Source organism: Triplophysa rosa, linkage group LG8 (genome assembly GCF_024868665.1).
Source record: "Triplophysa rosa linkage group LG8, Trosa_1v2, whole genome shotgun sequence".
Classification (NCBI taxonomy): Eukaryota; Metazoa; Chordata; class Actinopteri; order Cypriniformes; family Nemacheilidae; genus Triplophysa; species Triplophysa rosa.
The window spans coordinates 6170515-6416023 of NC_079897.1; the positions used below are offsets into that span (position 1 = coordinate 6170515).

Here is a 245509-nt window from a genome sequence, read left to right on the forward strand (position 1 = left end):
GCAATCACTGACATATGATGGTTAAGCATATAGAGATGTACAGACCAATTTGGAGTCGACGTGACGGTTACGTCACTGCCAGCTGCGTACAGTGTGGTTGCAGAAAAACAGTGGAAACAAAGCAGCAATGAGTGAAACGGAGGAGACAATTCCTTCAAAAACGTGTTTTTGTGTTGTTGAATGTCAGAATAGGAATGGCAAAAATTATGGTATTATTTCCTATGGAATACCGTTGTTGAATATGTCATTTTAAGATAAACAAGTCATTAAACGAACAGGCTGGACTGACAAAAGCATCTCTGTGTTTATTTTATTTCAGGTAAGGTTTTCTATAATCTTTCTATAGTCCTAATTATTTTGTATACCATATCTGTGTAATTCTCTAGTCGTTATAAAGGCTATCTCTTCCGGGTTTTTCTGCAACCAAGATGTACGCGCTCCCCAAATGTTTACAACTTTATAATTAGCCTATAGATCAGATTAGGATGTTATAAGAAATGTTTGTTCATATTATTATTATTTTATTTTTAATGGCAGACATATCAGGGCACAGTTTGAGACAATGTCTTCTGAAAATTGAAAGTGAGACGTCTCACCTTTTGCATGCTCTCTATTTATAATATTGCGATAAAAGAGAAAAAAGCAAGGTAATAAGGAGATCTTTGTGAGAAGAGACACAAATTCTGCTTTTTCTGTCTTTCAGTTTGTCTGTAAAGTACTTTGGTTTTAATGCATGATGGGGCTCTAGTTACCCAGCATGCACTTGGTTTTCAAAGGTGGTGTTCAGCAGGAATTCATGTGAACATTCATGAATTTTGAAATCTGGGAGGACGGGGGAGGTATAATAAGTGCTTTGCATCAGTCTGGGGAATTTTAATAAAGCATCATTATGTCCCAAGCCTCAACTCAATCACTTCTACTGAATTTCAAAACTGAAAGGTTCCTCTAAACAAGACCGTGAGCCAGAAGAGTGCAGTTTACGCATATCTAAAATTAAAAAAGTTTTTCAAAAGTATATTGTACTCACAGAAAAAAATATTTCGATACAAAAAAAATGTGTATTTTAAATTCTGCTCACATGTGATCATGGACTTTAAACCAAACAATATTGTGATAGGAACTGTATAATTTTTGAAGGTGTCTGTATATGTTCAGAAACGAGTCCAAAATAGCGTCTTCGCTGCTGAAAGCACTGGTATTTAGATTAGGTAGGCAGGCATTAACACCCGGTCAAACCTCTTCATCACTGTGATTGGCTGAACCTTCATAGGCGGGGTCTAGGGTACCACATGGAGCCTAGAGATGCTGTGTATCAGTTTATGAGGGAATGAGTGAGAGTATGGTTGAACGATGCCGATCGCGGAGCCGTACTGACCTGAATCTAACATTGAAAACTTCTTGTTTCTTCTCTGTGGAATTTGTGCTGCTTTTTAACAGATAGCCTATTAATTTCATTTTATGTATTTATTTTAAGGCTGGCTTTGGCTTCTAGTTTTAATATTAGTGCATAAGTGATCAAACTTTCTAAGGACGATTTTAAGGACAAATAATACAGTGACCGAATTAATGGAATCATGACGGCACAGTTACGGGATACGAGATTTGGCCGATCAAATTATGCATTTCCTTTAACTCTGTTTTTCATTTCTGTTAAGATCGTGAATTCTACTATTTTATATGGACAAATCGAGGAAAACGCGCCGGCCGGAACGTTGGTCACTGGATTACCATTTGGAGACAAATGCCAAGATTCAAATTTACCAGAACTAAAACCAACTTTAACAGGGAAGTTCTCGTCGGATTTTACGCTTGAATATCTGGAGAACACTGGATTCGTTTTAAAAACCACCAAAAGTTTTGACGGGGAATTCAAATCGAGCTATACAGTGAGCGCGAGTTGCAAGAACGCGAATGAGAACGTGACGATTATAATTAATATAGTCCCTAAAAACGACAGCTCACTACAATTAAAGGTAAAAAACGAAATGAAAGATGCGCATACCCAAGGGAGAAAGCCAAGAGCCGTCTCTGAAGAATTGACATACACCGTTACAGTGTCTGAGAATGTGAAAGTCGGAGACTTGATCTTTACGGTACCGGAGCAGAGGTTCGAGAAAAAGGGGTTCGAGGTGCTTTCGGAGGGAAACTCGCCGGTTCAGATGGAGAGAGAGTCGGGGCGCGTGTACCTAGCGCACCGTTTGGTGACAACCGCCGAAGTCTTGGTTAAAATCCACAACATGAGAGGTAACACATGCAGCCTTTTGCTTTTTATACAAATTAACTTTTTTACGCGTTTGCATGAAATGAATGTGAATGACATTACTTATATTGGAAGCCTACCTTCAGATTGTTGCAAATCAATTTTAACACCTAATGCAGCTTACCTCTTAGCTGGTAAACTGTGTTGTGTTTTTGTGTTATGGTCTCCGTGTACTGTTGTTGCTCTTTCTGTGTTCTGGATGCTCCTGTCACCAAAACAAATTCCTTGTATGTGCAAACATACTTGGCAATAAAGCTCTTTCTGATTCTGATTCTGTGCGCTGATCATAAACTAAAGCCACCAGATATCGCATTGAAGGGATTGTTTTTTAAAAACACAAAATTAGACAGTAGTCCTCAATATTACTGAATAACGGGTAGGCTATACCGTTCCTCTCTGATCCTCGATATTCTGGAATTGATCCTGCGCTACATAGAACGCACACCACACAGTAAAATCACCAGTGTTAAAAAAGGTCAAATTAACACTCACAGTGTTTATATAATCCAAAATGTGGATTATACTGCATAAACAATGTGAGTGTTAATTTGACCTTTTTTAACACTGGCGATTTTGCTGTGCACTGTGAACAGTAAATGCAAAATGTTTTATGTATCATCTGAAGTCTAACGTGAAAGAATAAACATAGATAATATTCAATGCAACTCCCAATCAAAAGCCATGAAAAACTGTTTTTTGTTGTTGTTTGAAGGTAATGGTGTTTATAGATGGTGTCATTTTAACAACATAAACAAACGTTAATGCGTATGCGCACTTTTGTGACCCCCAACTTAATTTAATATTCACAAACAATAGAGTGCCTGTAGATTATTTCTGATAACAATCAAAAAAACTGAGAAGAACCGTTACTTGGTTAAACTTTTCTCTCCAATAATTTGGATTTAGACTTCGATACCAAGCTCAACCGCTAGATGTCAATGTACCTTACGGTTTGTTTAAATGCGTCAAAACTACAGGACCCATTCAACAAATAGTTTATTTAATAAAATGAACATACAACAAAATTCAACAAATCGTTTATTCAATACAATTATTATACAGTTAAATAATAATATAAATTAATATTAACATAAATTAAATTAAATATAAATATTTATATTATTAGACACTAGTTAACCGGAAGTTAACTGGGGGTCAGGCGGGCGCCTGTCCGATGAAACGGTCTGATGTATTTTACTATTATTATGCATGGGATTTTCATTGTTTGTATGTACATTGCAAAAGTACACAATTCTATATTTTAATATTCTGTAACTTCTGTTCCAGCTGTAATGTATTCTTGTTTTTTTGTTTGCCAAGTGAGGCTATAGTTCCAACTTTATTTTACAGTTTTATTTCTCTTAAGTGTGAGATGTTTGTATTCAGCACTTTGATAATTTTGTTACCAATATAAGAATGGATGGGTGGATGTTAACATATGTGACAGTTAGCATCAGTTACGTTTTGATTATTCCCAAATAAAGCCACTTTGTTATGTCTCTCACTGTAATACAATAACCAGTGAGGTAATGTACAGTACAGTACTTTGCCGGATAACCATGGTGAATTATTTGGAAATGAATATGTTATGACATGTTGGCTATACTGAAATGAAGTCACCTGGTATCATCAAGTAACTGGGTTTAAGTGAACGTAAATGTTATGGAAAAGTCTTCTCATTATGGCTGAGAGTTTGGGTAAAGTGGTTTAGGTCATGCAGGGCTGATTTTGCTAATCAGAGCTCTCAATGGAAATCTTCTTTCTGCTGTTTGTTTGGGGTAATTACTGATATTTTTTCACCTGGAAGTCACATGCGGTCTCAGATATCTGCACCGGGGCAGGATATGGAGTTTACATTGGGGGAAGCAATTGTTTGTTTTTGCAAGTGAGGGTCCAGTCCATCACCCGAATACAAGGAGGTTGTTTGCGATTCTGATTGAGGTCATCTCAGTGATTGTTTAACAAAGTGAATTCAGAGATCAAATGAATATCCCTCTTGACATGTTTACTGAAATTGTCTGGCTTTTCCTCTCTTTCCTTTGAAAGAGTGTGCATTGGGATTCCCTTGGAAATCTATGAGGAATGTGTTGTCTTATCCAATGATCTTCCATCTCCTGATTGCAGAATAAGGATAACTTAACTTGGAATGAGAGCTTGTTAAAATGCTTGAGTGAACTGGACAGATGTTGCCTTTTAAATGAAATCTGCTGCGTCTGCCTAACACAAGTCTGGTCAACAAAACCCAAAACACACCCTTCCATTCGATTCTGCCTCTCTATCATTTGTGACTCTTTAAAACACACTGGAGTGTCCTCTTAACAATTCTGCGAGAATTCAGCACAATGGGAACGTCGTCCTGTCGGCAACAGAAGAACTTTGTTTAACTCATTATCAGAGGCAGTTTGAAGGACTCTCTTACTCCCAACACTTATACGGTGAAGTCAAGCCAATGCAAGGTCTTCTGGGAGACAATTATTTTTGAATCCATTGTTTAGCCTCATGCTAACACAGTCAGTTTGAGTGCTTTTGGAATGGTGCTGTTTGTTTTGTCCTGTTTACCTGTGAGTTTTGGATAAGAACGTCCCATCTGTGTTAATAGTGCAGTCACACTACTAATCCCTGTAGTGTTTGGTATCTCTCAGGTAATTATTGCAGAGTTTGGACACATGTAGACCCACTAATGTTTTTGTAAACACGGTCAACTGTTTTCTTTATGCCAGATTTGTTCATTTGCAGTTTTTCCTTGGTCTTTCTTAAAGGGATAGTTCACCCAAAAATAAAAACGTTTTCATCATTTATTCATCTGCATGCCATTCAAAACCTCTATATGACTTAGGGCTGAAACGATTCCTCGAGTAACTAGAATAATTAGAATTAAGGCAATTAAGGCATTTTTTGTTGCCTCGAAGCTAGACATATGCCCGGTTAACCGAAAATATATATCACGTGATTTATGCACAACTTGTGAGTGAAGTACGGTAAAATGCTGCTGCATCCGAAAGCCAGAGGGTGCTCTCGTGCAGAAACTCCAAATATGCACTGCAGAAGAAGACCATAACACACGTAGTAGTAGGAAATGCCTAAGGACATGTTTTATCACCGATCCTCAAGCCTCCTCAGGTATTTTTATGATAATAAAGTATATTTATAATGATCATGTTTGACGGGTGTTGCGTTTTCAAATGCACGTTATAAGCGACTCAAAGTCGCACTGCTTTTAGATCGAGCAGCATTTCTACTGATCGCAGAGCCGTGCTTCACGGACAAGCTACGCATCAATAAAATAAACGATACCTTGCATTGTCGCAGCCAGCTCAGTTTCAGCAGGATTTGGTGGTAACTGCGGTTAACCGGGCACATGTCTACTCGAAGCCTCGTTTAATCCATTTAACTACAGTACACACTGAGCACTGCGTTTCCCCACGTACCGTTATTACTAACGCACAGCCCGCTAAACTCTATTCATGTTACAGGGCTCTCAAGTCTCACGCATTCACCGTGACACACGCATTTTAGACTGTTCACACGCTCACACGTGTTTCTCATGCTGATAAATAAGTAAGAGCTTATTGAAATGGTGAACTGCTATTTTATTTAGTTTTAGTCTATTTTGCGAGTGAAACGTCTTGGTTACAGATGTAACCTCAGTTCCCTGATGGAGGGAACGAGACATTGTGTCGAGCTGACAGATGGGGTTCGCTCTTGAGAACCTATCAACTTCTGACTAGTTTAGAAAAGGCCAATGAAATTGGCGAATGAAATTTGCATGCCGGACTCCGCCCCCGGATATCTGGGTATAAAAGGGAGACGGCGTGATGCATTCATTCACCTTTTGGTCTGAGGAGCCTGATCATCCCTCGACCACTGCGGCGGGCGGCCAGCGTTGTGGCAAGAAGGACACAATGTCTCGTTCCCTCCATCAGGGAAATGAGGTTACATCCGTAACCAAGACGTTCCCTTTCTGTCGGTCTCTCGACGTTGTGTCGAGCCGACAGATGGAGTTCCTATGGAAAACGCCACAGCGCTGTGCCACGTCACAATCTCCAGCGGAGCGACGTTGACTGGCCTGGGCGAGTCAGACGTGAGCACTAGCGCGGAATTGTAACCGTCCAGTGGAGAGGTAGGGGGCCCCAGAGCTTTTGAAGAAAAGGTGGGAAGCCCCTGCCACCGACCGTCACGGGCGGAGGCCTTGATTCTCTAACAGCGAGAAGCCGCCCGGCACCGTAAGGGCCACTGGGTAAGCATTGTTCCCCCCTTGGGCAAAAACGCTACAGAGACCACTACCTACCATCAGGAGGAATTAGAGACACCACATGGTCTCACCAATCAGGTTGGGTTTACCATGTCTGGAGCACTAGGTCCGGTTAGAGCTATGTGGTAGATAACTCAACTGTTCCCCGGCCTAAGGTGCTTAGTGATGGATGGAATGCCTGTTCTTTACCCAGTGGGGAAAGAAGGGAGGCTAAATAGCCGCTGATCCCCCTAGAGGAAGGGGGAAGGGCTTTCACAAGCGTACACCCTACCGCCTGCCGGTCCTACACGTCGCCCTGCAGGACGCGGGCTGACACCGGTTCCACGCGTAGGTATTAGAACCTCGCGAAGGTGTTGGGCATAGCCCAACCCGCAGCTCTGCAGATGTCTGCCAGAGAGGCGCCCTGAGCCAGTGCCCATGAGGAGTGTGCCTCACTCCTAACGGGCAGGGGCGATCTTGAGATCGGTATGCCGTAGCGACGGCATCCACGATCCAGTGCGCCTGCCTCTGTTTGGAGACAGCCCTCCCCTTCTGCTGACCTCCAAAACAGACAAAGAGCTGCTCAGAGCTTATGAAGCTCTGCGTGCGGTCGAAGTAGAGGCGCAGTGCGCGTACTGGACACAATCCGGATGGGGTTGGGTCTTCCTCTCCGGTGGGGAGCACCTGCAGGTTCACCACCTGGTCTCTCGGGAGAGTGGTGGTAACTTTGGGCACATAGCCGGGAAGAGAATCCCCGGGCCCGAGTTCTAGGCAATCTGTGGACACGGAGGGTGCTTGTAGATCCCCTACCCTCTTGGAGGTGAGCGCCATCAGGAGAGCCGTCTTTATCGTGAGGTGAGACAGAGGGGGGGGCTCTTGAGGCCCGCCACCTATCGCAAGAGGGTATGGAGCGCGGATGAGGTGGTCGCCTTCTCGCGCCCCTCAAGAACCTAATGACCCTGTCCCTGAGGCTTCCCAGCAACTGGGTCGTGATGAGCGGCCGTAGCGGCTACATACACTCCCAGTGTGGAGGGGGAGAGGTTACTCTCCAGTCTCTCTTGAGGAAGGGACAGCACGTTCCCGATCGAGCAACTCCGCGGGTCTTCTCCCCGAGAAGAGCACCAGGATGAGAAGAGGCGCCACTTATGGGTGTATAGTCGCCTAGTGGCCGAGGCCCTTGCCTGAATGATGACCTTGCACAGGGTCTTGCCAGCTGTGCGCAAGGGCATCCGTGCCGAGGGGTGCCTCGGTCAGGGAGTACCAAAGCGGACAATGGGTGGAGTCTGGGGCCGAACTGCTCCCAAATGAGCCGGACTGCGTGGGCATGGAGTTGCCACTCTCCGCGAGGCGTCAACTGACGAGAGAGCGCATCGGCTGTCTGGTTCAGGATGCCTGGGATGTGTGTGGCTCGCAGGGAGCTGATCACCTGCTGACTCCAGAGTAGGAGGCGCCGGGCGAGTCGTGTTAGCTGCCGTGAGCGAAATGCCACCCTGACGATTGATATACGGCAGCTGTGCCGTCCGACCGGACCAGCACATGCTTGTCCTGCACTAGAGGTTGTAGCCTCCTCAGTGCAAGTAGCACAGCCAACAACTCTAGGCAGTTGATATGCCAACGCAGGCGGGGGCCCGTCCACTGCCCCGACACTGCGCGCCCGTTGCACACGGCACCTCAACCCTGCAGGGAGGCATCTGTTGCCATGACATGCCTTGACCCCTGCCCTAGGGGGACACCTGTCCGCAAGAAGGTCATGGGAGACCAGGGGGTTAGGGTGCGTCGGCAGAAAGGCGTGATGACCATACGCCTGCTGCCGGTGTGCCACGCTCTCCAAGGAACCCAACTCTGTAGCCAGTGTTGGAGCGGTCGCATGTGCATCGACCCGAGTGGGACCACCCCCGCCGAGAATGCCATGTATCCCAGGAGCCTCTGAAAATGTTTCAGGGGAACCGCTGACTGCCTGAAAAGCTTCAGACAGTTCAACACTGACTGAGCGCGCTCTGTCAGTCACACTGTCATGGAGACAGAGTCGAGTTCCATACCGAAAAAGAGGATGCTCTGCACAGGGGAGAGCTTGCTCTTTTCAAGTTGACCTGTAGCCCCAACTGATCTATGTGCCGGAGCACCAGGTCCCTGTGTGTACACAACAGATCTCGCGAGTGTGCCAAGATAGCCAGTCGTCGAGATAGTTCAGTACCCGCACACCTCTTTCCCTGAGGGGAAGGAGGACAGCTTCCACGATCTTCGTGAAGACACATGGAGACAGGGACAGACTGAAGGGGAGGACCCTGTACTGATATGCCCGCCCCTCGAAAGCGAACCGCAGGAACGGCCGATGACGAGGGAGGATCGAGACATGAAAGTATCGATTCAGGTCGATTGCCATGAACCAATCCTGACATCTGACAGACATAAGGATGCGCCTCTGCGATCATCCTGAATGGCAGCTTGTGTAGGTGCTTGTTCAGGACATGTAGATCTAGGATGGGGCGCAGCCTCCCTCCTTTCTTTGGGACAATGAAGTACGGGCTGTAGAACCCATTGAACATCTCGGCTGGTGGGACAGGCTCGATCGCTCCCTTCGCTAGAAGAGTGGCGACCTCGGCCCGAAGCACGGGCGCATCCTTGCCTCTGCTTAGGTAGAGAGGATGCCCCGAAACTTGGGCGGCCGTCTGGCGAACTGGATCGTGTAGCTGAGACGGATCGTAATCCCTAGCCAACCTGACGGCCTGGGAAGCCGAGCCAGGCTCCCAGGAACCGAGACAGGGGGACTAGGGATTTGATCTGCTTCATCGTCCCCGCGGGGGGTGGTTTGATGGCCAGCAATACGGATCCCTTGCCGGGGGAGGGCTGTGCTGTGCTGTTTTTCCTGCCTGGCGTTTACGCAGCTCAACGCACTGTCTGACTGAGAGTGCTGAGGGCTGGTGTTTATACTCAACGTTGCTCTTCGCCATGGCGCAACATCGAGTTGCCGTCCACTGAGGTGTCAAGAGTGGGAGTGGCTGTAATGACCCAGAGAGAGAGGAAACTCTTTTTGCGAGGGGGCCAGCAGATGGTGAGACGGGGCAGGAATTGTCCCTATCCGTGGCTGGGGTCGGGCCGATGGTAGCCTCGATCTCCCTGGGGTCTTCCCATGAGGGCCGCTTCTGCTTTCGCTGCGGCTGCTGACGGGGCAATGGTCTCCTCTTCGATGTCTCTTCCGGGGGGCTGCCTGAGTAGGGGGCGCCAGAGCTGGAGGGCTTCGATGAGGACCAGGGCTGCTGGGAAGCAGACGGCGCACGGTACTCGACAGCCGAGGGCGGCCATCTGTGCAAGGTTCGGCCAGAGGTGTCTCTCATGGACCACAAGTGTGGACATCGCCCGACCCAGGGCCCGCGTGGTCACCTTGGTCGCCCGTAGAGCGAGGTCGGTGGCGGCGCGGAGTTCCTGCATAAGCACTGGGTCAGTCTCACCCTCGTGGAGCTATCGCAATGCCTTGGCCTGGCAGGAGCCATAGCGTGGAGAGAGGAGGCAGCTTGGTCCGCCGCAATGTAAGCTCTCGACACCAGAGATGCTGAGACCCCACATGCTTTGGACCGGAGTCTAGGTCGAGCCCCCCAGGTGGCCGCTGCCTGCGGGCATGAGTGCACCGCGGCGGCATACTCCACCTGGGGGACATCGACGTATCCTCTAGCTGTCTCACCCTCGAGGGAAGAGAGGGTGACAGAACTTTGTTTGACGTGAAACGTGCCGGAAAAGGGGCGTTCCAGGTCTTACTAAGTTCCTCATGCACTTCCGGAAAACACGGCACTGGGGGCGGGCGCGGCTTGGAGCCGCGCTCAAACCCGAGGCGCCATGTAGCCAGCTGCGAGCGCTGGGAGAGGCAGTGCATGGCTGACATTTCGACGTCCGCTTCTTCCTGGGCTCGACCCCCCGAGGGAGGGAGCCCGAGGAATCGTCGGAGTCGGATGGCAGTACGTCACCCCCCGATGCTGTAAGAGACATCTCATCATCACGGATCGTGTCCGAATACGTGTTTGAGGAACAAAGCGGTGGGACCGTCTCCTGGGGAACGGTCAGACGAGCGAAACGAGGTGCGAACGGTCCGTGAGCCAGCGGCTGGTGGATTAACGCTCACAATAGCCCTCATATCACCCTCGCTGCTTGCCGTAGCGGATGGCAGGGCCGTAGTCCTGCCGTCACGGAACGGGGAGCAGACGAGGTGGTGGCTGAGTCCCGTGGGAACACAGCCACCTGTGACGCAACGTCTGAATCGTCAACCGCCCGCAGTGCGGGCAGGACGTATCCACAACATCTGCCCCAGCGTACTGGAAGCAGACATCGTGTCCGTCCCCCTCCTCGATGAGTGTGTTGCACCTATGAGAACAGCGGCACATGCCACGCTGGAGAAATTTCCTCTTTTAGAGAAAAAACCCGAACACTTCTGGAACTGCCGAGACGCCCAGGGGAAAGTCACTGCAGGAATGGACCGTCCGCTGCACCATGTCATAAGATTCCGGCAGTAATTCGGCATAGAGATTGAAGTCTCAAAGTCGATCAGTGTGAAGGCTCCGAAGAACAAAAGGTGAATGAATGCAGCACGCCGTCTCCCTTTTATACCCGGATATCCGGGGGCGGAGTCCGGCATGCAAATTTCATTCGCAAATTTCATTGGCCTTTTCTAAACTAGTCAGAAGTTGATAGGTTCTCAAGAGCGAACCCCATCTGTCGGCTCGACACAACGTCGAGAGACCGACAGAACGGGAACTTGTTTTCCGGCTGCATTGAGTCCATCAAACTAGATGCGGACTTGTGGATGCCAAATCCTGTTATTTACACATGCCATCTGGCTGTTCTGCGTGTCTGAGTGAATGAACTGCACAGTTTAACGTGCTACATGCGTGATGCTCATAAATTTGTATGCGTCTGCGCTGAATGAGGACATGAACTTCACCTCCAGAGTTGCTCTGAGAGTTTATTTCACGAACATGTTATTGTTTGAGTGAAGAAACAGACATTCCAACAACCTGCCAATATAAACGTCACAGGCTATATATTACTATTTAATAGTCAAAAAAGAAACTAAAACTAATTTATATAAACTAAATACATCATGCATATGCTGAAGTTAGTTGTTTACCTTTGAAATGATTCTTTCTATTTTTATTATATGTTTCTTATTTATATATTTGTATTATATTGCATTTTGAATTTAATATGGCAATGGAATGTACTAAATGGGTTTAGTTTTCACAGATATTAATGTATGCAATTTCAGCAATAAAAACTTTAATTGTTCTAAAAAGGAAACAAATTAGTTGTTTTACTCATTTTAAGAGACCTGTCTTATTTTCTCTTGTATATTTAGTATTGCTTTTTAATAAAGAAAAAGTACTTATTATCCGAATACCCAATTGATCAATGGAAAATCAGTAGAATACTCGATTAGTAAAGGAATCGATAGCTGCAGCCCTAATATGACTCTTTCTTCTGTGAAACACAAAAGAAGATATTTTTAGAAATGTCTCAGCGGGTTTCAGTGTGTCCATAAGTCCCAAACTGTTTGGTGACCAACAATTTTCAAAATATCTTCTTTTTTGTGTTTGTCTTAAGAAAGTGATTCAGGTTATTTTTTGGGGGGTGAACTACCCCTATAAATGATCTTTAATTTAGCCTGTTTATTTCCACAAAGTGCTTTTTATTTAACTTTAACCGTCCAGACATTCCACGGGCATCAAACCCACAACTTTGCCATTGCTAGCATCTTGTTCAGCTATGTGTATATGGACCTTGTGTTTTGTTGTGGTATGCCAGCAGCATGTCTGTTATATTATTGGCTTGTTACATTTGTATAACAGCAGTGGTGGATGAGAGACACCAGCACGCTTGACTCTCTCCAGTGTCACTTGCCATTTAATCAGGAAGCCATTCATTGAGCAGAGAGGCTTAACAGTTTGTCCTGCACAATTAGCATTAGCATTACTATGCAGCGCACATAGTCGCAACCGTGGGGCAGCTTTCTAATCCTCATAAAGACCATTCCCATGGTGCCTTCTTTGGCTTGGTAAACACTGATAATGGCTTGCCTGCCGTACACATAGATCTTAAGGATGCTATGCACCCAAGTTTAGAAAAATCCTCATAAAGAATAAAACGTGGAAATCTGGGCTTCTAGAGTCATCCTCAGGAACTTGTGTGGAGCAGCAATGGTCCAAGAAAGGAAGCGAGGGTTAATTGTTGGATGTAAAACAAAACAAGAGCAGCCATTGACCTTTTAAATGAGGGCAGCTGTTATTCACTTGCAGTGCCCTTTGAATCCATATGATTTTTGTATGTTAATGAGAACTTCTCATGTAGCTCCAAAAATCTTGTATGTTTTACCCTATTTTATATATTTTGACTATATATTTATGAATCTCCTTTTTCAGTTACATGAGCTGGTTGATTTAACACAGTTTTTTTATATTAAACCCTGTTTTAATCCTAAAACACAAGGAAGAAATAATTTTAACAACTACATAAGGTGTTATGTAAATACCATCCACAAAAATGAACTACCATGTTTGCACTTAAAGCCGCAGTGTGGGGCCACTAGTGGTGAATTTGAGAATTGCAACCAATCTCTCAGTCCTCCGCTAACACCTCCATTTCGAAACACGACAGTGGCCACCACAGTACAAAAAGATTTTTTCTACACTTACAAAGAAGAAACTTTACTTCTCTTGGAGGTTATGCCCATTTGTAGCTAAAGCTATCAAACTACAGTTCATTTACATTGCTAAAGTGGGATTAGTTTACTGGTCCAGCAGAAAACAGGCAACTTCAACGTCGCTTTGAAAACCGATGACGACTACTATTAGTAAGCTACTCCTTCTCATCCTCCTACTACTACTACAACATATATACAAAACGTGCATTGTAGAGCTGTTTGTCTATTTTACAAAACATGGCAAATTCCATGTATGTAGGCCCGCTCTGTATGTAGATAGAAATAGCTTATTCTAAGGTAATACAAACATATTGGTTCATTACATAAGGTCTTTATACACCTCTGAAGACATAGTTTTGTATATTATATTGTACACACATCTTTTCCGTTCCCGGTATGAGTATGCTGTGCGCATTTGGCTGCCACTTCATACCGGGCTGTTTGTTTGTTTTGTCTTGTTTAAACTGTTTGTTATACGTCTTACACACTTATAAATGGACTTCAACTTTAATCTGACTTTAACTGGACAATTCAATGTGCAGAGGTGGTGTGCCCCGCTACAGTATGTTGCTTGTTGTGGTGTTCATCCGGCCTACCTTAACCTGCTGGCCTGCCTTCCTGGCGGTGGTTATTGTGTGGATGCTGTGGACGGAGTGTTTTCACTTGTCGTTTGGGGTCTGCACTGCTCTGCGTGTTCCCGTATGCCACTCGGGGTCCTGAGTTTGTACTTGTTGTTGGACTCTGTAATGTTCGACTTGAGGCATGCCACTCGGGGTCCTGGAGTTTGTACTCGTTGTTGGACTCTGTAATGTTCGACTTGAGGCATGCCACTCGGGGTCCTGGAGTTTGTACTCGTTGTTGGACTCTGTAATGTTCGACTTGAGGCACAATTTGACGCAGGTTGTTCAGTGTGTTGCTCTATGCAGAGGTGGGTAGTAACGCGCTACATTTACTTCGTTACATTTACTTGAGTAACATTTTGGAAAATATGTACTTTTTAAGTAAAATTAAAAGTGTGAACTTTTACTCTTACTTGAGTAAATTTCTAATAGAAAATCTGTACTTTTACTTCGTTACATAACTTACATTGCGTGACGTTCCTTCGTTCCTTCATTTTAAAATATGCTTTTTAAAACGTGTTGTTTATTTCAAGGTTGTCTCTTTTTACGGGCATTCCCGAGTGATCGATTCTTTTGAGTCGATTCTTTTGAAAGCATTAATTGAACAATGGTCAAAACCATTTGAATAGGCTAATGAATCAGTTCAAATGATTTGTTCAGTTCGCAGCACGATCTGAATCATCTGAAGCAGGATTACTCACTCCTCGTAGCGCGAAACTTAAGAACACGCAGAACACAAAGAGCGTTGGATGAAGTGGATATTAATCTATATCTATACAATCAAAACTGCAAATGTGTCATATTGTTTGCCAGCAATGATAAATGCCCGCGCGACCTGTTCGTCAGACACAGCAACATGCGCGTTACCTGTCAGACACAGAGACGTGGGCTTGCAGAAATATACATTTGAAGAACAGAAGGAAGAAAACTTGTTGATGGTCGTGTGGTTCACTGTTTACTGTTTGTTTACAAGTAAGAGCGTTTCACAACACACACGTGACACAACACGAGAAAACATGAGCGTTGTTCAAAAATGTGTATTTCATTTAAGAGAGCACTGCAGATGTTCTAGATCATCTTAGGAAATGCTCTGAGTTTAGTTCATGCTTTAGTTTGACATGGTCTATTATTCTAAATAAGTTGTGTAAACTACATTGACATCAGGACTAGATGAAATTTACAGAAATGCTTGTCTCTTCTGTGTTTGTCTATTCTTTAGTCTCTCTAATATATTGCAAAGATATCTGCTTATGATAATTAAAAATATTGATTAAAATGTAATATTAAAATATTGGCGTTAATATTAATTTTATGTAGTAGGCCTATATAATCAGATACAAAGTAACTAAGTAACTAGCTACTTGAGTAGTTTTTTCATTGCATACTTTTTTACTTTTACTCAAGTAATTTTTAAACTAGTGACTTTTACTTTTACTTGAGTAACAGTTTCTCTAGTTACTTGTACTTTTACTTGAGTAAAGATTTTGGCTACTCTACCCACCTCTGGCTCTATGAGGGACTACTTTGGTTGCTGCATTTTTGTTTTACTGTTCCTTCTCCAAATACTTTTTTTCTGTTTTAAATCAAGTACCATGATTGTTTGATATGTATAGTATATATGTCAGGAATGATGTCACGACCGGGGGGTTGTGACAGCGAGAGGAAGAACCCAAGCGCAGGCAGTGGTAAGGGGGTAACAAAACAAGACTGTAATCACTGGCAGGACAGTACAGGACGCCAGCTGCACCGGACTGGACACCGGACTGGTCAATGCTGTGACTTGGGGTGTCGGCTGGATCGCCGGCTGGAACACCGGACTGGACGCCGACTGCACCGGGCTGGACGCCTGCTGCACCGGCTGGATCACCGGCTGCACTGGACTGGACACCGGACTGGTCAATGCTGTGACTTGGGGTGTCAGCTGGATCGCCGGCTGGAACACCGGACTGGACACCGGACTGGACGCTGGCTGCACCGGGCTGGACGCCGGCTGCACCAGACTGGACATCGGACTGGACGCTGGACTGGACACCAGCTGGGACACCGGCTGGACTGCCGGCTGGATCACTGGTTGGACTGCCGGTTGGATCACCGGCTGCTGGGCAGGACTGGGTAGTGGCCCCCTCCTCGGCTTCTTCTTCTTCGACTATGGAGAAGCGGTAGGGGGCACGACTAGCTCCGTGTTGGAGGAGTCGGACGGGGAGTCCCACGACTCCCTCTGTCCACACCTGCCACGGAGGCTAGCAGGTGGTGGAGAGACTGTGGGGGGTGAGGTGGACGGTACTGAGTTCCACAAGGTGAGGGTGCCCACAACACAGTCCTCCGGGACGGACCCCAGACCGAAACGAGAGTAGTCCGGTCGACGCTGCAGCCGTTCCACCAGCTGTGGGAACGGCTGATAGACCAACTCCTCCCGCTCCGGAAAAGATGGGGGGTCGTCCATCCTGGCCAACAGGTAGGCACAAACCAACACCTCGGGGGTGGAAGCCCTCATGGCCTCTACCTCCCTAGCATAGTCCCGCAGAGGACGAAGGCACTGGGCCGGGAATAGGCCAACTCCAGCGTGTGACTGGGAGGAGAACCCCTTCCACCACTCGGGGTTAGAGGTGCAAGGCCACCGGGGAGTCTTGCGCCGTCCATGGCTGCCTGCTGGGTTCTATTATGGCGGATTTGTTCTGTCAGGGTTTGGAGGAAAGAACCCAAGCACAGGCAGCGGTAAGGGGGTAACAAAACAAGACTTTAATAATAAAAATATTAACAAAACAAAAACCCACGATGGGGAAAACAAGACACGAAAATAAGGGAAATAATATAACAAGCAAAACAGGAACAAAAACTGACTACACTAAACTGACAAAGACTAAACGCAACACTTGACAAGACTACAATAAACTAACAGTAAACTAGACTTACTTGATTATGGTCATCTCCAAGGTAACACAACGTACTGGTACATAGCCACAGAAGCACAACAAACGAGCACAGGACAATGAACACGAGGGCATTTTATAGGGAGACAAACAAAGGATAATTAACAAGGGAACAGGTGTAGGGGATGAAACACTGATGGAATGCTCACGAGGAACGAGAGGGCGGGAACAGAGACGCGGACTGGGGAGAGGGCATGTAAGGCCGAAAGGGTCAAAATCTCTCTCTCCACATATAACCTAAGGCTTTGCCATGACTCTGCCACAAGACCAAGAATAGACATGACATGATGAGGCAGAATCATGACAATATATTGTATGGTTTCTTGTATTATGTAATTTCAAACCTGTATGACTTTCTTCTGCAGAACACAAAAGAAGATATTTTGAGGAACTTTGGTAACCAAACAACATTGGACCTCATTGACTTACATTGTATGGACACAAAACTATACAGACATTTCTCAAAATATCATCTTTTGTGTTCCACAGAAAAAGAGTCATACACAGGTTTTGAGCAACATGAGGATGAATAAATGATGATAGAATCTTATGTGCATTAACAATGAAGCTCACTAGCCTATGTGTGTTTCCGTCCATCTTCCATTCAGGTAATGGACATTGTCACCCTTGCTAACCTCACTGATGTCAATATAAAACAAATCTTTAAAAAGGACCTGGAATTCAACAGCATACAGCAGCAGGTAGGAGTTCACCGCTCAGAGGCGGTGCAGTTTAGTGGCTACCCTTCAGCTTCGGTTGCCCTTCTCCCTGCTGTCGTGTGTTTTGTGGGTGTAATTAGGTGCTTCTTGCCCTTTTGCTTCCCACATGCACGTTATGTTCAGACAACTGCCTGTCCAACTACACCTTAGCCTATCTTGGGCTGTGTGCATGCCCAGGTCAGGGAGATGCCTGTCAGCTCCTATTAGGATACTAGAGAGGGTACAGTATGTAGACCTTGTGCTCACTGACATCTAAGGACATGTATCTTAAGGACATTACTTGTCAGGTAGTTATCTACTAGTATTTATTGCTTAAATGTGATTTTACATTTAATACAATTATATACAATAAAATATTAATATAAATATATATTGAGTATACATTTTTTTGTTAAATTTCTAGCCAGTCAGGCCTATAAGCAAACACAGACCGTAAGTTAACTTCGGGCCAGGTGTGTGAGTCAGATGAAACCGTCTATAGTAATAAAATTGCATTAAATTGACTTGACTGTATACATGTTGACAGCTTAAAGCTGCAATCCATAACAAAAATCAGTTATTAAGTGCATAAAAATAAATGTTCAAAACTCTTTCCTTCCTTAACCTGATTCACAACAGTAAGCTTATGATAATGATTTGCGCTGTCAGGTATAATTTAGCGCTTAATTGCGATTAATCGCATCTAGCATAAAGGTTTGTGTTTACATATACGTCTTTAAAATGTGCATATTAACTTTATATTTATAAACACAAACACATACACATACATGCATATATTTAAGAAAAATAAAGAAACACAAATACAAAAACATTTATATATAATTTCAATTATTGGTAAATAGAAATAAATACATGTAAATATTTCCTAAATATATATACATGTATGTGTTTATAAATACAAAATTAATATGCACAGTACACAAATATATATTATGTAAACACAAACTTCTATTCTGAATGCGATTAATCACGATTAATCATTTGACAGCCCTACAATTGAAAGGAAATTTGACTTAAGTCCATGCAAGACAAATATGTAGTAAACTGCAATTTTATGTTTCAAACAGAGAGGCAACATAGAAGCAAAAGTTTAAAACCTTTAACCAGAAGGTTGCTGCTTTGATTCCCACAAGAACCATCGCCATTGCCTTGAAACAGAACCATTAACCTTTAAACAGAACCATTAAAGGTGCGATGACGTGGTGTTGTTTATTGTTTTATAAAGTCTTCAATGCTGCATGCCCATTAAAACCGAGCATTTGCTGAGCTGGCCTCAAAACCTGGGTAGAAAATAGCCTATTACTTATTGATTTTGATTATTTTGAATGTAAAAACCATGCGAACGTCATAAGTAGACCTCGTACAACAGTATAAGTAAATGCCCACCGCTTTGATTGGATAGCAGTTTGCGTAGTTGGAGCCTTCTGTGAATTTGGTTCGAGATGTAATGTTAGGTTACACATTAGCACCATTCACAGTTTTCGCAGGGCATTAGTATTATCTGGAGACCTCCTTTGATTTATAAATTACCTCCCCACATCAGTATTTTATGTGACGCATTCGTGGATGTGATGGCAAGGCTTTGCGTATAGTTTGTATAGCCTATACTTGTATTGCGTTTAATGATAAATGACCGTACCTGTCAACATTTGAGACCCGTGATCGCGAACCTGACAAAAGATCACCGCGATCGCGGGTCTGAAATGTTGACGAGTTTCCATGATAAATAAACAAATGGGAGACTCCCGGTAACTTATGGATATCACCCAGCACCCGAAATAATACCAAAACACTTCAAACAGCCTCCATTATTCGCAAACGGTGGATAAAACCTTGAAAAATGATATATGAGCCTGCCAAATCACAGAGATCCCGATTTGCACGGGCTTAAGATCACAGACAACCTCTGCATAGATCAATCGATCAATAACAAAGCAATAGTGATGCATAGTACAAAAATGTTTTACTAACATAAGATTGCTGCGCCATTCCTATCGGATCCAATATGGACGGCACAGCACTGCATTTTAATTTTAGTCTCTCTACAAATCCAGTGCCTTGTTCACGAAGGAATCCTCGGAGAAATGAAACGAACAAACACTCCATGTTTTTACCACATGAGCTGGAACGTCTTTAAAAATAAACTTTAACCACGCATTCCTAAAATCGGAATCTGAAGGAAGGTTATGCAGCGACTGTATTCTTCCACAACCTGGGATGGCACAATATTTAGCTATCTTTAACGACATGTTTGTTTATTGCTTGCTAGCTCTGTCCGGTTCCGCGCCACCTGTTCTGTCATGCGTGAAGTAGTCGTTGATATTTTTCTTTGGAGGTGGGGTTCAACCTATCAATGTCATAGATAGGTGCATTCCAGAACCTGGCGTTCGCTGGGCCTGGTGTCAATAACAGATGCAATCTCAGTAACAAGGGCGTTTTCAGTTCTGACACTTACATGATGTTCGCGTGAATACGACTCCCTCTTATATAACAAAAGCTCGGGTTAAAATTGTGATTTTAATTCATGGCACCTTTAACCATCGCCATAACCCCAAGTTCCTCCAGAAGATCTCCATAAAAGGCTCAAGGTCTTATTCTACTCTGATATGGTTTCACCAGCCCTGCTTTTCTAAATTGGGTTAATTTTCACAAAGAATGATAATTTGTATCTTGCATAGCAAAGTGTATTGGAATGACAAATGATAGGTAATGGAGTGTTGTATGCTGAAGCTTTAGAATATGAAACAGGAATGTTCCAGACAGTTATGATGGCAGCCCTTGGCAGGTTATTAGACATGTCACTCATTAGTCATCTGACGAGATGCTCACTTATGCATGCTGTCAGTTTGAGGAGGTTTGTTTACCGCTAGTGGCCAATTAATTACCTCTTCATTACGTCTGCACTGACAATAAATCCACAAGCAAACAATGGCCTGCACTTTCCTCCCCTGCCAGATGTCATTTTGTGCGGAATTAAATATAAAATACATAAACAATGACCTGTCATTAGATTATAATTTACTTGAAGTCACTAGCAAATCTTCTTGGGTTCCTTGCCCTTAAATGTCATATTCAGACAGCAGAAGAAATGCAAAAGCTCGGGGGCATCGCAGACCACCCGTTTCTCACCCGTTCGTTCGGTTCGTACAATTAGTCCTTTCCCATCTGCCCTGCGTAGCCTAAGGACTTGACCATGATCCTTGCTCACGCACTTTAGAAAGAACCATTATAGCAATGTGCACAGGAGATTTCACCCTGCTCTGAGATATTCTGAACATCACACAGTGTGTGAGTGTGTCTCTGCATATGAGGTGTTGTTTGAGACAAAGCGGTTTTAATTGTGCCTTTCAACGCATGATTTTGCAAGTGAGTATGTGTGCTTGGCGGGGGGGGGTTTGATGTGTGTGTGGGGGGGTGGGGTGGGTTCGTAAAAGTTCAGAGACTGCTGCAGGATATAGTGTTGTGAGGAAGTCAAAGCTTTACAGAATGATCTTTTTTGGTTGTAAATGAAGCCCTGGAGAACTGTCTGGGTCAGTTTGAATTAGTGTTACTGATGGCCAGAGCGGGCTGGTGTTTGTGTTCTTGGCGTGCATACAGTATGTTTATTTGGATATTGGTATGTGAGACCACAGGTGATAAAGTCAAGACTGTCGGTTTTTGTCAAGTCTGCTACTGAAAGACACTTTCAGTGTCACTTTTATTTTAAGCTGTTTATTTCAAGCATGGTTTTATTATGAAGTCCACTTGCAAACTTTACCAATAAAAAGTTATTAAAGGGATAGTTCAGGGATCATTTACTCACCCTCTTGTTATTTCTAACCTGTATGACTTTCTTCTGCAGAACACAAAAGAAGATATTTTGAAGAATGTTAACCGAACAACGGTGGTACCTATATTCAATTCTTGTGTATGGACACAAAACCAATGCATGTCAATAAGTACCGCCATTGTTCACTTACCAACATTCTTTAAAACACTCAGGTTTGAATTGACAAGAGGGTGAGTAAATGATGACATTTTTTGGGTGAACTATCCCTTTAAGACCCCTAGTTTTTTAATATAGTCAAAATATTTCACACCCAATTCAAGACCCAAAGGATTAAAATGCCAGTGCCACCCTACATTTATTTGCCCAATTTCATGTTTAAACAATTTTCATTTCATAATTTCACATGATGTCCATTCATTTCTGTATATTTTGTGACATCCAGTTTGCAGTACAGAACAATTCATATCTCTCACTTGCTTTCAATGCTTAGTATTTTTTTTCTGTTTTGATCTCTCTGTCCAAATCCTGTCCTCTTGGTTAATTTAACTTCAGTCCGGCTGTTCTATAATAGTTTATTGACAGGAAATGCAGAGTGGCCCAGAGCCATGACATTTTTAATGATTCATTAGGACAAGGTCATCAGAAAGCGTAAACTGCACCAAGCTTCTGCAGCACAGGGGCTTCCATTTCAGCCCCTGCTTTTGATCTTAATTGTTAAATTGGCCATGCTGACTTAGATTTATTTTAATTCTTGCTGAAGCATGCCGTCACCCCCCTTTTTCGAAATCCCTCACTTTCAATGCAAAAGGAAATTGCGCATTCAATTTAAACCTTCCGCTGCGGGAATTCAGTGGCAAATTTATTTATCAAAGCTGACGATCGCTGTTCCGGCCTGATTGAACTCATATCAGTCAGCCTGGAAACAAACAAAGAGATAAAAAATCCCATTCGACCAATGAGCGGTTTTGATTCGTCTTTCAATCTAGCTGAACACGGTTCCATTAAGAGATCAATGAGGACGAAGTGTTCCCTTTTGTGTGGAAAGTCCAGCCACTGGAAAGAATTGCACAATGCTCATCGTTGTGTAATAGCCCTCGGAAATTTAAGGTGAGAGCTTCTTCTGTGATTGTCTACCTGACACAGTGCAGCTTGTCGAATGATTTTTTGTCATGGAATTTAAAGTAGGATTTCCCAACCCTGGGGTTTGTAATTTAGGTCAAAGGATTCAGTTCACCAAAAAAGTTGGGGAATCCCTCAGTGTAGATGAAAGTTAAGGGGTGGGATCTCCGTTATTCCGCATGCTAAAGTTGATTTGGTCGGAATGCATAAACATTGTTTGACACTTGAAAATGGTTTCTGACCCGTTTGAGCACCAAGCATTTCAATTTAGTTTGTGACATCAGCATGTTTTCTTCCTCTATTCTCTTCCTTTGTGGAAATGAGAGCTCTCCAAAGCTCTGACACTCGATAATTATGTGAACTCTTTGCGGCAAACATCTCTCTCTTCTTCCAGAGTTTGTCTCCATCTGCTGAATATTGGTACATTGTTAGGCAGAAACACACCTAATTAGATTGTTGGATATGTGCAAGTGTGTATTTGTTCTTGAAAGCTGGTGGCACCATCACAATCTGTACTCCTGTCCAGTGGTGTAAAGTATTGGAGTAAATGTACTTAGTTACTTTACTTAAGTATCTTTTTGGCTACTTTGTAGTTGTACTGAGTATTAAAGATATTAGCAACTTTTACTCTCTACTTAACTACATTTTTGAACAAGTATATGTACTCTTTACTCCACTACATTTGTAATGACTAATGCAATTACACATTACATTTTGCATGGCACCTATCTTATAATTAATATTGCTATTTACAGGGCATTGAAGGTACTACAATCTTGTGGATTTTGCCCTAACTTACAAAAACTTGTCAACATGGCTTCTTTATATGAATATGAGTGCAGTATCAGGTAGATGTCAATCGCTGGCGGTTTACACACGGTTAGCCCTTACCCGCTATTTCTACAGTAATATATTGGCAACACTGTTGCCAGCTAGTTACTGTAGGTCACACATCTACAAAAGCTCTTATTTTTAAAACTAACTCTTCCTAAATGTGCTCTAAACATGTTTGCTCAAAATTTGACCATATGGTGGGACTATTGCCATGAAGTGATGTAAACCAGTAAAAAGAATGTATAGTATTTCAATTTTCAAAAGTGCTCTCACACTATATAGACAAAATATTAACCTATAGAATGAGTCGGACACAGAGAAATGAACAATCCACATATGAATCTCAACAATGGTGACAATCAACTGAACAGCTTCATGCTGCAATGCATGCTGGGTACATAGTACAAAACTCATTCATGATTGTTTGTCACCATTGATGAGGTTTGTATGTCAAGTGTCTAACTGTGTCTCAATTGCAAAGAAAGATTTTCTGACAGAGATCTTTCCATTATAACATGTAATCACTTTACCAAACATATCTTAATAAATCTTAAATGCTATATTATTATTATTTAATGATTGAATTCTTTCAGATGTATCTTCAGTTACTAAGCAAACATAAAGTTGCGGTTCCTGTAAAGTCCCTTTCAGTGTTATTGTATAAGTGTACATTTTAAAGCTACAAGAAAGTCAAAGAGTCCAACCAAAGCAAACACTGATCGCCATAATGGTGACTTAAAACACAATTGAACCACTATGAACTCGAGTTCAATCTCAATAAGATCTTACACAGATGACAGAAATAAAGTGAAAGTGGTGTCTGTAATATGTGAAGATGTTATTGATGTTTGTGTTTAATTCTCCTCTGGTGAAATCTTGACAGATTTATTGTGTTCATCTGTTATTTACACGTGTTCATCTAAGACTGTGTGACTTAAGTGCGTTAATACAAACAGCCATTGCAGTAGTTTACTGTAAAACACCTACAGTAACTAGCAGGCAACAGTGTTGCCAATACAGTATATTACTGTAGAAATGGCAGGTAAGGGCTAACAGTGTATGTGAAATGAGGACATGACTGCAGCTGGCCGATGAGGCCCAAACCAGCATGTCCAGTGCAAAAAGGCTTTGACTTTTTGATATTTACTTAACATTATTTTATTTATCCTGTTATATTGAAGAGACCTTTTTGAAGGAGCTTTGGTTTACTTATGAGCAGCTTGAGCTTAAATGAGACTTAGGGTGTTTGTAATGACGTAGGTTATGATGTCGCCATGATTTGTTGCAATTTTGAGGTGTTCAGTCTTATTATGATTTAAGAAAATAAATGCGATTGCTCTCCTCACAAATCAACTGTTTCTGTTTTTCACTGACGTGTCTCTTAAGTGTTGAGGACTAGTGCTGCTTTGAGCCTACATTCAGTATGAGTAAAATACTCAAGTACTGTTAAAATCAGATACTCGAAGACTTTTACTGAAGTCGTTTTGAAATTGGTGACTTGTAACTTGTAATGGAGTAATTTTCACTGCAAGGTATCTGTACTTTTACTTAAGTATGGTTTTCAGGTACTCTTTACACCTCTGCTCCTGTCTTACTTTTAGTTCCAGTATCATGACCCAAATACACAGAATGTTGTGAATGAGCACCTGGGCCACAACTAGAGGCACACCTGTGCTCTGTGGAGCCCAATACCAGCTGTCCCTGGCCTGGTGGATAAAACTAGTGGGAGACAGCGGTATAGCTGTCAGAGGAGAAAAGATGGTTTTGATGAGCAGCGAGCCAGACAGAGGCGGGGAACATATCAACATGTGTTCCCCAGCTTCAGAACTGTGATGGGAAATCAATATTATGTAAGCACTGAGTTGAAAACCTCTCCAGTGTTGCTGTCGATTTCATATGGGGCCATGGCACCATCCTAGATGATCATTTGCATATTGCTGTACAGCTCCTCTTTTTTGAAATGCCAACTTCAAAGAGCGCAAATAAACCAAGAGAAAAGAGCGACTCGTTTAAAGATTTAAAAGCTGCAGAAATCAATTAAGCAAACACGCTAAGATTTTTCATGTTTGTGCGCGCCAGAAAATCAACAAACAAATGTGGTTCGTTTTGAATTTCGCTTTGATTGGAGGTTGCCGGAAAGTAGTCTAACAAAATACCTTGTAGTGCTGCCCCCTGGGAATGACTTGTGGAATATAACTCCCACAATACTTTTATTCAGTGTGGTATGACAGTTTTGTGACATTGAGTTGCTGTACATGGGGGAAACATAAAGACATTTTAGTGTAAATTATTTTGTATGGGGAAATAAGTGTGATTTATTTATAATATGCAGTCTTATTTTAGTGGCTAGTTTGTTTTTGGCAAGTGTTTTCCTTCCTTCCTTCCATTGAATGTATTACACATACTCTGTATGACTTGCTCGCGATTTTTTTGTAACCATGCAATTTACCTCAAATCTCCTCAGCACCTTTGCATATTCCAACTTGCCATCACATTGTAAGCATTGAAAGCACAGCTGTATTGTTTTTTATTGCTTTATTGCTTTTTTTAAAGCTTTTGATTACTTTGTTGTACAGCAGCGAGTTCAGAGAACATTTTGTAGAATATTGTGTTCCATAGAAGAAAGTGTGTTCACAGGTATGAAACAACATGATGGTGTGTGAATCATAACAAAACGTTTATTTTTGTGTGAACAATTTCTTTAAGTTTGACAGGCAAAAGCACTTCTTTCTTCCCTTCATGTCCTTGCTTCTTCTTATTTTTTGTTTTCTACTTCAGTCTAGCGACAGTTTCTGCCCTTGTTCTCTCTCTGTGTGTCCTTGAAGTCCTTGATCTGATTTAGCGATCATATTTTCATTTCCTGAGTGTAGTTTTGTGCTTTTATGCTCTTTTACTAAATCACGCAGCGTAAAACTTGAAATGCCACTTTGGAAGAAAACAGATGTTTCTCCGATCATCTCTCTGAAATATAGTGCTAACAACAGCGTCCCGCTCCCATCACCTCATGAAATCTGCCCAGATCTGACAGAAAGAGCGGCCCTAACAAGAACATTATGCCTGCCTGGTCAGCATGCTGACATTTTATGTGCACCCATTCTCCAGCACATCCCGCGGAGCCAGATTGCTTAGTCGGATGTGATTGGAAACATGAAAGCTGTATTGTGTTGCCCTGAGCCATATCAGATTCAAAGCCGAGTCCAAACTACATTCTTCAGTCGTGCTGGAAAAACACACACAAATGCTTCTCCAGAAACCAGGGCATCATGTCCATGAGGCATTTCCGGATCTACAGGCAAATGCCGTGCAACATAAGGCTGTTCATTATTCCATCATGTCGTCCTGCTGGTTTGGGCCGCTTAATTTCTCTTTTTGATGCTCTACTTACATCATTTTATAGTCCGGCACCTTAGCGGATCTAATGAATTATTAAAAGTTTTCCTCTCATGTACTATTTATGATCTTAAACAACTTTTCCCAGCTAACTACTGTATAGCTTACTGGCTACCAAAAAATACCCAAAGCTAATGTCCCTCAGTTTCGATTCGGTCTCTTTATGCCAGTGGATCCCATATGCACCGTTTTTGCATTGAGCAGATGTGATTTCAAAGATTAATGGCGGTAACTACAGGGGTCTGTTTTGTGTGAGTCTTGCAGGCTATTTAAGACGCCTGCTCACCACACAGGGTATTAAGGCTTCAGCTGCAGCTTGTGGAGTTGTTGTTGATTTATGAACACGCAGAAGAAACTCAGTTAAACAGAAGGTTTCTTTATTGAGCAGACTGTGTGAAGTTTTAACCCTCTTTCTTACACGCTCAGTACATCACAAAGGGGTCTGTCTTCACCTGAGATTTACAGAAGTTCACTTTGAACTGTCCACTCTCTGTGAGGGTTAGGCTATACGCCCTTTCCACATGACGTCACGCATCTTCCGTTCTGCCACGAAGCAGTGTATCATTACTTCTGCTAGCACTCCAGTTCATAAGGTGGCGGTAATGCACCTATAAGCTGATTTGCCAACCGCCAGTAAAACTCAAGAAGAAGAAGTTACTTCCGCTAGCGCCTCAGAATGGAGTTTACCAAGTGGCTTGCACATCTGCCACAAATACGTCTAGATGATGTACAACGTCTTATACAGGATACAAATTCTTCATTGAACAGTACGATAATTGATTATGAAGGTAAGTGTTTTGTTTTCTTTTTGTGTTAGCGAAGGTGCTAGGATAAGTACTTGAATACGTGTTCTGTCAGTTTTTTTTCTCACTGTTGTTAAATTCCAGCGCGACGGCAAAACGGAAGTTCTTCTTCTTCTTCTTCTTCTTCTTCTTCTTGTTTGTTGCTAGACGGATGTTATGATACACTTCTTTGCAAAAAGGCGGAAGTTAAGTGACGTCGTTGTGAAAAGGGCGTATTGGTTGATTGTACAACAGGTTACATTAAGGGAAAGGAGAACAAAAGATCACAAGAGATAAAGTCCTACCTCAGAACTGAGTAAGAAAATAATGCACATACAGTAGTGGTCAAAAGTGATGTTCAGTGTTGGACATCTTCACTCTTTATTCAAATGTTTTATTTAATAAATATTTAAAATGTTGTATGCTTGTTGCATTGGTGTGTTTGGAGTGTAAACTGAAGCTCAGCTTTGAGAAGAATTTAAGGAGGGTTGGCAAAACATTCATGTAACACTTGAGATCTTAAACTCTAAAAAGGACACTTGTGTGCTCTTTTACTTGGAAGTAAAATCTGACATTACAAAACTCGCTGGTTTATCTTCTGCTTTATGCATCCCACATAAACCTTTTCTTCGAGGGAAATTTCATTAGAAGACAGGACAGTGAGGGGAAGTAGTCTTAACTATGGTCAATTGCACATACACATTAACTGACATTGACATATTAAAGTCACCTGTTATCATGTCGGAAATACAACCATACTCCTTATGTATCAGTCTACAAGCACTTTAAAGGGAACCCGGTGTATAGAGAGATGTATGGCTTAATGCGTTGTAATAGCCTTACACTACTAGCATTTGTCGTTAGAAACACATCAAATATTTTCAGTTCTTAAAAAAACCCTAAATGTAATACTCATTTTAACCTAAGGAGGCCGCCATGTTCTTTTTCGATGACGTAAACTGGTTGCACGCACAGCTAGGCAGCCAAACTAAACACCGACACACTAATCAGTTCTTCAGTAAATATAAGGTTCTGTAGGATAATATATACAGTATATACTGTATATATGTAACAATGTTCACAGCAAGGAAGAAGGAGGAGGGAACCGGCGAACGTTGAACAATAAAACTTTAATAAAATAAACAAACAACAAAAGGAAAGTAAAATGTCACACATAATAAAACATAACGTAAAGTCCAGGCCTGGTTCTCTCTCGTCCTTTACTGTTGTCGCTCCTCCTTTTATATAATGCTAAAAGTAGAAAGAAAGAAAATAAAGACGCTATTTGGTGTATTTTCCTACATTTTAATATTGTTTGTCAGAAACAACACAAACATGCATATTAATAACCAAAATCATTTCGAATTTATCATATACACGATGTTTTAGCCATTATACAATGCATTTTATCCAGATTTTGACTTTTTGATGTTGATTTATCCACATCAGTAGCCTAACGTTATTTTCTTCTCTCCCTCGGTCATTAGCTGACGGGGGCTAATATTCACGTGTGCTCTAATACAGAATAAATAACCAAACCGCAAGCATTATTATTGTGTTTATCAGTATATTCTCATAATGTATAAAGTATACGATTATGGTGGATGCTGATGTCTTAAATAGTCTTAAATGTCTCAAAGATGGTAGTTTAAAGCTATGATTTAACGCACGCTCACCTTGAACAGACGTCTAATACTGAATGCATTCTTCTTTTATGGCTGGCAGGCTGGCTTGTGTCAAGAGGACATACCGCCACCTACTGTCCTTGTGTGTTTGTATATCTGATCTTATGTTTTACGTGTCATATTTTACTGTTATATATGGAAAACGTGTGTGCTTTACTGTTGCGAAAGAGAACAGGTTTAGGTCGCAACCATTTGACATCACGGATTCTGACGCAAAAAATTGGCGGCCTCCAAGTAAAAATATTTTTTCAAAGTTCATGAATACTGTGACAGTTACACTGTTTTTTTATTTCACAAGTATAAAGTCAATGCCATTGTTCATATATTAAGCCATACATCGCTCTATACACAGGGATCCTTTTAAAGGAATAAAATTATTTTTGAAACCATTTGAAAGTGTTCAGTTTGGGTTTCTGTTCTGCAATCTGATCAGTTTATCATCGCTGGTGAAATCACTAAATCTGTTGCCTTTGGGTCTCTCTAGAATTTATGTCTTCCATCAAAGGCCTTTTTATCTTCAGCTGCACACTTCCGTTATTGAAAAACAGTTGTCATCGTTCGCTTGTGCTTTAGAATTAACGGAAGCATTTGTCATTAATAATACATGTGTTAGAATGAGACAGCATCTCAGGGATTCTCCTCTTCAGTGATGCATCGTGGGGGTCTCGTTGTTTGTTTGTTGTCAGTTCACCCAAGAGAGACCTGGCACACTTTCTTTTTTGTCATACTTTTTTATGCTTTACGGTTTATTAGTTAAGTTAGAAGAGTGTGTTGCAGGTTTTTTGTTTTGCCTGCTAAGTGCCTGTCCCGTAGTGGCTCTGTCAGGTACTGTTTGGTTCTGGAGGGGAGTGTGCCACTGGATATCAGAGATGCAATGGGTCATTCTTCCTGGATGGGAAATCTGTAACATATCTGTAGCTCTTTTAAGTGATAGAGTAATGGAAAACGAAAGCATTTAGACACTTGAAATCGGATTGTAGACATCGATTTAAAGGGACAGTTCACCAAAAAATGAGAACTCTGTCATCATTTGCTCACCCTCAGATTGTTCCAAACCTGTATAAATTACTTTTTTTCTGCTGAACACAAAGGAAGATATTTGGAAGGATGTCAGTAACCAACCAGATCTCACCCCCCATTCACTCCTATAGTAGGGAAAATAAATACAATGGGAGTCAATGGGGGATGGGTTCTGTTTTGTTACTGACATTCTTCCAAATATCTTCTTTTGTGTTTAGCAGAAAAAAAGTAATTTATACAGGTTTGGAACAATCTGAGTAAATGACAGAATTCTCATCTTTTGGTGAACTATCCCTTTAATATTTGTGATGTCGGAAAAAGAATTGAAATGGATACTTACTGAATCCATACTTTTTTTATCGTAACCTGTACTGCATCATTACACTGTGATTTTCTCTTTTTAATTGCATATTTTTTATATTGTAAATTCAACACAATCCCAAAGAAATTCATAACTATTTTACAAGGTGGCTAATTCATATGAATTCGTACAATCTTAAACGAATGTTTTAATAAGATTTGCATTCGCGCCAGTGACGTCAGGATTTAGGGGTGGGGCTTTCCTATTGCTTTTTTTTCTAATAATGGTATGTTTTTGTATGATTCACATCGTACAAATTCATACGAATTAGCCACCTCGTAAAATAGTTACTGTTTCCTGTGAGATCAGGTTGATAAATTAATCTTGTGTATTGTATATTATTTATATATTTATTGTTTTATTATTATCTATTCTGTTTATATTTAATTGTCTTTACCTCTGCCCCATCATTCTTGTGAGGAAAAATAAGAATTTATTTAAAGCACATGACAATATCTTTCTAAAGCAGACAATAAGAAAGTTTGGTGATGTCTCACCTATATTCTATGAGGTTTAGCACATCAGCTGCTGTTCAGAGGTGTGGATAGTTTGAGAATGCAATGTTTGGAGTGTTTTAGGAAGGTGAGGACTGAGCTAAAAATGTTGTGCGGTGTGTCGTCGGTGGAACGTTGTGTGATTAAAGTGTGTGTTCTAGAAATTAGGTGGTAGACTGTAAAACCCAACACAGCTCTCAGCTTAAAGAACCCCTCCCCCAAATCCACACACACAAACACATCCTGTGTAAATATAATGTTTGTATGCGACATGATGCGCATCTGTGTAATCGTGTATGTGTACCCCAGACTTCTTCCACCCACGACACACTCCACAAAAACACACGAACACCCCGAGGGGTTAAATGCGTTGCCCTGTTTAAGCAGAGTGTGCCTGTGTTTGCCCCTGCTGTGTGCACTGATGTGGATGTGTAAATTGTGCTGCGCATCTCACATTTGTGTTGTTTTTCTGGAATCGGTGGGGAGAGAAAAAGAACAAAGAAGTGATGGCGTGCTGAAGTCAGAAATATCTGCTACACTTTTCCACCTAGAAAACACATCATACCACAACATGATGATGATAAAAGCCGTCACACTGGTCTGATGATGGCAGTGATGTTATTTTTTTTCTAAAAAAAGTAGATTTTTTCCAAAAAGGTACAGAATTGTGTCTTCCTGGCATTGTTTACACGTGATTTTTGTCATTATTATGTGATCTGATCTCAAGACAGGAGACACGTTAAAGGAACAGTTCACCCCCAAAAAATCTGTCTTCATTTACTCACCCTCAAGTTAGTATGAAAAATTATTTGTAAATTTCTTTGTTCTGTTGAACACAAAAGAAGATATTTTGGAGAATGAAACAGCTCTGGGGCCATTTTGACTACTATTGTTATGTTTCCTACTATGGCAGTCAATGGTGGCCAAGAACTGTTTGGTTACAAGCATTCTTCCAAATACCTTTCTCTCAAAGAAATTTATACAGATTTGGAACAACTCAAGAGTAAGTAAATGATGATTTCTATTTTTGGGTCAACTGTCCCTATAATACCAAGTGTAAGTAATACACCTGGTATTCACATGCTCTGTCTGAACCCTATTCACACCTGTATTTAAAGCTATGCACCTGTGATTGGATTATCTGTGACGGATTTTAATACCAGGTGTAAAAGAGGCTTAAATCCAGCACAAATGTGCCACATTTAGATGCACAACTGCATAAGCAGAAGTTTCTCAAGGTGCATTTCAATGCAGATGCAACTCAAAGGAGACCGTATATTTTAAACAACTCTCCCCGCATCCATACACTTTCCTTTAATTACTCTACAGAAGTGAATTCTCAGGTTGCAATGGTGCCTGAATTGAGTATGAAATTGCCACCGTGTATTTGGGACTGTTATCTTGGTCGAGCTTTAGCTGAACACACATATTTGCAAAGAGTAATAAGTCCAACCTTTGAAGTTTTGAATGTGAGGGACTCCTTTGATGTTTTGTGCTTGGTGTGTTTCTGCCGGGAGAGTCCTGACTAAGAAACAGAGAGAGAGAGAAAGAGAGAGAGAGAGAGAGAGACATTTTTGGAGAATCCACAGAAATCCACACTTGGCCTCTAAGGAATCGCATAAAAGACTGTGATCTTAAAATGGCATTTTATTTGTCATTTTCCCCATGACTCAAAGCGTTTATGTCATAGCTTGTCCACACCGTCCCTCATTCTCACCTTTGTCATAAATTTAGGTCGGATGACGTGTGATGTGTCTTCTCAACCTTAGCTGATCTTCAGGTCCTCCCCGTTCAGTAAGGATTAAGTTGCGGAGGAATTTTTTGACTGTGATCACTGTAGCATGAGATGTAGGTTCCCAGGCCTGAATTTTACACAGATGAACTCTTGAACAGGGAAATTTAACTCCCCCCGTGTTCAGCTTCTCACATGGGTTCACAGATCTCCCCACTCAAAACACGGTAATATTGTTTTTTCTCCTCTCAGGTTTTCCCATTAGATTCTCTTTATTCTCAGACTGTTTTGATAATAAATGGATATCCTCAGGGGCAGTGGGGTGCTGAGGTGTCGACATGTTTGAGTAAGTGAGAGATTTGTTCAGTTGAGCTTGAATAAACAGTTGCAATGTGCACACAGGGTTGGAAATTAACACTAGACAAATACAAGTAAAAATTGTCTATTCTGGGTGCTGGGTGTAAAATATAAAGACATATGTGCTTATTAAACTGACATGCAGAATAAAAAGTTTCTCCAGTCTGTCAGTCCCAGATGGCTAAACAGGAAATGGATGTGTGGGCAGGTGCGGGACAATGTTGTGCGGCATGTGCAGGGGCGGACTGGCCATCTGGCGTACCAGGCGATTTCCCGGTATGCCACTAATGTATGGGGCCATAACGGACGCGTTTGCCGCTAACGTATGGGGCCATAACGGACACGACGGAAGTTTGTATGACCTCATATCCACTTTTGGGTATTCTGTAACTGTCTGTTTCTCGTTACTTTGGGTTAATCTTTCAGTTTCAGTACTGATTCCACAATGGCTCCTACTGTAATTACTTTTGCAAATGTTTTATTTTAATCTTTAAATTTTTATAGGAAAGTGTAGAGCACAGGATATGACACAGGTCAGATTAAACCTAGGTCTCTGTAACTCAATGCCTCCTATTGAGCACTTTCGAAGACGTGAACAACGCTGGTCCAAGGCTAATCGAGAAGAACTTCCTGTTTCAGATTTTTTAACACTTCACAAACGTTTGAACAAAGTACAACCAACAGAACATTTACAACCCAATCAAAATGTTAAACGAATATCTTTAACATTTTATTCTATATCTTGTCTGTCCTTCCGAAACCCTGGATGTCCAAATTTGATGTTTTTTCAGGGAATTTTTTTTAAATGATTGAAAAATTTGTCAAGCACTTTTTAAAAACACTTTTTTTGATAGAAATTTGCAAAACCCAGTGAAAAACATAAAGGGTGACTTATAATAATGATTTATGGCAAAAAATAAAAATCACGAAATATGGAGATTCAGGTACAAGGTTTCAAAAGGAAAGCAGCGATATGCAAGATAAAAATAACAATAATACTAAATAGGGCTGTGAAGGTGGTAATGGACAAATTAACCACGGTGGTTGGGAAATATATACAGTATTATGTAAATAATATATAAATAACAAAAAATAGTTTGAAACAAACTGTTCAAACCTGCCTCGGCGTTCAGAAGATGTGCAAAGCGCAAATGAATAACGTTACATGTTTCTCCGCACCCGCGGCAACTCGCGTGCACTCCGACTCCGAGGAAGCGGGTCATAGCCAGTTTATATTTTATTTAACTGTTCATTTCACAACAAGATCCATTGTAGAAAACGTGCAGAATAAATGGGCTTTGCCGAGCAGGACGCGCACGACTGCGCCAACGGAAGCGTATGCTAATAATTTCTGTGTTAATGTAAAATCTTTTAAATAAAACCATCCACAACTAAAGGCTATAAATACCAATCCTTATCGCAACTGTCATTATTATTTCAATTATATTTGTCACCGTGTGTGATGTGCACTATACCGCCAGTGGCAGTTCACCACCGCCATGGCACTTTACCATCGCGGTGGTGCAGTTGTCACGGCCACCGTCACAGCCCTAATATTAAATAAATAAAACTGAAACCGGAAGTGCTTCTGGACCAGTGCTTACATCTTGCGAAGTGATCTATATGTAAGGCACTACAGAACTGATAACTTTTTCTCTTTTACTCAAAAAATGATAAATATCTCACACCTTTGAAATTGTGAACATGCCATTCTGTTTTTCATGAATTGGTGGTATTTTTTATTTGGAGCTTCATAGAAAATGTTTGTCCTCTGTGTGCTAGAGATACTCAGTGAGGGTTTGGACGAACTGTCGGGTTGGCCTTCCCATGGGGCACTGTTTACGACAGAGTTGCGTCCAAAGCAGATGAAGGGCTGATTTCCCTCGCTGAAGTCCATCTGGTCTCTCCAGTCCTGTGATGGGGCGAGGATGAGGCTTTAGTGAGCTCTCCCTGGGTCTCAGCCCGGGAATCCAGCTGTCTTCATCTGGGTTGTATGGAGTCTGTCCAGAGTCTGGTAGACTGGGGAATCCTTTCCCAAAACTTTCACTAAGCTCACCTCACTTTTATACCCATAATTACCTGTAAATATTTTGTACCTTTTTGGCAAAGACACTAAAGAGTTAAAATTTCTGTTATTAACATTTCTACGAATAGTCCATCCCAACCCCATCCCCCCCCCCCCCCGTCCACTTTCTGTCCCTCTAAATCCATCATTTTATCTTTCTTCATGCCCTGGTTGTACCTGGCATCATGGCTTGTGCAATGCGATGCAATTACATATAGCGGCGACGTGTAGATGCTTTCCTCTTGTTCTGACAGAGTGCGCAACAACACAATCACGCATCTCCATTTCACAGAGCTTGTAGTGTCCAAAGAGCTGCCAGATCAAAAATCTTCCTCGCACCTCTAAAAGCGTTCCAAAATCCCCATCACAACAGAGAGAACGGGAGCCCTGGAGCGCCCCCCCTCCCAAAACCTGCCGAACAACTCGCAGCCCGTGTCAACCTGTGACAGCTGCCATCTCTCATCTGCTTCTCGCTGAACGCGTCTACTCAGACAGGTTTTGGTCTGGGAGGCTCCATCTTTTTACATCATCCCCTACTGATTCTATTCAGTGTGGTATCATAGGCCTCACTGCAAACTTTGTATCTCTTTACTAGTTTCTGTTGGGTTTTGTGGTGAACTATAAGTTATGTGGTTTCACCTAAATTTTTATTTATTTTTTGGATCTCAAAAGGTATTCAGGCACTTTTGGATGCAAGTTTCTTTTAATGTACAGTATTTCTTTAATAATCGCAAATAAAAAAAATTGGCCAATCAAATAAATTATCTTTGAGCCACTTGGTTTGATATTTCCTTACCTTTGATCTTTCCCAGGTTTATTGAATAGGTTTAACCTGTATGACTTCTTGGACAACCAAAATCACCAGAAAAAGCATGACCAGCAAAGACGATAGGCAACATAATCAATTAACAGTTATACTTAAAGGTGCTGGGTGTAATATTTGGAGAATCTATTAACAGAAATGCAATATAATATACATAACTATGTCTTCAGAGGTGTATATAGACCTTACATAATGAAACGTTATGTTTTTATTACCTTAGAATGAGATATTTCTATCTACATACACTGCGGGTCCCCTTACACGGAATTCACCATGTTGTTTCTACAGTAGCCCTAAATGGACAAACTGCTCCACAGAGCGCGTTTTGTAAATATGTAATCTCCTTTGGCAAAGAAGCGAAAACGAAAAGCAAAAATCTTAGTCCTCTGTCAGCCTCCATAGTGCTTCGAAAGAGAGGGGTGGAGTGAGCAACCTCACCACTAGATGCTGCTAAATTTCCTACACTAGACCTTTAAAAGCATTAGTTCTGAAGCTACGTTTTTTACAGTAAATGTACCTTTAAAAACTTTTCATCAAAATTTACTTTTTGATGCTATTGAAGTAAGCAGCACACTAGGCAACTGAGGCTGATTTGAACTGATGTAAACCTGTGTTTTTTATGAGGCAAGAAGATTTTTTTTCTTTTGAGAAATATCGTGGGCTCTCCCTGTTCTTCGTGGACGTTGCTCGGTGGCTTTGGTCGGGGTCACTGAGTGCAGCTATGACACGTCAGAGGAGATCTGGCCCTCCCGGCTGAGCCTGGTTTCTCCCGAGGTTTTTTTTTCTCCATTATTCAGCATTGGAGTTTGGGTTCCTCGCCACAGCAGAGCAGTGCAGTGTTGGCTTGCTCACCGGGAGACTGCATTTATTTATTTATTCATTTATTTATTAGATATTATTTATTATAATGATCTTGCTTGGTCTATAAACACCATGCACTGTGCTGTGTTTTACCTTTCTGTGTTTTTCTTATTTGCTCCTGTAAAGCTGCTTTGGAACAATGCACATTGTGAAAAGCGCTATATAAATAAAATTGAATTGAATTGAAATATGAGCAACTCAGAGAGAATGAGTAGCCCGCTGTGTGTTTTTATGTGTATGTTGACTGTATGTGTGTCTTTATGTGTAAGGTATATCCCCGCTGGCCACAGTCGCCTACCTGAGCATGTGTGTTGGGTGGTTGCACTTCCTTGATGACAAAGAGACACGCTTTGACCAAATAGAGAGCCTCTCTTGCTGCTGGATACACTGATCGCATTACAGTACATGCCCACAGCATTCATATTCACACACACAAAAGCACACAATTGTACATATTGTTAGTGGAAAAAAATGACGATTGACCCATGCAGTAAACTAACACGAAAAAACATCTCTCTCTTAACCCCCTGATTTCCATTTATTTACTTTCACATTCAATCACTCATGTCACTCGAACCCCAACCCCCTCTCAATTATCTTTATCTTGTTCTTCATTCCGCAAGATAATACAGTGGAACCCTTTTTTAATGCATATCAAAATAACCCCGAAGTAAAAGAAATTCCTTATTCTTTCCTTATTCCTTATTTCATCTGTAATTATAAAGAGTGAAAAGACATTCCGGCTGAGCGGGTAAACATTCTCTCCCGGCTTCATTAAATTACACCGCGTTGCCAGCCGCTCTCATTCCATCCTGCTTTTCTCGCTTGTTGTTTTACATGCCATACCGCACTTGACTGCCCCTGAAACAGGGAGGATAATGAAAAAGGAGAGACGCTTGTTCTTCAAAGAGGGTCTGTCAGCACCCAAGCCAGGGGTCGACAGGGTCACCTGACTGCTTGTAAAGCAAAGCACTTTACAGGCAGCCTGAGAATGAGTGAATTAAATCTTCCGTGTCGCTCAGAGGTACGAATCCACTGTCACTGCATCCCGTCACGAATGGAGCAGGGTTTTTGTATTTAAAGGCCTGTATTTCAACAGTTGCTACAAGCTTCCTCCATCTCAGATTGCCTTCATACCGTTGATGTCGTCAGCACTTTAAAGAACACGGCATTTATCATAATCGTCCTTCTTCTAAGCTGCTCTTGTTTCCAGAGTTCGCCATTTCGACTTCTATTACGCACCGAGCTGTGCTAATTGATGTCATATTTCACTCTGACATTTGGTTGCATCCTGTTCGTCCTGTGCGTTCTTTTTCTCTCAAAGATTTAAATTGTGTATTTTCCCTCTGTCAGCTGTTTCCCGCAGGTCTGTGCTTCACAAGTAAATTCACCTCCTGTTTTTCCGGGACCGCTTTATACGGTTTGTGCATAATGTGGATCTAGGCAATTTCAAAAGCTTATAAAAGTTATGATTCTGAAAGCCACTACCTGTTCTGGTTAGGCATTGGCCTTTATCTGGTGGTTTGTTTGATGTTGTGGTCCACGCCTGGCCATGGTCCCCCGGGGTGCGATGGCAGTTGATGAAACTGGGTCTGAGACGGCAAGCGATAGGCCCAAATCTTCGCTGACGGGTAGACATAAAACCCCCGAGGGTGAGACAGGGCAAGGTGCGTTGTGCTCCGCGTGAGTTCCAAGCTGGGTTGTCAGGTGATCGGGCGTCGCCCTCCTTTCGCATGACCTGCCGTCCCTCGAGGGGGCCATCGTGCTGTAACAGCGTTGGGGTTAACACATTAGGTCTCGCTGATTCTAGAAGCGGAAATGTTATCACCTGGGTTGCGCTGAGGTGCTGCGATAGCCACGCTGCCCTGGATATAACCATTGAGCATGTCAGTGTTCAGTAAATATAGAAAGGAAAACTGCGTTGAGACAGGACGGAGATTGAAACGGATAATGAAAGAAACTCTTGTCCCGAACAAGTGTTCCAAAGGTACAAGGACACCCAAACGTTGGCTGTAAACAGACATCTAATGCCAAGTGGCAATCTTCTTGTTTATTAATGTTGGCGCATACCTCGTCCCTTAAAATATGGATGCAGCAGTAAAACTAGGAGAACTAAGAAATATAAGAATCAGTAGTTTTTTTATCCTTGCAGTATGGCTGGTGTTCTCTGCTCAGGTTTACACAATTCCCAACGTTTCTGTAGATTTGTGTGTATGAGAATTTAGTTCTTATATTGTGAGTAATGGCTCATATGCATGCTTTACTGTAAATAACTAACTAGTCACATATTTAGTCAAATGTGAAAGAAAAATCAAAGGCATGATATTTTTAAAGGGACAGTTCACCCCCCCAAAAATCTGATCGTCGTTTACTCACCCTCCAAATCTGTATGAATTTCTTTGTTCTGATGAACACAGAGAAAGATATTTGGAAGAATGTTTAAAACCAAACAGTTCTTGGCCACCCTTGACTACCATAGTAGGAAAAATGACAACGGTAGTCAAAAGTGCCCCAGAACTTTTTGCTTTCCTACATTCTTCAAAATATCTTCTTTGGTGTTCAACATATATTTTGTATATGTACTCCAATTGTATGACGTCATTTGTATAAGTCTACATTTCTCTGTTGAATTTTAAGGAGATCACCTAAGACAAAGTTGATATTTGAACTGAAAATTTTGAGACATAAAAGTACAATCCCTGAGAATTTTTCTTTGCGATCCCTGTTATGTTCATAGTAAAACAGTTTCTATTGTAAATACATTTAAAATAATCTTCTTATTGTTAGTGATATCTCCCCTGACAAAAAATTTAAGATATTGCTCAGAGGTTGCTCTTTTATAGCCCAGGAGATTTGAAAGGAGATCTGAGAGTTCACAGTGCTTTTTTCAATATATAAACTTTGTCCCCGATGTTTCTCTAAAAATTGTGTAGGAGAAATAAAATGGATACAAATGAGAACATTGGTAGTATGTAGCATTTATAAAAAATACAGTTGTATTTCTAAAATAATCCGTTTTTAGATACATTTGATGAGAATTGATTGATTTTATATTGAAATACTTAATAATATTGCAAATTTGAGCACGGTTTGTGACATTGCTCAGTTCCCTTTTAAAACATCGAGACACATTTAACATTCAATCCGCTCTGCGGTGACCAACATTTTTCAAAAGATCTTTTTTGTGTTCTGCGGAAGGAAGGAAGTCATACAGGTTTGAAATGACAAGAGGATGAGTAAATGATGACAGAATTTTCATTTTTGGGTGAACTATCACTTAAATAAAAGTTTCCATATACCTATACTCTCTATTATTTCCCTTTGTTGTCTAGAAGGAACACTTAAAATATTCAAGAGATCTCATATGTGATTTTTCTTTCTTATGAGATCAAATTTCTCGGCCGAATTATTCAGCAACCCTGGCAATCTGCTCCGGAACGCTAGTCACCAAGAACACACATCATAGGAACGTGAGCGCGGTATTCAGAAAAGTCCATTTCCCAGGCTGAGTCAACAGAAGCACCATACACACTGCAGGTGCTGGCAGCCAGGATGAAGCATACACAGGCTTTGTTCAAAGAGCTAAACAAACCGAGATTTGAAGCTGTCATCAGAACAGTGTGCATGGTTAAATTAAAGCTGTTTCTCCACAGAATTGATACCATAAGCTGATGATGAATCTGCTGTGAAGCCATTGTAGCTGGGAGACAAAATATATGAGATGAGGAGTGAAGAGTAATCTAAATCCTGCTCGGTTTTTCAGTTTTAATGGGAAAGTGTCTTGATTTAAAGTGAATGTGAATATGTGAGTGATATACTGTTGTTAGTGATGCTTGCTAAGGCAAACTTACTTTTTAAAGAGATCAGTCTAACAATGTTTGTCTGGTGCATCATCAAATCACCTAAAACTCCTGAAGACTTTCATTTTAAGAAGAACCCCAAGCTGTATAGGGACTATAATATTATAGAGACATGTGGGTGGGCTGTTTTCACTAATAAACACACTAGCATAGTGGTGGCCAATGTTGCACAGCTAGTCGCCTCTCACATTTCCTTCAGAAAACATAAATTTACCATTTTTTCTTTGTTGTGTTGAAAGGCAGGATTTAATGGGTCAATTCATGTCATGACAATTGTGTATGGTTCTTCTGAGTGTTAAGGTGAGCTGAACTAGACAAGCTGGTTTGTGTTCCTTCTAGGCAAGCTGGTAAGTGTTCCTTCTAGACAAGCTGGTTTGGAGTGAGCCATTGGGTTTGTTGGTGTCAATGTGTGTGAAGAACAAAGTGTGGAAGGATGCTGACAGATCAAAGTCACAGTATGTTTGTTATTAGCAGTAACCTTTAAATTCATTCATTGTGGAGATCTGTGATTCTCCAAATTGTTTTCCAAAGAAGTAGTAAAGATTTTGTGTGTGTCAGCAGGAATAGTTGGGTTAAGTAAAAATGTGAAAATCCCATGATTTTTTTCCATAGAGAATAGACTTGTATAAACTTGTATAAACAGATCTTATTCGAGCGATGAGGTTAGGTAAAGACAGCATATCAGTGAATGTTTCTATTGAAGTTAGTGTCATTTCAGCATAATGCGGCAATCTATAACTGTTTTGTTAAAAGCAAACAAACATCCTAAAGAAACAGTGTTTATAGCTCTCCCTTCTCACCCTGATTTATAATGGTAATCTTATAATAGTGATGTATAAGTTTAGCTGTCAGGTATGATTTCGTTGGGAAATTATGTAATTTGACATCCCACGCCATTTGATGTCATATGACAACCCACATAAAGAGTATTTGTTAAGTAACCTATAAATTACATTTTATACTGATGCATATAGACGCAAAGATTATGGATTGTAATTTTAATTAAAAAAAAAGAATCAACTTTTCCTTGATGCTTTGGAAATGTGAACCACACAAATGTGCTGAGCAGCGATGTTCAATGTGAAGATCCCATGAATCATTGCAACTGACGTAATCGAGTCAAACTCCCTCTCAAACAACTTAAAATACACAATCTTTTTAGCAGGTTTTCAAATACTTTTTTACTTCATATCAAAGTTTGCAATATTCATGCAATGTGATTCATCTTGGAGGTGGCTGGTTTGGGTTACGTCTTACAACTTTTTTATTGAAGATTTTTTCTTTTCTTGTGAAAATGAGTGTAAAAAATACTTTTGTAACCCACGCCGGTGTAAGAGTGGATGTTCTCTTTACCGCATGGAAATGTGTGGGGCAGATCTGATCTATATGAGGGCACTTCTGTGTTGTCCGCCTAGCAAACTGTCTTTAGCATTAATCAGTGGACACTGGAAGAGGCTTTGATCAACCAAAATGTTCTGTTCAGAGAGACAATCTCACATTTATGACCATTCGTCTTACAGCGATGCATTTTTCACATGGGGCTCACATGGCTGTCCTTCCCTACTTTCAGACTCTTGCCCCAGTTTACAACGTGTGTATGTGTTTGTGTGTGTGTGTGTTTAGCTCAGTCGTTAAGGGCAAAAAAGCACAGTTCATGTTAGGCTGGTGTGTTTGACATGAGTACACAATGCATTTTTGAAGTATGTGTTGGTGTGTGTGTTTTAAGGGGGTGATGGAGGGCCCCTTCTCTCTTTCCCTGGAGCTGTGGCTTATCTCGCAGTATAGAGGCGTCTGGAGTCGTCCACGCGCTCTGAACTTGAAGCCAGCTGGTGTGGTCGCTGTGCTGTTTGGAGAAACTGCACACACTGAGGCAGAACTTAGAGAAAACCATGGTCACACTTGCGTCTCTCATTTTTACACATGCATTAAGGCCTAACAGTCCCTTTCGGCTTCCATGCTGTTCATGCCACTTCCTATGATGCACTGCAGGGCCTGTGCACACACTAGAGTTGGGAGAAAAAGAAACAGAGACAGAGAGCGTTAGAGGTCAGATGACCTCTGGCTATGATGTGCCTCCTGTCTAGGGTTGGGAATCGAAAATCAATTCCAATTTGGAATCGGAATCGAAAGGCTAGGAATCGGATCGGAATCGAAAGGAATAGGAATCGGATACTTGAGATTAAAATTTGAATTCCTCTCATCAATTCCTGTGCGCATATTTTCAGAAAAGTACTTGCGTTGCATGATCTGCTGATATCTCAATAAAAGCCCTTATGAAAATTATCAATATTTTTTACTATAGTTGTCATGGTTCTCAGGGTGAGACACGGAGACAAGGATACATGGACAGAGGACCCAAGTGCAGACAACGGGTAAGGGGTTAACAAGACAGACTTTAATTATATCTAAAAATACAAAACAAAGACCCACGTGGGGGAACATAACAAAACATAGCAACAAGGACAGGGACTAACTAGACTATAAATAATAACAACACTTGCCATAACCACAATAAACTAAACTAACTACAGAACAGTAACTCACCCACATGACACAAACACAACGCAACAGAACAATGAACCAGCACGAGACAGAAGACACAAGGGCTTTATAAAGGGGATAAATCAAGAGGGGACAGGTGCAGGACATGAACTAATTAACAAACAATAACGAGGAGACGAAAGGGCGGGAACAGAGACGCCACACCGGAGAGTGTCACAACTGGTGGTGAAACTCAACACAATCCAGCACAATGCACGTACACGAACATACATAGTACAATCCACGAGCACAAGACAAAGAAACAAGAGGGTATTTAAAGGGAAGACAAACGAGGGATAACCTCCAGGTGTTCACCAAGGGGTGACTAACAAGACCTGACAGACTGGACCAAAGACAAAAACCAGACAAACATGGTGAACAAGACAAGGGGCAGACATGACAACAAGACCACAGGACTGGGGTGGGACAACAAAAACAACAAACATGGGAGGGGGGGTGGGGCAAAACAAGGGCCCATAGGGGGCAGTCCATGGGGGTGGGGAATAGTCCCAGTCCCCGGCTGCGCTCGAGGGCGCTGAGTCCTGGGGGACTTAGGATAAGTCCTGGGAGGGACAGTCTTTGACCCTGGGAGTCTCCCAGGGACCGGCTGAAAAGCCGGCTGGATCGCCGGACTGGACGCCGGCTGGATCGCCGGACTGGACACATGACTGGACAAAAGACTAGACACAGGACCGGACACAAGACTAGACACAAGACTAGACACAGGATCGGACACAAGACTAGACACAGGATCGGACACAAGACTAGACACAAGACTAGACACAGGATCGGACACAAGACTAGACACAGGATCGGACACAAGACTAGACACAAGACTGGATGCCGGCTGCACCGGACTGGATGCCGGCTGGACCACCGGGGAAGAGCTGCCGGGGAAGAGGCGGATGGTGCGGCCATGCCGATGACCCCGATCTCCATGACGCGACCCTCCGGGATCACGGGTAGGGGAGATGGATTGGGTTGGACTGAGACCCTGGGCTCCGGCCGATTCATGGCATACCTAATCATGTCCGTGAAGCCCAGCGGTCTCAGCATCCTCATCTCCTCCCGAGACAGCGGCTCATTCAGTCCGCCGTTGAATAGGGCCATCTGCTCAGTCTCGTCATGGACCATCTCCCCTGTGGTCTCGAAGAATCGATCTGCTAACTCCAGGACATCGGAGTAGCCCTGTCGCAGACCGCAGAGGAGATGGGCCTGCCTGGATCGCCTAGCCTCCATCTTGCCTGCTGGGTTCAATGATGGCTCGTGGATTCGGTCACGACTGGTGGTGAAAGAACCCAAATGCAGGCAGCGGCGATGAGGGGGTTAACAAATATATTTATTAAAACACAAACAGAACAAAAACACCCACAATGGGGAAAAACCGAACTAAGAAATAAATATCAAACAAAAAGACTTCCCACGAGGGGGCAAAAATGAAAACAAGACAAATAAACTGAACTCAAGGACACAACCAAACGTCTTAAAATAATACAAGGCACAAAACTCACAAAACACAAACAGGCAAGGAACAGGAACACGGGCAAGAACAGGAACACACAACACAACACAACACAACACAACACAACACAACACAACACAACACAACACAACACAACACAACACAACACAACACAATCCAATCCAATCCAGTACAGTACACGAACATACATAGTACAATCCACGAGCACAAGACAAAGAAACAAGAGGGTATTTAAAGGGAAGACAAACGAGGGATAACGACACGGGGCAGGTGTGGGAAATCAAACACTTAGGGAAGGATAACGAGGAAACGAGATGGCGGGAACAGAGACGAGACACTGGAAAAACACATGAGAGGGAAAAACATAAACATCTCATGGCCTTCCCACATAAAACCCAAGGACTCTGCCCCGATCCCACCACACGACTAGAATTTCATAAACAAGACGGTGGGACCGTGACAGGAGAGAGGGAGTATATGGAATGCCAAAAACTGACTCTCTCCACATAAAACAAGAGGTTCTATCATGGTTCTGCCACTAGGTCAAGAAAAGCAAGACAAGGTGGGACAGAACCATGACAATAGTAAGCGTAGTTTAGCTATAGAATTTGCATTAAAGCAAAGGAATCACAAATTAACCATAGTTGCATTATAGTAACTGCAGTTTAACCATGATGTAGTTCAACTATGATAATACAAATTGTAATAAATCAGAAAAGGTGTGTTTCTATGTGTAAATATACACAAAACGGTGCTCATAAATGTATAAATATATTTTGCAAACAAGTCAATAAGCAGGATAAATGACCATACAGGTTGATATCTGAATGTTTTACTTCAACTGTGGAATAGAAACTGGGAATCGATAAGAATCGAAATCGATAAGCAGAATCGGAATTGGAATCGATAAAATTGAAACGATTCCCAACACTACTTCTGTCTTATCCAATCTGATTCTCAGATTTAAAATATTTGTTGTTGTGACGATGCACACACACAAAAACTTAACCACAAGCTTATTTACACACAGACAGATGATACGTTTTTGTTATTTTTTTATGGGGACTTTTTATACTCTGTTCATTTTATAATTTGATATCCTAACCATAAACCTAGAGCTTGATCAATCTAACAAGATAATATTAACATTATTAAAAATTATTTAAATAAAAAATAGATTAAAATAATTCAATATTAAATTTAAATAAATAATATATATTATAATATTATCTTAATAACATAACTATATATATTAAGATTTTTATATGTCTATTTAAATTTTATATTTTATGTTAATATTAACGTTATTAAGATTTTTATTGATGAAAAATGGGGAGAGTTTCGCACCATATAGCAAGCTATGTCCGGTGAAAAATGTTTTACATCTTGAATTTTTATATCCGTTTTCTTGTTGCAATGCATTCTGTTTTTTTAACTGCATAAAGTTGAAGTACAACCCAATTTCCCCAATCTGGCAAGAGGACAGTATTTTTTACAAAGGTTTACTTAAACTGAAACCTCAATATGAACAGAGAAACAGAAACCCTCCAGCATTCTGCCTTAAAAAGACAAAGACAGTGCTTATGTTTTTAGATTCTTATTTTAAAGGAAGATCATCCATCTATCTTCAACGGACAGATTTAGGACAGCAGTCAATCAGAAATCCCCCAAACTTGCTACAGACCTGTGATACAGATGTGAAATAAAATCGAAACAGATGCGTCGGAAGGTACACCGTTGGATAGCATTAACCTCTCTCTTAAGCTCATGCGTACAGATATACAGCTGGGCTTCTGCTTTAAGATCAAAGAGTCAAAGCCAAGGCAAAGTCCAAGACGTGCGCCTGATCCAATCCTCTTACACACACATCATTCGTAGACAGACAGTTGCCGCCTGCGTCCCACTGGGGGACTTTAACAACCATGTGAACTTTATTAGAGAGCAGCGGTCTAATTATCAAAGTCCATTTAAATCAGTGTTTGTTATCTTAGAGCGGTCAATGAACAAAGAGAGATCAGGACTAGGGCCGTGCCCTCGGGGTGAAGACAAAATGTGTGTGTGTGTCAGGAAGTTAAAGCCAGGTGTGCTATGGTGTTGGATGTTTGGTTTAGAGTTCTTGCACAGTAGTGAGTGTGGTCAGTCGACTGATCCCATGAGAAAACCAAAAGGGTTCATTTAAATGAAATCCGACTGCCACTACTGTCGCTACAGCGATTTGGATAAACAAACAAGCCTGACGAGCTCTTTCTGGTTCTGTTCCAAAACGTAATGAGCTATCCATCTAGACAGCATTGTTGGCCATCATTGGCACTTATCATCAGTGATATGAGCAATTAAAGGGATACTTCACCCAAAAATGAAAATTCTGTCATCATTTACTTACCCTCGAGTTGTCCAAATCTGTATACTGTACATTTCTTTGTTCTGATGAACACGGAGAAAGATATTTGGAAGAATGCTTGTAACCAGACAGATTTTGCCCCCCATTGACTACCATAGTAGTGAAAAATTCAATGGTAGTCAAAAGTGTCCCAGAACTGTTCTACATTCTTCAAAATGTCTTTTGTGTTCAACAGAACAAAAAAAACTTAAGTAATTTTTCTTACTATGAGTGTCAATGGGGGGCAAAACCTGTCTGGTTATAAGCATTCTTCTAAATATCTTTCTCTGTGTTCATCAGAATAAAGAAATATGTACAGATTTGGAACAACTCGAAGTTGAGTATATGATGACATATATGATGATGAGTTTTCATTTTTGGGTGAAGTATCCCTTTAATATAGTTGAATGTTCTTACAAATAGAGTGTTTTGCCCTATATTTGTGTGTGCTATATTTTATATTTATATTTTATGCCTTTGCCAAACACTTCTATCCAAAGCATCTTCTGGTTCATCTACGGCATCCATTTTATCATGGAATAGAATCCATATAGTAACACTTCTTTAGCCTATCAAAACGTCAAACTTTTTAGCAATAAATTATGGGTCTGAATTTATGTTCAATTTGCATGAGTAGCAAGCAGTGTTTGGTTTGGTTTGGTTTGTTTGGCAAGCAGTATGTAGTGTCCCAAATCAGTTGTATTATTTAATGTCAATTGTCACGGTCCTACCTTCTTGTTTATGAATTCTAGTCATGTGGCAGGATCGGGACAGAGCCCTTAGGTTTTATGTAAGAAAACCATGAGTTGTGTATGTTTTACATCTCAGGTGTTTTCTCGTGTCTCGTCATTGGCCCCGCCCCTCTCGTTTCATGTATTGCTTCCCTCTCGTGTCTAATGTTCCTCACCTGCCCTGTGTAATTATCCCTCATTTGTCTTGCCTATAAATGCCCTCTTGTTTCTTTGTCTTGTGCTCGTGGATTGTACTGTGTTGTGCTATGTACCTTGTCGAGTGTTCCTGTTCCTAGCCTTGCCCGTGGTCTGTGAGTTTTGTTTTACCCTGTCGTGTTTTGATGTAAGACGTTTGGTCGTGTCCTTTAGTTTAGGTTTTGCTGTTTTTGTTTTGCCCCCACGTGGAAGTCTTTTGTTTTACATGTATATCTCTTAGTTTCGTTTTCCCCATTGAGGGTGTTGTATTAGTCCAATAAAGCCTTGTTGTGTTAACCCCTTCACTGCCTGCCTGTGCTTGGGTTCTCCCGCACCACCCCCCTGACAGTCAATTACTTGGTACATCATCTGTAAAGTTCACTTCTATGCACTTTGAAAACAGAGGTGCTTCACAATGCCATAGAAGAATCATTTTTGCTTAATGTTTTCCTTTAATTTGGTCTTTTAGATTATGAATCTAAGAGTGCATTGCTGTAAACCTTTCAAACCCTTTTTTAAGAGTGTACAGTTATGAAAAGCAGCAAAAACAAACAAAAACTGGTGTCTCCCTCCTCTAAAAACATGCCTAGCAAAAGTCAGCAACCCCTGTTATCCACGGCAGCATGTGTCATTGAAACACAGGGATTTATGATTGCATGTTTAATTGATTTAATACAGAAAATTAGGGAGGAAAGCAGCTTATGCTCTTCCGCTGTCTGCTCTGGGGTGGGGGAGGGGGGGGGGTGGGGTTTGTTAAATAAACAAATGCTGTCCCAAATAATTACAGATGCTGTTTGGTAACACACCCCCACCCTAACCTTCTTGCAGTGCCAATTAAACACAGGCCTGAAATACCAGGCCTTCTAACAGGATTAATTTATGTTTAAGAGATAGAGGAAATAATTAGTCTTATTGCTGATAACAGTAATCAGGTTAACGGCCATGTCTCATTATGGGCAACCGTCCTAGTATTCTCTCTTTTTTGCCCCCCTTCCCTTTAACCCTTGACTTTCTCTGATGGAGTTTGCGTAGTGTTGTATAACCAGACTGCAGCTTAAAGGTCCAGTGTGTAATTTTTTGGAGGATCTAGTCAAAGAAATCTCCATGTTTCTCCTTTAAGGTCTGATGCATTTTGCAACTTCAACAACCCCCTTAAAAAATACATGATTGACATAGAAAGCGATTAATCATGTTTTTTTTTTGTATCATTTAGGGGTGGGACTTTAAGAGATATTATTTAATAATGTTTAATATCAAAATAATAAATATTAAATGAATATAAGAATACATATTAAAACACATTTTATATTTAAATAGGCTAAATAGTAAAAATGTCATATTAAATATTTAATAAATATATATACTTATATATACATACAAAAGTAACATGCACAAGTAACTTTTAGCCTCATCTCTTACTTTATGCTTAGATCAATAAGCATAGACAAGCATGGGCCTTCATTCTGCTTTAAATTAGATAAAATATTTCTCCAAGTAACTGTTAAATTGATCTTCTCAGCAACTGTCAGCTAAAGAAAAAAGCCGTCTGCGAGTGCCACTATTGAATGTAATCAGGACAGACGATTTTAATCTATTCTTGTCTGTTTCAGACATTGATGCACGTGAAACCAAATAATATCGAACGGCGGAACATCAGTAAACAAACTGTCAAAGCAGAAAAGGCACGTAGTGAGATAATCATTTTAATATATTCTAGCAGGAAAAATCGAACAAGCAGGAAGGCATTAGATGAAAACATTGTCTAATTTGAATAGAGATTAATTTAATCTGGGGTTCCTTCAAGGGGTGCGTTGATGGTGCTTCAACAGGATGAGAGCAAATTCAATCAAATCTCTATAATCCGGTTTGCCTGGGTGAGGTTGGCACCTCTGGGATCTGCTTTGAAAATCTCTTGCCCGTCAGTGTGCCACACAGCTGATCTGGAGCCACAGCAGATGGCAACGTAAGTGTGTGCCTTTACGGATTACACGTGTGCCCGTAACATGTAAGGTCATTTAAAACAGGGCTTTTCTGCACTTTTGATGAATTAATTAAAATGAGCAGATGAAGCTGATTTATTTCTGTTTGTGTGCCTTGTTTCAACAGGTTTAAAGATTGCCAAACGGCCTTTTTACTGTTTCCATGGCCACTTCTGGCTCTATGGACTTTTTTCTGGAAATGATTAGGATTATTCTAGGGCTGCAGCTATCGATTCTTTTACTAATCGAGTATTCTACTGATTTTCCATCGATTAATCGGGTATTCGGATAATAAGTACTTTTTCTTTATTAAAAAGCAATACTAAATATACAAGAGAAAATAAGACAGGTCTCTTAAAATGAGTAAAACAACTAATTTGTTTCCTTTTTAGAACAATTAGTTTTTATTGCTGAAATAGTATACATTAATATCTGTGAAAACTAAACCCATTTAGTACATTCCATTGCCATATTAAATTCAAAATGCAATATAATACAANGAGGTCGGATCACACACCATTCCCCACCCATCACCCTTCACATCTCTCCCAGGCATACGGAGAAGATCTCCTTCTGGGTACTGGAGGGGTCCACCTCCGATATCGTCCTGGGATGACCCTGGCTGATGGAACGTCAACCTATCGTGGACTGGCGCACTGGCATCATATCCGGATGGGCGGGTCGCCCCGCCAACACCAGGGTCCCGATCAAGGAGGAAACTTTCCTAAAACCGGTACTACCCATCCTAGCCACTACCGTCGAGAGTCCTGAGGTCCTCAACTCCGGGGAGATTCCCGTAGATTATCGGTCGTTCCAGGATGTCTTCTCCAAGCTGAGGGCTACGGAGCTGCCTCCTCACCGGCCATGGGACTGCGCCATTGAGCTGCTGCCTGGGGCCACAATGCCCAAAGGAAAGATCTATTCCTTGTCCATCCCGGAGCAGAAGGCCATGGAGGAGTATATCGAGGAGGCATTACAGCAAGGTTTCATCCGACCGTCTGTCTCCCCTGCCGCGTCAAGCTTCTTCTTCGTAGGGAAAAAGGATGGAGGTCTTCGTCCCTGCATAGACTATCGGGTTCTCAATCATCACACCAAGCGCTTCGCCTATCCTCTTCCCCTGATACCTGCCGCCCTGAAACAGTTACGCCATGCCACATTGTTCACCAAGCTGGATCTAAGAAGCGCCTACAACCTGATTCGGATTCGCCCAGGTGACGAATGGAAAACGGCCTTTGTGACTCCCAACGGTCATTACGAATATAAGGTCATGCCCTTCGGCTTGGTGAACGCCCCAGCAGTGTTCCAGAGCTTTATGAATGAGATCTTCCGGGACCTGCTGGGGAAATTCGTTATAATTTACCTCGACGATATACTTATTTACTCCCGCTCTCGACCCGCTCATGTTACCCATGTCTCCATCGTCCTCCAACGCCTACGTCAACATAAACTATACCTGAAACTCGAGAAATGCCAGTTTCACCAATCCACCATACAATTTCTGGGTTATATCATCTCTTTCAACCAAGTTACCATGGATCAGGGGAAGGTGGAGGCGGTCCAGAACTGGCCACAACCCCATATGGTGAGGGAGATGCAGCGGTTTTTAGGATTTGCTAATTTCTACCGGCGCTTCATCGCTGGATTCAGCTCTATTGCAGCTCCCCTCACCGCCATGACTGGAAAAGGCTCGAGATCCCTGTCCTGGAATCCCGAAGTTCTCAAAGCTTTTGACCAGATGAAGCAAGCCTTCTGTACTGCTCCTACCCTACTTCTACCCGACCCAGACCTGCCTTTTCTCGTGGAAGTGGATGCCTCTTCGACCGGGGTAGGAGCGGTGCTCTCTCAGCGGCAGGGGAAGCCTCCTAGACTCCATCCATGTGCCTACTTCTCCCGCAAGCTATCCCCGGCGGAGTTAAACTACGACATCGGGAATAAAGAGCTCCTAGCCATCAAACTGGCTCTGGAAGAATGGCGACACTGGCTGGAGGGCGCTAACTATCCCTTCACCGTGATCACCGATCACCATAACCTGGAGTACCTCAAAGAGGCCCGGAGGCTGAATTCTCATCAGGCCCGTTGGGCACTCTTCTTCTCACGGTTCGACTTCAAAGTGATTTACCGACCTGGTTCGCAAAATGGCAAAGCTGATGCTCTCTCCAGACAACACTACGTCACCCCAGATTTAACCGAACCTGAACCAGTGCTTCCTCCAGCCCTGTTCGTCTGCCCCATCCAGTGGGCCCTCGACCGGGACATCGCTGAACTCCAACACCCTACTCTGCCGGGAGGTCCCGAGGGTAGGATCTTTGTGCCATCCGAGCTCCGCACTACCCTCGTGGACTCTGCTCATTCTGTTCCGGGATCAGGACACCCAGGCAGACAGCGCACCCTCTCGCTCATCTCCGCCCGATACTGGTGGCCTGGGATGACTCAGGACATCGCCCGATTCGTCAAAGGATGCTCAGTCTGCGCCATCGCAAAGACACCACGTCGCCTGCCGGAGGGAAAACTACTCCCATTGCCCATACCCCAACGACCGTGGTCTCACCTCGCAGTGGACTTTATCACTGACCTGCCCCTGTCTGACACATTCACCTGTATCCTGGTGGCAGTGGATAGGTTCTCCAAAGCATGCAAGTTGATTCCCCTCATTCAGCTCCCCACTGCACTAGAGACGGCTGAGGCCCTGTTTACCCATGTGTTTCGCAATTACGGGCTTCCTGAAGACGTTGTGTCAGACAGGGGTCCCCAATTCATCTCCCGGGTCTGGAAGGCCTTCTTCGGAATACTGAACATCTCGGTGAGCTTGACCTCCGGATATCACCCTCAGGCGAACGGCCAGGCTGAGCGGAAGATACAGGACATCGGGAGGTACCTGAGATCATACTGCCATACTCACCAACACAGCTGGCACCGTATCCTACCCTGGGCGGAGTACGCCCAAAACTCCCTTCGACAGACCTCAACCGGTCTCACCCCGTTTCAGTGTATCCTAGGATATCAACCTCCCCTGTTCCCCTGGTCTGGAGAACCCTCATCGGTGCCAGCTGTCGATCACTGGTTTCGGGAGAGCGAGAGGGTCTGGGACTCAGCTCACCACCACCTCCAGCAGGCTATCCTCAGGCAGAAGCTCCATGCGGACGCCCGAAGATCCCCAAACCCCCAGTATGCTCCAGGGCAACGGGTCTGGTTGTCCACAAGGGAGTTACGCCTGCGACAACCCTGCCGGAAGCTGAGTCCCGAATACATCGGACCATTCCTCATCACTCGACAGATCAATCCCGTCACCTTCCGCCTCCAGCTGCCCAAACACTACCGGATCTCCCCCTCCTTTCACGTTTCCCTTCTCAAACCCTTTATTACTCCTGTTTCTGTTTCCTCTACAGACCCTGCTGTAACAACAGATCTGCCTCCTCCTCCACCACCTCTGGACGCCGCCCAACAGATCTTCAGGGTAGAGGAGATCATGGACTCCAGGAGACGGGGAGGTCACCTCGAGTACCTAATCAACTGGGAGGGCTACGGACCTGAAGAACAATCCTGGGTACCACGGATTGACATTCTAGACCAAGCACTCCTACGAGAGTTCCACCAAACCCATCCTGAACGTCCGGGTCCTCGACTTCGAGGTCGACCCCGTCACCCTGGTAGGTCCGCTGGAGCGGACCATGGAGGGGGGGTACTGTAACGGTTTCAGCACCACCGGCCACGCCCCCCATGTCGTCACCGCCAGCTCGCTTCACCCGTTCCCTCTCCCCGGAGTTCTGAACTCAGTTTCCCAGCATGCACCGCACATCCACCATTTTTGATTAGTCCACACCTGCATCACATCATCAGGATTCTATTTAAGTTTGCACCTTTTTGTTCTTCCCTGTTCAGTCTTGTTGTCTTCACTGCAATGCTTTACCCCGATAAGTATACTTACCTGTTTTTTGAATACTTACCTGTTTTTGGATATTCCTGTTTTTGAATACTTACCTGTTTTTGGATATTCCTGTTTTTGAATACTTACCTGTTTTTGGATATTCCTGTTTTTGAATACTTACCTGTTTTTGGATATTCCTGTTTTTGAATACTTACCTGTTTTTGGATATTCCTGTTTTTGAATACTTACCTGTTTTTGGATATTCCTGTTTTTGAATACTTACCTGTTTTTGGATATTCCTGTTTTTGAATACTTACCTGTTTTTGGATATTCCTGTTTTTGAATACTTACCTGTTTTTGGATATTCCTGTTTTTGAATACTTACCTGTTTTTGGATATTCCTGTTTTTGAATACTTACCTGTTTTTGGATATACCTGTTTTTGGATACTTACCTGTTTTTGGATATTCCTGTTTTTGAATACTTACCTGTTTTTGGATATTCCTGTTTTTGAATACTTACCTGTTTTTGGATATTCCTGTTTTTGGATATTCCTGTTTTTGAATACTTACCTGTTTTTGAATACTTACCTGTTTTTGGATATTCCTGTTTTTGAAATAAACTCCTTTTTCTTATCTACCTCTGTGGTGTGCTCTCCGTCTACCAGAACCCTGACACTCTGCACAAATACGAGCTATTAAAATGATGATTCTGTCATCATTTACTCGCCCTTGTGTCATTTTAAACCTGTATGATTTTCTGCAGCAGAACACAAAATAATATATTTTGAAAAAAGTTGGGAAAAGAACAGCACCGGCATCCATTCACTTCTATTGTATGGACACAAAACCAATGCAAGTCAATGGGTGCCAGTTAACAACGTTCTTTAAAATATCTTCTTTTGTGTTCTGCGGAAGAAAGAATGTCACAAAGGTTTAAAATGACACAAGGGTGAATAAATGATGACAGCATTTTTATTTTTGGGTGAACTATGTCTCCAACTGCTATAACTGAACAGCATCCCATTATCTTCCTATTTTCCCTCCTTTCTGCTGTCTTTATCTCAAGCATCACTGTTCTGAGGTTCTCGGAAGAGACCCAGACAGCCATTCGCCCCTAGACATCACTCAATCTTTAGGTGAGAAACAGGCGTGAAGCTGAGGGTTAACATCCATGTCTGGGGGATGAGACGTCCGCTGTGTCTGAGCTGGCTCCACAGACTGACAGGAGCAGCATAAAACCTTTCACCTTTCTTCTCCTGTCCTGCTCAGGGGCAAACCCAAGCCAGGAGGGCAGCAGAATGACGCTAATACACAGTGACAACCCTCTGTCTCTTTCTGCCCCGTGAACTAGCTGGTTATCAGCTGAACTGGAGAGCAGCAGGTCACTTTAACTCCCAATCTGTTTTTTCTCTCACCATCTCTAGTACTAGTTTCTTCTTCATGGTCATTACCTGTAGCCTATGTAATCTCAGCATCAGTGGCAGAATATGCTGATGGTGTTTCGAGTCAGCCTCACTTAGCTTTGCTCCAGCGGCGATGCTCTCCTCAATATCGATAACAGGAACACTAAAAAGGTTTTGCCCTCAGTTTAATTAAAAGAATTAAAGACCTTGTTTCTGCTTTGTAGCTGTGCAGGCAAGATCAATCCTCACCTGAGTTGTTTCTGGGCGCTGACTAATTGTTTCATGCGGTAATGGCCGGATCAAAGGGTCTCCGCCTTAATTGGTGGAACAGAGAATGAGACAGATAGCTGCATTAGAGGAAACACAAGCAATAGTAGTCATCAGAGTGGCCTAAGCAACAAAATGATAAGAAAAGGCATGTTAGCAGTCTAAACAAAGAAAAGGTTATTCTATGTTTTATAGACCATGTTTCATGGTAGTATAATGGTATTCTGTGAAATACTTCAGGGTACCATACAACTGTCATGATACAATATACTCCCATTAAACTCTTTAGGGTCACTTACACACTTTTACATATTTTTTATATTTTAACGTAAAGGTGAATTTATCAAAACTATGGACTAACACAAATGTAATATGGGAATTATGTTAACTTCTTGAGGTCAAACCCTGAGATTTAAACCGTATTGAATAACCTATTCTGGTATCGTATTTGCTTTTTTCATTACTTTGTCAAACTCATCAATTTCAAATACTTTTATCAAGTAAAAGTCTATTTTGTAATATAAAAAAACTAATATGTTTGTAAGGTTGAATATTTTGTCTACAAAACTGATTTTAGAGATTTAGCCATACACCTTCAGAACAAGATCTGGAAGGTCAGGAGAAACATTTCACTAAAGTGATCCTAAACTATTGAACAGTAGTGTATGTGAAGAATAAATGACAAATAAATGCTTAATTATTAATACTTAAGACAACATAATGTGATCAATAAACCTGTAAGCACTAATAGGCGTGCAGTTCTAGAGTTATAGGTTTTTGAGCTACAGTATAAAGTTTGAAGGGCCGGAGTCATGAAAAATTCGGCCCCCATGTGAATTGTGTCCGCTTAGGACCCAATCTAGTTGGTAGTTGTAATGCCTGATCACAAAGTTGTTATCTCGATATGTTGTTGTATGGCTAACCGAAGCTGCGTTGGCTTCTACCGAGCTAAATACACTTGGTAAAATAAAAGCATTAAAAAATGACAATTTAAGTTTACGATAAACATATGAGCATATAAGCTTGATGTAACATAGACACAAGTATTTCTGGGTCAACGTCTGCTTAACAAACAAAAAGCATCACTTTTGAAATTAAAAATTTACCATGGTTTTATTATTGTAAATAACTAAAACGGTAAGAACGAGATTTGTTTGATTTCACTACCCATAGCCTCATTTATGTATATGAAGCATTATTGAAAAAGACAATAATGGTAATTTTAACAAATTACTAGCGACATAAATCGTAATGTAATTTTGTAGGAATTGCAATCAGGCGCTAAAAAGAATACCCACTAGAAGTTCTTTTAGGCAACAGAATCATGCAGGGTCCTAAAGGGGACTGATTTCGAGAGTAGACTCGATTTGTCATGCATGACACCCGATTTGTAACCTCAAGTTGAGTGTTATCCTAAAAGCGTAAACATCCTTGATAGAAATGATAAGTGTATAGCTTAGATAAATTGATTGATGTATATTTGAGGCTAAGAAACTAGAAAGATGTTTGCATTTTCTCTCTCTTTTTCTCTCTCTCTGCTTTACATGTTTGAAGCGCTATTGATCCCTCCTGAAATCACGGTAGAGAAACACTTGGCGTATTCATTATTGAACCCACCAACCCCTGAAAAGGCAGACTGAGTGTGTTTAATGAAAGGAAACAAAGGCAGACGGGTGCAGAGCACACTTGCCAATCACCATATTGTGTGATAAATAAGCAGCGAGAGGAAGAGAGAGCGTCGAGCAGAGTTAGCTCATCAGAGCTGGTCTGCGGGGCGAAAGTGGCTGATGCAAGCCCAGTGGCTGCTTCTGAAATGCTCCTCAGGCCAGACCCGGACCCCAGGCTGAAGTGGAAGCTTTTCCCTTAGTTAGCGAAGAAACATCCCGTCCTCGACACACAGACTTATTCAAAGCTTGTTGTGCTGCTAGTACTCCTGAAGGCAAACGCACATCAATCCTAACTAATCCAGCTCTCTGTAGAATGAAGATAAATAACACGTTGCTCTCTCGCTCCCCTTTAATACATGTTAAATGAAGTGTGCCTTCTGCAAGTTTTTCTCCTGCAAAAGTTGAATCCCTAATGCGTTAATTCATAAAACAATAAGCAAATACATGAAGTTTCATTGACTTTAGGCTGTTTTATTTTGTTTAAGCAAACACATTTTGTAGAGATGCACTGATATTTCGGTCAATAATCGGTATCAGTTACAAAAGCAGTTTTTCACATTATCGACCGATTTAAATGTAAAAACAGCCAATATATCCTGCCAATCGAAAGACGATAGGGAAATTCAATGAATTTTTGCTCTGTCTAGAGAAAATGTTAAGAAACATCACCAGTTTGATGTTCAATATTAATAGTGATTATATGAAGTAATAATACTTAGAAAGTTAAAAAATATTCATTTAATCTTCAGAAACGGTATCGGCAGATATGACATTAAATAATTGGCAATCAGTGTCGATGGAGATTAGAAATGTATTATTGGTGCATCACTAAAATTTAGCCATGACGTAGAATCAGGCTTGTAAATTTATATGGCTTCAATGAGAATTTTGCATTTTTCATATTTTAAAGGGATTTATTATTCTGATGAAGTTTTTAAAGAATTATTTAGAGTACAGACGGCAGTCCATTTAATCACCGCGTCAGTTTTTGTTAGGACTCGTGTATCCTTGATGGAGGTGTTCAATATTAATAGGACAAATTAAAGAACTTAAGAGAGCTTTTAATAGTCTCGTTGCAGGGACCTGGAGACCTCTTCAAGATCATAACACACACACACACACGCTAAAAACAGTTGTGTTAATAACTACATTTTGTGTCCAGTGACAGACAACACACAAAATGTGTGTTATATTTTTTAAAGCACGACCTTGAGGTGAATACATTAGCTTGCTTCATAGTGGAAACTATGGACTAGATGACACATTTAATGTGATGTGAATAAAAACAAGACTGTGAGAGATATGAGTTTAGTGTGTTGAATATTTGGTTCTCTACCATCATCTCGTTTCGAGATCCACCTATGGGAAGGGCATCCGTACCTGACCTCTGTAGAAGCATACAATTGCACCAAGTCTGGCTAGACAGACAGGAGCGCAAGCCCTATGCCAGGTGAGGGCCCGCCCCCTCACCTAATGCATAAAGGCTACTGCACGTGCTACCTTTCCTCAGTTGACATTCGCTTCCCGCGACCTCTTTGCTCCGCAGCTTTACTGTGCTTGTCTGACTTCACTTCGCCTTCGCCAGGTGTGTTGTCAGAATTTTACGGTTGGTTGCTATTTATCTTCAATTGGTCGGCTTGCCACCCACGCTTGCCACCCTTTCAATTACCAGACTGCCCGCCTGTTTCTATGCTCCACATGGATAAACGATCTGCTCCCCCATCGGACCCGCAGTAGCGTGCATGCCCTGCCGCCTGCGCTTCCCTTATCGCCGCAAGGGATACCCATCCCTATTGCGTCGTGTGTATGGGGTTTAAGCACCCCGAAGAAGCACTTTCGCTGCCAGAAAACTGCAGCCAGTGCCTCGCCCTGCCTAAGAGGCTTCTCAGGCGCCGCCTTAAGATTGCCTCTACCCAGGGCGCCGACGAACAGTGCGACTCGGATGCTGAAGCGGTCGATAGCGGGGCAGATCTGGGGGCCTCCCGGTGTCTGCCATCTCTCAGTTGGGTCCCGACCAGGCCGAAGAGGGTTTACTCGACAATATCCTACCCGGTGTTTCATGGTGAGCCTGCTGGCTCGAGTGAGGATGAAGATCCCTCTTTGCTCGATGGCTCGGAGGACGAGGACACCATCCCGTCCATCCAAGTTCCTCCAGTTAGCGGCGCGGCTGCACAACTGCACGCGATACTCCTCGAGGTGTGTGAGTGAGCGAGCTGCCGATCGGCTCGGCATCGATTGGCCGGCTCTCCAGAATACCGCCGATCAGGAGAGGGACATTTATGATGGCAAGCTACTCGGCCCCCCGGCCGGCCCGTGAAAACAGCTCCTGCCAATTGTCCCCGTGTGCACAAAGCACATGCGCCATTTTTGGAATGACCCGCTCGACCTGAAGCATGGCTTAACGGGTCTGGAGGTTAAAGATATGGCATCGCTCGGTATGGGCGACCCTCTCACTATCGAGCCGTCCATCGCTAGACACCTCAGCCCCTCTCGTAGAGGTCTTCTGGCTCCCCCCAAGCCAGCACTCCCGAATAAGATGGACCGCTTTACAGCTTCGGTTTTCCAGACCTCGTACAAAGCATATGCTCTGTTGGTACAAGCGCTAAATGCTTCCTCCCTCCTCTCAGCCTACCAGGCTGAGTTATTGGAGGACATGGGTAAGCACCTGGATAAAGGCTCTCCATCGCCTACTCTCTGGAAAGAGATCGTCACTGTTAATGATCTGGTTCTGCGTAATGCCCGTCAGGCCGTCCAGGCCAGTGGACGTTCTATGGCTCTTTCAGTTACGGGGGAACGCGCCTGTAGCGAGGAAGGCGGGACGAGAGCCGTGGGGCAGGAAGGCGGGGCTGGTGGCGTGAGTGATAATGAGTATCAGCTGTACGCGCACCGGTCTCGCATGCCTCACGGGGGAGCTCGGGAGCATAAGAGGACGAGCGGAAGTGTTAAGTTTTGTTTATGTTCGTGTGGCCGGCAGTCGTCGGTGAGGGGCTGCCGGCCTGTTTTTACTACTATTTATTGTTTATTTATTTTGGATTAAAATGTTTAAATGTTCGCCGGTTCCCGCCTCATTCCTTCCCGTTTTATTGAGCTTTGCTACAGCGCACTCTGGCTAAATCCCTCTGGTCTGCCCGACAGTGAGAAAAGGCGCATTGCAGGAGCCCCGGTAGAGCCTGGCCAGGTCCAGCGGTTGCCCTAATGCCGTTCGATAATGCGGCCAAACACAAGTCCTGTAACAGGCAACCCAGCCAGCAGCCTACCCAGCAGGCTAACCAGCCACCTAAGCCCTGGGGTAAGTCCTCTTATGCCACAGCAAAGAAGCCTCCTAACCCCACCACTTCTGATGGCAAAAGAAAGAGGCATACCTGATATGCCCCTTCAGGGGCTTCTTGGTCCAGGTTCACGGGCGGCCAGCCCAATGGACGTAAGTTCGAGTTTTCTTCCCCCTTTACCCAAGATGGGAAAGTTCTCAACCCAAGGGCCCCTTTTTCTGTGTTTGGGTGCCCACCCTCACACACCACAAGTTCAGGTGTACCCCATACACAATCCCCCTCTCCAGCTCCCTGTTCCAGAGCTGGAGGGAAAATCAGTGGTGACAAGTGTCCTGCCATTGTCGAAAAGTGCTCAACCAAAGCCTCTTCACAGTTTGCACAAATCACCCCTCATACACTCAATAAAGGCTTCGGCCCCGCTGTGTGTTTCAAAAATAAAAAATCAAGAACAATACCAAACATCGAGAGTGAACGCTCTTCTCTCTGCAGCCGTTTCTCGGACATCCCGCATGTCGCCGCCAGTCTGTCCACTAGATGGCGCCATTGCATCACGAATGAGCAGTCCGGTTGGGCCGGCAGCTCTGTGTATCTCTCCAGTGCATGTCGGTACTCTCAGCACTCATGTGACAGCTTGGCAGTCTGTGTCAGCCCCCGAATGGGTTATTCGCACCTTTATGACGGCCTACAGGCTACAGGCTCCAGTTTGCCAAATAAAACCCGTGCTCCAGCGGAATCCTCTCTTCTCACACGGAAGAGAGCTCCGCTCACGTTCTGAAAGATGAGATTTCCTCCCTTCTCGAGAAGGGGGTGGTACGGGTGATACCCTCTCATCTGTACAAGCATTATTTCCTAGTCCCGAAAAAGGACAGCTCCCTTCGTCCTATTCTGGAGTGTTGAACAAACATTTAAGGACACACAGTTTCAGAATGTTGAGGCACGGCACTCTCTCTCGTTCAATTCATCAAAACGACTGGTTCACATCAGTCGATCTGAAAGATGCTTTTTTCCACATAAATATACACTCACCTAAAGGATTATTAGGAACACCTGTTCAATTTCTCATTAATGCAATTATCTAATCAACCAATCACATGGCAGTTGCTTCAATGCATTTAGGGGTGTGGTCCTGGTCAAGACAATCTCCTGAACTCCAAACTGAATGTCAGAATGGGAAAGAAAGGTGATTTAAGCAATTTTGAGCGTGGCATGGTTGTTGGTGCCAGACGGGCCGGTCTGAGTATTTCACAATCTGCTCAGTTACTGGGATTTTCACGCACAACCATTTCTAGGGTTTACAAAGAATGGTGTGAAAAGGGAAAAACATCCAGTATGCGGCAGTCCTGTGGGCGAAAATGCCTTGTTGATGCTAGAGGTCAGAGGAGAATGGGCCGACTGATTCAAGCTGATAGAAGAGCAACTTTGACTGAAATAACCACTCGTTACAACCGAGGTATGCAGCAAAGCATTTGTGAAGCCACAACACGCACAACCTTGAGGCAGATGGGCTACAACAGCAGAAGACCCCACCGGGTACCACTCATCTCCACTACAAATAGGAAAAAGAGGCTACAATTTGCACGAGCTCACCAAAATTGGACAGTTGAAGACTGGAAAAATGTTGCCTGGTCTGATGAGTCTCGATTTCTGTTGAGACATTCAAATGGTAGAGTCAGAATTTGGCGTAAACAGAATGAGAACATGGATCCATCATGCCTTGTTACCACTGTGCAGGCTGGTGGTGGTGGTGTAATGGTGTGGGGGATGTTTTCTTGGCACACTTTAGGCCCCTTAGTGCCAATTGGGCATCGTTTAAATGCCACGGCCTACCTGAGCATTGTTTCTGACCATGTCCATCCCTTTATGACCACCATGTACCCATCCTCTAATGGCTACTTCCAGCAGGATAATGCACCATGTCACAAAGCTCGAATCATTTCAAATTGGTTTCTTGAACATGACAATGAGTTCACTGTACTAGAATGGCCCCCACAGTCACCAGATCTCAACCCGATAGAACATCTTTGGGATGTGGTGGAACGGGAGCTTCGTGCCCTGGATGTGCATCCCACAAATCTCCATCAACTGCAAGATGCTATCCTATCAATATGGGCCAACATTTCTAAAGAATGCTTTCAGCACCTTGTTGAATCAATGCCACGTAGAATTAAGGCAGTTCTGAAGGCGAAAGGGGGTCAAACACCGTATTAGTATGGTGTTCCTAATAATCCTTTAGGTGAGTGTATATCCTCCGCACAGGAAATTACTTTGTTTCGCCTACCAGGGCGTGTGTTACGAATTCACAGTTCTGCCATTCGGGCTCGCTCTGAGCCCAAGAGTGTTCTGTCTGTGTGCGGAGGTGGGGCCGGCTCCGCTCAGAATAGCGGGTCTAAGAATCCTCACATATATAGACGATTGGCTGATCATAGCCGATGAATTCATGAATTCTCTCTCACAATTCAAGGAAGGAGCGCGGGTGCAGTATCACACGTGTCTCAGATTACATGGTTTTATGGTATCGGCGATTCAAGTTTTGGGCCTTCTGAGAATGAGGGCTTATATGAAGTGGGTCCTTTCACTGCACCTCAGCCCCTAGCTTAACAGCGCTGCGCCACTGGAGGAAGGGGGAGTTTTTCACTCATGGAACTCCTCTAGGAGCGATCATGTTGTGGAAAGTGGTTACGATGGATGCGTCCTTAACGGGATGGGGAGCCACACAAGAGGGCAGAACAGGGAATGGTGTGTGGCCTAAACACTCTTAACTCAGCCCATATAAACTGTTTGGAGCTCTTCTCTGTGTGGAAGGCTCTGAGACATTTTTTGCCCCGCCTGCAGGGACATCATGTGCTGATACGCTGCGACAACACCACTGCAGTAGCATATATAAATCACCAAGGGGGAATGCATTCCTCCAAGCTTCATGCGCTGGCTGACAAGCTGTTGGTATGGAGCAGGCGACATTTTCTGTCCGTACGAGCCACCCATGTTCTGGGTGTTCTGAACAGGGGAGCGGACCTTCTATCGAGGTGGAATCCACTCCACGGAGATTGGCATCTCCACCCTCAGGTAGTGGGCCTCCTGTGGCAGAGATATGGCCATGCAGCCGCAGATCTCTTCGCCTCGCATGAAAACGCCCATTGTCCTATGTTCTTCTCGCTATGGGACGAGGACGCACCCATCGGCGTGGACGCACTGGCCCACCCGTGGCCACAAGTGCTGCTCTATGCATTCCCTCCTCTCTGCCTGACACTGGCTACCCTGGCCAGGGTGAGAGATCAGAACTTGTCTCTTATCCTGATAGGGCCCAGGTGGCCCAAAGCACCATAGATGGCGGAGATTTCTCCTCTGCTGTATGCTCAGCCATGGCCCCTCCCGTTATGCACGGACCTCTTGTCCCAGGTGAACGGGGAAATCTACCACCCCCACCCGGACAGGGTGGCTCTCTGGGCCTGGCCCGTGAGAGGGCAAACTTAAAAACATTGGGGTTTCCCTCTCGTGTTATTGCCACTATTCAGAATGCTAGAGCCGCTTCTACGCAGTCTCTGTATGACTGTAAGTGGCACGTGTTTGAGGACTGGTGTGATGGGTGCGGGTTGTTATCATATCAGTGCTCTGTTGCTGATATTTTATGCTTTTTGCAGGACTTAATAGATAAATGAAGGTCATTTTCCACTATTAAGGTCTATTTAGCAGCTATCCCTGCTTGCGATGTCGGGTTCGATGGCACATCTGTAGGGCAACACCCTCTCCTTCGCAGGTTTATGAAGGGCGCACGCCATTTTATTCCTACGCCTGCTAAAATTGTGCCAGAGTGCGACCTCTCCATGGTGCTGGAGGCTCTGTCTCGTCGGCCCTTTGAGCCTTTGGGAGACGTTTCGCTGAAACATCTGTCTTTCAAAACAGCATTGCTTCTGGCTCTGACCTCTGCCAAATGAGTCAGTGTTTTGCATGCACTCTCTGTTCATCTCTCGTACACAAAATTCCATCTCAGTGGAGATAGAGTTTTTCTTAGGCCTAACCCGGCCTTTATGCCTAAATACTTCCCAGCAGTGACATGCGAGGTGATAGAGCTGTCTGCTTTTCACCCACCTCCTTCTTCCTCTGCAGAGGATGAGAGGTTACATGCTTTGTGTCCTGTGCGTGCCCTGGGGGTTTATATGGACAGGACTAAGGCTTTTAGAAAGAGCGACCAGCTCTTTATTTCCTGGGCTTCCCCACACACAGGGAATCCCATTTGTAAACAATGCCTCTCTCATTGGCTTGTGGAAGCAATTTCTATGGCATATGACTCCATGGGAGTGCAGCCCCCAGGGGGCCTCAGAGCCCACTCTACCAGAGGTATGGCTGCCTCGAGGGCTCTGTTCAGAGGAGTTTTGCTACAGGACATCTGTGCCGCAGCTAGTTGGACTTCTCCTCATTCGTTTGTCAGATACTACTGTCTGGATGTTACCAGGACCCCGGTAGGTCATTCTGTTTTAGGGGTGGGCTCATCATAGCCTTCCTTAACCCCTTTTATGCTTGGTAGATCGAGCTTAGCATACTTACTTCACTAAGCATCTCGCCTATTACATATACCAGCTTTCTCCTTGCGCCTTACATGTTTTCCTATGTGCACTGCCAGGATCACTTATGTGTGCATGCTATCTCATGTCACCCGTAAATCTGTTACTTTGCTCCCTCTTTATGTGTCGGGGTTGCTTTTTGTGACGTGTCTGGCACCGCCCATTCGGGTGACAGTCCTCTGGCTTGCAGACCCTTGTTGAGAGTATTGGGCAACCGGGGAGCTGTCCAGTTCTCCCATAGGTAGGGCTGTCACGATTATTAAATAATCATCTCATCGCGATTGTTTGACCTCATCGCGATGGTTTCAGATCATCGCAATTATTGCACATCTCTATAGAAGACACTAGGGGGAGCTGTAGTGTATCTGCATATTGCATATTTTAGTGTATATATTGTAACTAAACATGGTAATACTTGTAAAATGTACCACCACAACACAATCACTTAAAAAAAACTGCAGTATAATTTAATATTATTTCAGTTTGAAAACCAGTCTACCAAAATCTCATTAACATAGAAGTAAACTTTTATTGTACTCTTGCAAGTGAGAAAAAAACAGACTAGAAGCTTTTCTATGACTGATAGCATTTTAATGGTGGCTTCAATTCACTCCTGATCAATTTACTTAATTTACAAGTATTTGGCGGTTGTATTATTGACAGGTAAAAGCCTAAACCTTAAGTATGATGACCCAATTTTTTCCTATGTATTTCCAAGAAAAAGAACATAGTCTTTATATTCAGAACAATATGGTCGTTTCAAAGCTGAATAAAAAATGTATGAGAATTAAAAGTCAAAGCTCTAAAACAGACAATTTATCGTCATAATCGCAATGATTTATTAGACAATTAATCGTCAGCCAAATTTCATAATCGTGACAGCCCTACCCATAGGTGGATCTCGAAACAAGATGATGATAGAGAATAGGTTACTGTCGTAACCCCGGTTCTCTGAAACATCGAGTGGAAAGATCCACCAAGTTTGCCCCACTTGCTGCACGAGAAGCGAATATGCTCACTGAGGATAGTGCGTGCAGTAGCCTTTATGCATTAGGTGAGGGGGCAGGTCCTCACCTGGCATAGGGCTCGCACTCCTGTCTGTCTAGCCAGACTTGGTGCAATTGGATGCTTCTACAGAGGTCAGGTACGGATGCCCTTCCCATAGGTGGATCTCTCCACTCGATGTTTCAGAGAACCGGGGTTACGACAGTAACCTATTGTTATAGATCAATCAGTTGATGGCTGGCTTCACGTTGCGCAGAAATGTAGGCAGAGGTATGTATTTACAATGAGCCTGGGCTGGATAAAACACTGAAAATTAGTCCTTAACGTTGAATGAACAAATCACAATGCTTTAAATATTTACTATGACTCAGAAGCTGTTGAATGCTGAATAATTTGTGTATGTGCATTGCAACAAAAGTTATTTCTGAACACCCCAAGTTTATTGACAGTACCAAGCTGTCCTATTAAATATTGAAACAGAATATAGTTTCTCTTTGTATCCTTATTTTCCTATATTTGTTGAAGTGAAATCAGTGAGGCTGTTTGACATGTTTCAGAGATGTGACTCATATGGTCATGTGTAATTTTTATACTCTTTGCTAATAGTGTTTGTAGGTTTTGTTTGTGTGTGTGTGTGTGTGTGTGTGTGTGTGTGTGTGTGTGTGTGTGTGTGTGTGTGTGTGTGCGTGTGTGTGTGTTCATGTTTGTATATCCCGGTGGGGACCTAAACCTGAATACACACCAACACATGGGGACTAGTGTCACCGTGGGGACCAAAATTGAGGTCCCCAGGGGCAAAAAAGCTAATAAATTTTACATAACAATATTTTTTACAAATCTAAAAATGCAAAAAGTGTTCTATGATCTTTAGGTTTAGGGATAGGGTTAGGGATAGGGGATAGAATATACAGTTTGTACAGTATAAAAACATTACGCCTATGGACTGTCCCCACGGGGATAGTCAACCAAAGCGTGTGTGTATGTGCATGTGTGTTGTGTGTGAGTCATATTCATGAGCTGGATGAGATCAATCTCACGACATAGCAGCAGGTTCTGGTTAGATTACACTCTGTAATGGGCTCCTCACCCACGTTTATGTTCCCTGCACGCTGAGACAATGACTCTAGGTGTTAAAGCATTGATTCTAAAGGTTTAATTGCAAATTATATGCTTATTTACTGGCATATTTGTCATACTTAGGTGTTTAAAGGTCCAGTGTATGAAATTTAAAGGCATCTAGCTGTGAGGTTGCGAATTGCAATCAACGGCTCACTCCACCCCTTCCCTTTCGAAGCACTTCGGTGGCTGACACAGAACTAAGATGTCGTCACCTTTTCGATTCTTTTTGAAGGAGATAATGTATTTATGAAACGCGCTCTGTAGAGCAGTTTGTCCGTTTAGGGCTACTGTAGAAACAATATGGTGCATTCCATGTAAGGGGACCCGCAGTGTATGTAGATAGAAAAGCTTATTCTAAGGTAATAAAAACATAACGCTTCATTATGTAAGTTCTTTATACTCATCTAAAGATATAGTTATGTATATTATTTTGCTTTTCTGTCAATAGGTCCTCAAAAAAAGACAAACTGGACCTTTAAAACAGTTTCAAACAAACTGAAAATGCATACAAAATCTTAACCGCATTAATTAAATTAAATTAAATTAAATGTATTGTCATTAATTAAAAGAACATTGGCAACATATTTAACTTTTGTAATATAATGTAACTTTAAAGATTGACAGAGTGAAATAATATAAGGCAGTACTGGATTTTATCAATCACAGTTAGATTGATGTGAAATGTGTTTCACTATGATTTTACTGGTTAATGTTACTTTTTGCCGCCTACAAAAGTAATTTTGCCGAAAACGAAAGTTAAAAAAATCCATTAAAAAGTTGTTAAAAATTCATAATTTTCTTTCCTGAAATCATGTAATACATCGTTCACAGCGAGACCTGGGCCATATAGACAGTTTCAGCGGCAACAACATAAACAAACGTTATGTAGCCCAAACTTAACTTCCAGTAGACCACCGCAAAGAATCTATAACTGTTGAGTAGTTTTAATTTAATTTAATACAATTCATATACAATAAAATATTCATATAAATTTAATATAAAATTAATTGTTATACTATAACCAAACACAGACCCTAAGTTAACTTTGGACCAGGCACTTGCGTCCGATGAAACTGGCTATATTTAAAAAAATTTACAGGACTGATTATGATTTCATGTCGACTTTTATTAAGAGACGGGCAGGTTTGAAACGGGGAGTGAAGGAGACAGCATCTGACAGAATGGAGAGACCCTTTTGTACTTCACTCAGCAATAAGTGATGGTGTGTGAATGTGAGATGTATACTTGTTTTTCCACAGAAATCGCAGGTCTTTGCTTCTCTCCTCCACTGAATTCCATATGACCTCTGTAACACATCCATTCTCTTCAGAGAGGTTATCAGCACCATCTTTATCGATTAAGACAATCCAGACAACTTTCTAAAGCCTTTGTTTTCAATCACAACCGGTTTCCCTGTAGCGCCTCGGAATTTCACAGGCTAGACAGCTTCAGTCAGAACGTGAGAGTAAAAGCGAGCAGAGGAGTGAGGTAAACAACTTTATCACTGGAAATCTGATTGGAGAGCTGGTGTGAGTGGTTGGTTCTTATCAAGCTGCCTTCCAGCAGTGAGATCCTTTAAACAAGCGAGGGAGACTCTGGCTTACGATTAGAGCCTCACCACAACTTGAGTCATATATCTGAGAGGAATGTAAAAAAACGAAGAGAGCTGTGGAGAAACAGCAGAGAGGAGGCATGGGGAGCGGAGAAGAGGTGGCAGGGTAGATAGACTATCGGTGGAGGATTCCTTAATCTCACGTTAGATCCCAGAGTGAGAACCCAACACCAGCATCTAATCCTTTTCTGTCTCCACAGACTCCTACCTTGAAGTCTCACTGCTCGTACTCGTTGAGAGAGAGAGAGAGAGAGAGAGAGAGAGAGAGAGAGAGAGAGAGAGAGTGACACGATGGTGGGAATATGACGAACTGTTGAAATTTAGCTTCTTTTTTTACCCACAGTTCTCCTGGCAGGACGCAAGCCAATCAAGATTAGTGCAGATTTACAGATTCTCACAGTCATTGTTTGGTTTCCCTTCATAAATTTTTCCCATTCGGTCTTTTTAAAATCACTAGCCCTCCCAAACCCACAAACAGCTTAGCGTTTTCTACTTAGACGATTTTGGTGGCCATTTATACAAACAAAGGAACAAATCTTCCGCTTTGATCGGCGAGTCACATCTTTGCTCCGCGAGAGTGCGGATTCAACCGCGCACTGAGCCGTGTTGTGTGTTTGTGTGTGTGTGTTTTGTCAAGAGGTTCTGTGGGTAATCTCACAGTCAGATGGCCTGAGAGGAAGGGGCAACCCTGAACCTAATTTGCGCCACAGCTGTAGGCGCCTCGTCTTTCATGTCGCCCAAACACAGGCGGTTCTCCTTTCTCTTCATCTCCTCATGTTTGAAAACGTTGGCATTCATGTGCCCGTGTGTGTCTGGTTTTTGTGGGCCAGCCCAGCGGGTCTACCCGGGTCCCATCCAGCTCTTCTTCATAGAACCACTTGAGTGGAAAATTTGGCGGTGGAGGGGGGATTTCACCTGAATGGGACATGGGAATCTTGGCGGTGGAGCTCAGCGGTCCCCCGTGGAGACTCCAGGAGCCGAATGAATGGCTGCAAGCGTTTCAGGGTTCAGCTCAAGCAGACCAGCGTACCTCGACCTGTTCCAACACCCCACTTCTCCATTCCTTCTCAAAAGAGGTTAACAATGAACACAAGCACATTTAGACTTGAGGAAATGAGCGGAGCTTAAAAGCCCTTATTTTGGTTTCTGGGAAGAATGAAGAACTTGAGGTAATTATCTGTCTATTGCTTGCTTCAAAATGAAATGATGTATTGATGCAAGTCATACGCCCTTACACGTTGTGCTTTTATTGTCGTTGTATGTTACGCGTAAATGGCAGAGAGATCCAGTTTGTTTGTTATTATCCTTTCGGAGCATCATAAATCTAGCCTGACATATGATACACTAATGAATCATGAACAGCAAATCTCTTTCTCTCACGCTCTCTCTCTTCTCTTGTTGTCTGTGGAAAGGCTGAGGTTTGAGATGCACATTTTGACAAAGAACAGCAATTATGCTCCTCATTTGCATGACTTAACATGCATTTGCATGTGTTTGCGCAGGACGCTTTGTGTACGGCCTGTGTTAAACAAGGAAGAACGTGGAGCCGTTAATGAGCTTTAGTCTGAGACTAACGGACGACGGCGCAGCTGGAAGTTTAATGAAGCTCTGCCTGGATGAGACTCCTGCCAATGCAGTGAACGATGGACAGACAGATGGAGAGACAGAGAAAGATGTTTGGATGGAGACAGAAACAGTCAGTCTGCTCCTGATTTTACTGAAACTCAAATGGAAGAGCATTGCTAGCAACAGGGTTCAATAGCAACAACGTTCTGTTGACCATTTACATTATAATTGGGAACTTTTTTTAAAGGGATTGTTCACCAAAACAAAACAAAAATTCTGTCTGTTATGTCATTTCAAACCTGCATGACTTTCTTCTGCTTAACACAAAAGAAGATATTTTGAAGAATGTTGGTAACCAAACAACATTGGTGCCCATTGACTTCAAATGTTTGGCCACAAAACCATTTCTCAAAACATCTTCTTTTGTGTTCCACAGAAGAAAGAGCCATATACAGATGTTCAAACTCTCATGCAGACTGTATGTTAACAGTGGTAAGACAAGCTAACCTGCAGCTGGCCAATAATGTCTTACATAACTCACTATATATTTGGGAATTCACACTGTCCAGTTGGTCCAAAACACAGCAGATGGGTGTACAGTTCATGTTATTTTAAGCAGTTCTGCTGTCTTTGTCGATCTAATATCTACATGTTGAAACCACGTATACACCAGTGGTGTAAAGTATTGGAGTAAATGTACTTACTCACTTTTTGGCTACTTTGTAGTTGTACTGAGTATTAAAGATATTAGCAACTTTTACTCTCTACTTAACTACATTTTTGAACAAGTATATTTACTCTTTACTCCACTACATTTGTAATGACTAATTTAATTACAGATTACATTTTGCATGGCACCTATCTTATAATTAATATTGTCATTTACAGGGCAATGGAGGTACTACAATCTTGTGGATTTTGCCCTAACTTACAAAAACTTGTCAACATGGCTTCTTTATATGAATATGAGTGCAGTATCAGGTAGATGTCAATCGCTGGCTGTTTATACATGGTTAGCCCTTACCCGCTATTTCTACAGTAATATATTGGCAACACTGTTGCCAGCTAGTTACTGTAGGTCACACATCTACAAAAGCTCTTTTTTTTAAAACTAACTCTTCCTAAATGTGCTCTAAACATGTTTGCTCAAAATTTGTCCATATGGTGGGACTATTGCCATGAAGTGATGTAAACCAGTAAATAGAATGTATAGTATTTCAATTTTCAAAAGTGCTCTCACACTATATAGACAAAATATTAACCTATAGAATGAGTCGGACACAGAGAAATGAACAATCCACTTATGAATCTCAACAATGTTGACAATCAACTGAACAGCTTCATGCTGCAATGCATGCTGGGTACATAGTACAAAACTCATTCATGATTGTTTGTCACCATTGATGAGGTTTGTATGTCAAGTGTCTAACTGTGTCTCAATTGCAAAGAAAGATTTTCTGACAGAGATCTTTCCATTATAACATGTAATCACTTTACCAAACATATCTTAATAAATCGTAAATGCTATATTGTTATTATTTAATGATTTGATTCTTTCAGATGTATCTTCAGTTAGCCTACTAAGCAAACATAAAGTTGCGGTTCCTGTAAAGTCCCTTTCAGTGTTATTGTATAAGTGTACATTTTAAAGCTACAAGAAAGTCAAAGAGTCCAACCAAAGCAAACACTGATCGCCATAATGGTGACTTAAAACATAATTGAACCACTATGAACTAGAGTTAAATCTCAATAAGATCTTACACAGATGACAGAAATAAAGTGAAAAGTGGTGTCTGTAATATGTGAAGATGTTATTGATGTTTGTGTCAGGACTGTGTCCTTCCTGTTTTCGAGTTCTTTAACTCTATGGACAGGGTCGTGACAGAACCATGTCCTGCGGGTGTTTTGTGTGGAGACGCGTGGTTTTGTTTACTTTGTGCCACGTGTCCTCCGGTCTTGTCTCATAGCCCCACCCTCTTGTTTCCCGTATCTTTCCATGATTGTTTTATCCTCCTCACCTGTCCCTCGTCTCTGTAATTATCCTCTGTGATTGTTTCCCTATTTAATGTTCCCCTCAGTCTCCAGTTTTTGTCGGTTCATTGTTCTATGTTCCCTGCTGTTCGTTCGTGGAGTTCTCTTGTTTATGTTTTTGTTACCCCCACCGTGGGTTGTTTGTTTTGTTTTTGTTTAAATAAGTCATTTTTTAAAGGCGCAGTTCTTGAAAATCAGCGGCCACTAGCTTTGTATTATAGTTTTGCAACGAATCTCTGAGTCATTTGCCCACCCCTCCCTTTCGAATTACGACGGTGGCCGCAACAGTAAAAAAAGATGTCGTCTACTGAGACAGCGGATAGTAGTGATACAAGCAGGTAAGGCGATATATTAACGTAATTAATCACTTAACATGTATTCTATTGCGAAAGTTACTGTTACAATTCTATAATTAGATATATTTCTTGCGTGCTATCTAGTACACGCTGTTTAACTATTGACGGATGTTCCATAAAACCCTCGTCGTCAGCAAGGAATCTTGGCGTTCTATTCGATAGTAATCTGTCATTTGAGAGCCACGTCGCCAACACCTGTAAAATTGCGTTTTTCCATCTTAAGAATATATCTAAACTACGTCATATGCTGTCAATGTCAGATGCAGAGAAGTTAATTCATGCATTCATGACATCAAGACTAGACTACTGTAATGCACTGTTAGGTGGTTGCCCTGCAGGCTTATTACAAAAACTCCAATTGGTCCAAAACGCGGCAGCTCGAGTTCTTACACGTACAAAAAAGTATGAACATATTAGCCCGGTTCTGTCAACCTTGCACTGGTTACCTATAAAGCATCGCGTTAACTTTAAAATCTTGCTTATTACCTATAAAGCCTTACATGGTTTAGCTCCTCAGTACTTGAATGAACTCCTTTTGTATTACAGTCCTTCACGTGCATTACGCTCTCAGGCGTCCTGTCAGTTGGTAATACCTAGAATTTCAAAATCAAGTGCAGGTGGTAGATCCTTTTCCTATCTAGCGCCTAAACTTTGGAATAGTCTTCCCTGCACTGTCCGGGAGGCAGACACACTCTGTCAGTTTAAATCTAGACTAAAGACGCATCTTTTTAATCTTGCATACACTACTCTTCCATAATATAAATCTTCAGAGGGTTTAGGCTGCATTAGTTAGATCAACCGGAACCAAAAACACAACTGATGTACTTGTTGCATCAAAGAGTACAGAACAGTACTCTACTCTCAGCCAGTCTTGTCTCATTGTTCCAAGGTTACCACAGCGAGCAGGATGCAGTTCATGGCCTGACCTGATGGTAGAGCGGAGAATGGGAAGTGGGGACCTGACAAGAGCTGAGATGATAGAGCTGGATAAAGAAGGACGCGGTCTCTTGACATGTCTTCACCACAAAATTTCAAATGCTATTAGATTATTAATGATAATCTTAAACTATAATTTATTTTATTATTAAGTTTATTTATTTTATTTAGCCTTGTTGTGCAAGCTCTCTGGAGCTTGTGCAGAGGCAGCAGCTTTTGCCAGAGGGGAACTGGAATCCCCTGGTTGGGCCTGGGTTCTCCTGAGGTTTTTTTTCTCGATTAGAGTTTTGGGTTCCTCGCCACCGTTTGCATACTGTTTTTGCACTATCTGCCTGACCGGGGGGGCTGCTTTAGAATTTTAAAGTTTTACTTAATTAATATTGCATATAGGAATTTATAGTCTGTTATATTTGACCTGTGCTTCTCTCTCCTTTATCTTAAATGTGTGCTCTCACTGAGTGTGTGTGTGTGTTTGTGTGCGTACTTGTCTGTGTACGTACGTGTGTGTGTGTTGTGTGTGTGTGCGTGCGCATCCGTGTGTGTGTGTGTGTGTCTCTATGTCTATGTGTGTTAGTACGTGTGCATATTGTGTGTGTGGAGTGTTTTATATGTGGGTATGTCTGTCTTCTGTGTTTTCAACCTTTTCTTGTTTCTGCAGGTACAACTTTAATTATTTTGCTTATAGTCAATATGTCTCATGTACAGCTGCTTTGTAACAATGAAAATTGTAAAAGCGCTATATAAATAAAGTTGAGTTGAGTTGAGAGTAGTGAAGTAACTAAAGTTAGCTAATCATAAATAGCAACGCTGTTCAAAGCGTTTGCTACATAGGCAGTTAGGTGTAAAAACAAAAGTTAGTAGACGTTTGTCTCCCCCTTTGTAAAGTCAGGAACAACCGGAGTACGTACCGCAGGGACGGAAAAACATTATTATTAGGAGGTTATATGGCCATTTGTATAAAATGCTAACGTTACCGTTTCAACAAAACAGTTGTTTGGTAAACATTGAAAATGTTGAATTATCTTACCAGTCTAGCAGAAAACAGGCAACTTCGGCGTCGCCTTGAAAACATTTGTCTTTCAACAGTGCATTCCATCTGGTAATAGATACACCGATGTTTATCCTGGATTTCTGCCGCCGTTTGTCTCTAATTCGTCTGGCAGCATCACGTTTGCGCTTCTTTGACGACGGAGATTCACGCTCTGTCGGCACTTGTGCACAATACGCATGGTCCTCCATTTTATCAAAACTTCTAAGACAGAACAATCAATTGCTTCAGCTAGACGACGACGACTACTCCTCCTCCTCTCCGTACTACGACTTACTACTTTGTGCGTCTTCAACTCAGTGATGATGCAAGCTGCGTCTAAAAACACACACGAAGACCAACATATACGAAACGCGCTCTGTAGAGCTGTTTGTCCGTTAGAGCTTACTGTACAAAACATGGCTGCACAACATAACAAATTCCATGTAGATAGGCCCGCTCCCAATGTAGATACAACTGGTTTATTCTAAGGTAATAAAAACATAACTTTTCATTACGTAAGGTTTTTATACACATCTAAAGACACAGTTTTGTATGTTATATTGCATTTCTGTTAATAGATCATACAAAACATCCCGCACTGTACCTTTAAGTTAACCCCTTCATCGCCTGCCTGCATTTGGGTTCTGCCTTGACCATTTCGTAACAGTTTGTGTTTAATTCTCCTCTGGTGAAGATTTATTGTGTTCATCTGTTATTTACACTTGTTCATCTAAGACTGTGTGACTTAAGTGCGTTAATAGATTTTTTATAATAATGTATCTTCAAACAGCCATTGCAGTAGTTTACTGTTGTTGCCAATATATTACTGTAGAAATGGCAGGTAAGGGCTAACAGTGTATGTGAAATGAGGACATGACTGCAGCTGGCGATGAGGCCCAAACCAGCATGTCCAGTGCAAAAAGGCTTTGACTTTTTAATTCTAATTAACATTATTTTATTTATCCGTTATATTGAAGAGACCTTTTTGAAGGAGTTTGGTTTACTTATGAGCACTTGAGCTTAAATGAGACTTAGGGTGTTTGTAATGACGTAGGTTATGGGGTCGACCATGATTTGTTGCAATTTTGAGGTGTTCAGTCTTATTATGATTTAAGAAAATAAATGCGATTGCTCTCCTCACAAATCAACTGTTTCTAGTTTTTCACTGACCTGTCTCTTAAGTGTTGAGGACTAGTGCTTCTTTGAGCCTACATTCAGTATGAGTAAAATACTCACCCAGATAGCACAATCCATCTGGCTTACGTCTATTTGACGTCTGCATTTACATCTGCAAGACATCTGCAATACGTAGTTTGCTCATCTGCAATACGTCTCGGAGACGTCTGAACGTCTGTAATACATCTGCTAAAGATCTGGAGATCTGCTGCGTAAAAACATCTGCTAAACATCTTAGAAAGAGCTGCTTTACATCCATTCTAAGTCATAAACATCTTACAGACATCTTCTAGATGTCTATATGATGTCTGACAGCAGGCATCTCCGAGACGTATTGCAGATGAGCAAACAATGTATTGTAGATGTCTTTCAGATGTAAATGCAGACGTCAAATAGACGTAAGCCAGATGTATGTGTGCTATCAGGGCAAGTACTGTTAAAATCAGATACTCGAAGACTTTTACTGAAGTCGTTTTGGAATTGGTGACTTGTAACTTGTAATGGAGTAATTTTCACTTCAAGGTATCTGTACTTTCACTTAAGTATGGTTTTCAGTTACTCTTTACACCTCTGGTATACACACACTACAACTTAGCACCTCTGATTGTGTCTTTTTAAAAGAAATTTCCTGGCATAAATATGATATGAGCCCCCACATCAATATTTCAGAGTTTTATTTTTTAATGCCGAACAAAAGTTCTCAGATATTCATAATTTAAATGACAGTTTCCATGTCTCAGATTGGTCTATTTCCTCAGAGCTTATGAAATGTGGATCGAAGACGCTTGCTTGATGATGAAAACCACATCAAAAATAGTCTTCATACAGGGACCCGTTATTGTAAATGTGAGGACTGGTGAATTATTGAGACTATATCCTAAGGGCGTGATGTGAAAAATGGGGACTACAATACGATAATGTTGAATCTCTCTCTCTGTCTCTGCTTTTCATATTTCTTTCTTTGAGGTAGTTTTATAGGGCTTAAAAAATGTAGCTGGATTATTACAAGCAGTTTGGAATATTAAACTCACTGTGATCTGTTTTTTCTTGTCCTCTCTCTCACTTTATCTTTGACGTTTATTGTTTAAGTCGAGCAGTTCCCTTCTCCACACCTGTCTCACATTACAAAAAAAGAATGAAGCTCCCTGAACACATTGATTTATTTGTCTGAATAAGCTGTAGATGCTAAGCGCCGTGCCCACAGGAGCATTTAGGAGCATTTTATGGGACTATTTCACACAGCGCTTACTGAATCTGAGTTCTTAATGGCAGCTTTGTTGAATCCTCATGCTTTCTGATAAAACATGTAGATATGTCCCAGGAAAATACTTTATTGCTCAGAGGTTGCTCATTCAAAGCTCAGAAAGTTTTATATTTTTCATCTCATTCTAAACCTAACTTTCTTCTGCAGAACACAAAAGAAGATATTTTGAAGAACGATAGTAACCAAACAATATTGGAGCCCATTGACTTTCATTTTATTGACACAGGAGACATTTCTCAGTGAAACCTCAGACCTCCTTTTCTCTATTCATTTTCTTGACTGCTTCCCCCTGCATAAGGCGTGGCAAATGTCCTATTGGGCAATTCAAATGTGCTGAAATAGTGGGATTATAACACCTAGTCCTATTAAGCGAATCTGACACAGGAGACATTTCTCAAAATATCTTCTTTTGTGTTCCATACAGGTTGATGACAGAAATTCCATTAATATGACTTCAGTCATGTTCTAGGAGACCTTATTATCGGATAGCCCTTTTCAGGAATCATGTAGTGCTTATCTTGCATTGTCAAAAAGATAGAGAAAGACGTTTGGCTCGCTAAACCCCAGCAGTTACAGGGCAGAATCTGCCTTTGTACTGAACAGATTTACTCATTTAGTGTGACTTTTCCCACATGGTCACAGCTGAACAGTGCAGTCCATTCTAATGAAGTAACCGAAAGAGCACATAGAACAGAATAACGCCACATCTGTAAAGTCACAGTTAGTTGTCTTGAGACAGAGAAGCGTGGGGATTTCAGAGGTATGGATCCTGACGTACTTCTGACATCATTTTCGAAATGTTTCCCATGGTCCCCTCTTCAATAAAGCCTGTTAGATTCCACCAAGGAAATTGAGTTTCTGAGTTTCAGTGGCGGCTTCAAAGGGAAAACTCTGCTTGGAGTTTGTCCACCTCACAACCCAACCGATTGATTTAATTCCTCACAGTAAGAGGCAGAGTGGAAAGATGGATCCTGGTTCAGGGGTCTCATAGATCCACTGAGCTCCTCAGCTTTCCATCTAAGCTGTAACGGCACTGTGTGGGAAAAGACACTTTGAGAGAAATCAAATTCAGAAAATGAGACATTTTAAAGTAACATCTGGTCTCTACAAGGCAAATCTACTCTAGCTCTGTGTCAACTATTGAATGAACTTGAAATACACATGAAAATGCTGTGTGGACTTACATTAAGTTTTTGGTTTGCTTAGTAATAATTATTTGTACAGTGGTTACTGAACTTTACCTTACCAAATATGAGATGAACTTGTATCACAGCCTCATCTCGAGATTTTTAGATTTTCATTGCCTGTATATACCACGGTGTGGTGAAAGGTGACAAGAGAAAAGGAAACACTGAGCCATTCTGTCGCCCTTTAATGACTCCAGCTCTGAGCAGATCAGAGCTAATGAGACGCCCTTTGATATAACAGCTTCACTCCATCCAGGAAAGTGAAAGAGAGAGTGTGTCATTGGCAGCCTTCCTTTGAGAGGGCTGAGCTGGTGCTGATCATGGCCGTTATCTCACCTTCCGGACCCTCACACACACACGCAGAGCCTCTAATTGAGTTTCTGTGTTGTGCTGAGTAGTGGGTCTGATTCACCCACCAGTGGTCAGAGAGACCTTGTTTCAAAGCCTTTTTACGTCTTTCAAATTGTCTTTTTTTCTTGCTAAGGTCAGACGACCTCTCAATTCTAGAATTTCCGAGTTATGGACTCTAATCTTATGCAGTTCAATACCGTGATGGATAAACCAGGTCAACAGATTTCAAAAAATGGAAATTTGGTTCACAATTTTGCATTGTTGCAAAGCAGCTTTAGAGAAAATAAATTTTAGAATTGTATATTGGCCATACGTTTGTGCCATATATCAGATTTTAGAAAAAAGAAGTCATAGACATTACATATATGATTGGATGGACCAAAATTGAGGTCCCCATGGGCAAAAAAGCTTATAAATTGTACAGAACAATATTTTTTAAAAATCTAAAAATGCAAAAAGTTTTCTATGATCTTAGGTTTAGGGGTAGGGTTAGAGGATAGAATATACAGTTTGTACAGTATAAAAAACATTATGCCTATGGACTGTCCCCACGGAGATAGTAAACCAGACATGCGTGTGCGTGCGTGCGTGCGTATGGTGCGCGCGTGTAAATACATACAGGTGCTGGTCATATAATTAGAATATCATCAAAAAGTTTATTTATTTCACTAATTCCATTCAAAAAGTGAAACTTGTATATTATATTCATTCATTACACACAGACTGATATATTTCAAATGTTTATTTCTTTTAATTTGATGATTATAACTGACAACTAAGAAAATCCCAAATTCAGTATCTCAGAAAATTAGAATATTACTTAAGACCAATACAAAGAAAGGATTTTTAGAAATCTTGGCCAACTGAAAAGTATGAACATGAAAAGTATGAGCATGTACAGCACTCAATACTTAGTTGGGGCTCCTTTTGCCTGAATTACTGCAGCAATGCGGCGTGGCATGGAGTCGATCAGCCTGTGGCACTGCTCAGGTGTTATGAGAGCCCAGGTTGCTCTGATAGTGGCCTTCAGCTCTTCTACATTGTTGGGTCTGGCATATCGCATCTTCCTCTTCACAATACCCCATAGATTTTCTATGGGGTTAAGGTTAGGTGAGTTTGCTGGCCAATTAAGAACAGGGATACCATGGTCCTTAAACCAGGTACTGGTAGTTTTGGCACTGTGTGCAGGTGCCAAGTCCTGTTGGAAAATGAAATCTGCATCTCCATAAAGTTGGTCAGCAGCAGGAAGCATCAGAAGCGTCTCGCCTGGGCTAAAGACAAAAAGGACTGGACTGCTGCTGAGTGGTCCAAAGTTATGTTCTCTGATGAAAGCAAATTTTGAATTTCCTTTGGAAATCAGGGTCCCAGAGTCTGGAGGAAGAGAGGACAGGCACAGAATCCACGTTGCTTGAGGTCCAGTGTAAAGTTTCCACAGTCAGTGATGGTTTGGAGTGCCATGTCATCTGCTGGTGTTGGTCCACTGTGTTTTCTGAGGTCCAAGGTCAACGCAGCCGTATACCAGGAAGTTTTAGAGCACTTCATGCTTCCTGCTGCTGACCAACTTTATGGAGATGCAGATTTCATTTTCCAACAGGACTTGGCACCTGCACACAGTGCCAAAGCTACCAGTACCTGGTTTAAGGACCATGGTATCCCTGTTCTTAATTGGCCAGCAAACTCGCCTGACCTTAACCCCATAGAAAATCTATGGGGTATTGTGAAGAGGAAGATGCGATATGCCAGACCCAACAATGCAGAAGAGCTGAAGGCCACTATCAGAGCAACCTGGGCTCTCATAACACCTGAGCAGTGCCACAGACTGATCGACTCCATGCCACGCCGCATTGCTGCAGTAATTCAGGCAAAAGGAGCCCCAACTAAGTACTGAGTGCTGTACATGCTGATACTTTTCATGTTCATACTTTTCAGTTGGCCAAGATTTCTAAAAATCCTTTCTTTGTATTGGTCTTAAGTAATATTCTAATTTTCTGAGATACTGAATTTGGGATTTTCATTAGTTGTCAGTTATAATCATCAAATTAAAAGAAATAAACATTTGAAATATATCAGTCTGTGTGTAATGAATGAATATAATATACAAGTTTCACTTTTTGAATGGAATTAGTGAAATAAATAAACTTTTTGATGATATTCTAATTATATGACCAGCACCTGTATATATGACAAATAGATGAATTGCGATTAATTGATTTCAAAATAAATGTTTGTGTTTATATAGTACATGGATAGGTGCCGTGTATATAAATACATATATACTGTATATATAATAGATTATTATAGTATATAGCATTATAGACAGTGGTACACATGGTATTATTTACAATATATATATAAATGTATCAGAACATGGTTGCTGGTACTGAACAGGCAGGTTCAGTTGTTTGAATATGCTTCTCGGGTCTATTGGTTGAAACCCTTATGACATCATCAGAAAAAAATGTTTTGTTAGACAGAAGAAATTATTTCATTTAAAGAAAGACTATTGAAACATGCAGTTTTTGTTTAGAAAGTGTGCACAGATTAATTGATGACCAGGGATGTGTAGAAGGAAAGTGAAGTACATTTTAATTTCACGTTGACATCAAACTGGTTTTAGCTGGATTTGCTCCAGCTGGACTTAAAAACATTGGATGCAATTATAACTAAAAAGGTTCCCTTTCTGTCGGTCTCTCGACGTTGTGTCGAACCGACAGAATGGGGTTTGTCTTGAGAACCTATCATCTTCTGAGTATTTAGAAAAGGCCAATGAAAATTGGCGAATGAAATTTGCATGCCGGGCTCCTCCCCGGATGTCCGGGTATAAGAGGGAAGCCGGCGTGCTCATTCATTCACCTTTTGTTCTTCAGAGCCAACGCATCTGATGAGCTTCTCTACGATCTTTGGTGATCAGTTTGCTGCTGAAATCTTCGACGTGGTACAGCGGACGGTCCCTTCCTGCAGTGACTCTCCCCTGGGCGTCTCGGCAGTTCCGGAGGTGTTCGAGCAAATTTCCTTTTCTAAAAGAGCAAATTTCTCCAGCGTGGCTTGTCCCGCTGTTCTCATGGGTGCAACACACTCATCGAGGAGGGGGACGGACACAATGTCTGCGGGCGGTGACGATTCAGACGTTGCGTCACGGGTGGCTGTGTTCCCACGGGACTCAGCCACCACCTCGTTTGCTCCCCGTTCCGTGGCGGCAGGACTACGGCCCTGCCGTCCGCTATGGCAAGCAGCGAGGGTGATATGAGGATTACTGTGAGCGATAATCCGCCAGCCACTGGCTCACGGACCGTTCGCACCTTGTCTCGCTCGTCCGTTCGCACCTCGTCTCGCTCGTCTGACCATTCCCCAGGAGACGGTCCACCGTCTTATTCCTCAATCGGGTGCAACACACTCATCGAGGAGGGGGACGGACACAATGCCTGCTTCCAGTACACTGGGGCAGACGTTGTGGATACGTCCTGCCCGCACTGCGGGCGGTGACGATTCAGACGTTGCGTCATGGGTGGCTGTGTTCCTACGGGACTCAGCCACCACCTCGTTTGCTCCCCGTTCCGTGGCGGCAGGACTACGGCCCTGCCGTCCGCTACGGCAAGCAGCGAGGGTGATATGAGGATTACTGTGAGTGATAATCCACCAGCCACTGGCTCACGGTTCGCACCTCGTCTCGCTCGTCTGACCGTTCCCCAGGAGACGGTCCGCCGTCTTATTCCTCAATCACGTATTCGGACACGATGCGTGATGATGAGATGTCTCTTGCAGCATCAGGGGGTGACGTACTGCCATCCGACGATTCCACGGGCTCCCTCCCTCGGGGGGTCGAGCCCAGGAAGAAGCGGATGTCGAAATGTCAGCCATGCCTTCCCGGGCCACCGTAAGTGTTGGGTTGCAGTGCCCGCACTGCCTTTCCCGGCGCTCGCGGCTGGTTACATGGCGCCTCGGGTTTGAGCGCGGCTCCAAGCCGCGCCCACCCCAGTGCCGTGTTTACCGGAAGTGCATGAACTTTCCGGCACGTTTCACGTCAAACAAAGTTCAGTCACCCTCTCTTCCCTCGAGGTTGAGACAGCTGGAGGATACGTCGTTGTCCCCCAGGTGGAGTATGCCGCCACGGTGCTCGTGCCCATAGGCGGCGGCCACCTGTGGGGATCTCGACCTAGACTCCCGTCCAAAGCATGTGGTGTCTCGGCATCTCTGGTGTCGAGAGCTTACATTGCGGCGGACCAAGCTGCCCCCTCTCTCCACGCTATGGCTCCTGCCAGGCCAGGGCGTTGAGAGAGCTCCACGAGGGTAAGACCGACCCAGCGCGTATGCAGGAACTCCGCGCCACCACTGACCTCGCTCTACGGGCGACCAAGGTGACCACGCGGGCCCTGGGTCGGACGATGTCCACACTTGTGGTCCATGAGAAACTCCTCTGGTCGATCCTTGCGCAGATGAGTAACGCTGAGAAGGTCCGCTTTCTCGACGCACCCGTCTCGCAAGGGGGGGCTGGTTGGTGTTACTGTCGAGCTGCAGCGGCCCCGCTCACCCCCCCGCCCCGCGAGACCCGCACACGGCCTCCCCCGGAGGGTTCTCGACAGTAAAGAAGCAGTCCTCCGTGCCGCGACTCGGCCGCCTCGGCCGTCGAGTCCCGTGCACTGTCTGCTTCCCGGCAGCCCTGGTCCTCTTCGATGCCCTCCAGCTCTGGCGCCCCCAACTCAGGCGGACCCCCCTGGAGGAGACAGCGAAGAGGAGACCATCGCCCCATCAGCAGCCGCGGCGAAGAGGCCCTCAAGGGAAGACCTCAGGGGGATCGAGGCTACCATTGGGCCCGACCCCAGCCACGTCGCTGGGAAGTCGGATAGGGACGGATCCTGCCCCGTCTCTCCATCTGCTGGCCCCCTCCAGGGTGGCTAGCGCCCACTTACTCTCGAAAAGGAGAGTTTCCTCTCTCTCTGGGTTACCACAGCTGCTCCCACCCTCTTCACGACAGTGAACGGCAAACTCGACGTTGCGTCATGGTGAAGCACAATGTCGAGTATAAACACCAGCCCTCAGCACTCTCAGTCAGACAGTGCGTTGAACTGCGCAGTCGCCAGGCAGGAAAAACAGCAGAGCCGATCTCCTCCCCGGGGGACCTCCCCTGGCAAGGAATCCGTACTGCTAGTCATCGAACCACCCCCCGGGGGGATGATGAAATAGATCGTACCTTTAGTCCCCGTCTCATTTCTGGGAGCCTGTCCGGCTTCCCAGGCTGTCAGGCTGGCTAGGGAAGACGATCCGTCTCGGCTACGCGATCCAGTCGCCTCACGCCCGCCAAGTTCAGGGCATCCGATATTCCTCAGTCAGAGGCTAGGTTGTTCCCGTACTTCGGGCCGAGGTCGCCACCCTTCTGGTGAAGGGAGTGATCAAGCCCGTCTCACCAGCAGAGATGTTCAACGGGTTTTACAGCCTGTACTTCATTGTCCCCAAGAAAGGCGGGGGGTTGCGCCCTATCTTGGGTCTGTGTGTTCTGAACAGGCTCCTACACAATAGCTGCCTTTCAGGTTGATCACGCAGAAGCGCATCCTGACGTCCGTCAGGTGTCAGGACTGGTTCATGGCAATCGACCTGAAGGACGCGTCTCGATCCTCCCTCGACATCGGCCGTTCCAACGGTTCGCATTCGAGGGACGGGCATATCAGTACAGGGTCCTCCCCTTCGGTCTGTCCCTGTCTCCACGAGTCTTTACGAAGGTCGTGGAAGCCCTCAGGGAAGGAGGTGTGCGGGTACTAAACTATCTCGACGACTGGCTCAGTTTGGCGCACTCTCGAGATCTGTTGTGTACACACAGGGACCTGGTGCTCCGGCACTTAGATCGGTGGGGCTACAGGTCAACTGAGAAGAGCAAGCTCTCCCCGGTGCAGAGCATCCTCTTTCTCGGTAGGGAACTCGACTCTGTCCTCATGAGCGGCCCCGCTCACCCCCCGCGGGGGGCGCGAGACTCGCGACGAGGAAGCCCGCACCCACGCGGCCTCCCAGAGGCAGTGCGACTGCCTACAGAGCGCGCCCGATCAGTGTTGAACTGCCTGAAGCTTTCAGACAGTCAGCGGTCCCCCTGAAACAATTTCAGAGGCTCCTGAGATACATGGCATCCTCGGCAGGGGTGGTCCCCCTCGGGTCGATGCACATACGACCGCTCCAACACTGGCTACAGAGTCAAGTTCCTTGGAGAGCGTGGCACACTGGTAGCAGGCGTATGGTCACATGCTTTTCTGCCGACACACCCTAACCCCCTGGTCTCCATGACCTCCTTGGGGTTGGGGTGCCGTGTGCAACGGGCAAGCAGTGTCGGGGCGGTCGACGGGCCCCCGCCTGCATTGGCATTTCAACTGCCTAGAGTTGTTGGTTGTGCTACTTGCATTGAGGAGGCTACTACCTCTCGTGCAGGGCAAGCACGTGCTGGTCCGGTCGGACAGCACAGCTGCTGTGGCGTATATCATTGGATTCGCTCACGGCAGCTAACATGACTCGCCCGGCGCCTCCTCCTCTGGAGTCAGCAGGTGATCAGTTCCCTGCAAACCACACACATCCCAGGCATCCTGAACCAGACAGCTGATGCGCTCTCTCGTCAGTCGACGCCTCGCAGAGAGTGGCGACTCCATCCCCGCGCAGCCGGCTCATTTGGGAGATGTTCGGCCAGGCACAGGTGGTCCTGTTGCCTCCCCGGACTCCACCCATTGTCCGCTTTGGTACTCCCTGTCCGAGGCCACCCTTGGCACGGATGCCCTTGCGCACAGCTGGCCGCGGGACAAGCGGAAGTACGCTTCAGAAGGGCACGTTATGGCATCCCAGGCAGAACCTGGTCTCCATGTCTGGACGGGACGAGGAGATCCTGAGTGACCCACCCCCGGTGTGGTTGGGACATCACTCAGGCTAGGGCTTTGGCCACTGGGCGGCTATATGCCCATAGGTGGCGCCTCTTCTCGTCCTGGTGCTCTTCTCGGCGAGAAGACCCGCGGAGTTGCTCGGTCGGGTACGAGCTGTCCCGTCCTCAAGAGAGACTGGGGAGTAACCTCTCCCCCTCCACACTGGGAATGTATGTAGCCGCTACAGCCGCTCATCATGACCCAAGTGCTGGGTAGCCTCTGGGACAGCACGACCTGGTCATTAGGTTCCTAAGGGGCGCAAGAGGGTGACCACCTTACCCGCGCTCCGTACCCTCTTGCGACCTAGGTGGCGGGCCTCAAGAGGCCCCGCCCCCTTCGAGCCTCTCGTGGTTGCCGCTCTTTCTCAGTCTTGATAAAGATGGCTTTCCGCATGGCGCTCACCTCCAAGAGGGTAGGGGATCTACAAGCACCCTCCATGTCCACAGATTGTCTAGAACTCGGGGCCGGGATTCTCACGTTATCTTGAGACCCCGCCCCGGCTACTTGCCCAAGGTTCCCACCACTCTCCCGAGAGACCAGGTGGTGAACCTGCAGGCGCTCCCCACCGGGGAGGAAGACCCAACCTATCCGTGTTGTGTCCAGTACGCGCACGGCGCCTCTACTTGGACCGCATGCAGAGCCCAGAAGCTCTGAGCAGCTCTTTGCCTGTTTCGGAGTCAGCAGGAGGGCTGTCTCCAAACAGAGGCTGGCGCACTGGATCGTGGATGCCCTCGTTAGGGCATACCGATCTCAATTCGCCCCTGCCCATTGGGAGTGAGGCACACCCCTCATGGGCACTGGCTCAGGGCGCCTCTCTGGCAGACATCTGCAGAGCTGCGGGTTGGGCTATGCCCAACAACTCCGTGAGGTTCTAATACCTACGCGCGGAACTGGTGTCAGCCTGCATCCTGGCAAGGTGTGGGACCGGCAGCTGGTAGGGCGTACGCCTGCGAAAGCCCTTCCCCCTTCCTTAGGGGGATCAGCGGCTATTACGCCTCCCCTCTTTCCCCCACTGAGTAAAGAACAGGCATTCCATCCATCACTAAGCACCCTTCCAGGGGACAGGCTGGGCAGAGCAGCCCTGCCCCCTTAGGCCGGGGAACAGTTGAGTTATCTCCCAGATGGCTCTAACCGGACCTAGTGCTCCAGACGTGGTAACCCCCCCTCCGTGGGCTGTTCCGTCTGATGTATCCTCATGAATGGTTCCCACCTTGCCAACCTATGACCTCCCCAGGTGGACTCCCACCTTGCGGTTAACTCCTGCAGTCCGCACATCCTTCCCATGAGTTCTCCCCTGATGGTGAGACCATGTGGTGTCTCCACTAATTCCTCCCTAAGGTAGGTAGTGGCCTCTGCAGAGTTTTTCCCCCAGGGGGGAATAATGCTTACCCAGTGGCCCATACGGTGCCGGGCGGCTTCTCGCCATTTAGAGAACTAGGCCTCCGCCCGTGACGGCCGGTGACAGGGGCTTCCCAACTTTGTGTAAAGCTCTGGGTCCCCCTTCCTCTCCACTGGAGGGTCATAATTTCGCATTAGCATGTTTGTCTGACTTGCCCAGGCCAGTCAACGTCGCTCCGCAGAGATTGTGATGCGGTTCAGTGCTGTGGCGTTTTCCATAGGAACCCCATTCTGTCGGTTCGACACAACGTCGAGAGACCGACAGAAAGGGAACGTCTTGGTTACGGATGTAACCTCGGTTCCCTGATGGAGGGAACGAGACGTTGTGTCCCTCATGCCACAACACTGGCCGCCCACCCCAACGGTCGGGGGAGGATGCTTTAGGCTCCTCAGACCAAAGGTGAATGAATGAGCACGCCGGCTTCCCTCTTATACCCGGACATCCGGGGAGGAGCCCGGCATGCAAATTTCATTCGCCAATTTTCATTGGCCTTTTCTAAATACTCAGAAGATGATAGGTTCTCAAGACAAACCCCATTCTGTCGGTTCGACACAACGTCGAGAGACCGACAGAAAGGGAACCGAGGTTACATCCGTAACCAAGACGTTTTACAACCTAATGTTCCACAGAAAGGACAATCGATTGTAGGGCATGCAGCGTGTGTGTGTTTTTCTGTGTGTTTGTGGCTTAGCGTAGTGTTGTGCTGTCCGTGCGTGGCCGCTTCTGCTGTATTTCACAGAGTGTCCACAAACAGCCTCAGGGCTTTCAATCAGAGCTCTTCCGCTGAAATGAAAAGGAAATAAACAGCAAGAGGAGAAGAGAGAGAGAGAGAGAGAGGCAAAGCAAGAGAGAGAAAACACATCACTAAGATGGAGGATCTATCTCTAGCTGTGTTGTTGTATTTATCTGAGTGGTTTCTGTCCTCTGTGTAACAGCTCTACTGCTCTCTCGTTTTGAAAGTCTGTTTTTCTTTTTTCCCCAGTGTAGTATTGCTTGTATTTTAGATGACAGTGTATGAAATAAACAACATGCCAAGCTTTGATATAGCATCGAAGAGAATAGAGCAGTTGCATTTGTTTGCAGGAGACAAGGACTGTGTGTGTGCAAGAACATCCCACACAGATGTTGGTTTGAAATCAACAGAACAGAGGAAACATAATTATGTGTGTTTAGTTCCTCATCTCTCTCTCTCTATCTCTCTTTGCATGCTCTCATCAGCAGTGAAAAATGGGCTTAATTAACCTGCAGGGAACTTTGTGAATGTGCATGATGTGTGTAAGTGTGTGTGGGGACCTCAACCTGAACGCACACCAACTCATGGGGACTCGTGTCACCGTGGGGACAAAAATTGAGAGGTAGGGTTAGGGGATAAAATATAGAGTTTGTACAGTATAAAAATCATTACGCCTATGGACTGTCCCCATGGAGATAATAAACCATGTGTGTGTGCGTGAATTGCATGTTTCTTTTTGAACAACTGTGTCTAAATGGGAGTGTAGGAGTGATCATTAAAAATGTAGCGTTATCTGTGAATTTCTCACTTTAAAGAGCTTGAGTGTTGCTTTTGGCACTATAGGTCACAACATATTTTTAAATAGGCTTGAAAATCAAATTGGCATCTGTGTATTGAAGATGCCAGCCAGATCTGTGTGTGTATAGATTTACCTACATTTCTGTGGGTCAAATAAAAATATTATAGTAATGTAGTGAAACATTAAAAGTCACTAGTGGGGACATTTTAGGAGTTTTTTTCACTGGGTAATAAATGAGTCTCATCAATTAAGTTATGTTAACTGGTGTGTGTGGATTAGATTTAGGGATAGAATTGTGTGTGTAATGTGTGTGTTATGACTTTAAAAGTGGGCTACAATGTGAGATTATTAATTAGCATTCGTTGTGCTTTGACTCGGCTGATACACCCCCCACCGTCGACACACAAAGAGTACTTCAATAATGCCCTGTCTGTTTTACACACTGCCCTCTGTCACTGCCTACAGATTAGTATGCACACCTACATTAACGGCCATTCTGTCTCTCTTTGTATGTATGTTTGTGTGTGTTAGGTTTAGTGAGCTAGTCTTTTCAGCCTGCTCAACTTGATCCATGTCACTCACCTTCATCCTCACGTCTCTGTCACCAACATCTATAAGAGAGAATTATCAGGAAGTGCATTTCTTTAGGTTTTAGTATTGTAATGTATACTACTGTGAACAAGAGATGCACAGATACTAAATATCTCCACTAGGGGTGCAATGGTTCAAATTACTCACGGTTCGGTTTGTCATGGTTTTAGGGTCACGGTTTTGGTTCGATTTGTGCTATGTTCAGGGAAAAGGGACTACTGACAAATTGGTGTTGGTGGAGAACCATGCAGTTAAAAAAATTTACCGAGAACCTTTACACTCCTAATCTCCACCGATACCGATAGCCGATTATTCAGAGTGATATCTGCCAATACAGATTCTGAAGATTAAATTGATATTTCTTTCTGAATGTTATTCGTGGTATTCATTCATGCACAAATTCATTGCATTTTCCTGTCCTCTTTTGATTGACAGGATATATCGGCCCGGATCATCGGCTGTTTTTAAACTATCGGGCGATAGTGTGAAAATCGCTTTTATCAACCGATACCGATTATTGGCCGATATATCGGTGCATCTCCACTGTAAACAGATTCTGAGAAATACATTAAATTTCCTAAGCTGTGAAAGAATAAGAATGTAACTGGAACACAAAAGTATCTTAAAAATCTTTTTTTGCTATGTCTAGGAGTTGTTTTAAATGCTTTGAGAAATTTCAATGTGGAGTTCAAAAGCGAGGTTGATTGAGAAAGACAGAGAGAGACAAAGGCCCTGATTTGAAAACTTAATTACACCCCTGGAAAAGCATGTCATCAGAGCAACAATGAGATATACATCGCTGAGTATTTAATTGAGCATGAAAAGAGCTCTCTTTTTAGTCTACGATGCCAAAACTGCAGGACCAGTTAAGACGTGGCAATTTCGTGCTGTTTGGATGTCACAGAGACTTGACCGTACCCTACCAAAGCGAAGACTTTACTCAGGGAGACACCTGCACCATCCCAGTCACCATGACAACTCACCCTACACTGTCATTCACTCAGACACCTGTGAGCTTTTCACAACGCTCCTGCATGCCTGCGTTTTTGTGTGTAATTCCAGATCATCTGGTTAGGAGGTCCTGTAGAGAGGTACCTGGCAGGGGGGAGCTTTGGGGAGATGTCACAGGAAGTGAAGGAAGATGTGTGGTTGGCCTCCTCTTTGGGTCAGATTTCCAGATGATGTAGTGGATCACTGGAAAGACACTTATTTTATGACATTTAAAAAGTTTTAATATTGTGTGTTTAGAATGTGTACTTGTTTGTGTCATTGGTGTGTTGGTTGTGATTTAGCATTGATTCATCACTTTGAGTCTTATTTTTCCCGTTTTCTAATGCCTCAGATACAGACAAATACGTTAACAAAAGAAGAAGCTGCACATGTTCCATGCGGCTGACGGCCATTAAAGTCCCTTTGAAAGGAATATCATTTTCTTCAGTCTGCAAGGCTTTATTTGCAAACTGCAAAGGCCAAAAGATCGATGAGTGAAGATTTCATTGTGGGGTTTTTTGCACAGAAAGAGAAAGAGGATTCAATATTGTTTGGAAGCCCAGTCATTGGAAAGTATAGCAAGGCCTCATTCCTCCAATCCCAGAAGGCCTTGTTGTTTCCATCATTGTTGAAAGCTAGTTCTCTCTTATTCTTCCCATCTGAGGAATATTTATCTTTCTTCAGGATGTGTCGATACTGTGACAGCTGTTTTGAAGGAGTGGGGTAGAGAAGCCTTTGTTAGAAGCCTCACCAGGATTCCTTAGGCGTTCCTTGAACTGCCCTCTCCCGGCTGGAGGTTTGTTGACTGAGTCTGTGGCCCATTAGCCTCTGAGGTGTGGGTGTTAGCTGCTGGGGTTCGATCCACATCTGTTCGGTCTTCAGGGCACTCCGATGGTGGTCTGCATGCAGAGCTCCATGTGAGGTCACTTCTGAGGTCTGTGTGTCCGTGTGGAGACTGTGGATGTATAGAGGCACAGAAATATGGGAAACCCCGTATAGTTCACTAACAGTGCTGAACAGGGTTGAGGTGTCTATCTGCCCTCACAGGCCACAGGAAGTCACCCACCTTTTGACTTGTCTGTCAATCCTTATTTGGCTAAAAATCTAAACACAGCTACAGCCTCACATGCAACAAAAATCCCTGTACGTTTGAGCCCTGTACAATGGTCTACAGTAAAACTACACTATTTTTACATATTAAGTAGTTTACATTTCCTGTAAATAACATTCAATTGGCATTTTCATTGGAGCTTTATTGTTTACGTTTAAAGGGATAGTCCCCCCTCCACAAAAAACCCTGTATATGACTGTATATAAACTAAAGAAGGTATTTATAGAAATGTCTTAGAGGTTTTGTATCCATTCATTGGAAGTCAGATCTGTTTGGTTGCTGACATTCTTCCAAATATCTTCCTTTGTGTTTAGCAGAATAAGAAATGTATACAGGCATTGGAACAGAGTAAATGATGACAGAATTTTCATTTTTGGCTGAACTGTCCCTTTAAACTCAAAATATAAGGCGTTCATGAACGTTTTGGCTCTTAAAGGAAAACTTTAAACAGTTACTATTTACAATATAACGTGTGTAAAATCCAAACGTTGTAGATAATCATGGTTTTTACGGTCATTGTCATTACCAGAATTTTATCACACACCTAATCCCTAACTTTAAGAGCAACAGAATATTTTCTTGCGTAAGTAATTCAGTGAGACATATCCATTCTGTTTACTAAGCACGGCTAAAGCCTTTGTCCTCTCATCTAAATACATTTATTAATGTGTTTAGCATACATCATGTTCGGTTCAGTCATGTAGCCCACTGATCATTTATCCGAATTACCATCAAACGTCAGAGAATCACACAGCGGCCAGCAGACAACCGCAGAATTTGATTACACCAACACCAACTTTGACAGAATTTGCATGGATTTGCATAGAGTATGTCACTTTGAGTTTACTTTAACATGTGCCATCATCTGAGGGGTTTTTTGTTGGTCTGTTGGTTTATTTGCACTGGTGATGGAGTGGTCAGGGAGAAAAGCCACACGGTTTTGTCTATTTGACTGTCTGCACGAGTCATAAATGGAAACACAGCTCAACGTGCTCTTAATCGCTTCCAGAGACATAAAGACGTGGAAACAAAAACGCAAGACTTTCACTGATACCCAAACCTCCAACCCCTGTATCTATTTTGCTATCTCACTTCTTTTGTCTTTTCATTGCTTCTCTCTGGATCAGTCTCTCTTGACATCCTCCAAAGTGTGGCTATGAAAAGACAGGAAGTTGGGGTAGCAGTACTCCGCTCCCTCTTGACGGGCTGCTTAGAAGTGAAGTTTCTTCTCATGCTCGCTCTTGTCTCACTGTTGCGTGAGATGTCAAAACAACACGATCCAAGTCTGGAGACAAACAAACAGTGATTTAAAAAAAACGATCCGCAACCCTCCACCCCAAAAAAAGATATTTCTGTTATGTTAAGACCTTTCTTTCTGCGTCTGATGTTCAGAGGCCGTCTGAGGGAGCTGATCGTCTCTCTAACAGCAGACTTCCTCAGGACCTACGGGGGGAGCATCAGAGATGACGTGCTCAGCAGAAATGTCATTTCTCTCTTGTAGTTTAGCGTCCTCGGGCTGAATGACAGTCTGAAGACGAGGGGTGCCACTGAACTCAGGGTGGCTGAAGGTTTTCTGCATTGCTCCTGCTCTTTTGGCTGGTGTTGCGATACTGTATTTGCAACACTATGGTACACCTGGTAGATGTGTTTTTATTAGTTTTCTGAGAGTTTCACAGCGTTATAAATGTCATCCAAAAGCGTAGTTTATTATGAGAAAAAAAACTCCTATTTGTTGTAACCTACTTTTCTTAGTTTTATGTTTTTCATGTCTGTTTCAGAACACAAATGTCTATATGAGAAGATGAACACAACATATTTTGTCTTTTCTCTCTCTCTGTAGGTGAAGAATGGTACTTGTGCAGACTGACTCTGATGCCTCCCAACCTCTCAAATCTGCAGTGGGCCATGTTCCCCTACCCCTACCTCGCAGCCGTCGGTCCAGACACCGGTCCCGGCTCTGTGGTTTACAAGCTCGTGGCCCGAAGTGGCGACGGTTTGATGGGATCAGCTCACTTCCTATTGGTTGATGGTGGGTATAATGGGTGGTGCCTTTAAGCATCTGTCACACTGCTACCTTCTGCCAATCGTGTCATTGGAAAACTGTCAATGCAATCAGGCTGCCGGTTAAAACTCTGCCCTAGTTTAGATGGTAAGGGAATTAGACTCGCCTCTCACACGCAAACATTCATTACTGTACATGATCAATAATGTTGACGTGTCACATTGTTTATAGTCTTGCGTAGCCAGACCTTCAAACTGAACTGAAGGTCTGGAACTTTTTGCCGCTTTCTTTGGCCAAGGCCCGTCCAAAAGGCTATATACTTGACAGGTAAAGCAACCAATCACGTTTCGTTTTGTGCCGTATCATGTTTAGAGGTGTGGAAATGTCCCCGCAGTAACAGACCGGTGAGAGCGTGTCAAAAGTTAACATCAACAAAATGATTATATCTTTGTCAATCATTTTATGTAAAGCACTTTGAATTGCCTTTGTTAATGAAATGTGCTATATAAATAAACTTGCCTTGCGTATAACTTTCTGCCTTGAACCTCGCATACTTTTAAGAATAAAGCGTTAAGTCAATCGTGATGAATTCTTATAGCAACCGTTTTAAATACGACAACTTAACAATAGTTTCCAGGCGGACCGTTAAAGACGCGACACGCATGTCTCCCGGAAATCCTGTGAAATTCAACCAATCAGATGATGACTTCGAACTTACTGGAGTGTTTCCAGAAAAGTGTGCCTTATGCATCAGATGTTTAGCCAACGGTCCGTGGGCGTGACATCTGAGGCTTAGACTACATTGTTTAGGATAGAAATCAGCTTCTGACATAAAGTGCCCGTTATTAAATGATTTCTCAAGGTTTTATTTTGATGATGATCTGAAATTAAACCGCAAAAGGGTGGGAGTAATAAGAAGCAACTTTAACACATTTTATAGTTAAACCCTTGAGTTGTTATATATTGAGAGCAGTATGCTGTAATACTTTTGATATTCCTTTGAGAGAACTTTGGAATAGTTTTTTTTAATCATGCAAGATCATAATGGACACCGTACATGCACCTTTATTTTGCCAATGCAATAAAAAGATTAGCACTGATGTCTGTGCCACAGGCAATTGTTTAAAATTAAAATGGAAATCGCATACAACACTAAACTGCTAATCTGATTCTTGCCGTTTTCGTAGTTATTCACTCACCGTTAAAGCGATTTCATTTAGTGCACAGAGACTAACAAAGGTTAAAAGAAATTTAAATATGCTTTACGCTCAAGAGGACTGTGGGAGTCACACATCAAATTAGTCAGAAGCAAACAGACCACAAGGGCTTTAATCATTCAGCTTTGATCTGTTTTACTGTATGAGTGATCTGTGTAAATTTGTGTGTGCGGAGAGATGGTTAGAACAGGTGAATTGCTAAGTTTTTATTGTACCTCCAGGACATCTTCAGAAACATCATAACATCTCATAATGGCAAGTCATTCATCATTTGATATGTTGTGACATTACAAAATGACTTCACTGGTCCATAAGGATTTAGACTCTGCTATAAATATGCCATCTCCGGTGATATTACGGTGAGACGTTTATAAACTTCAGCAGTATGTTCCACTATCTGCAGTAGTGTTTATCAGTCAATTTTTTTGGTCTGTCCTTCTTTTGAGTGTCATTTATTGTTCGCTAGACTAGATTTGCATTCAAGAAGCATGGCAGCATAATAATAAAGCACAAGTCAGAGATTTTGGCCCTGCGGATGCAGTAAAAACAAAATAATACTAAAATATACTGTATTTACTGTACCACAAATAACACAATAAAGCAGACAAGCTGCTGTTCAGTTTACAAATAGGACAGTATTAATAATCTTGCAATATCTGAGAGATTTTCTAAACAAATCTATCATGGACCATGTGTTTTTTAAGGACCCTAAGGACGTTAACTATAAAGATAAAGTTTGACATATTGTTGTGATAAAATTATAGATAGAATTATATTTTTGCACTTACTTTCAGAACTTTTTTTGATGTTCGATAAAAGATAAAAGTATGGGCTTGCACATTCAAAATGTGATACTGCAGTGCATGAGCTAAAAATATGCATAATATTGTCATTCGTTAATGCGGACGTTAATTTAGTCATCATTGTATAGTTTGCTTTATAGTTTCATCCGTGGAATGAATTGCCCTTAAAGCGGAGGTAACATGCTATTTCATGCATTCTGACTTCTTCACACTGTTAAACGTGTTGGCTTCTCAAGCTTAAAATGATCAACTTATCAAAAAACGAGTTGAACGTATGACGTTGTATTTCTGTGCTCAATTCACTCTGCCAGGGTTCGTAAACGTTTCGGATATTTTTTTTTACAAAATTGATTCCCGTTTTGTAACAAGGGTTCTTAGTCCCTTATTGGACAAGTCTCCCAGAAAAGCACGCTCACGCGTCATCCAGCGAGCGAAAGACCATGCCCATATGCGATAGCCAGCGTGAGAAAGAGCACACCAATGCCGCTTCACTCGGCTGACGGAAGTTCAACTGTGTTTGTTTGGTCACTGCATTTGGGTGATGAATGTTATGTAAACGATGGCTATAACTCTGGATTTGGAGATCATTTGAAACTGATAGATGGAGTGGTCCCAGCGCCAAAAGATGCCGGTCATGAACCGCATGCGGTGAGTCAAACTAAGTCATATGTCTGTGTTTTGTTGGCAATCGGCATGTACGTGCATAATGTTAAATCAAACTTATAGTGAATCAACAGTTATGCAGGGATAATGCGATGATTGTGTGCTCGTGCTGCTGTAGTTCCACCCCCCTACTCTTCGAAGATACGAAGTACGCAATACTACTGTATAGGTACTCAAGATTTATATGAGATTGGCTGCGAGTTACCTCATCTTTAAAGGAATAGTTCACCCAAAAATTAAATTTCTTTCAGCATTTACTTACCCTTGTGCCGTTCTAACACAAAAGAAAATATTTTTAAGAATGCTGCTAACCAAACAACTTTAGCCATACATTGATTTCTTTTGTATGGACACAAAACCACTGGGATATTTCTCAAAATATTGTTTGTGTTCTACAGACTAAATAGTTATACTGATTTTTAATGACAAGAGAGTAAATACATGATGACTGAATTTTTGTTTTTAGGTCAACTTTAGTTTTGTTCCTGAGCAGGTATAACCCTGTGCCAGTTTGTGAGACTCATAGCAACAAATCTATGAAAGATTGTTACGTTATTTTCGAGACAGTGATTTAAAAGTTGAGTTTAAATAAAAGTACTATGATTGGTGGTTATACCTGTCACCCTGACACAATCCCTTCTTGTCCAAGTGGGTGGATTTTTGGCAGAATGGATCAGAAGCTCTGTCGAAAGCAGATGAGCGTTCCAGCAGCTGCGAGAGGTTGAGACAGAGCGGGTACAGCTGGGAGATCAGCTCCGCCTCAGCAGCTGTGATCTTCATCCACCTCTTCTTCCTCGGCTTCCAAATATCGACACGCTCAGGGGGACAGCGGTTAAAATGAGTTGTTGTCTCAATGTTGTCCTGAAGGAGCAACAGAGGGGAGCTTATTGCCCATGCGCACACAGATGGCAGAAGGGTTCCTCACCCCTAATGTGTTTAAAAACACTCCGAGGCTTGTGTGACTTTGTAATGTCGTTGCAATTTTAGCCGAACTTTACAACAGTTGCTCTTTAAATTTTTTGGTGATAACGAAGTGCCACGTCGCTGGAGTTTCTCCAAAATGACATGCCAAATTTTTTTTGGTGACAGGTGGGGAGGATTCATTTGAGGTTGACCGAATCACAGGAGAAGTGAGGACCACAGGCCGACCCCTGACCCCTAGTAAGGAGTACACGTTGACCGTCCAGGCTGTGGACTTGCAGGGCAGGAAGGGACCGCACGCCTCTGTCTTCATACTGGCTGGCTTCCGGCCCCCTCAGTTCACCAACATCACCTACACGATCTACGTCCCAGAAGGCACTAGGGTGGGCCAAGCGTAAGTACCGAAAGTTACAGTACATGTCAGCAAGCAGCAAGAGACGAGATTCAGAATTTGCTGCTCATTAGATGCCATTGTGTAAACATGGCCAACGCTGAAGATGTATGTGTCATCTGTTGCATAAAACAATTTGCCCTGGAGGATCAGCGGAGGTTGGGGTGGGGGTGGTGAGGGGCAGGGGGAATGGAGGGGGTTGTGGCATAGAAGGGGAGCACAGATGCATCATTTTGTCCCCAGGCTCTGAATTTGAAAGCGTGTTCAAATTCAAATATTTATTAAAAGAAACTTCTGGATAAACATGAAAAGAAGAGTCTGAACCTCCCCCCTCCGGCTTTGGCACAAAACAGAGTAGAATAATCTGAGTGAACAGAGGACCGCTAATCATTATAAGACAGGAGAGAGACATACTGTTATAAAATATAAGACAGTGTGAGATGACATAGAAATGACATGGCGACATTAAGTTATATAACAGATATGATTTCCAAGTTGTAAATGTGCATTGTAAGAACTGCTTGGCTGCCTTCTGAACTGAAATCTTAAAAGGTTTATAGTTGTGATGCTCTATGTAGACAGCAACTCAAGTACGCAAATAATATTTCTTATGTGAATGTTTCTTATGTGATGCTCAGGAGACAATCTATTCCGTAGAGCTTGACATTAACAAGGTGATACTCCAATTTGATACAAAATCTATAGGTAAGCTTATGTAAAATTGTCCGTTTTGCATTCGATTCTATTTATTCATTCGATTCTTTTTCGCAAAGGAATTCTTAAGTTTAAAGTATCAACTATATATAATAATTTATATTATGAAATGAAAATAATAGTAACGAGATGGCAGATATCTTATTCCATAATATTTGGTTTTGAAAGAGTTGGATGAGAAATTTTGTTGAAATCTGTGGCGTTTGATTCCGTCTTTTAGCATTTTGATTGTTTAGATCTGTTTTAAAACTATAGGAAATGTGTACAAGTAAAATCTAAGAATTGTCTTTTGCCCTCTCCTTTATTTAACCTCATTTAAACTTATTTGACTTTTAACTATTAAGATATAAAATAGATCTCCTTTGTGATTTTTCTTTCATAGGACGCACACGCCAAGCCCAAAGTTAACTTCCGGTCATCGCTATTTCACTGTTTTACTGGCCATGGTGGCTAATAATATCACTATTTAAATTGTATTTAATTTATACTTATATTCATTTATATTAGTATTTTATTGCGTAATAAGTTTATTAAACGATTTGTTGAATTTTATTGTATGTTAATTTGTTTGATAGGTTATGTACCTTTGTTGCATTTAAGTTTAGCCAAGGAACGGTTCTTCTACTGATAACTTAACCCAAAATAATACTGGCTAGACATAATTTTAACTTGCTAGCTAATGTAATTTACTTGTTATTTCTTTTGTTTGTTATCAGAAATAAGCTACAGGGATTCTATTCTTTGCCAATGTGTACCGAAAGTTAAGTTTGTGCCACAAAAGCGTGCACGCGCAGTAACGTTTGTTTATGTTGGTGCTTTGAAACATCTTTTGAAACCTTTGTCTTCAAAGCATACATGTGACTGATTTAAAATATGACCAGAACAAGGTGTCTTATAAGACTTATAAAAATTTGCTGGATACGTTTTAGAAACGTCTTTCTGTGATGGCCTGTGCTGCCTTTACACAGGAAACATTTTTTTGCAATACAAAGTGCATGAATCAAATCTTGTCCAGTGTTTTGATTCTGTTTCCTGTGTGTGCATGTGTGTGATGTCTATAGGGTGGCATTGGTCCAGGCTATCTCATTCCAGAGAAAGACCCTGTCCTATATGCTGTTGGTGAATCTAGGCAACCTGTTCAGCATAAACCAGGAAAGTGGCACCCTCAGCTTGACTCGCAGCGTGGACTATGAGAGTGGGCAACATCTTCACCACCTGCAAGTCAGAGCCTCTGAACCAGGCACAGGGCTAAGCAACATGGCTGAGGTACACATACACACACGCACACACATGTTGGCTTTTCATGTTTTATGGGGACTTTCCATAGATGTAATGATTTTTATACTGTACAAACGGTATATTATATACCCTAAACCTAACCATCACAGAAAACTGCATTTTTACATAAAACAAACAATTTAATTAATATTATAAGCTGTTTTTTTTCTTAACCAAAAATGTCCCCACAATTGATGGTATTACTATCTTTGTGGGGACATTTGGTCAGAGACAGACAAACAAACACATATCAGCAGAAAATCTGTAATGAAAGTGTATGTGGTGCTGAGGTCATCAAACATGCCACAGTGTTTGTTTGCATGTACTGTATGTTACAGTGATGCAACAAAGGCAAAAAACAGCTGACTGAGTTGTGATATATTTTTATCGGTCATGTTGCTGCTATTAGTGGTGTAAATGCAGTCTGCTGGGTGTTAGTGTGTCGCTGACATTGTTGTTGTTCAGTGTTGATGTTCTTTGTTTGGCAGAAGATCCTCCACATTAATTGAGTCCCCTTGATGGACTTGGCTGGGAAACAATGATGTGTAGCTGTGCGTGTGCCAGCAGCCGTCACACACTCACGCACTCACGCACACGCACACACACACACACACACACACACACACACACACACACACACACACACACATTGGAGATGTTTGAGTCACTGGCCCCTGCCAAACAATTACACCATCTGTGGAGATGACTGCTCCAGTATAGGCGAAGAAGAGACAAAAACAGATGAGAAGAGACCGAGAAGAGATGAAATGAGACAGGACTAGACAAGACTATTTAAGGCAGGATAAATGAGACTAAAATGAGAAAAGACTAGAAGAATAAAGAATTCAAATAGAAGAGAGAAATGATGAGACCAAGGAGGATGAGGCTAGAGGGGAGGAAAGGAAAAAAATGATTAAATTACGATAAATTATTATTTAATTAAAGATTAAAAACGACTATAGATAAAATAAGACTAGTATAGATAAAAAGAGGAGAGACAAGTTAAGACCAGAAGAGAGAACAAGATAAATTGAGACTAGAAAAGAGAAAAGGAAGAAAAAAGGTGAGACTAGAAAAGACTTGAATGGATTAAAAAGATCAGACAAGACAAAACAAATGATACATAAGAGAAAAGGTGTGATGATAAAATGAGACTAAATGAGAGAAAGAAGAGAACGACAAGAAATTAGACTAGATAAGTGAAAGTGAAGTGAAAGTGACCTATTAGTCAGATATGGTGACCCATACCCGAAATGTGACCTCTGCATTTAACCCATCCAGAGAGTAGTGAACACATGCACAGCAAGTGGTGAACACACGTACACGGAGCAGTGGGCAGCTATCACTGCAGCGCCCAGGGAGCAAGTAGGGGTAAGGTGCCTTGCTCAAGGGCACCTCAGTCGTTACCCGCCTGGGAATCGAACCGGCGACCTTCTGGTCACAAGTCCGACTCTCTAACCATTAGGCCATGACTGCCATGGTTATCTAATCTAGACAGATGAAACTAGATAAGATAAGAGGACACTCGATAAGACAGAATGATAAGAAAGAGATGAGAAAATGTGAGAAAAGATCAAATGAGACTAAAATTGAGAAAAAGAGGGGAACAAGAAGAAATGAGACAAGATAAGATGAGACTAGAAAATAAAAAGTTGAGAAAAGGTGAAACAAGATAAATTGAGACTGAAAAGAGATGAAAAGATGAGGCAAAGGAGGATGGGACTAGAGAAAAATAAGAGAAAAGGTGAGACAAAATAAACCAAAGTAAGACTAGAAGAAAGATAAAGGAGAGAAAGAGTTGAGAAAAGGCGAAACAAGATCAAATGAGACTTGAAGAGAGAAAAATAGTAAAACAACAAGAAAAGACTAGAAAGGATGAGACAAGATGAGACTAGAAGAGAAAAGGAGTTAAGAAAATGTAAGGCAATATCAATTGAGACTCAAAAGAGAGACAAAATAAAAAGTAAGACTAGAAGAGAGATAAAGAAGAGATTAAAAAAAGATAAAAAAGGCTGTTTTGGACTGGATGAAATGAGGCTCCTACAGTATAAATGAGAAAAAATAAGAGAGATTATACTGGAAGATGAGACTGGAAGAGAGAAAAGAAAATATCAGACAAGAGCTGTGACTAAGAGAGAAAAGGTAAGACAAGATAAAAAGAGACTATAAGAGAGAAAAAGAAGAGACATAATATGCTAAGACTAGAAGAGAAGAAACAAACTGCAATAAGATGAAATGAGAAAAGACAAGAACAGAGGAGTAAACATCTGCCGCTCAGCATGAGGAAATGATTTAATAAAGATGAAACTCTTCGTCTCTGTAAGACTCCTGCTGCTATTGCTGTTAGCATTAATGCTCCTCCAGCAGCAGAATTCAAACTCATTACCGCCATATTCAACCTTCAGCATTATAAAGCAAACATTGAAGTTTCCATTCAGCGGACTGATCCTGAGAAAAGAGTAAGCCACAAAGACACACAGGCTTCAGACTTGTATGGTCATCTATGTATGTTTTGTGTAAGAAGAAACTTTTCTAGGCTTTTGGCAGTGCTGTTCCTCTGAGATAAGCCATGCTGTGGGATTCAACCCTCACCATGACTAACGTCCCCACTGAGAACACGCTTTCCTGGTCTCCCTCACTCTGTTCGGTCAAAGTCAAATCCTGTGCCAGTATTTTGTCTGAATGCTCAGAAATCGCTGCACAGAGGACAGCCTGAATGTAGATAGAGCATATATCATCAGAGCTTTAGTTGAGATTGACATTCACACTGAGTCTGTCTGTGGTTTGCGTGTCCGTGCGTGTGTGTGTGTACGTATGTGCTGTGAGGTGGTTGATCCATTTGCATTCAGTGGCTTTATCTGTTCTGTTTTCTCCTATTTTCACACTATTTCTGTTTTAATGCCTATATTCAACTTTTATAAATCTGTGACACTTGATGTGAAGTGAAGTTTTATCCCATGAACTGGTTTATGTGGGTATACTGTAGCTGTTAGATCAGCATAGCCATGTTACTAGTAAAAATGCCAATGCTTGTCCATGTTGTAAGATCGGCCTCTCTCCCTCCATCCATATGTTTTTGCAGGTGGTAGTACACATCACAGATGAAAATGATTGCACGCCAGAGTTTATGCACTCCATTTACAGTCGAGACAATGTCCCTGAGACCACACCTCCTGGTACATCACTGCTACAAGGTGAGTGAGTCCATGTGTCTCAGTAGCAATTTATGAATTTACAGTAACATCAATGACATACAAAAGACCAGAAAAACTACTTTTAAAACGCTATCTGTCTCTCCCCCCTGTCTCTATATCTCTTTCACTGTGTCTGTCTCGCTCTCTCTATGTTTTTGATGTCTGTCTGTATTCACCTCTCGTTTTCTCGCTTTCTTTATCCATTTATGTCTGTCTGTCTCACTCTCTGTCTGTGTGCATCCCCATCTGTCTTTTTTATCATTCTTACTCTGTCTGTCTTTAGAGATCCATTTCTGTCTTTTGCTCTATTTTTTAGTCTGTCTGTCTGTCTCTCTCTCTGTATCCATTTCTATCTTTTGCTCTCTTTTAGGTCTGTCTGTCTGCTTTATATATATATCCATTTCTGTCTTTTGCTCTCCTTTTAGTCTGTATATAGCCATTTCTGTCTTTTGCTCTCTTTTTTAGTCTGTCTGTCCATCTGTCTTTCTGTATCCATGTATGTCGTTTGCTCTATTTTTTAATTGTTCTGTCTGTCTGTCTCCATTTCTGTCTTTTGCTCTTCTTTTATTCTGTCTGTCTGTCTGTCCATCTGTCTTTCTGTATCCATGTATGTCGTTTGCTCTATTTTTTAATTGTTCTGTCTGTCTGTCTCCATTTCTGTCTTTTGCTCTCTTTTTAGTCTGTCTGTCTGTCTCCATTTCTGTCTTTTGCTCTCCTTTTATTCTGTCTGTCCCTCTGTCTGTCTGTATTGATTTATGTCTTTTGCTCTATTTTTTAATTGTTCTGTCTGTTAGTGTATATCCATTTCTGTCTTTTGCTCTCTTTTTTAGTCTGTCTGTCTGTCTGTATCAATTTAGGTCGTTTGCTCTATTTTTTAATTGTTCTGTCTGTCTGTCTGGCTCCATTTCTGTATTTTGCTCTCTTTTAGGTTGTCTGTGTGTATCCATCTTAGTGTCTTTATCTGCTTTTCTGTGTATGTCTCACTCATTCTCTGTCTTTTTACCCTGTCTGTCCACCTCTGTCTCTTTCTCGCTTTATCAGTCTATATTAGCTTCCGCCTCACTCTCTCTGTGTGTCTGTATGTTTTCACCTCTGTCTCTGTCCTTCTTTAAAAGTTTGTCTAACTGTCTGTCTCTCTCTCTCTCTCTCTCTTTCTCTCTCTGTGTGTCTGTATGTTTCCTCTTCTGTGTCTTTCTCTCTTTATCAGTCTATCTTAGTGTCTGTCTCTCTCCCTGTCTGTCTGTGTTTTTCCTCCAGCAGTCCTGCTCTTGAGGCAGGTGCTGTTGCTGGTTGCTCTGTGGGGGCGAGCGCCTCTTCATCTCAGTCCTGTAATTATGAAATAATTCATTATGGCAGTGCTTTCTGGGTGGTAAATGGATTGTAATCAAAGCCAGCTCAGTGGCTCCCAGGCAGAGGAGCTTTTATGCCCCCGTCTCTCTCTGTTTCTCCCTCTCATCTCTTCATCATGACATCCCTTGCCAAGCCCTTCTCCTTCAAGAGACCATCAATCTGACATACAATGACTGCGTGGGCTCTGTAACTGCAGGTTGGAGATCGTGACCCTGCAGTAGATGTGGGATCTCCACCGTGGAGAGTTGGGTGGGTTATGACCTCCTGCGTGTTCTACAGATAATCTCGTCTGACAGAGGCAGGCAGCACAGAGAGGAAGAGGCGTGGCCAACCTCCTCCTCTAAACTCGATCGTTAATGGGATGGGATCTGTTTATCTCCCACAACCGGCTCCATCTGTGATCTCATTGCTGTAATTGAAGGTGTTTTAGAGGCCTTTTAAAGAAAACACAAATGAGACATCGTGTAATGCATTAGTTATTTGGAAAAATATTCATTATGACTAATTGGTGGTAGCCTACTTGGTTAGGCACGCATGGATATTAGTGTTGCTCGTACTTAGCATGAGGGTTTTAAAAATGTGAGATTTTACTTTTCTAAATGATCAGAATATATTTTCTCTTTTCCATATGATAGTGTTTCAAATGATAAATGTTCTGTTTTTTATATGAACTATTCCTCTCACAATCTTGTACTTATCTCAGTATTGAAAACTAGCTAATTAGCTTTGTGCTCAGAGCCTGGAAAATTCTTCTCAGTCGGCTCTCATCCATTCCTTATTTGAAGCCCTATGGTGCCCTAGCTCTACCCACCATTTCAAAGACCTCCTCGTCTTCTCCATAACATTTCAGTGATTAACCATCCTTAATTTGGCCTTTGTTGCACACAAGCCTACGACTAGAATAAAGACAAAATAAGTACAGCAAAGGGAACAGAAGTGAATAAGCTCTGTCAGACTGCACACTTTGTGAGGCAGATGCACAAATTTAGAATGCCCACTCCCTTTTTGCGGTTCAATTATGTTTACATATTACGTGCTGTTTTCATTCGCGTCTGTTTCGCTTTTTTCCGTATGCAAACAGAACAGTTTCTGCCTCTGATTCCAGTTGGCTCTTCTGTTTTTAGCGTGCGACACATAACAACTTTCTTTCTTTTTTGTGCCTGTTTGTGTCTTCTTTCTCTCTTGCTCGCTCTCTCTCTTTCTCTCACTCTCAACATGGAAAATCAGCAGGTTCACACAAACACCAGCTGGGGCTGTTATTTGCTTATCAAATGCGTTCTGTTGCGAGTGGAAAAAAAGAACATAAATACGGAGCAATCGTCGGCTGCGCGGAGCCGAGCAGAAGGAAGAGAAGATTATTATTGTTGTTTACCTTAAAACGGGATTAGACTGTAAATTGGCTGCCCACTTTTAATAGGCCCTAGCAGGAAAAGAAACGCAGAGCGGGCTCCAATTATTGCACGGGAAAGTTCTCGGAGAGGATTTAGCGTGCGGCGAAGCAGCGCACTTAAAGCTCGTCCGACCTTAGCCCGCCTACCTACAGGCTTCCCTTTCTGTCTCCCAAGATGCCTAACTGGTATGTTTAATTTAGCTGCGGTCTCTCGTCCGCCTGCATTAAATATGGTAATAGGTAGCCCTAAGAGACTGTGTATTAGGGCTTGTATTTTTAATGAACCTTCTGTTTGAATTCAGGCCTTGTGCTTGTTTGTACATGTGCAAGCCGCTGACACCCACCCTCACCCGCTTGCCTCCCTCAGTCGCAACAATTCAAAGCAGAGAGCGAAAAAGGGAATTCTGCTCCACGTTGCTATATCCGTGGGTACGAGCCCATGAGTATTTGCCTTGGAGATTAGAGGGCCGTCATGTGCTTGTAGTAAATGAGTGTGCTGGCTGGCTGGGTGTGATGACAGCTTGCCTGCAGTGTAATGATACAGGACCCTGACTTTGGCCCAGGGCCTAATGACAGCAAAGCCTTCCTCCACTTTTACTTTTGATCTGCTCCAGTCAACAGCAGCTTTACGCCGTGCCACCAACAGATGGGCACTTAAATTGATCAAATATAGAGTTGGCCTCCGCTACATAGTTTTAATTAATATTGGCTCTATTAATGCAACAGCGTACCTAATTTAAAAAACACTTACCGTTGACGGCTGCAACAACTAAACAAGATGCTTTCACCCTTAGTGTTGCGCTACAATATGCCCTAACTGAGCCAATGTCACAAATTGTATATCTTGAAAAAATGTTTTTTGCAGGAACAAGATAACCTTTAACTTTATTACTGTTAACTACTATATTTTGCATATTAGCATACATTTATTTGTTAATATAGTACACTCTAAAAAATTGGATCAAAAAGGGACAAGCCCAAGCATTTGGGTAAAGTTAACACAGAAAATGTTTACTTTTGACCCAGCAATGGGTTAAAACACCCCAGCATTTTGGGTTGAAACAACTCAAAATAAGTCAGTGGGTTGGGTTGTTCCTTTTTGACCAGCATTTTTTTAATGTTATATTTTTGGGCTTTAATGCCTTTATTTTGACAGGACCATAGAGAGATCTTGACAGGAAGGTATATGATGGAGAGAGGGGTGCAGTTTCAGCACAGGACCTCGAACTGGTATTCGAACTTGGGTCGCCGGAGGCACAGTTGCGGAGCGCCTCCCACCAGGAAATTGGCTCATAACCTACTATTTTTAAAGTGTATAATTTAATACTTTATTAAATAGTGATATAAAAAACTTTTATTATTATTATTACACTTTTTAAGCGTTTTGCTTTGTTGGTTATAGTGAGCTTATAGAGTGTTCTCAATACCGGAACGTTCCAGGTCTAATGAGAACACAGCTGTCAGAGATATACACATGATGAAAAACCAATATAAGTTTTCAGTGTCTGACCCAAAGCAGATCTCCACCATGGTTGTCATTGCAGTAATTTACCGCTATGTTATTGCTAGCAGTTCCCCTTAGTCAACATGACCTGATGGTTAACAGTTATTTGTTGCCTTTTTTCTCTTCCCCTCTCTCTCCATCTAGTTCTGGCGAGAGACTGTGATACAGGCCTGAATGCTGAACTTTCTTACTTCATCCAGAGCGTTGACTTTGACATCTCATCTCATGGAGTGGTGAGCCCCAGTCAGAGGCTGGATTACGAGAGACCCAACCACATGTACGAGTGTGTAGTGGTGGCTGTAGACAAGGGAACGGCCCCTCGCACTGGCACCGCCTCCATCCGCATCCGCATGGCCAACGTGAATGATGAAGCCCCTGTATTCTCGCAGACAATGTACGATTATTTTCATATACAGTACAGTTTTTCACGTTGCTTTTTTAACATGGCTTTCTAAAATGCTTGATTCTGATTGGTCACTTGGTAAATTCTATGGTCAGATGCTCAAATGCCTTTTAGTTTTACCCTTGATAGGGCCTATTTATTTTTATATGATAATTTCTACTTAAATATTATCAGAATCAGAATTAGAAAGAGATTTATTGCCAAGTATGTTTGCACATACAAGGAATTTGTTTTGGTGACAGGAGCATCCAAAACACAGAAACAGCAACAACAAGTATACAGAGACCATAACACAATAGAATACAGTACACAATGATTTAAATAAGGGCCTATGGGTATAAAAAATTAAGAAATACAATACAATAAACATAAGATAAAGATATAGAGAGTGTAAAGCTATGTATGTATGTAAATATGTACAAGTAAAAAATAAGAATAGACTATTGTAGTACAAGGTATGTGCTATATACAGCAGAATGAATGAAATATAATTTACAGAAAAAGTTGTATAAAAATAGATAGTGTATTATCTGGAGGATATAATTAATATTGCACTTAATTATTATTGCACAGAGTTATTAATTGCACGGTGTGTAAAAACATTTAACTGTTCAAGAGGTAGGTGGCCTGAGGGAAGAAGCTGTTTTTGTGTCTGGTTGTTTTGGTGCTCGGTGCTCTGTAGCGCCGACCAGATGGCAGCATTGTGAAGAGATGATGGCTTGGATGTGAGAGGTCCAGGGTGACTTTCTGAGCCCTTTTCCTCACTCTGGATGTATACAGTTCTTGGAGGGTGGGCAGGGGAGCACCAATGATCTTCTCAGCAGTCCGAACCGTCCTCTGTAGTCTTCTGATGTCTGACTTTGTGGCTGAGCCAAACCAGACAGTGATGGATGTGCAGAGGACAGACTCTATGACTGCTGAGTAAAACTGTTTTAATAGAGTTTGTGGTAGGTTGAACTTCTTCAGCTGATGTAAGAAGTACAACCTCTGCTGGGCGTTTAGCAATGGAGCCAATGTGATTGTCCCACTTCAGGTTCTGAGAGATGGTGGTGCCCAGGAACCTGAATGACTCCACTGCTGCCACAGTGCTGTTCATGATGGTGAGAGGGGGGAGTGCAGGGGGGTTTCTCCTGAAGTCCACAATCGTCTCCACTGTTTTAAGTGTGTTCAGCTCCAAGTTGTTATGACTGCACCAGACAGCCAGCTGCTCAGCCTCCTGTCTGTACGCAGACTCATCACCATCCTGGATGAGGCCAATGAGTGTGGTGTCGTCTGCGAACTTCATAAGTCTGACAGAAGGGTCCTGGGCAGTGCAGTCATTTGTGTACAGGGAGAAGAGCAGTGGGGAGAGGACGCACCCCTGGGGGGCGCCAGTGCTGATTGTGCGGGTGCTGGATGTGAGTTTCCCCATTCTCACTAACTGCTGCCTGTCTGTCAGAAAGCTGGTGATCCACTGACAGATAGAGCCAGGAACAGATAGCTGGGTTAACTTTGTCTGGAGCAGTGATGGGATGATGGTGTTGAAAGCGGAGCTGAAGTCCACAAACAGGATCCTCACATAGGTCCCTGGTCTATCCAGATGTTTCAGGACAAAATGCAGCCCCATGTTAACTGCATCCTCAACAGACCTGTTTGCTCTGTAGGCAAACTGCAGGGGGTCCAGTAAGGGTTCTGTGATGTCCTTCAGATAAGCCAGTACCAGTCTCTCGAATGACTTCATGACCACAGATGTGACAGCGATGGGTCTGTAGTCATTCAGTCCTGTGATTTTGGGTTTCTTTGGGATGGGGATTATGGTGGAGCGCTTGAAACAGGAAGGAACTGTGTACAGCTCCAGTGATCTGTTGAAGATCTGTGAGAAGATGAAGGCCAGTTGAATAGCACAGCTTTTAAGACATGCTGGGGAGATACCATCTGGGCCTGGTGCTTTTCTTGTCTTTTGTTTCCTAAAGACTCGGCACACATCCTCTTCACTGATCTGAAGTGCAGGAGGTGGGGTGACTGAAGGTGATAGGTGTTGTGTAGAGATAATGTCAGAGTTGGTGTGAGGTGTAAAGTTAGCATTTTCAAATCTGCAGTAAAAGTCATTCATCATTGACCAGGTGTTGATTGCCTGCAAAATTGGGGGATGGTGGCTTGTAGTTGGTGATGTCTTTAAGGCCTTTACACACAGATGCAGGGTCGTTGGCTGAAAACCGGTTTTACAACTTTTTAAGAGTAGTTTCTCTTAGCCACTCTGATCTCCTTTGTCAATGTGTTCCTAGCCTGCTTGTACAAGACTTTGTCCCCTTTTCTGTAGGCATCCTCCTTGGCTTGGCGAATCTGTCTGAGTTTTGCTGAGAACCATGGTTTATCATTGTTGTATTTTAAGGAAGTCCTGGTAGGAATGCACAAATCCTCACAGAAACTGATGTATGATGTTACAGTCTCTGTGAGCTCGTCCAGATCGCTGGTAGCAGCTTCAAAAACACAGGCCCACTCTGTTTCGTTGGTCCATCTTTTAACAGTCCTTACCATAGGTTTGGCAGCTTTTAGTTTCTGCCTGTAGGCTGGGATAAGGTGAACCAGGCAGTGATCAGACAGTCCTAAAGCTGCTCTAGGGACAGAGCGATATGCATTCTTTATTGTGGTGTAGCAATGGTCCAAAATATTTTTGTCTCTGGTAGGGCATGTGATGTGTTGTCGGTATTTTGGCAGCTCGAGTGTAAGTTTTGCCTGATTTTGCCTAGAATAATAATAACAGAGTCCGGATGTTGTTGCTCAGTGTCCGTGATGTCATCGGCGAGCTGTTGTAACGCCACGCTCACGTGCGCTTGCGGTGGAATGTAAACACACACGAGAATGAACGAGGAAAACTCTCGCGGCGAGTAAAAGGGCTTACAGTTAATGAAGAGTGCTTCTAGGTCGAGACAGCACATCTTCTTCATCACTGTTGTATCTGTACATCACTTTTCATTGATGTAGAAACATACCCCACTCCGCTCTGAACAGCTGGTAGCCGGGCAGATGTAGCGCGCTGTCCGGGATGAAGTCATTTAGCCACGTTTCCACGAAACACAAAACAGCAGAGTTTGAAAAATCCTTATTTGTCCGGTATAGTAGAAGAAGTTCGTCTGTTTTGTTTGGCAGAGACCGCAGATTCGCCAGATGTAGGCAGCGCAGTTTTAAAGCCGTGCTTTCTGAGCCTGATTAGCACGCCGGCTCGCTTCCCATGCTTGCGCGTCCTGGAGCGCTTTGTTAGCGCCGCTGCGCCTCCGACTGCGATGTTAAGTAAAACGTCCGAATAATCAAAAACTGGTAAAAGATCAGATGATGTGCACTGCCGAATGTTCAGCAGTTCATCTCTTGTGAAACTGATTGTATGGGAAAAACATAAAACAGGACAAACTAACAAAAACACTAATACAACTGGAGAGCTCCACACCGAGGCAGCCATCTGCGGCGCCATATTAATTTTGTATGTCCATTTCTTTCTTTCTTTCTTTCTTTAATAGCCATGTAAAAAGATGGTGAATATCTTTAGGGTCTGGGGTCATTTTGAGACCGGCAGGATACATCCTCCCTTACATATTTCACTATTTCACTCTTCTTTTTTTGGTTGTACTTTTTGTTCTTTATATTCTTCTTCAGCAGTCTCTAAGTGCCAAAGCATGTACAGATGTGAGTTTTACACACTGCAGTTGTAAGAGTCACAATGGGATTTCAGGAGAACAGAAACAAGAGTCAGACTTTGTGCTACATGTAAGACTCTAGCATTTATTGAACGTAGCCAGAAGGAAAGATGGACATTTGGTCAGATTCAGAAGAAAGACTGACAGTACAGCTACTGAATTGTATGTAAATCTAGAAATTCACACACAGTAGAAATGTTTCTGTAGCTGCTAATGCATTCATGTAACATCTCCATCTCTCTTGGAAGAAGTTTAAAGGAACACATACTGTAAAGGAACTGTTGTGTTTATGAAGGGATTTTCTCTGAATATTTCCAGTACATGGATTCTGTGGATGTTTGTGTGCGCTGTGGGATACACTTCAGAGGATGTGCACACGAAGCAGATGTTGAGTCTGATCTGTGTCTCTCTCACCCTCTTTCTTCAGCTATAAAACCTTTCTTTCGGAAGATGCCGGCCCGGAGACACTGGTAGCTATCGTTCATGCCAAGGACCCAGATGGAGACGGCGTGACGTATGCCATCACTGGCGGTAATGAAGACAGTAACTTTGAACTGGACAACCAGAAGGGTGAGTTACAACAAATCAATTGTAAGAACACTCATGTTTGCAAACTTTAAGGACTGAGATTCGAAAATGGGTTGCTGTGGTAACATGGACCAGACAGGATTTTGTTGGCTCGTGATTTTGTGTGTGCACTTGTGTGTGAATTTTATGTTTGTGTTTTCAGGCCTGCTTGTGTGCTTTCGATCTCAAGGTTACATTTGTCCGCAGCGTTTGGTTTGTTTACCAGCACATTTTTGCCTGAGAGCTGAAAAACAGCAGCGTGCTAACCCTCTCTTTTCTTATCAGAGAATATCAGAGAATTATATTTAATTGTATTTTTTCTGGTTGTTGATGTGTGAGAGAAGAAAAACAACCAGTAACACTTTATGATAAGGTTGTATTTGTTAACATAAGTAAATGAATTAACTAACATGAACTAACAATGAGCAATATAGTTTTGTAAAGTATTAATCTTTGTTAGTTTATTTTAATACAATTGTTCATGCATCAAGCTCATGGTACATTAACTAATGTTAACATTAGTTACAATGTTTGGTTTTAAAAATGTATTAGTAAATGCCGAAATTATCATGAACTAAGTTTAATAAATGATGTAGACGTATTATTTATTATTACTTAATATTAGCTAATGCATTAGCTAATTGTTAACAAATACAACCTTATTGTAAAGTGTTATGCATGAACAGGATTTACATTGACTTTAAGCAGTCCAATGACCTATTGTTAAAATCTTTGACAGGGATAATCAAACTGCGTCGCAGCCCTCCACCTAAACTGCATGGACCTCAGTACGTACTCAACGTCACGGCAACTGATGACAGCGCAGCTAGTGGGCCACTTCCTCTCAGTAGCTCCGCCCAGATCATCGTTGGCATCAATGACATCAACAATAACAAGCCAGTGTTTGATGACGTGAGTCTTACATGATTCTAAGAGGGATTGTATTGCTTAGATGTTTCTCTTTTGAAGCTCGGGAAACTTTTTAAAGGGGTCATATTTTTTAGTAATTGGTGTATTTTCTTTAAGTTTCTCACCCAATAACATCTGGCAAAGAGACTACAACTGAAAACTAGCCTCATTTTGGGTGCATTTACATCCATGGATGTGTATTAATGTACAGTACATTGTCTCTTTTGATATAATAAATTCTAAATGACACGGCTAAAACGAATATTAGCATTTGCAAGGTGTATACACGATTTAAGGTTAAAAAACGCTGTATTTTCCACATACCATGCATGTTTGTATCTCGTCTTTGCCCCGCCGCTCTGAAAAGCAAGGTGTGCTATGATTGGCCAGTTAACCAGTGTGTAGTGATTGGTCGAATATTGCAAGCGTGTGACGGAAATGTAACGCCTCTTACCAGGTTCCAAATAGGGCTGCCCGATAAATCGTTGAAAAACCTCACGCGATAAGGCGATTTACAACGATTTTTTTGCACAGTTCTTCAGTGAAGTACGGTTCAATGCTGCTGCCCTGAAAGCCAGGGGGCGCTCTCATGCAGAAACACCACATACACTCCAAATAGTAGAAGTACAGCTCCACACCTAATACTTCCGTGAAATGCTTTCGGGGATCGTTCTTTAACTGTTTTTACCAGGTTCCAAATGGGGCTGCCCGATAAATCGTTGAAAAACCTCACGCGATAAGGCGATTTACAACGATTTTTTTGCACAGTTCTTCAGTGAAGTACGGTTCAATGCTGCTGCCCTGAAAGCCAGGGGGCGCTCTCATGCAGAAACACCACATACACTCCAAACAGTAGAAGTACAGCCCCACACCTAATACTTCCGTGAAATGCTTTCGGGGATCGTTCTTTAACTGTTTTTCAAGCCTTCTCAGGTATTTTCATGATAATAAAGTATATTTATAATGATGATGCTTGACGGCTCAAACTCGCACTGATTTCAGATCTAGCAGCATTTCCCTCTGATCACAGAGCCATTCTTCACAAACAAACTGCGCATGAAAACATAACCGCAGCTTTCGCAATTTAAAATCGCGATATGCACTTCAATAATCGCGGGTTTGAGTGGGAAGTGTGATTTATTGTGCAGCCCTAGTTCCAAAGCAATTATACTGACAGATACGCCCACCTTACTCTCATAAACATTTGGGCGGTGTTAGTCAATTTATACCAAGAACTGACATAGATTTGTGGGGGTGTGGTTACACAAGGCGTGTCAGGCAGGTCTGGGTGAGCATTCGCTTTTAGATAGAATGCATCTTTTGTTCCGACACTTTCATTTTTGCAATTTTACGTGTCTAATACATGCATGGGCAACTTATAACACACCAAAGACACAGAAAAACATGTATTCGCACCATATGACAACTTTAAAATATTTTATAAGGTGGCTAATTTGTATGAATTTGTGAATGTAACAAAAACATAAATTTTTCATCATACGGATTCATACAAATTAGCCATCTCTTAAAATAGATAAAAAGTGCCAAATTTTGTTCTTACTGTAAATATGCATAGTTTTTTGTTTGAGTTAAGGTTTCAACTTTGTCCAGGATGTTTCTTCTAAAAAGTATTTTAAGAAATTAAAATTCATACCAGTAGAGGCCATTGGTATGGTTTTACTAGATGAGATATCCAATATTCTGAGAGTCTCTGAGCACACCAAATCAGTGGACAGCCAAAATAAACCTAACCAAAAGTGCGAACAAGAGCAGATCCCGGTTTGCAGATGTAGATATGAGCATGATGCACACATTAAATCTGCCTAGTGTGAAGTGCCTCGGGCTCTTAATGCTGGTGACACTTTGAACACCTCACTAATGGCAGTGTTTAAAGAGTCTGAGGAGAAGAAAAGTAAAGAATGATGGATAAGAGCTCATATGCTGCGAAATGAGAAAGTGGAAGACCTACTCTAATGAAATAACATGAGCAAATGAAACACAGCGCTGAAGAGATGGAGTGAAACAGAAGCGTGAGCTGAGAGAGAGAGAGAGAGAGAGAGAATCAGACAGCTGCCAGCAGGAGATCTAAAGGCTCTCAGGGGTCTCCAGAGGAAGAAGTTCTCCGTGCAGGCCGCTGGGCTCTATGAGAGTGTAGGAGGCAGAACCGAGCACCACGGGCTCTTCTTCTGCTGCCGTCGCCACATCCTCTGCTGCTGCCCATGAATATTTCAATTACTCGTGTGCATAAGGGATGCATATGAAATAGAAGCGCTAAGTGAGCCCCAGGGGCAACATCTGGCCCTGCTCCTTCCTCACACTCTCTTTCTCTGTGATTGCCTGACCTTCTGACCAAAAGTTAGACATTCTCATCCCTTTGAGCATCAGAACTGCATGTAGAGCCCTGATGGGGTGAATACTCATGAAATCAGGTTAAGGTCATATTTTAACGCCAAAATCAGAGGAATCAGATCAGAACTACTGTATATTTTGCCTGAAATCAAGGCTGTGAGATGTTTGGCATTGTGACATCCTTTTCTTTTTAAATTCCAGAGTCCAGACTTTTTAGGTTTTTTTATTATTATTATGACATAGATTCTGTTAGAGTATACCAATGGTTATAGTGCTTCCAAGGCAGTAATGTATATTTGTTGTCTATTCTGTATATTTTGGTTAGTGTTATTCATGTTTTTGTTATTCAGCATATCATTATCTTTTTTTTTAAATCAATACAACAAAATTATTTTAAAATCTTTACAGACGGTACTTTATCATATTAACAACTAACAGACAACATACTGTATGGTTAATATATGTTATTTAGTAAATCAATTTATGAAAAAGTAAAAAATGTACGAAAAATAAAAATCTATGATGCAAGTAAAAAAAACATGTTTATCTTGAATAAATATAAAGTAATTTTGTAAACATTAAAAATGGGTCTCGCAGACCTGACACAAGGGTTGAATAACAACCATGTTATGTAAATATAACCAGCAAATAAATTATCTTTTTTGTATTATAGTAATGAGACCTTCTTCGTTACAATAATGTAAATGGTCTTCGAATAGGCTTAATTTTCTTAATTCAAAATATTTAACTTGTTCTTAAAGGGATAGTTCACCAAAAAAGGAAAATTCTGTCATCATTTATTCACCCTCATGCCATTCCAAACCTGTATGACTTCATTTCTTCTGGAGAACACAAAAGATGAAACTTTGATAACTAAAAACATTGAACCCCATTGATTTCCATTGTATGAACACATGAGACATTTCTCATAATATCTTCTTTTGTGTTCCACTGAAGAAAAAGTCCTATACAGGTTTTGAACCATGTAAGGGTGGACAAATGAAGGCAAAATGTTTATTTTTTTTAGGTGAACTATCCCTTTACCAGCTATGTTTTTGGCATGTTTGTGAAGTTTATCTAATAATTCTCTTTTATGGCCCCACTGCCTCTTTAATGTTTAGTGGATTTCAAACCCTCTTTCTGCTTTGTAGTGGTTGTTGACACTTCTAATTGCACCACGGATTACACAAATAGACTGTCTGTTCTAGTCTTTTCCCTTGCTAAACTGAGAAATCCTCTGTAAGCCCCTCAGAAGAGCGAATGTGTGTGTGTGTTGAAGCACAATGAGAGGTGTGTAGAGAGTACCACGGTGAGAATTCTCTTCAGACGCAGAGAGGGGAGCTAATTCCAGCTTTTAGCCCCAGTATCGATCTAGTCACTTGATTAATCGTCTTAAGTTGACATTTGGCTCCCTCGTGGGCAGCGCTCACCAGTACGCCCCGCCTGATGCCTGCTCTGTAATGAGAGGATGATGAGAGAGGGAGAGCTGAGGAACAGAGAGGTGGAAACCTCATGTGCTCCTATAATAGAGCGGAGGGACCTTAAAAGAGGAATTTATAAACACTTTGTCATAAATACAGCTTTTGTTCTGTTTTTATTGTCTTGCTCTCTCTCTCTCTGTGTGTTTTTTTTTAAGTTTAGACACATCCACATATTCTTTATTGCATATTCTTTTCTACATTTTAGAAATTTGGTATAAAAATTATGAACAAAATACAAATGGGAGCATAGAAATTGTTACAACCATGTTAAATGAGTACAAACTGTCAAATTGTATTTCTTAACTCTTGTTGGCTTTTGTTTTTTCAAAGTGCCATGACTACAGCGTGAATGCATTGGTTCTGGAGAATCAGCCCCCAGGCACTTTCGTTCTTCGTGTGCAGGCACACGACGCAGACACCGGGGTCAACGGGGAGGTCAAGTATGGGATCATGCAGAGAGACGGCGCCTCACCAGGGTTCACAATCAACCCCGACACAGGTCCACACTAACTTCCTCACCAGATCACTCTTCAATACACTGAAGTGATGCAACCAAAAATGCTTTCAAATTCATGAAATACACGCAGAACAAACTTTGTTTTAAAAAATATATATATTTGAGTTTCCTTTTTAATAATGAGTTTCATTTAAATTTCTTTATTAATTAAATAAATCAGTTGCATTGAATTTAAGGATCGAATTGTATGTGTTGTGCAGGTGTGATCAGTACAGTGGTAAGTTTTGATCGTGAGAGACAAAGAGAGTATTCCCTGTCAGTCACCGCCACAGATCAAGCTCAGGAACCCCTCATCGGCATTTGCCAGATTACCGTCCTCATCGCTGACCAAAACGACAATGACCCAAAGTTTGAAAACAGCCGCTATCAATGTAAGAAACACTCTTTGTAACTCTTGTTAAAGACCCCATCAAACTGATATTGCTAGATGTTTCAGCTACTTGGTAGTCAACTGCAGGTGGTATGAGTGGGAGGGGCATCTTGTTCTAGAGAGCATTTGATTGGAAACAAATCTTTGTAGTGCAAGATGAGTCATCAGTATTTTCATCTTATTATCTCAGAAGAGAAAATAGTCAAATGCAAATATCTGCTAGAAGTGAATTTTGTCACTGTAAAAGTACTCTAGCATATAGCCTCAAAGCTAACACGTGAAGTAAAAACCACAAACCTTTCATTTTAATTTCATTGGGGTCTAATTCATTTCCAGTTTTATTTATTATTCGATCCTAAAGATGGTGTTCTCTTCTGATGTCATTCCTGAAGATGCAGCCTGTTTTAGCCTGTTTATGTAGAATATGTATGAGAGGGGGAATTCTACGTCACTTTCTTAGCATTGTTACACCCTCTAGTTGCCATGCGCCATTGTAGATTTAGGATATGTTCTTGTGTTCATTAGCACATTTATAACAGTGATAAGAGTTCATGACAGGGTCCCAGTTCTGGTTTTAGCCGTACTCTTTAAACATTAATACATGGACCTTTAACATTGCACTTAGGAGCTGTAAGGATTTTGCAAGCTTAACAAATTCCAAAGTCCAGGTTTCCTGAGCATAGTCAATACACATTAAACCTCAATATTAAAAATGCATAACAGTCTGAGTAAGGTGAGCTTTAATGCGATTTTATAAACGCATCGCTAATCATTTTAGAATCGGGTGCAGTCTTGGAAAGCTCGCTGCAACAGTGAGAAATCTGCTGAAAGCTTCATGTTTGTTTATGACATTCGCAAATGTGAGTTCAATAAGTTTTATGTCTGAATTTCTTTTCATCGCTTTAAATGTGCTACGAGAAAGCTCATTAAGAATTAAACAGAGAGATTGAAGCATTTCTGGGATGCGCATCGTTGCTCTTTCACTGCACGTAGATTTTAATAGCATCAGGCATTTCTTGTTATTTGTGTTTGTTGATGCCCACGTTATCGTGTTAACTCATTCTACGCCAGACTTTCTACGAGAGGATACGCCGGTGGGCACCAGCTTCCTGAGAGCGGCCGCTCACGATGATGATCAGGGGACCAATGCGGCAATCACCTACTCTCTCTCACGACAGAACCCAGCTTACTTTCACATCAACCCCAGCACTGGTTGGATCTACGTCAACCATCCCATTTCACAGGTAGAAATGACCACAAACCCACTTATGCACTTTTACCTTTTAAAATTTGACAGCTTTATATTGTTTTTAAATAAAGTTGATTTTACAATATGGACTTGACCCAAACCTAAAACAAATATGGATATGTTTATATCTTTAGTTTTGCATAATAAACTTGGTAAGGACCACTCACTCTGCTTACTAAGCAATTTTGGCATGTTTTCATAAACAAATCTAAACACTTTTTAAATCAAGACACATTTACATTTTGTCTTGTTTTATGAAAGAAAATATAAGAATTAAATACGTTTATTTGAAACCAACAAAAAATCTGCCAATGGGATAAGAAAAAAATCTTAAGTACTTAAAAAGATAAAACTTGAATTAGGTACTTTAAAAAGTAAATTCAAGATTATTTTTCTTACCCCGTAGGCAGATTTTTTTTATTTGTTTTATATATAAACGTCCTGGAAAATGACAAATTAATATTTTCTTTCCTAAAACAAGACTAAATATCTTGGGTCACTTTCCTTGTCTAGTAAATGTATCTTTTTTATATATTTTTGCTAGAAATCCAGACAAAAATTCTTAGTAAGAATTAATTGTTTTGCAGTGCAGAAGACGTATTCATTGTATACATAATGTAATCACTGTATTCATAAATAATTTATGATATTGTTCATAAATTATTCCTATTTATCATCCTTTTTTCTCTGGGCTTTGCAAATATTTAACCAATAAAAAGTGTTAAAAGACCTTTGACAACACAGTGTTCATAGTTTATATACTGTATAATTATACCAACCTGAAACCTGGAGATACCACATTCTAATTTCATATGATAGCAAGTTTGATTTTTTATTTATAAATTTAAAATCGTATGGGGGTTTTTCTTTCTTTCCTTCCTTTTTTGTTTTATATATCTCCTGCAGTACCATCTTTATTTTTAACTCAGGTCAATGTTTATGTGTACGCGTGTGTTTGTGCATTGTTTGGTTTGGCCAGAAATGCCACCGCCTTTACTTTTCTGCCCACGAGTGGCTGTCTGTGTCATTTCTGTGCTGGAGCCTCGAGCAGGTTGGCGGTTGATTTGACATTAAAAACCTTCTATGCACATACAGAGGTAAAAACAGGCTCCAATGATGTCTCCTGGTCTTATTAGCATGAGCCACTCAAGTTTGGTGCATTCTGTTTATAGAGCCATTAGTTAGGACAGACTTCGGGTAAAGTACCAGGCAGGGGTTTATTAATGCAGACATCAAATCCAGTACTTTTAACATGTTTTCATCGCTCTCAGCAGTGATGGATTCGGATGCATTTAGCAGCAGTCCTTTTAATTTTTCCCAGAAACCAATCATGGACACATTTGTCTCTCAGAAGAATTCTCTCCGAGCAGGTCATTAAGATGTTTGTGGATCTGGAATGGTCCAACCTGTGTTTTTCATTAGCCACTCCAGTCACCCTTCTTGACATGTGCCACAGTGGATCACTTTTAGAAAACCAGGAAATGTCACCCACGCTAAACTCACCTGTCTTCAAATAGACAACTTAAACTGGACCCCTGCTGTTACCTATTGGTGCCTTCTCTCAAGCTCTCTCTGTCTGTTTCTCGCTGCCTCTCTCTCTCTTCTCTGTCTTACCTGAAAAAGCAAAACATTTTAAGCCAGGTGGGAAAAGTTTTAGTGCTGACTCAATCACAGCAGTGCTTTTCCATCATAAAGTGAACATGTGTCATCTGAATGAATGCAGTAAAATCTTTTTCTTTTCGAGAACCACTGGTCTTAAAAAAAGAATTATTGTAAGTGGTTCAAAAACAAATAGAGATCATATACAAGTTGTTTTAAAACAACATAGACCTACACATGCAATGCAAAAGGACAGTCTTAGCTGGTCTATGTGGGATAGTGGATGCCAAATGTCCAATGAATAATGAATAGCGGTTCTTTAAGTCGAAATCTCAGGGGTGTGTTATCTCTGATTCCTATCGTCACAAAAATGACAACCTGTATTATCTCAGTGTGTGCTGATATGATAATGTATTAAAAGCCCCTGGGCTGGATTATATCACCTATCTGTTGTTCTGACAGACGTCACGGATCAGCCAGCAGATCATCGCTACAGACGGAGGCAATCGGAGCAGCTCGGTGGACCTCACTGTCATCATCACCAATGTGCACAACCAGCCCCCGCAGTGGGAACAAGCTGAATATTGGGTCACGATCCCAGAGAACACGCCGCGCGACACCAAGATAGTGGTGAGATATTTAGGAATCATACATTTCATAAATCATAAAAAATTGAAATTTTCAGCAATTGTTTTATTTCATATTTTAGGAAATATATATTTTTATTTTTACTTCCATGGTTGTTCTACATGTTGTTTGCTTTGGTAGTGCTGTTGATAAACAGAGGTAAAGCGTTGAGGTTTCTTATCGTTGGTGCTTGTCACATCTTATTCAGCCTTCGTCTTGTTTTCCATCTCGGCTTGTTTCATTCGCTGTCACATTTTACATTCGTCTGGTACCTTGTACCCACACAGATCAGTATCCACAAACAACCTCATATGTCCAGCAAACTCGAGCAGACTGCTTGTCTGAACGTTCTCTTCTAATTCATTCAAAAGGGGCAAAAAGGCCGGCCCTCTGAGCCCGTTTTCATCGCATACAGCAGATTTATTGGTAAAGCGCGCCAGGAGGAGTTCTGCCGGAGTCCCTGACATCAGCAGCTTTCTATGGCTGCTGCCAGCTATTCTGCAATCCGTACGAATTTTCACATCTGTATTAGTGGCTCAAACTGTGGCAGGCCTTCTCTTCACCTTGCCACGGGATGTAAAATAGGCTTAGGTGGAATGTTTGATCTTCAAATTCCTGCTTTCCCAGATGGCTTGTCAGGGTGGTTTTATCGACGTGGTTTTAAATGCGAGGAATGCTTCGCTAGTCATTTTTGTTAACCTTTTTGCAAAGAGCTGAAGGGTTTACACTGTATTTGGTGGGAAATACATAAACACACTTGTAGTTGTTAGCTGACTACTGTGCTGCCTACCTAGACAACGTTTTAAGACATTGTAGGCACATTTCTGACATGAAGTCTGCTCTGAGGAAAATAAAAAACATTATGCTGTTTTATAAGGTTTTATAAAAAATATTTTGTTAATAGGCAGATCCCAGAATGCTTTGCAACGAACTTCATTCAGCAGTGAGGAGTACTAGAAGATCAATTAAATGGACAGTTCCAAATCGGAATAAACTTCTTTGATCTGATGAAGACAGAGAAAGATATTTGGAAGAATGCTTATAACCAAACAGTTCTTGGCCACTGCTGACTACTGTAGTGGGAAAAATTACAATGTTAGTCAGTAATGCCCCAGAACTGGTTGCTTTCCTACATTCTTCAAAAAATCTTCTTTTGTGTTCAACAGAACAAAGAAATTTATAAAGCAATTGTCACGGGTGGCGTGTAAAGAACCCAATTGCAGGCAGGCAATGAAGGGGTTAACAAGCAAGACTTTAATTAATAACAAAACAGAAACAAAACACTCACGAGGGGGACAAACACAATAACCAAAAATGCTTGAAAAAGACAAAGAAACAACTTCCCACAATGGGGCAAAACAAAAACCAAAGAACACGAAAACAACTCACTAAACTAAACAGGTTCACAGACAGGACAAGGCAAGGCTGAAACACGGGGTCAAACGAAACACATCAAACATAGTACATCCATAGAACAATCCACGAGCACAGGACAAAGAAATAAGAGGGTATATATAGTAAAGACAAACGAGGGATAACGAGCGAGGGCAGGTGAGGAACATGAGACACGGGAGGAAAGCAATACATGAGACGAGAGGGGCGGGGCCAATGACAAGACACGAGAAAACACATGAGAAGTAAAAACAAACAACTCATGGTCTTCTCACATAAAACCTAAGGGCTCTGCCCCGATCCCGCCACACGACTAGAATTTCATAAACAATACGGTGGGACCGTGACAGCAATTTTATCAATTGTCCCATGTGTTTGTGTGGTGTGTGTAAATAACCATTAGAAGGCTGATTTGAGTGCGGATTCAGTTTTATAAAAGGTAGCAACAGTAAAGCAGGTCACTGTGTTTTGGAACCGAGTTATAATTTACACACATCTACAATCTGCTTGAACCCTTTGGTTACATGTATTAAAGATTAAAACAGGAAAAAGAGCTAAAATGGTTTATAATTGGCCAGGAGTTTTCTAGCAGTTTTTAAAGCTGTTATAGCATTTATCGCCAGACAGAGTCTTCTCCTCCGGGAGCTTCTGTTAGAAATTGAACACGGTCCTAATGTACTGCTCCACAAGCCTTACATTACATGTTTTAATACAGATGTTTTTATCTCTTGACTCAACTTGCTTCCACCACGACTCAATTTACTCAATTATTAATATTAAAGATGCTTAACCCCCAACTTCCTCACTTACATTAATAAAGTTAATGTTGCTTTTTCTCTAACCTGTACTGCATTCGTATTTACAGCTGGCTTGACTCAAAAGTTATTGCTTGTAAGTATAACACTGGACTTTCTTTGGAGTTCAATATTCTACTATAACGTGCGCACACTTTCTTTTTAAAAACTTTTTTTTGTCGTTTTTGCACATTTAATCTTATTTTCTTTACAGAATGACCGTTCTGAGTCTTTCAGTGTTAGGGTTCTCTTGTGTAGTTTCAAGACATTTTCCCTTGTCTTTCAGGAGCGATTTCTAACCTGACCGCATTGCAGCATGTTTTTATGACAGCCACCAAATAAGAGCCACCGCAAGGCATCTCTGATCATCTTATTTTTTTCTGACGCCATTGCTGTATAATGAGCTGATTTCTAATTATTGCTAATTTCATGGCACCTCAGGCTGTGCTCATTTTGCTGGGAGTGCCATTACCCATGTTATCATCCTAACATGGAGGATTGCCCTGTTTTTGAAAAGCACAGATCTCACAAGCTACTTTTTTAACAATCTTTTTGTATGGTTTCTTGTAGCTAAATGAGTTAAATCACGTTGCTAGCAACACCAAAGTTATGGGTTTGATCCCTAGAGAATGCACATACTCATAAAATGTGTAACTTAAAAGCATGTTAGTTGCTTTGTATTAAAGAAGTAGTTCACCTTCAAAATTAAAATTCTGTCATCATTTACTCACCCTCTTGTCATTTCAAACCTGTATGACTTCCTTTCTTCAGCAGAACACAAAAGAAGATATTTTGAAGAATGTTGTTAACGGCCCCCCTTTCACTTGCATTGGTTACAATCAGTGTTGGGTAAATTACTCTGAAAAAGTAATTAATTACTAGTTACTAATTACATATTCAGTAGTGTAATTAGATTACTGTACAAATTACTCTCTCCAAAAAGTATTGTTACTCGTTACTAATTACTTTCTATATCCTATATCCACCTTGATTAGCTAAGTGATTCAAGGATAGACATGAAACGGCTTATTTAATTCATTCAAATAAATAATATTAAACTACATAAAGTACTCTTATTAACTGACCAAAGTATTACAAATGTGAGAATTATACATTAAAGCACAGATTTTAAAGTTAGACTTTGAATTTTGATGTCAATTCCACTATTGCACACACATACTGTATATTTAGTTTAATTACATCAGAAGTAAATGTAATTAAATTACTGAAAAAATAAGAGTAAAGGCTTACTTTACTTTTCAAGGGAAACTAGTAACTAGTTACACCCAACACTGGTTACAATAGAAGTGAATGGGGGGCTGTGCTGTTCTGTTACCAACATTTTTCAAAATATCTTCTCTTGTGTTCTGTGGATGAAAGAAAGTCATACAGGTTTGAAATGACAAGAGGGTGAATAAATGATGACAGAATTTTTATTTTGAAGGTGAACTACTCCTTTAAGTGAGCCAATTACATAAATCTAAATTGCAACTCATTTTTTTCAAATTGAAACTCAAATTTTGCAACTCATTTTTTCTCAGTTTTCAATAGCCTCTTGGCCTCTATTACAACATGGGATGAGATTATGGCCTGGTTTACAACTGTTGCCTGTTCAAGTTTGGTGTTTTATGTTAGTACAGTTTTAGTGTTTGTGTGAAGAACTAGCAAGCTGAAAATTAGTATGGCATATGTTACGTTTTTGATTCTGATACTCACCATGGAATCACTTAAAAAAATCCTGGGCTATTTCCAACCCGAGCACTGGGACGAACCCAACCATTGAGTTGTAAAATAACCCATGCTGGGTTGTTTTTATCCAAACTGCTGGGTTGTTTCAACCCATTGTTGGGTCAAATATAAAAAGTTTCTGGGTTAATTTAACTCCCAACACTGGGTTGAAAATAACCTAGCATTTTTACAGTGATGCCGGCGTGCTGGTTTCCTCAGACTAGACAGTCTTGGGCCTCCAACTTCAGAAAGACAACAAAGAAGAACCCATAAATGTTTATTATTCTGGTTCACCAACAAGTAGACAGCACCAAACTACCCCAATCGTGTTTCCCAGGTCCAGCATGGAATTTCATCAGAGAATGAATTAGACAAGCTTTATTTTTGACGTTCAGTCTCAGCTGTTGAGTTTATAGATGTGTAGATGCATATTTGTGTGTGTGTAAGAACTGAGTTCACCGGCATGGCTGTCCTGCGGGCAGAGTGTCAGAGCGGATCTGAGACCCTGCCCACTCTTATAGCTCTCCTAATGGAGGATGTACCTGGAGGTCACCTTCAATGTCTCCTCACTCAGAAAACAAGATAAGTGTTGTTCCTCTGGGCTTTTTACCCTCACTCCAACTGGATCCTCCAGGAGACTTTTCATATTCAACCACTCCAGACATTTTCAACTGCTTTCTCACCCCGTCTGCCATACATTACATCTCCTTTAGACGAAAGGAATGAATGTAAATGTAGTCATGGGATTACCGAAAGCGTCTCAAGCGCTGTCTTTGTTAACAGAACGCACCTTCGCAGCTGAAAAAGTGACCTCACATCTTCTCTCGTTCCCTTCCTTTCTTTGTCTTCCCACCCTCTGACGCCCACACCGGCACCCAAACCCTAACGCTGATGTTCCTGCTAATATGACTTGGAAAACAAAGCACTTTACAACAATTACAGTCGATCTATCTTTCTCTTCAACACTCCCACCACTTCCTCAAAGTACAGTATGAACTCCCCGATGTGGAATAACCGGCGGTTCAAATGCGTTCTGTGCATTGGGAGCTGTTGTGCTAATTCATCCTCAGAACTCTAAATACAAATTAGGCTTGTTAAACAGTATAATGCATTCATTAGCAACACTGAGTAGCCTTGTTGTGCGTCGAGTGCTCCTATTCATCCCTCGCTCGCTCCCTCTCGCTCGTCGCCACCCCCCCACCCCACGCTTTTCTTCTTCATCTATCTGTCTATCTGTCTTTCTGTCTACCTAATTAAAAATTGAAATATCAGTCAGCTCATTGTGTTATTATCTCAAGGAATGCTAATTAACACATTTTCAAAAGCAGTAATTGCAACCTTGAGGATGTAATTTAAAGGGTCTTGTTCGCGTGTGTGGATAATGAGAACGCCATTCTCTTCAAGTCTGAGAGACACGCTAATAAACACTTGCAAGTTGGCCAAATTTGTATTTCTCGACGCGTTATTGGATTTTGTTCTATACGGTAACCTTGTGAATTATGAATAGTTGATTATCACGTACTGTATGGTTTTAATCAAAATAATGGGGTGATGATAAAATATGGGCTGGGAAGTTAAGGGTTGCAGGACTGAAGAGTTAATTTGCAAAAACAGATAACTCTTTCTAAATGTCAAAAATCATGTTTTTAATTGTGTTATCATGGTTTTATTGCGTAAGTTAGCTGTATTTTTTGAGTTACTATCACTTAATCAAAATAACCCAACTGCAGTTTGATTGATATTACTTGCAATGCATAATTAAAAAAAACATGATTTGCAAATTAAATCTATTAAACCCTATTTGCACCAAGAACGATTACAAGTATAACAAGTTTTTAAAATCCATCTAAATTTGAGAGAATATTAAAATCCATATTACAATTACAATGATACAGTTGGGATCACTTTTAAGATTTTTTACCAGCTGATAAATGTTAAAACATTTACAGCCAATCAAAATCCATTCGAATTTAAAGGTCTAACACATTTAAAATGTAAAACTGCAGCGTGCAAGATTAGAATAATCATACATTGTCGTCCATTGGTGTGGACGAAGACTGTCACAATATACTGGTATTGAAAAAACGGTGATGTTAAAAACCATGACTATTGACTTTTCTTTCTAAACACCCACAGTGATTACAAATTCTCTCTCTCTACATACACTCATAGTTTGAGTGTGATTTATTGGTCCCCCCAAAAAACAAAATTTAAGATAAATTTGACTTTTCAATAAACATTTCAATATATATTGTGAAAATATTGTAATATTGATAATATCATGTATTCTTTCTACTATATTCGTGTATTGAAAATTTGATATCATGACAGCTCTAGTGAGGACACAAATATATCCTTATTCTTAGTTTTGACTTGAGCTTTAGTGTTCTTAAATGTGAGTACATTATGCACAAATGCCAATTTTACGCTTTGGTAACCATGCATTATGTATTTCTATAACTCATTTGGTAAGTGTTGCTTATTGGTCATTGCCAGCTGTTAAATTTGCCTTCTTTAAATGACTTTAAATGACTGATTTCCCATACATCTAGTGTTGCATAAACATATGCTGAGATCTGCACCCAATGCAGTAAGTGTAAATATTCATCAAGGAAGTTAGTGGAGAGCTGTCAAAGTGACTGTGGCAACTGAGGTGACTGAATAGATCATTTCTGCTGGGGGACACGGAAAGGACAGTCATCCCATTCCATAAAAGCAGGAAGCAAAGCCACAGAGCTTTTAAGGTGCATGTTTTCCATGTTGCGGTGGACGGGAATGCTCTCAGAATGGCTATCTGGGCCCATGTTTTCTCTCCCTCTTTTGGTGTCTTTTTCTCTCCTCTATCTTTCCATCCACTTCATTTTGCTTTTTTATCTTTGACGTCCACATTTTATGTGCGCTGTACTCTACTGGACTACCATACATGGTTTAGGACTTGTTCTTTGACAGTCACTCTTGACTGCTTTGGCCTTGCTGCCATTGGCTGCATTGTCAGTGGAATGTTTTGTTTGCTTTACAATGTCATTTGGTTGATGGTGTTTTGGATTAAAAAGGCGTTAAAAGGCTTTGACTTCACAGACAAGTTCCAGCTGTAATATTGTATTTTCCGAGCCCAAATCGGCTGCATGTCCTGTATCCAAGTCAAATGTTGTTGGCCGAACACCAAATGAATGTTGTCTTTCAGGATGTGGCAGTAGAGTTCCAGGTTGGCTTGCCTTTGCTTTCGCAGAATAGGAACAATAACAGCTTGTTCTACACAGGGTTGAACCAACAACCGACCATCGAGTCTACATCATCATCATGGCCTGAGTTTTTGTACAGACAGTTCAAGTTTCCTGTTTTTTTTCTTCAGTATTTGTGATAACTTGCGTTATGAAATCTAACGCAAGTAAATTATGGATTACCTCAGGGATCGGTTTTAGGACCCTTGCTATTCTCCATATACATGCTGCCCCTTGGAAACATTATTAGAAAACATGGAATTAGCTTCCACTGTTATGCAGATGATACTCAGCTATATATCTCATCAAGACCAGATGATACGTTCCAGCTATCCAAATTGGCAGAGTGCATCGAAGATATAAAACATTGGATGACTTGTAATTTCCTTCTTTTAAATTCTAATAAAACAGAAATATTACTTATCGGACCAAAGACACGTGAGCAGAATATTTCGGATTATAACCTGCAAATTGAAGGCTGCACTGTTACTCCAACAAATACAGTTAAAGACCTAGGTGTTATATTAGACAGCAACCTGTCATTTAAAAATCACATCTCAAATGTCACAAAAACAGCCTTCTTCCACCTTAGAAATGTTGCTAAATTACGAAATATTTTATGTTTTGCTGATGCAGAGAAGCTTATTCATGCATTTGTGACCTCAAGACTTGACTACTGTAATGCACTGCTTAGTGGTTGTCCTGCATCATCAATAAACAAACTACAGTTAGTTCAGAATGCAGCTGCCAAAGTTCTAACCAGGTCCAGAAAATACGATCACATAACCCCAATGTTATCATCCCTTCACTGGTTACCCATTAAGTATCGTATTGATTGATCGTAGTTCTTTTAATCACTTATAAAGCCTTAAACGGTTTAGCCCCTACCTACATAACAGAGCTTCTATCACACTACAACCCATCACGCTCTCTAAGATCTCAAAACTCCAGACTTTTGATAACACTTAGAATAACTAAATCCACCAAAGGGGGTAGAGCTTTCTCATACGTAGCACCTAAACTCTGGAATAGCCTTCCCGATACTATTCAAGGGTCAGACACACTCTCCCAATTTAAATCTAGATTAAAGACACATCTTTTCAGCCAAGTATTTACTTAATACATAGTTAATGAACAGCAGCTATGCTAATTATTCTCTTTCTGCCCTCGCCTCGGGATGCCCATCCCGAGGTAGGGAGAGATTCCGCCTGGCCCAGATGAATGTCATATTCCCATCCCCAACTAGAGATTATGCCAGCTACATCTGAAAATCCCGTGCCATCCTCCTGCGAGAGCCTGCGGACTGACTGACCATCCCAGCTCCATCCAAGGCAATTTCATCACCACCCAAGAGAAAAGCGACCATCTGACCGGCCCAGCTCAGACAATTCCATCCCCAACCAAGAGCAAAGACGGACTACTTGTCACATTAATGCTAAATTTACAATACTTGGTATTTAACTCAACTCAACTCAACTTTATCTATATAGTGCTTTTTACAATTTTCATTGTTACAAAGCAGCTGTACATAAGACATATTGACTATAAGCAAACCAATTAAAGTTGTACCTGCAAAAACAAGAAAAAGGTGAAAAAAATAAGACAGACATACCCACATACAAAACACTCCACACACACAATATGCACACGTACTAACACACAGACACACACACACGGAAGCGCACGCACACACACACACACACGTACACAGACAAGTACACGCACACACAAAGACACGCACAGTGAGAGCACACATTTAAGATAAAGGAGAGAGAAGCACAGGTCAAATATAACAGACTATAAATTCCTATATGCAATATTAATTAAGTAGAACTTTAAAATTCTAAAGCAGCCCCCCCAGCCAGGCAGATGCAAAACAGTATGCAAACGGTGGCGAGGAACCCAAAACTCTAATCGAGAAAAAAAAAATGTAATGCTAAACTTTTTAGCAGTTTGACGATATACCTGCACTCAGTGACTTTGATTGGAGGTTGCTGGGTGGGTGTTTACAGGGAGTGGGGGGGCTTGTTGGTTGTGGTTTGGGGCGTTTCATTTGTTGGGACTGTGTGGGTCTGGTCTGGTTGGTTTTGTTTTGTGGACGATGTCGGACAACAGAGGAATAAAGTTAATTATGCCATTACTATTTTTACCTGGTTGTTCCTCTGTTCGCGGATTGGGGGGAGAATGGAACCGGATTGGACCTGCACAGTTTCGGCGGGTGGGGCTTCCTGGGTCGCGGTTGGTGGGGTCTCCCTGTTCTTCGTGGACGTTTGCTTGGTGTCATTTGCTTTTGGTCGGGGTCACTGAGTGCAGCTATGACACGTCAGAGGAGATCTGGCCCTCCTGGCTGAGCCTGGTTTCTCCCGAGGTTTTTTTTCTCCATTATTCATCTTTGGAGTTTGGGTTCCTCGCCACAGCAGGGCAGTGTTGGCTTGCTCACCGGGAGACTGCATTTATTTATTCATTTATTTATTAGATATTATTTATTAGAATGATCTTGCTTGGTCTATAAACACCATGCACTGTGCTGTGTTTTACGTTTCTGTGTTTTTCTGTTTTTCTTATTTGCTCCTGTAAAGCTGCTTTGGAACAATGCACATTGTGAGAAGCGCTATATAAATAAAATTGAATTGAATCTTCTGGTGTGTAATTGGATAAGACATAATTGTTAGTCAGTGGAAAGCAGGTCAGGAAAGTACTACTGCAGAAAGTTACTCCATATGTGTCAATACCAGGAAATTGGATGGATTATTAGATGAACCGTGTCTAATGTATTCAAACGCTGGAGTCAACAGGCGACTGACCGTCGGTTTCGCTGATTTCAAATGCCCCCTAACACAAATAATGCTAGTTTGTAAATTGCTGCGCACGTCTTAATCTAATACATATCTCTTAAGAAAAAGAAAATTTTAAGAAAATATCTTAAAAACTATTATAGCACATCCAAGCAGTTTTTACCCAATTACCCCCCCCCCATTTCTGCCAATCTCATATTAATATTGAGTAGTACCTATAGAGTAGTATTGCATACTTCGTATCTTCGAAGAGTATTTAGTTTGATCACATTTATAAAAGATAGATACAGCTGTACGATTTTTTCCGAAAGCATACGGCATGTGCGGGGGAGAGGGGTAGGCTGAACTAAAGCACGTGCGCACCCATTGCCAACAAAACACAGACATCAGTTTCACTCACCGCATGCGGTTCATGTCCGGCATCTTTTAGCACTGGGACGGCTACATATATCAGTTTCAAACGATCTCCAAATCCAGCGTTATATCCACCATTTATATAACATTCATCACCCAAATGCAGTAAACAAACAAACACCTGAACTTCGCGAACGTATGCTCTCTCTCTCTCTCTCTCTCTCTCTCTCTCTCTCTCTCTCTCTCTCTCTCTCTCTCTCTCTCTCTCTCTCTCTCTCTCTCTCTCTCTCTCTCTCTCTCCTGCACACAAGTGAAAGTGACGTCTGCGCATGCTCCTTCTCCTGCTCTCCTTGCTGCCGCGTGCTTTTCCGGGAGAATTGTCCAATAAGGGACTAAGAAAAATTGTTACGAAACAGTTTTATATTTTCGAAAAAACGATCACTGTTTTTTCCCTGTACGATCGCTGGGGGAGTGTATCGAGCACAGAATTACTACGTAATATGCCCAACTTGTTTTTTGACAAGTTGACCATGTTAAGCATGAGAAGACAGCACGTTTAACATTGTAAAGACGTCAGAATGCATGACACACCGTTGCACCACCCCTTTAAGAAACTGAGGTTAGAAAACTAACTTTAAATTACAGAATGTTAATTCACATTACGACAGGCTGAATGTTAGTTTTAGTTAATTGGTGATATCAATTTTCTCTCTCAGCAAATTTTGTTTTTAATACTAAAATGACCATGTTTACTTCCTTATTTTATGCTTGATCAAAATATATTTAACCTGCTTTTCTTTTTCAGCTGGCATCACCAAACTTTATTTAACCCTTTCTCTCCAACCACTGGTTATATAAAAACAGCTTTTTACAATACATTTCCAATGAAAATTAGGCCACGCCCATTCTGCATTTTCTCATATTCTGTTTGACTCACATGCTGTAAAAATGTTTTAATTTAGTTTCCTGCTTCGTGCTGAGAATGTTTCAGTACATATTGTATGTTTATATTGTAGTAAAAATATATATTAGTAATCATGTAAATTAATATACATTTTAGTTGAATTTAAGTTGGAGTTGTAAAACATGAAACAATATTCACCAAACTTTTCTTTTTCCCAAACAGACCATAAAGGCAACCTCTCCTCTTGGTGACCCGAGGGTGACTTACAACCTAGAGGAGGGTCAGGTTCCTGAGACCAATATGCCTGTGCGTTTTTACATCAAACCGAACAGGAGAGATGGTTCTGCCTCCATCCTGGTGGCAGAGAATCTGGATTACGAGACCACGCGTTTCTTTACGCTACGGGTTCGCGTTCAGAATGTGGCGGCTGTACCCCTTGCATCCTTCACAACTGTTTATGTCAACATCACAGGTGAGACACATCATCATCTTCTGTGAATTACTGTGGATTAACCAACTGAAAACCAATTGCATGTATGAAAAACATGCAATGCCATGGTTGTTGGTGTAAGCAAGAAAGAAAAGATGTCAAAAATGTATAGAAATGATGACACAAGGATAGAAGTCCTTGTTGACACCCCTCACTAGTGCGCTACAAATATGCCATGACAACCACTTCCATGCTGCCTTTCATTAACAGCAGTTTAAAAATCAGCATTTCATAGCAGCTCGGTTCGTGAGGAACGCAGCAGTGTCTGATCTGATTCACTGATTGTGTCTGAGGAGCTGACACTAATGTTTTTACCTTTCTTCATAGCTTATTTAGCCTGTGCTGTGCATTTGTACACAACAGTGTTCTCTGCTGTCACCGAGCACATGTGGAAATTTAAAGCGATGATGAGTATATGATGTGTGCGTGCGTATGTATGTGTGTGTGTGCGTGTGTGTGCGTGTGTGTGCGTGTGTGTGTGCGTGTGTGTGCGTGTGTGTGTGCGTGTGTGACGGAGACAAAACCCCATCAAAATCTTGTTAGAGGGACTCTAAGAGTAGTGAATACAGATCAGTAAACCTGCAACAAATAAATTTACAGATCTAAATGTGCAAATAATCAATATACTGATTTAAGTAAAGACTTAACCAGGGCGACAAGTACAGTAAATGGTAACACTTAATAATACTGTTTCATACTTAATAGGTAGTTATGCAGGAACTAATGCATAACAAATGGTTAGTCATTACTGATAACTAATAAGGAAGATTAACTAACCAGTAGGTAACAGCATCTGATGTTTAAGGTAAGTAACAATTAGTTACTTATTATTTATTTAATTAATAACAACTAAATGCAGTATGTCTCCTGCAGAACTATACAATAACTAAGACCCATTTAAAATAACTATCCATTACCTACTCATTAACAGTTGCTAAACATAATTTTGCCAGTAAGCAGCCTATTAAAGATACATGTTTGTTATTAGAATTAATTATATGAATAGTTGAAATTAATTTGAACAAATTATTTTGGGAATTTTGTAGAAATCTCAATACTGTGATATTTTTATTTAAATTGATTCAAAACAAATTAATCTATTGTGCTTTTCAACCAAAAATAGTAAAAAAGCAATCCCCCTATTATTCACTGTATTGTCACCAGTGTTGGGTGTAACTAGCTACCAAGTACATAGTTACTGTAATTTAATTACTTTTCCCTTGAAAAGTAAAGTAAGGGATTACTCTTGTTTTTTCTGTAATTTAATTACAGTTATTTCTGAAGTAATTAAACTAAATATTGTGTGTAATATATGTGTGTGCAATAGTGGAATTGACATAAAAATTCAAAGTCTAACTTTAGAATGTGTGTGGATGGTAAATTAGTCACTACAAGCTTTTATTTTAACAGTACTGTTTTATTTATTGGTAATACTTGGAGTATACCCCATAATACTATAGCTTTCCAGTAGCTCAGTGGTAAGAGCATGGCGTTAACAACGCCAAGGTCGTGGGTTCGATCCTAGGGGATTGCACTAACTTAGAAACAAATGTATAGGATAATGCAGCATCTGCCTAATGCGTAAATGTACTATATTGTAAGACCTGAGTAATTATTAAAAAGTTATCACATGATACTGGTATGGTAAGACCTGAGTAATTACTGAAAAAATTACTAAAAAGTTATGGTTTTTACTTTATAATACTGCTCCGGATCATAAGTAATTACTTAATACTGTTGTGGTAAGACCTGAGTAATTATTAAAATGTCACCTTGGTTTTCACTTTATAATACGGTTCCGGATCATAAGTAATTACTTAATACTGTTGTGGTAAGACCTGCATAATTAATAAAATGTTACTATGATTTTCACAGAATAATTCAGTAATAAGTACAGAGTAATACTCTTTTTTTAATAATTACTAATGGGTTACCAAGAATTTCTTAATAGTTAATAATGAAAACAAAACTCTTCAGCTATTGTCCACAAGACTCATAGTAAGTAACAAGGAGAGATATGTCAAATATGTTTGTGAGGTAAGTTGGCTAATGATGCAGTGATTGGTGTATCTCTTAAGTTTCTTTCTTTTAAAATAAATTTTAAAAAATTCATTAGATTTATTTCATTGATATGATTGATATGAAAAATAAAATCTTGATGAAGACAATATTGGACAATAGTTTAGTGATATAAAATAATGAAGTTCACTGAAAGTACACAAAATAGGTTAAAATTGTATTTTTAATAGTAATCAAGATTATATATAACTAGTTTAATTGACAATTAATTTTAGCAACTGTTAATAGTTTGTAGACAATTATTTTTAATGAGTCTTAGTTATTGTATAGTTCTGCGGGAGACATACAACATTTAGTTGTTATGAATGACAATCAATTAAGTTACTAATTGTTACTACTTACCTTAAACATCAGTATGCTGTTAACTACTGGTTAGTTAATCTTTCTTCCTTATTAGTTATCAGTAATGACTACAGTGTTAATGCAGCACTAACCATTTGTTCTGCATTAGTTCTTGCATAACTACCTATTAAGTATGAAACAGTATTAATAAGTGTTACCCAGTAAATCTATGCATTAAATGTGCACTCTTAAAAATGGAACACGAGGGGGAAAAACATCTTGAAACTAGTATGTCATCGCTGTCCTTCCAAAACCTCGGATGTTTACATTTTTTAGGAAATGGAAAAAACACTGCACTTTTTTAAAATGATTTAATATTATGTTGACAAGCACTTTTCAATACTTTTTTTGGTTAGATGTTCACAAAACTTAGTGACAAACATAAAGGGTGACTAATTATCATGAAATATGGTGATAATAGGTTTTAGAAGGACAGCAGCTATAATACAAATAATATCAAAAATAAAGTTTGTTTGAACATAAACTCTAGAAACATATTTTGTTCACAGATGCCATTTGGTTTTATATTGTCTTATTTAATCCAATGACATTAAACAGTACCTACAGTAAACTGATGTTTGCCTCTAATCCAACATGTGTGTCCACATGCATTCATTGGTAGATTTTAATTTGTTTAACAGATTGCTCTCATTCTCTTCATCCTCCGCTGTATTTAGATGTGAATGACAACGTTCCTTTCTTCATGTCGTCCACATACGAGGCAACAGTGCCCGAGGGGGCAGAGATCGGCACATCAGTGGCACAGGTCTCGGCCACAGACTTGGACTCTGGTCATCATGGCATGGTGAGCATGGTTACCATCACTTATCGTATATCATTGCTGTTTAACAGCATTGGTTGTGTTTTCGGATGGGATGTTAGCCGGTGTCCTTACCAGAACCAAAATGTTCTTGCTCAAACAGCTTCATCAGAAAGGCCATGCTGATTGACCAACTAAATTTTGCTGGTGCGTACTTGCATACCTTAAGGGATAGTTCACCCAAAAATGAAAATTCTTTCATCATTTACTCACCCTCTTGTCATTTCAAACCTGTATGAGTTTCTTTCTTCCGCAGAACAAAAAAGCAGATATTTTGAAGAAAGTTGGTAACCGATCAGCAATGGACCCCATTGACTTCCAATGTATGAACACAAAACTAATGCAAGTGAATGGGGTCCAGTTAACAACATTTTTCTAAATATCTTCTTTTGTGTTCTGCGGAAGAAAGAAAGTCATACAGGTTTGAAATGACAAGAGGGTGAGTAAAAGTTTATTTTTCGTTGAACTATCCCTTTAGCCAGTACTAAACCAAAACTAACCAACCTGTCGCGTCATAAAAATTTATGCAAGTCAAAGCTGATTTTAGAGCAAATCATACACATTTTTTAATCTTAATGTTGAATCTTTTCCTAAATTACACCTTGTTTGACATGTTTTCCTACAAAGATTAACTACATCATCCTAAAAGACCAAAGTGGCGACTCGCAGTTCTTCAGCATTAATTCCTACACAGGCATCATCCACACCCGGGCAACCTTCGACCGTGAGCAAAAAAGTTCCTACTTAATCGAGGTCCAGTCTCAGGACAGCTCAGAGTCTGCCCGACCCAGTCAGCAGGGCCAGCCTAACACAGGTGAATGATCTATCATCCAGGTCTCCTTAACCCCTTGATCCAGCTGTTTTCCACTCTACCTATCACAGCAGGCGAACCAGCCTCAGATATTAGCTCCATTCATTAAGCCTTCAATAAGTCACTCAAAATGAACAACTAATGGCATCCCAGAGGGTTTGTGTAATATAGGCACATATAAAATTATAAGGCCATATTAAACAGTCAGTAGGTTGTTTATCACAGTTTTGATTTCAATTTCTGAGTAAATCACTTTTTGAAGCCTGCACATATAATGCATTATAATGAAAATAGTGTGCTAAATGACTTTGCATAAAAGGCATCGTTTTAACAAAATGTAACAATTGTATGTTAAGTAATTGTTTTGCTTTACAGATTTCAAAATGATGCATGACATTTGATGTAAACTTGATGCAAAATGATGAAAAAAGACAAACTAAGAAAATGTATAGCTTGAATGCATTATAAGTTTGAATAAAAGGATATTCCAAATACAAATAAAACATAACTAAAATAATTTAATATTCAATAAAAATAATGATTTAATTAAAATAAAAATAAAAAATCATTTAAATTGATTATTGTTTATTATAGCAGTATTTGCAATTTTTCATACAAGATGTCACTTTTGGTAAAAATATCACATTCTTGGATGAATTTCATGTCAAAACACAGACACAGCCTATGTGAGGATTTTTGTCACCGATGTGAACGACAACGCTCCAGCGTTCTCTCAACCCGTGTACGAGATCAGCGTGGAGGAAGACAAGGAAGTGGGCTTTGTGGTCATCACCGTTACAGCCAACGATGAGGATGAAGGTAATTCACATCGCACACAGACAATCTTATTCTGGTGGCCATGCCACTGAGCTTCGTTGGTGGCTTTTGTTTTTCTGTTTTGTTTGTACCTCAACTTTTTTTTTGACAGCCCACTGATATTTTTGACAGCTATGGAGTAGGAGGAGTTGAAAAAAGAAATTGTGAAATATATCTAGGTGGAAATTTTGCGTCTTTTTGTGCGGAGCTTGTTAGCAAATCTCTGCTGTGAATGTGGGAGTAACTGTTTCGGTCGCCTATTTGATGTTTGCCTCTTTGATTTGTTTGCTCTTTGTTGTCTTATAGAAAATGATTAAATAAGTAGCAGGCTCTCTTTAATGATAGAGATAAACCCTCGTGTGGAAGATTTTGCAATGAGATGTGTGAGATCTGAGGGCCCAGACGAATAACGGTTGGGATTTTTAAGTGGATCGTAATATGCAGCTCTGGCCTTTTGAACATAAAACTAAAACGACAAAGCAGCATTTTATAGTTACAAAACTCTCAGGGGCATTACAGGTGGCTTAAGCGGTGATTAAATGAGAAAGGAAATAACACATGTTTAACTGTGCATATTCTGACTGTCTGTCAAACAAAGCATTAAAAACACTTATTTAAAATAACTAGTTTTCCTACAAATGTAAGCTCTTTTGTAATTTTCTAAAAGTTACTAAGTTGATGTTTAATCAGAAATGCAGCATGAAAAAGATCTGCCAAAGAAAAATGATTTAACTTATGCGATTACCTCATCTTAAGTCAGCCGGTATGTGTTGTCCCTCTAATGTAAGATGTCCATTAACATGTGTACGAGCAATGCTGACGGTGTACTTTATTTTAATGCTATGCAGTGTTTGACCTCTTAAATTATAGTTAGCTGTTTACTAAATGTTTTATTTATGTATTTAGAGAGCGGTATATCCTTCAGACAGTCTCAGTTCTTGCCTCAGCATTTTACAATGCACGTGGATGCATGAACAGCTATGAATTGACCTCAGTTGGCAGATAAATTTGCATATTTCCGGTTTATGGCGTAACTTCAAGTTAATTTTGTTAGTCTAGAATGGCTGTTGGAACATTCCCTAGAGGAAAATTGCTCACACGTCAGTTTTGCATAAAAGTTGTTTCATTTATGTGTCAGGGTTTTCTCAATGTTTGTCTTAAAAGTCTGTAAAAATTCTAATAGATACAAAGGAGACAACTGTTGACAGTAAGAGTATAGATGTTAGGGAGGACACTGGAGTCAAATGCAGGGTAGGCAGATTTAATGAAAAATCCCACACTCAAAAAATAACCAGCTGAATACAGTCTATGACAGAGAAAAACAAAGGCTCGAGCGCTCAACCAAACGACCGTAAAAAACAACACAAAAAACCCGCAGCAAGCGGGGAAGGGTGAGTGAGGCAACAAGAGTCCACAGTAAATCCAACCGGGCTGGAGAGTAGAGCGGAGATTCCGGCTGGTGCAAGTCAAACTCGGAAAGGCCCGAGGCCAGTGTTCTTAGCCCCTCGATGGTAATCCGTACCAAATGGAGGCGGGTGAAAACAAAAGTCCGTTAGGAGGTGACCGTGCAATAATCCCAGTGCGAAGCTGGCACAGTCGAGGTACAAGGCTCCCTTCGTAAGAATCCTCAAGAGGCTCCCCTGAAGAGAACCGGATGACTCGCCTTGAATAACCTTCGAGAGGAAGAACCACAGCTTAACGTCCAAAGAGCAGATTGCCAAAGCAAGAACAGGACTAGGTGAATACAGCACTGGAGCCTGGACAAGACAAGACGATTAACACTCTAGAACAGGGGTGTCCAAAGTCAGTCCTGGAGGGCCAGTGTCCTGCAAAGTTTAGCTTCAACCCTAATCAAACACACCTGAACAGCTAATCAAGGTCTCACAAAGCAGACTAGAAACTTCCAAACAGGTGTGTTGAGCCAAGTTGGAGCTAAACTCTGTAGGACAGTGGCCCTCCAGGACCGACATTGGACACCCCTGCTCTAGAATTTAACAAGACAAGACTTGGCGTACAGGACAAGAGGCCACAGATCGCCACCAAAATAACTCTAACGGACTGACAAAGAACAACGCAAAACACAGGGAATAAAAGGGGAAGCAATCAGAAAGGAAAATGATACACCAGTTGGGGAGAGGGAAAGTTAAGGGGAACCAGGTGAATCGGGAAAATCAATAATGAGGTGTAGAAAGGATAACAAGGGGGCGGGGCCACACACACGCGGATTCCAAGCACATGGCAACTGTCAAGTGCTTGACAAAACAAAAACAGAAGACAAGACAGACAAAACCCAGAGGTGCTAGACCCGAGCCCTGACAATAGAGCTATAAAGCTAAGGTAGGATAACTTAGACAGTTTAGTTTTGGAAGATTTTGATGAGAAATCTCTTATTTCTCCTGGTTCATGTCTCAAGACAATAGGCCCTTTTCACAATGACGTCACTTAACTTCCGCCTTTTTGGAAAGCAGTGTATCATAACATCCATCTTGCAACAAACAAGAAGAAGAAGTACTTCCATTTTGCCGTCGCGCTGGAATTTAACAACAGTGGGAAAAAACGGGCAAACACGTATTCAAGTACTTATCCTAGCACCTTCGCTAACACAAAAAGAAAATAAAACACTTACCTTCATAATCAAACAGGTACTGTTCAACGAAGAATTTGTATCCTTTCTCTAGCTTTGATCTTGTCGTTAGCGAAAATTTGTCTGCAAGACGTTGTACATCATCTAGACGTACAGTATTTGTGGCAGATGTGCAAGAGACTTGGTAAACTCCATTCTGAGGCGCTAGCGGAAGTAACTTCTTCTTCTTGAGTTTTACTGGCGGTTGGAAAACCAGCTTATAGGTGCCTTACCGCCACCTTATGAACTGGAGTGCTAGCGGAAGTAACGATACACTGCTTCGCGGCAGATCGGAAGATACGTGACGTCATGTGAAAAGGGCGTATTATGTGAGAAGCAGGAGTGATAGTTCACCCAAAAATGAAAATTCTGTCATCATTATTCACCCTCATGTCATTTCAAACCTGTATGACTTTATTCTACAGTACAAAAAAGAAGAATGTCGGTAACCGAACAATGGCGGTACCCATTTACTTCTATTGTATGGACACAAAACCAATACAAGTCAATGGGTACCGCCGTTGTTCGGTTACCAACATTCTTCGAAATATCTTCTTTTGTGTTCTGCAAAAGAAAGAAAGTCAAACAGGTTTGAAATTCATTTTTTGGGGTGAACTATCCCCTTAAGTAAAGGCTCCTCTTGCTCTCCACTTAATATAATTGAAAAACAACTAAGATATTTTTTGTGTAGGTCAAATCATTACAGGTTTATTTTAACATCCATAGAGTTACTCCTGTTAATCTGAGGGCGACAGGCTTGAACAAATCAGCTGTCTGTCTAATGTCATGTGCCAGGCTGCAGCCCGCCACCACCTAATTTCTCGTCCTGTCTCTAGAACATTCCGGGCTGTCACTTCCACACGTCTCAGTGACACGGCTCCCCCGCCTGATCTCTCTCTCTGATTTCCATCAGGGCACGGCGACTCGGCTCATCCGTCAACATAAACAAACGGGCAGGAGCGTCAAGCTCTCGCCGCAACACGGCTTCAGCCCTTACATATGCATGACAAATTACGTGTGGCGTGGAGCCGTGTCAACAAGCAGACTGCAGTTAAGGAGACAGGGGCATTGAGATGGAGCCGGGTGGGCATCTGATAGCTCATTAACGATGAGACGGTAGAAGCGCCGTGGAGGTGAGAAAGGTGACTTGACCTGCCATGGCTAGATGGGCGTCCAGAGCCGGGCGACAGCTAATATCTCACAACTGTCATGAAATGAAATGCAAATCAGAACTTGATGTCCCTACATCCCCTCCCTGCTTTAGAAGGCACAATGAATGAGATCGCCATTAAAATGCAATATTTCATAATACGCTGGGGATGAAAATGGGGTGTAGGAATAATTAGGAGCTGATTTGTGGGAGAAGAGGAATTTTATGGTCCTGTTAAGTGTTTCCTAAAGCTGATTAGCAGTGTCCTCTTTGAGCTGTTCATTAAACTCCAGACTGATTTCAAAGATGAAATATGTAAAACATGCAAAACTTTCTTCATGCTGAATGAGCACAAGGTCTCCTGGACTTTGGAGCCGTCTTTCATTCCCCATTTTTGATAGCAGGGCCCTGCAAAAGCAATGAGGGACCACATGCCTAAAATGTTTAACCTCTTTTACAAGGGTTCGGTTTGGGTTAGTGCTGGAGCTTTGAGGGGAAGCCATATGGCTCGGCTGGTCATTAAGAAAGTCGCTTCTGGCGAAATCGTCAGGTCTTCCCTTAGCGAGTGTCACGGCACATCGCTTCACAGCCGTGGCAGCTAGCCAGGATGAGCATGACACGTTCTAATGAAATCCACACATATCACGCCCAGATGGTGTTTGTCTCAAAAAATATGATCCAGACTGGTGAACAGAGCTGGAGAGAAGCTAGTGCCATGCCATCATCTCCCACAGTGAACCAGAGGTGGACAGATTTAGTTGTAGTGATGGTTTTATAAGTCAACAATAAGCCTCAAGTATGCCTACATCAACACTAGACCAAAAGTGTGTTTTTAACTTATTTTGTACTATATATCATTTAGCATTATACAAATGTTTGTTATTTTTATGACTTGATTGTACAGAAAAATACCAATACTAGAAATAAAATACCAGTAGTGTTGTTGAAATACAAGTGGCTTTCTTTCATTTTGAGAAATATAAAACATGTTGTTTTGTAACTGCATTTAGTTTGATTTCAGTTTGCCCAAGACATCTGATGTGCAGTTTATTATATCAGTACATGTGTTTCCTGCTAATCGAACCCATGATCTTGCTATTTCTAACACCATTCTCTGCCAGTTAAGCAACAGGTAGAGACAAACATTTACAAGATTGACAAAACATACCTTTTTTTCTTTAAATTGTAACTAAATGTGTAAAGACAGTCAAGCTAAATACAAATATATATAATGTATAAATATATACATACAGTATATGTAAATTGAGATCATGAATCTTGTCTTTAATAATTGACTTTGCTAAATGTATAAATATAAATGTAAACGTTAACGTTAATATTAATAAATCTTTATTTTTATATGTTAAAGATTAATTTATTAATTATAAGTATTAATTATTACAGTTTTTCTCGATTGCTTAAACACATTTCTTGAAATTATGCCTCGTATTCTCAAAACAGTAAACACAAATCTATAACATCTCACCCAATTCTCCAAACATCCTATTGTCAGGTCAAAATGAAGCTCTCTTCTCAAAACCATTCAAACTTGCTGAAAAACCAAACTTTTCCTGCAGACATGATTTACAAGCCCTCAAAATCACCCACACTGCAACATAGTCTTAGACACTGGTGAGATCAATTCAAAACACTGTTACTAAAACTCTTAGTGGGATTCAAGAATAATTTGACAGCTTAGTGTTTATTAGTATATACAACATAAAAGAGTGCACATAGAGCAAAGTGCAAGAATGAGCTTTAGGAAAAAATAAAAAATAAAACATTACACTACTGTAAAGTAGATGACAATGATCTTACAAGACAAGAGAAGTTCAAAAACCAAAGAACAATATAAACTGGTCATGCAACACAATACGGTACACAACTGCACAAATAACATTTACATTCAGGCATTTAGCAGATGCTTTTATCCAAAGCGACTGACAGAGAAGAAAAAGGAAACAATACAGTGAAGTGATTTGTCAATAGGAGGCAATGTAAAAAATATGGAATCCTCTGCACCTTTGGCCCAATTTTGTAAAAGTATTCCGTTTTTTCTGCAAAAATTCAGAACAGGCCCTTACAGAAAAGACACACGAAATTCACATGTGCAAAAAACACATGTGATCACATGTGAAATGTGTGTTTTTGGAACATTTTGGTGTGAATTCCATGTGAATTCCCACGTGAAACCCATGGGATAACATGTAAAAACCCATGGGATAACATATGCGACATGTCACCACATGTTGCACATGTCATCCCATGGGTTTTTACATGTTATCCCATGGGTTTCACATGGGAATTCACATGGAATTCACACCAAAATGTTCCAAAAACACACATTTCACATGTGATCACACATGTTTTTTTGCACATGTTAAACACATGTTATATACATGTGATCACATGCGAAAAACATGTCAAAAACATGTGAAATTCATGTGTCTTTTCTGTAAGGGGGTAAAAAGGGTGTACACGTGCTACAGTTTACTGGATACAGAATAGAGAAATTTCTCTCATGTAAAGTGTGTACTGTAATTATACTGTATGTTTACAGTAAGTAGTATAAAGCCCAGTAGATGATTCTAGGATGCACAATTACCTGTGCTTTTATTGATATTATCCTGAGATTCTGATTGGTGTGTCATCAGTTTTGCAACTGAGTGTTTACTGATGGACAAATGTGTGCTATTTGAGTTTACATATTGACACTTCAGTTCATTATATTATGTGTTTGTGTTTTCTGAATGAGAACATGGTTAAACCTTTGCAAATTGAGACTGTTTGTGTGTGGGGTTTGTACAAGTTGGTGTATTGTTCTGAGAATGTGTTTATAGTTGTCAGAAAATGGTGAGTTGTTTCATGAATTGTATGTTAGCAATCGAGAAAAACTGTAAATTACAAATATTATTATACAATCTAAAAAACTCAAACTTAATTTATAACTTAACAAAATAAAGGTATTATTATGTTAATATTTATAATAATAAGTTATATCTTAAATGAGATTAATAGGTTTTGTAAATAATTCGATGTTTATTATTATAAATTTTAATATAATTATTTAAGTTGTTTTTATTCATTCTTCCCAGACAATGGTTTTAGATTTTTTATGTTTAGCCCATATACAGAGGGTCAAACAACAAGTCCAGCATTGTCAGATTAAATAAAGACCTGGGTGAGTTTCATCCAGCAGAAAAGGGTTATTTGGTCCTTGGTGTATTATTTTTATTTGCTCTAAAGCCACTGCTTATGGAAAAGGATGAAAATGGGATTAGTTTAATGATGTATTGATGAGTGTAAGTATCGTCTGTATGCTATAAAATGACATGTACAAAACAGCCTGCATGTGACATTTTGTATGTTTATGTATGCTGATTCCAATATTTAAGCACAATCGTATTGTGCCTGTGTGCGTTTGAGCTTTTCTGGCCTTTATGTAATCCTTATCAAGTGAGCACAGATTAATGCTGACATTCTCTTTCGATCCAGCTCAGCCGAGCTTAACACTTCCTAGAATGCTAACGCATCCCAAACCCCCCAAACAGGTGCCAACGCCAAGCTGCGCTACCAGATTACCTCGGGGAACACCATGGGCGCCTTTGATGTGGAGCCAGAGGTCGGCACCATCTTCATTGCCCAGCGGCTGGACTATGAGCAGGTGCAGAGATATGAGTTACGGCTGGTCGCGTCGGATGGAAAATGGGAAAACCAGACGACGGTTGTCATCAATGTCATCAACCAAAACGATGAGGAGCCTATTTTTACTCAGACCGAGTACCAAACCAGTGTCACAGAAGAGCTGACAGATCTTCCAGTCTTTGTACTTGAGGTGAGAGGTTAAGCAATCTTTATTCAGAGGTCCCTGGCACATGGTTACATTATCTGTTAATGTGTCTCAATATTGCGTCTATTGAGCTGTTGGTATAAAAAAGACTTCAAAGGCTTTGCATAAACATACCGGAAAAGAGAAGGGAGGACATCTGCATACCTTTGCTGTGACTATTAACTTTTAATTGCCTCATATGTTCTGCCATGAGTTTGTTGAGTTCAAATACGCAAGCTTATTTTGTCCCATCTGTCATTCTTTCAGGTCTCAGCCACAGATCCAGATCAAGAGGCGGACCAGAGTGCAGTGCGGTATTCTCTACATGGACAGGGTGCCGGTAGCGAATTCACCATAGACGAGTTGAACGGAAGGATCTATGCCCAACGCCGTTTAGACCGCGAGGTTCGTTCGGCCTGGCAGTTCCTCGTCCTGGCTACGGATGAGAACGGGTCGGGTCTAACCGGGTTCGCTGATGTACTAGTGGATGTGCAGGATATCAACGACAACGCACCTGTCTTCCTGTGTTCCACCGATAACTGCTTTTTAGGTCACGTGCCTGAGAACTCCCCAGCCGACACTTCCATAATGGAGATGCGGGCCACCGACCTAGACGACCCGAAAGCTGGCAAGAACGCTATCCTCACCTACAGAATTGTGCAAAACGTGCACAACGAGATCAACCTAAACCTTTTTTCCATCAATCCAGCCACAGGGACTATTTATACCGTCCTGCGCTCTTTGGACAGGGAAGTAGTGGACCGATATCTTGTTGTTGTGGAAGCTCGGGATGGGGGAGGTCTTTCGGGGACAGGAACAGCCACCATTGTGATTTCTGATGTCAATGATCATCCTCCAGTGTTCACCCAGAAGGTTTACATGGCGTCTATGCCGGAAAACTTGGACATTAACAGCGAGGTAGTGGTAGTGGCTGCAACAGATGGAGATGAGGGTGAAAATTCGGTGATGACTTTCAGCATCATTGGGGGTGATGAAGATCGCAAGTTCTTTATAGAAACAGACAAGGTGAACCGACGTGGCGTGGTGAGGCTGAAGAAGAAGATAGACTTTGAGAAACCGCATGAACGCACGTTCAATCTGACAGTGAAAGTAGAAGACGCTGACTTTTTTAGCCTGGCTTTCTGCATCATCCAAGTGGAAGACTCTAATGACCATGCACCAGTTTTCTTCCCACAGTTCTACGAGGCCGAATCCATGTTTGAAGATGTTCCCATTGGCACCATTGTGGCGCAGGTGACAGCCATGGATATGGACTCTGGCCAAAATGGGAGGTTCACATACAGCATCGCCCCAGAATCCGACTCCTTCCAGCAGTTCTTGGTGGATAAGGGTGGTTGGGTCGTAGTTGCAGACTCTTTGGACCGAGAGAAGATGTCCCAACACAGAATCATGGTTATGGCTACAGACATGGGCAGCCCTGCTCTGACCGGCTCTGCTATTGTGCTGGTAACCGTGCAGGACGTCAATGACAATGGACCAGAGTTCGAAGCTCCCTATCGGCCCATTGTGTGGGAGAACACTGCCGCACCACAGATCGTTCACATGAATGACACTTCAGTTCTGCTTCATGCCATTGATAAAGACACGTCGTCTAACGGAGGGCCTTTTTCTATCCGTCTACTGATGCTGACCTCTGACGTTACTAATTTTAATTTGACTGACCTGCGAAATGGTAGCGCCAAGATTACTGCTCTTCGCACCTTTGACCGGGAGAAGCAGAAACAGTATCTTCTTCCCATCCTGATGATTGACAGCGGCTCTCCACCAATGAGTTCCACAAGTACACTCACGGTTATAATCGGAGATAAGAATGACCATCCTCATGCAGCAGGACACAGCGAGTTTATAGTGTACAGACTACAAGGTATGTTCATGCTATTTACATAAAAGATACTTTGTAAAAAAAATTAAGAATACTATATTAATTTACGTTAGGGGTCACTAGATCTTACAAAACTTTATATTTGTAGCCATGTGTCTGAAGGTTTGAAATTACTTAAATGGAGAAAATGTATTTGTGCCAACATATTAATTTCTTTTAAATGGGTCATATGGCACGAATACGTGTTTTTCTGTGTCTTTGGTGTGTTATAAATTGCCCATGCAGGTATTAGACACGTAAAATTGCAAAAATGAAAGTGTCGTAACAAAAGATGCGTTCTATCTAAAAGTGAATGCTCACCCAGACCTGCCTGAAACGCCTCGTGTAACCACACCCCCACAAATCTGCGTCAGTTCGTGGTATGATTTGACCAAGACCGCCCAAATGTATACGCAAGTAAGGTGCGCGTACCTGTCAGTACAATTGCGTTGGAACCTGATGTTCCAAATATGGTAAGAGGCGTTACATTTCCGTCACACGCTTGCAGTATTCGACCAATCACTACGCACTGGTTAACTGGCCAATCATAGCACACCTCGCTTTTCAGAGAGATGAGCTTTGTTAAAAATCTGCCCGTTTCAGAGAGGCGGGGCAAAGAGGAGATACAAACATGCACGGTTTGTGGAAAATACAGCGTTTTTGAACCTTAAATTGTGTATACACATTGCATTACATCTAAAACAAAGAAAATATTTGTTTTAGCTGTGTCGTATGACCCGCTTAATGACAAAACATTATGGCCATCCAGAGTCCAGAATAGAAAAAAAGCAGCAAGAGCCCAGAATAAATTCATTACATTTACATTTATGCATTTACCAGATGCTTTTATCCAAAGCGACTTACAGTGCATTCAAGCTTTACGTTTTTTTGTCAAACTATTGCTGTTTGAAACTGGTTCATGAAATTCTAAGAGATTTTGCAAAAAAATAGATAGATTTGCAAACTAAAATTTGTTTTTTTTTAATAATATTTTATTTCTAAATTTATGCTTTTTGTAGTTACAACATAATTCTTAAGTTAAATTTTCATAGTTTTGATGACTTTACTGTTATTCTAACAGAATAAATGAGTAAGTAACCCTAAACTTTTACATTTACATTTATGCATTTTGCAGACGCTTTTATCCAAAGCGACATACATTGCATTATACGACACATTTTTTACAAGTAAGTTATGTGTAAGTTAACTTTTGAAGAATACTTTAAATAACAAAATCCATGGTATCACAATAATACATATGCAGAAAATACATTAAATTTTGCACCATCTGTCAGTTAAAAATTTGGGGAAATAAATGTTGTTTTACTTTATATATTTTTAGCATTTTCCTCTTTTCTCTGCTGGAACTGTATTAACGTTGTAATAGGAATTTGTCACATAGCATAAACATGGCACGACGCAAACAATTTACGTAAATCCAGGTTTAAGAGGCCTACAAACAGGAGCCATTTTAAAAGATGTTGATTTCATGACTAACAGGATTACAGCATTTCATTTTGCCTTTTGGAGAAATGGCAATGTTGCATCTCCCCCCCACTGCTCTGTTTAAGTGGGACCATATGTGCCAATGAGATGCTCTGCTGTTTTGTTTATCTCTTTAAAGATACGTCTCTTCCACCCCCACACACATACATTCATCGCCCTAGGTATTGCGCAGACTGGATGGAGGTCGCTGTTCTCTAACCTCATTATGTATTTTCCCCAGGTACGCTCCCCACTACGGCGCTCGGACAGGTTCAATCCCCTGACCTTGATGATTGGAGCAAAAAGACATACAAGTTCGAAGGCAAACCCCCCAGGTGCTTTGATGTTCTATTGAAGTTTGAATCAAACTCATCTGTGTCAACTCACTCTTACAAGCAAAGAAAAAAGAACAAAAGTGAGCAAAGATGAAGAACGATGCTGCACGGAGCGTGGCATATTAGCGCACCGACAGCTTTCCTGCCACCCGCTTTTTAATACTTCATCAAACATGGGAATCAAAATTCACTCTGAAGTGAGATGAGAAAAATGATGTTGGCTACATGTTCTCTCTAATGAAGTGCGTGTAAAGCTTTGTTCACACTTGTAGGCAGATGCGATTTTGTTTTGAAATCGGATTTTGATGACTGACTGACCTGCAAGTGATGAAATTTGATCGGTTTGTTACAACAGTGTAGTCAGTATTATTTCTATAGCAATAATGAAACTTTCTTACTTGAAGGGACAGTTACCCAAAAAATGAAAATTCTGTTATAAATTTTTATTTACAGAGAAAGATATTTGCAAGAATGCTTGTAACTAAACAGTTTTTAGACTTCAGTTGAATAAAGATTCAACTTTATTGTCATTGCACATGTACAAGTACAAGGCAACGAAATGTGACCTCTGCATTTAACCCATCCAGAGAGTAGTGAACACACGCACAGCAAGTGGTGAACACACGTACCCCCGGAGCAGTGGGCACAAATGCCAACTCAATTTAGTCCTGAGTTCACTCACAGTCCAATATTAAGTTCCATTCGAAAGCTGTGGCTCAAAATGTGTTGTGAAGGATTTGCTTCTATTAATTTGGATAATTAACACATTAATACATTAGCAGTTTGATTCTACCTAGCCTGACACATCTCTTGGCACCGAGAGCGTGGCTTCAATCCAAGCCCTTTATCATTCGCTTATTTGACGGTTAAATACCTCATTTGGCAGCAGAGCTGAAGGTCACCGGTGAGGTGGAACTCTTTTCCTGTTATGTGAACATGATTGAATCCAATTTGAGCAACGGCTAATGTGAGTTTAGCGACCTTGGTGCTCAACATCTGAAGTTTTCTACATGCCAAACATAGCATCGGTAGAAACGCCTTTTCAAAGAGTCATAAAGCGGTGTTGGTGTTAATTGACATGTCAACTCCATTGACAATTTATTTTGCGCCAAACATTCTACAAAAGAGAAGCCTGTTTCAGTTGCACTTAGATCTTTTGTTTTCTTTTCGAAATGTTAAAAATGCAACAACAATAAAAGGAATTGGTGCCATTAGTCTTACCATTTAGTCACAACTGTGACCCAGAGAGAGAGAGAGAGACTGATGATGCATTGCTGTGTCTGGGATAGTGTCCTTGTCATGGTCATCACATTTAGAGTCACAGACAGGAGTTGACATAAGTGCTATTGCTGATATATACACAGCCATTAATAATACAGCAGAGTCATTTTACTGCATCAGTACAGCACACGGCGCTGATGCCCTCTCATGTGTGATGATCTAGGAATAAACCTGGAAATGACTCTCTGAGTCATGGTTTTCGCTCTAGTTTCTAGTTTGAAGTAGTTGTTGTACTGCCAAATGCATTTTACATAGTTTTTAGTTGTTAAGTAGAGATCAGAATATGTACATAAGTTGTCTTGTGATTTAGTTTTTGTCTTATTTTGTTTATCCACACAGGCAGTTTAGTGTGAACCAGAACACGGGTCAGTTGAGCATCAGAGAGGGCACACCAGCTGGATTCTACAGCCTGCAGGTGAGGGTGGCAGATAAGAGCTGGCCTGATGTCACCTCCTCAGCTGAGGTCACGGTGATGGAGCTGGATGAGGAAACGCTAAGGAACGCTGGCTCTGTTAGACTAGCCAGTGAGTATCTTCCCTTTTAAAAACATTCAGTTCTTAAAGAAACAGTCCACCCGAAATTAAAAGTTCTGTCATTAATTCACCCTCATGTTGTTTAAAACCTCTATAAGACTCTATCTTCTGTGGAACACAAAAGAAGATATTTTGAAAAATGTCTTTTTGGTTTTTGTATATACAACGGTAGTCTATGGGTACCAGTGTTGTTCTTCAAAATATCTTCTTTTGTGAAGCAGAAGAAAGAAAGAAAGTCTGCAGAAGAAAGTCATACAGATTTAGAATAGCATGAGAGTGATTAAATAATAATCACTCTTTAAAATAGACCTCCTCGATATTTGTCATTTATTTTAAAATATTTAATGCTTTAAATCAATTAATGATTGATCATTATCATTAAATACTTTCATGTACTATATAAACATAATATTACGTTTGAGAACTTCCTCTGTAGTCAAACAATGTATGTTCTCATGTTTCTGACATTAGCATGCTATATGACATGCCCACTTTTACACATTCACGCCCCTTCGGTCTTTAGCAGCTTTGGTCACCGGGCATAGTCAAGTAAAAAAGATACTTCGACAGGACAGAATCACAATGAACTGCGTGTCTTTGTGTGTGTGTTTTGTACAGACCTGAGTGCAAATGAGTTTTTCCAGGCGTCTGGGAATAAGGAGAGCAGATACATGCGTCTCAGACGCCTCTTATCTGAGCTCCTTCAGACAGACCTTGGAAACGTAGATGTCTTCAGCGTGGCCAACGGCAGCCAGTCGGCACAGCATCACCTCAGCGTGTGGTTCGCCGCTCATGGCTCACCATACTATAAACCAGAGAAACTCCATGCCTATGTGGCCATGCAGAAAGCTAAGGTGACAAAGGCACACACTCGCACTTTGACCCGTATCAACATCCTCTCTGTTACTCACACAGACACAGACATGGTGGTTATGAATCGCACGCCTGCATTTATAGTCACACTGTGCTGGAGTCAATGAATATTTCATTTCTGTGTAAGGAATGAGATGGTGGGCTGCTGCTCTCGGCGAGCAGGGAGGCCGGGATAGAGGGAAATAAAAAACATGTTACTCCCTGTGCAGAATCTAGCAGTCTGTAAATCAGGTGTAGGAGTGAGGGCTCTTCACAGCCCAGCGTGGTGCTGATGGTCTCACAGAGCTCGTGTTGGTGCGCTACATGAGAAACTGTTTGACAACTTTAGAGCGCCGCTGAGGGATGTGGAGCGCTGCCCTTGAGATTGACTTCCGTCATTTTATAGAAAACATAAACACACAAGGAGTAACAAACACATACAACCATAGAAGCAAAATTATAATGATTGAATGCATGTGTAGGTTTTCTCAAATGCTTTAGTCCTTTTAGATAAAAGTGTCTGGTCAGGTGATGAATGTAAATGCAGATGTAATTATCTAAATATGAGTATTAATGTTTTCATGATTCTGACACTAACAATAAAAAAGTTGTAAAAATGATATCTCATGATTTATTTATTAATTTATTTAAAATGATACTTCACACAAAAATGTAATATTAACTAATAAGATAATGATAAGTAAAATGTTAGTGCAAGTAGTTAAATAAAATTATAAAATAAAATTTAATACTGTAAAACAAATAATTTAATTTTATAATAATAAAATAAAATTCATGAATCATTTATAGACTAACAGTTTTGCAAAATGAAATGACATGAAATTAATTAATACAAATAAATAAAACAGATCTGCACATAAAATTAAATCAATAAATCAGCAAATGTAACAAAAAAATTGAAGTATATTTAATAAAGCGAATAATTAAGAACTAAGACTATTTATTTATTAACTTTTAAAAAATACTTCACACAAAAATGCTATAAATATTAACTAGTATGATATATATAAAATAATAAAATTGAATTGAATTTTATAACAATAATATAAATACTGTGTAGACAAACAGTTCTGAAAAGTAAATCAGCAAATGTAACCAAAATGAATAAATGATTGAAGTTTAATTAATGTGAATCATTAAAAAGAATCCTTCTGTCTCTCTCAGTTTGAGTCGTCTCTGGGTGTGACCATTCTACAGGTGGGGGTGGATGAGTGCACCTATACAGGCTGCAGTCAGACCGGAGGCTGTTCCAGCAAGGTCACGTTCAGCGACACCCCTACGACACTAAACAGTGGAAATGTCAATCTTGTTTCGGTTTCGGCCAAAGCGAACGCTCAGTGTGGCTGTCTCGGGCGAGAAAACGTCCACCTGCAGTGTTTCTCATACCTGCGTAACCCCTGTCTGAACGGAGGCACCTGTGTGGACACTGAGCTGGGCTACAGGTAAAACAGTTTAGAGCTCATTTCTGTGCTGCACATTTTTCTGTATAATAAAATAATCACTGTGTGTTGGTAATTTAGTAACGGATAATCTCTTGCTGTTTTGCAGGTGTAAGTGTCCCCCCATGTTTGATGGACCAGAATGTCAGCAAACCAAACATAGTTTCTTAGGCAATGGTTATGCTTGGTTTCCTCCCATAAAGCCTTGCTTTCAGAGCCATATTTCTCTGGAGTTCATCACAGAAGCGGCCAATGGCCTGCTGTTCTACAATGGACCAATGGGAGCAACTCAGCCAGGAGAAAGAGAGGACTTCATCGCACTGGGTAAGTTTTGCAAGATGATATTTGACAGCAAAAAGCCTTCACTGTGTCTGATATTCTTCAGACGTTCACCTTTTGTGTTCATATGGGATTAACATTACATGAGGAAAAATTACATAATTTTCATTTTTAGTTGAATCACTCCTTTAAGATTTTCGCTGCTACTAAGCGCAGTCTAAGGAGAGCCATTAATGATAGATATTTTAAATGTACATGGTCAGCAGTGTTGAGTGTGGGGTTTGGGTCAGCATTGATCTCGACCCCAGGTCAACATTGAAGGTCACATTTTCCACCTGCCCTATGCTGTATTATGCAACTGGTGATATGATTTCAGGGAACAACCCCCCTGCGGCCTTGCATAAGCTTGCATCATCAGTTTGGGTCGTGTTTTTATTGAACTGGGGCCAAAACCCTCCACTGCAGTGACAGCAATTTGAAACTGACCACAGATTGATTACAAATAAGCATTTTTTGCTGTCTGGGTCAAAAACGATCTAGAGGGGGCATAAAACAGCATTCGTTTCTTATTCCACTTAGTCTGTTTGACCATATGCTGCACCTTGAAAACTTATTATTGGTTTAGTTGGTCATTTCTGAATCAATAACATGGAATAATTATTCAATTATTTTATATAATTTATAAAAAATATATATAATTTAAATAATACATCATTTTTTCTAATGTCTATACTGTTTGCACTAAACTGTGTTTTTTTTTGTAAAGCTGATTTGCAACAATGTAAAATTGCTATATATATATTAGTTAGTAAGAAAATGATAAGTAAAGTTATAGTGCAAGTAGTTTTTACTACTTTTACAGGAATGTATATCAGATTAGCATGTAAAAACATAAATTAGTAAATCAGCCAATGTACTTACTTATTTCTGGAGCCTGTTATTATTTTAAATTTAATATAAAATAAAATTTACAGGCATGTAATCAGATCAGATCAGCAAATTTACTTACTCATTCCTGGAACCTGTGATTATTTTAAAGTTCGTTGAATAAAACCTACTTGACAAATAAAGTGCTAGAAATAAATTAGAATTGAATTTAGGTATAAAAATACGAAAATGATTGGAATGAAAAACACAGAGGTCTATAGTAGAGATGCACCGATTGCAATTTTCTTTGCCGATTCTGATTTTATTACAAGTGAAACCTGCCGATTCAGATTTTTGCCGATTCCGATTTTCTATCCACAAACTATAATTGACAGTATACTGTATATAAAACCATATTAACTTTTCTTCAATACACATTTTTTTTATTTTCATTGAATAAATGATTGAACATTACAATTTCCCTAAATGCAGTTCTCCAAGCTGCATTAAATTACAGAATCTTCTCTTTCCCAAACAACTCTTAAATTGAAGAACTCTGTGACTGAAAAGAAGTACAAATAATAAAATATAACTAAACATGTCACTTAATTTACCTTTTTCATTTTTGTACTCATCTCACAAAAGTCTAAGATAACAATAAAATACTTCAACTTTATTCTCGTCTATTTCCGTTTATGAAACTAACATTGCTTTATTTCATTTTTTCTGAAATGTAAAATAAATTGTCTTTATCTTGTGTCTGTAGTATTAAAAGTAGTGGGTTGATTTTCGCTGCAACTTCAATAAAAAAGTTTAAAAATCTTATGAGTGAATTCTACTCTAAAGATGGGTCCGTGTAACGCTTTGCAGTTCTTTTTTCAATTTTTACCAATTTTTTCAATTTCATCAAAATTAATCAAATGAAAATTGGTTTCAAACTTTCATTTTCAATTTTCATGGGCACTTCACAAATGGATAATTGTCTCTCAGTTTCATTTTCAATTATACGTGTTTGGGTAATTGCTTCAGAATTTCAGATTTTCGAACAAACACAAAAATTACTTGTTTTTCTAATTTTACATTAATGTGCTTGCTTGCAGCTGGATCGTACCATTATCGCTGGTGGTAGGGGTTAACAGTGCGTACTACTGTTTATATCAGATCACCGTTACCTTTGCACGTTAACGACAATTTCTGGACAATGAGTGAGTGGAGTGCGCTTGATTCATATGAAAGTGTGATCCGTCGGTTGGTAGAATGTCCATCTAGAAAACATGTCGCTTTCACGGTTAATGTGTAATTATTATGAGACGTCATATTATCCCTTTATAACAAGAAAATATATCATTTAAATGCCATATTATCCCAGGGACGTCATTTCCACTGGGGACAAGGGGGACATGTCCCATCACTTTTCAAAATCCCGTTCGTGTCCCCCTCACTTTCAAATGTGTTTGTAATGATTTTTTAACCACACGCCGTCATCGCCACGGAGATGTAGCCTAGGAACGAGCAGGACACAGAGAGTCTGCCTGTGTCGATGCGCGCGTCGCGTGCACACTAAAAAAAGATCACTGAAAGATTGTTTTCAATCACGTGGTTTTGATATGAATTGAATAGAAACCTGTTTTTACGTGGTCGTTGTTTCGGTAGGCTATCTGTTTCCTTATAATGGACTTCTGTGGGGAAGAAACGCGCAACGCGTGATTTATTACTTTTTTTTTTGTTTAATAAGGACTCGTTCTTTTAACAGCAGTTAGTGTTTATAACAAGGCTTGACATGACAACTGTACGTTAAACCTCGTTAAGCATTTTAGAAAGTCATCCTCGTCGCCTTCCGACCGCAGATTCAGGTTTACAAGCCCAGTTTTCCTCCGTTTCTCAGTCAATACTCGCATTTCCCCCTTCATGAACATCCACTTTTGCTACACAATAAAAACACATTTTGGTTTAATCAATTTAAACAATCAAAAACGCAAAATATAGGTATTTTGAATTTGTGATAGGATTCAAATCAAAAACATTTCCCCCCATTTTGTGTCCCCCCCACTTCTCAAACCAAAGTTACACTTGTATTATCCCGTCAAAACGAGAAAATATATTGTTTTAACGACATATGATCTCGTTATTATGACATAATTGGGTGGAAAAATAAAATATATGTGGCAGCAATACGCCACCGTACGTAATATCTCGGGCTACGACTGATACAAGTATCCATCACTTCTACTTTTTGTGCGTGCACTCACTGCACTTGCTGCCCGGCCGTTCCCAATGACATACAGATCCGCAGCATTGCCACCCATCTAACAATTTTTGGTTCCCAGAACGTTCCCCTAACGTTAGTTTTTGGTTCCCAGAACGTTCCCCTAATGTTAGTTTTTGGTTCCCAGAACGTTATTTTCTAAGGTTCGTTTTTGGTTCTCCAGGAAAGTTTTCCTTACGTTAATAGAACGTTAGTTTCTGGTTCCCATAACATTCTGGGAACCAAAAACTAACATTAGGAGAACGTTACCCTAACGTTATAGAAACCATGAAACTAACGTTTTATTTCCGTAAAGATAACCAAAAACAAACCTTAAAAAAACTTTCTGGGAACCAGAAACTTCGTTCCCAGAACGTTAGCCTAAAATATTTTTCTTGGTCTGTTTACACGTCAGTAATGAATACATCCATGCTGTGTTTTTATCCATCGCTTGTCTAACGTTAATCTAATTAAAATAAGTAAAATACATCATCCCACACAATATGGAGGATGAAATCAATGCATTAGATTATTCTTTTAGATATATCTAATAATTCCTTTTTCATCACTGAAGTAGCCTAATTTTCGATTTAAACAGCACAGTATATAATTTCTAATAAAACCACACTGTGTGTAGGCCTACCTCAACATCAGACATTATAGATATCGAAATAAAATAACCAATGACTTCAACACAATATTTAAAGCAGATTTTTATTGACAGAAGAATAAACATTTAATTATCTTCAGGCTAACAATATTCTTGTCTCACCACAGAAGTATAGCGCGGCTCCCTCTTTATTATGACAATCAAAAGCCCTGAGTTTCAGTCCTTTCATCACGGTCTGTTGATTTAGATGTGTCAAATCACTCGAAAATCACGAAAATATAAGTCTACTCAAATCTGTACGGTTTTAAATAAAAACTTAAAATAAATAAACCGCTAAACTAATGTGTTAGTGGGTGAGGTAAAACGAAATGACCGGTAATTTTTAAATGACGGGAGTGCGCGGCAGAGCGGAGAATGCACGTGCTCGAGCGCACACACATACAGTAACAGACAACCACACTGAAGAAATACACATGGATATAGATGATTGTATTTTCATTTATCTTAACTAGTTTATTATTTTCAGCCATTAATGGGCACATTTATTAATTTCATTTGGTTTTCAATGTGATCTTATAATTTATGTATTGCACATGTCACTGACGTTTACCAGTTTTGACTATTTTTACGATAAAAAATAACCAGAAAATAACCATCAGGGAACGTTACTTTCTGGTTATTTTCTGGTTGCAAAAAATAACCAGAAAATAACCATCAAGGAACGTTACTTTCTGGTTATTTTCTGGTTGCAAAAAATAACCAGAAAATAACCATCAGGGAACGTTACTTTCTGGTTATTTTCTGGTTGCAAAAAAATAACCAAAAAATAACCATCAGAGAACGTTATTTTCTGGTTGCAAAAAATAACCAATAAATAACCATCTGAGAACGTTATTTTCTGGTTATTTAAAAAAAAACAGCCTGCAACGTTCTGGAAACGTTATTTTCTGGTTGCAAAAATAAAACCTGAAGAGAACGTTCTTAGAACGTTATTTTTTGGTTCCCAAAAATAACCAAAAGGGAACCAAAAACTAACGTTAGGGGAACGTTCTGTGTTTGCTGGGCATCTACTGACTAAAACCAAAACGGCAACCGATGTCGAATAGATTAATGATTACAGACCAGACAGTAGTGTTAGTAAAAATATATTTAATACATATGTGTAATACATAAGGGAGATCAATATGATTAGATAAACCGTGATAAAAAAGTAGAGTACACCCCTACCACCGGCGATAAAGGTACGATCCAGCTGCAAGCGCAAGCACAAGCACGTACAGTAAATGTAAAATTAGAAAAACAAGTACTTTTTGTGTTTGTTCGAAAATCTGAAATTCTGAACAAACACGTATAATTGAAAATGAAACTGACAGACAATTATCCATTTGTGAAGTAGGTCTACCCATGAAAATTGAAAATGAAAGTTTTAAACCAATTTTCATTTGATTAATTTTGATGGTGAAAATTGAAAAAAGAACTGCAAAGTGTTACACGGACCAAGATGTATATGTATTTGCAGTTTTTTGTGTTAGTAAAGAACTCAATCAGATATATATCACATATATTGGTTGATTTATTCATTTTTTTACATTTTGGATTTTTAAAAACAAGTAGAACGTTTGTTTTACACAGAATGCACGACTTTTACATGAGTTTAGCATGATGCTATAGCATCACTGTTAGCATACATACCCCATGTAGACGGAGCAGCGAGAGATGAACTACAGTGTACCCTTTTTGTCTGTACAGTACATGATGCGTGTGCACGCGCGTGCAGTCAGCGGATATGAAAGATGCGCGTGCAGTCAGCGAATATGAAAGATGCGCGTGCAGTCAGCGAATATGAAAGTTGCGCGTGCAGCAGTCAGCGGATATGAAAGATGCGCGTCAGTCAGCAGAGACTCGCGGTCCGGTGGACCCACATGCGAGTATAAACGAGCCGTTAAAGACAGGCTGTGCGCGCGCACGTGTACATGTTTACTTGCAGGCTTTGAGTGTACTGTGACGTTCTTGCCCGCATCATGAGCAACAGAAGATCGGCTTGGAATTGGCGAGACGTGAGACTGACCGGCCGGTCACCGGTCGGGCCGATCATACGAAAAACCGGCCGATTCCGATCTCTGGCCGGTCAATCGGTGCACCTCTAGTATAGATCAATTGGTAGAGCATGGCATTAGCAACGCAAAGGTTGTGGGTTTCGATTCGCTGTGAACACACTATAAAATGTGTGGCTTGAATACACTGTACATTTGATCTGGAAAATGCAAAAATGGAAAAAATTGAATTTTAAAGATATTAATATAGATACATTATAGTAATCCACCGTTATCACATCTGTTGACACCCGCTTCAATACTCCCTGTCTCTTTAATCAGAGCTGAAAAATGGAGTTCCCTTGCTGAGTGTGAATCATGGTTCGGGGACGCTCACGTTGCAGCTGCCCGCAAGATCCACCTGCGCTGACCGGCGCTGGCATCATCTCGACATCATCAGTGACGGCAAGGTACGGCGAAACTCAGATAATAAATAGAGAGGAATGATAGAAGGTCTTAGAGGTCACTTAAACAGGATGAGATGCCGGGCTGTGGCCATTCCAAGCTGAATTTTAGTTTGTTTTCATAATGTTCTCAACTTCACCTCAGTTTCACTGAGATATGATGCTTTCAGACAGTCTAGATCATAACATACCTCTGAGGTTCACACGGGTTAAGCAGATTGTGATCTTCGTTGCCTTGCGGGATTTGGGTCCAAAATATTCCATTATAAAAGTTGACCTCGCATGCGCTTGTATGTGATGTAACATATTGCTCTGCAGTAAAATTATTGATGTGTGTGTCTGTGTGTGGGTGTGCGTGCGTGTTTATGTGCAGACCGTACAGATGATTCTGGATCACTGCTCTGGTGCCGTGATGAGCGAGGTGGAAGGTCTGGGAGTGGAGATGTTAGAAATGGATCAATCGGTGTGCAAGGCCTCAGGAGAGACTCCAGGCGGCGAGAGGTAAAGGACATGAAACTGATATTTTATCTTAATATTTCTATATAAAAATCCTTATTCTTTGTTTTCATGCTGATACAGGCTAGTTTATGCCTGGTTAAGTTCGTTTAAAGTCACCAGTCAGTCAGCATCCACAATACAATGTATTCTGATGACTTGAAGTAAATGGGTTGTGGTGTGACCACATATGTGCATCTCCTCTGCAGGTTTCTGGATGTCTACCAACCTCTCCAGCTGGGCGGGGTTAAAGAGACCCACCCATTCCGTAGGTCACACCCCCCTTACAAGGGCTTTGTGGGATGCGTAAGAAACCTGGTCGTGGACAGTCAGGTAAATCTAGTCAAAGGATAATTCACCCAAAATACAAATTATGTCATTTATTCTCCCTCATGTTGTTTAAAGCTTGCATGACTATTTTTCTGTGGAACTCAAAAGAAGATATTTTGAGAAATGTCTCTGTGGTTTTGTGTCCCTACAATGGAAGTCAGTGGGGGGCAGTGTTGTTTGTTTATCTACGTTCTTCAAAATACCATCATTTGTGTTCTGCTGAAGAGAGAGAGTCATACAGGTTTAAAATGGCATGAGGGTGAGCAAATAATAAAATAATTCTAATTTAGGATGAACTATCCCTTTAAAGTGTATATTTAAACTTCATGGCTGTGGTTCAGACTGGATGTGCTTTGGGTTACAATCCCTGTCTTTGGACATAGCAGAGATCCAGCCGAGCCACTTTCTGACAGCGAGTCAATACAGGTCAATGCGATTCAACATAGTGCTGACTCGGGTCTCTCCATGTGTCTGTTTTCTGTCAGGTGTATGACCTCAGCAGCCCGGCAGAGAGCGAGAACAGCACTCCAGGATGTACGCTAACAGACGGCGTATGTCTGACAGCTGGAGGGCCCTCATGTGGCATCCACGGGAAGTGCTTGGGGGAATGGGGTTCCTTTAGCTGCGACTGCCATTCTGGATACAGCGGACACAAATGTGACAAAGGTGAGACAGCACTTCCCAATATTTGAGAACATCATGAAAGTGAAAGTGACCTATTTGTCAGGTATGGTGACCCATACCCGAAATGTGAGATGTTGGTCACATTTCGGGTATGACACGACACGTGTGACACGAATCATGATATGTTGAACGGTTGAACGGTTAATCTGAAGTGGTTTTGCATTACAGCTCTTCCTGGGTGGTCCTTTGAGAAGGACAGCGTGCTTGGGTACCAGCTGAGAGGCGGTGGAAGTCCACGCAAAACTCAAGCTCATTTACTTCTCAGAACGCGCTCCTCTGCAGGCATTCTGCTCAGCATGTCCTCCCGCGACTCCAATGAGTTTATTATCCTGGAAGTGAGTGATAAACATACATAAAACTGTAACATTTGGAAACGAAAGCACAATGTCATGTACTCCAAACATTTTGTCTCACAGATAGTTGATGGATACCTCAGTGTGCGCAGTAATCTTGGAGACGGTGCTCACTTTTTGAAACTCAAAGGCCAGCGCGTGAACCATGGGCAGTGGGTCCTAGTCAACCTTCATCGCCATGACAACATCTTCACTCTTCGACTGGAGCAGGGCGGAGGTTCACGAGAGGTCACAGGAGTCCTGGGACAGAAGAAAGAAATAGTGGTGCATCCCTCCAGCGTGTTTTTGGGAAACAGCGGCACTCCAAACGCTCATGGAGACTTTCAGGGTGGGCCTCTTCTCTATTACTGATGTGACCTCTAGTCTGTTCCTATTCTCTGCTTTATTTCCTAACAAATATGATTTGTTCTTTTATTGTGCTATTGTTTACATCTATCAGTTCCTTTTAATCTTCGGTCACTTTTTGGGTCACCCTTTTTTGTCTGGATGATTAAAGCTTAGTATTTGACAGTAGTTACTACTTTTAAAACTTTTATCACTTACGTTTTTGTTACTCACACAATGTTTGTATGTCTGGTGCATCCCACAGCATTATTCAGGTTTTTTTTACAGTTTCTACAGTCATAGAAAATGTGTTTGATGATGTTTACTTTTCCCAATTACAAGCAATTTATTATTAGTTGCTTATAAGCAACTAATTTACATTAGCATATATGGGTAATATTTGTCACTAATTGCTTGTTGTTACTTGTAAAAAATACTAAGAAGAAAAACGTCTTTAATGTATATAAATGCCTGGGGCATGTTTTAGGAAACATTGGAAATTGGTACCACAGCCCCGAACACCACACAAAGCTTAAAAAATATTTACACGTAAAGAAACACTTTTACATTTTAATTTGGAAATAAAATGTGAAATTAGACAAATGTACCTGAGGTAAATTCTTACCACATGATGCTAGCCTAGCTTGGATGAATGTGGATTGATAGTATGTCAAAAAAGTCCAATATTCCTCAATTTATCTTAATAGATAATAGATCTGCTTTTGTAAGCAGAATAAATGAATCATTGGTGATAGAAAATAAAGCTCCACAAAAAACACTATGTGAAAGAGCACAGATTACATATTATTATGTTTATTACCCTGCAGGCTGTATGGGGGACGTGAGACTAAACGGTCACTCTCTACCGCTGGATGGTCAGGGCACAGAGTTCAGTACGGTACTGGAGCGCCGTGGGGTCTTGCCCGGCTGTCACTCTGACGCCTGCAGTGCCAAACCCTGCCTGAGCCCGCTGTACTGTGTGGACCTGTGGAGAAAACATGAATGCAGGTCAGAACACTGTCACACAGTCTGTACTGTGATTTTGATTTAAATACAGCTTCTTTAGATAATGTAATGTGGACTGGAATGTGCTTTCCCTCTTCTCAGGTGTCCAGCCAATCAGGTTGCTGTGATGGATGAGGTCGCGGGGCTTTTGCATTGTGCCCCCTCCCCCTGCAGCCCCACCACATGCCGTAACGGTGGCACCTGTCTGGCCCACACCACCAAAAGCTACCAGTGCCGCTGTCCTGAGGGTTTCAGGGGTCAGTGGTGTGAGATCGGCCAGGTCAAATCTCTCCGGCTCGCCGCTCTCAGTCCGAGCTCCATCCTGGCAATCAGCATGTGCCTGCTCGTCTTTTTCGGTAATTATTGCATACATGTGTTCATGAAAGAAAGCACATGCATGTAAGACACTGAGACAGGAAGGGGTGAGAATAAGGAGGTAGGTCAGGTGAGTCTGCGTGTGCACTGCTGACAGGTAACAATGCCGTGACAGACTGGCAGTGCCCTCCAGGTCTCTGCTGGTTCTGACACTCTGTCAGCGACATCACAGGCAGACGCACAAATCCTTTTTAAGGCATTAGCGCATGCAGGCGGGGAGAAATCACTCATCGAGCGAGGCGAGAGAGAGAAAAGTGCTGCCAGATAATGGGATTGGTCGGGCTTGCGGTGGAGGAGAGATGCCTTCGGAGAAATTTGGCAGCAATTGATCTGCCTTTATTTAAAAAGAGGTGTCGTGCCATCCATAAGCAGACGAGTCCAGGAGATGATGGAAGAAACGGGTGGAAGCGCAGAGATCCGAATTATGCACTTTGACGTTTTGCATGGCCTGTCTATACATAAGCATCCTCATAAATAAAGTTGCGTAACCTCACGCACAAATACATTTAATTTAGGTATTAAATCATTTTGGTTAGTACATTCAATAATAACAAAGTGTCAAGACACCAAGAAGAGAATCGAAATAAAACTTAGAATAAAATAAAAGTGATCAAATAATACAAACATTAACAAGCTCCCTATCTGTGTCTCTCGTTTATTTCAACCACAGGTGTGCTCGTGGCAGTGACCGTATGGAATCAGAAGGGCAGTCGGAATAAGTTTCGCAAGCGAGGCGTGTATCACATCCCGGCAGAGCACGAGAGCTGGGAGGACATCCGGGAGAACATCCTCAACTACAACGAGGAAGGAGGAGGAGAGCAGGACCAGGTATTCCATTAACACACAAGGCCAAGGGGAGATATTGATTTCCTTTCACCAACACTCAGGTCAGGGGAATGACTTCCATCAGCGGGTACATATTTCCAGCATGTCCCTCTAGGTGGCACCATTGCTGCTAATGCAACGCTCTTCCAAGTGATATAAAACACAATTCGGATTCCTTAGCATTAACAGCATTGAAAAACTTAACTCACAAATAAAAGCCATGCAAAAATGTAAAACTTCAATCCATTTTCTTTTGTGCCACTAGAACGCCTATGACATCACAGAGCTGAAGAGACCGCTGTGCTCCAGTCTCTCTCAGTCGTCCTCCTGCACCACCGCACCTCTCATCAAGTCCTCTCAGGGCTCCCAGGAGGAGGTTCACCCCATCGCCAATGGATCCGCCCTACCCTACCACCACAGTGCCAACTGCCCCGCCCACTGCTCCATGGACTTCAAGAGTTACGTGTCACGCATCATCTGGGAGGCTGACAACGACAGCGCGTCCTTCCCCATGGACACCTACAACGTGTACTGCATCGAGGGAATGGGCTCCACAGCGGGAAGCCTCAGCTCTCTGGGATCAGCCATCTCAGAGGAGAACTTTAGCTATGACTCCCTACAGCACTGGGGATCAAAGTTTGAAGGGCTGAGCGAGCTTTACCGCAGGCCGGAACTGGCCATACCCTATATGGATACGATGCCACGCCAAAGCCAGGGTCTTTCTACAAACCAGATCCAGGAACAGCATCAATAACCCGACCCTTCAATCCTAGAGTTAGTTTTGTGCGTTTTTGTTGATAGGGAGCAAATTGAACTCTACAGAAATGTGTCCAGTTTCTGATCATTTGTGGTGCATTCACAAAGCTTTAAAGAGCAACTGGAGTGGGAGATTGGATTTGCTTTATTTATTGAGTGCTGTGTAAGAGAACTATTAAATGTACTTATATTTATTTTTGCTCTGAGATGATACGGAACAAAGCCAGCGAGCCACCACATGTCCTGTCACCATGAAGAACATGGTACACGTTCATGTCACTTACATATTTCAGAAAGGACGTGAGTAATGCTGCACTCCATTTGATTCAGAAATGTAAAGCTTCCATCCAAACCAATGGAGTTATACACAGATAATGATAAGCAATCACTTTCAATCCAATAATCAAAATTAAACTAAATTTTACAAATGAAAAACATACATTCATATAACAAAACACGTTTGGTAAATGTTTGCATAGAAAGATGTGTAAAACAAAGTTGGTGGTCTTAAACCTTTAAAGCAAATGCTGACAGTACCAGTTTTCTTTATTGCCGGTATGTTTGTTTTCACCATTTCATTGCTAATGTAAGTCATAGATGTTGAATGTGAATATCTCACATCCGACAACTGAATGGAACGCAGCATTATTCTGTGTGCTGATCAGGACGTAACGATTTGTAAATCTACACCAAAACACACCGGTTGTAATGGACACAGCTGCACTTGTGATAAATGGCCACTTCTGAATTTTACCTCTGAAGCATAAATTTGCCAAAAGAGGGCTAAGACACCGAACGATTTCATAGGTGACTGATGTGCCAATAAATCAAAAATCCGCTCATGCAATGAGAGCATAAGTTATATTACCTTCTAATGGCATTGAATTTTTTTACTCATGAATATTCATTGCATAGGCGTTTTTCTTTCCTTTCTTGTTTTAATGTGAAGGACATTGTGTGTGATGCCATTCCTGATCCTGGTGTGCTGAAACATGGTGACGTTGTCTGTGTCATGGGAAACATCGGGTGAATGTATCGTGTTAAATCAAAATAGCCGTGTTAAGAATCCACTGTGTCAAAATTTGTTTTTAAAGTCGAAAAAGTCGGCAGCGCAAAACAATCACAAAAATGCTTATAAATATTTTAAAATTGCAATATGCTTACAAAAGATCTGTATAGTTCTATTTTTATTGTTGTGAAATTAAGAATATTAGTCTGCCGATGTGCAGAACATATTTTATAAGCGTCCTAAGAGGTTTCACTTGTGTTTTCAAGGTAAACCTCTCTAATCTCTGTCAATTGAATACAATTCATGTCAACCTTATGTTCGTTGTAAGTTGCGGCACCTACAGATAAATAAATTGGGGTCAAGCGCACACATGGCCACTGCATTTTCCAGATGCTGATCTGAGAGCATCGGGCAAGGTCAGTTCATGCGGTTTGTAAAAAAGAGCATGAGGCCATTGCCACAGTGGCTTACGGTGACACTAAATTTTCCCTGCACCCATCACAGCTTTGTGCTGCTTATTGTATTGACGTAATGAAAATAATGTACATAATACTTTTCTAGGGACCTAACATCTGATATTCCTTTTTGTATATGAATTTTAATATATTAAATGTTTTCCTTGAGCCATTGTGAGTGTTTTTTTAACTATAAGAAAAGATTTGTCAATATGAAATAACATATGACCATGAGACTTTCTGAATAGAAGAGAATTCTTCCGTGTTGATTTACTGCCACCCAGTGGCGGCTTGCTGTAATTGCACTTATGTATCTTTCCATTCATTTAAGATCTTAATTGTTGTAAATTGCCAGTTCTTGAGTGGTTATTTTAACCACAGTTCTTCCTCTAGTCTGCACCAATCAGATGAATTTAGTAATTATTGCAAGCATCTGATTTATAGTTGGGAGATTATAAATCCCAGTGTTATGCATCAAGAGATAATGGTACTAAAGTTGCAAATGCCAAGTGGCCGCACACAATTTCTCCTATTGGCGTTCTAATTTGCCAACCTTATGTCTATGTAAATTGATTTTTTAGTGAGGGTTGTGATGCCACAACAGAATTAAGTTCTGTTAAAGGCTCCATAGAATCAAAATGGTAGATTAGTGGTTTTTTTTGGTCATGTTTTTGGGCCATCAATATGATGTAAAAAGGTATCTTAAGAAAAAGAGATACATCACAATACAAAATACATCAACACAAAACATTAGTTGCATCTCATTTCGTAAGGCTGCGTCCTTGTGTCCTCCATAGGTATCATCCTCTAAAGCAGTGGTCACCAACCCTGTTCCTGGAGATCGACCGTCCTGCAGACTGCAGCTCCAACCCTGCTTCAGCACACCTGTCTGTAATTATCCAGCAAACCTGAACACCTTGATTAGATAGTTCAGGTGTGTTTGATTGGGGTTGGAGCTGAAATCTTCAGGACGGTCGATCTCCAGGAGCAGGGTTGGTGACCACTGCTCTAAAGGATGCGGTATACGGAGGATTCTCAACTTGGAATTAAACGAGACGACCTTCGTAGGGCATACTGGCAGAAAAGGAAACAGGAAGTACCACGTTGCTATGACAACACGTTGCATTCGCACACCTGTCAAATTAATTAAAATTATTTCTACATGATTTAAGAGGTAAAAAGTTGGTTAAGTTACTTTCTACCCTAAACAATGCCAAAAGTGTTAAACAAATATACAATTTTTGCCTTAATGTTTCAAAACGTTTAAAATCACTAAACACTGGTAAAACTTTTTACTACATATGCCTGCTAAGATTAAAAAAACGTGACACAAATTGTAAACTGTTATAATTTAAACACCACGTATTTGATTGCATGTGCAGCTGTTGCCCTTTATTCAAATAACAAAGTTGGCCGACGCAGAGAATTGTGGGTTATCTCTAGCAACGAAGGAGAGAGCTCATGTATCCTCCGAATTCCTGTCAAAGAAGGTCGCATTTGAAGGGTGCCTCCGGAGAGTCCTGATTTTATGAAACGAGACAGCCTTGATGACATGGAAGCCTTTGAATGAGACCTCTGGAGGATGCAGCCTTACGAAATGAGAGACAGCCATTGGTTTGCTGTTCAGTACACAACTGGATTTATTGATTGTGAACGCATTTCTGTGATCATTTAGAAAAAAAACTCCATTTAATCTAATATCGTGGGGCATACAGGGCACATCTGTCTGATCAAAGTTCTCCAAGCCATCACAATGCGTCAGTATGTAGGACACATCATTAAAACTAAAGGCACGCATAAAGGTAGTTGAGTCTGGAGTGCTCTTTTTGTTTTGGGGGTTCTTGCAGGGGGGTTGTGAGTTCAGGGTGAGGAGGTGCTAAAGAGGGGGAAATCGTTCCCAGAACTACTCAACAATAACTTGCACAACAGGGGCATTGTAATGAGAGTCTATGGTCTATGTGCCAGTCGCATGTCTGGTAGACACCTCCATGCAGAGAGGCTGGCCGTTGCATTAACATATAGACAGCCTCTTTGAATAACTTTATAAAAGAAAATTTATTACTCATCAATATGGGCAGAACAGGCTTTTATTAAAACATCCAGCTCAGTAGCTTCAGCAAATTCTTAGAATGGAAGCAGCTTCCAATCTAATAAAATCCACACATTGTATAATAAACAAAGTTTGTGTTTGTAGTTTACATGAAGGTTGCAGAGAAACAACTCCACTTGCTTTTCCTGGCAGGTTTAGTTGTTAGAACGACACATCACCGCTGTGCTGTTCCTATCACTACACCAAAAGGCACAGCTCACCTCCTCCACCTTTATAGACTACTTGCATGGCTCATGTGGCCTAAAATGGCCTCCCATTAGTGTGTGTGAAAATCTGTACCGATTGTTGGTAACTCTGTACATACTCAGGACACTGAACTCTGTAAATGTTATAATGTGAGAAGATATTTATTTGAGGTTATTTTGTCATCTAATGCCATGACATTTATAATTTGCCCGGTTTCACAGACAAGGCTTAAGGCTGGTCCCAGACTAAAATGAATGTGTGACCTGTCTTAACTGAATATAACTTGCCCAGAAATGTCTTAAAATATATCTGTGCCATTGTTTTGTTTCGAGATGCACACCTGTAATGTTTTCTTCCAAGGCATTTGTAAAAGCGATATAATTATCTAAATTCAACTAAGGTATAGTCCTGGCTTAAGCTAAACTGTGTCTGGGAAATTATAGATCCTCTTCTTAGTATTATTAACTCATCTCTGACATTAGGACATGTGCCTAAAGCATATAAGGTGGCTGTTATAAGGCCCCTTGTCAAAAAACCCCAACTCGACCCTAGAGAATTAGGGAACTACAGGCCTATATCGAATCTACCTTTCATATCTAAAGTTCTGGAAAAAAGTAGTTTCAACTCAATTATGCTCCTTCCTCCAAAGGAATGACATCAATGAAGAATTACAGTCTGGATTTAGAGCATGTCACAGTACAGAGACTGCTTTGATCAGAGTTACAAATGATCTGCTATTGGCGTCTGACCGAGGTTGTATCTCGTTAATGGTGCTGCTAGACCTTGGTGCTGCTAGACCTTAGTGCTGCATTCGACACCTTTGACCACAGCACACTCCTACATAGACTCGAAAATTACGTCAGCATTAAAGGAATAGCTTTGAAATGGTTTAAATCTTATTTCTCCGACCGTTTTCAATTTGTATCAATAAACAATGAGGTGTCACGCAAATCGCAAGTCCAGTACGGTGTACCACAGGGCTCAGTCTTAGGGCCTCTGCTCTTCGCATTATACATGCTACCTCTAGGAGATATATTAAAGCGACACATAGTTAGCTTTCACTGTTATGCTGATGATACTCAACTTTATATTTCCTCGAAGCCTCATGAAACAAAGCAGTTCCATCGAATAATGGAATGCATAGTCGATATAAAAAACCGGATGAGTTAAAACTTTTTATTACTGAACTCGGACAAAACAGAAGTGTTACTTATTGGATCGAAAACTGCTTTACGTAACAACCAAGAATACTGCTTAATTATTGACGGATGTTCCATAAAACCCTCGTCGTCAGCAAAGAATCTTGGCGTTCTATTCGATAGTAATCTGTCATTTGAGAGCCACGTCGCCAACACCTGTAAAATTGTGTTTTTCCATCTTAAGAATATATCTAAACTATGTCATATGCTATCAATGTCAGATGCAGAGAAGTTAATTCATGCATTCATGACATCAAAACTAGATTACTGTAATGCACTGTTAGGTGGTTGCCCTGCAGGCTTATTACAAAAACTCCAACTGGTCCAAAACGCGGCAGCTCGAGTTCTTACACGTACAAAAAAGTATGAACATATTAGCTCGGTTCGGTCAACCTTGCACTGGTTACCTATAAAGCATCGCGTTAACTTTAAAATCTTGCTTATTACCTATAAAGCCCTACATGGTTTAGCTCCTCAATACTTGAGTGAACTCCTCTTGTATTACAGTCCTTCACGTGCATTACGCTCTCAGGCGTCCTGTCAGTTGGTAATACCTAGAATTTCAAAATCAAGTGCAGGTGGTAGATCCTTTTCCTATCTAGCGCCTAAACTTTGGAATAGTCTTCCCTGCACTGTCCGGGAGGCAGACACACTCTGTCAGTTTAAATCTAGACTAAAGACGCATCTTTTTAATCTTGCATACACTACACTTCCATACTATAAATCCTCTGAGGGCTTAGGCTGCATTAGTTAGATCAACCGGAACCAAAAACACAACTGATGTACTTGTTGCATCAAAGAGTGCAGAACAGTACTCTACTCTCAGCCAGTCTTGTCTCATTGTTCCAAGGTTACCACAGCGAGCAGGATGCAGTTCATGGCCTGACCTGATGATAGAGCGGAGAATGGGAAGCGGCGACCTGACAAGAGCTGAGATGATAGAGCTGGATAAAGAAGGACGCGGTCACCTGACACGTCTTCATGGCCTGACCTGATGGTAGAGCGGAGAATGGGAAGCGGCGACCTGACAAGAGCTGAGATGATAGAGCTGGATAAAGAAGGACGCGGTCACTTGACACGTCTTCACCACAAAATTTCAAATGCTATTAGATTATTAATGATAATCTTAAAACTATAATTGACCTTAAGTTTATTTATTTTTATTTAGCCTTGTTGTACAAGCTCTGTGGAGCTTGTGCAGAGGCAGCAGCTTTTGCCAGAGGGGAACTGGAATCCCCTGGTTGGGCCTGGGTTCTCCTGAGGTTTTTTTTCTCGATTAGAGTTTTGGGTTCCTCGCCACCGTTTGCATACTGTTCTTTTGCACTATTTGCCTGGCCGGGGGGGCTGCTTTAGAATTTTAAAGTTAATTAATATTGCATATAGGAATTTATAGTCTGTTATATTTGACCTGTGCTTCTCTCTCCTTTATCTTAAATGTTTGCTCTTACTGTGCGTGCGTGTGTGCATGCGCGTCTGTGTGTGTGCATACTTGTTTGTGTACGTGTGTGCGTGCGCGTCCGTGTCTATGTGTGTTAGTACGTGTGCATATTGTGTGTGGAGTGTTTTGTATTTGGATATGTCTGTCTTCTGTTTTCACCTTTTTCTTGTTTTTACAGGTATAACTTTAATTGTTTTGCTTATAGTCAATATGTCTTATGTACAGCTGCTTTGTAACAATGAAAATTGTAAAAAGCGCTATATAAATAAAGTTGAGTCTGTGAAACCAGGCCTCATACTTTAAGTGTGGCTTACAGGTCAAAATATTTTGCCGGCCTAGAAAGAAATTCTTATTCTCAATATCAGAATAATCTGCCAGACAGACAAATTCTCATTTCAAATTTTAATATTTTCACATTACAACACTGAGGACATTGCTATTTGTAAGCATATACATCTTATGTACAATTCATTATTTAACAGTGGTCTTATGTGTTCAGTGTAGTTTACAAACACTGGCTCTTAAATCCAGAAGTAAAAAATTTGAAATCAAGCTATGCTACACAACAAACATACAGCATTAAATTCATAAATAAGAAGCACCTCAAATTCATTAAATATGCCTTTGGCATTGAGGAATTTAGAAATTGCAATTCAAATATCAAGTCTAAAAATCTACCAATAGTAAAATAAATATGCAAATTTAATTGAAAATGTTTAGTTTGGTTAAACTTCCGAGGGGGTGAAAACAGTCAAGTCTTTCAGGAATGTCCATGAAAATGAAGTTGCGTGGGAATGACTCAAAACAATATTTTAAAAAGCAAACATTCGCCATAACAGACACTGCTAGACATACAGGGTTTTCCTGTACAACAAGCATGTTTGACCAAGCACCAAGTTATTGGAAAAGCAGATTCAGAACAGTTTCACAACACATTCATAATACAATTAAATCAAATTTACAAAACATAAACTGTAACATTTGTTGTATGAAGGAGCAGCATTTGTGTAGACAACCCTTTAACTTGCAACATGGCCAAATGCACGTTTTTAAGTGCAAGAACGTTGCACTTTCCTTATTCTAGATTAATACATGGATTACCATCCATTCTTTGATGGCAGGCACTTTGAGTACTTCAAATACTGCTTTGAGAAACCATGTCAAAGGACTCTCCCTTTAAGTTCACAGGTCTGGAAAGTCTGTGACCTACAGCTTCTCAGCTGTATGTCGCTTTTTCACATACACCTCCCAAAAACAACTGTACAAAACCCAGCTGTGAAATGAATTGAGGTACCGCAAACAGCTGTTAGTCTCTCTGGGTGTCATAGACTAGGAGGTCTTTATGATGAAACAGTATTTAAATGGAGGACAGGCTCCAATATGTTTTCCTCATACCGATCACACATTAGGAGGCTTTTCTGTGCTTTTAGGTGGGGTCAATAATCCCCCTATAGCCAATGGAGACATTCGATCCAAACTGTCCTGTTGCCGGTCATGTGCTTCACTCTGCAAAGCCAATAAAAAGGGTATTAAACTTTTAAATCTTTATTAAACCCAACTGTGGAGATGATGAACATATGACAGAATACTCACCAGCATGGACAGGTAGTCCACATGGGTCTGTATATTATGACGGTCTTCTGTCGTCACCTTTTTGAAGTCCTTCAACTGCGGTCCAGGCCACTCACGCACCGTCCTAACAAATGGATTCATCCACCGAACGCAGCTTGATATACTCTCCCATGTCAACCCTGGTGAAAAAGAAAAAGTTATTAATCGGGTCTTATTCTTTAAAGATCATACAGATGCAAAAAATAAAAAGTGTAAATTACGTCCCAGATCACTTACCTGATACCTTATAGACCGTTTCAAATGATGTAAAGTGACAAAACGCTCCAGCAGCTAAAACTCCATACTGGTAGTCCAAACAATTAATGTCCAAAATGCAAAGATCCAACAACTGTTATGAAAAAAAATTCAACAGTTAGAAAATGTTAAGAGCTAACCACTCATTCCTATTAAAAACCATCTTAAGATTCACCTGTGTGATCTGAATGAACGTTTCCTGAGAGAACTGAGGAACGAGGAAATCGGCATCATCCTGTAGAGAGTAAACTTGAGTGTAGAGCTTCAACCATGAGATGACAGTCTCTGGACAGAGGTCCCATTTTAATGCCTTCAACATCACAAGCTCTTTTGCTAGAATCTCCTCCTCATTGCACGCCCCGTCAGTCACATAAGCAAACTCTTGGAGCTTTGGAGGATATATTTCCTGTAAGAATCAGAAAAACATTTAAGAGAGTTACAAACATGAACACATTGTGAACATACTGTAACTGCACATAACTATGGTCTTTTCATTTACAAACCTTTTTTTAGATCTGCTATAAAAATCCAAGCCAAATAAAGTCGTAAGAGTTTAACTACCTCCATCTTAGAGGCGATGAAGAGTGAGGTTATGCCAATGAGCTGTAGCTGATCCTTGCCGATGTCATTCTGAGTCAGCATGTAGCGATCAAAGATGTCCTGAGCCAAGTAAAATGTCTCCCGGTGGAGCGTGTAAACCTCGCTCACCTGAGCAAAGCAGATTTACACACCATAAAATCAGCTGTGTATAGACAATGTTGATGGTTTATGAAGTATATCATCATAAAGAAAAGCAAATTATGGCACACTAACCTCCATGAGCCAGTCCAGAAGAATGGACCTCATTTTGGGCTGCATGGATGGATGCTGCTGGATGAAGCCCTTGTCATGTACGTACTTCAGCTCCTTGTTCAGCATCTTTATCCACACATCATCTGAACTGGCCCAGCTGTCAGGACAAACCACACGTGAGCCATTAAAAAAAGGTCAAATACGAAATAGCATTGAAAGGTGTTGGAAAAAAAAGCATTTTATGGGAATAACACAGAATTCTTAAAATTTAAAAATCTACACATTACTAACATTGCATGTGATGTTCAGTTCCTACCTGAGGTTTGGCAGTGGAGAAGGTTTAACAAAGAGGTTTTTGAACTGGAAGCGTTTAAAACCAGAAGGATTATTGGTCTCTTGAAGCTCCTTCTGAGGCGTTTCGATTAAGACACTGGGGCTAATGTCACCTTCAGAACACCGGTTCTAGAAAAAGGAAAAAAACATCTGTTACTAAAGGATAACTCATGAAAGAAACCTTAAATAAAAACATCACTAAGGTTCTAACCTATGCAAATACACATATTGTACATATTTAACAGTTTCTTCATCAACATCACTCAATGTTCTATCAGTATTCATATTCATACAATGACTAAATGTAAATATATATTATAGTATCTTATGTATAGTGTACACAATGATCACTGAATCATGTGCAGCTATGATAGACTATACTTTAAATACATATGTTATGCACTTTTCTGATCTTATGGTGAATTACAATTTTCCATTCAATTTAAGCAAAGCATAAGAGTTTTTCGCGGGCTGATGGATAAAGGACATAAACGCGGGAGGTTCGTGGCGCGCCGCGCGCTCTGATTAACCCACTGACACAATTACTGCGCATGCCTGAACTATTGCTAACAATAAACACACCACTGCTAAAAATAAACGTAATTGTTTACAAGCACTTTACACACAAAAAACAGCCTGGCTCTGTAATACTGACTGAAAATCAAGTCACCTGAATTTCATAGTGCTGTTTCTTGGCTGTAGGGATCCTTCTATTGCACTGTTGAAAATTAGGATATGATGTTAAATATCAGCGCAAACTATTGTAAATATTTTACATTTTAATTTGAGTGAAATAATGACTCACCTCGCCCTTTCTTTTCCGTTGAACTTTGTTGTTCTGTTCGGGTTTGTTTTGATTACTTTCTTGTAATGTGTTACGACCACTAAGTTAAAGAAACAAAAAATGAAATATATTATCGTTTATGAAAGGCGATCGCAAATCAAACATCGAGTTTTTCTTTCAAAATTCTTACCTCCGTTTTGACATTTTCTAAACAATTCTTGGATCTTTTCGCCTGTAAAGAAGAAGCATATAAGGTTAAAAGGTACATTGCAGCGAATATATATTTAGGATAAAAACATTGAATAGACTACAACGTATGCTATCAAACAAAAGCATTATTAAGGAGAATGAATGCATTAATAGACGCATTCAAGAGAAATGTTTGCAGTAAAGAAGCTTATGCTTAGATCCATCTAACGTTAATGTTAACTTAGCTAGGGGGAAGTGTATAACCAGAAATAAATCTACACATTATACAATTAAACCTAAATGCTTATAATAATAAATCTAGAGGCATTAACGTAAATGCAAATTCTACCGAAGCAGTATTATTATCCAGTGTTAGTTTAGTAAAACCAGAAATACATGATCCAGTTCTGTAGGTACATGAAAGGACAGTCCGCGCCAATTTACATGAAGCGGGAGACTACAGCTGCCCCCACAAAACCCCCCATTTAAACACGTAAAAAGCTAATTTAACACCATCTTAACAAAAATACGGATTGGGTGACATCGCTTACGTGTATAAATTCAACAACACGTTTCTTAGTATCGCTTATTTTCTTTATTTCTCAGAGTAGTTTGCCAAGAGACGTCCACGTACATACATACAAAGATCTAATCTGGCGCCTAGCAAAACTGGCTAATTTTCAGCAACATCCCAGCCATTAAGGTGAAAATTACATCAAATATTAGACTTCTCCTATTTACATAAAGTATTAAATGTGGTCTCCGTGTAACTAAAGTTTTCGAAAAAGCTGTTTTAAGAGGTTTTAAGGGTGTCTTCCTTAGTCGTAGCTGGCTGGCTAAAATGGCAACATAGTTGTTTTTCAAGCCGAAATGCAACACGAAACAACAACAACATACTAATTAAACAAGTTGGGGACAAAAGTATGCATCATTAAAATCAATATCTTAAAATTAAAGTTGAATAAAAAGAGAAGTAAGTATCCTTACCGCAGTGTTGTTGAGTGCGAATGAATGAATAGCTGGCGCCAAGCTATATAAAGTCCAGCTGCCTGCGGCCACTGCGCATGCGTCGCTCCCCTTTCAAGCTTAAAATCACTCCAAACTTTGATATTACATCAAGCTTTTAGACTCAAAATAATGAAAGGGCCACGTGTGTGGATAGTCTACATTCAGCTGCATGGATTTCGAAACGACTAGTCTAATAGCTTCCACTAAACCTGAAGGAAAGTGTATGATTTTCAGACCGGCTGATTGCCGCGTCGACATTTGGTTTAAATATTTAAAAAAGAGCGCTTTCCTGATTTCCCGGTTTAAAAAATCCGGGGCTTGAGGACCTTATGCATCACATGCGGTTATGCCTTTATGTAAGATAATACATTTGTTGTATTTACAAGGAGTTTTTTTGACTCTTCGAATACAGTTCCTAGTTTTGACAGCGTCTAGTAGGCGGAGCTTTGCATGTGTCTGGCCAATCAGCGTTATTTAAAGAGAAACAACGTGGTCTTGTAAACAAACCCACGAGAGAGGAGAGAACCAATTCTGACAGCGCCAGTACAAGAGGAAAGCGATAATATCAAAGTTTGTTCGACTAGTTTGTGTTTTGTACATAAACATGCGAACGTGTAAACGTTGTTTCTAAAACCGTTAGAAATAATGAACATGTCTGCAGAACAAATAAAAATACATTTAATTCTAAGTATTAAAAATATGTGATGAACTAATAAGCATGATAACAGCAGGCACTGCCATCCAACAGAGATGTCTTTGAATGCTTTAAAGTAAAACTGCGAACGTGACGTGAAAGTAAAGCAAATTCAGTAGACCGAAATTTGTATGCTAGTCTGCTTTCTTTGTATGCTAGTCTACGTCACATCCGGGATGTATTGTCTGCTAAGATGTTACCAAAGACTATAGATGTTACGTTCAACTTCTTATTGATTTACAATACACAATTATTAAATTTACTTTAGATATTTAAAATATCCCCAAATATTTGAAATATCACCACAAAGATGTTTCGTATTGCATTATTTGAAAGTCATTTAAATTTTTGCTTGGACAAAAAGTCAGCAAGCCTACTACCCGTCAGCATCTGTGAGTTTAATAGGACAAGGTGGAAGTTAAAAATCTACATTATCAAAACTAATACCCACACTGTTACTATAATTATTAGACTTGTAATATCCATGTCCTAGGAACATTCAGAGATTAGCTGGATTTTGTTACCATTAGGTATTGGTTCAAGGGAAATCTTTTATTATAGTTTAGTGAGGTGATTAAATGACACATGCCAGAATAAACAGCCCTGCAAATCTATAAACTCCACAAAATATATAGCTTTTTAATAATAGAAAAAAACACATGAGCATGTATTAAAACATTTATTGAGAGTATACATACCGACAAATAGTTGGTTTTGAAGACATATGAAATGAACAATTTATTTGCAAATTATACTATGCATATAAAACAGTTTGTATGTGACATGCATTCAAAACATATCAGTTCAAGAAACAGATAAATAAACAATGCTAAAACCTTACACTTTTGGCAAAGTGCTGTATTATTCCAGTAAACTTAAAATCAACCAAAGCACATTCTAAAACATAGCAATGCCACAGAAAAAAATCTTCACACGTTAAACAAAGAAAACGTTTTGCTACATTTTGTGTAAAAAGTTGACAGAGTAAGTGGCTCACAGAGACGAGATAATCCTCTGTGCATAGTCAATTACATTTGTTTGTGTCCCTTTGGACAAATTTCAAGTTCTTCACGGATGCATTGTCATACTGTTCACCTGGAAGGCACATGATCCCCAAATGCAATTCAAGGCAAAATAAATCCCTGTTATGAATACCAAACATCAGGCACCTACCGACATAGGGAAAGAGGGCCTGTCTTGTATTACCCATGGAAAATGAATAGAACGTTAAATCCCTTTCATTCCCTTCATCCACAGAGTAAATGTCAGGATGTACTAGCCAACACAGACTAATGCAAGCAGAAAAAGAGAAGAGGGTTAGTAACCCTTAAGTCTTTGAATGTCCTCATACCTTCCATACACAGGTACACATGACACACTGACCATGTTAACCGAGTCAGATGTCTTCCTTGAGTTGCACACGCATGTTATATGCATTCTTTTGAATGTCAGCGTTACTGAATTCAGTTTCATTCATTTAGGGGAAACATTTACCTTGGCAGTGTCACCAGAAATTAAGAATAAAGAATGACAAACATAACATACAACATTTTTTTGAAAGTTTGTTGCTACTTTAAATATTTCGTTCAAATACAACTTGTAACTAGTCAGATAAAACATAGGCATATAACACAAAGTGTCACTACAATGTTAACAGTTTCACGCCGTCGTCAAAGGTTTGAACAGTCTTTTAAGAGAGAGTTCATTTTCACAGTCCTCACAGGATGAGCAACATTTAGCTTTCATTCAAATTGTGACACGCATGTTTTTGTTAAAGATTTACGTGAATTTCAAACGTTTCCACAAGGTGACATACACATAAACAAAGTTAGAGGTTCTCCAGTATGTACAAAGACTATTTACCATCTGCAATTTTAATCTGCATTTTAGCAAAGGTGAACAGTGATGACCCTGAGACATGTGCTGCAGATATGCAAATATGGAAAATAACACAACACACTTTTTTTCGTTTGTTTTTCGCCTGTTGGAAAACTAGCACTACACAGTCATACATCGAATCAGTCACTAAAATAGGGAAAACTGCTGCTTACATCATATCGATGCAGATAACATACACTCTTATCAAATTCATACTGATATGTAATATTCTCTATATTTTTTCGTTTGAAAATATTTTGGAAGTTTTTTTAAATATATTTAACATTTTAAAATCTACTACAGAAACAAGGCTTTTAGTGATAATAAAACTAGTATATTTTACAAATGTTTTTTTTAAAGAGAGAAAAAAATAAAAAGGAAGAAAGCACTGTTCTAGAGTCACAGGCAGGTTCCTTCCCAACCAGAAAGTGCTGCTAACACTTCGGTCACTCATGTGAACTGAGTATGGCTTTAAAGTAACGCACTGTGTCTATAAAGCAGCTAGGGAAGGGAGATGGTGAAAGGCTAAAAAACATGTCAAGCTGCCTGTACTAAAACACCACGTTCAGTCTAACAACTAAGGGAAGCTCATGTGACGGTAACACAATTCAACCCTCATGACACACGAGACCGAACATAAAAGATGTTCAGAAAGGAAACGCATGACACAGACACATTCAGATTGAGTGGAACCTGCCGTGAAGTAAAGTGACCAATGGCATTGATTCTAAAGGACTCCAATCCTTCTGGCGAAAGACTGATTCTCCCAGCGTGAAGGGGAGGACGGGGGAGTGCGGAGGGGACCATTTCAGTAGTTGTACTGCCTCTGTCCCGGCTGGTGAACGAAGCCTACAGTGGCTTTAGCCTGTCTGGCACCACCATTGCGCAGCAGGTTGAGCCGACGGAGGGCATTGCGGGACAGTTGCTGACGCTCAACGTTTTCTCGGATGCGTTGGGCCAGGCGAATGTTCTTGGCCTGCTCCAGGAAGCCTGCGTGGGCAGCGACCAGGGCGGCTGCGTAGCAGCCAGAGGGGCGATTTGGTCTGCGCTGAACTTCAGACCTGCAAAGTTAAACAGATCAAACTCTCTTAATCACTATTCAACAATAATTGTATTTTTAAAGAATAAATGAAAACTTAAAAATTAATTTTAGTGTACTTCGGTATACTATTAAGAGAATATGCATTGCTCTACCTTAAAATCGATTTCTCACGAGTGCCGTCCTTAGCGGGCCGTTGACGTGGGCTGTGGAAGGCATACACAGACATGCTGGGGTGTTCGATCAGCAGGTTCTCCAGCGGACTCGTCTCCAATAGAATCGGAGCGCTGCCCCCAGCCATGAAGCACGGCGGAGGGGTGATAAACCAGCTCTCTTCCAACCCACACGCTGCCTCTATACGCATAAAGCTGTTGTCTTCCGCATCAGTGTCTGCCGAGTCCAGAGACGAGCAGGAGGAGCAGCGCACAGTAGCGTCGGGAGGAGCAACATCATCTGTACACACCTCCACTAGATCATCGTCGCATGCGCTGGAGCAGGCCTTCGCTACAGGGACAGAATAAAGATAATGAGATATATCAATTTAGGTCAGGAAGTCAAGATTAATTACTGGTATTAAACTTTTAGATCACTGATGTCCTTCTAAAACCGTGTATCTCCATATTTCGTGATTTTTATTTTTACCCATAAATCATTATTATTAGTCAACCATTATGTTTGTCACTGGGTTTTGCAAAAATCTAACCAATAATAAAAAATATTGAAAAGTGCTTGTCAACTCTGACAACACAATATTTAATCATTTAAAATGTACACAATGTTTTCATTTCCTGATAAACATTGAATTTGGACATGCGAGGCTTTGAAAGGACAGCAGCGATATGTAACCAAACCTTCACTGTTTGTATCAAATCACGTGGTTTGCTGAGGTGAAATGAGCTATTGCATTACTAACCGATTTTGCTCGGCAGATGATTAGAAGGGTTAAAAAACATAATTCATTAAAATAGTCACCGTTTAATGTGGAAACTATCTGAACACAAAATTATTAGAAGAAACAGATATATTTGATCAGAAAACGTTGCATAAAAGAAAAACGTGCCACTGGTTCTATTGAAAAACGAGTCACGCGTTTAGACAGACGAACCCAAAGAGCAAATATTTTTGTTCTATTCATATTCTTCATGGCTTCTGGCAGGTAACCAAAAATGGTGTAAACAGCTGGCTTTTTGGGCAGAGCATTTAAAGTGTTGCATATTCAGCGGCCACTAGACGGCAGTATGACTGAACATTCCTTCCACCCATACATGAAGTCAGAGCCAGAACCAGAACATTTAGGTGGACTTTGGGTCCTTTAAATATTCAGAAAAGTTGTTGATCAATATTGTTTTTTTTTCTATTAGCTGATTATTACATTTTTTATTAGTTACATTCCTGCTTGAATTTACCAAACATTGATGCAGCTCAAGTGCAAAACGCAACTTTGCAATGAAAATATCATAACAGCTTTGTATTTGCATTAAACCTAATATAAAAACTTACTTGTCACGAGACAAGTTCCACGCCCATAACATCAATGTTATGATACACACAGAACTTCCTTTGGAGAGAGCCACACCTTGTTTATCTACAGTTCTGCCAGATGACATCAAACATTTTCTGAACTCAGCTGGTTAAGAAGGCTCTTAACCCTCTTACTGAACTCTTCAATGTCCAGGACAAGCCTGTTAACCTCTAATCCTCTCAACATTATGGGAAACTGTTGTATGCTGTTGTACCACCTTCAGTCAGGCTAAACGCAGGAATAACAAGAGAAATGGCATTCACTCCCCTGCTGTCTAGCTCAGCCTTCAGGCAACGATTAATGTTTGTAATTGGTGCTTGTCCAAGACCTACTCATGCTACGGTAATTTAATCTGTCCTATTTTTACAGCAGACCTCATTGCAAACACTTTTGTCTGACAGGCTAAGAGCCTTCTCGCCCATAAACGTGTATGTCTATCACATAAAGATGAACTGGGCCAACCAGATTTCACTGCACCTGAAATATTCACACATATGTACAATATGGGAAGGGGGTGTATGGTGTATGCAGGCCTTCAGATGAACATGCATCATATGAATAAGGGCATCAATAATTCTTATCAGTTCAATGAAAAGCTCAAGTTTAATACGAAATAAACATGCTCATTACTCACAGTTACACAATACAGATTTTCAGTCCTGGACATAAAATCCATATTTCATTTAAGGAAACAGGTACCAAAAAGATGTCTCACCTAGATAATCAACCAGGATCCATTCATCATCCTCCTCCTTCTCATTAAAGTCTGGATCTTCAGAACATCCGCTGCCCTCCAGGGAGTCTCCAAACAAGACGCTGGTGAACCTCTGGAACATGATGGCGTTCCGGGGAGAGGCTGGACGGTCCTGCTGGCGGTAGGTGAAGGCCAGGCTCTTTGGTCATCAGCTGCAAGAGCCGTTCACTGAGATCTTGGTAAAGGTGCTGAAGTGCATTAGTTACTAATTTTCAGTTGAGAAACACCCGATGATGTGCAGCCATAGCTCTTGGTGGTTGTGCAAAAACAAAGGCCCTGGAGGAGGAAAGAGAAGAACACTGTATCACGGGCAAACTCTGAAACAAACAAATGATCATCATCTCATTATATCAGAGATAAAATATCACAGATTAAAGGTGTTAAGTAAATCACTTCTGTGATATGAATACATCATAGACATAAAGAAGCTGAGAACAATTTTGACAAAATTATTTTCTAAAGATAAGCCATCAAGTACAAGCATTCAATAACATCAAGAGACCCAACAGGAAAATCAGGGCTTGAAATTTTAAAAATCAAGAATCTTTCTATGTCACTAAGCAAATTTGTGAGCTACTGGAAAGGTATCGCTTCCACTGAAGAACACAAGATTATTCCCAGATCATGGCGGTAACATGAAGCATCAGATTTTACACACAATCATGGAGTCCATACCAGCCCAACCACAGACATTCAATATACAAAAGGTGAACAAAACATTGCTCCTCAAGTGCAACTTTTTATTAGTTTAGCGCAAACATTCATGTTGATAATAGACAAAAAAACATTTTCACTAGTTTTGGACCACAGATCAGCCAAAACAAAGCAGTCTAATATGTCTCAGATGTCACAGATACTGCCTGTGTTTCTCACCCCTGAAGCTGATGCCTATGAAAACTGATCTTTGAACAGATCCACCCCACCTCGTTAGCACCATGACACATAAGGGTACACTTATCGGTTGTTTTGCCTGTGACAACAAAGACAGACAGCTGTGAAATGAAGAACTGCAAGCTGTTTTCAACTCTATGCTTCACTAAGACAATACTACCAATTTATTCTTTCTTCCACCTGCTCATATTGTCATGACAGCATTGTCTATTTAGGGGGCTGGGCACAAATTATGGGGTCACATACAGAACCCCAAATAGAGGATTAAGCAGACATTCACAGATAAGCACAATTGAGGAGTCGTTTGTGTTAAAGATAATGCCAGCATTATGCATCCCAAAGGCAACCTTTTTTATCAACAGACACAAATTAGACAGAACTGAGAACTTCATGTATCAACCATGTCAAAGATGTTTGGCCAAGCCGTCTAGTTTACATCGTTTGAGATGGATAGTCATTTCAGGGCGGAAGTGCATTTTCAGATTTTAACTGAAGATTATGAGGGTACATGAATGTTAAAAAGAAAATGGCCCACATTGATAAGCTATTTACTATAAACGCTGCAATATTTCATGAAAAAAACAAGAATGGTCATTTTTAATTTCACTGGTACTTTAAATGCCATTGATTCTAAGCGTCGAACAAGCCGCAAATTTTGAAATATAATAAAGAAAATGCAAGCTATACGTGCAGTTTATGCACATGACAAGACAGTGGATCAGTAATGGCCGAGATGAACGACGGAATTTAAGAGGAATATATTGAAATTGTATTCAGGCTATTCCGCAACATCCTTATGGAGGGAGAGATTTACATCGTCGCTAGTAGGCCCAACTACCTGACCTATATCAGTGTTTATTTTACGTCGAATTCAGATACAAATTTGAGATTATCGTTCCAATATTTCCTACACAGCATTTATGAAAAAGAACCTGACCTGGAATGCAGCAAAACAAGATACTTTATTACACACTAATGACACACCACATAGGCTACTTATTCGCGGTAAACGTAAATCCTACTTTTCATTAAAACCAATAAACCCCTAATGACTATAAATGAAATTATTGTATACAGATTGTTATATTTTTATAAATATTATTAAACAACATAATACAAAAATATTACAATCACAAGTAGAAATGCATGCTGGGAAAACGCATCATTCGGTTATTACCATAATTGCACAGGTGTGGAAATACACGAAAGCTGTATTTGTAGTCATATATGACGGTTTCTAGACCTGTACACACACAGACTGGTCGACGGACGGATGAGTGGTGAAACCCTACACCCACCGACAGGGCGGACTGCAAACCCAAACGCTTTAAACTGGCAGTGCTGAACAAAGCTTAATCCGTGAAATCCAAACATGCTCAAATTGCAGAAACAACGAACACATATCAGATCGCCATGGTGCCATATGCAGAAACGACACATTTCACGAAGGATGCATTTTTATGCATATTTCTAAACACTAAACCTTTGTTCAGAAAACAGTTTTCTTTTCGCAACCTCTGTTGATCATTTTGTTAAAATATGTTTGGTATTTGCTGGGGCCGCAAGCATTTCCATAACGTAATTAAACGAAGTGTCAATCGATCAACAACAAAGAGCTTTTAACTCACCTGCGGCAAAAAAGTGATGTAAACAGGAAGAAGGTTGGCTTCAAGAACAAAACAAATCACTTCAAGTGTTTGAGGTAGAGTATTTGTCGTAGGAAATATAAAAATATATAAATACAATTCTTCTCGGAAGAAATTAAAAGTTTGAGGACCCTTTATTTCGGAGTTTCGTTGTCGGTTGTTTCGCGTTTCTTCTCCGAGGTCTCAACTGCTCCCTTTGTTATTGTTGTGGAAATGAACAGCTGATCGGGCGTTACGCAGCAGAGGACTGCCCATGGGCGGGTTTTACGGGGATCTTCTCAGCCAATGTAACGACGCCCCTGACTGTGACTGACTGTCACCAACGCACGTGACCACGTGCCGGGAAAGGCAAGACCGGGCATAGCGCTCCATGTTAAGGAGTGTCATGTAATATTTTTAAATTTCTACAAAACTTTGACTTGATTTATTTGTTTGAATAATTTTATTGTTGGGTTAATGTGCTTTTTGTTCGATAGTACAAAAGCAAGTCACGCATGCTTAACACTGGACGTTATTGTAGATTGTAGACCATTCATTTTACACAGGCAAGAATAAAAGATAGTAGTACATCCAGAACAACTTTAAAATGCCTGAAGTTTATTTTTAACTAGTGCAACAATGTTTTCATGTCCTTTTAAACATTATAGTTAATAGTTTAGTTAATGTATAAGTAAATATATTAATTTGTAATCTATTCAGTTCATTAATCGGCATCCATCTTAACAAACCTTTAAAAGCGGATACGACAATGTACCGTTACACTGTCTTCAACACAAATATAGCCAGGGTGAACCCTGACAAAAAGTGACAAGTAAATTAAATTCATTTATTTTATTTACCAATTTTTTTTAACATAAAATATATTTAAATATGTTTAAAAAGAAATGGCAGAGTCATTTAAGAGTCATAAATCTAGTCATGAAGGCAATCAATTGCATGGGTTAGTAGGAAATAAAACAGTTAAGTAGTCACCATACAATAATATTTTCCAGCAGTATGCTGGGAATGAAGTATTCCGGAGCGCTGTGTAATAAAAATGTTTGTTTAACTGCTGAATGCATTGAACTGCCATCTTGAGGTAAAGGTACATTTTTAGGCCTTTCTGGGTAAAAATGTCTAGAACAAAAGAGTGAAATCTTCCCTATAACAAGCACTCCACACCCCTCACCTCCTCTCAGATGAATGTATTTGAGAATCTTGTTTTGTTAAGAGAGGCCTGGTCTAAACAACCCATTTTCTCACCTATTAAAACTTATAGAGACAAAAGGACTTACACAGCAAAGACATGACATGTTCAGCAGATATTGCATCATCTATAATATTCAGCATGATTCACCTGCTAATTCGTCCCACTGCCTGTCATAAAGAAATATATTATTATTGTCTGTGTACCTTTGAAAATAATGCACTGAAAATGAACTGATCAAGATGTAATTAGGACACATTCATTCTTACCTTTTTAAACATCTTGCTCCACCCATCTCGCTTTTGTTCAGTTTATTTAGTTGAATTAGTTTCAATGTATACATTTTAAAAATATTTATAGGCTAATCTTAATTTAAAATAGTAAAGCTATATATAATCAAACATTATTTAAAATGTAGTGTAACATATGTCTGTGTATATCTAAATATTTTCTTTAAGAAGGTATACTTGTGCACTAAATTAGAAATAAAACCAGGATGTACCTTACACCAATACACAATATTAATCTTTCTGTCCTGTGATCTTTAACCTTTTCACTGCGATTGAAAGAGCCTGAACTTTCTTTTATTGTTTAGAGGTTTGTCGCTGACACTAACCATTTTTAAACTGTCCATTTCCATTGTCCCAGGACTGGTCACTCCGGTGTACGGGAGAGACAGCCTTCCTGCTAAATAAATACATCCCTCCCTGTGTATTTTCCCACTCCAGGATGACGTGAGAGTGAATCAGCGTTCTCATGCTCTGTCATCGTGTTTTCCTCCTCCTCTGGACTTTTCATTATTTATCCTCCAAGACAAGGCCACACCTGCTCACTGTAGTTAAACCATGAAGATAAGCTATAACCCACCCTGACCTCAACAGGCCTTGTCACAAAAGTTGCATCGGACATGTCAACTCACTGATTAAAATGGGTCAATAAGACAGTTTGCTTCCTATTTTAAAATCTTGGTCATCGTTTAAAAACGCTTAAGGTCTGGATTGTTTGTTGCATATATGCAATATGACATGCGTAACAGATCATGTTCATCTTCTGTCCTGTTTTTTGGAATGAAGGAAAGATTATATTATGCCCAATTCCCACCCGAATCTTATCTGAAGACAACAGAACATATTGTTCATTAGAACATTCCTGACATTACATATTATGCACCACACTGTAAACGGCACAGACGTCCACAGCACTGTGAAGTAATTCTGTCAATGTTTATATGTACCAAATGTGTTGTGCAATAGTGGCACAAACGAAAACGAGGCACAAAAGCACAATTGGTCCAATGGCATGTGTTGTGTTTCTAGTTAAAGCATAGTCTCATGGTTTTATTTATATTATTTACTTTTCTTTTCCCAGTAGAGGCCAAAAGTCTGATAAGTAAAAAGTAAAAAAATGTTTTTCTATGCTGAATCTAAAGCATAAAATGAATTTCAGAATTTCTTTATTAGTTGGTGTGTTGCATTTTCGATTTAAGAATAGCATGAACTGCCTGTCTGTGAAAAACGTTGTTTGAGACCTCTCCAAAAATAATTGTATGTGCTTCTGAACCAAGAAAAGTGTACCTTTTAAGAAATTACATTAAAGATGTAAAAAATATCTTTAAAAGTGTGTTGAATTTTTTGCTTAATAAATGAATAAGTTTTTGAGATGTTAATACATACAAAGGACTGTGTTTGGATACACAGAGATCAAGAAGACAGAAATTATTAGAATCTGACATCTGGGCAGAGGATTGCATCATGTGAAGATGACAAAGAGGTGGGCTTGTCTATATGAGTCAGAGAGCCATCAGGCATTACATCCTCTCAGTCAGTAATACAGGTTTTGCGGCTATAAGGCAGTCTGTTGTTTTGAGAACTACAGTAATGCGGAAGCTTAGAAGCACAAGCTAAAAACACAATGTTGTAGGAATCTTGTACACATACCAAAGATCTAAAAATATGTGCACACCACACACAAGCTGAGGCCTGAAAAACTATTTGTAGTGTCACACATGATAAATCTTTTCACATTATAAAAAAATATTAACCACCACGAAAAAAGTAATAAACCATGAAATATTGCACTAAGCGCATCAATAGGCCTTATGATGGACATAATGTAAACCTGTGATAGTATAACTGCAGGGGTCAAAAAATAAACAAAGAAATAAAAAACAAGGTTCAAAGATATTCAATTTAATTATAGAAATACAATGTACTTAATACACATGTACATGTAGAAATACAAATGATTTAAAACATCTTTTTTTACATTCTCTTGAATCTGGCTGATTTTCTCTCATCTGGGCTCCATAACCAATAAATGTTCCTCAACATATGAAAGGAAGTTTAGGTTATAGTACATGGAAAATACTCTTTGCGATTGTTTGATTTGGCATGACAATTAAATATTGCTCACAAACTTGCCTTAAAATTAAATAAAAATGTATTATATATAGAAGCACATTAATCAGCTGTGTTAATCAACTGCAAGCACATAATTTAATGTAACCTAAACCAAAATTTGAATCACTTTTTAAACACTATGAAAATCTAACACCACCAAGTAAACCATCATCTTCAGGAACCATCTGTTGTGTGAAACACATTTGTTGTATTGAACACGCCTTTTCTATTGGACACACCTGTTAAATTTTCTTGAAAAGACACACCTTTCATTTCCATTTGCCAGAATAAAAGAACACTGGCATTAGCTGCCTGATCAAAACTATACAACAATCTTTGCATTGATCAATCAAACAGACACTAAATTTGAATCACTGACCCATTGTTATTCAGATGGAAAGCAAGGGTCCTCTGTAGAAAATTTGACATATAAACGACATATACACAACATCACATAACATTTCATAGAAGAATTCTCATAGATCATATTATGGAGGCATGTGGTCTTCAACCTTCTCTAGGATCTAAAAGGACTTACATCATTGATTGCGGATGAACCCAGGAACATAAGCAGAGCCACACTACACTCAAGTACTCCTCAACTGACTACTCAAACTGAGCAGGCCAAGCATACATGCAGTTACTAGGTTGTAACTGCCCTTGATGTCAAGCCAACCTGAGTACAAGCAGACAATTAAAAATAAAGTGATCCATAAGAAAATTTACATTTTATTCATTTAGCATTAGAAAATAAGGCTGACTAACACTCATATCCATGATTACCATAATAGCCACATTCAATTAATGCACAACAAACCGAATGTACCGTTCTGCTTGTCGCATAACAAAAGCAACACATAAAATCAATTGCTTAAAATGAGTGGCGAGATTACCTCCACCACACTTATTAGCATCAGGGCCAGAGCGAGGCGATGAAGCACCCTCTCTAACCCCTGCAGCATCTGTTTGCTGGATTGCATTGAAATCAAAAACTATATCAAAAACTGGATTGAGGTCTTTGTGCCCGGCTGCTTTACACTTACGGCTCAGAGGTAATTCGCAGAGGATCATATGCAAAGCAGGCAGTGAGCCAGGTGGAAGTTAATAAACAGTCAAATGTACCAAGCTGCAGACAAACACCTTTTGTTATGTCTTCAGTATAACACATTTTAGTTGGATCTCACAAAAACATGTTCAAGTTACATTTCACCACAAAATTAAAAGGAAAAGAAATATCTTGGACAATAAAATGTAGTCCAATACTTTTTTCTTTAAATCACCTTATATTAAAAAGAAGTACAATCTTCCATCATGAAAAATGTATATTTTTATCATTATGATTTCTAAAAATGTTTAAATAAAAAAAAAACAGTAAATTTACCTTACAGGGACAGGTGACCCAAAAATAAAAAATCTGGTTACACTTATTTTACAGTGCCCGTGTTACAGTGTAATTATACATTCAAGCATGAGTAATAAAAATGAACTACATGTACTTACTATAGGGTTAGGATTAGGGTTTGGTTTAGGGTTAGTTACATGTAATTGTGCATAATTTATAGTAAATACTATAGTAAATACATGTCACATGCGTAACAAGGGACCGTAAAATAAAGTCTTACCAAAAATCCTTTTTGTCACCATTCTGTCATTATTTACAGTATGTGGCTTCATGGGGTTCAAAACGTAAAAGATATTTTGAGAAATGTGGTTTTGTGTCCATACAAGGGAAGTCAATGGGGGCAAGTGTTGTTTGGTTCCCAACAATCTTAAAAAAACAAAAACGGTGAACTACCCCTTAATGTTATGGCAACGTGCGCCAAACATACAAATATTTCCTAAATATATTTTTATTTTGGACCTGTACGTTCATGTGACAAGTTTGGAAAAATTCACTGCACCCCCTGTATGTTTTTACTCACAGAACCTCTCTAAACCACCTCTTCAAACCACAGAGACGAGCCAAAAATCTTTTTTATGACGCCAAACAGGAAACAGCAGGGGAACCAACTGTAAAACCGTCTCAAATAAATGTTCCTCTTCCATACGATGTGTCATGTTGCAGAGCTAAAACAGAACCATATTACTCAAATCTCACCCCAAAATCTGGATTTACTGCTTTAAAACTCTTTCTTAACTGCAGAATGAGAAAACAATCCAGGCCTTGATTTTTTTATAACGTCTGATTTAAACTGTCTGGGGACAACATGCAAAACAGAGAAGCACCATAAGACCGGCAAGGGTTGGCAAAGCTTTTACGGAAACAAAAGGGACGATGTTGGATAACCGAATGACCTCTGATGAAAAAAGGAAAAAACCTCTTTCAATAAAAATGTTTCAAAATAGCAGTTTGGCAAGTTCATGCAGGAAGGATTTCGCAAAAAAATGGGTTCATAGTTCAAAACTAGTCTGATCCCATGGCAACGGGTGGAACCCATACACTGAATAAAAAGGCTTTGTGGTGATATTGCTATTTATCTTGGTTATCTTAATGAAAGGTTTTATTGAGGTCAATGATATAATACTTTCAGCATGGTTTGAATCGTGAATTACATAAGAAACCAATCCTTGTATTGCGACCAGCTGCTATGAAGTCAACGTGCAAACATCAAACAAACAAATGCATAATTCAGTCGCACTGCACAACCAGCGCACTTGGCATGTGTGAACAGAGCTGGCTCAAGGTTATAGGCTCAGCTGGGGTGAATGTGGAATTTGTGGAGTCGAGCGGACAGCTGTTTGGATTCTAACGCCCATTTCATTGTCCCTCATTTTCAGTTTAGATGGTCCCGCTCCAGCTACGACGAGAGCTTTCCAAAAGCTCATCGATTCACAGCAAGAATAAGCAAACCCTTTTTCCTCCTCCCCTAGAAGAAAAAGTGCTTGTGCTAATGTAGATGGGGCCCATGACACATTGCCTACATCTCTCTGCCAGTCAGTGTCTTGAAATTGCCCAGCCAGGTGTAGTTATTGAGGCACTCTGGCCTCTGGTGTTTGGCACAGTGGTGTGAACCCGTGCACACATTCGCACGCACTTTGCCATTATGAGGAGTCCGAGTCTTCTGCCTGAAAGATATTTTTCCCAGGCTTTGTCCTCTGACCTCTGCCACGCTCTGCGGCCCCGTTGATCTCTCCCAATGGAAAGTAGGAGTAGCCCTCTCTCTGTCCGCGCGCTCTGCATTTTCTGCACGTCTGGATTAGGTTACCGGCGAGGCTGGCCAGCAGCGACGTTGCCAGGATAGCGCAGACAACCAACCAGCTTTGTCTGCACACACACAAACAAAACACTCGCAGGGTGAGGAGTTGCACTTTGACCTCTGACTCCACCGCCGCTGCCCACGGGGTCTACAAAGCACTTGACTGTAGCCATGGTAACATCATACAATCCCCTACTTGCATTTGAAAGGCTGAGCTGACTAATAAATTCATCTCTGCTACTCCACTGCGGCAGAGTTGTTTACCAGTACAGTGAGGGCACTCGGTTCAGAAGGGTTCTACTAAACACGGGTCTGGAATTTGTCAGAGTGAATTTACATGGCGATAATCAAGTTATTCGGATACACAGATAGGGAGAGGTTTAAATGAGAAGCTGTTTGAGATAATAGACTTTTTATGTAATCAGAGCTCTTGGTAAAGTGTAAAGCTACGAAGACTATGGCATTAAAATACACTAATAGAAGTCAAGATGTTATGGTGCCGATGTATGTGTGTGAAGATTAAGCATTTACTATGAGGTCTGTGGCAGCGGTCAACCAACATGGATTTAAAATGACCAATATTTTCCCAAAGGTCAATTTACTGTATATATTTAAAACATAGTGACAAAGTATCTTCTTTTCCACCAACTATGTATTTGTTAATACATGCACAGAAATAAAATGCATACATAATATTTACCCAAAATATACAAAAATATAAACAAGCTACATTGCTCTAAGTTTAGAGCACTTACTCAGATAAATAGGGTCTGGGAGTTTGACTTTCCTCTACATGCCTCCATTCCCTCCACAACTGGGTAGCCAAACAGTGACCAGCTGAAGTGTTGTGGAAAAAACAATCAAATCAAATCTCTTGTTAGGACAATAATTCTCTAACAGACACTTTCCTTTTATAACTAAAATCTGGACATACAGAACATACAGTGCCTTGCAAAAGTATTCATCCCCCTTCATTTTATTCACATTTTGTTATGTTGCTGCCTTATCTTAAACTACTTTAAATGAAAGAAAATGTACATTAATCTACACTCCATGCACAATAATGACAACAATAATTGCTTGTTGATGTTTCTACACTTCGAGTGGAGTTAACCTGTGGCAAATTCAGTTGAATAAGTATGATTTGGAGCGGCACATACCTCTCAATAAAAGGTGCAACAGCTGAAAATGCACATGAAAAAACCAAGACATGAGGTCAAAAGAACTGCCAGTAGAGCTCTGAGACAGGATTGTATCAATCTGGGGAAGACTTCTGAAAAAAAATCTGCTGTATTGAAGGTTCACAGAAGCATGTAGCCTCCATTTATCCTCAATGAAAGAGGTTTGGAACCACCAGATCTCTTACTTGAGCTGACCTCCTGTCCAAACTGAGCCATCGATGGAGAACGGTCTTGGTTAGAGCGGTGACCAAGAAGCTGATGATTACTCTGGTTGAGCTCCATGATCATATATGGAGATGGGAGAAACTTACAGAAGGACAAACATCACTGCAACACTCCACCAATCTGGGCTTTATTGCAGAGTGTCCAGACTCTGCTCAGTGAAGACACATGGAAACTTGAAATATCAGAAACAAGATTCTCTGGTCTAATGAATCTCCGTTTCATGCATCATGTCTGGAGAAAACCAGGCACTGCTCAACACCTGTACAATAGCGTCTCAGCAGTAAAGTGTGGTGATGGAAACAGCATCATGATGTGGGGGTGTTTTTCATATGCAGGGACTGGGGCATTTGTCAGAGTAGAAGAAAAGCTCAACGGCACAAAATACAGAGATAATGACCATGAAAACCTAGCCCAGAACATTCAGAACCTCGGACAGGGCAGAAGGTTCATTCTCCAACATGACAATGATCCTAAGCACACAACTAAAACAATGCAAGAGTGGCTTATGGACAACTCTGTCTATGTCCTTGAGTGGCCCAGCTAGTGCTTGAACCCAACTGAACATTCTCTGTAGAAACCTGAAAATGTCTGTCTACTGATTATCTCCATCCAACCTGACAGAGTTTGAGAGGATCTGAGGAGAAGAATGGCAGAAAATTGCCAAATGCAGATGTGTAAAGCTTTTCACATCATACCCAAAAAGATTTGAGTCTGTAAAGGTGCTACTACTGAATTAAGGGTATGAATACTTATGCAATGTACTTATTTTAGTTTTTTATTTATAATACATTTGCAAAGTTCTAAATCACAAATCTAATTTTTATTTTGACATTATTGTGCAAGGAGTGTAGAGTAATGTAAAAAAGTAATTTAAAGTAGTTCAAGATAAGGCAGCAACATAACAAAATGGGAATAAAATTAAGCGGGATGAATACTTTTGCAAGGCACTGTACAAGTGTTGATGCATGCAGAGCTAGAATATGCACTTGTTTTCACTTCTGTTTATTATGATTTCACATCAAAAGCAATTTTGACTTTTTATGACAGCATCATTATTCAGGGGGTATTAACGGAGCAGAGTCGGGTTTACCTACTTGGGATTCTAACACCCCACTAAAATTCTGACCCAGAATTTCTTCTGAGATCATCAAAATAATTGGTTGAGTTCACACAAGCAAGCATGTGTCATAAAGCATTTTATTATATTGACATAGACAGCCTCATTATTGTGGGAAATAAGAACTGGGGGTGGATAAAATTGACTCCGCTGAAAAAGCCCTCCAAATACCCTCCTGAAAAAGCTGACTTTGTCAATATAATGAAATGATTTGATGTTTTTAGTGTGATTGCTAAAGTTAGCAAACAAAACATCATCATGTAGCAAGCAACTATATTAAACTTAAACTACCATGTCCACATTTGCTTACTGGGGGGAGGACAATACACAGGTTGTACATGGGTCATAAAATGCCATGAATTTATCATATTTTTACACATACTAAATGATACAACTACACACACAGGCTTTGAGAGTTTACTATATTCTCTTCAAAAAAGCTTAAGAAAGCATCTTCTCAAGTTAAATAACAGAGGTCAAAAAGTCGGAATGGACAGAGCCGCCTGTATTTTTTTTCTGGTGCTGACACAGATAACCACGTCTGTCTAATCATAAAAATAAGGACTACTGGGTTGATCGAGGATCCGCAAGGTCTGTTTTCTAGAAAACAGCTGTCAATGTAGGCTGTGAAATGATAAGCTATATCACCATAGAGAGGCTGGTAACACGGCAATGCGAAAACTATGCCAGCCAAATCACAACACTGGAAAATCACACAAAACCTTAAGTGGAAAAAAGCAGCTTAGATAAACCCACGTGCGCGCACGCACGCACACAGTAAGGGTAGTAAGGGAATGAGGAATGCAGATAGCGAAAGCTATAAGTGGAGCGAGTTATGTGCTGAGGAAGTGTGAACACTAAAATGATCAATAGAGACATCACACACGGAATTTGTTGTTTACATGTCGTGTGAGTGCTAATGGGGGCTATACTGTACTGAACCTCTGTGCAGGCTGATGTTTCTCTCCCCCTCATATGTAGTATTACAGCTCCCAGTAACAGAGTCACACGGGCACATGTTCTCACACTGGCACGGCTGCTCACAGTTCAGCCCGTAGAAGCCGAAAAGACACTCTGGGGTGTGACAGAGAGAGAAGAAGCAACACAAATTTTGAAATATTATAATATTATCTCATATTACTATTTCTGTAGTAAGCCTCTGTAGTATGCTGAATGTCTGTTATACATGCTCTGTATCCGAATGGTTAACTAAATATTCTTAAAGTGCCCACATATACGTTTTGTGTATTTTCTTAACCTTTACCAAAATTTTTACCTGCTACTATTTTGCAATAACTTAAAGCATTCAGATAAAAACACTTTTTGTTAAAGATGTGTTAGGCGTTTCTGAGATATGACTGCATACCTTGCTTACAGGAATCTCCATGAAAACCAGAACGACAGGTGCACTGTCCGTGAACTGGATCACATGAGCCCCCATTTGCGCATTTGCATGATTGATTGCATCCATCGCCATAGAAACCTGACTCACATACTGTATAGATACAGACATATGATATTTACGAACATTGGTTTGAGCATAAATGTTGCAATCTCTAATGATATAACACAAGCATTTATGTAACAAACCCAGTAAAATAGCCAGTCTGCACTTTACTAAAAGATCAAACCTGTATCAGCCATGTGGACTTGTACTGCAATTACCTTGGCTACAGTTTAAACCCCTCCATCCAGAATCACAAACACACCCATCTGACAGAAAGAGAGGGATAATAGAAGATATGGGGTTATCAAAAAACCTAAATACCATCTGTTTTATTTTCTTAGTTACATAAAAATAACTAACCACAAAGTAGTATTATTTGTGGATAATGGCATTCACTTAAAGTAATGGATGTACAGGCCTTTACAGGCTCCTTGGTAGATTAGAGAGATGATTCAGGGATCAGTGGCATTTTTTCATGTTTCTGAGTAACATATCTGTATCTGTGATGTACATCAAATTCACAAATCCAAATCTGTCCTTATTTTCGATATATAGAGAAAAGTATTAGAGCAACATAATGACTCACTCTCAGTGCAGATCCCATGATCGCCACATTCTGGGCTCTGGCATGTGAGATTTGCACATCCAGGTCCGCTCCAGCCCTGCTGGCACTCGCACTGACCATCTATGCAGCGTCCATGCCCGCTGCAGTCCTCCAGCTGGCACAGCCTCTCATGAACACACAGCACAGTGGATACGGCCCGTGGACAGCACCACATCCCACCTGTACTGGATTTTGTCAAAAGTTACGTTGATCAAACTAGAACCCAGCACAGAGAGTGATGTTTTGCATATGTTGATGTAAATGCATGTACACACCAGTGATCTGAGGGGTAACTGGCTAGGGATCCATTGAGGATGTAGGTGGCCGAGCCACCTCCATCCAGATTGATGGCGTTGATGACGCCCTGATCCTTTAGAAACTTTGCCACTTGCCTGAGATTCATTCTGCAAAGACGTAACTTTAGTAAACATGAGATGAACTGTTCGTGCACACCAGCTCCTGCTTTCAAGTGTTTTCACATATCACCGAAAGCAGGATCTGATTAGAAAAGAGTTGTGTAATGACATACAGGTTATAAGCTCAAATACACCCAGATTATTTACTTAAATCAATCTACAAAAACATATGATTTGAAAATCTTGATATCAGAACCATAAGCAGAAAGAACAAAATGGAGTATTTAATTTTACTACTTTTCTAAGATTTAGTTTAAAATGTCTGCTTAATGATTATAATGTAAAATATGGTTAGACATGTACTGTATGTAACATGCTTGCCCAGTTAGTTTTCCTTTTCTACTCTGCCACTACACAGATGTCTGCCTATCATCACAACCACCATTTACAGCACATATCGCTGCTGTCCTTCTGAAATCTTGTATCTCCATATTTTGTGATTTTTATTTTTTTGCCATACGTCAATATTATTGGTCACTCTTCATGTTTGTCACTGGGTTTTGCAAATATCTAACCAATAAAAGCATTTAAAGTGCTTGTCAACTTTGACAACACAGTATTTATTCCTTTTAAAAAGTACAGTGTTTTTTCTATTCCTTGAAAAACAGTAAAAATGGACATCCGATGTTCTGGAAGGACACCGACGATATAAAAGTTCAAAAAGGTACAGTAGTCTGGGGTTCAGAGAGGGTGGAAAATAGTAATCAAATGCAAGTAAGACTGTTAAGACTTAAATGTAAGTAAGAATGCTGAATAAAATCTTGTCTCACTGTAAGTGGATTTTAGGTGCACAAAGTGAAACAAGAGTGTTAAACAAGGCCTTTAATCATTACAATGATACAATTTATTCCCGTCTGCTGTTCTTTCCTTCTCTTCTTGAGCAATAATGCTTGCAAGGCTTATTCTAGGTCATTAACCGCTTTAAAAAAACATGTACACAGACTGTGGAGGAGGAAATCAATGTTTACAACGATAAGCATCTGTGATCAACTCAGGTTCAATGTCCATCTTACCCTCTGTTACCCGTCTGACCATCGACGTGAAAGAGAATGAGCTTTCCCTCTGCATCGTGACCCACTGCAGTGCGAGCCGACACCACGTCCACAAAGTACTGAAATTTTCCTGAAACATTGAACATTGATTACCTAATCAATCTCACTTTTGTGTTTATTTTTGGATGTCAATAATGTGATGAATCACTGATATAAACACACATGAACAGGCTTGACACAAGTACTGTAGTATCTGAACTGCTATTGAATATTTGCACAGCTGGTTCAGACATAGTCTTTGGGTCAAACAAACTAGACAAATGGGCTCATAACACAATCACAATGAAATGTGTTGAAATCTTACCGGTCTCCTGAGTTTTGTCACACTCTGCCTGGATACTTTCATGTATGTAGATCTCACCAGCTCTCAGCAGCCACACCACCCCACTGATCAACTGTATGAAGGGGTTGACCTGGTCCAGAACATCTTCCTCAGACAGATACCTACAAACCGAAGAAATAAAACCCAAATCAGATAAATATTTAGTGGGTGGAATGAAAAACTGGCTGGTGTGGCCTGGTAGTTCGAGATGAGTTGCTGGGCTTGCAGCTACAGTAAAAGGTTATATTATACACAAAAGAAATAAAGACATTTTTACAACAAATAAATTCTTAACTTCCTTATTTTTCCTTAAATACTAATTTAAGGAAAAAGTTAGGAATGTTTTGTATTCCTGAAAAAAATTATTAAGACCACTCTTATTTTTTTCTCAAGATTGATTTACAAAGCATATGTCATTTTATTCTTATATTAAAAATGAAGATGTTCTTAAAAATATTTGAGAACTTCTTAAGAAGGAACATTCTTACGCACTTCCTATAATTTATCTTAAGAACAATCTTATATTTTGTTTTAAAGGAAAAGTTAATCTCAAAATCTTTTTTTAAAATTTTTACTCACCCACATGACGTTCAACATGTTTTAAAGGTGTCATGAACTGGCCTTTTTTATTGTTTTATACCGTTGTATGAGGTCTACTTATGACGTTCGCGTGGTTTTTACATTCAAAAACATCAAAATCAATAAGTAATAGACTATTTTCTACCCTGGTTTTGAGGCCGGCTTGACAAACGCTCTATTTTAATGGGCATGCCGCATTGAAGACTTGGAAGTAAACGCCTACTGCTATGATTGGATACCAGTTAGCTTAGTAAACTTAGTTGGAGCCTTTTGTGAATTTGGTTAGACACGTAACGTTAGGTTACACATTAGCCCTATTCGCACGGGATTAGTATTATCTGGGGACCTCGTGTGATTTAGAAATTACCTCCCCACATCTGTATTTCATGTAGCGCATTCGCACGGGATAAGTGAAGCCTGTGATTTTACTCAAATTTACTGACTTATTTCCCGGGTGTGATGGCAAGGCTTTGCGTATAGTTTGTATAGCCTATAGTTGTATGGCGTTTAAAGCGGCCATTCCCCTTGATGTCAATTTTCAAACTTTAGTTAGTGTGTAATGTTGCTGTTAGAGCATAAACAATATCTGCAAAATGATAAAGCTCAAAGTTCAATTCCAAGCGAGATATTATCTTTCCTCTTTTCAAGGACTACAGAGAACGGCTGGAATCGGACTACAGTCCTATACTTCCCGGGTGAATGATGTCACTATTCTGAGTTTTTGAAAAACCTCTGCCCAAAGGAATACGCCAAAAAAGCGGCAAGACCTTCCTTAGAGAGGAGGAAGAGCCGCTGGAGTAGTGTTTGGTTATCATAGATTGTAAACATTTGACTGAGCTGCGCGCTTAATTACTTTCACTTTCATCACAGTCCTACAGCTGGTAATAAGAATTCAGATACACACATTCTAAGAAAACCAACGGTCAAATAACAGCATCCATGACAGCGTCCATCATAGGCTGTGAAAGCTGTTCTGTGTAATACACTGATATTGTGTGTGTGCGCATACCTCTAAAACACTTCTATGAAACGTCCTTTGAAGTCCTGCTTGCAAATGTCTCCTAGTCAATCTGCTTGTTTTATTATCCAACTTAGGTCCAATATAAAAAGGCAAAACTAACGCTTCTGTTATTAGTGTTAATTAATATAACCGGTCTGACCCAATCGGTGCGGTGTCATTTCCCTCGTCATAGTAGGGGAAAAAACGTGATCTCTAACAAAGATTGACGTTTCCACATGCACTAGCAGACCTCCGTCACACTTCGATCGATCCGCATGTGTTCAACTGATGAAGTGAAGTTGACGCCATTGTTACTGTTTATTGCTAAAAACCAAAGCTTATGAATACACGTGCACTGAGGGGGACCGACCAACCACAACCGCCCGAAAAGTGTAAACTCGCTGATATGGTATGGGTGGGACATCTTCAGACACGCTCTAAGCAGGGAACCAATCACGACAGACCTGGTCAGCTTTACCAATCAGAGCTTTTCGGCAGGAGGGATTTTATATAGACCGGAAGAAATACAGTCGTTTTGTTAGAAGAGGGACAGCGGTGAACAATAGACTTGAAATATGTGAAATATAAAGCGTTTTTTGAAACTAGAAACATGAACATTCATTGTTAAACGCTCAAAAAACATAATCAAAGCTTCAAAAACAGCAAAAGAATGGCTCCTTTAATGATATATGACTGTACCTGTCAGCATTTGAGACAGCATCGCGAACCGGACAGAAGATCACCGCGATCGCGGGTCTCAAATATGACGAGAGTTTCCATGATAAATAAACAAACAGGAGACTCCCGGCCAAAACGACAGTGTTGGCAGGTATGGATATGACCAAGCAGCACCCGAAATAATATCAAAACACTTCAAATCAGCCTTTATTATTCGCAAACGGTGGATAAAACCTTGAAAAATTGATATATGAGACCGCCAAATCATAGAGATGCCGATTCGCACGGGACTAATATTATCACAGGACCTTAGTGTTCGTCAAAATATGGTAGGTAATTTGTGGGGGAATTTTTACTTTACAAATTACAGACATGGCCGATTCGCATGGGATTAAGATCACAGACAACCTCTGCAATTATTACAAATGACTAGAGGTCCCCAGGTAGTGCTGGGCGATATATCGTACGATTCTTATGCTCTCAGTTTCTCAATGACTTACGGTTAAATGCCGCCACATCCGAAAGCCAGAGGGCGCTCTTGCACAGAAACTCCGAATATGGGAAAGAGAAGAAGAACAATTAGTTCCAGGAAATGCCTGTGGTCATATTCTATCGCTGTTGATGATAATAAAGTTGATTTATAGTAATGATGATAGACGAGTGTTGCTTTTTCAAATACAAGTTATAAACGACTCAATCTCGTAGTGATTTTAGATCGAGCAGTACTTCCTACTGATCAAACAGCCGTAGTTCACAGAAGAGCTGTGCATAAAACATCGAATCGATTTCAGAATCGATTTAGACATGTATAATTAGCGTGAATCGCAATATACTGTATATCACCCAGCCCTATTCCCAGGTAATACTAATCCCATGCGAATAGGGCTATCAGGGCATATCAAGCGATCTTTAACAAAGCAATAGTGACGCATAGTACAAATATGTTTTACTCACATAAGATTGCTGCACCATTCCTATCGGATCCAATATTGACGGCACAGCACGAGTCTCTCCGCAAATCCAGTGTCGGCCTGTGCCTTGTTCACAAAGGAATCCGCGGTGAAATGAAGTGAACGAACGCTCAAAGTTTTACCCATGTATGCTGGAACGTCTTTAAAAATAAACTTCAACCACGCATTACTAATGTTGGAATCCGAATTAAGGTTATGTAGCGACTTTGTTCTTCCACAACCAAGCACTGCACAATATTTTGCGATCTTTAACGGCATGTTTATTGCGTGCTCACTCTATCTGGTTCCGCGCAACTTGTGTTACTTCAGTACTGTCATGCGCGAACCAGTGGGCGTGGCAAGAGAAGTAGTCGTTGATATTCTTCTGTGGAGGCGGTGTTCAACCAATCTATGACGGTGCATTCCAGGACCTGACGTTCGCTGGGCCTGGTGTCAATAACAGTTGTAATTTCAGTAACAAGGGCATTTTCAGTTCTGACACTTACAGGATGTTCGGGTTAAAATTGATGTCTTAATTCATGACTCCTTTAAGACCTCCCAGCGTCTTCGGAACACATATTAAGATATTTTAGGTGACATCCGAGAGATTTCCAGGCCTCCTCATAGACACCATGGTTATAATTGTTGTCAAGGTCCAGAAAAGTACTAAATACATCGTTTTAGGGCTGCAACAACTAATCGATAAAATCGATAATAATCGATAATGAAATTTGTCGTCAACGAATTTCATTATCGATTAGTTGGTCTGTGACGTCACTTGTGAGCTGCGCAGTTATAAATCAAGCGCGTCTTCTTCCCTTTTAAAATGACTGTTTTAGATGCGTCTCTCCGTGCAGCATGAGCTGCGCAGCTTTAAATCCAGACGTGGTTCTCCGTGGATGCGTCTCTTCGTGCAGCGCGAGATGCGCAGTTTTAAAGTCACACTTGTCTCTCCGTGCTGCACGAGGTGCGCAGTTTTAAAGTCACACTTGTCTCTCCGTGCAGCGCGAGGTGCGCAGTTTGAAAGTCACACGTGTCTCTCCGTGCAGCACGAGGTATACAGTTTTAAAGTCAGACATGTCTCTCGGTGCGTGCATCTCTCCGTGCAGCGCGAGGTGCGCAGTTTTAAAGTCCGACGTGTTCTGCATGCATCTCTTCAAGCTGCGCAGTTTTAAAGTTTAAAGGGGAGAGGTGTTTTAAATGACAAATTAAAGATTATATTAGTAAAACCCAATTTGTGGCGTTTGCACTTTGCAAAGTACATAATAGGCTAAATACCCTGATTTGGTGGTTTATTTAGTTCAGAGGTGGGTAACGAAGTACATTTACTTGAGTACTGTACTTAAGTACACTTTTTGAGTATTTGTACTTAAGTATTACTTTTACTGTTTACTTTTTACTGTACTTCACTACATTTGAATGACAAATATCTCAAACTTTTCATGGCACAAAAAAATGATTTCCTTGGCCAACCCTCCCCTCGCTCCCACGTTTGGGAGAGACTATTGTCAGTTGCTTCTAATATGACACACCTGAATCTACTCACCAGGTGTATTAATTATGGAGACATTCACAACATTTTGGGAGAAGGCTAATGAGTTCAGTTGTGTATACTGTTCCCATATCTGATTTACTTATTATAAGCAAAAGATGTAATTACATTTTTATCCGATTAATCGGGGGGGAAAAAAAAAAAAAAATCGCCAAACTAATCGATTATCAAAATAATCGTTAGTTGCAGCCCTACATCGTTTAATTGGTCCATCCGCTCATAGTGGCACATTTGAATTTTTTTGACCAAAACAAACCAAAATAACGACTTTAATCGATATATTCTCCTCTGTCTCGTCAGTCTATGGTGCGCATTCATGACAGCAGTCGGTGGGGGCAGATGCCTGCGTTCTGACTGACAACCCGGAAACGCAACTCTGTGTTTACAAGCAGACGGACGCTGTATAGAAGATGATCTTCGTAAAATGTCTGATGATTTCGATATTGAGGAAGACTTGCACTTTTTTCCCAACCGTACAAACCGAATGCGCATGCGTCGAAGTGCTCTTGTGAATGCACACCATAGACTGACAAGACAGAGGAGAATATATAGATTAAAGTCGTTATTTTGGTTTGTTTTTCGCACATTAAGTATTGTCGTTGCTTCAAAAAAATTCAATTGAGCCACTAAGAGCAGATGGACCAATTTAACGATGTCTTGAGTACTTTTCTGGAGCTTGACAACAACTATAACCACGATGTCTATGGAAAATCCAAGCCTGGAAATCTCTTGGATGTCAAATATCTTTATTTGTGTTCCGAAAACACCGGGAGGTCTTAAAACATGTTGAACGTCATGTGGGTGAGTAAAACAATAACACACTTTTGATTTTGAGATGAACTTTTCCTTTAAGAACAGTTTCGTGAATACGGCCCCAGGACATTAAGTATTTTAAATATTGTGCAAAATATAACATATTCCTACAGCCAAAAATGCACACGCACCATGATTTACTTCTTGCTATTGTTAGTAAAAAGGAATGAGTCAGAGGAAGCATTTTATTACACATTTTACACAAAAAAACTGTAAAGGTCCCTGTGAACATCAATATTATAAGTCATTCGTATTTTGGTCTATTTAGCTGGAAAAATCATATACTAAAGCTTAATTTCTGCATATTGTGAACTTTTAAGAGTGTATTAGAAATACATGCTCTAAAATATAGACCATATATAATATAGACCAGAATATACACTAGTCTATATCGCTTTAGAATATACAGTACACTTTAAAAAAGGTGCTACAAAAGGTTCTTCACAGCAATGCCACAGAAGAATCATTTACTGAAAGGTTCTTACGAGAACATTTTCTTTCTTACTTTTTTCTAGTTTTCTATACGTTTCCACTTATAAAACAAAAAGGTTCTTTGGATTCTAAAGGTTCTTTATGGAACAGTTTAGCTAAAATGGTTCTTCTATGGCATTGTAAAGCACCTTTTTTAAGAGTGTACAATAAATGGTCTCAAAATTAACAAACATGACAGCTTACTGCACTTACTAACTTAAATCTTGATTTTAAATCTTCGATTCAAAGTCTATTCAATGTCCTGTATCTATTTTTGGATATACGCATTAAAGTTAAATGAGAAATTAGCAAGAAGATAATAGAAGGAGAATTTATATAAACTCCCAGTTCAACCACACACACAAACTGCCGTGCCACTGGTTGAAAATGTTTATAATACACCACTGACTACAATTACGCTATTTTCGATGCCCTACACCTCATCCAGGTGAATGTCCAAACAGACTATGTAAACACCTTATCTAACAGCTAAACTTTCCGGGCAATAGCCAATAACGTCATACTGAATGACATATTGAGACACTGAGTACACTGAGTTCCAAACCACTGCCTATTATGAAGAGCACTGTTGCGTTACACAACATTGCTGTGTTTTTGTAAGGTTTCTATTTTAGGAAACAGATGTTCTTGGGGCTCTACATTCCCATGGCTTACTTCCCTCTAAATTCTGCACCCATATTTAGGTTGAGGTTTGTTGTGTTGACTGCTACAGAAGCAGTGAAGGCAACAGCTTTGAAATGAACTGATGCTGATAACCTCTTCTCATTGAGACTATTTAGTTATTACACTAAATAGGTCTTCAGCTGGACTGAACTTTATGAGTGTTTATTTGCGGATTGGAATTTTTCAGAAGTTTAGCTTACATCACAGGGAGTGCCATTAAGTGTCTCAGTAAATTAAAGGGGACACTTTCTACCATTTGTAGTACAGTTTATGTGAGATGTCTTTTTGAAAGACTAAGGTTCACTGAATGCATTAAATGAATCCCACTACTCGAGCAAGACATTATTGCAGCGTTATGTATGTGCGCAGGTGCTGAGCCAATAGCGTTTGAATGTACACAGTAACGGAGCCCTTTTGGTTGACTGTACTGAATGAACACTCCCTTTACTTAACGAGTCAATTGAGTCAAAATGAGACTGAATGAACTGGTACATGTTGTTTACGGCCTAATATCCTCTGTGTTGCAACAGTGCATTAATTTAATTTAATTTTAACTGGTTAAAGGTTAACTTTTGTTAATAAACTGTATTTAAAATAGATTATTTTAAATAGTTGTTTAATTAAATTTATATCGAAATAAATATCGTTATTGATCAATATAGAAAAAAACTATCGAGTTTACTTTTTTGCTATATCGCCCAGCCCTACCTGGAGGGCCGGTGTCCTGCAAAGTTTAGCTTCAACCCTAATCAAACACACCTGAACAGCTAATCAAGGTCTCACAAAGCAGACTAGAAACTTCCAAACAGGTGTGTTGAGCCAAGTTGGAGCTAAACTCTGCAGGACAGTGGCCCTCCAGGACCGACATTGGACACCCCTGCTGTACGGATATTTGAAGGGTGCGATACTATTCTGTAAGAACTCAAGATTAACATGAGATTTGCAGAAACTGTCTGAGTTATGGCCACTTTAACTGACCTATGTGATGTTTGACTTGTTTCTGCATTTTTCACTGTCCTTCTGAAACCTCAGATGTCCAAATTCACCGTTTACCAGGGAAGGGAAAAAACACTGTACTTATTAAATACTGTGTTATCGGAGTTGACAAGAACTTTTAAATACTTATTTGCAAACCCAGTGACAAACATAAAAGGCGACTAATAATGATTTATGGCAAAAAAATAAAATCACATAATATGGAGATACAAGGTTTCAGAAGGACAGCAGCAACATGTAGGATTGGATAAACTGCTAAATACTACGTTTGTATTGATATGTGAACTTAGGTTGTATGTTAATATGCTTATGATGACTACAAATATACATTTTTCTGACTTGTCAGGGTCAACTAAAGTGATGCTACTAAATATCTAAAATGCATTTAAAAATACATGCAAGTAAGGTCAAGATAACAGCATTTTTACTTTTGGATGAACTGTCCCATTAAATGTGCACCCCGATAAAATTATAGCCAGTTCAAAAGTACACATCCAACCACTCTAGATCAAATTTCAACGTTTTCACGTTTCTCAACACAGACACAAACCGTGTGGTAATGCAAATCAATGCAACACTCAGGGGAAAGACTGCAGACTGTGGCCTTACCCAAACACTAGCGTTCCATCCTTTCTGATGCCAAACTGGGCATTTTGAACTCCACCACTGTTCCTCACCAGTTTCCCATCACTCACAACATTGCCTAAGCACACTCCCGTGTCAGTTTTAAAAAAGCCTCCATTCTGAGCAACAAGGCACTTTTTAGTTTTGGCGGTGACCTCCACTAGCTCTTTGTGGTTCTGCTCGCACCCTCCAGGACCACCTGGCTCCAGTATGGACACAGTTCTTAGTGGGTCATGAACCACTGTGATGTGGCCACTTTTCCATCTGGCAGTGCCAGTGTCATCTGGGATGCTGGAGACGAATATCTTGGACTCGACCACTGGAGAGTTAGAGTGCTTGCTTGCTGCCCAGGTTTCGTGGGTTACGTTGCCATGAGCGATGGATTGACAGTCCCTCACATGGCGATGGGAGTGTGATGGGCCGTGGGATTTGGTGTATGGCAACAACAGGTCTTCATCCAAAGAGTTTCTGTAAAGAAAACATGCAAAGTTGATATGCTAAAATTATTTAGAGCATTGTGTGGAACTAACAGACACTTTTATCCAACGCAACACATTCAATCTATACATTTTTAATGGGTATGTGTGTTTCCTGGGGATCAAACCCATAAACATTTACAGTAACATGTAGATGTGGCTGTTTCGCAACAAAAGCACATTTTCATGAGCTAATATCTCTTTTAAAGACACCTGATGTTTTGAATATTTCTCAGTTTGAACTGAAGACATGCTTATTTGAAATAAAAAGTAAAAATCAATTGAGGAGCAGCAGATGTTTAGCTCCACATGCTTGGTTGTGCAATCCTTGTTAAGTTTGAGATAAGTGGCTGGCACTGTTATCCTTACACATCATGCAAACTTAATATGCAAACTAGTTGTAGATTAAGTTGGAGTGAAACATAGCTAGTGTTTGTATGCAAAGCTTAATAAAATCCTAACATCAGCCTGTAAAAATAATAGTCCTATAAATGTAAAGTTTATTTTGCTACTATTTAGAAGATCCATATTGAAAACAAACATTTCATCTCGTTCCTTACAGAGTCTATTTAATGTTTTTCAAATACTGTTGTATTATTGTTGGACCACGGCACGACACAAGAGGACGCTGTCAAAGTGACGCCTGTTTCTGAACAGGTTTCTCTCCCATAACTTTAGTTGGTTAAGCAAACGGATACTCCCGCCCAAATTACCGCCATTGGCTGAGAGTTGCACAGCCCGTGTTTTCTGATTGGATAATCTCTGTGAGTGGCAGAAAGATTCTCAAAAACGTAAAAGTAATGCTATGTTTAAAACGGCACTATTCCCTATATAGCGAATTTGAGTCCACTATATGGGGAAGAACTGAATGAAAATTAGTGAGTGGCCGTTTCTCAATATGCGTTCTTCAGCGGACTTGTATCCTCGTGTTCTTGCTCTACGTCAAAGTCCAGTTCCAATTCTCAATAACACAGCAGAGAAGGCATGAAAGTACTCAGATATGTTCCCGATATCAAGAATGCATCGTATGCAGCCTTGCGCGTCTACGGAATCCACTTGAAGTCCCAGAAGTCACTGCGGCGCGACCATCCAAGTTCATTCTTCCGAGGGTGCCTCACAAGACCGGTCTCCACAAGAACACAAGTCCGTTCTTGGAATTGAGAAAAGGCCAGTGATTTTGGACACTGACGTATATAGCCTGCGTCTGACAGTACTATCGCAGACGTTTGTCAAACATAACGATTGGCTAACACCTGTGTGGCTTTGTGGATTGTTTAATAAAATACTCAAATTAATTTTCACTTCGTCACATTTATTGTATTAGTTTTAAATAAAGAGAACAAAACAGCCGTCACATGTATTTGCAGGCATGCTTATTTATCACATTTAATAAAATTATTTTATATATTTAAAATAAAATACCACTGTTTATCTCATTCATTTAATCTGCATATTCTTTAAAAGTATAAAATAACTGTCAACAAGAACAAAGATATTTGTGTACAATCCATTCGGGGCATGGGTCGGGACATGTGTCATGTTGTATCATGGGAAATAGTGAATAAGCGATCGGATATGCACTCAAAATCAGAGTGCATTGGGGGTAAAAAAAAAGAGTGAACGAATGTAGGGAATGAAGTAGTTCACTCAGGTTTCGGACACCACTACAAAATGGCAGACACCCGATATAGTACAGAATATAGATACGGAGTGGTTCCAATCCACATACTATTCGTCCTAAATAGTATTCGAAAGTAGAATTAGTATGTAGAATCGTAGTATGTTGAAAATAGTATTTCAAAGATTCCCGGATGGTCTACTACTTCCAGTAGGAATTCGAAGTGCAGAATGATGCACACACTAACAGCTGATATTACCCACAACTCACCGCGAGTAGGCAGAGTTTGGTGACGCTCCACTGCATTAATAAATTATATAACTGATGCATCACTAAATTAACAAATGCAAGTATACAGTAGACACTACATACAAAATAATGAATAATTAATGGAAAGAAGAGCTGTATTTTGATGTGTGTGACAGTTATTGGCTACAATGCTGTCGACAACAACGGCCACTTCCGCTTCCTGTTAGTATGTCCCAGTGTGTGCAATCTCTTTTGTCATGCACTCAAAAGTACCTACTATTTCATTTCCAACACAAAAACAGTACCTACTATTAGGGCATAGTATAAGTAGGCGAATTGGAACGCAGGGTAAGTCTTTTAAAACAGAAGTCACAAGCTGTGTCTGAATTCTCCCCATATCTCCTATATAGTGCACTATATCAGGTGTCGGCCATTTTGTAGTGTTGTCTGAATTTTGAGTGAACAACTCATTCCCTACATTCGTTCACTATTTTTTACACACAATGCATTCTGATTTTAAGTGTACAATCCAATTATTTCCCATGATACAGCGCGAATAACAATCTGATTAGAGAATCAGCTGGTGGAGAGTGACCTAAATGCCATAGACATCAGGTTAATGCCACGAATGCACGTTTATACTTTGTTCTTGTTGACAGTTTTCTACTTTTTGAGAATAAACAGATTAAATGAATGTATAGACAGTGGTTCTTTATTTTAAATATATTAAATAATTTTATTAAACGTAATAAATGTAATAAAATAAACGTGGCAAACAGTTGTTTTGTTCTCTTTATTAAAAACTAATACAAAAACGTGACAAATAAAGTAAAAATCAATCCATAAAGCCACACAGTTGCATTATAAGCGTTATGAAGAATGTCCCAAATTCACACGCAGCTAACGTTACGTATTTTGGTCATATCCTTAAATTCATGCAAACGCCAAAATGACTTCACGTTTGTTGTATAATGTATTAAGGCAACTGAGATGTTAGGGTCGAGACAGGTAAATACCAGATAAAGTTACTAGAATAAATCTTGAAGTTACCATATTTACAAGCTGCTACGCAGGTCTGCATGCCAGACGTTAAATAACACGACACACTTTTAAGAGTGTTAATCAGTTAACTCAAGACTGCACTAAAGAATGCACGTGCTTACCGGATGTCTTTGCACTGGGACAAACCACATGCTCGTAAACATAAAACAAATAAAAAAATATGTTCGAAATTCACGGACGATGTGGCCATAGATGTATGCAAACGTGGATGAAAAAGAACAGCTATCCACTTCAGTGGAAGGACTTCCTAGTATGCCATGTCATATGATGTGAATCACGTGGTTACGCCAGCTGAGTCTCGTAGGAATTTGTAATGTAACGTTAGTTACATAAAATGTTAATGTTTCTTTCAAGGTTGTTATAATTTTTTGTGAAGGATCTTAAAATCATTTCGCCCTGCTGTACTACAAGAAACCATTAAAAGTAAATGACATTGTATACACAGAAATGAAACATTTTAGGACAAATATATTTTCCTTTATTATAATTTATCATTTTAACGCCACAGAACTAATCTAGCTCACTCAGTCATAAACTTAATAAAATCTGTATGCAGACGTGTTGTTAAGGCAGAACGTAAAGCAGAAGTTCTTGTGTACAGGGGAAGCTTTAATATGACGCACACGCGAGGAAAGGGAGGTAACAGTTGAAGGGTACTGGATGTTCGAGGTTTGTTATGGCATCCAGTGTAAACATTAAAAATGGACTTTTTAACACCAAAAAATCCCTTCGGTTAAAGATTCCCAGTTTCATACGTATACAGAGGCCAACAGAGATCAAATGCCTTAGAGCGTTAACAAATTCGACAAGTCAACACAATGAAAAATACTGCTTTGATATTGTAAGGTAAGTTATGATTTTAAAGTTTAACCTAGTTCGAGTAGCATTACCCATAAACAACAAAGAGAGGCAATGTTTTCCAACCTTATTTTACAACGTTTTGATTTTTAATCGCATAACGTTACACCGCATCCTAATGGCAAGCTCACACTACGTGACTGGCTGGATTTTGCTGTCGAGGACAGATTTACAAGGTCTGCGACAAAACCTCCGGATCGCGACCAAATCCGTGCTCGTTTCGGTCGCCGAAGCTCGTTAAGTATAAGCAGGTGTGCAACGTGATCTGGACCTGTCTCGAGCTATCCCAGACGCTACGATATTTTCAAACCTGTTTGATATTATCGCCTAGTGATCTCGTTGTGCGCGCGATTGAACGACCACGTGGAACTAATCCAGCCAATCACAGTGCAGATGATATAAACGGAGGAAAGAAGTTTAAATTAAATCTATTTTCGCTGATGGTCGGGACCGCCTCTTCACCAAATGTGTTGTGGTGTGTGCACCTCGTCAGCGGTGTGTTGTGTAGTATGCGCGCAGCTATGAATATAGCAATTCAAGTTGTCTCACAGTCCCGTAGTGTCAGCTCGGTTTAACCAAACGCGATGCGATGCGATTCCTGCGATAAGCAATTTGTTTGTCCATACCGAACGCGAAAAAGGGGCGGGACGCGACAATCAATCACTAAACACAGCCAATCAGAACAGTTTTTATCTGTCACGCAGCCTCGCACGCTGCAGCGGAAGAGTGCACATAGAGGGTGCGTTTATATTTGGCATTAACATGCGATCTCGGTGATCCGAACAAGCAGATCGGATCTTCAGACAATCAGGACACAGCGCGTTTACACTTGTCAACAAGTGGCTTCCACATCTGGATAACTGATCGGATCTCTATAGTTTCCCGCCCATTATTTTAATAAACCTGCAATTTAAAAATAGCCCCGGTGCGGGGAGATTTCACACAACACGTATAACGGGGAGGATGAGCATGTTTAGAGATGGGCAGATGAAGCCTTGTGAAGCTTTTGAGGCTTTTTCCTGATTGTACCAAAAATGATTCAAAGCCTCAAAGACAGACCCTACCAGTGACATCTAGTGGTCAGCTGCAATAATAGAAGCCACTTTCTAATGATTCACATCTTGTTGATTCCAGTTAACACAAACGCAATACCAGCTGTATCTTCAGTCTGAGAATCATTGTCCACACATGAAAGCGTTACAACGTTTTGAAATGTCACTTTACTAGTAAAATGTTTAAAATATGTTGCAATATGCAATTCAGTGAATACCTCTTATGGTGGAACTGATTATAAGGACATCCCTGGATTTAGATTTTCCCATATTTCTCAATGGTGCGACTAAAAAAAATCTGAGGTCGCACCGGTGTGACCAGTCGTCCGAGGGAGAAAAAAAAGTCTCCGCGACTCTGAAAGTCCCTCCCTGTGATTCAACAACAGACACCATTAGGCCCATATCGTGGTCTAAACCAATCAGAGATAGTGAAGGGCGGACCCTCCCTCTGATTGGCCGTGGTCCAGGTTTTCCTGTACGTGTGTGTACCAGAGGTCGCGTTAACCGAAAATTTTCTTTTTTACCAGTGACGGAAAAACATGAAGGCCCGTCCGTCCGTCATTTTGACGGATTACAATGAGGGCAATGTGTAACTCCCCGTTTGCCTTCATTAGAGGGTGATATGCTCGCGAAGGGACGTGCGTGTTTTCACATGTCATTGTTACTGACTAGACATAATGATGCGATCTGAAAACCCGTCGGATGTCGCGCTGGGACGCCTATCAAGTAAACCACATAACATGAAGAATGGAGTATCAATGCACATTTCCCGCCAGTCCTGTGTAAACTACGGCATGCAAAGTTTTTACATGTTTTCGTGAGATGACAGAGCTCCCCGTCTGCAGCACCAGGACTTATCCGATCGCAAAACATACAAGGGATGATCAAAAGTCCAGACACTATGCACATGATAAACAACGTAAAACTTGCTTCACTGCTTATTAGTTGTTGTCCGTAATGTTTGCTGCTTGTGTAGTGATAATGGCAGAGCTCTCGTTCTTTAAGTGTGCCCGCACCATTTTCCTTACTTTCGTTTTATTCAAACGGTTTTGTACAGTATTTTTATAGACTTCAACACTAGGAAATGTTTTTTTTATTAAATTGTTATTAGAGTAAGTCTTTTACCACTGCAAAGTGACTTTTACTTGTGATACTGGACTGTTGTGCTTTTATTTTCATCACTTAACTTTAAACCCGTTTTCCTCCAAATTCCGTTCCTGGAAATCCTAGCGCTTCAGCCGACCTCAGCCATAACTTTTGTTACATACACAAGGTATGAGCAAAATAAAAACTGATTTGGAAAGGGCTTTAATATGGTATTAAAAACTGTAATATATAAATTTGCACTATGTGTTTGGTTTTCCCAGATCGAATCACATATGAACATAAACATTAAAACATTAAATATATAGATGAATATGAACAACAACGGCTTTATTGGGCATTCAGTTGTATTAAAATACAACAAGTTCCGAGACGCAAGTACAACGTGATGATGTCACGAACATACTAATTACCACGTAAAGCCACCTTGCATCATAGTGACGGGTAATAATAGCTTATGACGGATTTTTTACGAGCCTGTCAGTCAAAATGACGGACAATAAAAAAGTCTAGCGCAACCTCTGGTGTGTACGTGTGAAAATGCGTGTGCTGCAGTCTGCGGCGTTCCAAATGGTCCTAAAAAATTACTTTGCAGCACACACTCGTCTCACTGAACGTCTCATTCCACGTCTTAACCCCTAGTTCACACTGCACGCGTGAGCAGAGCAAGAGCAGCGCGTATTTTTTCGGCGTGCATGTTATCAAATGAGTGCTTTCATACCGGGAGCAGGAGCAGCGCGTCAGCGTCAAGCAGGAGCGTCGCGTGAGCAGCACTGATGCGATGGTTTCGGCGCCGAGTCTATTTTTGCTGCGCAGCTCAAGCTCATTTAAAGTGACAGCACACTTTAGATGGACAAATATAAATTGTTGCTCAATAAAAGTGCTCAGAATGCACAGAATAAGCAAGCCTGTTGTGTGGTTTTTTTTTTGCAAGACTAGGAGTATGTTAAAAAAAAACTCATTTATATTTGATGTACCCCTTCATTTGTTTTTAATTATTCCGTTTGGGTGGAAGCATGGTTTATAAAATCACGGCAGTTAACTAGCCAGAAAGCGGCTCTAGCAGCACCCAATCAAACCTGAGTTTGTGGCCAGCTTTCCGAGGAGCTCGTTATAAAAGGTGATCGTGTCATACCTCATTCTTTTACCACAATGGATGACACAAGGCCGATCGTTGAGGTTGAGAAGCACAAAATGCTTTATGATCCTTGTAGTAAATATTACAAAGACATATATTCAAAGGAAAAAGCCTGGGTTGAAATAGCTTCTGCTATTTGTGCAGATGGTAAGAAAATTATATAATGGCGATCTGTTTTGTTTGACCATATTGTTTACCAATATACTGTACATGGTAGGGCTGGGCGATATGGCAAAAAAGTAAACTCGATAGTTTTTTTCTATATTGATCGATAACGATATTTATTTCGATATATATTTAATTAAAAAACTGTATTTAAAAGAATCTATTTTAAATACAGTTTATTAACAAAAGTGAACCTTTAACCAGTTAAAATTCAATTAAATTAATGCACTGTTGCAACACAGAGGATATTAGGCCATAAACAACATGTACCAGTTCATTCAGTCTCATTTTGACTCAATTGACTCGTTAAGTAAAGGGAGTGTTCATTCAGTACATTCAACCAATGAAAGGGCTCCGTTACTGTGTACATTCGAACGCTATTGGCTCAGCACCTGCTCACATACATAACGCTGCAATAATGTCTTGCTCGAGTAGTGGGATTCATTCAATGTATTCAGTGAACCTTAAAGACATCTCACATAAACTGTAGTACATTTCTTTAATCATGCAAGCATCTTACATACAAGGTTCAATATTTTAATGTGCACACAAACTCACTTCATTACATCTCTGATCTGTACAGGGCAGCGCTGGTTTGTTTCATAAGCACCAGCTCATGTTAGCAGATATGTTAACGATGGATATAAAAACGTTTGTGCTTGAGTTTCGAAGTAACTCGCTTGCAATTGCGCCTCAAGTTTGTTTTGTTTAACCGGCGATTGCGAAAAAAAATAAGACACTTGATAAACCGCGTGATGACAACTCGAGGTTAGTTTCACCTTTGTTTCCGCTTCCAGTAATGTTTTCCTCCTCATGTCGAGTTTTCTTTGCCAAGTGCAGTATGAAATGGACTTTGTACTTTGACGCGCATGATAAAAGCTGCACGCTGACTGACTGTTGTTGGTTTATTTCTGCGTTCTGTTAGACTGTAAGATTAATCCATATCGAGTCAAAATGCAATAGCTTATCATCGTTTTTGAAATACATTCTATCGCGATTCGATATGATATCGTTTATCGGCACAGCCCTAGAACATGGTCTTGTACCCTGGTAACAGAATTTTAAGAGTATCACGTTTACAAATGTTTAAACTTAGGGAACGAATGTATGCTATGTGGTTGGCTTGCTTACCTTGCACATTCGATGCAGCTGCGGTCACGCTATACAAACGCTTCCTGTGTGAATACCCTCGCGAATCTGCAGGTGCAGTGATGATGTAGTTACGCTGACGGCGCTGCTCTCGCTCTGCTCACGCGTGCAGTGTGAACTAGGGGTACTGTTTTTGTATTCTGCTATTTATTGCATTGAATTCAAGACGCAGACGAGACGTTGACGTAACGCAGACGTCACGTAAATCACGTGTGGCCGTGAAGCGTCTATGCAGACGTCACGCGTCATTCACTGTAGCAGTGAAGTTATTTGTTTTCATTTTTGCTAACACGTATTGTAACACGCTACTCTACACGGCTTAATGCAGAGTGTCAAGCGTCTACTTCGTTAACTTTCACTTCACTCATTCCTCTCAATGAACGTGACGTCTGCGTCTGTCCTAGGAACTAATGTTTATGTGTTGTTTCCTTGACATTCTGTTAATTGTGTTGCGCACTGGCAAGGATCAGCTGTCAATCTTAGTTTATGCTGTTTGTTATGCTTTGTGTAATGTGTTTGTGCAATACATTTAAGTCCAGAACCATTTTATATCTCATTATTATATGTTGTGCATGTTATTGCTGCTTTCTGATGTTTATATGGTTCTGATGCGATCGATTATTGCTGCTGAGTTTTCCGATATAATCATTGAAAACGTACATCATTGTCCATGCTGTAGCGTTGCATATAGGGAATTATGTAATTGCTTACAGCAAGATTATTCAGCGCACTACTATGTTATTGTTAACTCCATTGTGACTTTTGATTTGTTTCATTTGTTTACATGCAGTTGTTTTGTTTTTAGCATTTGTTTTTTTCTGCAAAGCTCAGCTTTAGCATCTTTATTTGATCAAATATTATTTTACTTGTTGTTTAATATGTACGTATTTGCAAGGTTTTACTAGTTTACTGGCACATGTTATTGTATTTGTGTTTATTGTATAGATAGTGTTGAATATAAATCGTGACCTAATGGTTAGCGATTCGGACTCGTAACCAGAAGGTCGTTGGTTCGATTCTCAGGGCCGGTGGTTAACGCCTGACATCTGCCTTTTTATGTAACTGATTTAAAGATGTACTATAAGATATATAGCTTGCATGTACTGTAAATCGCTTTGGATGAAAGAGTTTGCCAAATGCGTAAATGTAAATAAGTTAGGACCAGTCTAACAGAAACAAATAGATGACTAACTTGTAAGACCAGTCTGAGCAGTTTATGCAACCTACACAAGACTTGAAGAACGCTGAAGATCAAATTAAATAGTATGCTGTAATTATGGTTATAGGTAACATAAACTGCACAAAAACTGCACTACTGCGTGGATAAAATAAACCTTCAACAGTGGGCCAGTGAGATGTTTAAAGTTCTGCCTTTGACACGGCTTGGGGCCATCATTTATGGAAATGAGACTGGTTTTGACAATTTATGGTCCCTCTTCTTATTGTAGTCTCCCGTAGAATATATCACAGGTTTGTAAAAAAGGCATTGTGTGCTTAAATTGGAAAGTTTACTGTTTTTTTATTTGCTGCTGGAGGTAGGGCTGACGGTAAGTTTTTTGTTTCTTACCGCGGTGAAGACGCAACAAATCATGCGGTTTGGCGGTTAATCGCACCCAACAACACACCTCCACAAATATACCATTTATAAAAAATTTATCATTAATCAAATTATCATTAATATTATATAACTATTAATTAGGCTACATTTATAAAAACAACCTTTTTCAAAGCGCAACACAAAAAGGGAATATCGGGCTAGCCTGTAGTACAATTGTTCGGCTGTTGTACAACTACTGGGCCGCTTTAGTGAATTGGCAAGGTCTTAGTGTTTCATGCGAGGAAAACCAACATGTTCACTTTGTCTGGTTTTAGCGAGGCTCTTAACTAGCGATGTGCACGAATGTTCAAATACTCGATCCACAATAACTATTCGAATAAAAATGCTATTCGAATATTCGTATTTTTCATAAGAATAAAAACTGCATCACCACAGGGTTAAGTTACCTCTGCAGAAGACCCTAGTTGTCACGTCTTATTTAACACTTCTTCCCTTCATCTGTAATGAATTTATAATATACAGAAAATATTAAAAAATCATATGTTCCTAAATCTTTGTTCAGATCGCAAGCTAGTTTAAATATTTTAAGTTTACACACCGGATACTCGGATCACATTTTATGCTCGGCTCACATCACCATATTAAAATGTTTTAAAAACGTGAGCCACAAAATTCGTTAACATTACTTAAATATGAGTTGGACTAAGAATACCAACGTAATATTAAATGATTCATTTATTTATTTCCATAACTTGTTCAGAGCGGTTGTTATATATATTAGGCTAACTAATTCTGATTTAAACAACTTGAAACATTAAAATGTACATTTCACTGCAACTAATGTTAATAAGTTTGGCCTTAGCATAAGACTGGTACCTTTTACCATTCGCCTGTAAATAAATTCGCATGGATGTTTTTTTGTTTGTTTGTTTTAAAACGCGCTGCAATTCCATAGTTAGGCAACCTTAGTTGATTTTATTTATTGATGCAAATGCAATGCAAAGCTAAACAAGACAGACACAGACCATGAAACGACAAAGAAAACAATATTTATATGCCGTGGTGATCAACAGGATTAGTAATTCTTCCTCAGATGACGGTCACGTAATAAACAAGCACTACAATGGCTCCGTCTTTGTTTTTAGGATCAATTAACAGTCGGCATGGAGGTAAGACTTTTTACTTTATTTATTATTAACATTATAAACAATAAAGCCAGATATTCTTGTCAGATCTTGGTTTTGTTACCGGGAGTTAGAGACGAGCAGTGCGTTTTCTCCGCTGTCGGCTTGTTTACCGTCGACTTGTTGAACAGACTTTCACAGAATAAAATAGACCTATATGTTTGTTTTTCTTATCAAGAACATGTAAAACAAAATAAACAAGATAACCATATATCGTTGTGTTTTGTTCGTTTAGTTTTGTATGTCTGGTTTTTGTATGATTTCGCTTTGCGCATTAGGGCTGAACGATTAATCGAAATCGCAATCGCGATGTGAGACGTTGCGATTTGCTAATCGCAAGAGGCTGCGATGTGGAAGCGATGTGAAAAATAGGAAACGCGTCTGTTCCAAGCCCGCTTTGAGTGGCATTCTTGCTAACCAACTGAGTGAGCGCACCTCCGTTATGCCTAATCAGCACTGCCCCAGCCAACTGCGTAAACGTCCGTCATTAAAAAAACAAACATACAGAAGGCAGGAGAGAGAGAGTGTGTGTTATTATGGCATCTGCAGAGTCAGATCGATCATATTAGGCAAATAAATACTAAAGAACCGTCCAATTCAGAAGACCGCACACACAGCCTGTGTCATACTCGCGCGACTCTTCCCCGCGTTGTGCGTCTCGCGGACGAGCCGTTTAAACTTGACGCGCACACACAGCCTGTCATACTCGCGCGTCTCTGCCCCGCGTTGCGCGTCTCGCGGACGAGCCGTTTAAACTTGACGCGCATACACAGCCTGTTTCGTAATGACGTTTATAGTACTTGAGTCCGGCTCGGGCATCTGGCAATATGGACGAGGCTTGACGCACGCGCGCACCCTGTGTAAACTCACGCCTAGCTCCGCGTTTCAAACAAATGTAAATTCTATCTAACTGTTTTGCTAATTTCACTTGGATGAAATTAAACATTCAGCACATTTTTTACTTGTTTTAAAAAATCCCACATACTTAAACAATAATAAATCAGCCTATGTAAACTATGAACTATTTTAATAATTCACTAACACAATAGAAAATGTTATGGATTTAAGGGTTACAATGGGAGTTGTATTTGTTTTAATGGAAACTTTAATAGTGTACACTGGTATTTGGATTCTATTGGTGTGATGTAATCTGGAAGTTGGGAACCAATTGAACAACAGTAAGCCCTATTTGAATAATGCCCAAAGCACACTACAAAAATTAATTTTGTAATGGTTTTAATGGAAACAATTAAATGTTTTTATTTTTGTTGTTTTCTTTCAGGGTAACTATACCCATACTGTGCTCCACACAACAATATTGAATTGAAGCTTGAATTAGAAAAGTTAAAATCGCAAATCAAATCGCAATCGCAATGTCTGTCAAAAATATCGCAATTAGATATTTTCCCCAAATCGCACAGCCCTACATGCATGTTTAAATGCAGTTTTTATGTATTTAAAAAAAAATTCAAACGTTGCTTATCTTTTCACCATTAAAAAACCTATATGCAGGATATAATATTAGTGCGTTATGAAAAATGTAAAAAATTACGTCTTTATTATTTAATTTAAATAAACGAATATTCGTTTTTTTATAGCTCAAATATTCGAATATGAAATTATTGAAAAATGCCCATATCCCTAAAGTTTATTTAATTGTGTTGTTATTGTATTCATTGCTAAACTGATCCATTTTTGTTAACACATAAGTTAAAAGGTTAGTAGAGAGGTGGGTGCCATTTATTTTCTTTTGTTCTGTTTTCTCCTGTTAGTAAGGAAGGTAGGGTATTTTGCTGTATTTTGGCTTTTTTTTTGTGTTAGTCTAGTTAGTTACTTTCCCTACTAGGTAGAGTGTCTTTTGTTATTATTTTGGCTTAACCCCCCTCTTGAAGCTTGAAACCCTTCAAAATTTTGTTAATAAAATAACTATTTTGCTTCCTTTGACATTTTAGTTTTTTTCAGATCTTTTTTTTAATTGAGTGATCTTAAGTCTTGCAGCTGACACACACACACAACACCATTTTTATTCTGTACGTGCCTCCTTTTGAACCCTAGACTTATGGGGTCCTAACAGGTACAGTGCCAGTGTCTGCATGGGAGAGGTGGCAGCAACGCAGAAGAAGGTAATGTCATGCGATCTTCTGAAAAGTATTAATTGTGTTAAGTTATATTTTTTATGTTAAATAACCTCAAGTTAAAAGCCTTAAATATAAAGAGGCATTTAGTTGCTAGTTTAAATAAAATCTTAATTTAAGATCAGTAAAATTCATGCGAACATGTATTTATTACTTGGCGGTGTGTTTATTGCTTTAACTAACAGTGGCAAACAGAAAGTATCAATTATTTTCTGTTAATAATTGTTTACACATAGGTGCATGTCAGACTTACATTAACGTTAACAGCCAGTCGGGGGCGCTTGATAGCGCTTCACTAAACTCACGGAGGTGGAGCTGGACTAAATCAAGTCCGTCCGTTTTGCGCTGCAGACGCAGACGTCACGTTTAGCAGGCGCAGACGTCACGTTCATGCAGAGGAATGAGTGAAGTGGCAGAGCAGACGTCACGTTTAGCAGAGCAGACGTCACGTTCAGTGAGACGAATTCTGCAAAGTGCAGCATTTTTTAGGACCGTGGAACCCATAGCAGTCAGACAGAGAGGTGAGGAGCCTATAGGCCCGTCAGTTAAACAGAGTGATGTAGCCGCGGATGATGAGAGAAGATGAAAAGAACGATTGACAACTTTTTTGTGAATAATGTTAAGTTAAGGCCTGATCCGTCCGAAAATCATAAGCAATGCTCTGACACGGAGCCATCAACCTCCCAGGTTATGTCAAGCCCTGGTCCATTTATCTTGAGATGTTTTAAGTTTCAGTTCAGTGAAGCACTTTAAGCACCAACACTTTTTCAGTAAGTTACCTTTCTTGTAGAATTGTGCTTCAAATAAAGAACTTTATGTTGACCAGATTGTTAGTTAATTCATTTACAAGTCAATTCTGCCTATATGGACAGCGATTTAAAAAAAAGTGAACTGGTAAAACTGCGGTGTTAAATGTGATGCGGTCGAAAATTTGGGTGCACCTAACTTTTGTGCTGCTGCACCTAAGAAAAAAAGTTAGTTTGAATCCGTCACATCGCTTCAGGTGTTTAATTGTGACGTATGAAGCCTCAAACGTCATCGGTCACGTGATCACATACATTTGATACAAGCCTCGACACGGTTTCGAACCAGTCTGCTTCAATAGAGTAAAACAGGCTTCGAAGCCTTAGTGTCAAACGTCCCATCTCTAAGCATGTTACAGATTTGATACGCAGCCATGTTGAACTCGAGGCAGCAGTGGGAAGTAAACCATGGTTAAAACGATTAATGATCTTATATGTGAAAGTATAAGCAGAGGACGTTTGTAAAATGACACAGGCTTTTGTACTTGAGCTGTGGCGGTTTTCACTCGCGCGCGCACACACACAGACTCTAACTGTGTTTTTAATCACATCATTTGTTTATTCATGTCATGGACACATAAAATAATCACATAAGTAGGCCGAAGTTCCTATGATCAAAAGCGACCACTTGCATCATTCTCGTCTATTTGGGTTGGTTCGGCTGAAAGTGACAGCGCGTCGTTTCATTGGTCTGCGCCCTAAATAGCGTGCTTACTGACATCAGCTATTAGCAACACTATACAATCTTGTTTCTGTGTGTAAATGATATACAGTACGGTGTATTCAGAGCTCCGTTTCAAGCTGCCCGTCTGCCGCTTAATCTGTTTTACGGGGACTGTACTTTCGAGTCAGATCCGTGGGCGTGGCTTGTTGGTTTTGACTAAATCTTTGGTGTTTCAAGTCTTACGAAACCTTTACCCTAACCCACGCCCTAACCCTAACCTTACTTTAACCATCTAAACTACCTATGATTGTAAAAATTATTGAAAAAACACGTTAGGGTGATGACGTCAGACTCGAAACACCAAGGATTTAGTGAGAGCCGTACGAGACACAAGCGGCAGCAGCCCTCGGGGAACCGGAGAGTTGATTACGCCGTATAGGCTACAGTAAACACACACACGTATGTTAGAAACAAGCTGGTATAGTGTTGCCATTCGTGTCTGTGACATGAAAATAAACAAATGATGCGTTTTAAGCTGGCGCTGTGTGTGCGCGAGTCAACGCCATTCATGGCAGTCACAAATACAGCAATGATACAGCTGAAGTGGTCAAGTAAAACATCTCGTGTGATTTGACATAAATCCTCTGTAGGTTAAAGTATCCATGATAATTTCGTGGGAAAATGAACGACTGTGCAACGTTCGTGAGCAAGAGTAAATTTTCCGCTGCATTTGTCAGCTGCTCCGCAGTTCAATTCAATTCATTTATAGCGCTTTTCACAATGCGCATTGTTCCAAAGCAGCTTTACAGGAGCAAATAAGAAAAATACAGAAAGGTAAAACACAGCACAGTGCATGGTGTTTATAGACCAAGCAAGATCATTATAATAAATAATATCTAATAAATAAATGAATAAATAAATAAATGCAGTCTCCCGGTGAGCAAGCCAACACCCCAGATAGCACAATCCATCTGGCTTACGTCTATTTGTCGTCTGCATTTACATCTGCAATACGTAGTTTGCTCATCTGCAATACGTCTCGGAGACGTCTGAACGTCTGTAATACATCTGCTAAAGATCTGGAGATCTGCTGCGTAAAAACATCTGCTAAACATCTTAGAAAGATATCTTCTAGATGTCTATATGATGTCTGACAGCAGACATCTCCGAGACGTATTGCAGATGAGCAAACAATGTATTGTAGATGTCTTTCAGATGTAAATGCAGACGTCAAATAGACGTAAGCCAGATGTATGTGTGCTATCAGGGACCGCACTGCTGTGGCGAGGAACCCAAACTCCAAAGATGAATAAATGGAGAAAAAAAACCTCGGGAGAAACCAGGCTCAGCCGGGAGGGCCAGATCTCCTCTGACGTGTCATAGCTGCACTCAGTGAACCCGACCAAAGCCACCGAGCAAACGTCAACGAAGAACACGGAGAGCCCACGAGCCGCGACACCCAGGAAGCCCCGCTCACCGAAACCGTGCAGGTCCAACCCGGTCCCATTCCGCGCTCAACAACAGACAACAGAGGAACAACCAGGGAAAAATAGTAATGGCATAATTAACTTTATTCCTCTGTTGTCCGACATCGACCACAAAACAAGACCAACCAGACCAGACCCACACAGTCCCAATAAATGAAACGCCCCAAACCACAACCAACAAGCCCCACAATCACCCACCCAGCAACCTCCAATCAAGTCACTGAGTGCAGCTATAACTTCAAACCGCTGTCATGTGATGTAAATTTAGCATTAAATACCAAGTATTGTAAATTAGGGCTGGGCGATATGGCCAAAAAGTAAACTCGATAGTTTTTTTCTATATTGATCGATAACGATATTTATTTCGATATATATTTAATTAAAAAACTGTATTTAAAATAATCTATTTTAAATACAGTTTATTAACAAAAGTTAACCTTTAACCAGTTAAAATTCAATTAAATGAATGCACTGTTGCAACACAGAGGATATTAGGCCATAAACAACACGTACCAGTTCATTCAGTCTCATTTTGACTCAATTGACTCGTTAAGTAAAGGGAGTGTTCATTCAGTACATTCAACCAATGAAAGGGCTCCGTTACTGTGTACATTCGAACGCTATTGGCTCAGCACCTGCACACATACATAACCCTGCAATAATGTCTTGCTCGAGTAGTGGGTTTTATTCAATGCATTCAGTGAACCTTAGTCTTTCAAAAAGACATCTCACATAAACTGTAGTACATTTCTTTAATCATGCAAGCATCTTACATACAAGGTTCAATATTTTAATGTGCACACAAACTCACTTCATTACATCTCTGATCTGTACAGGGCAGCGCTGGTTTGTTTCATATGCACCAGCTCATGTTAGCAGATATGTTAACGATGGATATAAAAACGTTTGTGCTTGAGTTTCGAAGTAACTCGCTTGCAATTGCGCCTCAAGTTTGGTTTGTTTAACCGGCTATTGTGAAAAAAATAAGACGTTTGATAAACCGCGTGATGACAACTCGAGGTTAGTTTCACCTTTGTTTCCGCTTCCAGTAATGTTTTCCTCCTCATGTTGAGTTTTCTTTGCCAAGTGCAGTATGAAATGGACTTTGTACTTTGACGCGCATGATAAAAGCTGCACGCTGACTGACTGTTGTTGCATTTATTTCTGTGTTCTGTTAGACTGTAAGATTAATCCATATCGAGTCAAAATGGCAATAGCTTATCATCGTTTTTGAAATACATTCTATCGCGATTCGATATGATATCGTTTATCGGCACAGCCCTATTGTAAATGTAGCATTAATGTGACAAGTAGTCTGTCTTTGCTCTTGGTTGGGGATGGAATTGTCTGAGCTGGGCCGGTCAGATGGTCGCTTTTCTCTTGGGTGGTGATGGAGTTGCCTTGGATGGAGCTGGGATGGTCAGTCAGTCCGCAGGCTCTCGCAGGAGGATGGCACGGGATTTTCCGATGTAGCTGGCGTAATCTCTAGTTGGGGATGGGCATATGACGTTCATCTGGGCCTGGCGGAATCTCTCCCTACCTCGGGATGGGCATCCCGAGGCGAGGGCAGAAAGAGAATAATTAGCGTAGCTGCTGTTCATTAACTATGTATTAAGTGAATGCTTGGCTGAAAAGATGTGTCTTTATTCTAGATTTAAATAGGGAGAGTGTGTCTGACCCTCGAATAGTATCGGGAAGGCTATTCCAGAGTTTAGGTGCTACGTATGAGAAAGCTCTACCCCCTTTGGTGGATTTAGTTATTCAAGGTGTTATCAAAAGTCCGGAGTTTTGAGATCTTAGAGAGCGTGATGGGTTGTAGTGTGATAGAAGCTCTGTTATGTAGGTAGGGGCTAAACCATTTAAGGCTTTATAAGTGATTAAAAGAACTTTAAAGTCAATACGATACTTAATGGGTAACAGTGAAGGCTTGATAACATTGGGGTTATGTGATCGTATTTTCTGGACCTGGTTAGAACTCTGGCAGCTGCATTCTGAACTAACTGTAGTTTGTTTATTGATGATGCAGGACAACCACTAAGCAGTGCATTACAGTAGTCAAGTCTTGAGGTCACAAATGCATGAATAAGCTTCTCTGCATCAGCAACACATAAAATATTTCGCAATTTGGCAACATTTCTAAGGTGGAAGAAGGCTGTTTTTGTGACATTTGATATGTGATTTTTAAATGACAGGCTGCTGTCTAATATAATGCCTAGGTCTTTAACTGTATTTGTTGGAGTAACAGTGCAGCCTTCAACTTGCAGGTTATAATCCAAAATATTCTGCTCACATGTCTTTGGTCCGATAAGTAATATTTCTGTTTTATTTGGATTTAAAAGAAGGAAATTACAAGTCATCCAATGTTTTATATCTTCGATGCACTCTGCCAATTTGGATAGTTGGAAGGAATCATCTGGTCTTGATGAGATATATAGCTGAGTATCGTCTGCATAACAGTGGAAGCTAATTCCATGTTTTCTAATAATGTTTCCAAGGGGCAGCATGTATATGGAGAATAGCAAGGGTCCTAAAACCGATCCCTGAGGTAATCCATAATTTACTTGCGTTAGATTTGATGATTCCCCATTTAAATGGACAAACTGATGTCTGTCTGATAAGTAAGATCTGAACCATTGTAGTGCCTGTCCCTGAATACCGGTATAATTGTGTAAGCGATCTAGAAGTATTTTATGGTCTACAGTATCGAACGCAGCACTAAGGTCAAGCAGGACTAGGAGTGAGATGTTACCTTTATCTGATGCTATAAGCAGGTCGTTTGTAATTTTAACGAGCGCAGTTTCAGTACTATGATGCGGTCTAAAGCCTGACTGGAATTTTTCGTGTATGTCATTATTTTGTAAGAAAGAGCATAACTGAGTGGACACTACTTTTTCTAGTATTTTAAACAGGTAAGGGAGATTTGAAATTGGTCTATAGTTTCCCAGTTCATTGGGGTCTAAGTTTGGTTTCTTGATAAGAGGCTTACTGACAGCTAGCTTAAAGGGTCCTGGGACATGGCCTAGATTAATTGACGAGTTGATAATGTTATAAATGGGCCGTATTGCAACGGGTAATAACTCTTTTAATAATTTAGTTAGTATGGGGTCCAATAAGCAAGTTGTAGGTTTAGATGTTGCAATAAATTTTAATTAAATCTTCCTGTTTTATAGGTGAAAAACACTGTAGCCTTTCTTTTGGGGCGATGGTTGGTACTAATTTATAGGACAGACTTGGAGGTTGAGTTTTTACTATTTTGTCTCGTATGTTTTCTCGTATATTTTCTCTGTAAAAAAATCATGATATCATTGCTACCAAGGTGCGGCGGAATACCCAGGTCAGGTGGAGTCTGTTTATTTGTTAGTTTAGCAACTGTACTAAATAAAAACCTTGGATTGTTTTTGTTAGTTTCTATGAGGTTACGGAGGTGCTCAGCCTTTGCTGCTTTTAGTGCCTTTTTATAACAGTTTGCACTCTCTTTCCACGCAATTTTAAAGACCTCTAATTGGGTTTGTTTCCATTTGCGGTCCAGTTTACATGTTTCTCTTTTAAGGGCGCGAGTGGTGCTATTGTACCATGGTGCTACGTTTTTCTCAATAATCTTTTTTGACTTCATAGGTGCGACAGCTTCTAGTGTATTAGAGAAAATAGTACCCAATTTGCTGGTCATGTCATCGATCGATTCTGTATTTATTGGTATGGTTATTAAAGGAATCAGATCTGGCCAGCTCTTTGCGAAACTATCTTTAGTAGTCGAGTTAAGCGGCTGATTTCTGCAGTGCGCAGTGTACATGTTATAAGATAGTGATCGGTGACATCGTCGCTTTGAGGTATAATATCTATATTGGTTAGATCGGCTCCGTGAGATATAATCAAGTCTAGTGTATGATTAAATCGATGAGTGGGTCCATTGATGTGTTGTGTTACTCAAAAAGAGTGTTTTAGCTCTGTAAACGCCACTGCTAATGCATCGTTAGCACTATCTACGTGGATATTAAAGTCTCCGACAATTAGTACTTTATCAACGTTAACCAATAGGTCCGATAGGAAGTCCGCAAACGCTTTCAGAAAATCAGTGTAGGGACCAGGGGGTCTATACACAGTAGCCAACGTAAAAGAAAGCAATGGTTTTTTACTATCAATTGGAACAATTATGTTCTACGCAAGCACTTCAAATGATTTAAATTTATGCTCCGTTCTCTGAGTTACAGTAAGAAAGTCTCTAAAGATTGTTGCGACACCACCACCTCGACCAACCGGACGTGGCTCATGCATATAACAGTAGCTTGGTGGGGTACACTCATTTAGACCGTAATAATCATTTGGTTTAAGCCAGGTTTCGGTAAGGCAAAGTATATCAAAACTGTTGTCTGTGATCATTTCATTTACAATAACTGCCTTTGAATTTAGTGATCTAATATTAAGTAGGTCGAACTTTATGAGTTTGTTTTGGTCGTTTATTACATTGTCTTCAGGTTTAATGACAATCAAATTTTTCCTCTGAGTTTTGGCTATTTTGTTATTTTGTAGTATTATTCGGGGGACAGACACAGTCTCTATGCATTTGGAAGCAGTAACGTTTATAACAGATGAGTGGGAGGAACACAGACTATGGTTAAAGTTTTTACTTACCGCTGGGAGACGTAGTCAAATGGTGCGTAGCGTCTTTGAGATGTTGTCAGACAGAAGAATCGCTCCGATGCTGCTGGGGTGCAGGCCGTCAGGGCAGAAGAGCCTAGGTCGCTCCCAGAACAGATCAAAATTATCAACAAAGAGCAGCTTCTGTTCAATACACCATGACATCAACCATTTATTTAGAGCAAATAGTCTACTGAACTTTTCATTCCCTCGTCGGTAGGTAGGAAGCGGCCCTGATACGATGATCCTCGCCGTGGGCGATGCGTTGCGTACCGTCTCGATCAGACTCCTTTAGGATCTCCGACTGCCGCATCCTGACGTCATTCACCCCCGCGTGCAGCACGACAGCTCCGACGTTAGCATCGTCCTTCAGGATCGCAGGTACCTGCGCAGAGACATCAAGAACACGGGCGCCAGGAAAACAATGAGTGCGCACCTTACCTTTAGTGGAGGAAGCGCGTACGTTCCGGACGATTGAGTCTCCGATGACCACAGCGTTGCATTCCGTCTCGCAGAGGGCGGAAAAGCGGTTCCTGGTCGGGATCTCGAAGACCGGTGGCGGCGGTTGGGTCATTGCTCCAGTCCTGGCTCGCGCCTTTCGCCGTGGGTGTGCCGGTGCAGGAATGAAGTTCATTTGGGCTGATCGTGTTCTCGAAGCCTGGGCTCTGTGCAGAGAAACACGCGGAGTAGAAGTGGTAGGAGTATTAAAATAGCAATGAAAACTGACCGCGGATTTGCGAGCGTCAGCTCGGGATGTTTCCAGCGCCGTTTTACGTTCTCGCAGCCGTGTCTGCTTCTCTAGTAGATCCTGGATCTGCTTCTCCACAGCCTCCAATTCCGACTGAAGTGCGAACGTTTCCTCATCTGCACTCAGAGGTACAAACACGTCTGAAACATTAGCCATTAGTGATGTAATAATGAAAACAGTGTGTTAAGCAGTAAGCAGGCAGGCAGGCTGGGAATGCTAACAGCCTGAGGCTAATAGCGAATGATTCAATAAAAATAAATTATAGGTGCAGTTAAGGACGATTTTTGGTATGGGATATACTTAAGGATAAGTTTTACCCTCGGTGAATAACAATTTAAAACACAAGTCTTAAGATATAACAAGAATAAACGATGTATTAAGAATAGGTTTGAAAGAGCTCCGATTCAAACCACGCGCTCTCAGCAAACAGGAAGTCTCTCTGACAGTCTGACAGGTTTCGGACAGACGAGAGAATAATGATAGCGGGCGGGGTTTTCTGTGAAATTGTACCGGTAAATGTAGATAAACTGTCTGGATTGCGTTTACATTACACTGAGATCCGATCACAATGCGTCCTCGACTACCTCTGGATCAGGACACATTCCGATCAGAAGCGCGTTTACACTTGTCTTTTCAATGTGTATGTGGACAACATCCAGATACAGATCGCATGTTAATGCCAAATATAAACGCACCCAGAGAGATGCGTCCTGTTCTCATGACTTCAGTTATGTCTCACCAGACGCTATGCTATAATTTTATAATCTAAACATGTGTAATCAAACGTATATAGCCTGTCCTCATGCATGTTTGGCGATTAATATTCATGAGGTGCAGAACTTACATCGAATGAGACCGTTGTGTGGGCGGAGCTGTCAGCCGCGACGTCGCAGAAATATAAGGCTCGATTCACGTTTCGCGTCTAAAACCGCACGCAAAACGCGAGATGCGCTGCTTTCTCCTTTTTTACAAAGCGCTCCGGCAGTTGTGCATGCACAGCGTCTGCCGTTGCTAAGCAACCATGGGCCACGATAGCCGTTGAGACGAGGAGGTATAAACAAAGGATATTTGGATTATATGTACTGAAAATACCTTGTGTCACAGCCGGTTCTAAACCGTGACAAAGAATGAAGCCACGCGCCAGATAATAGTAAGAAAGTAATACATTTTATTAACATAAGAACAAATAATAAATAACCAAAGAATCAACGGAAAAATAAAGGCCCAGGAGCGCTGGAAGCCCAGAGTGACGATGGAAGGCTGCTTAAGAACCGCCGGCATCGGCCTCATCGAAGGTGAAACCACTCACTAATTACGTCAACCAACTCAGACCTATAAAACAAAAGAAAACCGAACAAAACAAACCTAAAAGGATTCATAACACCCTCCCCCATAAAAGTGAGTATCCATTTATGGAAACTCCAATTTCATGTACCATATCCAGCCCATACTGGAGAACACCCCCATTCAGTAATACTCCCAATGTCCTCAGCAACTATGGGCCCTGTAGGAGCAATTTAAGAGAATCAAGGAGAGAAAAACAAAACATGGATGAGTCAACAGTTAAGAGGAAGACGGAGCTCTAGACAATGCGTCTGCCACCACATTCTCAATACCCCTGATGTGTCGGATATCGAGGGCATATGACTGCAAAAAGAGACACCAATGAGTCAAACGCTGGTTTGGGCACCGCAGAGAATGTAGATAAATGAGCGGATTGTGGTCAGTGTACACGACCATCAAGTCCGGAACAGATCCCACATACACTTCAAAATTTTGGCAAGCCCAAATCAACGCTATCACCTCCTTCTCAATCACAGAATAATTTAACTGATAAGAAGAAAACTTTTTTGAAAAATAACTAACTGGGCAGTAGATTCCCTCATCATCAGCCTGTAACAACACCGCTCCCGCTCCCACATTACTTGCATCTACGCAAAGCCTAAAAGGGCGATCAAATCGGGGAGCTGCTAACACAGGAGCAGAAGTGAGCAATGATTTAGCTGCATCAAAGGCTTCTTGACAAACAGGATTCCAGATAAAAGCTACTTTTGCTTTTAACAGATCAGTAAGTGGGGCTACCACAGATGAAAAATTCCTACAAAAACCCCGATAGTACCCCACTAACCCCAAAAACCGCATCAACTCCTTCTTAGTAGTAGGAGAGGGAAATTGATCAATGGCATCAACCTTGGCCCTAACAGGCCGCACACAGCCCTGACCCACAACCTAGCCCAAATAAGTTACAGTAGCCCGAGCGAACTCACATTTGGCCAAATTTACGGTTAGACCAGCTTCTCCAAAACGAGAGAACAGGTCTGCAATACGCTTCAAATGTTGCTCCCATGAATCACTAAAAACTACCACATCGTCCAAATATACCGCGACTCCCTCCAACCCGGAAACCACTCTATTCATAAGTCGCTGAAATGTTGCGGGCGCATTTCTGAGGCCAAAACTCATGACATTATAGGAAAATAAGCCCTCTGTTGTAATAAAGGCAGAGATCTCTCTAGCTCTTTGGGTCAACGGAACCTGCCAATAGCCTTTAAGCAGATCGAATTTACTAACAAATTTCACCGACGAACTCGATCAACACAATCCTCAATATGAGGGAGTGGAAATGAGTCTGGTTTAGTTACTTTATTCACCTTCCTGTAGTCGGTACAAAACCGATAACTTCCATCAGATTTGTTTACAAGGACACAGGGGGATGCCCAGCTAGAAAACGATAGTTGTGCAATGTCGTGATCCAACATATACTGAACTTCAGCATTTAGATGGAGGAGTTTACTTGGGGATGCCCGATAGAAACGTTGGCGAATGGGCTCAGCATCCCCAACGTCAATGTCGTGCTCTAACCAATGCGTACGTGATGGTACATCACCAAACAAAGAGACGTGACATTGACGTTGGGGATGCTGTAACTCTGCTACTAGATTTAGTTATGCTGTGATCATCTGTGTCTCCATCTTCATTGTGCTTGTCTATATTGGCTGGTTGGTTGTTGTCACATGACCTGCGGTGTGCTTGCGCCTTTCTGAAAAGTTGAGATTTTTTCATCTCGATGCGGCGCCGACGCGCCTGAAAAAAAGAGCGCGTCGCCCCGCATGCGCGTCACGACTGCGTCGCCCCCTATTTCCGCGCGGCTGCTGTGCGTCTACATTTAAAATAATGAATATGCGCGCGGAAAATACGCGAAATGTGAATCCGGCCAAAACCTCTGGTTAACATGGAAAAAGATACCTTTTTATCGCGTGTCGCAGCTTCGCGTCGCATTTGGTTAGGACGCGGTGTTAGACAGGGTCGCGTGCACATAATGTATGTGTTATCTTCATTAATGGGAAGACAGCATGCTTTTTAAAAATATTTTATTTTACAATAAAGGCAAAATCTGGTTCTGATCTGTCATAGCACCTGAACATGCTCTTTTCCATTTGCCTTTATTGTAAAATAAAATATTTAAAAACAGCATGTTAACATGCACCAGCTCACAGACATGTTATGAATCAACTGGCTATATAAAGTGTTTCCCTACGTAAATTTTTGTCTCCTTTAAGGTTCTATTAATTTGTATTAGTTTGTTAATGACCCATATATACGACTAAGTAAATAACATTAGTAATCTCGTTTGTAGGAATAGGGACTATGATGGATTTCTGTGCTCACTGCTTCTACCTGATGCTGCTCGCCGCTCTTCATTGGCACTGAGGGCCTTTAATGTAGAACTTGCACAGGCAGGTATTCTAACAAATAACAAACTCTTACCTTTAGTTCATTTAAAGATAACTGCTTCTTTGCAGTTTCTAGTAATAAATCTGATTGTTTACTGTATCTTTGTGATTGCTTATAGATATGTGTGTGAGTATATATGCCCATATATTTATGTTGACTTTTAGATAAAGGACTCAGTTTCCCAGAAAACCATTGGTTTAATACGGATGCAGTTCTGGAAGAGCGCTGTGGAGGATATTTACAGAGATGACCCTCCAGCCCAGCCCATAAGTGCAGAACTATGGAGGGTGGGTCTTACAAGTGCAAACAGACTTTACGTAAGATTTCGCTAGGGGCATTAGCAGATAATTTTTGCAATGACAACTGTTCTCTGTTCCCAGGCAGTTAGGAAACACACATTAACAAAGAGGTGGATGTTAAGAATTATAAATGAAAGAGTAAGTAATGAATGAATTCTCTTCTAATGTGAGTACTGAAAAGTTATTAAATTGACATGAAAGGGAATAAAGATGAATGAGGTGGTGAATGAGATTTTGCATATTATTGGTTGATGAAACATGTTCTTGGTGTTCTGAACAGGAGAAAGACATTGAGGACAGAGCGTACAGGAACCTTCAAGAGTTAGAGGCATATGGGGAGAACACACAGTCCTCTCTTCTCTACCTGCTGCTGGAGACTCTTGGTGAGACTCTTGATCTTCCACCAAAGTATTCCATAGTTGCATAAATCTCCTAGTGTTTTGGAATAGTGTTTATTGTACGTCCACTTGGGGTCTTAGTTCTGAACATATAGGCCCGGTTTCACAGACAAGGCTTAAAGCTAGTCCCAGACTAAAATGAATGTGTGACATGTCTTAACTGAATATAACTTGCCCAGAAATGTCTTAAAATATATCAGTGCCATTGTTTTGTCTCAAGATGCACACAAGTAATGCATTCTTATAAGGCATTTTTATAAAAGTGACATAAATATCTTAATTCAACTAAGGCATAGTCCTGTCTTAAACTAAGCCATGTCTGTGAAACCGGGCCATAGGGGCGGTTTCCCAGACAGGATTTAAGACCTAGTCCCAGACTAATTTAAATGTTAAAGGTGTAATCGAAAACAACTTGCACTGACTTATCTTAAAATAGATGAGTGCAATTGTTTTGTCTCAAGATGCCCACCAGTAATGTTTTTTGTAAAGTATGTTTTAAATACAATTTAAATATCCTAATTTAACCAAGGCCTAGTCCTGATTTAGGCTAATCCCTGTCTGGGAAACCGCCCCATAGTATGTGACATTAACATGTAAATAATAATAATAAATGTGCTAATGTATTCAGGTTTTTGATGTTGCAAAGTTTTTGCTCTTTTTAACCCCTTTAAACTTTCAGGAAGAGTTTTGGCTTTTAAAACTTAAAAAAAAGTGTTTTTATTACATGTCATAATCCTTAATTTCCAAAAGAAAATTGGGTTTTCAAGATATGAGTCCAATGCTTCCATTTCATCTGTATTTACGCTCACGGAAGAAGATCTACTGATGTGTTTCATTTACTATATGCAGATGAACTGTCTGTCAAAACTTGAGACATAAACATTGCCTGACTTGATTAAATCATCAGCAGTGATAACAAATTGTATGTTTCATTTTTTTTTAATGCCGTCACTGTAGGAAAGGAAAATAATATTTTTTTAGAGAATCACCGACCTAAACATCAAATGCATGACATGTAATGTGTGTGTGAACCCTTCAAAGTTCATCGCAAATAATAACCCTTTTTGCATTCTTACAGTGAAACTCACTTCAAGAATAGAAAGTGATTTGTTCTTCATATATGCAAAGTGTGCATGTTAAGTTTTTTTTAATGTATTCTCAGTTGTGTAAGGCATTTGCCTATTGGCAACAGTTTTACATATTTTAGTTGAGAAAAGACTTGCTTGCACCTTCTGATGAGCAGGGCAACAATTCTGTTTCAGACTGCTATTGTGATGCAGGGCGGTGAATTTTTAGGGGGTTAATCATGGGTTTGTTGAGAATCGAAATTAGTTTGGATAAGGCTTTTGACAAATGAACTAACAGTTTCATTGGAGTTCAAAACTGGTTTAATAAACTTGTTTGCTTTGTGTGATTGATTATGTAGGTGTAAGAAACGTCCATGCAGACCACGCCGCCAGTCACATTGGCAAAGCCCAGGGCATCCTGACCTGCCTCAGGGCCACTCCCTACAACAGCAGTAGGCGCAAGGTCTATCTACCTATGGACATCTGCATGCTGGTGAGAACTGTAATTCTCCTAGAACTTTGGAAAGCTTGGGAAATTCATAACAATTTGCAACCACTAGCGACACCACATAATATAGTTAAAATGAGGATTGTTTCGAGACGTGTTTATCAAACAGTGGTGTCGTCCCCTCTACCCTGCTGCTTATCAGCAATTGTTTGGAAAAATAGGTATCCTCTCCCACATTGTGGGAAAAGCTGACATGTCAAAGTCTTACTCATGTATTTATCTCTGCAGTTATACGTTTATAATTTAAATCCAGTATAAGTGCCTTTTTGTCAGTATGTTTTAATTCTGTGTTCTTTCTGTGATAATTTGCCTACCTATAAAACTTAATCTGGAATATAACTTTTCTTAAAAAAATACACTCCACTTACACTGGCTCTGTAGCACTTTCAACACTGATTTCTTTGTTAATAATTCAGCCCAACATATCACCATTACTAGCATAGCTCAACTAGCAACATAAGCCCAGTCTGTGTTCACGGACGACCACGGTTTAAAAGCTGTCATTATTTTTGACATTCTGCTTGTTTCTACTAGTAGCACAGAAATGACACACTGCGTTTTCAAATACAACATGCACAACATTCCCATCTCTATAATCTGTGTATCTGGCTACAATCCCAGGACGTTCTGAATTATAGGACCTGTACTGTACAAGCGACATATGGCAGCCAGCATACTGTATATGTTGGTGAAGCTGTTCAGTGCTGCTAAACCCAAACCCAAATGCTTTGTTTTAGCCATCTGTTGCAGTGGCAGAACAAATGCAGTGCCATTAGAATCTGGATTAAAAGAGTTTGCCTTTAGTAGTGTAACAAAAGAAAATTATACCATCTATTATTTGGTCTCTATAAATCTCAGATAATAATAACAACAGCCTAGCTATGGTGTCAGTGAGTACTGAAAAGTTATTAAATTGACATGAATAAAGATGAATGAGGTGGTGAATGAGATTTTGCATATTATTGGTTGATGAAACATGTTCTTGGTGTTCTGAACAGGAGAAAGACATTGAGGACAGAGCGTACAGGACTAACTTTGTATTAGCACCAATTGTATTATTGCTCCTGTATGACATATAGCTTATTGCTCCCTGAACTTGTTGCTTTGGATAAAAGCGTCTGTTAAATGACTAAATGTAAATGTAAGAGCACATTGTTTTTTGTGCTGCATGACTGCTGATGCACCAAGAGGAGGCACTATTGTTGCACCATAATTTAGGTCTTTCGATGGTGACTGAGATGAATCATGTTTACCAGGACTGTTTAAACAATTATAAGTATTTATTTATTTATTATTAATACTGTATAGCTTGGCTAATTATTTAACTAGTCATTTTTTAAGTTTACTTTATGAAACATCCTATCTTAGATCAAGGCAAAAATGTGAGTGTAAAAGCTTTTGTTTGAGAACCAAATAGCTTTATTAATAACAGATTCTAGTTGTTTCTGCAGTATGTGTTTATTGATCGCTTGCTGTTGTGGATCATCCTGCATGCATGTGGCTCATCTTCCTTTTTCTTATTATTTAGGTTTTTTTATTAAGTTATTTTTATTAGGTGAAGATCACATACTTGTATGAAATGTTTTTTTTTTTGTCTGGCCATGTGATGTTCTATCAATTTTATTATTCTTAATTTTTCTTACAGCATGGCGCCTCTCAAGAGGACTTTATCCGAGACAGCAGAGAGCAGAACGTCAGGGATGTTGTGTATGACATTGCCAGCCAAGCTCATGTTCATCTCCAACACGTATGCACTCTATGCTGTCCTAAACTCTCCGTTCAGTATCTTTGCTCAGAAAGTACATGTCGGATATGTTATAGGTTCTCTATTTTCAATTTGCATAATCATCACATGTCTTATAGGCTAGATCCTTCAGCATGGACGCTCCACGTGCAGCCATGCCTGCCTTCCTGCAAACAGTGAGTAATTTAGTCTCTTTTAGCATCTCTCTCCCCCCGTGCCTCACTAATGTAATGTGACATAGGGAAGCTCATGGCTTATCCTTATTCTGCATCAAGAGAGGTGGAGACATATCCCCACATGACTCTTGCTCCCTGGGGGCACAGCTACCAACACATGCTCTGATTACTCAATCTTAAGCCTTTTGTACAGTCGATTCTCTTAAAGGAAGCCTGCCCTGTTCAAGCTGAGGGAATAGCTTATAGCGTGTTATGAGGCAAGGCAGAGGGAGGTACCTAAACTATAATTTTCAGTCCAAATGGCATGATTGCCAAAGCATTAATGTTTGGATCTACAAGTAAAATGCTGCTCGGCTGAAAGAGCATCGCACTAGCATTGACAAGTTCATAGGTTCAAATCCCAGGGATAACATGCACTAATAGAAGGTTTGGTATTTAATGCACCGAAAGTTGCTTTGGATAAAAGCGTAGGCTGCGTTAATTTAAATGTAATTTCTGTTCTTACCTTTTAGTTTTTATATCTTGATTCGGTTTCTACAGATTACTATCCCGCCACAGGCTGTACAAGATCACATTGCGCTCCACTTGCTTTGGCTGGTGTTAGTCTTAAAGGGGTCAAATGACACGGCTAAAACGAATATTATGGTTTGTTTTAGATGTAATGCAATGTGTAAACACGATTTAAGGTTCAAAATGCTGTATTTTCCACATACCGTGCATGTTTGTGTCTCCTCTTTGCCCCGCCTCTCTGAAACGCGCAGATTTTTTTACCAAGACAAAGCAATTGTGCTGACAGGTACGCGCACCTTACTTGCATATACAGTACATTTGGGCGGTCTTAGTCTAATCATACCACTAACTGATGTAGATTTGTGGGGGTGTGGTTACACGTTTCAGGCAGGTCTGGGTGAGCATTCGCTTTTAGATAGAATGCATCTTTTGTTCCGACACTTTCATTTTTGCAATTTTACGTGTCTAATACATGCATGGGCGACTTATAACACACCAAAGACACAGAAAAACACGTATTCGCGCCATATAACCCCTTTAACTGTATGGTTTGACATTTGAAGTTTGTTGACTCATTAGTGTGTTCTTGGGACCTTCTGAATTAGGACCTTTTAATGTCACAACATTTATATGCACTGAGAGAGGTTGTTCTGATGTTTTAAAAAAATGCTATAGACATCTCCATCACTTTATGAAGCATTTTGTCCTTGTAGTTGATCACTTAAACCATTTTTTTTGAAGGAGTCATATTGCATGGCTAAAACGAATATTATTGTTTGTTTTAGTTGTAACGCAATGTGTATACACCATTTAAAGTTTAAAAAACGTTGTATTTTCCACATACCGTGCATGTTTGTTTCTCCTCTTTGCCCCGCCTCTCTGAAACGCGCTGATTTTTTACAAAGCTCATCGCTCTGAAAAGCAAGGTGTGCTATGATTGGCCAGTTCACCAGTGCGTAGTGATTGGTCAAATACTGCAAGCATTTCACGGAAATGTAACGCCTCTTACCATATTCGGAACATCAGGTTCCAAAGCAATTGTACTGACAGACGATACAATAGGCTTGTTCGACTTGATGCGGCGCCGCAAGAACCGACAGGCAGATGACATCACACTACCGCGAGAGTGAGTTTAGAGCCGACTGCTCTATATGCTTTTGACTCACCCTCGCAGTAATGTGATGTAATCCACCTGTCGGTTCTTGCGGCGCCGCATCTAGTCGAACAAGCCTAATGAGATGCACAAATACGCCCACCTTAACTACGTGTAGATTTGGGCGGTCTTAGTCAAATCATGTTACGAAGTTACGTAGATTCGTCGGGGTGTGGTTACACGAGGCGTTTCAGGCAAGTCTGGTTGAGCATTCGCTTTTAGATAGAATGAATCTTTTGTTCCCACACTTTCATTTGTGCAATTGTACGTGTCTAATACATGCATGGGCAACTTATAACACACCAAAAACACAAAAAAACACATACTTCCGCCATATGACCCCTTTAAGTTATTTAAACAATTCATCTTCCTCCAGGTTTGGAGTACTCAAATGAACACAATACTTTACAGCCAGTCAAAAAAGGTCTGTTCTTGTTTTTTGTTTCAGGTTGTTCTTGAGGACTATCTGCACCGAGTGAGAAAAGCAGATTTTGATGTGTTCCACCCCAGCCTACAGAAGAGAAATCCAATGCTTCCATTTCATCTGTATTTACGCTCATGGAAGAAGACCTACTGATGTGTTTCATATGCAGACTAACTGTCTCTCCAAACTTGAGATATAAACATTGCCTGACTTGATTAAATCATCAGTAGTGCTAAAAAATGTTTCTCTTTTAATGCCGTTACTCTAGACGAAGGAAAATTTCATAAAAAATAAATTAAGTTCGCAGAGAATCACAGAACTAAATATTAAATACATGAAATGTAACGTGTGTGAAACCTTCAAAGTTAATCAAAAATAATAACCCTCAATTTTACAGTGAAACTCATTTTGAGAAAAAAAGAACAATTAGTTTGTTCAAGCTGTTCATACAGCGGCGGAAAATATTAAGAGACAATTTCAGAGACAGTTTTTCTGCTTTTAAAATGTACTATTTATAGGTATGTGTTTCGGTGAAATGATCATTTTTGTTTCATTCTGTGAACTACAAACAATATTTATACCAATTTTCAAATAAAAATATTGTTTATACTTGCATAAAATGAAAACTGAAGAAACAGGTAACAAATAACAGAAAATAGACTCTATATTTTTTCAGACCTTAAATACTGCAAAGAAAACAAGTTCATATTCACTTCTAAGCAATACAGCAGTGATAACGGTGTATTTAGGTCAAGTTTTTAGGTTAAAAAAAATGTATGTGATAACCTCGATTTTAATCACAGTTTTATCTGGCTTGTCATGCTGTCAGTGTTTCACATTGCTGTTGGATGACTGTCACTCCTGAGGTTTGATCTTGTTGAAATTGACACTGGACTGGAATGGCCACAATACATCTAGAAATGCTGATTTGAAATGAAAATTTGGAATGGTCTCTTAATTTTTTCCGCGGCTGTATGTGCATAGTGTTGGTGGCATGAAATGAACAACAAACAAAAAAATTCACAACTCTGAATGTGGAATGTGTTTTAATGTATTCAGTTATGTAAGGCATTTGCCTATTGGCAACAGTTTTACATATTTTAGTTGAGAAAAGACTTTCATGCACCTCCTGATGAGCAGGGTCAACAATTCTATTTCAGAGTGCTATTCCTATTTTAGGGGGGCAATCATTAGTTTGTTTACTCATAAAAATTCCGGCCGCCTACTGGCAAAAACCCTTATCTGAGCAACAAGAAAGCAGGTGCTGGCTGCTATAGTGAGCATTTAAATGTAAATGCAAAAGACATCTTGTGGTTCAGGAAGGCGTGTGCTGAACTTGCCGGTTGCCACACACCTTCATTTAATCCTTTTTAAAGTTTTTGTAACAAGAATTAGCATAAGACCATCATATGATCTTACTTTGTAATTTCTCATTAAAATGTATTTGAGAGTTAGTCTAAAGTCTAATTATAACTCTCATATTAGGGTTTTTATTAAAGAATTGACAGTGAAGCTGGGTTTCAGCCTTTCAAATGTCAATGTAATTACAATGGATGGACTATATGCACACGTTACTTCCGCGTTTCACGGGAAGAACCCTATGCAGTTTCCGGTTGGGGAGAATTAAAGCAGAGAGAAATGGGAAATGAGAAAATAGTTACATTTAGCAGATGCTGTATAGAAGTGCTGTTCAACTGTATTTGAAATGATACTTTCATAGTTTACATTTCGTTAGCTTCAAATACGGTAGAGCGCCACTTCTATATACCACCGCAATGCTAAATTTAACTATTTTCTCAATTTCTAATTTCTTTGCTTTAACAGTACGTTTACACGATAAAAAACGGAAATGTTTTTCCGTTTTTGAAAAGTTTAACGTACACACGACAGTGTTATCAAAACGATCTGCATTCACATGGATCCGGGAAAACGATAAAAATATGTATTATGCATGCCAGGCCAGTGGATGGGGCTGTTGCGCTATAAAGAAACCCTGATTGCGCACATCTGCATACACTGTTTTAGTCTAAGAGCGTTTTAAAAACACTTTGTCGGCATGTATGTGTGTTTACAGTAGTGTGCATATACATACTATGTCTCCGCTGGTCGTAGTGGTGCAGTAAATCTACTTTTTGCTGCAGAAATGATGATAAGTATGTCACGCAGCACAAACATGCAGCATTGGAGGCCCGACATTATTGTTTGGGGAATACTCGCACATGTCTACAGACTGAACGCGCAACACGCATGCGTATGACGTAATCATTTTTGGAAAACGCCGCCTTCAGAGTTTACACGGGGAACGATAATACTGTAGTTTTTCAAAAACTTGCACTTTGAGACCCGTTTTCAAAAGTTTGCATTTTCAGTCCTCCAAAATGCCGTTTTTATGTAAATGAACAGCCAAAACACATAAATAGTTTTGCGTTTTTAGTTGAAAACGGTCTCATGTAAACGGCCTCTGTCTCACCTACCGGAAACGCGGAAGTCACGCGTGCATAGAGCCCATTGGTTTTTACTTTGTGGTATTTCTGAATGGATTAGTGCTATAGCAATTGTGAGAATAAGAAAAATTGGGTGACTAGAAAGGCTGTGCAATTACACAAAGTATAGAAAATGCTTTTTTTCCTAACAATGCCATCCTGCAAGTAGAGAATATTCAGGTTCAAAAAGTCTTTTAAATGGGTTACCAATAAATTCAATATCTTGTGGTAGGCCATTATTTCTCAAATAACAATTCTAATAAGCACATTTAAGGCTTAAATTTGTTCTCAAATCTCAGTCAGCAGAGGGTCAGTGATTAAAGTCTGGCCTAGAGGAATGGAGACACATTACAAGTAATTACCATCTGGAAAACCTGAAACAGGTCAGGGTCTGACTAAATCGTTCTTTAATTTTTCAAAAGTGAGCAGAGATGACCTGAATGGAGACCTTGGGCTGATGTTCTACTTTGCATGATTGCTCGTTACTCGGTGGTTTCTATCTATTTGTTCTATAGGCTACTTGTTCTTCAAGTATATTTTTTATTGTGACATGTAAATATTACTGTGTCAATATGATAAGGCCCAAGAGATGCTCTTTTAATATTTTTTGTCTGAGATATTGTTGATGTAGAGGTTTAAACCTTTCATGTTTTAGCGTTTTCTGGCCGGTGGAGATTGGTGACATTTAAAAACACATTTCTGGACCTCTTTAATGGAACTGACAGTGTCTGTATTCAAGGTCCAACATGGTCATCTTCACAGATAATTATAAAACGTCTCAGTTGCCAGGATGGATTAAAGTTTGCAGAAGAAGGGGTGAAATAGTTCAATATTTCTCTTTTATTTAAGCGTATAGTTATCTGGCTACCGTCATTCATTAACACTGTAGTCTTTCTATCAAAAAAGGATTTACACTGTAAATGCCAAACGTTTCAAAAGAGGAATAACACTTCTCTTCAGACATTAAATTACTTCATTAAGTTCCAGCAGCTGGTGAAGTTAGAAGCTTATTTGATTGTGTGAACATTCTTCTTTTTGCTCAATGCGCCACAAATGCAAAGCGTGAAAAAGAGCAAAAATTATAATTAGCGTGTGAGGTCGTAAGTTCTCCTCTGCAATCTGAATGCTACAGAATCAGCATATTTGAACAAAGGATCTGTGCACCACTTGTTCTATAGCGCTACATTTTCTTGCTATTGCACTATACATGGATCTATGTGTCTGCTTTGCCTGCATATATACTTCTCATGTTCTTACACCTTGTCATAAGTATTTCAACACCCAGAAGCATTGTAAACAGTGTGAATGACAAATAAACTGCTTTACTTTTCTTTGACATTTGTCAATAGAACAGATAATAAGATTTTCTCAAAAGCCTCAGCGCTTTCCTCAAACATTCTTGCATTTTATTTAATTTGTTTGCTGTAGTCATAGAGCTGATCTTATAACTGATCAGCCCAATGAAATTGAATATACTGTACATTGAAGCTCAAATGGAATTGCAATTAAGACTCTGAAAAATAAAAGATGCATTTTATTTCCATTCATTTTCACTCAAATAAAACCTTAAATTTGTTACAGAATTCCTCCATGAATTTCCGAGCCTGTACAAATTTTGTTCTCCCAGCCACTGTATTCTATTAGATTGCTGGCATATGAAGCTATTAAATGCATTTTATCCCTTACATCTCTGCCATGTGTAATGAGGGGTATTGTGTCTCTGATCTACTGTTCTGACATTTAACTGTCATTGCTCATTTCCGCATGGATTCCATCAAAGCAATTTTCTTCAAGCAGTGAAAGAGTAGACATGTAAAAGAGTTTATTGATTGTACAAGTTTTGAAATATGAAAAAAATTACAAACGTGCTGAAGTTCTTCTGGATTTGGTCATTGCACCACTTATTGTGTAACTATATTTTTTATTTTCAAATAAATTTCGTTTCATTTTCTTTTAAAGGGGTCATGTTTGTATCTCCTCTTGGCCCCGCCTCTCTAAAACGCGCAGATTTTTTACAAAGCTCATCGCTCTGAAAAGCGAGGTGTGCTATGATTGGCCAGTTAACCAGTGTGTAGTGATTGGTCAAATACTGCAAGCGTGTGACGGAAATGTAACGTTCTTACCATATTTGGAACATCAGGTACCAAAGCAATTGTACTGACAGGTACGCGCACCTTACTTGCGTATACATTTTGGTGGTCTTGGTCAAATCATACCATGAACCAGTAGCGTAGCCAGAAAAGAGACTCTGGGTGTGCATTTGAAAAACTGGGTGTGCCACATTTATTAACAGATTAAAGTGCAAAAAACCCAACTCTGCATATAACGTTACAGAATACACTGGGCTGATGTGTAAAACTAAACTCGCCACATATCCATAAATATTGTAAGTAAACAACAATAGCACGAGTATAATTGTTTTTATTAAAACCCTTTCACACGTAAGTTTAAAATTTTCAGAATAACTCCCTGGCGTGAGTTTTTTTCAAGGCAACCGTTAGAACTTATCACTTTAATATTTCCATGGCGACGCGGGACTGCTTATCATGTGACAGACACACCGCAGAACGACAGCAGCTGTATGACTGATGTATTGATTTTACGTAATTTTTCTTTTTTATTCAAAATATTCACAAACTTGTTAACTATGATATGAAATATCTGATATTCCGATTGTCAAATATATGTATATGAATGTGTTTTGTTGTTTAAACACTTTTATAATGATCGCGTTAGTTGAGCTAACAGTCATGTTTGTTTGTGCCGCATTTACAGCACGTGAATTTAAATGTATGAAGCCTAAAATAAACATTATGTGATTGAAAGCACTGCATAGTTGTGATATGTGAGAGGACTGAGTAAGTCTGTCTCTGGCTCAGTGCCAGCCAAAGCGCCGAATGTTCTAATCACACCAGTGTGATCTTATACGCGCCAAAGTGTTAATTTAAGACTTTAAAAAAATCTGCATTTATTTTTAGGTGTGCCATCTGCCACTTTGGGTGGCACCGGCACACCCTGGCACACCCGTGGCTACGCCACTGCCACGAACTGACGTAGATTTGTGGGGGTGTGGTTACACGAGGCGTTTCACGCAGGTCTGGAATGCATATTTTGTTCTGACACTTTAATTTTTGCAATTTTAATTCAATTCAATTTTATTTATATAGCGCTTTTCACAATGTGCATTGTTCCAAAGCAGCTTTACAGGAGCAAATAAGAAAAACACAGAAAGGTAAAACACAGCACAGTGCATGGTGTTTATAGACCAAGCAAGATCATTATAATAAATAATATCTAATAAATAAATGAATAAATAAATAAATAAATGCAGTCTCCCGGTGAGCAAGCCAACACTGCACTGCTCTGCTGTGGCGAGGAACCCAAACTCCAATGCTGAATAATGGAGAAAAAAAAACCTCGGGAGAAACCAGGCTCAGCCGGGAGGGCCAGATCTCCTCTGACGTGTCATAGCTGCACTCAGTGACCCCGACCAAAGCCACCGAGCAACGTCCACGAAGAACAGGGAGAGCCCACGAGCCGCGACCCAGGAAGCCCCACCCGCCAAAACTGTGCAGGTCCAACCCGGTCCCATTCCGTGGTCAACAACAGACAACAGAGGGACAACCAGGGAAAAGTAGTAATGGCATAATTAACTTTATTCCTCTGTTGTCCGACATCAACCACAAAACAAGACCAACCAGACCAGACCCACACAGTCCCAACAAATGAAACGCCCCGAACCACAACCAACAAGCCCCCCCCACTCCCTACAATTTTACGTGTCTAATACATGCATGGGCAACTTATAACACACCAAAGACACAGAAAAACATGTATTCGCGCCATATAACCCCTTTAAGAAAATGCTCCGCTTTTATGTATGGGTGATTAAAAGCAGAACTATGTCACAAAATAAACAATACCAGCCTGCATGCATGTTTATGACTTTCACATGTAAAATGCCACCAGCAAAGACAAATTCATGCAATGCAACTTTCCTCCCAGTACATTGTGCCAGTTTGGCAGAGGCAATACCAGGTCATATTTTTAAGGATGTCAGACATCATTATGACCTCATCTATCTAACTATCTAATTGTTGGTTTAGATAGAGCTGTTTTGAAATATGTAAAAGGACAACCTGGAACAAAGCGATAACATTTTGCCCAGGCACTTAAAGGAATTTAATGGGGTTATATGGCACGAATACGTGTTTTTCTGTGTCTTTGGTGTGTTATAAGTTGCCCATGCATGTACTAGAAACGTAAAATTGCAAAAATGAAAGTGTCGTAACAAAAGATGCGTTCTATCTAAAAGTGAATGCTCACCCAGACCTGCCTGAAACGCCTCGTGTAACCACACCCCCACAAATCTACGTCAGTTCGTGGTATGATTTGACCAAGACCGCCCAAATGTATACGCAAGTAAGGTGCGCGTACCTGTCAGTACAATTGCTTTGGAACCTGATGCTCCAAATATGGTAAGAGGCATTACATTTCCGTCACACGCTTGCAGTATTCGACCAATCACTACGCACTGGTTAACTGGCCAATCATAGGCACCTCGCTTTTCAGAGCGATGAGTTTTGTAAAAAATCTGCGCGTTTCAGAGAGGCAGGGCCAAGAAGAGATACAAATATGCACGGTTTGTGGAAAATACAGCGTTTTTTAACCTTAAATCGTGTTTACACATTGCATTACATCTAAAACAAACGCTAATATTCGTTTTAGCCGTGTCATTTGACCCCTTTAATTTCTTTGTACTGATGAACACAGAGAAAGCTTTCCTGTGGCTCAGTGGTTAGAGCATGGCACTAGCAATGCCAAGATCATGGGCTCAATCCCAGGGGTTTGCACATAGTCAGAAACAAATGTATAATGCAATGTAAATCGCAAAAGCATCTGCCAAATGCATAAATGTAAATGTAATGTAAGATATTTGGAAGAATGCTAAACAGTTCTTGGCCACCAGACTACCATAGTAGAAAAAATGTTTTTGTAAATGTCTTTGTTCTGTTGAACACAAAATAAGATATTTTGAGGAATGTAGGAAAGCAAACAGTTCTGGGGCACTTTTGACCATTGTAATTTTTCAACTATGTTTGGTTAAAAGCATTATTCCAAATATCTTTAGAAATTTATACAGATTTGGAACAACTCGAGGGTGAGTAAATGATGACAGAATTTTTATTTTGGGGTGAACTGTCCCTTTACGTAATGGTACTTTATAGCTCTGTGAGAGATAAAACCCAAAGCCCCATGTACTGGTCTTCTGCACATACACGTGACTGAGAATGCACCAGAGGATTCCCTCCATTGCAATGTGTAGTAAAAAAGCATTGTTTACCAGAGGCCCAATGAGTAAGACAGATGCCATATTTTGTTGTGATAAATAAAAATCTTTTTACTGCTCTACAGAAATTACATAGTGAAACATTTGCCCTCCTCCCGAGGTCTTATAGGAATTGCACAACCCCAGATTCAAAACTGGGCCCCAGGCTTGTCACAGCTGAGGAGACAAATGATTGGAGCTTCATAATCTCTGAAACCAGATTAAAGACTTAATTTTCAGATTTAAGATTAACATGAGTAACATTTGCCTACTAGGCTGGATCTTCAGATGCACATACATCATGTCATGTCATGCCTGTGTGGGTTTGCAGGAGAGATTAAATTTGACGTGAAAGTTGTAGGCCTACGAGCTGGTTAAAAGCACATGTGGAAAACTGAATAAAAACAATTGTTTAATGTATTTAAAATATTAATCAGATATG

The 245509-nt window shown here is 40.6% G+C and overlaps 5 protein-coding genes across 7 annotated transcripts; 2 read left to right on the forward strand and 3 right to left on the reverse strand.

Annotated features, from left to right (window-relative positions):
- Positions 1-1337: 1337 nt before the first annotated feature.
- si:dkey-22o22.2 (neural-cadherin) lies at positions 1338-165496 on the forward strand. The gene is made up of 33 exons (XM_057339641.1): positions 1338-2244; positions 92921-93109; positions 96855-97080; positions 98853-99057; positions 102152-102263; positions 106652-106901; positions 111009-111151; positions 111888-112060; positions 116218-116386; positions 116605-116775; positions 117846-118018; positions 120085-120252; positions 131660-131909; positions 135026-135153; positions 135796-135982; positions 136655-136798; positions 144120-144403; positions 144665-146282; positions 148006-148099; positions 149720-149904; positions 150532-150767; positions 151951-152228; positions 152335-152549; positions 158602-158729; positions 159097-159224; positions 159428-159551; positions 160034-160214; positions 160401-160567; positions 160649-160913; positions 161737-161917; positions 162017-162270; positions 162960-163117; positions 163380-165496. Exons 1-33 carry the CDS (start codon positions 1575-1577, stop codon positions 163866-163868), a joined length of 8343 nt encoding a protein of 2780 aa, XP_057195624.1. The 5' UTR covers positions 1338-1574; the 3' UTR covers positions 163869-165496.
- Positions 165497-170669: 5173 nt separating this feature from the next.
- ccne2 (cyclin E2) lies at positions 170670-175302 on the reverse strand. The gene is made up of 11 exons (XM_057340357.1): positions 175219-175302; positions 174233-174274; positions 174064-174142; positions 173929-173976; positions 173242-173387; positions 172947-173082; positions 172695-172841; positions 172309-172539; positions 172116-172227; positions 171861-172018; positions 170670-171773 (listed from the first exon to the last, which is right to left on the reverse strand). The coding sequence occupies exons 2-11, from the start codon at positions 174244-174246 to the stop codon at positions 171666-171668; spliced, it is 1179 nt and encodes a 392-aa protein (XP_057196340.1). The 5' UTR covers positions 174247-174274; positions 175219-175302; the 3' UTR covers positions 170670-171665.
- A 1297-nt stretch (positions 175303-176599) lies between these two features.
- Positions 176600-183871, reverse strand: tp53inp1 (tumor protein p53 inducible nuclear protein 1). Its single transcript, XM_057341060.1, has 4 exons — positions 183646-183871; positions 181088-181402; positions 179006-179354; positions 176600-178872 (listed from the first exon to the last, which is right to left on the reverse strand). Exons 2-4 carry the CDS (start codon positions 181206-181208, stop codon positions 178620-178622), a joined length of 723 nt encoding a protein of 240 aa, XP_057197043.1. The 5' UTR covers positions 181209-181402; positions 183646-183871; the 3' UTR covers positions 176600-178619.
- A 4078-nt stretch (positions 183872-187949) lies between these two features.
- Positions 187950-208826, reverse strand: nagpa (N-acetylglucosamine-1-phosphodiester alpha-N-acetylglucosaminidase). Its single transcript, XM_057340964.1, has 11 exons — positions 208663-208826; positions 205142-205624; positions 196792-196931; positions 196449-196557; positions 195295-195423; positions 195002-195204; positions 194634-194681; positions 194335-194463; positions 193911-194042; positions 191201-191282; positions 187950-190513 (listed from the first exon to the last, which is right to left on the reverse strand). The coding sequence occupies exons 1-11, from the start codon at positions 208749-208751 to the stop codon at positions 190291-190293; spliced, it is 1767 nt and encodes a 588-aa protein (XP_057196947.1). The 5' UTR covers positions 208752-208826; the 3' UTR covers positions 187950-190290.
- A 325-nt stretch (positions 208827-209151) lies between these two features.
- On the forward strand, positions 209152-242558 carry ndufaf6 (NADH:ubiquinone oxidoreductase complex assembly factor 6). 3 transcript variants are annotated; one of them, XM_057340965.1, is made up of 9 exons: positions 209152-209407; positions 230879-230978; positions 231141-231263; positions 231357-231413; positions 231556-231658; positions 233100-233233; positions 234894-234995; positions 235112-235168; positions 237280-242558. In XM_057340965.1, exons 1-9 carry the CDS (start codon positions 209238-209240, stop codon positions 237406-237408), a joined length of 975 nt encoding a protein of 324 aa, XP_057196948.1. In that variant the 5' UTR covers positions 209152-209237; the 3' UTR covers positions 237409-242558. The 3 variants fall into 3 exon arrangements, with proteins under 3 accessions (XP_057196948.1, XP_057196949.1, XP_057196950.1); XM_057340966.1 differs by lacking the exon at positions 209152-209407 and having other exon boundaries at positions 230873-230982; XM_057340967.1 differs by lacking the exons at positions 209152-209407; positions 230879-230978 and having other exon boundaries at positions 231147-231263; positions 231361-231413.
- The last annotated feature ends 2951 nt before the right edge of the window (positions 242559-245509 follow it).

Excerpts from the sequence above, each read along its gene's own strand:
- tp53inp1 (XM_057341060.1), bottom strand. The coding sequence starts at position 181,208 with ATGTTCCAGAGGTTCACCAGCGTCTTGTTTGGAGACTCCCTGGAGGGC. Across the intron at positions 179,355-181,087 it reads GATCCTGGTTGATTATCTAG|CGAAGGCCTGCTCCAGCGCA; the intron begins GTGAGACATCTT and ends CTGTCCCTGTAG. Across the intron at positions 178,873-179,005 it reads CGTGAGAAATCGATTTTAAG|GTCTGAAGTTCAGCGCAGAC; the intron begins GTAGAGCAATGC and ends TTAACTTTGCAG.
- si:dkey-22o22.2 (XM_057339641.1), top strand. The coding sequence starts at position 1,575 with ATGACGGCACAGTTACGGGATACGAGATTTGGCCGATCAAATTATGCA. Across the intron at positions 99,058-102,151 it reads GGCTAAGCAACATGGCTGAG|GTGGTAGTACACATCACAGA; the intron begins GTACACATACAC and ends ATGTTTTTGCAG. Across the intron at positions 135,154-135,795 it reads ACTCTGGTCATCATGGCATG|ATTAACTACATCATCCTAAA; the intron begins GTGAGCATGGTT and ends TTTCCTACAAAG.
- nagpa (XM_057340964.1), bottom strand. The coding sequence starts at position 208,751 with ATGGCCACATCGTCCGTGAATTTCGAACATATTTTTTTATTTGTTTTA. Across the intron at positions 194,464-194,633 it reads GGGTTTAAACTGTAGCCAAG|TATGTGAGTCAGGTTTCTAT; the intron begins GTAATTGCAGTA and ends GTATCTATACAG. Across the intron at positions 191,283-193,910 it reads AAACATCAGCCTGCACAGAG|CTGGTCACTGTTTGGCTACC; the intron begins GTTCAGTACAGT and ends ACAACACTTCAG.
- ndufaf6 (XM_057340965.1), top strand. The coding sequence starts at position 209,238 with ATGGCATCCAGTGTAAACATTAAAAATGGACTTTTTAACACCAAAAAA. Across the intron at positions 231,264-231,356 it reads TAAGTGCAGAACTATGGAGG|GCAGTTAGGAAACACACATT; the intron begins GTGGGTCTTACA and ends CTCTGTTCCCAG. Across the intron at positions 235,169-237,279 it reads TGCCTGCCTTCCTGCAAACA|GTTGTTCTTGAGGACTATCT; the intron begins GTGAGTAATTTA and ends TTTTTGTTTCAG.
- ccne2 (XM_057340357.1), bottom strand. Across the intron at positions 173,083-173,241 it reads TCTCCACTGCCAAACCTCAG|CTGGGCCAGTTCAGATGATG; the intron begins GTAGGAACTGAA and ends TTGTCCTGACAG. Across the intron at positions 172,228-172,308 it reads CGTTCATTCAGATCACACAG|TTGTTGGATCTTTGCATTTT; the intron begins GTGAATCTTAAG and ends TTTTCATAACAG.